Here is a 265,432-nt window from a genome sequence, read left to right on the forward strand (position 1 = left end):
CTCTTGGGCTACAAAGTTCCTTTGCTGATAAGACACCAGCGCAACTCTTTGTTTTACAAACTTCTTCTTTTCTTAATTTTCCTGCTTCAGGCCAATCTATTTGGACTATGGAACTGGAGGACCAACAATTGCTTAAGTTTCTTTTGGAACCTGGTGGAGTACAACTAGGATCCATGATTACTGATCATCCTTTTTACTCAGTGACCATATGCCAGTGGATTTTTTTTGGAAGGGACCTAGGATATAATAAATTGGATGCTAACGGGTATTGAGTTTCAGATGGGATTCATTTGGAATTGGCTGATCTTTGATCTAGATTTCTCATGGTGGGGGTGGGTCTCTTGCAAGGAATGCTCTAAGTCCAGTAAAATAAGCTCTCCTCCAGATCAAGATCCTCCAGATCCAGAACCATTTGAGTCCTCCTTAGATAATCTGGACTTGATTCTTTTTCTCTGAAGGTCCTTGTGTCCAAGGCAGAATTGGAGAAAGGTGTGCCAGATATTCTGTTTGTTCTTTTCGTGAGGTTTTGGAATCTTTCTTCCTGCCAGAGGTATATCCTGCTGCAGCAGCTGAACTTGTGATGAGCTACTGTATGGACTCAGAACACCCTCGTGGAGCTTGTAATTCATTTGATGTTCTTTGGAGGAAGAGAAAATTCCTAACTTCATCTGCAACGTCCATCTCCACAGAGATTGACATGCTGGCCCATATCTAGAAGCACCATAGTTTTGGCTGCAATTCCACAAACTATGGGCTTGGCTCAAACCTTGCCTCTTTTGGGGGATGGATTGCGTTAAAAACTACTACAAGAGATGGACTGGCTGAGATCATTTAAAACAAGCCAAGTTGAGGCGTCGATAATTCTCACCATCCTCCATCGACCATTCTACGCCTTCACCATCAACATCCTCGCCCCATTGCCTGGGGGAAAAGCCAGGTCCTTACCATTTTTCTGACGGCCAGTGGGGAGAGGGGCCTTTATCTGGGTGGGGGGAGCCATTCTGTAAGATAGGCACCATAAGAGAGAAGAGACGCTTCTTAGCCCCTACCAGTTGACCATTACACAAAGGGGAGCTGAAACACGCCCATCCTGGCCAGATCTGGCAAGATGGGCAGAAACCATGAGGAAAGGTAACCTAGTGATTCACCTGGACACATGGCCCCTTTTGAACAGGGGTCTCCAACTCCCGGCCCACTACCGATTTGAAACTGGGCCCCGCAAACCCCAGCCCGCCACTCGCACAGCCTGGTTCCCTCCCCCCAACCAGGCTGCCAAGCCACAAAAGTTGGGGACCGTTGCTGTATTGCTTTAAAGATGACCATCTGCACTCTGAATTGCCCAGGGAGCACACGGGGGGGGGGGCTTGCCTAGGCAAAGAACCAGGCCTTTAGAGCCTTACAAAATGCCAGCAGTGCTGGGGGCCACGTGACCCTCTGGACAGAGAATGTTCCATAGTGTTCACATTGAGTGCATTACAATTAATTAACTATAACTGTGATGTAACCAATCCAACGGAAGTGATAACATGCATGTCTTTGTAACCCCAGCCGTTTCAGGTTTTGCTCATGATCTCTCCTTATCCAACCTATCAATAAATCAATTTATACATCAATGTAGTTGTGCCTTGGTGTCTCATCTAAAATACTCTTAAGGGGAAAAAAAATCCTTCAATGTAAAATTAAAAGAGCAGACACACAAAAAGGAAGCAAGAGTTATGTTTAATTATGACTCAAGGTCTGGATTGAAGTTAGGAACAGTTCTACAGCGCCTGTTTGGGAGTTTTACAATACAGCTTTGATAAGAAGATATAATGAAAGCAGATGGTCGGTTCCACTTTGTGGCCAACATGTCTGAGCAACTGTTCAGAGGATCTAAACATTTAATGTAGATTTGACACGGTCCTGAATCTCTCTGGAACTGCCCAAGCACAAATCCTCCCAAGAGATCCATTCTTTTTAAATTGGTTCACACAGTTTACATAATCAAAAGTAAAGAACAATCTTTAGACTTACAAATGATAAACTTAAAAGAAAAAAAGAGAAAAATTATTTGAAGACGTAATAATCTACTTTTTAGCGCTTCGAAAGAGGTGGAGAGATTAACATAATTTATAACCACAGAATGTCTTCCACTATAGACAACGCAATTATTGCTGTATGAAAAAGTGAGAAATTTCAAGCACCTTCAATATTGAAAATGCTGCCGAGGCAAGATAACTGTTTGAAATATGTATGAAGCAAAAAAGAAGCATCTTTCCTTGATCCCCAATTTCTTAAAAAATGTCTGTCTACGTACATTTTAAAGATGACAAGCTGGCAACTGATTCTGCAAGAAGAAAACTACTTCAGTACTTGAAAAGTGCAATCACGTTTACTGCAAACGGACAAGGCGAAATGGTCTGTACACCTGTTTTCAGCAAGTGCCAAGGCAGATCTGCAAGATTTTTTGTGTGTCCCACCATCAACCCAGAAGATTTCAACAGGAAGCATTAAATATGTTAATGTAAGTTGCTTCATCAACACTGACTTCAAAATGTCTTCAGGAAAAAAAACCTTTATGACCCCGAAGAACAAAATGCTAGTAAATTCACTGTTGCCATGAAAAATTCCCACTATTGCTGACTGATAAATGAACTCAGCAGTCTTTCCTGACATTAATCAAGTAATTCAAATATGATTCAATCTGATGATCCGATTTCTGAATGGACTTTTGTTACACGCTTCTTGACCAATATATGTATATATTTTAAAATAGATATAATCAGAAATTCTAGAGAATTTCTAGAGAAATATATGAAGCATGGTGGTGTAACTCTTGTTTTGCATATAAAGCAATGCAAATGCCACTGGGTAGGAGCAAAAGCATTACCAATGGATAAACAATGATTTCCATTCCCCTGAAATATTTGAACCAGAACCTAAGTAATCATAAAAACCAATCTTAAAATCAAGTCTCAGATACCAGAGCAGCTGCCCTTAAACTGCTCAATTCCCTGAATTGCCAAAGATTGCATTACAAAACACCACAGTGCAAGGTTTAAACAGAAGCCTGCTCAGTCCCTTCTGCTCAGCTGAACAGGCCTCTACCCTGATACCTGAACACCAGCCAGACACAGCTGATGTGTCCGTAAGCCGATAGACACACACACACACACTTCCCTCTCTTTCTTTCAAAGTGCATTTTTAAGAGGAACCTGTAAACAGAGAACTCAATTTAAATGCTGCGCATGAAAATCTTCTTACTTTTGCAAGCAGCAATTGTGTGCACCGTAGTAACTGAGAAAATACTACCAGCCTGAAGAGACTGTGGGTGGCTTGGGGTGAAGAAAGATCTCTGTAGAGCTGGAACACCTCCCTTTCTTAATCGGTGAGAGCAGGGAGGAGGTCTGCTATGCTATCTACGTAGTAATCAGGGACCAGGCTTTTGCGCTCAGGACAGTCACTGTTGAGATGGCCTTTGACCTCATCCAGGGTTGTGACCCCCGTGAGAGTGAGGAGGGTTGTCAGCCCGCAGGTGTTGCCCATGAGGATGTCTGTGTCCAGGCGGTCACCAACCATGATGGTGCGCGCAGGGTTAATCTTAAACTCGCTGGCCACGCACTCAAACATGAATCGGCTGGGCTTGCCCACAATGAATGCTTCCCGCTCTGCAGCCGTCTCCACTGCCTTGACGAGGCAGCCCGTCCCTAAAGAAAGAAAGAAAGAAAGAAAGAATGAAGAAACCAGCAGGCAAAGTAGGGGGCCAGACGCAATAGCAAGGAACTGGTCCAATCCTGAGCAGGCCATACAACTTGGTATTTAGTATAATTAAAAAAAAAACCCTGTATAGTTGCAATTGGGGATGTCCTGCCCCTTTGGTCTGAAGCTGAAACAACTTGTTTGCATGGCCTTCGCTCATGCTTTTGTTTTGCCAGATTGCACGGCCACTATGGAATCCTAGAAAATATGCCACTTTTTAATGGAGGCACCACAGAAGTGGTGTGCTTGCACCTATGCCTGCTCTGAAGGACCTTTTCGGCTTCAGATCCAAAGTCAGCACATCCCCAGTTCCAGGGAGTGATGGCGACACCAGAAGGAAATGCATATATAAAATGTGGCACAATTATTATTCCAAACATCAACTGAACAATGAAAAAGCAACAGACAAACAGGCTTCAGGACCACAGAATTTAAGAGACCACTACGTTATCCCAGGAAAAGAACATGGATACTCAAAATGGGAAAATTTGTTTTTGAACTTAAAATAAATACATTGCATTTGGTAGGTCCTGGGTGGACCACCATCTAGTTGAAGCGAGTTCATTTTATTTATTCTTGGTCTCGGCTAAAACAATAAGTGGTCTTATGAAGTAAGTAGGTAAAGGCCTATTTCTTCTCTCCTGTTCTGAAAGCCCCATGTGCCACCCATTAACCGATCTTCCCAGCATTTTTCATTCCCTACTTCTTAGTTATTGCCCATGTTTCAAGCACACAGAATACTTAATATTCTCGTGTGCATACCACTCTCTCAATCTTCTTAGCCATGCATGGAATGTTTTATGCCAACATAAATGGTGGAACTGGGACAGGGTAACTTGTTAAATCTCCCATCTATAGATCAAAAATATTTTCTAATATGTTTGAACTTCAGGAACATTGGATGGAAAAGCAGGATACAAACCAATTAAGGAGAAATAATAAGTGATTATATTATTCTACATGTGGCCCTTAATCCAGGGCCTGAGAATGGGGCTTTACTGCTGGGGGAGGGGAGAGCTGTGTGCTGCTTCCACCAGCACAATTCTGAGAAAGAAACTCTCCAGTATAATTTAATACAAGGTTGGTTGTTTAGGGATCATTATGCCTTTCCTCATCGGGATTAAAGTTAAAGAGGTTGAGCGTGCACATCAAGGGCTCAACCTTTTACGGGAGGAAGGCAAGAGCTGTGACTTTGCAGAGCCTTGGACTGCTAGCCAAGCTAAAGAGGCTTCCAGGGCCCCCCCCCAAGTACAGGTAGTCCTCGACTCACAACCATTCATTTAGTGACTGTTCAAAGTTACAACGGCATTGAAAAAAAGTGACTTACAACCGTCACAGCATTCCCACAGTCACCTGATTGAATTTTGGATGCTTAGCAACTGACACACATTTATAATGGTTGCTGTGTCCCGGGGTCACATAATAATAATAATAGTAAAGTTGGAAGGGACCTTGGAGGTCATCTAGTCCAACCCCCTGCTCAGGCAGGAAACCCTATACCATTTCAGACAAATGGTCGTCCAGTCTCTTAAAAACTTCCAGTGTTGGAGCATTTACCACTTCTGGAGGCAGGCTGTTCCACTGATTAATTGTTCTCACTGTCAGGAAGTTTCTCCTTAGTTCTAGGTTGCTTCTCTCCTTGATTAGTTTCCACCCATTGCTTCTTGTCCTGCCTTCAGGTGCTTTGGAAAATAGCTTGACTCCCTCTTCTTTGGGGCAGCCCCTGAGATATTGGAATACTGCTATCATGTCCCCCCTTGTCCTTCTCTTCACTAAACTAGACATACCTAATTCCAGCAACCGTTCCTTATGTTTTAGCCTCCAGTCCCCTAATCATCTCTGTTGCTCTTCTCTGTACTCTTTCTAGAGTCTCAGCATCTTTTTTACATCGTGGTGACCAAAACTGGATGCAGGATTCCAAGTGAGGCCTTACCAAGGCCTTGTAAAACGGTATTAACACTTCACGTGATCTTGATTCCGTCCCTCTGTTAATGCAGCCTAGCACTGTGTTGGCCTTTTTGGCAGCTGCAGCACACAGCTGGCTCTTATTTAGGTGATTATCCACTAGGACTCCCGAGGTCTTAGCAGACCCTTTCTGACCTTCTGACAAGCAAAGCTGGATTCACTTAACAACCGTGTCACCAACTTAACTGCAGTGACTCACTTAACAAATGTGGCAGAAGAGGTCGTAAAATGGGGCAAAATTCACTTAATGCCTTGCTTAGCAACATAAAATTTGGGCCCCACCATGGTCGTAAGTGGAGGACCACGGCTACAAGTTGCCCAGAACGACCCCGCGCCGGCTTCCTTCAGTGCCAGGGGTTCTCAACCTTGGCACCTTTAAGACTTGTGGACTTCAACTCCCAGAATTCCTCAGCCAGCTTTGCTGGCTGAGGAATTCTGGGAGTTGAAGTCCACAAGTCTTAAAGCTGCCAAGGTTGAGAACCCCTGCTTTCAGTCCCTCCCCGACCACCTTCCGGGCTACCAGCGAGCTGCACCGGGCGGCGACTCCAGCCCAGGCTGGCCGCCCGCCCGGTGCAGCCAGAGGCGGGGCGGGCGAGTCCGGCCACCGTGGCCGCACGTACCGGGCACGGCGCTGCCGCCCTCCAGCGGGAGGCGGTTGTCACGGTTGGTGCCCACCAGCAGGCAGCCGCGCCCGTCGCTGTCCCCGCGGAGCAGGTAGCGCAGCGCCAGGCACAGCTTGCCGTAGCCGAAGTGCTCGTCGTAGCCCACCAGCACGGCGCGCACGGCGGGCTCCAGCGGGGCGCGCGCGCCGAAGTGGGCGGAGCCGGGCTCGGGGGCGGGGCCGACGCCCAGGTGCGCCACGCCCAGCGCCTCCAGCTCCGCGCTCAGCGCCGGCCCGCCCAGCACGTAGGCGGCGCCGCCCGGCGGCAGCGCGCGGCTCAGGTGGCGCGCGGCGCAGTAGGCGGAGCCGAAGACCTGGCTGGGCTCCGCGGGCGGGAAGCCCAGGCGCCGCAGCTTCTCGGTGTAGGCCTGGCGCGTCCGCGAGGAGTTGTTGGTCACGTAGCAGAGCCGCTTCGCGCCGCGCGCCTCCAGCCGGTGCAGCGTCTCGGCCGCGCCGGGCAGCGGCGCCTCGCCCCGCCACAGCACGCCGTCGCAGTCGAAGAGGAGCGCCTCCGCCTCGGATAGCACCTGCCGCGCCAGCGCCGCGTCCAGCCGCCGACACTCCTTGGCCGCCATCGCGGGAGGGCAGATGAGAGGACGGGCGCCGCGCCTCAGCGCCTCACGAGCTCCGGCCGCGCTGATTGGCTGGGGGGGGGCGGGGCGGCCCGCCCCCGTGCGGCCCCGTCTCCTGCTCGTCCGCGCACGAGGGCTTCGGAGAAGCCTCCGGAAACCGGATCCGGCGCCGCTGATTGGCTGCCCGGGACGAGGCGCGCGTCGGTTGGCCGAGCGAAGAGGAAAACCGTCCGGCCTTTGCCAACCATTGGCGGTAACGCCGCGCAGGCCCCGCCCCTGCAGGTGAGCCGCCCGCAGCCGCCCTCGTCTTCCCGTTGGCTGAGCGCCTGCGCACCGAGGCCGCGACGGGGCTCGAGCGATCCCGCCTCCCCGCGGCGCGGGCCCGTTGTTATGACGACACGGCCGTAAAGCCGCCATCTTGGTGGTTGCGGCGCCTTGCGACATGGAAGCCGCGATGGCAACGGGCGCTGGGCCGGCGGGGCTTACGGCAGCTGGGCCACGGGGACGCGAGGACGCTGCTGAGGCGGTGGCGGCAGCGGGCGGCCTCCCTCCGTCTCCCGCCGCAGCCGCCTTCCTCAGCCTCCCGACGCCTTTCGAGGAAGAAGGTACTGCCGCCCGGGGGGAGGCGGGGGAGGGGGCGCTTCAGGGCCCTCCGGGGGAAGCGGCGGCTGTTCTTGCCGCGGGGGCGGACCTGCCCTCGGAGCGGCGAAAGGCGCCGCCGCGGCGGCTCCCGTCCACGTCACGAGATCGGGCGGAGGCGGATCGGCGCTGGGCCCATCGTGACCCAACTCCCTCCTGCCCCGGGGGAGCCTCTCCGCGGAACCTTTCCGGCGGGGGGGTGCGTGGGTGGGGGATGCCGTCGGTCTGGCGGCGCGGCGCAGCCCCGATCGGTTTGTTGTGAGCTGGGACAGTTGCTGAGCGCTCTCTGCGGCAGCCTACCTAGCAGGGGTGTTGTGGGGAGGGAAGGGCAGGCGCAGGCAGAGGAGCCAAGAGGCAAGCGGGGGGGGGGGCTTTCCTGGGATTAGGGGAGGGGGCCTCTTCTCTGGGCTTCCGGGGTAGGGGATGCCTCCCTCTCCGCCAGGTGGGCTCTTCTGCTGAGGGCCTTTGAGAGGCCTCCGGGCTGGTGCAGGTGGCAGGAAGGTAACAGTTGCGGAGTTGGGAGGGACCTTGGAGGTCATCTAGACCAGTGGTTCTTACCCTTTTTGAACGAATCGCCCCCTTGAGCCAATGAGGAAGTTGTCATCGCCCCCTCCCCCAACATAACCTCTCAATCACAACATAGGAAATAATTCTTCCATTTATGCAAACGCTTTTTTTGTTTTCTTTAAAATTGTCATCAGGACCTATCGATGCAAATCATTTATTTCCAGTCTTTTCCCCATATCTCCCATATTATGGCCAAGGGCGTGCCACTGTATGGGTAGAGGCTGCTGCGCAACGCGCATGAAGATAAGCGATGCGTCTTTACATATGTACGGCCTTCTGTACTGAAGCTAGCTGGAGGAACATTTGAAAACACAATTCAATCCACTAATAGCGAGCGATCTGATGTTTTTGTACGACAGATATACAGCGATTCACTGTACGAAAAAGTCTCAAAAGTTTTCCCCAAAACCTCTCGCTCCATCGCCCCCATATCGCCCCATTTTCGTTCCTTCGCCCCCCTGAAAAATAAAATCGCCCCCTGGGGGGCAATATCGCCCAGGTTAAGAACCACTGATTTAGTCCAGTGTTTCCCAAACTTGACAATTTTAAGGCATGCGGACTTCAACTCCCAGAATTCCACAGCCAGCGTTGCTGGCTGTGGAATTCTGGGAATTGAAGTCCTCATGCCTTAAAATTGTCAAGTTTGGGAAACACTGATCTAATCCAACCCCCTGGCAGGAGACCTAGACTGTTTCTGATGGATGGCTGTCCAGTTGGAGGAGGGGCAAGATGCTCCTCCCACACTCTCTGGGCCTGTGTTGGGGGTTGATCTTTGTGGAGATTGAATCCCATGCTGGCCTTAGCTTGGCCATGACCAGCTTTATGATTATTTAGGCAGCATCTTGATCGCTGTTTTTCTCCTGATCGTAAAAAACAAAAAACAAAACTCAATTAGAGGTATTAACTCCATGTTTTCCTTTGGAATTATTGGCAATCTTTAAACTGCTGTTACTGTTTATTATCCCAAACCTGTAAATACTAATATTGGAATGAATACAGCTGCTGAGGTTGGTTATTTGTGAATCTCCTTTTCATGCTGTCTAAAGTGTGACAGGGTCCTTGTTGTTGTTTTTTTGCATTCTAGATGAAGATGATAGGCACAAATGTGGTCGCTGCCAATCCGAGTTCACTTCTTTGGAAGAATTCGTACAACACAAGTTGCAGAAGCTTTGCCAGCGGCCTCAGGATGCAACTGCAGCAGCAGCTCCGGCAAGTTTCTCGAGGCAGCATCTTAGCTCTGCTTACCAGACATGTGATCTCACTGGGGACCAGGGTGGGGCTGCAAGCTGGATAAATAAGGAGCTCTGTAGGCTCAAATGACTGCAGAATGCATCACCTCATCTGTACAAGGGATATTAGCATAAGATCTTTTTATCATTTCCAACAGTGTAAATTTTATAAAAAGATATTTTGGAACATGCTTATCACAATAGGTGTATTCGTATTAAAGCTTCATTTGTTCCATCAGGTGATTTCGTCAGTTGAAGCACCTATAACTGTAGCTCATATAGTTGTTGAAGCAGCTCCAATAACAGAAGAAATCAGCAATGTATCTGAAATTGTAGGTAAGTCCACCAGCCACTTAAATAACTTTATTTTAGGCAATCAGTAAACCTGTTGTGGGTATTTAAAGGAGAGGAATGTAATAGGAAGGATAAATGCGTTTCATGCAGAAGATCCCAGTTTCAGTTCCTGGCATCTCCAAGTATTAGGAAGGAATCCTCTTGAAGTGATACTGCTGTTAATCAGTGTTGGCAGTAGTGGATTAAAATGGTATGGTGCCATGTGCAGCCATTTGTGTATCTCAGTAGTTTTCCATGATTTTGAATAAATGTAATCATCAAAAGTTAGGTCCTCTGAAAATTAAATAAAAACATATTCTTCTCAAAAAGTGCACTGAAAATGAAAATGTCGTGCCATGAATTATTAAGATAATTAATATCTTAAAGTTGTTATATAAATTTATGTTGATCTAAGGGTATCGGGAGCTTGGGAAAACCCAGGAGAGAGAAACCAAAATGGTAGTTTTTCCCTGAAGAAAAATAAAGATTTAAAGCTTTTTATTTTAGAAAAGGCGTGACAGAGCATTATTAAGTTAGTTTATTATTTAGGGGAAATGAATAGTTAGAAGTCGTGCAGGTCCTTTCGTTCTACTAAAATTTAAGCATCGATAGACAAAATGCTTTTGAGAATACAGAATAATGGTGTGATTGCTAGCTGAGATGAAATGTATTGATTGATTCACATAAGGTTATTTGTCCTCTAAATAATATGTTTTGATGTGATCCAGAATAAATTCAGATGAACATTGCATGGAAGTGCTTTCTCTACTCACAGAACCCCTTCCAGTTCTGCCAAGGCCTGCAGAGGGATTTTGCTTCAGCCTGAATTTAATGGCAGAAACCACTCCATCATGGGGGCATATCCAGTATGCCCCCCCCCCAAAAGTGCCATTAGCTGGTTATGGAATGGGGTCTTCTGTAAAGAATCTAACTGGCTTTGGGCCTCTTTGCAGGTAGTGGGCAAATCAAGGAGGTGGTTGTAGGTGCAGATCATGTCTTTGAAAGCCCCAACGGCCCCAGTGATGAAGATGGTGGAATTAATCAGAGTAATCCAGGAGGCCCAGGGGAAGGTGCTTCTCTGGAACTTATCAAAGTTAAACTGCTGGTTAATAAGGAAGGTCGTTACGTCTGTGAACTGTGCCACAAGACATTTAAGACGGTATGTTAAGGATTTTAGCAACGTTCATGCTACTGTTAGATAAATGACTAATACGAGGATTCTAGTGAGACACAATCTTTCTCGCCCTGGGTGAGGAAAGGCAGCAGCGTTAGAGTTTGAAGTGTCGTGTGGTTAAAACTAAAAACCCCGTGTCCGGCAGCACCACAAACATTTGTATCCTTTGATTTCAGGCCAGCATTCTCAAGGCTCACATGATCACTCACAGCAGCAGGAAGGACTACGAGTGTAAGTTATGCGGGACATCTTTCAGGACCAAGGGCTCGCTGATCCGACACCACCGCCGCCACACAGGTGAAGAGAGGACTTGGTCGGCTGTATGTAGTGACTCAGTTATTAAGCAACTTTCAAAAGTAGCCCAGGGGAAGGCATTGGGAGTTAAAGGGTTATTTGAACGGCTAGGATGAGGGATTTGCATAAAAGGATTCCAGGATTACTTCCCGATGCTTAAGCATTTACCTTGCCCTCTGTGCTCCTACTGTTGGAAAGCTATATATAGGCCTCACAGCAGGGTTGGCAGCAGAACGTTCACCCGGAGGCGGTGGAGCCAGGCTTTTCTGTGAAGTAACTTTCCTTTGGTTTCTCTAGACGAGCGTCCTTACAAGTGCAAGAAATGTGGGAAAAGCTTCCGGGAATCAGGAGCTTTGACTCGGCATTTGAAATCCTTGACACCCTGCACTGAGAAAATCCGCTTCAATATGAACAAAGAAATAGTTGTTAGTAAAGAGGATATAGGCTCAGGTCAGTGAAAAAAGCTCATGGCCTCCCCTGCTTATCCGTACGGTTGTCTTGCCTTTGGGGGAATGAAATAGAACTGATGCGGTTTGGCGTGAGGGGAGGACGGGCACAGGAGATTTATGCAGTATTCAGTGGAATATCCCTAAATGAGGAAACGTTAATTCACAAAAGAAAGGAGGGAAAAAAACTGCCTGAGAGAAAAGGTGTGTTACGGTATTCAGGATGAAAGGAGGTACTAGGGCAGTGGTTCTCAACCTTTTTAATGCCGTGACCCCCCCCCCAACCGGTCGTAAGTCGAGGACTACTCAACCGGTCGTAGGTCGAGGACTACTCAACTGGTGCAGCACCGTTTGCAGAATGGGACTTTTGGCGGGCTCAGCAGGGCAGAGACAGCCTGGACAATTCCTATTGGCTTTTGAAAGCCAATAGAATTAGACTCTATTCAAGAGAGTCTATTCTATTGGCTTTCAAAGGCCAATAGAATAAAAGGGAGTAGCACAGCTAAGGAAAAGGGGGAAAAAATGGCAGACTGCGTTGTTTGGCAACCCCCGTGAAATGGTCGTTCGACCCCAAATGGGGTCCTGACCCACAGGTTGAGAACCACTGTGCTAGGGAATTACAACTTAGACATCTACCCAGATGACGTGAACCCCGGCTGTTGGCGGGAAGAGGCAACGTGGTAGGTCACAGATGAAATAGATCCATTTGGACTTGAGCATATATTCAGAAAAGTCAATAAATCATCTGGATCTTGCCGAGCCATTGTTCTCTACATCAGAAATGGACTCTGAGGGTCTGTTTTCTGCCAGTTTCCATAATGGGATGCTGAAAGAACTGGGAGTCTTAATCATGCCATTTACGGAAGCTGGCTTTAGGTTCAGGAAGCACATCAGTGGACAATATCCTTCAGGGGAATAGATTCTTCTGGATTAGCGAGACAATAAATAGCACAAAAAGAAAATAGTGAAGGATTTTGATTAGTGCGGATGATCAGACAGAACAGAAATAAGCCCTGCATCATACAGAACAGTCTGGAGGACACCACACATTTAGTACAGACATACACATCTAGCCACTGTAGTGACCAGTGCACTGAGCTGTTTTTGTTATTGTGCTATGTGAACCCAGGTACTTAGATTCAGCATGTTGTACAAGTCTAGAATGTACTAATTCAGTTTCCGGTTATTCAAATCGACGCACAGGCAGGTCAGCAAAGCAACAAGGAATCACGAAGAGACACAGCCCCAAATTAACCCTAGTCAGTCCAATATGCTGTACCATAAACTAGTCTTCCCTGCTTAGCCAGGCTTTGTGCGGGATCCCGGCCTCTGGGGAGATCTCTTGGGGTTTACCTTGTCATCGTTCAGCTACAGTCCTGCACTGTGGTCAGGATTCTGCCTTGTTTCAAGGCCTTAGGCAAGCATTGGTCCACCAGAGAACAGCACTGGCGTCCCATAGTTGTGTGAAAGCTTTCTCTGAAGGCTCAGGGGTTGCCTTGTGCCCCTCTGGCAGGGCAGTAACCCAAGTGAGCCAGAGGCAACTGCTGAAGTGCTTTGCTTTGCTTCCCTTGAACCCAGCCGCTGGTGGCGCTCTTAGCTGTGTGCTGCTTTTCTTGAAGGGACCAGCAGCTCCAGCAGCGAAGCCGTTCCCTCGCTGGCAGCTCCATCTTTGGAGGCCTCCCCTGTAATCCATCTGGTGACGGATGCGAAAGGGAATGTCCTCCATGAAGTCCATGTCCAGATGCAGGAGCTCCCCGTCTCGGAAACCAAGGCGATGGGACAAGAGGTTCGTGCAATCTGTGGTTGGGGGAAACGTCATCTTGTAGCACCAGGAGAAGTGGTGGTTCCTGCCCTGGACATCCTGAAGCAGCCACCCAGAAAGCCCATAATAGCAACTCACTGCTTGAGTTTGGTCTTGAGAAGGAGCTGCAATGCATTTCAACCATCACCCAGCCAAACAAAACTCTCAGAGCTCCAGACCTCGGTTAGGAAAGAGGACGACATTTTGAAGGGTTCCCGAAGCCAAAACTATGAGAAATGTTGATCAGAAACAACAGCTTTTGGGTTCTAGGTCAGTGATGGCGAACCTTTTAGAGACCGAGTGCCCAAACTGCAACCCAAAACCCACTTACGCATCGTAGTGTGCTGGGTGGGTGTGGCCCATTGACTAGGCATGGCTGCGGTGGTAACGGCAGACTGGGTGGGACTAAAAAGTTCAATCCATCAGTTCCAACTTTGCAAGATCTTTCTTTTCCTGCGAGAAGTTGAAATTGACTGATTGAACCTTTTTTTTTGCACACAGCGGCGGAGGCCTAAAGCGAAAAGGTTTTATAAAACCCAGCTGAAGGCCTAGGACTGGGGCGACAGCGCGCATGTGCCCACAAAGAAGGCTCTGAGTGTCGCCTCTGGCACCCTTGCCATAGGTTCACCACCACTATTCTAGGTTAAAGGTAGATGTTTTTCTTTCCTGCTTAGCAGTCATTGTTGCTGCACCCTTATTTTGTTTAGTCGTCCAATCTTGAGCTGTCCCCTGACCAGGAGGACAATGAGAACTTGCTGAGAGAAGCCATGAGGAATTCTGGAATCGTGATTGAGCGAGTTTCCATAGAGGAGCGTGCCAAACCCAATGAAAACGGTATTGCTGCTGCTGCTGCTGCGGATTTAACGAACAAAGAGGAGGAGAAATTGTGTGAAGAGCAGTATGTGGAAATTGAGCACATGGAAGCTGTAAGTTCATCTTTCAGCCCTGGCGGTTTAAAGGCAGCCTGCTTGGCTTGCTGCCAAATGTGTCTTTCATAGTCTGTGCTGTGTTGTGGTACCACGGAATGTAAGAACATAAGGCCTCTTGAGTTTGCTTTAACTTTTCTCTTGTCGTCTTCACACAAGGTTGATTCGAGGTTTGTCTCAGTCAAATGTGCAAGTAATTTATGCTGGGCTCCCTCTGTTTCGTAGCCAGATCCTGAAGCAACCCATGAATGTAAGCGACACGTCTGCCCTTATTGCAGCGAAATCTTCAGGGAGCAGAGTAGCCTCGACCTCCATATCAGTGGACATCTAGGTAAGACGGAATCCTGTTAGTTTCCTCCAGTGTCCTGCAGGCAAAGCCCTGCCTTGGATTCCCTAAAGACATCACTTTTTTTGTGTGTAAAAACTGAAGTTGATCTTAAGACACGCCAGGCCAGGGCTCTTCAAACTTGGCCCTTTGATGACTTGTGGACTTCGACTCCCAGAATTCCTCAGCCAGGCACGCGTGCCTGGCTGAGGAATTCTGGGAGTCAAAGTCCACAAGTCATAAAAGGGCCAAGTTTGAAGAGCCCTGCGCTTGGCAGTACAGGCAACCCTTAACTTACAACTGTTTGTTTAGTGACTGTTCAGAGTTACAACGGCACTGAAAAAAAGTGATTTAAGACCATTTTTCACACGACCATAGCAGAATCCGCACGTTCACCTAATCTACACTTGACAACTGACTCATATTTATGACGGTCGCAGTGTCCCGGAGTCATGTGATCCCCTTTTGCGACCTTCTGGCAAGCAAAGTCAATGGGGGAAGCCAGATTCGCTTAACAACTGTGTTACTAACTTAACAACTGCAGTGATTTCCTTAACAACTGAATTGGGGCAAGAAAAGTGGTAAAATGGGGCAAAACTCACTTATCAGATTTCTTGCTTAGCTGCAGAAATTTTGGCTCGTCGGAAGTCAAGGATTACCTGTGTTACAGTTTCAGTAGCAATGTTTGAGGTGCTCTTTACATCGTTTTAGTTTTCATAGACTTACCGAGGTTACAGTCTAGTACAGGGGTGGGGAAGCTTGGCTGTTTTATGACTCGTGGACTTCAACTCCCAGAATTCCTGAGCCAGCCACGCTGAGGGGAAAGGGAGAGGTTTCCAAGCTGAGCCATGCTGGCTCAGGAATTCTGGGAGTTGGAGTCCACGAGTCATGAAGGGGCCAAAGTTCCCCCATGCTGGCTCAGGAATTCTGGGAGTTGAAGTCCACGAGTCATGAAGGGGCCAAAGTTCCCCCATGCTGGCTCAGGAATTCTGGGAGTTGAAGTCCACGAGTCATGAAGGGGCCAAAGTTTCCCCCATGCTGCTCAGGAGTTCTGGAAGTTGAAGTCCACCAGTCATAAAAGAGCCCAGGTTCCCCAGCCCTGGTCTAGTATAAGTACCTGTCCAGTGCAGCATTCCTGATGGCTGCTCTTCAGATTCTCTCCAAATGCCTCCAGGGAAGGGAATCTGTGGACTGGCTCATCACGGTAAACTTTCATGGTGCCCAACTGAGCTCTCCTTTCTTATAATTTAAACAGATTCTTTCTAATCCTGTCTTCCGAAACAACTGAACAATTCAGCTTTGTTTCTACATGTCAGCTCTTCAGATATTTGAAGTCACTTAGGACTCCCTGCTGATCATTTGCTCCAGCACTGTATGCGCAGTGCTTCCAGTCCTATTTTTCCCCCTAGAAATTTTACTCTTTACCATCTTGCTTGCTGCCTTCTAGATATGCCCCAGTTTGTTAATGTCCTTTCTAAAATGTGGAGTTCAAAACTGGTTGTACAGGTAGTCCTTGACTTACAAACAGTTGTGTCAGAATCCAATTATATTTCATCTCTAGTTATCAACTATAGAAAACCCCATTTCTGCCTTCTCTGGATTCTGTCATATGATGAAGGGAAGGGGGTGAACAAAGGGGCTTTATGGCCCTCACTTCCTTCAATACACTTCAAAGCGACTGAATGTGGATATCGCCAAAAGGACTAACCATAACAATGGGGCTATTACCTTTCATGTACTCCTCTCTGAAGTCTCCATCCAGCCGGCAGTAAGGAAAAGCGGGTGGGAGTGTAATGCCTGAGACTGTCGCTGGAAGAAGGGGGTGATTGGGTGGGGCTACTGGGGAACCCCTTAAAACCTTGAATGGGAGAGCTTGGACCCCAGGTCCTGTCTAGAACGCCTGCAACCATTTTCTCTTAATAAAGGATGCCTGTTGGAAGAACTATTCCAAGAGTTCTGTCTTCTTAAGATGCAAAGTGGGGTGGGTTCTTACAAGTTGCTCGTAACCGAAGGTACAACATTCCTTCGGGATTCGAAGTTCCAACAGCTGGAGGGGATGGGGAGCTCGGAAGTCATGTGATCCTATTTTGGGTGATTAGCAATCCACCTGCATTTACAGCCACTTGCGGCATCCCGCAGTTGTGTGACCACAACTTATGATGGTTTTTGCTGGAATCTGACATTTACTTCCTGCAAATAGATTTGCTTAACAAACACTGCAAAAATCATATAATTGGATGCCATCACGTGGAGACTTGCTTAATGAGTGGCATGACTTATGACTGTAATTACAGACTCAATAATGGTTGTAAGTCAAGGACATCCTGTACTGTATTCTAAAAGGGGTCTTATCAATGTAGAATAAAGAGGAATAATAAGTTCTTTTGATCTTGACACTGTCTTTCTGTTGATTCAGCCAGTCACATTTGTGGTTATATCACTTTGTTGGTTCAGCTTATGATCCACCAAGATCACAGACTTTTTTCTTTTTTGTTGTCCTTGAAGCTTCCTAGCCAGATTCTGGACTTTGCATTTGTTCCTCTTGAAGTTCCTATTTCTGGCTTTTACCTTTTGTGGGATAACTTGTCTAGATGAGTTTTACTATCCCTGCTTTGATATCTAGATATGTAGATGAACAGGCAGAATATTTGATGCTCCATACAGCCATCCAGATGCAGTTTTGCTAGCTTCTATTGGTGCAAAAAAAACCTTACTTTTAAGAGTAGTTTTAAATCCAGTTGCCGCACACCTAGATACTATATTTAGGTTTAAACTGTAATTGTCAGCTTGGGCTAAAGAGTTTTCTTCACATCTGAAGCCAATTCTTCATTTTGGTTCCAGTGATTCACACCTGGGCAGCAATATTTGTGTAGTGACCTCTCAAGATTAATCCAGAGCTATAAATTGAGTGTGGAGAAGCTCTCTCTTCCCCTGCATCCTTCCACGGGGCTACTGCCGTCACCTGCCGCATCAGAGCCCTTAGAAGACCGGAGTGTTTCTTTCTTCGCCTTAGCGTTTAACCTACTTGGTCCTTGGTCTGCTGTTCCACATGTTTAGTTAGAGCAGTGATTCTCAACCTTTTTAATGCCGCGACCCCCCAACCGGTCGTAAGTCGAGGACTACTCAACCGGTCGTAAGTCGAAGACTACTCAACTGGTGCAGCACTGTCTGCAGAATGGGACTTTTGGTGGGCTCAGCAGGGCAGAGACAGCCTGGACAATTCCTATTGGCTTTTGAAAGCCAATAGAATTAGACTCTATTCAAGAGAGTCTATTCTGTTGGCTTTCAAAAGCCAATAGAATAAAAGGGAGTCGCACAGCTAAGGAAAAGGGGGGAAAAATGGCGGACTGCGTTGTTTGGCGACCCCCGTGAAATGGTCGTTCGACCCCAAATGGGGTCCTGACCCACAGGTTGAGAACCACTGAGTTAGAGCAATCAGCCACCATCAGATAAATGTTCCTTTGTCTTGTCCCAAAGGTATCTGGACTTACTTTGTTTTTCCTTGAAGACATTTTGCTTCTCGTTGAAGAAGCTTCTTCAGTTCTGACTGAATGGTGGACAGTGGAAAGATTTCTATTCCTTGCAGTCCTGTGGTCGTTACCACTCTTTCTGATGGCCTTGATGAGTCTCAAAAAGAGCGCTAATGAGATGACAGCAAGGAATATAAATCCATCTTCCACCATTCAGTCAGAACTGAAGAAGCTTCTTGGAAGAAAAGTGAAATGCCTTCAAGGAAAAACCGAGAAAGTCCAGTTGCCTTTTGAAAAAGCAGCTTTGGGACAACCGTGACAGGGATGATTGAGAATCTCCTCAGCCATTCCTTTGTCTTGATTTGTGAGAAATGCAGGAAATGCCGTCACGCTTCCTTGGCCAAGCCGTTGTGAGCAGGCCCATAGAAACTCACCCAGTTGACCAAAAGTCCTGGAATTTCCATTTGCAACCCTTTTATTTGTGTACTGTCGCCTTTCCTTTCTCCCCCAGACTACAAATCTTTCACCTGTGAGGAGTGTGGCAAAGAATTCACCAAAGGATACTTGCTGAAAAAGCATCAGGAAGTGCACGTGAACGAGCGGCGGTTCCGTTGTGGGGAGTGTGGCAAGCTGTACAAGACAATTGCGCACGTGAAGGGGCACAGGCGGGTGCATTCTGACGAGCGGCCCTATCCGTGCCCCAAATGCGGGAAGAGATATAAGACCAAGGTAGGTACTTCGTATCTTTAAGGCAGTGTTTCCCAAACTTGACAATTTTAAGGCATGTGGACTTCAACTCCCAGAATTCCACAGCCAGCGTTGCTGGCTGTGGAATTCTGGGAGTTGAAGTCCTCATGCCTTAAAATTGTCAAGTTTGGGAAACATTGCTTTAAGGCTTCCTGTTCTCTGAGATTCTTGGTGTGTTTGGCCCTTTACAGTTGCTGAACCTGTTGAAACCACCTGCAGAGGAGAGAAGACTAACAGAGAGTGGGGGAAGACTCGGGATTTTAATTCTGGAAGGACTTCAGGAAATGAAAGAGAGACCGTGCGAAGGAAAAGAATAGGAAAAGCATTGAGAACAGGTCTTGCTCTGCTGCTTTGGAAGAGAAGGCGGCAGGTCCATTCCTGACCTCTGCAGAAATTCCTGATTGAACTATTGCAGCCCGCTCTATCTGGGACTATCCTTGGAGCATCTGGCGCCTGCAGCATCCTGAGCAGTAGAGCAGCGGTTCTCAACCTATGGGTCGCGACCCCATTTGGGGTCGATCGACCATTTCACGGGGGTCGCCAAGCAAGGCTGTCCGCCGTTTTTTTTTCCCCCTTTTCCGGCGGGTGCCTTGCCTCCCTTGGGCTGGGCCAGCTGGTGGCCCAGCCGGTGGTCGGCCTGCTCCGTCTCTGCCGCTTGCCAGCTACGCCTCGGGCGGCACCACGCATGCGTGGCACTCCCGGGCAGGGAAAGTCCTCGACTTACGACTGGTTTAGTCCTTGACTTACGACCGGTTGGGGGTCGCAGCATTAAAAAGGTTGAGAACCACTGTAGTAGAGGGTGAGTTGCAGTAGCTATGAAACACCAGTGTGGCCTCAGCTGGCTCCCAGTAGACTTGTAGGAGCAATCAGGGTGCTGGTGATCCCCTTTAAAGTCCTACCTGGCACGAGGCTGGGTTACTTGCAGGACCACCTATTATCCCCAGTGGTTTCTGCCCATCTTGATGGATTTGGCAGAAGGGGCACGCTCCTGCTCTCCAATGGAGCACTGTTGCCTGACAGCCCCTGGGAAGCCTGCCTTCTCTGTGCCCAGAGATACAGATGGACCTGACCCTGTTAGCCTTAGAAATGTGGTAAAGACCTGGGTTTTCCGCCGGGCCCTGGGGCGAGAATGTTAAAGAAGCTGGCATGGGGTAGTTGATTGGATTCAGATTTGATCAGGGTTTTAAATGTTTTTTTTTTAATTATACGGTGGTTTTGATTCTTGTTCACTGCTCAGTGTTTCTTCTAGTAGTTGGATGTCTGTATAAGTTTGGTAAAATGAATAACTATTTGGAAAAAAATCTCTTACTTAGCCTAGGAAATTATTGAATGATTTTCAACCGATCCCAGACATTTCTGGATAATGGCTATTTATCTGGATCGATTTTAGACTATCTTAGTATTGATATGATAGCAGAAAGCAGAAGTGGGAATCTCATTTAAATCTCATTAAAAAGGTGACTTTTTTTGACTATACTCCTTTCTGGGGTGGGGGTGGGAGGTTGGTCAACCAGTAAGAAAATTATGGCTATTTCATGATGCTTGGGGTTTTTTAGACATACCTATCAGTCTGTCTGCATCCATCCATCCATCTATCCATCAAAACCAAAATGGTGCTCGGTGGTACCTGTTCCAGCAAGATTATTTACATTTGCTCATGAAAGATAGGAGGTTTAAACTGAATTGCCTTTATATTGTGGGGAGGTTTGGAAGGGAGTATATCAGTTTTGAAAAACCAATTTTGGAAAACCTGCAGTTCCGGAACTCAAGCTGACTCTCCTGTCCTCTTTCCCACAGAACGCACAGCAGGTTCATTTCCGAACGCACCTGGATGAAAAGCCGTATGTCTGCCAGTTCTGCAATCAAGGCTTTCGGGAAAAGGGTTCTCTGGTGCGCCACATCCGTCACCACACGGGCGAGAAGCCATTCAAATGTTACAAATGTGGCCGTGGGTTCGCAGAGCACGGCACCCTCAATCGGCACCTGAGGACCAAAGGTGAGCGGAGGATAGTTTGTCTCGAGGACAGGTGTGTGCGCCTCCCTCTGTCCTGGCTTCCAGTAGAGAAGCAGGGATCTTTATTAAGAGAAGTTGATTGTAGGCATGCTAGACAGGATCTGGGGAATCCTCTCCCACCATTTATTTATTTATTATTTATTTATGAGACTTCTATACCGCTTTAAGTGCAAGCACTCTCTAAGCGGTGTACACCAGTAAGCAATGTATATATATATTGACATTGCCCCCAACAATCTGGGTCCTCATTTTACCTACCCCGGAAGGATGGAAGGCTGAGTCAACCTTGAGCCGGTGAGATTTGAACCGCTGACCTGCTCAACACAGTCAGCTAAAGTGGCCTGCAGTCCTGCACTCTAACTGCTGCGTCACCTCGGTTTTAAAGTATTCCCAATTAGCCCCCACCCCACAGTTCTTCTGGGCAATTCAGTCGATCACTCATCTTTTCCCAGATCCCAGGCTTGTTGTATTTCCCACCCCCTTTTCCTCACTGCCGGCAAAGGGGAGTGAGATGAAAGGCGATGGCCACATTGTTATGGTTAATTCTCTCCATGTAAATCCACAAACAGTCACTTTGTAGTTAAGGAAGTGAGAGTCATAAAGCCCCCATGCTTTCCCTCCTCCCCCTCTGCAGTATGACAGAATCCAGCATAGAGCAAGAATTGGTTTTTCATCAGAGGAGGTAGATAGAAATGAAATATAATTGGATTCTGACACCTAACAGAGCTCATGTTCTAAAGCATTTGAAGCTTTGTTAGTCCCAGTGGGAGGTAAGTACAGAAGCTTTTAAGAGGTTGAAAAATTTAGAGCCTTACGCTATGTTAATGCGCAACAAAACATTTAGAATAAGAAAAAAGTTAATTTGCATAATAGCAATGCCATACATGTGGTGTGCCTTGAGCACAGATAGTCCTTGACATAACCATTCATTTAGTGGCCATTCGAAGTTACAACAGCACTAAAAAAAAAGGTGGCTTATCACTGCTGCCGCATCCCCATGGTCATGTGATCAAAATGTGGGTGCTTGGCAATTGCATGTATTTATGGCAGTTGCTCTCTCCCAAAGACATGTGAACGCTGTCTCTAACCTTCCCAGCTGGCTTCCAACAAGCAGAGTCAATGGGGGAAGCCAGTCTCACTTAACAACCGCATGATTCACTTAGCTGCAGTGATTGCTTAACACAGTGGTTCTCCACCTGTGGGTCGGGACCCCATTTGGGGTCGAACGACCATTTCACGGGGGTCGCCAAACAACGCAGTCCGCCATTTTTTCCCCCTTTTCCTTAGCTGTGCTCTTGAATAGAGTCTAGTTCTATTGGCTTTCGAAAGCCAATAGGAATTGTCCAGACTGTCTCTGCCCTGCTGAGCCCGCCAAAAGTCCCATTCTGCAAACGGTGCTGCACCAGTGGAGTAGTCCTCGACTTACGACCGGTTGAGTAGTCCTCGACTTACGACCAGTTGGGGGTCGCGGCATTAAAAAAGTTGAGAACCACTGGCTTAACAACTCTGGCAAAAAAAGACCGTAAAATGGGGCACAACTCACTTAACTGTCTTGCTTATTTTTGGAAACTTTGGACTGTGTTCTGATCCTAAGTTGAAGACTACCTATATTGAATTACTTAAAGGTCCAGTTATTTAGCGTAAGCGGCTCTTCTGCATATGGATGTTGAACTTTTAATTAGGGAAATGCTTCCTGCCCTTCTTTTAATTGATGCCGAACTGCCTTTTCCTCCACCTTCCCCAGGCGGCTGCCTGCTCGCCTTGAAAGAAGCTGAAGAAGCAGTGGGATCGGAGGAGGGCCAATCTGCTGACCGGTTGGCTGCAACTGTAATTTCGGAAGACCCCCCTACAGTCCTGGTGGAGTTTTCCTCAGTGGTGGCAGATACGCAGGAGTACATAATTGAGGTAAGCGCGACTCACCGGGGAAGGCAGAGCCTTTTGTAAGCGAGTAATATCGCAGCCCTGGAGACCTAATGTGGGCCAAGAACTATGGAGACTCATCATGCACGCTCCTGGACAGACTAGGAAGTGTATAAAGCAGTGGTTCTCAACCTTTTTAATGCCGCGACCCCCAACCGGTTGTAAGTCGAGGACTACTCAACCGGTCATAAGTCGAGGACTAGTCAACTGGTGCAGCACCGTTTGCAGAATGGGACTTTTGGTGGGCTCAGCAGGGCAGAGACAGCCTGGACAATTCCTATTGGCTTTGGAAAGCCAATAGAATTAGACTCTATTCAAGAGAGTCTATTATATTGGCTTTCAAAAGCCAATAGAATAAAAGGGAGTAAGCACAGCTAAGGAAAAGGGGGGGGGAAATGGCGGACTGCATTGTTTGGTGACCCCCATGAAATGGTCGTTCAGCCCCAAATGGGGTCCCGACCCACAGGTGGAGAACCACTGGTATAAGGGATGTGGGCTGTGGCTGTTGAGGAGGGGGCTGCAGTCCTGAAGGGTCTTTGAATGGTTGAGGCTAAATTGTTGCTGTGCATTCTTTCTTAAAGACAGCTTCTGAAGACATGGAAACCAGCGAAGCTGCTGAGATCATCGAAGGAAGCAGGCACGCGGTGGGTGGCTCTAAGGATGCTTCTGACAATCACAGCAACAACTATTTTCGGCCCTGCGAGGAGCGAGTCCTTCCCCCAAGTGCTAAATCCTCAAGTAACAGAACCTGTGTAGGCAAGCAGAGCGCGTGATGGATTTGGCCCTGGTAACTCCAGCAAGGAGCATCTCTATCATGTCTCCATCCACCAGCGCTTTTCCTCAGAGAAATCCCTTTCTGCCCTGCTTTATTTCAGTAGCCAGTGAAGCTGGATGGCCAATAAATTTAAATAATGATAACTGGACAGAAAGAGATCCACTAAAGTCTGTTCCCGGGATGAGTTTGTTTGTTCGTTAAGAATTCAAGTCTTAATAAATGTAATAATCTGGGTTGAAGGATTAAAAGGGAATCAAGAGAGGAAAGATGAATGGTTGTTCCCAAAGTGGCTAATCTCATCACTTGCCCCCTCCCCCCAATCCTGGATCTCACACAATGCAGACACAGAACAACATTTCAAGATTGAAATTTCTGATCCCCAAATTGGATAGTCCTTTCTAATTTGCCTGGCTCTCAGAAATGGAATTTCATCTCATTCGCTGTATTTCAGATTTTTTCTGGGGATGTCTCGGAAAATTAATAATCTTAGGGAATAGGAAATTATTTTTGCTCAGAAAGCTGGTTTAGTGTGAGTCAAACCTAATAAACCAGATTGTGAGTGTTCTCTAGTTCAGAATTGCTAGTTTGGCTGGGGACTCATTTTAAGAACCCTGACAGAAATAACTAATCCTTTGTTGATCAGCTACATTCCTGTTGAATGTGGTGCTGGGATTGAGGTGGGGCCGCTTTCCTATTTTTAGGGTCGAACAAGCAGGGCTTTTGATCGACTGGTGTCCTGGGAACCAGACATGCACTGCGAGAAGTTCAGCCTTAGAACCGCGTGCTGTCCACAGCTTGTGTTTGGACCAGTTTTCCTCCACACTACGGTTAAACTGCACTAAGTAGCAAGATGCAACCCCATCTGAAGCGTTGAGTCCTGATGCATGGGCTAAACGAAGACAGACTAACTTGTTTTTCCCCTGTGCAGGTGGACAGTCACATAATGAAGGTGGTTCAGCAGATAGTAAACCAAGCCAATTCTGGCCATCAGATAATTGTCCAGAATGTCACGGTGGCAGACGATTCAACCATGACAGCGGACGGCGTGGACCCCGACACGATTGCCATAGCGACTCCAGAGAGCCTCACGGAGCAGGTTGCCATGACCCTGGCGTCAGCAATTGGGGAAGGGGCTGTGCTGGCCACAGAGGGCAGTGGGGAAGTGGAGGAAGCCACCGTGACCATGGTGGCATCCGAAGACATTGAAATAATGGAGCACACAGGAGAGTTTGTGATTGCAGCCCACGAGGAAGAGGAAGAGGAGGAGGAGCTGGAAGTTCAGACTGTGATTGTCTAAGGCACCAGGGGGGCTCCAAGGGGGGACCTTTGCGGAGCAGCAGCCTGGCTGCACCCCCAGGTCCCAGATGATGCAAAGTTGTCCTAAGAGCCGGTTCGCGTGCTGCTTCTCACGAACGTGTTGCGTGACATGTTAGCTGAGCCCTTGGCCACCTGTTCTGGTCAGGGAGCGTACCTAACCCTTCTGGACGTGGCAGCCTGTTGAAAGCAGGCAGTTGTCAAGTAAAGCACTTTAGAGGAAAAAATGTTGTGTGCAGGGATACTTAATTATGTGGCAGGGAGGGATTCCAGGCATGGGAGGAAACCTCGGCGGCTTTTCACAGGAGTTTGGATTTTAAGCAGCTCCGGAGAACTATCAGCTTAGAAAACCAGGGGCTTTATTTGCATTGCCAGAATACTCAGAAAGGCCACACTGTACATTTTTGCAACCATGTAGCTTTTAATTATCTATTGTCTGATTTAACTTGTAAATATTTTTTTTTAAAAAAAATAATTTTTACATTACTGTATTCTGATGTAATTAAAGGAGAATGCTGATGGCTTCAAATGTATCGGTGGTTATTTCTCTCCCAGGAACGTCGGTGTAATCTAGCAGGAGAAGGAATTGTGCACGAGGGCAGCTTAAAGGCCTCAAACAGAAAGGTAGGATGGGAGGAATGCAACCATAGAATTAACCTCTTAGAGCAGGGGTGTCAAACTGCTGGCCCGCGGGCCGGTTTCATCATACCAGAGCCGCGCCCACCCCATTGCCGGCAACGGCAAAAAAGCTCAGATACGTCATGCGATGTCATGTGACATCGTGAGTTTGACATGTCTGTCTTAGAGGTTTCAAATACCCACAGAATGCAGTTCGGGGCTTTACATAATTCCAGCTACCTGCAAAATGACTCTGGAGTGGGACTTCCTGGTAATTTACTGCAGGAAATGAAACAGATGTAGGCATCCAGTCATCTTACCTCACCCAAAAAATATAATGATACAGACAAGCACCTGCCAACATTCCCAAGACTTAACAGTTGTTGATAAAAAAAAAAAATAAGTCTGGATAGTGGACGTGGCATATCTGGAGACAAGAGAAAGAACTGGAGAAAACCATAAAATATTAAGACATGCAAATAGCAAATAGAACAGCTGTGGCAAAGGAGAGCAAAGATAGTCCCAGTAGTAATTAGCACCCAAAACATCTGGAGCAACATTTGGAAAGTCTCTTCAGTCAATTGTAAAAGGGAGCTTGACACGGAACAGCTTAAATCCTGCAATGATGCTTTTTACTCCATCAAACAACATCTGCTTTTCCCAGGTCCTTGGGAGGGACTCAATAGGTGGATAAAGATGCCAAATCATATCTAAAGAGCTGCCTAACTGCGTGACCAATCACTTTCACCACAATATCAATGTATCACCTCATCCCCGGGGCTTTTTAGCAGGCAAACTTTTTTTAAAAGTGCAAAGGATAGCACTCGGTGCTCACCATTAACAATCTAATATGTTAACTCATTTCCCGCTTCCGAGTATTCATCATTTAGTAGCAGAATAAAAATTCATTCTACAGAAGGTAAGTTTGTAAGGTGCAGACTGTTTTGCCATGGGTGTGTGTGTTGAGGGATTCACTTCCTTTTCTTTGCAGGACTTGTCAGAGGCATCACAATTTCTGCCAGATTGGCCCAGACTCCTTTGGAGTAAATATTTTGATAGCCTTCCTGTCTGCTGTTTTGCTCTGAGTATGAGTGTGTATATCTTGCTGATTTAAGCCATTCGTTGCTCGTCTGGTTGGTCAGTACAAGATACAGGATGAAGCAGAAATAGGAGCCCAGTATAACCAACAGAAGGATGACAAAGCCCAGCACGAATACAATTCTAGGAAAGGTCAAGAACAGATGCTGTGAAGAGAGGGGGAAACGAGTTAAAATCCAGATACACAGGATCTCCATCTCCCCTCCTAGCCTAGTCTAGTAATTCATTCTGGCAACATCACTTGCTAAATCTGAGTTGGAAGAGACTCCAGAGGTCATGTAGCCTAGCCTGCTGAAGCAGTTTGGTCATATGGCTATCTCCTGTGAAGAATCACACAATCGGCGGTTCCACTAGTTCCTAGCTCTTAGGATTCTCATCCTCAAGATTGTATTGACAGATTAGGAAGCAAGCAAAATCATTTAATGTCCTATCAAATGTTTTCAAGTACTAAGACGAAGACGTGGTTTCAATCTGTTCTGCCCCCTTAGGCTTTTGAAATTCAGTCTCTGTAGCCTCCCCTCATGAAAAATGCACAAGTTAGTCACTATTTTACCTGCATAAGAAAGAAGGTATCAACTGAATGTTCTTGACCTTGGTCATCCGTATAATATCCCAATGTAAGATTTGACAAAAGGACCACCTGGATGAGGAAGCTGGCTGTTAGAGCTGCAATAGAAGCTGCCATGGAGATCAAAGTGAGCAGGTAGCAAAGGAAGAACCGGATGTTGAAGGCTCCAATGCAGTTGTTGACCCAAACGCAGTGGTGATCAAAACGATGTATGCAGCCACAGCACACGCCTGAGTGGAAAATGGAAGACGAGGGTCAAGATTTTAAGAAATTATAATGAAACCAAAAGCCAAGTAAGGCAGCATTTTGATCTAGGAGCAATAGCAAAGAAGGTTTGCTTTCGTGAAGGAGGAAAAACTTGGCATATCAAACTGCACTGATTTTTGATAACTACAAAGATTTAATCGACTCTCCTCTAATAGTTTCCTGAATGTGATTTCCCAGTTTCATAAGAAAAGAGATTTAACAGCAAGTTAAAGAATACTCTGCAATGGAAATGAATTAATTACTGTAAATACTATAGGTCAGTGCTGGCAAACCTTTGGCACGCGTGATCGGACTCGCGGTATGACTGTATTATTTTATTGTTTTATGATTGTTTTAACTCTGTACGCCGCCCTGAGTCCTTTGGGATTGGGTGGCATATAAATAAAATTAAATACAAATACAAAAAAATACACTCAGAGCCCTCTGTGGGCACGCGCGCAACATCGCCCCGGCCCGCCTCCCCCCACGCCTCCTCCTCACCAGCAGCCCCCCCCCGGAGGAGAGTCGCCCCCAAGCACGGTCTGCGCAGAGCAGTGCAGCCAAGGACATGGCATCCGGGCAGCGGGGACAAGACTCCACCCTCACGCCCTGTCATGTGCAGATGATGCTGTGGGGTGCGGGCAGAGGGCATGGCCGCCATGGCGCTGCTAGGCTGCCTGGGCGATCTGCAGCAGGCCATGGAGGCGGTGGGTGGCCCTGCGGGCGAGCGGAGCGCGGGTGGAGCGGGCAGGGCAGGTGCGGAGTGGGCGGGGGTAGGGAGGCAGGAGCGGGAGCGGGTTTCGGGCACTTGGTCTCTAAAAGGTTCGCCATCACTGCTATAGGTAGTCCTTAACACTTGTTCGTTTAGCGCAGTGGTTCTCAACCTGTGGGTCGGGACCCCATTTGGGGTCGAACGACCATTGCACGGGGGTCACCAAACAAGGCTGTCTGCCATTTTCCCCCCCTTTTCTTTGGCCACGCCCCTGGCACCCGGTGATGTATAAGTGGTTGGGGGTCACTACAACATGGGGAATTGTATTATGGGGTCGCGGCATTAGAAAGGTTGAGAACCACTGGTTTAGCGACTGTTCAAAGTTACCACAGCACTGAAAAAAAGTGACTTATGACCATTTTTCACCCGACAGTTGCAGCATCCTTATGCTCACATAATGAAAATCCAGACGCTTAGCAACCGGCTTGTATTTATGACCAGTGCTGGGTCCTGGGGTCACGTGATCCCCTTCTGCGACCTTCTGACAAACAGAGTCAATGGGGAAGCCGGCTTCACTTAACAACCGTGTCCCTGACTTAATGACTGCGGTGATTCACTTAACTGTGGCAAGAGAGGTCATTAAATGGGGCAACGCTCACTTAACGGTCTTGCTTGACAACAGAAATCGGGGGCTCAGTTGTGTTTGTAAATTGAGGACTATCCGCTCCTTTCTATAGAGCAGTGTTTCTCAACCTTGAGCATTTTAAGGCACGTGGACTTCAACTCTCAGAATTCCACAGCCAGCATTGCTGGCTGTGGAATTCTGGGAGTTGAAGTCCACGTGCCTTAAAATGCTCAAGGTTGAGAAACACTGCTATAGAGTTTCAGGCCACATTAAAGACAGTACTACGTTAACTTGGCAGCACCGATTTAAAACCTGATTTAGAGGACCTGTACAGAGGGACAGCCAAGGGATAACAAGTGAGAATTTATGTCTGGGGGGGGGGGGGGAGGCTTTCTCGGTGACTCCTGGAGAGGCTTTCTGATCCTTTGAGATAGCCCCTCCCCTTCCCAGTGGGCTTTGGGCAGGGTCCATTCCAACTGGTCCTTTCTGGGAAAGGTGTCATGCCTCCGTCCCAACCCGAGGACACGGAGCTGGAGCAGGACCTTGTTGAAGCCCAGGGGGAGGTGTCTGTGGTTTCGGAGGACTGTGGGGAAGCGCAGGCTGAGGCAGGCCAGAGCTCTTCAGGTTTGGAACAGGAGAGGCAGAGTTCAGGTGAGGATTGCCCTGGAGGAGAGTAGCCCGCCCCACTCCACAAGGCACACCTGGGGATTAAGATTTAAGGAGACGCTGTGGGGTGGGGCATTTGCCGGGAACAAACGAGGTATCTTGAGGAAGTTGTGAATTGTGCTCTTGTCTTTGTTTAACCTGGACACCTTGAATACCGGACCGGCTGCGACCCACCGCAGACTGCATTTCTGAGTTTCTCCTCGCAGACTGCAGGCAAGCTGAGATTTAAAAGGATTCATTCAGTTTCTGTTTTGTTTTCTTGTTATCAGTCTGGCCTTGAGCCAAAGGCAGCTGAAGGGAACTTGTGTGTGTGCTTCGGTTGAAGGCTTGCCAGCATATGTGGGAGCTTTTGGGGAACATTGGCAGTTAACAAAGGACTGTTTCTCTTTGCCAGCCAGCGGGGCCCTGGGTCATCACAAAAGGTTCCTGATGTCCATCAAGCTGTCATTGAAATAAAAAAAACGGGAAAAATGTTGGCCCGGCCTCCTTGGCAGCAGAGGTAGCCAGGGCTATAGGGCACGTTTTCGCTTTCTGTGGGAAAGGATGCATTCCTGGGACAGAGTTCCTTTGCTCCGGAGAGCTGGATGGAGGACAAGGCAGGTTCCCCACTGACCTCTCTCTAAATGACGGCAGGGTCTGGATCAGCAGCTCTGCAGCAGATCATAGTGCATAAATAGGCTCTCCAGGGACAGAGGCTAAATCGAGACTCTTACCGCAATGTCTGGATCTGGCTGGTTTTCTCACGGCACAGGTAGGGCATTCAGCATCTTGTTGAAACATCAGACCATCGTATGCATATGCATGAAGAAAGAGAAGCTGGTTGGATTTGGTGATGATACCTTGTGGGGAAAAGCAAGGATTCTTACTAGCAGAACAATGCAGACTGCAATGTCTTGGCTGTTGTGAGAGTTCCTTCCTGCCATCTACTGCAGGGGTCCTGCCATCTACTGCGATGCTGGCTGGGGAATTCTGGGAGTTGAAGTCCACAGGCCTTAAAGTTGCCAAGGTTGGGGACCCCTAATCCACTGTACCTGAAGTACCATAAAGTTAACCTTGAGGGTCCAGATCAGAGACAGCCTTGAGATCAAATCCACTGTTTTCCTCTGAAGCAAATCTTTCCTGCTCTGTACGAAAGAAGCGTCTGTGGGCTAGTCCTCACATCCCTTCACTACAGAGAGATGCCCAGCTAATTGCACTTATGCATCCTTCCTCCATCGGATTCCCAACCAGCAGCTGAGGCAGTTGTTTATATGAGTGCCAGTTTTAAAGCACCGTTTCCTCTCTTTGTCCTGAAAAATACCCAGTGTCCCAACCCACCCAAGAACATACGATATCTTTAGGGAAACACCCAAAACGGAACATGTTTAGCTACTTTTGCTTTCTCCCTTCTTATCTACAGTGTGCCAGACTTACTGGGTGAAATCTTTATCTTATGTGTGTCAGTTTTGCTGGTGGGTTGCTTTATGTAATTAGAAAGAATAAATACAAGGATTTCTTGTCATTCGGGGCTTCTCTCATTTAGAAGAGCCCGTCTCTCTTCAGCTGAATAAAAACGTAAAGCTTGAAGGCAACTTCTGGTTTCCTGTATTTCTGTATCAAGCAAAACCCTCAGAACCTGCATATCACACCCAGGACAGTGCCAGTGTCCAAGAGCTGAGCTTGCAAGGAAAAGGGCCTCACCTGGATTACTTCTGGAGCAGAGGATGAAGAAAGCTGCATTCACAGCCAACAGGAGGTAAGGAAGGAGGAGGAGAAGACTGCTGAACTGCAGCTCTTGGCAGTAGCCGAACACTTCCCAGGTATACTCGCCATAAACCAGCCCTTCCAAGATCAAGTGCAAGACCACAAAGAAAGAATTCCTGCAGCAAGGAGAAAATGAGATGTATTTCTTCTCCCTGCTTTTAAAGGAAAGGGAACTGCCTCTGACCTGAGTTTGCCTATCAGGCCTCAAAACTTGTTCCGTGGTTTACAATCCTAACTCAGAACTCAATACAGATGCCTTAGGTCAGTGGTTCTCAACCTGTGGGTCGGGACTCCATTTGGGGTCGAACGACCATTTCACGGGGGTCGCCAAACAACGCAGTCCGCCATTTTTCCCCCCTTTTCCTTAGCTGTGCTACTCCCTTTTATTCTATTGGCTTTTGAAAGCCAATAGAATAGACTCTCTTGAATAGAGTCTAATTCTATTGGCTTTCAAAAGCCAATAGGAATGTCCAGGCTGTCTCTGCCCTGCTGAGCCTGCCAAAAGTCCCATTCTGCAAACGGTGCTGCACCAGTTGAGTAGTCCTCGACTTACGACCGGTTGAGTAGTCTTCGACTTATGACCGGTTGGGGGTCGCGGCATTAAAAAGCTTGAGAACCACTGCCTTAGGTGAATTCACTTCACCTATCTGGCAGCTACATGTGCAGAGCAGGCCGAGGCTGGTTCCGCTTTTTGTAGTTTTAGGGTGGTGTGTTTATTAATTTCTTTGGCTTGTATCATTTCCAAAGATCATCCCCTCAGAAGCATCCAAATGGAGGAACTTCTGCTGTTGCACAGGGTGGCACAAGGAATCAGAAGGGGAGCTAGGACCACAGAATGACCGCCATTTTGCTCTTAGCTAAGAAGCATGGTGAAGACCTCCTTTGTTCCGTAGCTGCTCTGGAGCTACAAACAGAAGACCGGGAGGGTCTAGTTCCATGGTGGCGAACCTATGGCATGGGTGCCAGAGGCGGCACTCAGAGCCCTCTCTGTTGGCACGCACGCCATCGCCCCAGTCCTGGGCCTTCAGCTGGGTTTTATAAAACCTTTTCGCTTTAGGCCTCCGCCATGTGCAAAAAAAAAAAAAGGTTCAATCAATCAATTTCAACTTCTTGCGTGAAAAAAAAAGATCTTGCAAAGTTGGAATTGATTGAACTTTTTAGTCCCACCCAATCTGCCGTTACCATCGCAGCCATGCCCACCCAATGGGCCACGCCCACCCAATGGGCCACACCCACCCAATGGGCCACACCCACCTGGCACCCGACGATATATAAGTGGGTTTTGGGTTGCAGTTTGGGCACTCAGTCTCTAAAAGATTCGACATCACTGGTCTAGTTCCTGAGAGGATGTTGTGGGAATGCTGAATGTATTACAACTGTTTTCCAGGCTTCTTGCCATTGCAGGAGCAATTTCTTTCCAACCAGTCAAAGATACTGAAGAAAGAGGACAGTAGTCCAGCAGACCTCGTCCCAAACAAAATTTAAAGATCAATGTGATACCACAAAATTGTATGCCATATAAAACTAGGAGGCGAGTGTGTAGAAGGGACATTGCAAGTCTGAACAACACTGGAAACCATTTTACCAAGCTAGGATGCTGATGCCAATATTCACAAACGCCAGAGAATGGAGCCCATAAAAAAGCAGACGGGCAGTACCGTGTATGGAAGAGTCCATGAATCGCCTTTTGAGCTGCTCTGTGAACTGGAGCTGGAATCACATAGGAGAACACCTGCATCAAAGGAGACAAAACAACAAAATTATTTTTAAAAAAGAAAAGGTGGGGGTGGAGAGCGCAGACAAACTCACTCACTCACTCACAAAACCTGCAAGGTCATTGCTCCAGAACCCTCAGGAACCGAAGGCGGGAGACTAGCAAACTGCCGCATGTCCGCCTTGATGCTAACTTTCAGGCTGTTAGTTGTCAAATGGCAATTAAAGAGGTCCTAAGATGGAAACCGTCATTGCTGAACCAATCCTCCACATCTTTAGAAAAGAAGACAGGGAACCATGATCCCATCATCAAGGACAGACTGCCATTACCCCACAATTCTTTCAGGATATTTTGTTGTGTTTATATTAGGATCCCACATCAAATGATGTCATCTACTGTGAACTCTCAAGTTTCCTCTTTCCGCTAGGTATTCAAGATGGACAGTGATTAATATTTATATGTAAGGATGCAGGTATATACATATGTTGTATATAGCATGTTTATATGTGTTACGTATTTGTATGCTTGTGAGAGCAGGCAACAAAAAATTCATTTTTAATGTGTGCCACAGTAAAAAATGACAATAAAGGTTATTTATCTATCTACTGAAACAGCATCTCCCCAGGGACCCAAACAGCTCCCATCTTAATAATGATATTTAAGACATCATTGGTCATTCTGGTTGCTGACTTCTGGCAGTGCTTGGATAGGAAAAGTGTAATCATCATGATACAACTTGATCTCTCAGTAATTTTCAGTATCGTCAGTTCGGGTTTCCTTCTGGACTGTATGCAAAGGCTGACAGTGGGATTCATGGTGTTCTCTTTCTTCTATGGATAGATCTAGTTGGAGATTATGGGGAGGAGGAGAAGTAACCAGAGAGCCCTCTTATGTTGGGTACATGAGGGCGCAATGCTCTCATCCCTCCTGTTTAACATCCACATCAGGTTACTGGTAAAGCCATTGGTTTGTAGGATACATATGCATCTTAGCCACAGCCAGGTGATGCTATCAAGATATTGTCCCAGTGTTTGGAGAGGAACAGCCTTAGGAAGCATGGATCCTAGTCTTTAAAACACTGTCCTTCCTGAGATTTGCATGGACCTCTCCCTGCCTCTTTTAAAGAAGCCGTGGAGATCTGGCTTATCTCCAGGTCTTGGATTAGAGCAGGTGACGGATCCATTATATGGTATTCTTGTTTTAAAATTGTTTTCCCCTTGGCTTTGTGATAATGTTTTGGGTTTTCATAGTATTTATTTTTGTACTTTGTAAGCTGTCCAAAGTTGAAACAGATTGGGGCAGCCCATACATTTCATAAATCAATATATTCATTTCAGGAAATAACATGCAAGAAGCATCTTCTTCCCTGAAAGGGGCTGATGCCCATGCTAAAGGAAAAGATTCTGGGAATTTTGCTTCTACAGGTAGTCATCGACTTACAACTGCAATTGAGCCCAGAATTTATGTTGCTAAGTAAGAAATTTGTTGAGTTTTGCCCCATTTTGCAACTTTTCTTGCTACATTTGTTAAGTGAATCACTGCAGTTGTTAAATTAGTAACATGGTCGTTAAATGAATCTGATTTCCCCATTGACTTTGCTTGTCAGGTCGCAAAAAGGGGATCACATGATCCTGGGACACTGCAACCGTCACAAATACACAAGTTGCCAAGTGACCGTGGGGATGCTGCAATGTCAAAAGTGTGAAAAATGGCCACATCACTTTTCTCAGTGCTATTGTAACTTTGAAGGTCGCTAAACAAACTGTTATAAGTCGAGGACTATCTGTATTTCATACTAGAGCAGAGACTGCAAATGAAGGATGGGATGGAGGTTGACCTACAAAATGCTGGAAAGAGGAGCAGCTGTAATTCTGGGCTTTCCTTTCTTTCTCCCCAGGCAAAAGTTAACTGTCCAGAGGTGTGCCAAGTCTGAAGGGTGGTATAGAAATTTGATAAATAAAAATAAGATAAGTGACTGGACTGGGGACCAAGGCAGAGGTGTGAAGATTTGTGTTGGAAGGGCAGAAAGTGGCACACAGCTGGATGACCCTTACTTGCGTTGTGCCCCTGATGAGCCTCCAAGAGAAGCTTTGCTCCCGTCGGGAGGAGATGCAGACCACCACGCTGAGCAGCACCAGGCCGAGATACAGGCCGAAGAGGATCACAAAGTCCATCTTGCCCTGCAAAATCCACACACGCCTTAGCAGCTTGCGGCCCGATGCCTTATTTCCCCTTTGGGCCCAAGGAGACCTGCCGAGTGTGGCTTCCACATCGGTGCCCCTGGGGAGGTTCACCAGGGCTCCGTCTGGGCACAGCTGCCCAAGGGGGGAGCAGGGCTCGATCCCCCTCCGGCCATGGTTTGCGTGGAGGCCTTTGGAGCGAAGCAGGAATGGGCTGCAGGGCAGGCAGGGGTACAGGTAGTCCTCAACATGCGGCCACAATTGAGCCCAAAATTTCAGTTGTTAAACAAGACAGTTAAGTGAATGTTACGACCTTTCCTCCCACAGTTGTTGATTGAATCACTGCAGTTGTTTAGTTAGTTAGCACGGTTGCAAAGTGAATCCGGCTTCCCCATTGACTTTGGTTGCAAAAGCAGATCACGTGACTCCAGAACAGGGCAACTGTCATAAACATGGGTCAGTTGCCAATTGGCTGAATTTTGATCATGTGACCAAGGGGATGCTGCCACAGTTGTGTGAAAAATATGTATTTTGTGTATGCCACTGTAACGTCAAACGGTCACTCAACGAACCGTTGTAAGTCGAGGACTACCTGTATCTTGCTCCACCCTCCCCGTCGTTCCTGCCAGCCGCACCTAAGGGAGCCAGAGCGGCGAGACAGGAGGCGGGCGGCCTCCCCGGAGCCCCCAGAAGGGTCGCGCCGGACTCGGGAGAGGCTCCCCCGCCGCCCGGTCTTATGGCGGCCGCGTCGTCGAGGCGAGGCCCCCCGAGAGCCATTTCGAGGCCGCCTCCTTGCAAACCACCCCCCGAGAGGCAGAGGAGCCCCCCCCCAGGGGAGACGAGGCGCCCCCGCGTCGCTTAGCAACGGACCCGCGACCGGCTCCTTCGCTCACGTGATCCCCGGAACGGGCGCCGCCATGACGGTTCGAGGGCGGGGGCGGGGCAAGCGATTATCCAATCCGCGAGGTCCGAAGCCGGCCGCCCTCGTGACGTCACACGCGCGCGCTCGAGAAGGCGGGATGGGAATTGTAGGAGCTGCTCCGCTGCGTTGAGGCTTAAGTGGGAAGCGCCATTAGACTAACGGCGGTCGGTGAAGGAGCTGCGGTCTTTTGGTCTCGGTCTGCGCGGTGCTTCCAGGGCTTGTTTAAAGAAAGAAGAAAAAAAGATGGAACAGCCAGCCAAATATAAGCGCTGACGACCAGATGGCTGCAAAGAAATATCATCCTTCCAATCAACACCACCCCCCATATTCAGTCAGAAGTAACCCTATTGCCCCCCCATCCTGCCAGAACCGGTGAAGCTTCTTGGATGAGAAGAGAAACGTCTTCTTTTTCCTCAAAGGGGAAAAAAAAACTTTTTTCTCAAAGGAAAACAAATTAACAGTCCACTTGCCCTTTGAAAAGGCACCTTTGAGATAAATAAAGATAAATACAAAATGTAAAATGTGCCACCTGGGGCAGAAAGGCACTCCTGGGCCCCACCAGGTGACCCATGGCCCCCAGGCTAGGCCCCTCTGGTGGAACCCACAGGAAGACATGACCTGCAAGCATGGACTTCAGAATCGGAGCTGGAAGGGATCTTGGAGGTCTTCTAGTCCAGCCCCCTGCTCAGGGGGGACAGACACTGGCAACTGGACAGGAGGGCAAATGGGCAAGGAGAGGAGGACTCGGTAGCTTTTGAATTTCTTTGGCCCCCCATAACAAAACTTACAGCGAAAAACTATTTTAAAAAAAATCCTTAGGCCGACATGCCTATGAAATCACTTTTTCCAGCATCAGCAAGAGTTGGTTCTTCAGTCACAGTATTTTTCAACTCATCTTTATTTTCAAGGACATAACACTTAACAATAATCTAGAATTGACAACGTTCCAAATTTCATGGTGACAAGTCGAGTGATTGTATATATGGGAAAGGGGCTGGATGAAAGCTGCTTTCTGGAATCAGGAAATAAATAACACGAATCTAGACTGTTGCGTCTGTGGATGGACTAGGAAAAGAAAGACACAAATCATTTACAAATTTCACAATATGTGAATGGTTGAATGGAACTGAAAAAAAACAAGATACTCCAAAACCTGGACAGCATTTGATTCTAAGCTAGGCCTCCTGGATGGAAGACATGAGGCATAGCCTCATTTGCCATACAGCTGGTCACCCTACTCTTTGCATGGCTGCAGCTGACCTGTGATGGGCCGGAGGGATGGTCAGCTCCTCCTCTGCCCTTCAGCCATGGGACTGCTTTGGCTGTGCTTTGATTCGGAAGGGGTCAGCCAGGTGGCTCCATGGCTCACTCATTTTGGAGGCTGAAGCCTTCTGGCCCTCCCAGTTGTGTGCCACTACAATTCCCATAAACTGCTTCTAAGGGACGGCCCACAGTGAGTGTGCAAGGGAGCAGCCCTTCCATCTCTCTCAGCTGCTGAATCTTTCAGTCCCTCTGCTCTGCTGCCCATCCACCCCAGGCCTTGCCTGTCTCTTCCTGGCTAGACTAGGCTGCAAAAGATGGCCTTATTAAATTACTGCACGGGAGACTATTTGCCATGGAAACTCAGCCGCTTGCCCCATGGGGCTGTAACTGATCCAGAAGTGCCGAAGCTCTGCCAGAGTGCTCCTTCCCAGCCACCGGTGCTGTTCGGCCTTGCAGGAAACAAGTAAGCTTTCAAAGGGGGACGGGGATGAGGGGAGAGAGAAGCTCTTGGCAGTCCTCATTTTCCCAAATTGGACTTTTCTACATTAATCTCCTTGAAGTCTACATCTGTATCATTTTCTTGACAGCTGCACTTTGCCATCTTCTGTAATCTTCTGACTTCCTGTCTAGCTTGCCACCTAGCCCAGTGGTTCTCAACCTTTTTAATGTCACGACCCCCAACCGGTTGTAAGTCAAGGACTACTCAACCGGTCGTAAGTCGAGGACTACTCAACTGGTGCAGCACCGTTTGCAGAATGGGACTTTTGGCGGGCTCAGCAGGGCAGAGACAGCCTGGACAATTCCTATTGGCTCTCTCTATTCAAGAGAGTCTATTCTATTGGCTTTCAAAAGCCAATAGAATAAAAGGGAGTAGCACAGCTAAGGAAAAGGGGGAAAAAATGGCAGACTGTGTTGTTTGGCGACCCCCGTGAAATGGTCGTTCGACCCCAAATGGGGTCCCGACCCACAGGGGAGAACCACTGACTTAGCCAGTCTTGATCCAGCTTCGTTGCTGAGGCTAGCCAGGTACTGTCACCTGCTGAGGTTCTGGCACTCGGCACTACAGGTAGTGCTCGTTTAACAACCATAATTGTGACCGGCAACCTTCTTGTTAAGCGAAGTGGTCACTGACCAAAACCGTGCTCGGTTTTCCTTTGCTTCACAGACCTGCGAAGATCACAAATGTGAGTATTGGTCATACGATTACTTTTTCATCACCATCACAACTGTGAACAGTCACTAAATGAGGACTACCTGTACACCTTTGAGGTATGCACAGAACAATGCAGTCTTGCAAGAAGCTGTTCTGCGGATCTTCTGGGTGCAGACTGCTGAAGAGCAGGCAGATAAAGATGCCATTTATGGCCTAAACTCTGGAAGTGCTTCGGGGCTGAAAGTGGTCACTCGTAGCTTGAGGAGGAGATTCCAGCTTCCTGAAGCTCCTAGGTCGGGGGTAGGCAACCTTGGCTCTTTTAGGACTCGTGGACTCCAACTCCCAGAATTCCTGAGCCAGCATGGCTCAGCTTGAAAACCTCTTTCTTTTCCCTCAGCATGGCTGGCTGAGGAATTCTGGGAGTTGAAGTCCACGAGTCATAAAAGAGCCAAGGTTCCCCGCCCCTGCCCTATATCAGGGGTCCTCAACCTTGGCAACTTTAAGACTTGTGGACTTCAATTCCCAGAATTCCTGAGGCAGCATGGGGGAACTACGGCCCCCTCATGACTCGTGGACTTCAACTCCCAGAATTCCTCAGCCAGCATGGGGGGAACTATGGCCCCTTCATAACTCGTGGACTTCAACTCCCAGAATTCCTGAGCCAGCATGGGGGAACTATGGCCCCTTCCTGACTGGTGGACTTCAACTCCCAGAATTCCTGAGCCAGCAGGGTTTAGCTTGGAAACCTCTTTCTTTTCCCTCAGCATGGCTGGCTCAGGAATTCTGGGAGTTGAAGTCCACGAGTCATAAAAGAGCCAAGGTTGCCTACCCCTGACCTAGGTCATCAGGCAGGAAGGCTAGAATGCTCCCCTCCAACCTCTTAAGCCCTAAGAAGCCAAGTTTGCTCTCATTATTTTTTAGCCAGGCCAACTCACTAGGATCCTTGTCCTGATCTTAGAACATGGAGGAAACTTCTCTCCATCACTCCCAAGTAATGGGATGTAGGTGTCTGGTCCTGGACCACCTAATCTAAACTCTTCCTCACTGCTCCTGCAAGGCTTTGAAAAGGGTGCTAAGGCAGCAGTCCCTCACCTTTGTGGCTTGGCGGCCCAGCTTGGAGGGATGGGAAAAGGGGAACTGGGCTGTGTGAGCGCAGCTCAATGCATGTGAGTGGCACGCATGCACATGCACACACAGCTTGACTGCAAGTGCAGCTGCGTAGCATGGGCGTGTGCACCAGCTACCGTTCATGCAAATTGAGATGTGTGCACGGGTATGTGCGCCAGCCCACAGCTCGGTTGTGAATAGGCCATGGCTCGGTAGTGGGTCATGGCTGGGAGGTTGGGGACCCCTATGCTAAGGGGAAGATGCTTCACACAAGGAGGCACTTTTTGAGCTGCTTGGCGAGTTGGAAGCCATGAAGAGGCTCTCTCTATTCCAGTGATGGCGAACCTTCTATATCAGTGGTTCTCAACCTTTTTAATGCCGCGACCCCCAACCGGCCATAAGTCGAGGACTACTCAACTGGTGCAGCACCGTTTGCAGAATGGGACTTTTGGCGGGCTCAGCAGGGCAGCCTGGACAATTCCTATTGGCTTTTGAAAGCCAATAGAATTAGACTCTATTCAAGCCAATAGAATAAAAGGGAGTAGCACAGCTAAGGAAAAGGGGAAAAAAAATGGCGGACTGCATTGTTTGGCGACCCCCGTGAAATGGTCGTTCGACCCCAAATGGGGTCCCAACCCACAGGTTGAGAACCGCTGTTTTAGAGACTGAGTGCCCAAACTGCAACCCAAAACCCACTTATGCATCGTTGGGTGCCGGGTGGGTGTGGCCATTGGCTGGGTGTGGCCCATTGGCTGGGCGTGGCTGCAGTGGTAACTGGGTGGGACTAAAAAGTTCAATCAATCAATTCCAACTTTGCAAGATCTTTTTTTTCCCGCGAGAAAAACTGCAACCATTTTCTCTTAATAAAGGATGTCTGTTGGAAGAAATATTCCAAGAGTTCTGTCTCTGGGGCACATCCTGATGAGAAATGTCTCCAACTTTGACCACTTTAAGACTTGTGGATTTCAACTCCCAGAATTCCCCAGTTGGCCCAGTCCACAAGTCTAAAAGTGGTCAAGGTTGGAGACCTCTGTGCTGCTGAACCTCCTCAATGGCCGTTGCGTTCAGAGGATCCCTCTCCCTCCCAACCCAAACTGGCCCAAACTGCAATAATTGGGGAAAATAAATGCAGCTGGCTCAATCAGCATTCCTAATTAATTAGATGACAGATTTTAAACTAGTCTTTGTTTTTTTGTAATATGAAAATTACTGCCCAATTAGTATGGAAGAGATATCTTGCTGGTTTCTGAAAAACAAATCATGCTTCTTGCATCAAAACAATGAGTACTCATGAAAATCTGATTAATGACTTTGGCTATGGAACACATTTATAAAGGACGTAAAACCTGCAGAACCGCTGTGTTAGCCTGCAGGGCTTCAATCGCCGCCATTGTCTGTTTCAAGTGCCGAGAGGTAACTGATGGAGGATAACTTTCTCAGCTGATGATCCTGGAGAACAGCTGGACCAGAAGGACCAAATGTCAGATACCTTCTTCTAGTCCCTGTGCCTTGGTCTGTTGGTGGCCAGTTGCACCTTGGTGGGCATGAGGATCTCCAGATGCAGAGAAGGAGACAGGTTGACTTTGGTGGCCCTTCCAATTCTAGAGTTTTATGATTTGTTTCATTTCTGCCATCGTTCTTGAAATGTTTCACGGTGACCTTGTTCCAGAGACTTCAGAGAGGAATCATCTTTTAATCAAGCATAAGCTCCGTTTGCAAGATAATCAATGGTCACCTTACACCCATCAAACCCATCTTTGTAGCAGGAAGTGGTATTGTCTTACATTCCTCCTTCAAATTTCTGAATCCCTCTCGATATGCATTCCTAAATGCTGAAGCCCCCTCTGCTGGCATTATTAATTTGCTAGCAAGTATTGATCTGGTGCTCTGAGACTTTGGCTTTGAGTCCAGTTCGCCTCCTTCAGATAGGAAGCCCCCTACAAGGGTTGGACTGTGCCATTCCAGTTATAATTCAGGCCTTCTTTGTGCTTGGATTTCAAATTGTAATGTTTCATAAACAGAAGAAGAAAGCGAATAGAATGGAATGGAATAGAATAGAGTGGAGTGAAGTGGAGTGGAGTGGAATGGAATGGAATGGAATGGAATGGAATGGAACGGAACGGAACGGAACAGAACAGAACAGAATAGAATAGAATAGAATAATAAGGATAGAATAGAATAATAAGGATAGGATAGGATAGGATAGGATAGATAGGATAGGGAATGGAATAGGATAGGATAGGATATGGAATGGAATGGAATGGAATGGAATGGAATGGAATAGAATAGAATAGAATAGAATAGAATAGAATAGAATAGAATAGAATAGAATAGAATAATAAGGATAGAATAGAATAATAAGGATAGGGTAGGATAGGATAGGGAATGGAATAGGATAGGATATGGAATGGAATGGAATGGAATAGAATAGAATAGAATAGAATAGAATAGAATAGAATAGAATAGAATAGAATAGAATAGAATAGAATAGAATAGGTCTTGTAGTCCAACCCCTTGCTCAAGCAGGAGGCCTTCTGTTCCTTGCATTTCTTGGGGATCTACAAATTTATTGGGCCATCACAATAATGTGATGAAACTGCGTCAATGAGAAGGAAGCAGGACACAGGAAAAAAAAAACTTCTCAATTAGCTACAAGATTCTGCAGCTAAACAGCTATACTTGGACATGCGAAGGTTAGGTGGGAAAACATCAGTCAAGGCTATAAATGACAAAAGAGCTGTGGCAACTTTCAGACTAACACTTCCAGTATTGTGGCATAAGCTGAAGTGATAGTCTATTTCATTGTTGCATGAAGGACTGTCCAAAGAAAATATTTTACGTGGAAGAAGGAGAAGGAGAGGAGAAGGAGGAGAAAGAAGGAGGAGAAGAGAAGGAAGAGGAAGAAGGAAGAGGAGGAGGAAGAAAAGGAAGAGAAGGAAGAGGGGAAGACAGAAAAAGCCAACCAACAGGGGTAAATAGGAAAAGAAAAAGAAGAGACAGAATTAGCAGTCAATGACTCTCTGGACTCCATGATACTGGAGCCTTTCGGTGTGAATTGGGGGGGGGGGAATCTGCTCCGATCCCTACTTTTAAAACTCTTTCAAAAACATAAAATGGGCATCCCACAGAATCATCCGCCCATTTATCCTCTGCCCCCAGATTGAGTGGCAGCCTTCATTCCCCCCCAGTGCTGCCGCCTTCTGCTGTAAAAGAGGCCAAAACAAAGCACACAGACATTCTTACAACAAAGTATTTACCCATCTAAAGCAGCGGTTCTCAACCTGTGGGTCGGGACCCCATTTGGGGTCAAACGACCATTTCACGAGGGTCGCCAAACAACGCAGTCCGCCATTTTTCCCCCCTTTTCCTTAGCTGTGCTCCTCCCTTTTCTTCTATTGGCTTTTGAAAGCCAATAGAATAGACTCTCTTGAATAGAGTCTAATTCTACTGGCTTTCAAAAGCCAATAGGAATTGTCCAGGCTGTCTCTGCCCTGCTGAGCCCGCCAAAAGTCCCATTCTGCAAACGGTGCTGCACCAGTTGAGTAGTCCTCGACTTACGACCGGTTGAGTAGTTCTCGACTTATGACCGGCTAGGGTTGCGGCATTAAAAAGGTTGAGAACCACTGATCTAAAGGAATAAGAAGCCCTTCTCTTCATATGCTCCAAAGCGGCTAAGGAAGTCTTGCTTCAGGAGTCTTAACTCATTTGTCCTTTGGAAAGGGTCTGCCTTCTGAGAGCTACTTGGGGGCTGTGCTTAAGGCACCAGGCTAGAAACCAAGAGGCTGTGAGTTGCCCTCCCACCTTAGGCACAAAAACGCCTGGGGATCCTGGAGCCGTCACTCTCTTTCTCAGCCCTAGGAAGAAGGAGGTAGTGAGGGCAAAACACTTCGGGATGTGATGTCAGGAAAGCTGCAGGGACTGGCCCAGGCAGTGCCAGGAGTCAGCACTGGCTCAAGGGCCCAAAAACAAATAGAATTGTAATCCAGGACATAAAATGTGCTGCAGGAAGGTTCTCCATGTCTGATTAATCAAAATAAGAGTTGGAAGGGACCTTGGAGATCTTCTAGTAGTCTAACCCCCGACTCAAGTAGGAAACCCTATGCTATTTCAGGCAATGGTTGGCCAATCTCTTCTTGAAAACCGCCAAGTGATGGAGCACCCACAACTTCTGGAAGGCAAGCAGTTACGCTGATTGATTATTCTGACTGTCAGGAAGTTTCTCCTTAGTTCTAGTTGTTTCTCTCCTTGATTAGTTTCCATCCGTTGCTTCTTGTCCTGCCCTCTGGTGCTTTGGAGAATAGGTTGACCCCTCTCTTCTTTGGGGCAGCCCCTCAGATATTGGAAGACTGCTATCATGTCCCCCCTAATCCTTCTAATTAAATTAGACATACCCAATTCCTGCAACTGTTCTTCATATGTTTCAGCCTCCAGCCCCCTAATCATCTTTGTTGCTCTTTTCTACACTCTTTGCACAGTCTCAACATCTTTTTTACAGTATGGTGACCAAAACTGAATGCAGTATTCTAAGTTTGCTCTTACTAAGGCTTTATAAAGCAGTACTAATATTTCATATGATCTTGATTCTAGTCCTCTGTTAAGGCAATCTAGGATTGCGTCGGCTTTTTGGGTTCCCCATGTCTGATTCATCAATTGTACTCTTCATGTCATTGATGGTGGTGCTAGAAGCCCAGGCTTTGCACCCCACGGCAAAGGGGATCCCTTAATGTAGTATTACTTGTGACTAAAAAACCTAGGTTGGTTCGTCCCTTGATTAGTTTCTATCAGTGGTGGGATTCAGCCAGTTTGCACCACTTCGGCAGAACCGGTAGCTATTTTTTTGGTTGCCCAGGCCCAGAATGGACTTCCAGAAGCAGCATCCACACAGAGAACCAGTTGTCCACCTATTTGAATCCCACCACTGGTTTCTATGCATGGCTTCTTGTCCAGCCGAATCCTCACCCTCTCCTCTTGAAGATGAGATGCCAGAGATGGGGCCACTTCATTTTGCCAGTGCAAGATCTTCCCAAGGCCCCCACTGTGGGAAGAGAGCAAAAGAACAAGGGACTGCCTCGGGGGGGGGGGAAAGGAGGGTGGGTGCCTGGGGGTGCAGTGCAGAGTTTCATGCCCGGCAAAACAAGTTTTAATATAGTACAGAGGGTCTAGGACAACTTGCCGTGGCCAACTTGCTCTCAACAACTTGCTGAGGGACCACTCGCAACAGCCAGCTTGCTGTGGGACAACCTAGCGCGGGAAAAGAGTTACACTCATGTAGAAGAAATGGTGGAATAGAATCATTAAAGAAAGGATACCAAAAGAGGGACAAAATGAAATGTGAATGGCAGAAACTAAAATAATCTTAATTATTTTAAATAATTAAATTGTTGAATGCCCTGTGTCAAGTTGGCCCATGATTAGTTAGCTACCTTCTGATGATGTAAAAAAGATGTTGAGACTCTAGAAAGAGTACAGAGAAGAGCAACAAAGATGATTAGGGGACTGGAGGCTAAAACACACAAGGAACGGTTGCTAGAATTGGGTATGTCTAGTTTAACGAAGAGAAGGACAAGGGGGGACATGATAGCAGTCTTCCAATATCTCAGGGGCTGCCATAAAGAAGAGGGAATTAAGCTATTTTCCAAAGCCCCTGAAGGCAGGAGAAGAAGCAACGGGTGGAAACTAATCAAGGAGAGAAGCAACCAAGAACTACGGAGAAACTTCCTGACAGTGAGAACAATTAATCAGTGGAACAGCCTGCCTCCAGAAGCAGTAAATGCTCCAACACTGGAAGTTTTTAAGAAGAGACTGGACAGCCATTTGTCCGAAATGGTGTAGGGTTTCCTGCCTGAGCAAGGGGTTGGACTAGATGACCTCTAAGGTCCCTTCCAACTTTACTAGTATTACTATTACTAGTTGTCCTACAGAGAGTTGGCCATGGTGAGGTGGCTGCAGCGAGTTGTCCCATTCCATAGTGTGGGACCGCTAACCTGGGCAACTTGTGGATTTCAACTTCCACAATTCTGGAAGTCGAAGTCCACAAGTCTTAAAGTTGCCAAGGTTGGTGACCCCTGATACAGTGTGCATGGCAGTCAACCCACTGTTCTTTCGCTTGGGGTGAATGGCTGACTCTCTTCTGTGTGGCCCCTTTTCCTTTGCAGCCATGCCTGCCACCAATGCTGGGTGGCCGGACGCGTTTGGCTTTAAGATCCGTGGAAATGGTCCCTGCTATATCGTGGCTGTGGAGGAAGGCAGCAGCGCCCAGGTGGCTGGCCTCCAGCCCGGAGACCAGGTTTTGGAGATCGAGGGACAGCCTGTTTCCTCCATGAATGCTGAGACCCTGGTGATCCTGGCCGGGCAGTGTGAGAAGGTCCCCCCCAGCATCGGCGTGGTCTCCCGCCTCCGGCAGGTGGACCTTCCCCCGGGGCCGCAGGGACACTTTGGCTTCACCTTGACCTGCAACGAAGGCGATCCCGTGCAGGTGGGAAGCGTGGCTCAGGACTCGCCCGCTGCCAAAGCGGGCATCAAAGCGGGCGACTACATCCTGGAAGTCGACGGCACTCACGTCCGGCGTTATGAGGATGCGGCTGCCGTGATGCGATCCTGCCAGGATGGAGGCCTCAGGCTGGGACTGCTGCGGCTGGGGCGGCTCCGGCGATGGGCTAGCAGCAGCGTGGAGGAGTTCATCCGGAGGGCAGAGGCCGTGCATCAGGAGAGGAGGCAGAAAGCGCGGGAGTTCAGCCAGAAGGTAAGTCGAAGGTGAAGTCCGGGGCTGGATGTGGGGCAGTGGGGATCAGGACCCAAGGCTCCTTGTAAAGCTTTGAAAGCTTGACTACGCACCCCACTTTGGGGCTCAGTGTGTGTGTGTCTGTGTGTGTGTGTCTGTGTGTGTGTGTGTGTGTGCGTGTGTGTGTGTGTGTGAAGGGCCCTGTTGCTTGCCTTCACTACAGGTGGTCCTCGACTTATGACCACAGTTGAGCCCAAAATTTCTGTTGTTAAGTGAGACATGGTTAAGTGGATTTTGCAGCATTGTATGACGCTTGTTAAATCAATCACCACAGTTGTTACATTAGGAAAACAATTGTGAAGGGACTCTGGCTTCCCCCATTGACTCTGCTTGCCAGAAGGTCGCAGAAGGGGATCAACTGATCCCGGGTCACGGCGACTGTCATAAATTCGAGTCAGTTGCCCGGCGTCTGAATTTCGATCATGTGACCACGGGGGATAATGCAACAGATGTAAGTATGACAAATGGTCCTAAGTCACCTTTTTCAGTGCTGTTATAACTTTGAACGGTTACTAAACAAAGTGTTGTAAGTCAAGGACTGCCTGTATTAACCATCACGGCTGCTGTTTATATTTATTTATTTTATGGATGTTTCAACATTAAGAAAACCAAGATCATGGCATCTGGCCCTCTCAATTCCTGGCAAATAGATGGGGAAGAAATGGAGGTAGTGACAGATTTTATCTTCCTGGGCTCCAAGATCACCTCAGATGGGCTCAGCCAAGAAATTAGAAGACGCTTGCTCCTGGGGAGGAAAGCTATGGCAAATCTAGACAGCATACTAAAAGCAGAGACATCAGCCTGCCAACAAAAGTGCGTATAGTCCAGGCCATGGTTTTCCCAGTTGCAATGTATGGCTGTGAAAGTTGGACCATAAGAAAGGCTGAGCGCCAAAGGATGGAGGCCTTTGAACTCTGGTGCTGGAGAAGACTCCTGCGAGTCCCCTGGACTGCAAGGCGATCAAACCAGTCAGTCCTAGAGGAGATCAACCTTGACTGCTCTTTAGAAGGCTAGATCCTGAAGTTGAAACTCAAGTACTTTGGCCACCTAATGAGAAGGAAGGACTCACTGGAGAAGGGCCTAATGCTGGGAAAGATGGAGGGCAACAGAAGAAGGGGACGACAGAGAACGAGATGGCTGGAGGGGGTCACTGAAGCACTAGGTGTGAGCTTAAATGGACCCCAGAAGATGGTAGAGGACAGGAAGGCCTGGAGGAACATTGTCCATGGGGTCGCGATGGGTCGGACACGACTTTACAACTAACAACAACAAAATTTTAAAATTGTAAGCTGCCCAGAGTCACTTGGTTAAGTTGGGTGGCTATAGAAATAACAATAAAACACAGGAACTCCTTGACTTAACAATAGTTTGTTTACAACGGCACTGAAAAAGGTGACTTTTTCTCCCACTTACGACCATTGCAGCATCCCCATGGTCACGGGATCAAAATCCAGATGCTTGGCAACTGGTTCGTATTTACGACTGTTGCAGTGTCCCAGGATCACGTGATCCCCTTTTGCGAGCTTCTGACAAGCAAAGTCAATGGGGAAGCCAGATTCACTTAACAACGGGGTTACTAACTTAACAACCGCAATGATTCATTCAACAAATGTAGCAAGAAAAATCATAAAACAGGGCAAAACTCACTCAACAAATTTCTCACTTAGCAACATAAATTCTGGGCTCAATTGTGGTCGTGAAGCAAGGACACCCTGTACGTCAAGGCCGTGGAAGTGACAGAGGTCAGCAGTGGAGGGGCTGATGAATGAATTCTGCCGAAAGGCAAACAAACATCTGTGGGCCAAGTGAGGCAGTAGCGTAGACCAGTGGTTCTTAACCTTTTTGAACGAATCGCCCCTTTGAGCCAATGAGGAAGTTGTCATCGCCCCCTCCCCCAACAAAACCTCTCAATCACAGCATAGGAAATAATTCTTCCATTTATGCAAACCCTTTTTTTTGTTTTCTTTAAAATTGTCATCAGGACATATCGATGCAAATAATGTAAAAAAGATGTTGAGACTCTAGAAAGAGTACAGAGAAGAGCAACAAAGATGATTAGGGGACTGGAGTCTAAAACATATGAGGAACGGTTGCTAGAATTGGGTATGTCTAGTTTAACGAAGAGAAGGACAAGGGGGGACATGATAGCAGTATTCCAATATCTCAGGGGCTGCCCCAAAGAAGAGGGAATTAAGCTATTCTCCAAAGCACCTGAAGGCAGGAGAAGAAGCAATGGGTGGAAACTCATCAAAGAGAGAAGCAACCTAGAACTAAGGAGAAACTTCCTGACAGTGAGAACAATTAATCAGTGGAACAGCCTGCCTCCAGAAGCAGTAAATGCTCCAAACTGGAAGTTTTTAAGAAGAGACTGGACAGCCATTTGTCCGAAATGGTGTAGAGTTTCCTGCCCGAGCAAGGGGTTGGACTAGATGACCTCCAAGGTCCCTTCCAACTTTACTACTATTACTAATTTATTTCCAGTCTTTTTCCCATATCTCTCATATTCTTGCTATGGCGCACCACTGTATGGGTAGAGGCTGCTGCGCAACTGTACTGAAGCTAGCTGGAGGAACATTTGAAAACACAATTCAATCCACTAATAGCGAGCAATCTGATGTTTTTGTACGACAGATATACAGCAATTCACTGTACGAAAAAGTCTCAAAAGTGTCCCCAAAACTTCTCACTCCATCGCCCCCATATCGCCCTCTTTTCGTTCCTTCGCGCCCCTGAAAAATGAAATCTCCCCCTGGGGGGCAATATCACCCAGGTTAAGAACCACTGGCGTAGACGAAGCAATGGTTGTGTCACACCAGGTGTGTAAAAAAGGAGCAGGGCATTGATTGTATTCTCACAGATGCCATCTGGATTTTTTCTTTTTTTTACTTCCTCTTTGCTTGCCCGTGAAAGCTGACATAGCTAGCTTATGTCACAATTTATAAATCTGTTCCTGACTGAGGGCCAAAAAATTATGAAGTTTTATTTAAGAGGAATTTATTTTTAAGACCTTGCAGAGGAAATGCACCAGGAGCAGAAAAAAACAAAAACAAAACCCAAAACTTTAATTTAGTGTGAACACCTTTACTGCAGGACCACATTCTGTTTGAGATAAACATGATGAGAACCACATTTGAAATCAATGAGACAATTTGCTTGTGGGATTTAAGCTTTTAATTTTGGACTTAGGGCTATTTTTGTGCATGCTTATTACAATGCTAAGTCTACAAATGGCTGACACAGGAAATCCCTGCAGATTTCCCTTGCTTTATGCAAATATGCTTTATTTGATTTCCTGTTATGTAAACCATTTCATCCAAGAATGGGCTTTTTGTGAAAAAAGATGGCTGTTTTGCAAATTGGAGCTGGCAAAGCCAATTTGCACCAAATGTCTGGAAATACTCCAAGGTGTCTTCCTTCCAAAACCGTGTTCTGCCTATTATGTGGTACAGTTATTCTAGTTGTCCATGCTGCCTCCTACTTCTGTACCTGTGTTAGCTCCTCATATTAATATAGGGGTAAAATGGCCAGCCACGTATTCTTCAACCCACAATGAAAACAAAAAGGAGTTTTCTCACAGTAGAATCAAAGCTGGACATACTACATTAGTTTTATAGTACCTAAGTTTTTATAAAACTTAGAAACACCACACCTGAAATACTGCATCCAGTTTTTGACACCACATTACAAAAAAGATATTGAAACTTTGGGAAAAATGCAAAGAAGAGCAACTAGGATGATTAAAGGCCTGGAGACAAAAATATATGAAGAACGGTTGCAGGAATTGGGTATGGCCAGTCTAGAGAAAAGAAGGACTAGGGGAGGACATGAGAGCAATATTGCAGTATTTGAGGGGCTGCCACAAAGATGAAGGGGTCCAAAGCACCAGAAGGCAAGACAAGAAGCGATGGATGGACACTAATCAAGGAGAGAAGCAACCTGGAATTAAGGAGAAACTTCCTAACAGTGAGGACAATTAACCAGTGGAACAACTTGCCTTGGGAAGTTGTGGGTGCTCCATCACTGGAAGTTTTTAAGTAAGAAAAGACTAGACAGTTGCTTGTCTGAAATGGTATAAGTTCTCCTGCTTGAGCAGGGGCTGGACTAGAAGACCTCCAAGGCCCCTTCCAACTCTATTCTGTAAAGCAATGTCCTGTAACATTGTGCCAAAGCTGGTGAAGCATTCTCAGTCCTAGGATGAGCTTTTAACCTGGGAGAATCTACTGAAGGCAACAGGACGAAGGATGCTGATAAAATGTGCGGTGCCATTCTATGCATTCTCTCTCCAGGTTTGTGTCAGAACTGCCACCTCGCGCCCCGCCGTTCGGTACCAGTCTGCCATGAACCCCAGGAGGGGAGAGGGGGAAGAGGGAGGGGAGTGCTTGGGGGGGGAGGGAAAATGACAGTTAGGAAAGTGACGGTGCCATCAGGGTTGCTTCAAGATGAGAAGTTGAGAGCCAGCCTGCAGTCAGAGTGGCCGTTTATTTATTTATGAGACTTATATACCGCTTTAAGTGCAAGCACTCTCTAAGGGGTGTACACCAGTAAGCAATGTATATATATATATATATATTTACATTGCCCCCAACAATCTGGGTCCTCATTTTACCTACCCCGGAAGGATGGAAGACTGAGTCAACCTTGAGCCGGTGAGATTTGAACCGCTGACCTGCTGAACACAGTCAGCTAAAGTGGCCTGCAGTGCTGCACTAACCGCTGCGCCACCTCAGCTCAATTTCAAAAACATCTTCTTGGAGATTGATCAGAGGGGGGGGGGGGTAGCAGCAAAGGGAAAAGTTTTCACTTGGGGAATTGGTGTGCAAATTTCAGTTCTGGCTTTGCTTTACTGGACTTCACTTGACTTCTAATAAGATTGTGCCTTTTGCAACAAATTTGAGCCCAGGATCGTTTTTACTTAGAAGTGCAAGCTGAGTCGGCTGACAGTTTGCTCGAGTGCATCACAAATGTCATAAGTAAATAAATAACCATCCACATTAGAAACACAGCTGGAGAAAAGGCGGAGAAGGTGTTTTATGTAACTGGAGCATAGAAAACAACTTTGAGTGATGTAGGGCTTAAGAATCAGGCTCTAAGTGCGTTTATCAGTGCACTTGAATTACAAAATCGGACACCATCTCTCCCTGTAGCCACGGGTGTGCTGCTAAAAGTTTAGAACCGGCTTTGTCAGTGCCGTTGCTGCTGCCACACTACCAGCCATAGAACAGCGGATTGGTGGGCCAGGCATAGGCGCTCCGCTCTGCTCTTAACCCTCTCACAAAATTCCCCCCCAATTTAACAATCAACTTGCTCAGATTGGCACAAGCCAGCTCCCTGCAGCCCCAAATCTCCTTTTCCCACTGATTCAGTGTCACACTTTCTTTTTTCAGAGAAGGCAAGCCTGGCATAAAGTGAAAGAAGCTGTGTATGTCAAATATGCTAAGTAAATTAAATACCTGACAGTATTTCCTTACAAAGTCCTGTAATAGATTATTGTTGTCAAGTGCCGGGGAAATTAGGAGATCCAAGCAGTTCAAATGGGTTTATTACAAGATTACGCTCTCTACAAGAATCTGAACTACTAACGGTCAAAGCAGTTTGGCGATAGATAAGGAATTTACAGTGGGCTGGACTCCTGTGGGTGCAAATGGACTCATGACTGATGATGTCTTTGACCCCTCCCTTGGGCTGAGCCTGGTCATCTCCTACAATTGTATTAAAATTAGCTTCTAAAGTTATTGGGTGGTAACCTAAGAGGCCCCCATTGCTTTTTATGCCTGTCCTGGATCCCACAGGAGAACAGCAAGCCACAGCCAGCTCGCCTACCCTGCAAGCAGTCTGGGTAGCAGAGAGACTAAGCGTCTGGACACATTGTCAGCTCCTTGACTTGCAGGAGATCTTAGTTCAGGGCTTTTCAACCTTTTCACCCATTGTACCACTTTTAGGATATGGCAACATCCGAGTACCACCAGTAGCCTAGCAAGGTGTCAAAAACTTGATGACCCTCCCCAAAAAAGGAAAAAAGTGATAAAATACAGGTAGTCCTTGACTTACAACAGTTCGCTTAGTGACTGCTCGAAGTTACAATGGCACTGAAAATAGTGCCCCCCAAGCCACAGCTGAACAACACACCTGCCTGCCCGCCTGGCGGCGCTCTTCCTCCTGTCCGAGGTTTTCATTGTTGTGAGCATTTCTGTTGAGGATTGGCAGCAGGGGTGGGGTGGGGTGGGGTTGGAGGGGTGTTTGGTTTTTATTCCCCCCGTCTGCTGGGTGGTTGCAGCAGGTTTTGGTCACTTCACATGACCCTGGGACACTGTGACCGTCATAAATATGAATCAGTTGCCAAGCATCTGAATGTAAATCACAAGACCCTGGAGATGCTGCAACATTCCAGCTGATCGGCACTTCTTCTGGGCTCAGCAGAAGCACCAGGATCAGCTCTGAGTTCCAGCTGGAGTCTGGAGCTGATCCTGGCGCTTCCGCTGAGCCCTGACAGCCCTGCAGCTCCAGCCATCTCTCGCTCAGGCTTGTGCGGTGCTGCCACCGATTCAGCTCATTCCCCGCTACCACTTTTCTAGGATAGTCGTGTACCACTTGCCAGGTGCCAATGTACTACAGGTGGTACCCGTACCACTGGTTGAAAAGCCCTGTCTTAGTAAAGCTGGCAGTGTGAAGCCTGACTTTGATGATGAACAAGTTGAGGAGGACAGCTCACATGTCCTTGTCAGCCTTTTCTGTGGGTCTCAACCACCATGCAGGGTTTGGATCTGGTCTCCAAAGGGTGCTTCAGAATACCAAGGTGGCCCTTGGCTGGCTGCTGCTTCTTCTGTGTCTAGATCAAACTTTAAACTGCCAGAATGAAGCCACCTTCTTGGCTTTATTGCTGGCCAAAATAAGTCATTATTGGTACATGTTTCTGGTAGTAGCCGACATACAAGCAGACGGGCCAGGCTCTGTGTCTCTCCACATTCACACAGCTTGTTGTTATCCGCTAAGAGCCTCCACTTGAGCATCTTGTTTACACTTAGGGACTCCAACTCTCAGCCTATTCAGGGTCCACCAAGAAGTATGTCAGATTCTTCAGTCATATCCTCCTTTAATGTTATTCCTTGATTGATGGTCTCCTTCCTCCATCTTTAAATTCGATTTTGCTCTTGCTGGATTTTAGCTTGTGTTGATGTTCCAAGAAAAAAAATATTATAAGAATAATATTAAAAATCCACCTGGCCTCTTGTGCATTCCGTCTGATGCTTAATCAGGAGAGGAAGGTGCAAGCCACATCCGGCCTGGCTAAGCTGATGGTGCTGGTTTGCCAGTTTTGTAGAAAGAATCCTCATTTTCAATGGAAAGTAGCCTTTGATGTCACCTTGCAAAAATTGGGGTGGGAGGAAGCCTTGGTTGGCTGGAGGACAAGGCTCTGCAGTTCGCTGTCTCATTATTTATTTCCGTTTTAAGACTATCAGGGAGACTTCTTGCATGCTGAGTAGAGTTTATGTATGTGTGTAACTATTGTTTTTAATAATATCTGGAGAAACCGCAGCTTCTCTCTTTATGCTCAGGAGGAGGAAGAACACAATGTTAAACCTTCTGCCTTTCGGCCCGAGTTCTGTGATCAAAAGAGCCATTCATTCATAAGGGGCAGGATATCCTGCACAAACCCCCAGGGACGGATCAGTTGCAATTTTTCCCCTTCTCTTTCCAGCCTACAGTACTAGTAACTAGTCCGTCCTCTTAGGACAGTGGTTCTCAACCTTTCTAATGCCGCGACCCCATAATACAGTTCCCCATGTTGTGGTGACCCCCAACCACTTATACATCACTGGGTGCCAGGGGCGTGGCCAAAGAAAAGGGGGGGAAAATGGCGGACAGCCTTGTTTGGTGACCCCCGTGAAATGGTCGTTCGACCCCAAATGGGGTCCCTACCCACAGGTTGAGAACCACTGTGTTATAAGCATATTGATGATGCTGGACCTCAAATTCTTGATGACCCCTCCCAGAGTCTTCATGTATGGGCTCAATAGAAGTGAGGAGAGGGTTTGCCTGTCTGGCAGCTCACAGAGGAGTAGCCACTGCGCCCACCACTCGTCCTCCCAACTAGAACTGACCGCCGAGAAAGGATCAGAACCATGCAGCGCCAGCTTCCCAACCCCCGACCCCCATAGGCGGTCTAGAAGGATCCGTGGTTGATGATCCTCACAGCTGCTGAGAGGTCGATAGGGCCTCTTTTATGGATTGGAGTCACGTGGCAGATCTGCAATGTCTGGACTTAATTTTAGTAGGTTGCAGAACTATTAAAGTCGGGGATAAATGAAACTCAGGCAGCACAGATTGTGAGAATGCAATTAGCACTTCGTTGCATGCCGGTCAGCCCAGCCTTAGTGGGAGGGAGAAACTATCTTGTTTGTTCGGTCCCCAGAGGAATAGAATAAAAAACCCTGATAATTTCTAATCGTGCAATTCCCCAGCGGAATCTTCTTTTCATATTACTGGGTAAGAGATTAATTTCTCTTTTTAGATCAGTAGCACTTGGGGGAACTGAAGTCCCATTTCCTCAGCGAAAATCACTCTTTTTAATGTAAAATGTGACTCTATTGAACTTTCTGCACGGAGACTGAGGGTTTATCCTATTTAGGAAACTGATAAATCATGGTGATAAATCATGCCGTAGGTCAATGAAGATAGAGAGGCAAAGAAAACTGGTCTCAGGGCCTGATTTTCTTGCAAAGGACACAAAATAAGAAGGAAGGTAGAAAAAAAAATATCAAAACTGCAAGGATGAAAACTGGGAGGGGGGGGCTTCAACAGTGAGCAGAAACAGATCAAGGTGAAATTTAATGACAGAAGCATGAAGTCCTCCAGCTGGGCAGGAAAAAGTGAAAGGCATCAACAGAGGGTCTATGACAGTGATGGTGAATCTTTTAGAGACCAAGTGCCCCAAAACCAGCACCTCCCCGCCACCCCTGCCTGCCCCTGCTCTGCCCCCCACCCCTGCCCGCTCCGCCCCAGCTCCGCCCCCACCCGCGGGGCCATCCACTGCCTCTATGGCCTGCCACAGATCACCCAGGTGGCCCAGCAGTGCTATAACAGCCACGCCTTCCGCCTGCACCCCGCAGCATCAACTGTGCGCAACAGAGAGCAAGGGCGGAGTCACGTCCCTGCTGCCCGGCTGCCATGTCCTTGGCTGCACTGCTCCGCGCGGGCCGTGCTCGAGGACGACTCTCCTCCGGGGGGGTCTGCTGATGAGGAGGGGGCCATGGGGGGAGGGGGCACGTGCCCAAAGAGAGGGCTCTGAGTGTCGCCTCTGGCACCCGTGCCATAGGTTTGCTACCACTGGTCTATGACAACTCGCCATGGCCAACTGACTGCGGGACCAGAATAACCCTAATATCGAAGAAATACTGGAACAGAATCATTGAAGGACGCCAATGGAGAGACCAAATGAAATGGGGATGGCAGCAATTTAAATATTTTTTTAATCTATTTTAAATAATTCAATTGAGTCGTTGAATTGTCCCGCGGCAAATTGGCTGCAGCATGTTTGTCCCATTCCGTCCGCAGAGGCTGGCTGCGGACGGGAGATTGGTGTCTCTGCTGAGCGCAAAGCAACCAAGAGCCAGCAAGCAGTGACTGCTAAAAAGGCAGCTGCTGTGGCGGGAACGGTGACGGTGCCCGCTAGCCAGCGGGAGGGGCGGCCTTCCATACCGTGAAATGAGAGGTGCCACAGGGACCGCCTGGCACGGCGGGTGCTGGCAAGCGGAAGGCGGGTCTTTTCATCCAAAGTGAGAACGGGCAGGCCGAGTTTGCCTTGGCGGTGGGTTGACATGAGGTTGCCCGTTCCACTTCTCAAGGACTTTAGTGCAGTGGTTCTCAACCTGTAGGTCGGGACCCCATTTGGGGTCGAACGACCATTTCACGGGGGTCGCCAAACAACGCAGTCTGCCATTTTTTCCCCCTTTTCCTTAGCTGTGCTACTCCCTTTTATTCTATTGGCTTTTGAAAGCCAATAGAATAGACTCTCTTGAATAGAGAATATTTCAAAAGCCAATAGGAATTGTCCAGGCTGTCCCTGCCCTGCTGAGCCCGCCAAAAGCCCCATTCTGCAAACGGTGCTGCACCAGTTGAGTAGTCCTCGACTTACGACCGGTTGAGTAGTCCTCGACTTACGACCGGTTGGGGGTCACGGCATTAAAAAGGGTGAGAACCACTGCTTTAGTGGCTCGGCCAGACTGCACGGCCTGCTCTTCCCCGGAGGGTATCCACGGGACCCTCAAAAGTGACGGTGGCAGTCACTGTGGTGCCATTGAAGCCCCACCTGTTTTCTGCATAACAGTCTGGGAGCTTCACTGGTCTCCCTTCAAGGCCACCCTTTTGATGCTCCCAGATTAGAACAGGGGCTCTCTAGTTGCCAGCCGCAGAGGCCAGAGAGCCTGGAGCGAGCAAATCCCACAAAAGCAAATGCAAGACGTGGCTCATTTTCCTGTCTGCCTTTCTCAGGTCCAGCCCAAAGAAACAAACTCACACATTCGTTTCAAGAGAAATATTTGGAACCCTTTGACATTTCCACGCGAGAACAGCCACAAAGCTTTAAACCAGTGGTTCTCAACCTTTTTAATGCCGCGACCCCCAACCGGTCGTAAGTCGAGGACTACTCAACCAGTCGTAAGTCGAAGACTACTCAACTGGTGCAGCCCCGTTTGCAGAATGGGGCTTTTGGCGGGCTCAGTAGGGCAGAGACAGCCTGGACAATTCCTATTGGCTTTTGAAAGCCAATAGAATTAGACTCTATTCAAGAGAGTCTATTCTATTGGCTTTCAAAAGCCAATAGAATAAAAGGGAGGAGCACAGCTAAGGAAAAGGGGGAAAAATGGCGGACTGCGTTGTTTGGTGACCCCCGTGAAATGGTCGTCCGACCCCAAATGGGGTCCCGACCCACAGGCTGAGAACCGCTGCTTTAAATTGAACAGGAAGAAAACACAGGCCAGGGGCCATTCATTTAAATGCCTTCCTCTCTCGGGGATGGGCTGGGGTCACAAGAGGCAGGATGGCAACGGCTGGCAAACACAGCTCAGATAACTAGCAGGAGGAGCTCCGCTGCACTCCCGTGGCTGCCATCTTGACTTTCTTGACCTTTCCTGACTTATGGACGCCCTTGCTTCTCCTTGTCCCAAAGGTGCTTTTTCAAAAGGCAACTGAGCTGGGGTTTCCCCCCCCTTTTTTTTTTCTTTGAGAAAGACCTTTCGCTTCTCGTTCAAGGAGCTTCGTCAGTTCTGGCAGGGTGGTGGTGAGGAATGGAAGGATTAGTTCTGACAGGAATGGGTGTGGGGATGTTTGGAAGGATCCTATTTCTTTGCAGTCATTTGGTCGTTAGTACTCTCCCTGAGAGCTCTTGAAGCCACTTGGGGGTTAGTGGGGTGGGATAGTGGGATGGTAGGAGAACCCTAACACTGAGGGCAGAGATAAAGTCCCAAGTGACGTCAAGAGCTCTCAGGGAGAGTGCTAATGACCAGATGACTGCAAAGGAATAGGATCCTTCCAATTGCCCCCCCCTTCTTTCCAGAACTGATGAAGCTCCTTGGATGAGAAGCGAAACGTCTTCCTCAAGGGAAAAAAACCCCCAGTCCAGTTGCCTTGTGAAAAAGCGCCTTTGTGACAACCATGACCTGGATGGCTGAGAATCTCCACAGACCTGGTTGCTTCATGGGCATGTCCCTGCTTGCCTCCCCGCCTGGCAGAGGGGTGCTGGTCATCACTGGGCTCTGCAACAGAAGACTCTCCCACCCAAAGATTTGCTCTCCACCAGCAATCCAAGCCGAACTGGGCCGAGCCTGGGTGACTCGTGCCTGGCTTGGGGGCAGAGCTCCCCAAGGCCTCTTGAGCTGAACAAAGAGCCAGCATGTGAGGCTGAAGCCTCCTTATCGTGTTCTCGGGATGAAACGATGGATGTAATTTCCTCCTTCAAAGAAAAGTTTCTCCCATCTCTGCCGTTGGGAAGAGTGCCAGGCAGTCCTTGCTCCAGATGCAGCAACCTTGAAATCTCTGTGTCTCCCCTGGGCTCCAGTCCCAGTCAGGTTCCCGTGCTTTAAAGGGAGGGCAGGGGTCTTGTGGTTTCAAGATCTAGGCTAGAATTGCCTTTGGAGAGCATCAAAGTGGGGCAAGCCTTGTGTGGGTCTGGGAGATAGATAGATAGATAGGTAGGTAGATAGATAGATAGATAGATAGATAGATAGATAGATAGATAGATAGATAGATAGATAGATAGATAGATAGACAGACAGATAAGGGGAGATAGATAGATAGATAGATAGATAGATAGATAGATAGATAGATAGATAGATGATAGACAGACAGATAAGGAGAGATAGATGATAGAGATAGATAGATAGATAGATGATAGACAGATAAGGAGAGATAGATAGATGATAGATATAGATAGATAGATAGATAGATAGATAGATAGATAGATAGATAGATGATAGACAGACAGATAAGGAGAGATAGATGATAGAGATAGATAGATAGATAGATAGATAGATAGATAGATAGATAGATAGATAGATAGATAGATAGATAGGCAGGCAGGCAGGCAGGCAGGCAGGCAGGCAGGCAGGCAGGCAGTCACAATGCTGGATTTAAACTGAGGTGTATGTGTATGTATGCATATGGGGTGTGAACAAGTTTGTCTCTGGCCTAGGACAGTTGCCCTGCTTGAGCAGGGGGTTGGACTAGAAGGCCTCCAAGGTCCCTTCCCATATTCTATGTTGTAGGTCAACCTCTCTCTCTCTCTTCATGACTCAAAAGCAGAGGCAAGGGTTTGCTTATCAAACAGGTGGATGACACAGAACTGGGGGTGACAAATAATAGAAGCAAAATCCCAGGCAACCTTGAGACGTTGAAGAGGTGGGCTGAAAACAAAACACTGACATTCAGCAGGGGGTTGGACTAGAAGGCCTCCAAGGTCCCTTCCCATATTCTATGTTGTAGGTCAACCTCTCTCTCTCTCTTCATGACTCAAAAGCAGAGGCAAGGGTTTGCTTATCAAACAGGTGGATGACACAGAACTGGGGGTGACAAATAATAGAAGCAAAATCCCAGGCAACCTTGAGACGTTGAAGAGGTGGGCTGAAAACAAAACACTGACATTCAAAACAAACAAATGCAACCCAGCTGTGAATCAGCAGAGTGACATCGCTGCTGAAAAGGCAAACTCGTTTTTAAACTGCGCAAGTAGAAGTGTAGTTTGCAAATCATGGGAAATTCATCTGCACTGATCCAACTGCAGTGGAGGTTCTTGGCTCAAGAGATTTAGAAAAACTGGAATGGTGCAGAGGAAAGTATACGTTATGAACGTAATGGAGCCTGCCCATTGCATAATAATGGTCAGAATGGTCGTACTGGTCATGTTGTTGATCATATGACCAACCCAATTTTATGTCATTTTTTGCAGTGGTCATTAAGCCCTGTGAGAAGAATCCAGAGAAAGAAATATTTTTGGGGATATTAAAAAGGCAGAATATATTTCCCCCCCCAAAAAATGGAGGAGATCTTAAAAAAAGACAGAAACCAGCCCCAGACCCCCAAGCTGAAAACTCAGCAGAGGCCAGCTTTTAGAAATGCAAATTCAGTAATCCTTTCAGACAGGTTTGAGCCTTCCAGCTAGAAACTGAAGAAACTAGGAAGACAAAGACCGCTAAAATCTACACACCTCCACCCAAATTCTAAGGACAGAAAACATAATAGAATTAACCCACCAATACCAAAAGGGCACACTCAGGTCAAAATACATGACACAGGAAATACAAAGCCTCAAACGGGAAGAACTCCAAACAAAAGCTCAAGAAGGTATAAAATCCCACCACTCCTAGCTACATGCGGTCACTTTTCCCAGAGCCATCTTTCTGTCTGGCTCTCCTCTTCAATAAACTGCAACCCTCTTTTTAAAGCAGTCTCCATTTTGCTTATTCCCAGCTTGGAATGGAGCCTGATGAAGATTTTTCTTTCAACAGCCCGTTAACGAGTGGTTTTGCTATGGACACGGTTCTGCTGAAAACTAGAAGGAAGGGCCATTTTTTGGCAAAAGCAGCATATAAGGCGGTCACCTGACTGTGGGAACCAAAAAAGGTCATACGTGCAGCTATGTTGCTGAGTGCCCAAAGTCACGTGACCGTGGGTGGGACAGAGACTGACCATTGGCGCTTTGGATCCATTTTTTCAGACCAGTCATAACTTTGAATGTTGTTAAGTGACTGGTCGTCAGTTGATCACTACCTGTGTTGCAACCCAGACGTGGGCATAACTGGTGACCTTGCCAGCAGAGGCCATTTTGCTACTGGTCCCAGTCAAGGCTATTTGCGACAAGGCTGCAGCAGTCAGGCTCAGCCTCCTGACTGCTCCTGTCCCCAGGGTCCGACTGGAGGGCAGTTCGTAGCCTTCTGCCAGGGCTTCTTTCTCCAGCCTGGCTCCAGAGAAATCAGAAGGAAGCTGCTTTGGATTTTCTGGCTCAAAGCCCAGGAATAATCGAACAAATCTTGTGCTAATCCTGAAACACACGCAGGGGCTGTGGAGCTGCACAGATTTTCATGGGGGGAAAGTTTTCAAAAGAGAATGTACCTTATTAAAACGGAAAGCAACTTTCTAGCTATACAAAGGGACGCTGAGCAAAGGGGCGAAAAGAAGAGAATTCTGGATAAAAATCAATATTTTATCCTAGTGAAACCAATGGCTTATTGCTTCTTTCAGGAAGATCTTGGATCTGGAGTTCACTGCAGAGAAGATGGTTGGAGAGAGACAAAACGGCGGCCCCTGTTTGGATATGGACAGGCAGGGTTCAGCTGTCCTTCTCCTAGTCCAGTGATTCTCAACCTGTGGGTCGGGACCCCATTTGGGGTCAAACGACCATTTCACGGGGGTCGCCAAACAACGCAGTCCGCCATTTCCCCCCCCCCCTTTTCCTTAGCTGTGCTACTCCCTTTTATTCTATTGGCTTTGGAAAGCCAATAGAATTGACTCTCTTGAATAGAGTCTAATTCTATTGGCTTTCCAAAGCCAATAGGAATTGTCCAGGCTGCCTCTGCCCTGCTGAGCCCGCCAAAAGTCCCAGTCTGCAAACGGTGCTGCACCAGTTGAGTAGTCCTCGTCTTACGACCGGGTGGGGGTCGCGGCATTAAAAAGGTTGAGAACCACTGTCCTAGTCCTTCTGGAGTGTTGTTCTTTGCTGTTTTCAGTTGTGCACTGCGTGAAATGGGAAATATTTTGCCACACAGTATCTTGGACGTTTGTCCCAGCCATTCCAGATGGGTTGCATTTCAGCCCAGCTGAAAGCTGGAAACCCTAAATGGGTCTGATTTGGGGCCGGAACAAACTGGGGGGGGGGGCTCTCAGCCTTCTCCTCAGGGGAGTCATCCAGTGTCCTGCCCTGGGCCTTCCTTGCCCCTCCTCTTCTCACCCACTGCTGGCACACTTGCATTTCAGCCCAACTGAGTCCAGTTGGATTAAGGCAGTGTTTCCCAAACTTGACAATTTTAAGGCATGTGGACTTCAACTCCCAGAATTTCACAGCTAGCATTGCTGGCTGTGGAATTCTGGGAGTTGAAGTCCACATGCCTTAAAATTGTCAAGTTTGGGAAACACTGGATTAAGGAATCAGAATAGAGCTGGAAGGGATCTTGGAGGTCTTCTAGTCCAACCCCCTGCGTGAGCAGGAGATTCTATACCATTCCAGACAAGTGGCTGTCCAGTCTCTTCTTGAAAGCCTCCAGGGATGGGGCACCCACAACGTCTGGAGGCCAGCTGTTCCACTGGTTAACTGTCCTCGCTGTCAGGAAGTTTCTCCTTAATTCCAGGTTGCTTCTCTCCTTGGTGAGTTTCCGTCCGTCGTTTCTTTTCTTCTCGGATGTCCCCTCACGAGTTGGAGTGAGGTGGGAGGCCAATGGCCAGGCAAGATAGCCTGGGAATGCCACCGTTTCTCACGGGTTGCTTTCTACGCAGGTGCAGGAGATCCTGGGCGACCAGCCTGAAGTGAGAGAGAAGATGTTCACCTCTCTCAAGCAGTTTGCTGCTGAGCGGAAAGTGGACTACTTGGCTCATGCGCTTTCCCTCATCCTCATTGAGGATGCCCACCGGCTGCTTCTGGACCACATCAGGTATGGCTGCTTCTTCATGGGCATCCCGGGTGCAGCCCACAGCACAGTCCAGCATCAAAATGTTGTGCGATGGCTCTGCTCTCTCCTTGACAAAGGAGTCGCATGGGCAAAAGGATCAAAGATAGCTGATCCAAGCTCCACCCTTGATCTTTTCTACCATACCTTATGAATGCCCCCCCTCCTCGGCTTGCTCTGCCCTCTTGCATCAGTTGGGTGCTCGTGTTCACGGCGGCCTCACATCCCCCTCCCACCTTTAAGCTCCCACTGAGGCCTTGTAGTCCAGCTCCTTCTCCACTAGATTAGATGCTGCTTGGGCTGAAAGGGGAGGGGGCTGGCCCAGAGTCTTCCAGGCAGCTCCTGTGGCTGAAGATCATGTCTTAGACTTGAAGGCATTGTTATGGCTCTTTGCTTTCTTTCCTATGATGCGGCTTCCTGTGTAATTTTATTCTTTTTATGAAGTCATTGGTCAATGATCATAATAAAATATTTATTGAGAGAGAAAGAGAGAGGGGGAGGGGGAGGGAGGGAGAGGGAAGGGAGGGAGCGAGAGGGAGAGAGAGGGAGAGGGAGGGAAAGAGGGAGAGGGAGGGAGGAAGAGAGGAAGGAGAGAGGGGAGAGAGAGGGAGGAGGAAGGAGGGAGAGGGAGAGAGAGGGAGAGGAGGGAGAGAGAGAGGGAGGGAGGGGAGGGAGGGAGAGATGAGGGAGGAGAGGGGGAGAGAGGGAGGAGAGAGGAAGATGGAGGGAGGAAGGGAAGGAGGAGAGAGGGAGAGGGAGGGAGGAAGAGAAGGAGGAGAGAGGGAGAGGAAGGGAAGGAGGGAGAGAGAGGGAGAGGGAGAGGGAGGGAGGAAGAGGGGAGGGAAGGAGGGAGAGGGGAGAGGGAGAGGGAGGGAGAGAGGGAGAGGGAGAGGGAGGAAGGGAAGGAGGAGAAGCGAGAGAGAGGGAGGGGGAGGAGGGAGGAGAAAGGGAAGGAGGGAGAGAGGGAGGGAGGGAGGGAGAGGGAGGGAAGGAGGGAGAGAGGGAGGGAGGAGGGAGAGGGAGGGAAGGAGGGAGAGAGAGGGGGGAGAGGGAGGGAGAGAGGGCGAGAGGGAGGGAGAGAGGGAGGGAGAGAGGGAGAGGGAGGGAGGAAGGGAAGGAGGGAGAGAGAGGGAGAGAGAGGGAGAGGGAGGGAGAGAGAGAGAGAGAGAATTAATGCTTTGACTGATACTTGTTGGTATTGCTGGAAAGGGACTCTGGGATGTAGGTGCTCCACCCCACAGCCAGGAAGAGGGGCCAGGCGTGCTGTCTGAACAGGAGGGCCTGGCAAAGGCAGGGCAAAGCCAGCCCCAGCTGTGGCCACCCCAGAATACTTTGGACGAAAGCCGGTGGGTGCCTGAAAACACGACTGGAAAGGAGCCTGTCCAGACCAGAGGGCTGGGATGGGATAGGATGGAATGGGGTGCGAGCAATGATTAGCCAGCCATCTCAGCCACCAGGCTGGCCTGCAGCATCCCCTCCTCGCCAGCGGCAGTCCCCCTTAATCACAGCCCCTCCCCTTTCCTGCAGCTGACTGGGTGTTCAGGTCGGAGAGCTCCAGACAGGAAGGTGGACTGTCTCACCCATCCATTCTAAAGATAGACGTGTACGGTTCACTTCAGAGTAAGTACGGAGCTGGCAGCTTCTCAGGACAGCCTGTCTATAAGGGGCTTGTGCAGAGAAAGCTTTCCGCACAGTTTTTACTACAGGCAAACCACAGAACCAAAGACCACGAAGAGCTCTTGAAACCTCAAGGGCCACCATGCGCTCAGCCTGCCTCGCTTCCACCCATAACTGGGAAACAGCTTTGTGGTAACAACAGGAATGAGCAGAGGAATGGTGCCGGGGGGGTGGGGGGCTCTCTATATGGCAGAGCATCAATGACTTCCCAGCGTCTGTCCTCAAGCCAGCCCATTCAGACACGCGTGTAACTTTTGGTTGAGTCATGGTCAGCATGGACACCAAGCTAGGTCCTCCCAGCCATTCGGAAACAGAGCCACTTTCCTGCACTTGACAGTCAGGCAGTGAATTTCCGGGGAGCCCAATCCACTGCATTTGTCAGAGGGGGGCTTATCTACATGGTGGGACATCCAAACAGCCAACGGTAGGGGTGTCTGCAGGATAGCAGGCAAAAAAGTCAAGATGGGAGCCGTGACACAGCAATTGAAGCTCCACCTGTTTTTCAGTCGGCCACCATCTTGGCTTTTTTGGTTGAACCCTGAGGACACCCCTGGCTGGTGGGCTGCTAACAGAGGTTGGCCAATGGGTTGGGCAGAGCTTGCCAGTAACTCTTTAGGATCGTGAGGGGTGGGTAGACCTCCCCATCAGCTGAAAAAGCTCCTGGAAATTGGTACAAGATGAATGAAACCGAGACTCGCTTATTTCCCAAAATGGGCAAAGGGTGGTATGCAGAAGGTTGACGAAGAGCCTTCGGTTTAGGAACAGATGCAGGTCAGTGAGATCTTCAGCAGGATTAAACTTCTGCTCTGAATTTGTCCAGGTAGCATTGAGGCAAGGTGGGAGGGCAGGTGGCATCCACAATCGTGCTGTTAATTGTGCACAGCTCATCTAAAAAAGGAGGATGGGACTTTGACTGTTGTGGCCACCATATTGACTTTTTTGACTCCCTCGTATGGACATCTCCGTCCTGAGTGGGTCCTGATCTCTGCCAGCCTTCTAGGAAATCCAGCTCCATTAGAACTGTATTCACAGTGGCTTAGATCATACATCAGCTAGAATTTTGAAAGACAAACCCCATTAAAGATTTGCAGTACAGGTTTTGTGTGCAACTATCTTCTCCTCTGCTCTAAGGCACAGTTAGCACTGCAGCTGGGAAGAGCCAATTGCAAAGAACCAGAACAAACTTGCTGCAGCAAAGCTGACTTTAAAAGCCTGCCAAACCTAATCATTCTCAGACTCAGGAGATTTGAGAGGAGTCCTGGTGGGGGGGGGGGGAATCCTTTGGTGGAAATCTGTGTTTCAGTGGTCCAAAGGTCCATCAAGAACGATGCCTCCCTAAGGCTGGAATGGAATGAAGTAGAAAAAAATAATAATAATAGAATTAGAATGAATGGAATAGAATAGAATAGAATAGAATAGAATAGAATAGAATAGAATAGAATAGAATAGAATAGAATAGAATAGAATAGAATAGAATAGAATAGAATAGAATCTTGGAATAGAATAGAATCTTGGAATAGAATGGAATGGAATGGAATGGAATGGAATGGAATGGAATAGAATAGAATAGAATAGAATAGAATAGAATAGAATAGAATAGAATAGAATCTTGGAATGGAATGGAATGGAATGGAATAGAATGGAATAGAATAGAATAGAACAGAATTACAGAACAGAATTACAGAATAGAATTATAGAATGGAATGGAATGGAATAGAATAGAATAGAATAGAATAGAATAGAATAGAATAGAATAGAATAGAATAGAATAGAAAATATGGAATGGAATGGAATAGAATAGGACAGGACCTTGGAGGTCTTCTAACCCAACCCCGTGCTCAAGCAGGAGACTCTATACAATTTGAGACAAGTGGCTGTCCAGTCTCTTTCTGAGAGTCTCCACTGATGGAGCATCCACAACTTCTGAAGGCAAACTATTCCATTAATTGATTGCCTTAGCCTTTAGAAATGTTCTCCTTAATTCTAGGTTGCTTCCCTCCTTGGATAGTTTCCAACCATTGTTTTTTGTCTTGCCTTTTGGTGCTTTGGAAAATAGTTTGACCCCCCTCAAATATTGGGACACTTCTATCATGTCTCCCCAGTCCTTCTTTCTATTAGACTGGACATTCTCCGTTCCTATAACCGTTCTTCGTATGTTTTAGCCTCCAGTCCCCTGATCATTCTTGTTGTTCTTCTCTGCACTCTTTCCAGAGTCTCAACATCTTTGGATGCAGTATTCCGTGTGTGGTCTTACTAAAGTTTTGTAAAGCAGTACTAGAACTTCACGTGATTTTGACTCTGTCCCTCTATTAATGCAGCCGAGGGTTGTATTGACTTTTTTGGCTGCTGCCACACACTGTTGGTTCATATTTAAGTGATTGTCCACTAGGACTCCAATATCCCTCTCACAGTTACTGGAGTTGAGTCACGCCTCGCCTAGTTTGTTGGTTTTTCTTGCCTAAGCATAAAACCTTACTTTTATCTATATTGAATTTCATTTCTAGCTATTTTCAAACCCCAAACAGGCACCCACAGTCTCAGGACAGTTGGGATTTTAAAGGTCAGCACGTGCACTGCAAACCAGTCCATTAATAAAGACTGAATCAATCCACTTGACATACATTTGGAGCTTTGCAGACAGCTCCCTCAAATCCAGCTGTTGCACTGTGGACCAAATGAAGTTTCTGGACTGTTTTAAAGACCAGCAGATCACAGAAAGCATCCCAGAGGCCTACCTGCAGTTGTCTGTGAGAGACAGAGAGCTGAAACACCTGCTTGACAAAGCTGAATGGGGTTGTGATTCAACATGTTGTGGGAATCCAGCCATCCACTCACTGTGTTGAGTCAGCCTCTGTGGGTTATTTGGCACTAATATGTCATGGGAACACATAGCGGTTCATTAATCTTAGTTATACAGCCTCCATATTTTGTCCACGCACTCCATTAAGTGATCATGCTAAAAATGGAAGCTTTCAATTTGTTGACCAGATACTAAAACATCTTTCACTTATTCGAAGACCTTTGCTGGCCAGGCTGAATAGACAAGAAGTCGGTTTACTTTGCTGTTACCATCATCACAGCAAGTTGTAAGAGGAGTAGTACTTAGCCTGTGATGAATCAGATTCGTTCTGAATTCCTTAATGCGTCCTAATTGTCTTCCTTTTATTTTAATTATTCCCAGCACCTGAGAATTATACCCATTTTGAGAAGGGAGAAGATATGGAGAAGCCTGAGTCAGTTCTGCTTTCCATAAATTTACTAAAGTATATGTGATATGTGACTGAAAGAAGCTGTGCTTGACAGGGTAGCGTGGAGAGCAAAGTCGCCATGAATTGGACACAACTGAACAGTTAAAATTACTATTATATGTGATCTCACCAGGCAAGACTGCACAAAATGTCTGAAAGATCTCTTTGGATCAATGCATCTTTATGGATAGACCTTGAAAATAAGGTCCTTTAACTCAGTGAGCTCCATAATGTTCTGCCAATGGTAGCAGGATCCCAAAAATATTTGCCCTGCCCAAGAACCAAGCACACTCATCTAACTGTTGTAGATAGGAGCTGGATAATTTGAGACCAAAATATCAAAAGCCTGAGCCTTGAAAGAAATGCTAAGCCCTGCAAAATAACAAACCTTTGGATCTTCAGTACTGGCAAAAAATGATGGCTATTCAAGTGAAGGTGTGGAAGTCACTATAGAACAGGGGTGTCAAACTCAATTTCATTGAGGGCCACATCAGCATTGCGGTTGTCCTCGGGGAGCCGGGTAGGTGTGGCCAGGGTGGGTGCGGCCTACTGGGTGGGTGTGGCTGGAGTGGGTGTGGCCTACTGGGTGGGCATGGCCAGCTCTACATCCTTCACATCAGGAGTGGGACAGATCTGAGGGTCTCTGGCAGAAGGGGGTTGGACCACGGCACGCGCCAAGGGATGGTCCACTGGAAGAGCCTGCTGAAACCCCAAGCCGGATATGTGAAGTAGGCGAGAGCCATTTGTGGCCACTTCCAGGTGATGGTGCATTTCTTCATTCCTCACAAAGGGTGGCACCTCCCCAGCATGCACCCAGGGGGCGGGGCCAACACGGCAGGGGCTGGTCCCTTGCTGTTTCCAGGCGGCCTTGTGGAGCTAAGACTGAAGGCATTTCAGCATAGATGGCCACCACAAAATTGTACATTGGCTCCCGGACGGCCTGGGCCGGGGCCAAGGCAGTGGGGGCCGTTCCCTCACTGTTTCCAGGATGGGCCACATGAAACCATGTCGCGGGTCACATCTGGCCCCCGGGCCTTGTGTTTGACAGGTCTGCTATAGAAGAAGATGCCAGATATGGTCTATTATTATCATGGGTGTTCAGGAATCTGTGTTAGTTCCTTCTAGGTTCTGGAACCAACAGGACTCCAGACGGATATCCTGCCTTCTGTATGCAAAGTGTTTCAGAAGATGCAGAAACTAAACTTTATAAAACTTTAGTAAGACCACGCCAGGAATACTGCATCCAGTTTTGGTCACCACATTACAATAAAGATGTTGAGACTTTGGGAAAGGTGCAGAGAAGAGCAACGAAGATGATTAAGGATCCGGAGACAAACAATATCTGGAGAACGGTTGCAGGAACTGAGTATGGATAGTCTAGAGAAAAAAAAAAAGAAACAGGGGTGACATGCTAGCGGTGTGCCCGTATTTGAGGGGCTGCCACAAAGAAGAGGGGGGCTGCTTATTTTCCAAAGCACTAGAACAGTGTTTCTCAACCTTGACAATTTTAAGGCATGTGGACTTCAACTCCCAGAATTCCACAGCCAGCATTGCTGGCTGTGGAATTCTGGGAGTTGAAGTCCACATGCCTTAAAATTGTCAAGGTTGAGAAACACTGCACTAGAAAGCAAGACAAGAAACGATGGATGGAAACTACTCAAGGAGAGAAGCAACCTGGAATTAAGGAGAAACTTCGTAACGGTGAGGACAATTAACCAGTGGAACGGTTTGCCTTCAGAAGTTGTAGGAGCTTCATCACTGGAGGTTTTTAAGAAGAGATTGGACAGTCACTTGTCTCAAATTGTATAGGGTCTCCTGCTGGAGCAGGGGATTGGACTAGAAGACCTTCAAGATCCCTTCCAGCTCTGTTCTGATTGACTTATTGATTGACTTTAACTTCCTCCCTTCGACTTGTGCCAGCAAGTCCCAGCAAGTTTTTAAAAAAGCAGGCATTATTTTCTCACTGTCAAGCTTTTAAATCACTCTTGGCATCAGACCACGTCTTTCCCTTCTGTGGAGTGGGGTATGGTTTATAGCAGTGGTTCTCAACCTCTGGGTCGGGACCCCATTTGGGGTCGAACGACCATTTCACGGGGGTCGCCAAACAACGCAGTCCGCCATTTTTTCCCCCCTTTTCCTTAGCTGTGCCAATAGAATAGACTCTCTTGAATAGCGTCTAATTCTATTGGCTTTCCAAAGCCAATAGGAATTGTCCAGGCTGTCTCTGCCCTGCTGAGCCCGCCAAAAGTCCCATTCTGCAAACGGTGCTGCACCAGTTGAGCAGTCCTCGACTTATAACCGGTTGAGTAGTCCTCGACTTATGACCGGTTGGGGGTCGCAGCATTAAAAAGGTTGAGAACCACTGGTTTATAGAGAAATGTAGCATTGCCCCTTGGGAGCTGAGCACTTGCCTCTGTCTGCCTGCCTACCTGCTGGTCTGTCTATCTGAATATTTGCCTCTATCTACCCTTTGGTCGGCTCTGAGGCTGCTTTGCAACCTTGCTGTCATGCCTGCTTTCTGTGCCGAAGAACTGGGACACTTCCCTGCTGTTTCTGTGGTGGGAGGGAGGGGGGGAGGGGGTGTCAATATCAGTCTCCGAGTCTGCATGCATAGGAGGGTGAGCGTTAATCAGGTTCTGCCTCCCTTAGCGCACAGCCTTGGCGGCTGGTGCGTTTTCGGTACCCAGCAATGCAGCACAGAAATCCCTCGGAAAGCCGTGGAGCTTCTGCAGATGCCTGACTGGCGGTTATTCCTTGCTGCTTTTTAGGGGTGGGTGGGAGCAGGACCCTGTTATATGGACAGGCTGTTGCACGGTGGCCACTGAGTCCCCTTCTCGTCTAGCACAAGAGGAGTCATTTTTCTTGCAACACTTTTCTTGGCTGCCCTGCTCGGGACTAGCCTGGATGTGGGACTGATGAAATCCCCTTTGCTGGATAAAACACATCCTCTCCCCCCCTGTTCCCAGGGCTGGGTTAGTTGACTCTCTGCTGTCATCGTTATCCTTGTTTCCTTGCTTACCGTTCCTCCCCTCCTTTTTTCCTTTGGGGAGCTCCAGTGGATTGCGACCCACTTAGCCAGAATTAAGCTTTTTAATTTGCTGACATTTTCTTCATCCCTTCGGCCCGGTGGGGAGCGAGCACGTGCCTTTGGCCCTTTGGCTGGCCACTTCCGTTCCCTCTCCCCAGCCCCACAGCCCCGTCGGTGCCATACACTTTGCAGACCTTGGGAAAGTGCCCAGTTTGGCTCTCATCTTCAAGGATGTGGGGACTCAGCAACCAGAGAGAAAAATGAGCTGCCTTGGGTAAGTGACAAAGCCGCCCTTTCTTGAGTGGGTGAAGCGAAGGGTCCCTGGGAAATGGGGTTTGGGTTTCCGCCCGGGGCCACTGGATTTTGCTGCTTCTGAGCATCTTCTGGAACCCGGAGCAGCTTTTGTAGATGGGAACCCAGCGCTGGTGAGAGAGAGGAAGTTAAACGGTGGCAAGAAATGTGGGATTCAGACTTTATTTCTGCTGCAGTTTGATCCAGGAGGGGAGAGTCCTTTGCTCAGAAACTTGCCTCCCTGGGAGTGGGCTCAACGCCTCCGAGGGGTTCCTCTCACACTCGCCAAGGTCAAGCAGGGGGTGCCACAAAGGGCTGGGTCAGCTTGGATTATTGTGCTGGGGTGCGAGAAGTGCCTGAGGTCCACACTTTGGAATTTGGGGTCTTTGGGAGGGAAATGGAAAGGATATAGGGCTTTCTCTCTCTCTTGGCTTTTCCTGTGGTTTAGAAAAAGAGTATTAATGGTACTTGCACTTTCAGAGTGTATTGGCACTTACACTCTCTTGCCTTCACCACCACCACCACCCCGAACTTTTTCTTTATAAGGCCTTGAGAGAGTGTGGAAAAAAGAAAGAAGTTGAACTCGAATGGATTGAATATATAGGTTTTTAATTTTTGCGGAATTCCTCTGCTTATAGAATGAAAAAGAGGTTGCTAGAGACACTTGGCTGCATACAAGCAACCGGAAAACTTTTGCACTTTTAGAATACCTTTTGCAGACAGTGTGCCTTAAATGATTAAGAAGGTTATGCTCTGTTGTGGTGCATGTCAACAATGCAAATTTTTTCCAGTCTTTTGTAACCGTGTCTTGTGTGTGTCCGTGAAATAAGCTGCATTTCATTGTAAGTTTCTACGAAATGCAAAACCCTGCATAATCATTCACTGATTTATCTAGTCTGATATAAAAATATTAATCTTACCGGGTTTTTATTTATATTAGCCACCCAGAGTCATTGAGAGTTAGGCAGCATACAAGTTTTAAAGGACTTGATATAGGTGGATAAAAATGCCAGGTCCCGTCTAAACACCTGGCTGACTGTGTGGGAATAGTAATAATAGTAATAATGTATTAGCCTCTCCCTTCTAACTGAACTCACTGACAGCTTTACCGTGTCTCCTGTTTTAAATCCAAATTGTATTGTTTATAAATACGAGTGTTACAGACAACTTTTTGTGATGGTCTCCGTAGTCCCTTCCAGTGCTTACATTTTACAGTGGTATTGTATGATTTATGAATTATGGTTATAGGGAAGCATTTATTTGATTAGTTGGTTTATGTTGGCATGTATGCAATGAAATTTTCAACGACTCTCAGTTCTCAGAGGTTTTTAACCTCAAGCAACCACATGAAAACCAGAATCCTAACAATTTAATAACAGACCCTAAGGAGAATGTCTGTAGCTCCTTGATGCTCTCTGAGCTTCGTTGTTTTCTTGCAGGCCTTTTTTTTTTAATAATTTTTTTTTATTTTCCATTTATCCAACATAGTTATACAACAAAATTCACTTTACAAAATAAAATAAATTCATAATCATAACCCTAACCATAACCATAGGTGCCGCTTGCTCCTTCCCCCCAAGCTGTATCCACCCTCTCTAATACCTTCCCTACTTCCCTCCTCTTTCTCTCCTCCCCTCACTACTCTCTTCCCCTCCCCTTCTCCTCTTACCATCCTACTTCCTCCCTTCACCTTCCTCCCCTCTCATCCCTCTCAAATACAGGAATACAGCATAGGGGAAATGTTACCTAGTTTGGATAAGGAAACATCTGCAAGAAAACAACCAAGCTCAGACAGCATCGAAGACTCTGCCTTGTCCCCAAATGCTTTTTTGACCAGCTGTGATCTCAGAGTTCTTTGAAAGTCCTGTATGACCCAGTAATGGAGGCCAGGAAGTTTCACAGAGGGGAGCATTGTTGAGTGCAGCAATCGCATTCTTCTATGCTCAGGAGAAATGTAGGTTCCACACCTCCCGTTTAGGAGGGATCTACAACATCACTCTGGCGAAGGACAGCCTGAGATTCCAGAGTGCTGAGAAAACACGGGTCTTGGATACACAGTGGTCTTGCACAACTACAGAGTCTAAAGTGCCAGTGGAGAGATGGTTCTGCAGGTGTGACCCATCCTCATGGGTTGCTGGTATTTCAGGGAGAAAATGCTTGTGCCCTATGAGGAGCAGGCTACCAACTCTGGCCTTAAACTCTGTTTCACTCACTATCAACATGAATTTGGTAGGTGGGGGATATTTCCTTGCCCATCATTGCTTCGGGATGGATTGCCCTTGGACTCTCCTGGATCTAGAAAGTCTTCAGATTACCATCTCTGTGGCTTTTAGAAACATCTCATTGCTCCAGGGGGTATCAAGTTGAAGCCTTTCAGATATGTTGGACTGCAGCTTCCCTCACACACAGCCAGTAAGATTGGAATGACGATTATAGCCCTCTAAAACATCTTCTCAGCAGAACTGGCTTAGAATACCACAGTGTCACAGTGATGGACTCAGTTTCCTTGATTTGGCACTCGTACTGTCATCCCTCAGCATCTGGCAAGAACGCGCTGGTGCAGTTGATCAGCTGCTTTTAAATCAGGATCTTGGCCTCGTGCTTTCTGTATCATCATTTCTGCATCCATTCTACCTTTTTTTTTTTTTTTTAAATCAAGCTAGCCACAATTAATTTTTTCGTACCGTCTTTCCTAGTGAGTTACATTTTGAAACTCCCTGTTCCTGGAGTGACATTTTCCTCCCCATGCTGACTTCCTTCAAATGTGTTAAAGGCTGGTTGGTTAGATCCCTTCCTGATACCAGCCCAGCCTTCTCCTTTTCAGTGAGGAGGCAAAGGGTGGCACAACCTTTCAACCAGACTGCCTTCAGCTGCTCTGAAATAGTGGATTGCTTGGGGGGGCCGGGGGGGGGCTCTTTGCCCTACAAGGAAACGACCTGGTGTCATTCCCCCCCCCCCCGCTCTCTGTCTCTAATTTAGCTTGGATGCTTGATGTCAACAGAAATTCTTGCTGTGACTCTGCCAGTAATAAAAGGGTCCCTCCATCTGTGTGGGAGTTGATGAACTGCTTTTAAATCAGGATCAGGCAAGAACGTAGCATCCTCCCCCCCCATCCCTTCCTGCCTGCCCAAGACTCCCTGGGGGATGGAGCCCCAAGAAGCCCCCCCTACTCTCTCTGGCTTCGGAGAGGAGCTCAGACCCATGGTGGTTGCTTTTCTAGAAATCGATTAAGAGGGATGGTGAATGGTGGGCAATTTGGACGAAAAGGGTGCCCGCAAGGATGGTGACTGCGGTGCGGTTTGGTATTATTAATCAAACTGTGTTTTATCTTTACTATTTGAACGAGGAATGCAATCTGCTCTGAAGTGCTTTTGATCAGGCGGATGCAGGTAAATAAACAAAGGGATCCTTTGGCCACTTGAAGCATTTCCTTTCGAGAGAAGGATAATGTTCCCGTTGGTCTTGTTGGCATATCTGGCAGGGCAAGTCAAGGAAACGACTGGCTGGCAGAAACAGCTTTCAGGGAAAAGATGATTTAGCTGGTTATTTTTGGATGCAAAAGGCCATTTCCAAACTTGTGCTCCATTAAGTCAGCAGAGAAGACCCTTGGCAGTATTTTTCAGGAGTGGTTTGTGAGTGCCTCTCCCCAGGGGCTGAGGATGAGTGACTGGCCTTGTGCCTAAGGCACAATGAGTATTCAGCCTTCCCTGTTCTCACCCCTCTGCCTTGACCCTCCCCTCAGATTATAGCATAACAGAATAACAGAGTTGGGGGGGGGGACCTTGGACGTTTTCTAGTTCAGTGGTCCCCAGTCATTCTGGCACTAGAGACCCGTTTCGTGAAACACAGTTTTTCCATGGGCTGAGGGGTTTCATATGCATGGTTTCATGTGCAACCTAGATCCCTCATATGCCCAAACGAAACTTCAGTTGCTTGCATACTGCTTATATGACTTGGTTCCTAATAGGTCACGGACCAGTACCAGTTTGCAGCCCGGGGATTGGAGACCCCTGTTCTACTCCAGCCCTCTGCTCAAGCAGAAGACCCTATACCAGGGGTAGGCAACCTCGGCTCTTTTATGACTCATGGACTTCAACTCCCAGAATTCCCGAGCCAGCATAGCTGAACACAGGATCAATCCGGGACAGAAGCAGTACCAGGAGGGCTCCGCAGACAGGACAGCCATTGGCGAGAGTTGAAAAGTTGTGTCCAAGCCAGCTAAGAGTTAGAACAGGGGTAGGCAATCTTGGCTCTTTTATGACTCGTGGACTTCAACTCCCAGAATTCCTGTGCCAGCATGGCTCAGCTTGGAAACCTCTCCCTTTCCCCTCAGCATAGCTGACTCAGGAATTCTGGGAGTTGAAGTCCACGAGTCATAAAAGAGCCGAGGTTGCCTACCCCTGCCCTATACCATTTCAGACAAATGGCTGTCCAATTTCTTCTTGAAGTCTCCAGTAATGAAGCACCCACAACTTCTGAAGGCAAGCTGCTCCACTAGTTGATTGTTCTCACTGTCAGGAAATTCCTCCTTAAATTCTATACTTGCTTCTCTCTTGATTAGTTTCCATCCATTGTTTCTTGTCCTGCCTTCTGGTGCTTTGGAGAATAGCTCGACTCCCTCTTCATTGGGGCAGCCCCTGAGATATTGGAACACTGCTATCATGTCATCCCTAGTCCTTCTTGTCATTAAACTTAAGATGGTCTGAAACTGAACCAATTTCTGAAAAAGCTGGGATTATCTGCTAATGGAGATGTGAGTCTGTGCACAGCCGGGTGTGTGCACAAACCCCACAGAGCATTTCCAGGCTCCTTAATAGCTACATTTATGCTCAAATCCTCGGTCCTATCCTTGCAAAATCAGAGACTCATTTAATAGAGTCCTTCCCCGCAGATAATATATTAAATGTCTACGTGCCGTGTGTTGTGTTAAAACTGGGTTTTTCTGTTCTGAAATGTTTTTACACTGAACAAGGTAGCCATTGGTGGGAAAGAGAGAGAGGCTTATGGAGAAGTGGAGAGGTTCAGAGTGTGTCACGGCTTTTTTTCCCCGTGTGTGTGTGTATGTGTGTGTGTAGATGAGAATCTAGGGCTCGGGTTGTGTGTAACCTGTTTAATAAAGTCCGTGGCACAATGCCTCTGCTCTTTCAACCCTGGCAGCACAAGATTATACTAACCATCGCTGGACTTGCTCTTTTGAGGAATGTGAGTAACAGAATAACAGAAAAGTATAACAGAATAATATGTTATTATGTTAAGAATATGTCAATATTTTAAGAATGTGAAGTCTTCCTCTGCTTCTTCCAGCCTTGTTTGATATTTCTAGATCAGGGGTAGGCAACCTTGGCTCTTTTATGACTCGTGGACTTCAGCTCCCAGAATTCCTGAGCCAGCACAGCTGGCTCAGGAATTCTGGGAGCTGAAGTCCACGAGTCATAAAAGAGCCAAGGTTGCCTACCCCTGTTCTAGATGTAGGTGCACAGTGTGTGGCCAAAAGGGTCAAAAGATGGTGGCCATGATGCTGTGATTGAAACGGTGCCCAGGCTTATGGGTCATGCACCAGGGGCACCCCTACACTTTTCTGGCCTGGCCAGTGTGGTGGGTTTATCCTTCCCAAAGGGACGCTCTCTGGATAAATGTTCCCCTTCTCATCTCTTCGATAACAGAATCAGAAGGATGCTATTTATAGGCCATCACAGGAATGAGAATTCCCCCCGACGGGTACTGCAGCTTCTGATTGCTGTTTTGGAACAGGCACAGTAGGAAGGAGAGGCTGCAGGGCAGGGATGGGGGGGTTAGGGAGGTGCTGCTTTGAGACAGACAGCAAGTAAAAGAGAATAAGAACGAAAGAGTGAGTGAGAGCGAATGAAGGAGTGTGTGCAATACAATGGATAGAATAGAATAACAGCATTGGAAGGGGCCTTGAAGGTCTTCAAGTCCAGCCCCCTGCTCGAACAGGAGATCCTATACCAGTGGTTCTCAACCTTTTCAATGCCGCGACCCCCAACCGGTCGTAAGTCGAGGACTACTCAACTGGTGCAGCACCGTTTGCAGAATGGGACTTTTGGCGGGCTCAGCAGGGCAGAGACAACCTGGACAATTCCTATTGGCTTTTGACAGCCAATAGAATTAGACTCTATTCAAGAGAGTCTATTCTATTGGCTTTCAAAAGCCAATAGAATAAAAGGGAGTAGCACAGCTAAGGAAAAGGGGGAAAAAAATGGCGGACTGCGTTGTTTGGCGACCCCCGTGAAATGGTCATTCGACCCCAAATGGGGTCCCGACCCACAGGTTGAGAACCATTGTCCTATACCATTCTGGACAAATGGCTGTCCAGTCTCTTCTTAAAAGCCTCCACTGATGGAGCATCCACAACTTCCGAAGGCAAGCCGTTCCACTGGTTAATTGTTCCCACTGTTAGGAAATTCCTCCTTAATTCGAGGTTGCTTCTCTCCTTGATCAGTTTCCATCCATTGCTTCTTGTCCTGCTTTCAGGTGCTTTGGAGAAGAGCTTGGCTCCCTCTTCTTTGGGGCAGCCCCTGAGATATTGGAACACTGTTATCCTGTCACCTCCTTCTTTTCATTAAAAAATGGAAGCCACCAAGCAGGAGAAGAAAGGAAGAGAAAGGTTAAGTAATAAGTGAGAGGCAGAGAGAAAAAGACATAATTTGTGATCTGCTTGGCGGGGGGGGGGGGGGCTTTCTGATAAAGCAAAAGAAGCTCCACCCTGCAGTTCCAGGGCTGACAGATGGCGAAACTCAGGTCAAGCTGTCTGTCAGAATTCACCCCCTTCCCCTTCCCCAGCCTGAGCCCCAACCCGACCTGTCGGGTGCTTTCTCTGCCACCCACAAACTCACCAATGGCCTTCCTTAACTTGTCCAATATTAAACCTGCCTGCACCCCGTTACCGAGGCCAGAGGGGGCTCAGCCATCGGGCAGAGCAGGTGTGGCTGGGGTGCCTATGTGCCCCTTCATGGGGCAGAGAAAGAAGTCCTTCCTTGGTTGATGATGAGCTTGAGAAGGACCTGGATGGGGTTCAGGGAGATTTGCCCTTCCCTTTTACCAACCGGGTAGGGTAGCTTGATTCAAAATGGCCCTGGTACCATTTGGGGGTCAAAGCTGACCCTTGACAGCCACAAGATGAGTGGATTCTCACAACACATTAGCTGTGATGGAATGTAGAATAGAATAGTATAGAGCTGGAAGGGAGTCCGAGGGTCTTCTAGTCCAGCCCCCTACTCAAGCAGGAGAACTTCATCTCGGACAGGTGATTGTCTAGTCTCTTCTTAAAAACCTCCAATGATGGAGCGCCCACGATTTTTGGGAGTAAGCTGTTCCACTGGTTGATTGTCCTCACTGTCAGGAAGTTTCTCCTTAATTCCAGGTTGCTTCTCTCTTTGATCACCTTCCAACACTGTTTCTCATCCTTCTCTCTGGTGCTCTGGTGAACAACCTGGCCCCCTCTGCCCAGTGGGAGCCCCTCGGACACTGGAACACTGCTATCATGTCTCTCCTATTTCTTCTTTTCTTTAGACTATCCAAACCCAAGTCCCACAGCCATTATTTGTATGTTTTAGCCTCCAGGCGTTTGATCATCTTAGTTGCTCTTCTCTGATTTTTTTCCAAACCCTCAACATCTTTTTTGTGATATGGTGACCAAAATTGGCTGCAGTATTCCAGGTGTGGTCTTACTAGAGCTTTGTAAAGCGGTACTAGTACTTCACGTGATCTTGATTCTATGCCTCTGTTTAGACAACCCAGGATTGTACTAGCCTTTTTGGCTGCTGCTGCACACGGCTGGCTCATAGTCAAGTGATCGTCGACTAGGACTCCAAAGTCCCTCTCACAGTTACTGTTTTTAAGCCAGGTCTCACCCAATCTGTATTCTTGCCTTTGGTTTTTCCTGCCTAAGTGTAAGACTTTGCTTTTCTCCACGTTGAAACTCATTTTGTTGGATAGGGCCCATTGTTCAAGTTTGTCAAGAACTTTTTGGATTCTGAGTTTGTCTTCTGGGGTGTTGGCTATTCCTGACAGTTTGGTGTCATCTGCAAATTTGATGAGTTCCCCTTCAATTCCCTCATCTAAGTCATTAATGAAGATATTGAAGTGTACTGGGCCTAAAATGGAACCTTGTGGTACCCCACTGCTTACTTTTCTCCATGTGGATGTAGTGCCATTGAGGACTACTCGTTGAGTCTGGATTCCCAGGAGGAAGGGGCTACATTTCAGACGGCAAAAAAGGAACGATGCACAGAAAGTTTATTTGGGAGGAAATGGGTTAAAACGGGTCCCCTCTAGCGATTCCCAGAGTATATCTATAGTGATGCAGATAGTTGCTTTAATCTGGCAAGATTCTGTCTGTAAGTGATGAGCAATACAGAAACTGCTCTACTTGTCTTTCTTAGTTCTTGGGGCCTGACATTAGTCCATGTTAAGTATTAACAAAGGCGATTTATGCTTTCTGAAACAGCTGGGCCTTGTGCCCCTCCCCTCCTCAGTGTCAAGCGCCAGAGAGATCAGAAAATCCAGGCAGTTCAAATTAATAGAAGGATATATTGCAAGATTAAGCTCTCTGTACAATAATTTGAACTACTAACAAACTGGCGATAGATAAGAGTCAATGGAATTCAAGGTGGGTTGGACTCGGATTTCAAGGTGGGCACGAAGGGACTTGAGACTGATGATGCTTTTGACCCCTCCCTCGGGCTTAACCTGGTCATCCCCTACATCTAGATTTGAAATGGGTCTCTCTCTAGCCTAGATGCTGCAAGCGCTGAGAAGTCTTACGAGAGCCAAGAACCAGTGGGACAGAAGGGGAAATCAGGCTGGCAGGGCAGCTTCTGTCATGGGTCAATATCTGGCTGGCTGACGGGGGCCTGGGTCAGTCAGATTCCTCATCTTGGCAGACCCGGAGTAGGCAGAGCTCCCACTTCCCTGGGTCTGCTTGATTTCCCCAACAAGGACCCTTGCATGGGACTCTGCTAAGGGGGCCAAGGAGGAAGTTGGGAGGAACACTGGAAGTTCCCCTCCTCTTTCTCTCTATCTCTCTCCCTCCCTTCCTCTCTCTCTCTCTCTTTCTCCCTCCCTCCCTCTCTCTTTCTCCCCCCTCTCTCTTTCTCCCTCTTCCACTTTCTCTCTCCCTCCCTCCCTCCCTTTCTCTCTCTCTCCCTTTCACTTTCTCTCTCACTCTTTCTCCCTCCCTCCCTCTCTCATCCTCCCTTTCTCTCTCCCTCTCTTTCTCTCTCCCTCTCTCTCTCCCTCTTTCACTTTTTCTCTCTCTTTCTCCCTCCCTCCCTCTCTCTTTCTCCCTCTTTCACTTTTTCTCTCTCTTTCTCCCTCCCTCCCTCTCTCTTCCTCCCTCTCTCTCTTTCTCTCTCTCTCTTTCTCTCTTTCTATTTCTCTCTCTCTTTCTCCCCTTTTCTTTCTCCCGCTCTCTCTCTCTCTCTCTTTCTCTCTTTCTCCCTCTTTCACATTCTCTCTCTCTCTCTCTCCCTCCCTTCCCCCCCCTCTCTCTCATGCTTCCCATGCACAATCAGTCTTTGGAAAGACAAGCACCACTTGACCAACATACAGAGAATTGTGGAGAATGGAAAGGGGAGTATTCTTTTTAGGGGTGCCCATGCATGCAACATATCAAAAGTAGGCAGAGATTCAATTCTACCCTTTGCGGGGCCATCTTGACTTTTTTGACTGCACCTTGCAGCCCCCCTCCCTTGTTTCTCTGATTCCCAAGAGGTGCACTGCAGTCTCTCCCTCTCCCCCTTCCAGGCAGTGCTTTTAGGGAGAACACCGGGGCTGAGCTGCTTCCTGTCCATAAGGAGGGGGAATTGAGCCCCCCCTCCCAACTTTCCCTTCAGCTCTGCTTGGCCCCAAGTGCAAGGAATGATGGCAGTTGAAGCAGATGGCAGCTGGCTGTGCACACAGATGGGATTAAGCCAGGGAGGAGATTGCAACTGCAATTGCACCCGCTGGGATTAGAAATTTGTTTATTTACAGATTTATTCAGCCCTCCCCCTCATCTCAAATAATGATTCCAGGTGGCCTGCAACAATCCAGTATTCCATTATTTGAGGGGCTGCCACAAAGAAGAGGGGGTCAAATTATTCTCCAAAGCACCAGAGGGCAGGACAAGAAACAATGGTTGGAAACTGACCAAAGAGAGAAGCAACCTGGAATTAAGGAGAAACTTCCTAACAGTGAGGACAGTTAACCAGTGGAACAGCTTGCCACCAGAAATTGTGGGTGCTCCATCACTGGAGGTTTTTAAGAAGAGGCTAGGCTCTAGAGAGTCACTGGTCTGAAATAGTATAGGGCTTCCTGCTTGAGCAGGGGGTTGGACTAGGGTCTCCAAGGTCCCTTACAGCCAGCGGTGGGATTCAAATATCAGAACAACCGGTTCTTTGCATGGACGCCACTTCTGAAAGTCCATTCTGAGCCAGGGAGGCCTCTGAGCAGTGGTGGGATTCAGCCAGTTCGCACCACTTTGGCAGAACGGGTAGCTAATTTTTTGTTGCCCAGACCCAGAAGTGGCATCCACACAGAGAATTGGTTGTTCACATATTTGAATCCCACCACTGCCTCCGAGGCTCAGAATGGACTTCCACAAGTGGCATCCACGCACTTCCGGTGGGCCGTTCTGAGCCTGGGAGGCCTCTGAGGCTCAGAATGGACTTCTGGAAGTGGTGTCCATGCACTAGCCAGTTTGCCAAAGTCAACCAAAAAATAGCGAACCGGTTCTACTGAACCGGTGTGAACCAGCTGAATCCCACCACTGCTTCCAGCTCTATTCTATTCTATTCTCTTCTACTCTACTCTACTCTACTCTACTCTACTCTACTCTATTCTATTCTATTCTTATTTCTATTCTATCCCATAATTCTATTCTATTCTATTCTATTCCTATTCTATTCTTATTTCTATTCCATTCGTATTTCTATTCTATCCCATAATTCAATTCTATTCTACTCTACTCTACTCTACTCTACTCTACTCTACTCTACTCTACTCTACTCTACTCTATTCTATTCTATTCTATTCTATTCTATTCTATTCTATTCTATTCTATTCTATTTCCTATTCTTTTCTAGTCCAGTCCATATTTTCTATTCTATTCTATTCTATTCTATTCTATTCTATGCTATGCTATGCTATGCTATGCTATGCTATGCTATGCTATGCTATGCTATTCTATTCCATTCCATTCCATTCTATTCTAATTCCTATTCTATTCTATTCTATTCTATTCTATTCTATTCTATTCTATTCTATTCTATTCTATTCTATTCTAATCCCTAAAGGCCAGGACAAGAACAAAAGAATGTCTCCCTCAGCGCCAGGCCAAACAGCCTCCTGCTCACTCCCATCCTGGCCTAATACTCAGGAAAAGAGTCTTGGCAACCTTTAAGGGAGGGGACCTGGACCTGGAAATGATTGGGAGATGCTGCTTCTCCCCCCCCCCCCCCGCGGAAGATAACACTAGCATCTACGGCATGTACCTTGGACTTCAAAAAAAGGAGATTTTAGTAAATTCAAGAGCAGTAAAAGATAAGTAGAAGTTAACAAGAAAAGGAACTCGAGATGGTTGGGAATTCCTAAAAAAGGAGATACAGGTAGTCCTCGACTTACAACAGTAACCGTTTAGTGACTGTTCAAAGTTACAGTGGCACTGAAAAAATTACATATGACCATTTTTCACACTTACGACCATTGCATCATCCCTGTGGTTTTGTGATCAGAATTCTGACTCTTGACAACTGACTCATATTTATGACAATTGCAGTGTCCCAGGGTCATGTGACCACCTTCTGTGACCTTTTGACAAGTAAAATCAATGGGGCAGTCAGATTCACTTAACAACCGGGTTACTAACTTAACCACTGCAGTGATTATATCCCTATTTCCAAAAGGGGGGGGGGGAAAGGACGATCCGAGGAGTTATAGTCCAAGGAATCAGACATCTGTACCAGGAAAATTCTACAACAGATCACGAAGAGATTGGTATATGATTTCCTTGAAAACAAGGTGAAAATTACCATATTGGTATAGATTTGGTAAGAATAGACCAACTTTACTTCATTTTCTGCTTGGCTAACTTCTGTAATAGATTATCGGAATGCTGAGAGACACAAAATGCCTTCACCAAAACATTTGAGAGAGCACGTGCTGATTAGTAAGTGAGTTAAATGTGGGCTGGTGGCATAACAACACCTGGCTCAAAAAATCAAAGAATGTTCATCATTATTACCACATAAAAACTGGGGAGAAATATTGAAGAGAGGTTGAAGGAGCTTGGTCTGAACATAGAATAATAGAGTTGGAAGTGTCCTCAGAGGTCATCTAGTCCAACCCCCCGCGCAGGCAGGAAACCCTATACCATTTCAGACAAATGGCTGTCCAGTCTCTTCTTGAAAGCCTTCAGTGATGGACACCCACAACTTCTGAAGGCCAGCTGTTCCATTGGTTAATTGTTCTTATTGTTAGGAAATTTCTCCTTAGTTCTTGACTGCTTCTCTCCTTGGTTAGTTTTTTTCATCCATTCTTTCTTGTTTTGCCTTTTGTTGCTTTGGAAAATAGATTGACCCCCTCATCTTTGTAGGAGCCCCGCAGATATTGGAACAGTGCTATCATGTCACCTGTAGTCCTTCTTTTCATTAGAGGAGAAGACTGAGAAGGAATCTGAAATGCTGAAAGGAGGTCACCTAGAAAGTCAAAAACTGTTTTTTTTTTCATTCCACAGTGCCAGAAATGGAATGAATATCAATTACAGAAAAGCAGACTCTATTTGAATTTTTGAAAAAAAAAAATCCTAGTAATAGGAAAATGTGACATTGGAGCCAGTGGTGGGTATTTCATTTTCCCTGGAGGCGTTGAAGCAGAAACTAGATAGCATCCAGTCCAGGATGTTTTAATTTGGATTCCTGTGTTGAGCAGGCTTGAATTGGATGGTCCCGTCCCAATTCTCTGATTCTGCTGCAAAGTTGGAGGTTCATTCAGCACTCTTCCAAAACTGGATCCTCGTCCTTTAGGTGAGAAGTAGGGAAGGCATTTAAGTGAGCAAAGAGGATTAATGTCTCGATTCTCTTAGCACAGCAGGAAAAGGAAGAAGGAAGGGCAGCCAAAACAAAAAAAGGTCCAGAGAAGCAGCTCTTCTACTGGCTCAGCAATACGATAGGATAGGATAGGATAGGAATAGGAATAGGAATAGGAATAGGAATGAATAGAATAGAATAGAATAGAATAGAATAGAATAGAATAGAATAGAATAGAATAGAATAGAATAGAATAGAAATAGGAATAGGAATAGGAATAGGAATAGGAATAAGAATGAATAGAATAGAATATAGAATAGGAATAGAATAGAATAGAAGACAGGATGTAGGAATAGAATAGAATAGAATAGAATAGAATAGAATAGAATAGAATAGAATAGAATAGAATAGAATAGAATAGCTGGAAGGGACCTTGGAGGTCTTCTAGTCCAGCCCCCTTCTCAAGCAGGAGAATCTATATCAGGAGTAGGCAATCTTGGCTATTTTATGATTTGTGGATTTCAACTTCTAGAATTCCTGAGTCAGCATGGCTTAATAATCTGCTTAATAATCTGCAGTGATGGAGCATGCACAATTTCTGAAGGCCAGCTGTTCCACTGGTTAATTGTCCTCACTGTTAAGAAGTTTCTCCTTAATTCCAGGTTGCTTCTCTCTTTCATCAGTTTCCAACCATTGTTTCTTGTTCTTCCATCTGGTACTTTGGAGAATAATTTGATGTCTTCTTCTTTGTGTCAGCCCTTCAGATACTGGAGCACTGCTATCATGTCACCCCTATTTCTTCTTTTCTTTAGACTAGCCAAACCCAAATCCTGCAGCCATTCTTCATATGTTTTAGTCTCCAGGCCTTTGATCATCTTAGTTGCTCTTCTCTGAACTTTTTCCAAAGTCTCAACATCTTTTTTATATGGTGACCAGAATTGGCTGCAGTATTCCAGGTGTGGTCTCACTAGACCAGTGGTTCTCAACCTGTGGGTCGGGACCCCATTTGGGGTCGAACGACCATTTCACGGGGGTCGCCAAACAACTCAGTCCGCCATTTTTTCCCCCTTTTCCTTAGCTGTGCTACTCCCTTTTATTCTATTGGCTTTTGAAAGCCAATAGAATAGACTCTCTTGAATAGAGTCTAATTCTATTGGCTTTCAAAGCCAATAGGAATTGTCCAGGCTGTCTCTGCCCTGCTGAGCCCGCCAAAAGTCCCATTCTGTAAACGGTGCTGCACCAGTTGAGTAATCCTCGACTTACAACCGGTTGGGGGTCACGGCATTAAAAAGGTTGAGAACCACTGCACTAGGGTTTTATAAAGCGGTATTAGTACTTTGCGTGATCTTGAGTAAAATGCTGGTGATCGATGGATACAGTACCTAAAGCTACCCGAGCACCTCTCGCCATTCTGGTACTTAAATCACATTTCTTCCCATTATGAGAGGATAGAATTTGAATCCAAGAACTGGGAATTGTCAGAAGAATGTCCCAAGAACATGCTTGGCAAGGAAGGTGGAGAACTGCAGGAAGGTGGAGAAGCAACCTTGAACTAGGGAGAAATTTCCTGACACTTAGAACAATTGAGAGCATCTATTGGAGACCAGACATTAAGAGTTTTGTTCCCCTACCAGGGCTGTGATTGATGGAGGTCCTGAACATCCCCACCCCAGCCAAGAAGAAACAGGAAGAGGCCAGCACCGGGTGCTCAGCTGTTCTGCATAGGGGGAAGGGCTGGGGTGGGCGTCTGCACCCCTTGCAGCAAAACCAACCATAACACCTTCAGGGATGGGATGGATGGGGGTCTGAGGAGCTGATTTCGCTGTCAGGTTGTAATGATAATAATAAAAAAACCCACCCACCATCTGGGAGTTCAGCCACGTTCTGCAGCCATCTTGCAAACTACAATGTCACCCACGTGGGCCGATACACAATGTCACCCACGTGGGCCGATGCGCTTCCTATTTGTTATTGAGAACAGCCCAAGGCTCACGATTGTCCCCGATCTCTGTGCCAGCAGCTAGCTCCTCTTATCTCCCTTTGCTAGCCTTGAGGGCACATCCAGCCAGTGGCCAGATCAACACGCAGGCAGTGCTCCTGGAGGTTGGGGAGTGCTGGTGTCCAGGAGAAGAAAGGACATACATAATAGACTTGGAAGGGACCTCAGACATCTTCTAGGCCAACCTTCTGCTTGAGTAGGAGACCCTATATCAGGGGTTCTCAGCCTTGGCAACTTTAAGACGTGTGGACTTCAACTCTCAGCTTTGCTGGCTGAGGAATTCTGGGAATTGAAGTCCACACGTCTTAAAGTTGCCAAGGTTGAGAACCCCTGCCCTATATCATTTCGGACAAATGGTTGTTCAGTCTCTTCTTAAAAGCCTCCAATGATGGAGCACCCACCACTTCTGAAAGCAAGTTGTTCCATTGGCTGATCGCTGTCACTGTCAAAAAAGTTATCCTTCCTTCTAAGTTGCTTCTCTCCTTGATTAGTCTCCATCGATTGCTTCTTGCCTTCCTTTTGGTGCTTTGGAAAATGGTTTGAACCCTTCGTCTTTGTGGGAGCTCCTCAAATCTTGGAACACGACTATCATCTCCCCCCTAGTCCTTTTCATTAGACTAGTTCCTGTAACCGTTCCTTGTAAGTTCTTCTCAGACTTCTGAGTTTCTCTAAGAGCTGCTTTGGGTTATGCGTCCAGTGCCTTTTGGAGAGCAACAGCCAAGCAGGCTGGCCTCAACCCCCATGCCCTTCCCTAACCCGGGTCACCTTTCATTGTTTCCAGGATCTTCATCCCCAGGAAACACCGGCAGCGCTTTGACGAGGTGGTGTCCCAGAGTCTCATCAGCACGCTGTGCCGAGCCAAGAGAGAGCAGCCAGCCAACCGTCTGAGACGCAGCCGCAGCGAGGACCATCATGAGCGCCTGCTGGTCTCCACCCGGGCCAGCTCAGTGCCCCGGTGCCAGGAGGAGAATTGCCAGAGCTTGAGGAAGTCCACCGCTCTGATTGGCAGCAATGTGGGGACGGGGGCCGCTTGCAGGTAAGGATCTGCGAAGACCCCCTTCCCCACGAGGCAGATTCTAGAGTGGAACCCGTCTCTCCCCAAAGGTCCTAAAGCAGTGGTTCTCAACCTGTGGGTCGGGACCCCATTTGGGGTCGAAAGACCATTTCACGGGGGTCGCCAAACAACGCAGTCCGCCATTTTTTCCCCCTTTTCCTTAGCTGTGCTACTCTCTTTTATTCTATTGGCTTTTGAAAGTCCATAGAATAGACTCTCTTGAATAGACTCTAATTCTATTGGCTTTCAAAAACCAATAGGAATTGTCCAGGCTGTCTCTGCCCTGCTGAGCCCACCAAAAGTCCCATTCTGCAAACGGTGCTGCACCCATTGAGTAGTCCTCGACTTACCATCGGTTGAGTAGTCCTCAACTTACGACCGGTTGGGGTTGCGGCATTAAAAAGGTTGAGAACCACTGGTCTAAAGAGTCTGTGCCATCATGTAGAGAGCTTATTTTTAGGCCATTTTGGAAAGGAGAGGAGAAGAAAGTTTATTGGATATATTTATGTATAGTCGGTGGAGACCTCATACATGCCTTGTGAGAAAGGGCAGACTAGGAAAACTGAACCTGTAGAGTTGAACGTGATGTGGAAACCTGAAGGACAAAATCCTACTGCATGTGAAAGGGATTGTGGGGATTTTTTTTTTGAAATGGCTGCTAAAGAAGAGATCAGCTACTCAAGGTGTCTAATTTAGCAGAAATGGCAAAAATTTCCGCTTACCGTATATTCCGGCGTATAAGACGACTGGGCGTATAAGACGACCCCCAACTTTTCCAGTTAAAATATAGAGTTTGGGCTATACTCGCCGTATAAGACTACCCCTCTTTCAACGCACACCAAATAAAAATTAAAAAACATCAGATTTGATTTCAATATGGTAATTTTAATTCAAATGCTTATGGCATAAAGGTACTTAGCAGGAAAACTGTCACTTATAAACATAAGGCTGTTTGTCATCAAACATGTAAACATAAAACAGTGCAAGTGATTAAACTTTTCCTAATTCACTCTAAAGCTGAAAGGAAGGATAAGACAATAAACCCATGGGAGCTGCCATGCTATTTGTTTTCTAAGCTGTCAACCAAACTGGAACTGATGATGATAGGAGGAAGATAACAAACAATAGAGAGAGCAAGTGCCGGGCAAGTCCCTGGCGAGTCAGCAACGCCCATCATAACTGCAAGCTATTTTTATAGGTTTTGCTGGCATGATACTTTCCCTTTAAAAGCCTTTAAAATCATCCTGTTCATCATCTGATATCATAAAAATATCAATGACATCTTGTGATACATTTGCAAGGCAGTCATCGTATGGATCGAATTCCGTATCAGATGGTGTGGTCTCAGCTTCGGCTTCCTCTTCATCTTGCCACAAGTAGTCGTCCTCCATACCATCTAATGAATTTGATATGCCACACTTCTTGAAAGACTTGATTATTGTTTCTGCATCAATATCATTCCAGGCTTTTATGACAAACTTGCACAAAACATCCAATTGTGGAGCACGCATGTTTCCTCCTTTTGTGAATGACTTTTCGCCACTAACCATCCATTCATTCCACTGTTCTCGAATGCGATCTTTAAATGGCTTGTTTAGGCATACATCCAGTGGCTGTACTAACGATGTTAATCCTGCAGGAATAACTGCCACATCTGTGTTTAGTCTTGCAAGCTTTTGCTTGGTGCTGGGAGTTAAATGAGCCCTGAACATATCCCACACCAGTAGACTACGTTTTTGAATAAGTCCACCTGGTCGCCTGCTCCATACATTATCAAGCCATAGCTTTACCCCTTCTTCATCCATCCAGCCTTTTTCATTCACATGTACAAAACAACCAACAGGGAACTTGAGTTTTGGCATTGTTTTTCTTTTAAAAATAATCATTGGTCTCAGTTTGGCACCATCAGCTGTGCATGCTAGTACCACTGTAAAACTGGACTTCTCATGTCCTGTTGTTTTAATTAAAATTGTTTTTTCACCTTTCTGATGGACAGTTTTATTTCCAACCATATCAAAATTCATTGGAGTTTCATCCATATTTCCAATACTACTTAATGCATAGCCATGTTTAATGCGCTGTTGTATTATGTATTGATGGAAACTAATTACTTTGCTATCAAGATCTGCAGGTAATTTTTGTGCAATTTTCGTCTTTTGCCTCAGTACCATATTATGCCTTTCCAAGAATCTAGTACACCAGGATGCAGTGGCCTTAAATCTGTTGCTGTGATCTGGGTTAGATTTGGCCCACTGAAGTGCAAACAAACGTATTTTATTTCGTGTCACTACATAACCGTTTTGGCGATGCTCATTCACCATGTCTGCTACATGTTTTTCAAGTTCTGGCCAATGTGGGGTGCCTCTTCTTAATGCACACTTACCCCTTGGCATACTCTTTAATGCTTTTTCATTTGCCTTCCAGTCCCGAACCATCTTTTCTGTTACTCCATATTGTCTTGCAGCAGCGCAGTTATTATGTTCCATGGCAAAGTTTACAACTTTAAGTTTGAAACTGGCTTCATATTTCCTTCTTCTTGCTGGTGGAGCCATGATAGGGTCTTGACTATTGGACATTTGTATACTGTACTGTATGTATTGGTGCTGTACTGTATGAACTGGTACAGATACTGGTGCTGTACTGTATGTACCCAGTATACAACAACCAGCCAATCACAGCAAGCGATGAACCTTAGCTGGTTGTTGTATACAAAGCCTGCTTGGATTGGGTGGATCAGCTCTCCCTGCCTGCCCAACCCTTCCTGTCATCTTATAGGCCAGGGGTAGGCAACCTTGGCTCTTTTATGACTCATGGACTTCAACTTCCAGAATTCCTGAGCCAGCTATGCTGGCTCAGGAATTCTGGGAGTTGAAGTCCATGAGTCATAAAAGAGCCAAGGTTGCCTACTCCTGTATAGGCCCTAGGGAAAAAATGGACAAGCTAATTCCATGAGTGGAGGGGGAAAGGGAGCACAGTTTCTGAGTTCTCATTGGCCACCTGTAAGTCCAAATGAGTAGCTCAGGGTGTGTGCGTGCACATGTAGGCATGCGTGTGACTCCCTGGGTCCCTTCCATTGCCCTCCCCCCCGTAGCAAGCTTTGGCTTGGAGCAAACAGGCTGCACACAGGGATCTCCTCCTCTCAGTCTTCCACCCTGCGAATACTCCACAGCCTCTCCAAGCTGAGTGAGCAGAAAGCCTGCCTGTTTTTCAAAGGCTCTGCCTTGTCAATCGCACACACACCTTGATGAAAATTGCCCTGCCTGCAAAAGGACTTCTCAGCAGTTTTTTAAAGCAACACTACCAAGAATGAAATTGGAGACAGCCAGAATGTTTAGGGAAGAAGGAAAGGAAGCAGTTAATAAGCTAAGTAAGAAAGGCATTCGCCCTTCGAAAACTTGCATTTCCATAAATGTGATAAGTTGCCCCCTTTTCAGGTAATGGGGGGGGGAGTACATGCTTTCCTTTTAATTTGTTATTAAAACTCAGTGCACTACAGTACTTATAGATGGGAGCCAGATTGACCAGCCAGGATCTGTCATAAATAACACCACAAATGCACCATGCAAGTTTATTTAGGCAGGGGGGGGGAGAAACTGCTTGCATAAGCTCGGGCAAAAGGATTGTGTAGCTGTTTTCTGTCCCCACTCCATTCCTGCTTCTTAACTCCGAGAGGAATTTAGCTGACACCCCTCCCCTTCCAGACCCATAAGCTCCGCCTCCCCAAGCTACTCTCACCGGCAGTGAGAGGTAAACGCTGAAAAGCTTGCATGAAGAAGCACTGAAAAGTGCCTCGAATGGACGCAGATGCTTAGGTTTGTTTTCATTATATAAAAAAACCACCCTACAATTCTTTTCCCCCCTTCCCCATTACATGGGCCATCCCTTTCTACTTCCTTTGAATGAATTAATCAGGGGATGGCCACTACCAATCCGCAGTTCTGGAGGGGTGGGCAAGGAATTGGGATGCAAAAGGGAGGGAAGAAGAGAGGAGACGGTTTGCAATGTAGCATTATAGAATGGGGATTAAACCTCCAGGAAATCTTACCGTCACAACAGCCAGAGAATGCCTATCGTACTCTCAGAGATATCTTTAGTTGATCGGCTGGTTTTAATAATAACCCTAGGACTCTTTTTGAGTGAGAGAGAGGGGGGGGGGAAGAGAAAACTTGCTGAGTAATATTTTTCCGGCGTATAAGACGACCCCCCACTTTTGCGAAGATTTTAAGTGTTTAGAAAGTCGTCTTATACGCCGGAATATACGGTATTTGAAGGATTACTCACAAGAAAGATACATTTCGGTTTGGAGAAGATGGATAGATTATATTCAGAATAAATATGAGACTAAAAAGTATTATCTAGCTTATGAGAAAATTTTACATTATTACTAAGAGTTTAATATGGTTGAATTTATATTATTTTTAGTATTATGGTTTAATTATATTATTATTTTCGTTTTTAATTTGTTAATATTTATTTTGATAAGGAGTTAAAGTATGTTATGGATTTGATTGTTAGTATAGTTGGGTAATGTTAGTTAGATTATGATTGTTTATTTGTAACCCTGTAATCAGCTCGGGGAAGTGGGGGAGGGGGGGAGGGATTTGGGATATATATTGTATAAAATTTTTAAAACTTTTAATAAAAGAAAAAGAAGAGATCAGCGTAACATGCCAGTTAAAGACAAAATTCCAAAGATTCTCAGTTTGAGAGGATTTTTTATATGTAAAGCGGTGTATCTCAATCTTGGCCACTTTAAGACGGATGGACTTCAACTCCCAGAATTCTCCGGCCAGCCAGAATTCTGGGAGGTGAAGTCCACCTGTCTTAAAGTGGCCAAGACTGAGAAACAGCCGTGTCAAGAGAGGCAGAGAAGGGGCTCAACGATCCCTCCTCTGCAAACAGCTTAGCGGGGAAAGTTCTGGGTTGCTCCCTTTGGATTCCCTGTTTGGTGTAAGGACTACCGTGTGCTCTCCTTCCCCAGAACTGTCCGGGTCTACAAGGGCAGTAGAAGCTTCGGGTTTACGTTACGTGGCCACGCTCCTGTGTGGATCGAGTCCATCTTGCCTGGTAAGAGGAACTGTCAGAATCCAATTATATTTCATCTCTAGTTATCAATTATAAAAAACCCCATTTCTGCCTTCTCTGGATTCTGTCATACGATGAAGGGAAGGGGGTGAACAAAGGGGCTTTATGGCCCTCACTTCCTTCAATACACTTCAAAGGAACTGGATGTGTGTATCACCAAAAGAACTAACCAAAACAATGGAGCTATTACCTTTCATGTAGTTTTCTCTGAAGAAAGGAACTGGATGTGTGTATCACCAAAAGGACTAACCATAAGAATGGTTAGAACTACCTTTCATGTAGTTTTCTCTGAAGTCTCCATCCAGCCGGCAGTAAGGAAAAGGGAGTGGGAGTGTAATGCCTGAGACTGTCTCTGGAAGAAGGGGGTGATTGGGTGGGGCTACTGGGGAACCCCTTAAAACCTTGAATAGGAGAGCTTGGACCCCAAGTCCTGTCTAGAACGCCTGCAACCATTTCCTCTTAATAAAGATGCCTGTTGGAAGAACTATTCCAAGAGTTCTGTCTTCTTAAGATGCAAAATGGGGTGGGTCCTTACAGGAACCCTCATTTCTTGGCAAAGACTTCCATTTACAGGGCAAACCTCGTTGGGAGTCAGATATTTTAGAAATGCCTTCGGGTTCTTGACGATGGGTGAATTTTTCACCAAATTGAGTACTTGACCACGTGCCTTGTTCAGAAGCAGGCAACTGTATTTTAGGGTTGCGCTTGTCCTTTGAACAAAATCCAGGTGTCACTCCAGCAAGTGAAAAAAACAGATTCGTTGACATGACGATGGGCCCCATCTTGATTTTTTGAACCTCTCCTCCTCGTCTACCAACCTCTGCAAAGAAAAAGCAGCCCAGGGCAGGAGAACGGGTAAAACCAGAACAAAAATCAAATGTGATTTCATTCCATTTGAATTTTATCCAAGTGAAATCTTGTTAGTTTTAATTCAGTTTAAGTCATTCTAGCGTGATCTCCTAGGAATTTCACCCTTTTCTTGCTCTACACCAGGGGTAGGCAACCTTGGCTCTTGTATGACTCGTGGACTTCAACTCCCAGAATTTCTGAGCCAGCTATGCTATGCTGGCTCAGGAATTCTGAGAGTTGAAGTCCACGAGTCATAAAAGAGCCAAGATTGCCTACCCCTGCTCTACACAAATAAATCTACACTACCTACTGTGATCACTTCTGGTAGCTGCAGATGGCTTCAGATTGTGTATATTTACACTAGGTGGGAACACGGAGTAAGAATTCCTCCATGGCGAGACCATTTCATCCCTCTGGACTCAGGGCACCCATGTCTCTGAATAAGGCCTGGGGTCATGAAATCTATGAGTGAAATTGGTTGACTCATCTAGATATTCCAACATCTCAGCCTTCCATCCTTCCGGGGTAGGTAAAATGAGGACCCAGATTGTTGGGGGCAATGTAAATATATATATACATTGCTTACTGGTGTACACCGCTTAGAGAGTGCTTGCACTTAAAGCGGTATATAAGTCTCATAAAAATAAAATAAAATAAATCCTAGGTGTGAGAGAGTATCGCCACTTTGGGGCTGTTTCTCAACCTGAGCGGGGCATAAATTCTGGAGAAATCTCTTCCTCTGGGACTGTGAATAATCTGTCCTCACAACATGTTACCCTGTGTGTAGCTCGACATGCAGCTAAATCCTTCTATCCTTTAATAAACCAGACCATCTGCATACATCTTGATGCTTTATTTAAAAACAGGATGAGGTGAAACATCGATGCTATCTATGGAATGTAGATTTTGTTTTCAGAAGAACACGTGTCACAGACCAAGCTGGATTCTTCTAGATGTTTCTATTACGTTACAAAATGGAGTCTGGCTTTTCAGGATACACCTTCTTTGCAAAATGAGGGATAATGGGAAGTATGGATGTCCTGTAGGGTCAAACCACCATCAAGCCAATTTCCAAATAATGAAAGATGAAGCTCAATATAAAGTCTGGTTTGGTAGCTACTGAGGGTGTTCCTTCCAGGATCTTGTGATTTTATGCAAAAATGATGGTGCTGGAATTGCTGGAACTGCCTTGGGCGTGGAGGGATCAGCTAAAAGGAGAGATGTGCCTTTGTGACCCCAGCAGATTCTGCAAATAGAGCAGCGTTTAGAGTCCTCCAAGAGTGGTGGGTGGTTGTTGTTATTGTTTTGTCTTCACAGGGAGTCCAGCTGAAAAAGCATCCCTGAAAGCTGGCGACAGAATCCTGTTCCTGAATGGCCTGGATATGAGGTGAATTAGCAGTTTTTTTGTTTTTCCCCATGATTATCTCTGGGGTTTGATGTCCTTCTAACCCAGGGGAGGCAACCTTGGCTCTTTTAGGACTCGTGGACTTCAACTCCCAGAATTCCTGAGCCAGCCACGCTGAGGGGAAAGGGAGAGGTTTCCAAGCTGAGCCAGGCTGGCTCAGGAATTCTGGGAGTTGAAGTCCACGAGTCATGAAGGGGCCATAGTTCCCCCATGCTGGCTCAGGAATTCTGGGAGTTGAAGTCCACGAGTCATGAAGCGGCTATAGTTCCCCCGTGCTGGCTCAGGAATTCTGGGAGTTGAAGTCCACGAGTCATGAAGGGGCCATAGTTCCCCCATGCTGGCTCATGAATTCTGGGAATTGAAGTCCACGAGTCATAAAAGAGCCAAGATTGCCTACCCCTGTTCTAACCCTTAGCTGGCTTGGACACAACTTTTCGACTCTTGCCAATGGCTGTCCTGTCTGCGGAGCCCTCCTGGTGCTGCTTCTGTCCCAGATTGATCTTGTGTTCTGTTCTGCAGGAACTGTTCCCATGAGAAGGTGGTCTCCATGCTCCAAGGCAGCGGGGCAATGCCCACCCTCGTGGTTGAAGAAGGCATTGTTAGCTTTTCCAGTGGTAAGCAAAGATTTGGTCATAATCTTGGAAGGTTAGTTTGCTGTCTTCCTTTTTCTTCATGCTCTCTTTCCCCAGATGTTTCCCCCCCCCTTCCTTAAGCTTTAAAGCTAATAGCTCCGGAAACTAGGTCCTCGGATTGTTTAAAGCCCATGTCAGGGTATTCCAGACCTTTGAAAACACCAGGAAGTTGCATGATAGTTCAACCATCCTCAGTTGGTGGTTGAGGCCACACAGCAAGAGATTCCTGCTGAATTTCTGTTCCCACTTCATAGTTACAAAATGGGAATGTCTTTACAGGTTCTGTTTTCAAACATGCCAATTATTGTTATAATGATTCTTATAAATGAAGCAGCCTACATGTCACTAGGTCCAATTTTCTTTATATATATTCTTTATAACAATCACGAAAGATTGTTTGATCCCGTGGGAAAAATAAAAGGGCTGTTCCACTGGATGAACAAGGAATGGAGATCATAATAGTGTTCGAACAATAAAAAAAAATAGACCAAAACTGAAGCTTAAGAAAAGCTGAGAAACATTCGTATTTACACAAAGGGAAAAAACAGTCCAACCTATCAAAAACAATACTGTAAAAAACAGATTAGAAACACAAGTTAAGATAGGCAAGAAAATGTAAGTGAGCACCTGTCCACCTTAGATGAGTTCAGATTACTAGGACCAGATGGATTACACCCCAAGGTTCTGAAGGAACTGGCAGATGTGATTTCAGAACCACTGAATTATATGTTTCAAAGATCCTGGAGCACTGGGGAACTACCAGAGGATTGGAAAAGAGCTGATGTCGTTCCCATCTTCAAAAAAGGGGGGAAAAAAAAAGGAATCCAGGAAACTACAGACCTATCAGCCTGACCTCAATACCTGGGAAGATTCTGGAAAAGATAATCAAGCAATGAATCAGCAAACACCTAGAGGCAAAGTCATTACCAAAACCCAACATGGGTTTGTCAAAAGCAGATCATGCCAGACAAATTTTATTGCATTCTTTGACCAGGTGGCAAAATTAGTGGACCAGAGGAATGCTGTGGATATAATTTACTTGGACTTCAGTAAGGTATGATAAAGTAGACCTCAACCTACTTGATAAGATAGAAAAATGTGGGTTAGGCAGCATCACCACCAGATAGATTCGTAGTTGACTGACCAGCGTACTCAGCATGTGGTCCTCAATAGAACCTCATCTACCTGGAGGGAAGTCTGTAGTGGGGTGCTATAGGGCTCTGTTCTGGGCCCAGTGCTCTTCAACATCTTCATCAGTGATTTGGATGAGGGGATAGATGAGGAACTCATCAGAGTTGTAGATGACACCAAGCTGGCAGGAATAGCCGACACTCCAAAAGATAGGCTTAAGATACAGAACGATCTGGACAGACTTGAACATTGGGCGCTATCTAACAAAATGAAATTCAATGTTGAAAAAAGTAAGGTTCTACATTTAGGCAAGAAAAACCAAATGCATAGGTATAGTATAGGCAGTACCTTGCTCAACAGTAGTAACTGTGAAAGGGATCTCAGAGTCCTAGTGGACAATCACTTAAATGTGAGCCAGCAGTGTGCTGCAGCTGCCAAAAAAGCCAACATGTTGCTAGGCTGCATTAACAGAAGGATAAAATCAAGATCACGTGAAGTGTTAATACCATTTTACAATACCTTGGTAAGGCCATACTTGGAATATTGCTTCCAGTTTTGGTCACCACGATGTAAAAAAGATGCTGAGACTCTAGAAAGAGTGCAGAGAAGAGCAACAAAGATGATTAGGGGACTGGAGGCTAAAGCATATAAGGAACGGCTGCTGGAATTGGGTATGTCTAGTTTAATGAAGAGAAGGACGAGGGGGGACATGACAGCACCGTTCCAATGTCTCAGGGGCTGCTACAAAGAAGAGGGAGTCAAGCTATTCTCCAAAGCGCCTGAAGGCGGGACAAGAAGCAACGGAGGGAAACTAATCAAGGAGAGAAGCAACCTAGAACTAAGGAGAAACTTCCTGACAGTTAGAACAATTAACCAGTGGAACAACCTGCCTCCAGAAGCGGTGAATGCTCCAACACTGGAAGTTTTTAAGAAGAGACTGGACAGCCATCTGTCTGAAATGGTGTAGGGTTTCCTGCCTGAGCAGGGGGTTGGACTAGATGACCTCCAAGGTACCTTCCAACGTTGTTGTTATTATTATTATAAGGAAGCAGCATAATGGAACATTACAGCATACTGTGAGGGATATATTTGAGCACCGATGAAACAGAGAGTGTTATCATACATATCCTAAGTAATCCTTACTGAAAAAGCATATATTTTCAGTGTTAAGCGTGTACAGGTATTCCTCGACTTACAACAATTCATTTAGTGACCATTCAAAGTTACAACAGCATTGAAAAACGTGCCTTATGACTGTTTTTCAGGGTTACAATCTTTGCAGCATCCCCATGATCATGAGATCAAAATTCAGATGATTGGCAACTGGTCCACACTTATGACCGTTGCTGTGCCTGGGATCATGTGATCCCCATTTGCGACCTTCTGACAAACGTAATCAATGGGGAAGCCAGAATCACTAAGCAACTGGGCTACTAACTTACCAACTGCAGTGATTCAGTTAACAACTGTGGCAAGAAAAGTTGTAAAATGGAGCAAAAACCACTTAACAGCTGTCTCACTTAACAACAGAAAATCTGGGCTCAATTGTGGTCGTAAGTTGAGGACTACCTGTACTCAGCACGAGAATAATAGTAAGGTTCCCTCTGCAATTTCTTAAGAAACCATCTGTATATTTCACACAGAATCAAAGACACATATTTATTCTGATTGAAAATCAGATCATACCAATGGGCTCCAAAGAGCTTGGAATCAGCGTTGTCTTCTGTTTCATAAGAGAGATTTGCTTTCCGTGTCTAGATGGTGAATCTTCTGATGCACCCAGCTCCTCCTCAGCCCTCACCTCCTTGCAGTGGGTCGCTGAGATCCTGCCCTCCAGCATCAAGATCCAGGGAAGGACCTTCCACCAGCAGCTGGAACATCTGCTCACACCAGCAGAGCGCTACACAGTATGCAAAGCACTGGAGAGCTTCTTCCAGCACAGGTGAAGTGATGGTGACTCCATCCATTTGTCCAAGTGGAAAATGCGCAAGATTCTGCTCTCTTCTGCTCCTTCTTGCTTGGGCTCTGCATTTAGACTGAGCACCACCCAGCAGAGCGCTACACAGTATGCAAAGCACTGGAGAGCTTCTTCCAGCACAGGTGAAGTGATGGTGACTCCATCCATTTGTCCAAGTGGAAAATGCGCAAGATTCTGCTCTCTTCTGCTCCTTCTTGCTTGGGCTCTGCATTTAGACTGAGCACCACCCAGTTTTGGGGATGAATTGTGGGGCTTGCAGTTCAGGGCAGGAGCCCAGAGCTGTTGATGAGGCTCCATTCACAGCAGAATGTCTGAGTCTACTTCAGCAAAGCTTTTCTCTGGCATGGAGGTAGCGTGAAAAACTTGCCTAGGCCTTTAGCTTTAAAGATTGAGGGTGTAACATTGTGTGGGAATGGCCTGGGAGACAGGAAGAAGAGCTGCAGTTGAAAACTGTCCTGCAAAACAGTTTTGCAGCAGAAGTTCTGGAAGCTGCCTTTACACATCTTGCCAGATATAGATCTTTGAGGTGGTCCAGACAAGAAGGACTAGCCCTATTTTTTTTTGTAAAGTTACAGCAGGGGTGGACAATCTTGGCTCTTTTATGACTCGTGGACTTCAACTCCCAGAATTCCTGAGCCAACCACGCTGAGGGGAAAGGGAGAGGTTTCCAAGCTGAGCCATGCTGGCTCAGGAATCCTGGGAGTTGAAGTCCATGAGTCATGAAGGGGCCATAGTTCCCCCACGCTGGCTCAGGAAGTTGAAGTCCACAAGTCATAAAAGAGCCAAGGTTGCCTACCCCTGGCCTTTTCATGATTGTCTTTTCATACTCTGCCTAAATAGTTCTTGATTTTCTGCATAATGCCTAAGCCAGGGGTGGGCAACCTTGGCTCTTTTATGACTCGTGGACTTCAACTCCCAGAATTCCTGAGCCAGCATGGGGGAACTATGGCCCCTTCATGACTCGTGGACTTCAACTCCCATAATTTTTGAGCCAGCATAGCTCAGCTTGGAAACTTCTCCCTTTCCCCTCAGCATGGCTGGCTCAGGAATTCTGGGAGTTGAAGTCCACGAGTCATAAAAGAGCCCAGCTTGCCTACCCCTGGGTTACAGTAAGGGAACATATTTTTCCTCTCTGGAAAACTAGGGAGGATCCCTTCTAAATTATTTCCCGTGACCTTTTTCCTTCTGTGGGCTGAGCTACATTTTGCATGATGGTTGTCTAGCCTGCAACTCTTCCTCCTGTCCCTCAAGGTCATTTCCACCTACTATTACACAGACATACTTTTTATCAGTTGATATGTCCACAGAAACTATATTATCTCTTGTGTTGTAAGGCATTATATGCTCTGTCAATTCACTTCCGGGCAAAATATGGAACCCTTTTAAAACCTTTACTTTTAAAAACCCCGGCAGTTTAGACTCAAGAGAGAGAAAACATCTCCTTCAGTATGAATGTCTGTTCTCCCAGAAATTGAACATAGAACATAGAATAACAGAGTTGGCAGGGACCCTGCCCCTGCTTGCCCCACCCCACCCCACCCTGCCCACCCACAGGGCCACCCACCGCCTCCACGGCCCGCCGCAGGTCACTCAGGCGACCCTGCAGCACCATGGCAATCAAGCCCTCTGCCCGCGCCCCACAGCATCATCTGCACGCAATGGGGCACAAGGGCGGTGTCTTGTCCCTGTTGCCTGTCTGCCATGTCCTTGGCTGTGCTGCTCCGCGCGGGCCACGCCTGGGGGCTACTCTCCTCCGGGGGGGCTGCAGGTGAGGAGGGGGCCGTGGGGGAAGGCGGGGCTGGGGTGACAGCATGCGTGCCCACAGAGAGGGCTCTGAGTGCCGCCTCTGGCATGTGTGCCATACGTTCGCCACCACGGGTCTATACCATTATCCGAGAAAGTTTGTCTTCTTTGTTGCCACCAAGGGAACACTGACTTTGTTATCCAAGTTTTGATTTCAACTATAATAATAATATAATAATAATAATTTTTATTTTACAGTCACAGACCAAAATGCAAGTGCAACAAAAGAAAACACAAGAAAAATACAGTCACAAACAGTTAACACCAGAAGCCTTGGCTAAAGGGAATTACAACGTTCTCCTCTTAATAGTTACAGCTCTTAAAAGAAATTTATAAACCTGAGAAGAATTTCAACTATTTATTTTTAAGTGTGCATTTTTCTTAATAATTATGCCATTGTCGTATTGCTGCTTGTTGTTTAAGCTGCTGCGTTATGTTTTTAAGGCCTCACGTTTGCGTTGTAAAGTAAATTTGCTTTCCTATAAACCAGTGTTTCCCAAACTTGACAATTTTAAGGCATGAGGACTTTAACTCCCAGAATTCCACAGCCAGCAATGCTGGCTGTGGAATTCTGGGAGTTGAAGTCCACGTGCCTTAAATTTGTCAAGTTTGGGAAACACTGCTATAAACCATTGCGAAGTTTTGTAGTGCACTGAGTTAACTAAATAATAAGCAAGTAAGCAAAACATAAAACACGGGTGAAACCCATCATCCAGCCATCGGTCAACCTTTCCCGCCAGCTCTTCCCCATCCCCTGTCTGAAAAACATGATTGGCAGATATTGATCACATTTGTTCAGTGGGGAGGGAAAGAAAGACAGGGGAGCCCCCCAACCTTTATTGCAGGCTGTCTCTGATACCCAGAATTCTTCCAGAGATTTTGTTTATTTAGGCGCTTTTATTTATTTATTAAATCTTTATGCCACCCAACTGCTCTGTAAGGCGACTCTTTTGTTCTGTTTTGCCGCTATTTCATTTTTGAACACATCTTAGTTTTCAGGGATCCATCTGCAGTATTAATCCAGTATTAGAGAGCAGGGTGATTCCAAACTTATCATTGTATTCCCCCCCCTCCCCCCAAAAATTCTTTAAACTGTCTCTGATAATCTCAAGTGTCAGGAAGGCAGATTCCTGCTGATCAGTAGCAAAAGTTTGCCAAACCAAAGTGCAATTCAAGAGTGGGTCCAGTGACCGGAGAAGGAGCCTCTCCATTCAGTGTGTCCGAGCCGAGGATTGGATGTTTGGGGGCTTCGTGTTCATGGACTGAATCCAATTATATTTCATCTCTAGTTATCAATTATAAAAACCCCATTTCTGCCTTCTGCCATACGAGGAAGGGAAGGGGGTGAACAAAGGGGCTTTATGGCCCTCACTTCCTTCAGTACACTTCAAAGCGACTGAATGTGGATATCGCCAAAAGGACTATCCATAAGAATGGGGCTATTACCTTTCATGTAGTTTTCTTTGAAGTCTCCATCCAGCCGGCAGAAAGGAAAAGGGGGTGGGAGTGCAATGCCTGAGACTGTCGCTGGAAGAAGGGGGTGATTGAGTGGGGCTACTGGGGAACCCCTTAAAACCTCGAATGGGAGAGCTTGGACCCCAAGTCCTGTCTAGAACCCCTGCAACCATTTTCTCTTAATAAAGGATTCCTGTTGGAAGAATTATTCCAAGAGTTCTGTCTTCTTAAGATGCAAAGTGGGGTGGGTCCTTACAGGCCCCTTCCAACTCTTCTCTAATCCCGGGATTTGGATTTTCTTCCCTGCTCTAAAAAGGTCTTTGCTTCCTTCCTTGTCCACTCAGGAACATCGACACCCTGATTGTGGATGTCTACCCGGTGCTGGACACGCCCTCCAAGCAGGTGATCTGGCAGTTCATCTACCAGCTGCTAACCTACGAGGAGCAGGCCCACTGCCAGCAGAAGATCGCCAGGTTCCTTGGCTACAAGTCCTTGGCAAGTGGGACATCCGATGCTGGTGAGTCTCAACCACTGGTGCCAGTTCTGGACTGCCCAGCGGCTGTTTGTGCCCTCATAGTGCCTGAGCTGTGGGTTGCAATGTATGTTTGGGTGTGCAGATGTTTAATTTGTGAAAAAGATGTATATGCCCGTCCGTATTCTCCAAACTAACAACAAAATATTACACAAAGTTAAAAAAGGTAAGTGGGCACCGATGGTTTTTGGAAAGGAGGGTGAGGGAGACTCTCCAAGGAATGGTCCAGGAATCCTTAGCAGTTTGCTAAGAAGAGGAAGCTCGCACAAAGGTTCTGGGTGGCCTGGGCATCTAGGGGACCCAGCCTGGCTCGTGGGCCTGTCATTTGCCCACTCAGACCCAGATGTGGCAGGGGAAGAAGCACACGTGGTTCCCGAAAGCCGGCTTCCTGTTCTCCCCGAAAGAAGTTTGGTGGAGTTTGCCAGGCGCAGGTTTTAGGTCCCAATAAGCCAGTGGTTCTCACCCTTTTTAATGCTGCGACCCCCAACCGGTCGTAAGTCGAGGACTACTCAACCGGTCGTAAGTCGAGGACTACTCAACTGGTGCAGCACCGTTTGCAGAATGGGTCTTTTGGCGGGCTCAGCAGGGCAGAGACAGCCTGGACAATTTCTATTGGCTTTGGAAAGCCAATAGAATTAGACTCTGTTCAAGAGAGTCTATTCTATTGGCTTTCAAAAGCCAATAGAATAAAAGGGAGTAGCCCAGCTAAGGAAAAGGGGGGAAAAAATGGCGGACTGCGTTGTTTGGCGACCCCCGTGAAATGGTCGTTCAACCCCAAATGGGGTCCCGACCCACAGGTTGAAAACCACTGCAATAAGCCGTCAGAAGCTAGAAAGGCGCCGGAGGAGGGAAGGGAGGGAGCCAGGCGCCTCTGCCCACCCAGGAGCTCCAGGTCCTCCTCACGGGCAGTGGGCCCGATCCTTGCAGCATGGCTGGGAGTCAGTGGGAGACGCGCCAGGGCCCCGTCGTCGGGTGCCTCTGCTCTCCCGGGTCTGCGCAGGATCTGTCCGGCCCCTGAAGAGAGCGGCTGCCAAGGCAACAGGGTGGCCTGGCAGGAGGCTATTAGCGCATCACCCGGGCTCTGCCGTGAACGACTCGCCCCTACTCCTTCGAGCAGGGTATTTCCTTGAGTTGCCGTGGCAACCTGGGCCCCAGCTGCACGTTTTCAGGGATGGTGGGTATGCATCTCATCAGAGTAAATTTAGAATGAAGGGTTTTAATCTTCAGCTGGGGAGTTGTTATTTACAGGCAAAGGCCTGTGTTGCTTCCAAGGAGATTATTATTAAGCCAGAGAGCAGCCCAGATGCCTGGGAGGAGGGGCGGGTCTGTGGGGAGAGGGCGGGAAGAGGTATGTATGTATGTATGTATGTATGTATGTATGTATGTATGTATGTAAGAGGCATGTATCTATGGAGGCAGCAGAGGAGCAGCCAACTCACCATGACCAGCTTACTGCGGGACAGCTTGCCACGGGACAAAGGTTACACTAATATCGAAGAAATAGTGGAACAGAATCTTTCAAGACAGGATGCCGAAGGAGGGATCAAATGAAATACGAAATAACAAAAATGAAAATATTTTAAAAAATTATTTTAAACAATTAAATAAAATCGTTGAATTGTTCTGCAGCCAGTTGCCCCGTGGTGAATTGGCTGCGGCAAGTGGTCCCATTCCGAGGAGATTTCCAAGCCTGGATACAAACGTAACAATTCCCCAAGACAAAGTTAAAAAAAAATCCCCCCCCGTAAAGCTATGCAATGCAATCATTTGGCGGGCTTTTTTTCACAACGCCCAGCCTGCAGGCTCGGGAGCAGCCGATGACCTTGGTTCCCACGGGACGAAAGATTATTATGACTAGCGAAGCACCTGGGCAACCCCCTCTTCCCTCCATTCTTTGTGGCAACCCAGAATGAGCAGGAAAATGGCTGCAGCCATGCTCAGTCGCAGCGTTGACACTGGCTTTCTTTCAGACAGACAATGGGATTATGATGGGGGGGTCTAAAGCAAAGATACTGGCTTATTCTTCCCAGCTGTAGCTGAAGCCGAAGTGGACGAACAGCCTCAGAGTTCCCTACGGACCGGTCCAGGGTGTCAGAAGAGTCTGCGTGGCCATAGCCCCAAGAACAGTGAAGCCCGGGGTAGGTTGTGGGGCTGCTCCAGTGGTGATCTTTGGCTTCTTTCCTCATCTTTGTCCAGCAACTTCCCTTGTTTACTCCCTGCCTTCTAGAGCAGTGGTTCTCAACCTTTTTAATGCCGTGATCCCCAACCGGTCGTAAGTCAAGGACTACTCAGCCGGTCGTAAATCGAGGACTACTCAACTGGTCCAGCACCGTTTGCAGAATAGGACTTTTGGCGGGCTCAGCAGGGCAGAGACAGCCTGGACAATTCCTACTGGCTTTTGAAAGCCAATAGAATTAGACTCTATTCAAGAGAGTCTATTCTATTGGCTTTCAAAAGCCAATAGAATAAAAGGGAGTAGCCACAGCTAAGGAAAAGGGGAAAAAATGGCGGACTGCGTTGTTTGGCGACCCCCGTGAAATGGTCGTTCGACCCCAAATGGGGTCCTGACCTACAGGTTGAGAACCACTGTTCTAGAGGTAGAGGAGGGTGGCCATATCCCTTCTTGGTAGATAGAGGTTTTGGGGAACATTGATCAGACACAATGACCCCACAACCACCGTCTGCTTGCTCACCTGCCTTGCAACAACGTGTTGACTGCGTCCCCCTCCTCTACAAATGTTGAGATGGCAGGGATTGTACTTACAATGTCTCGACGGGCTTAACAGATGCCTGCCACTCGTCTTTGGGGAGAACATCTGGAACTTTCACTCGGCCACCTGGACTTTCTCACGCACTGCCCCCCCTTCCCCTCCTCTTCCTTAATCCGAGCAATCAGAGGATTACCCGGGAGGAGCTCTGGATTTGCCTTAATCTGTGGGGGGGTGAGGCAAGACAATCACAGAGATTCCAATCACATTCCGGATTCTGATTTGATCATTCCCGCGCCTGGCCTTGGCTCTCCCCAGCTGTGCTTCATGCAGAGAAGGGACTGGTGCTGGGGGGCGTCAGACCGATTCTCTGAGCCAAAGGGCCCCTGATCCCTCTTTTGCTTCCTTCTCTGGATCAGAATGGGCATTTGCGCTGCTCCACCCCCTGATTGCTTATTACAGGTAAGTCCTCAACTTACAACCGCCCGCTGAGTGACTGTTCAAAATTACAACAGCACTGGAAAAAGTGACTGATGACCATTTGTCACACTTAAGGACCGTTGCAGCCTCCTCGTGGTCACCTGATCCAAATTCAGGCACTTGGCAGATCCTGACTCGTATTTATGGCAGTCGCAAGGTCACGTGATTCCCCTCTTGCGACCTGACCCGCAAAGTCGGTGGGGAAGCCAGACTCACTTCACAACCGGGTTGCTAACTTAACAACTGCAGTGGTTCCCTTAACGGTGGCAAGGAAGGTCGTAAAATGGAGCAAAACTCACTGAGCAAATGTCTCACTTGGCATCATGAAGTTTGGGCTCGGGTATGGTCATAAGTGCAGGACTACCTGAATTATTTTTCTTCGTTATTTACCATAGGTGGAGGCAGCTTCCTAGACCCGTGGAAGCCCTCAACTTCTGCTACGCCCAAATATCCTTTGTAAAGAATTACCTGCCCCCTGGCCCCAAGAGCAAACTCAGTTACAAATCCAAACATTGCCAATAAAACCCAATAATAATGATGATGATGATGATGATGATAATAGTAATAATAATTGGAAGGGACCTTGGAGGTCATCTAGTCCAACCCCTTGCTCAGACAGGAAACCCTGGACAAATGGCTGTCCAATCTCTTCTTAAAAACTTCCAGTGTTGGAGCATTCACCACTTCTGGAGGCAGGTTGTTCCACTAGTTAATTGTTCTCACTGTCAGGAAGTTTCTCCTTAGTTCTAGGTTGCTTCTCTCCTTGATTAGTTTCCACCCGTTGCTTCTTGTCCTGCCCTCAAGCGCTTTGGAGAATAGCTTGACTCCCTCTTCTTTGGGGCAGCCCCTGAGATACTGGAACACTGCTATCCTGTCCCCCCTCGTCCTTCTCTTCGCTAAACTAGACAGATAAATTCCGATGAAGTAGTCATGGCGAACCATCCGTCTTGAAGACTTTCCGGATGGGGCTCAGGGGACCTGGTGCCCCTTATCCCTGCAAAGAATCCCCCATCTTTTCCCCAGGTTGCAGTGAAGCCGCTGAGGTGCCCAGCCGTTTAGCTCCCGGAGAGCGCCAAGCCGGAGATGGAACGTCTCTTCCAGAGACCCCCAACCCCCAACTGGTGAGAGGGCCCAGGCTAAGAAGGGGGGCGGGGGGAGAAGGGTCAGCAGCGAACCCCCAAATGGTGAGAGGGCCCAGGCTAAGAAGGGGGGTGGGGGGAGAAGGGTCAGCAGCGAACCCCCAAATGGTGAGAGGGCCCAGGCTAAAAAGGGGGGCGGGGGGAGAAGGGTCAGCAGCGAACCCCCAAATGGTGAGAGGGCCCAGGCTAAGAAGGGGGGCGGGGGGAGAAGGGTCAGCAGCGAACCCCCAAATGGTGAGAGGGCCCAGGCTAAGAAGGGGGCGGGGGGAGAAGGGTCAGCAGCGAACCCCCAAATGATGAGAGGGCCCAGGCTAAGAAGGGGCCGGGGGGAGAAGGGTCAGCAGCGAACCCCCAAATGATGAGAGGGCCCAGGCTAAGAAGGGGGCGGGGGGAGAAGGGTCAGCAGCGAACCCCCAAATGTTGAGAGGGCCCAGGCTAAGAAGGGGCTGGGGGAGAAGGGTCAGCAGAAACTGGGCCCAACCTCTGGCTCCCTTCCTTCTGCTCGCAGATGTCGGCAGTCTATGCCGAACTGGAAAGCCGCCTGACTGCTGGGTTCAGAGGGAAGCCGGGCCACCTGCCTGCGTGCCGGACAGCCTCCCTGGCTTCAGAGCCTGCAGGTAACTCCTCCGGTCTTCTGGGATGCAGAAGACAACTTTTGGGGGTTTGTGTGGGAGGGACCTGGACTTGGAATCAGTTCGGGAGAACCGGAGCTTTTTTCCCTGGTTGCTTGAGATCCAAGATCAGAACTGAAGGAACTTGCAACCGAGTTGACTTTGTGATGCTGTAAGGTCCAAATCAATACTGATTTGTAGACTCTCTCTTTTTAAAATTTAGTTAAATGCAAACAGGTTCGTCATAAATGTGAGTGAGGTTCACCCAATAGACAATAACAACCGTCCCCTTTTGCCACAAGGTAACACTGAAAGTCAGAACGAAATGGCTTCTCTTGCGGTTATCCCAGTGGTTCTCAACCATTTTAATGCCGCGACCCCCAACCGGTCGTAAGTCGAGGACTACTCAACTGGTGCAGCACCGTTTGCAGAATGGGACTTTCGGCGGGCTCAGCAGGGCAGAGACAGCCTGGGCAATTCCTATTGGCTTTTGAAAGCCAATAGAATTAGACTCTATTCAAGAGAGTCTATTCTATTGACTTTCAAAAGCCAATAGAATAAAAGGGAGTAGCACAGCTAAGGAAAAGGGGGGAAAAAATGGCGGACTGCGTTGTTTGGCGAACCCTGTGAAATGGTCATTTGACCCCAAATGGGGTCCCCACCCACAGGTTGAGAGCCACTGGGTTATCCCCTTCCCCAACTGAACATCAAATAATATTTGGAAAAAAAAAGTTGGTCATTTGGAAATCATTTCAAAAGGTTTTTCTCTTCCTCCTATTTCCTCAAAAATGCATCGAGCCCCTCACACTATCTGCTGGACTAGATTCTCCAAATTGCCTAAGTTCAGGGGCAGCTAATATTCTGATATTTCTTCTTTTCCTCTGCTTGGTCTTTTGTTTCAAGGAAATGAAATTCACTTTTCTGTTTAGAATAGAATAGAATAGAATCTTAGAATAGAATCTTAGTCTTAGAATAGAATAGAATAGAATAGAATCTTAATAGAATAGAATAGAATAGAATAGAATAGAATAGAATAGAATAGAGCAGAGCTGGAAGGGACCTTGGTGGTCTTCTAGTCCAGCCCCATGGCTCAAGCAGGAGGACTTATACCATCTCAGAAAGTGACTGTCTAGCGCAGTGATGGCGAATCTTTTAGAGATCGTGTGCCCAAACTGCAACCCAAAACCCACTTATGCATCGTCGAATGCCGAGTGGGTGTGGCCCATTGGGTGGGCGTGGCTGTGGTGGTAACGGCAGACTGGGTGGGACTAAAAAGTTCAGTCAATCAATTCCACCTTTGCAAGATCTTTTTTTTCCTGCGAGAAGTTGAAATTGACTGATTGAACCTTTTTTTTTTTTTTTGCACACGGCGGCGGAGGCCTAAAGCAAAAAGGTTTTTTAAAACCCAGCTGAAGGCCTAGGACTGGGGCGACGGCCTGCGTGCCCACAGAGAGGGCTCTGCGTGCCACCTCTGGCACCCGTGCCATGGGTTCGTCACCACTAGTCTCGCCTCTTCTTAAAAGCCTCCAGTGGTGGGGCACCCACGATTTCTGGAGGCAAGTTGTTCCACTGATTAATTGTTCTAACTGTCAGGCATTGTAGAATAGAATGGAACGAAACAGAACAGAACAGAACAGAACAGAATAGAATAGAATAGAAAACAGAGTTGGAAGGGATCTTGTAGGTCATCTAGTCCAACCTCCTGCCCATTGTGCTGCAAAGGGTTGTGTGTCTCTTTCTCTATTTTCTGCAGGTCCCCGAAAATCAGGACTGACTATTTCCTGGCAGAATGATCCCACCCTGCAGCCTTGCTATTACCGCTCGCCTGGTGGCCTCCCTTCCCCCTGCAGCACGGACTCAAACCCCTATGTCAGCCTGGACAGCAGCCCGGCCTTGTCGCCCAAGCTGAGCCCCCTGTCTCGCCGGAGGAAGCTCTTCACCTTCTCACGGCCGCCTCGCAGCCGGGACACGGACCGCTTCCTGGATGCGCTGAGCGAGCAGCTGGGCCACCGCATCAGCCTGGTGGATGACTTCCTGGCGTCTGAGAACGATTACGAGGAGGTGGGAGGCGTTTCTCCAGCTGAAGGGGCCAGCGTGGAAGGGTCTGCAGGGAGGGGGCTTCTCCTTGGAGGGCCCTGCCTAAATCTTTCCTTTCTCTGGGATGAAAAACCGCCCAAGGCCGAATTCCCAATAAGGGGTTTTCCCCACTTGTGTCTTATGTCTAAATCAGTGGTTCTCAACCTGTGGGTCGGGACCCCATTTGGGGTCGAACGACCATTTCACGGGGGTCGCCAAACAACGCAATCCGCCATTTTTTCCCCCTTTTCCTTAGCTGTGCTACTCCCTTTTATTCTATTGGCTTTGGAAAGCCAATAGAATAGACTCTCTTGAATGGAGTCTAATTCTATTGGCTTTCCAAAGCTAATAGGAATTGTCCAGGCTGTCTCTGCCCTGCTGAGTCTGCCAAAAGTCCCATTCTGCAAACGGTGCTGCACCAGTTGAGTAGTCCTCGACTTACGACCGGTTGGGGGTCGCGGCATTAAAAAGGTTGAGAATCACTGGTCTAAATAAGTACAGATAGTCCTCGACTTACAACCGTTCGTTTAGTGCAGGGGTGTCAAACTCAATTTCATTGAGGGCCGCATCAGCATTGCGGTTGCCCTTGGGGGTGTGTGGCCAAGGTGGGTGTGGCCTACTGTGTGGGTGTGGATGGAGTGGGTGTGGCCTACTGTGTGGGCATGGCCAGCTCTACATCGTTCGTGTCAAGGGTGCCTGTGGGGGCCTGGGCAGGAGTGGGACAGATCTGAGGGTGTCTGGCAGAAGGGGGTGGGACTGGGGCAAGCGCCAAGGCATGGTCCACTGGAGGAGCCTCACTGCCTGCTGAAACCCCTCCCCAGGAGCCCATCAAGCGGGATATGTGAAGTAGGCGAGGGCCATTTGCTGGCCACTTCCAGGCAATGATCCATTTCTTCATTCCTCACAAAGGGTGACACCTCCCCAGCATGCACTCAGAGGGCGGGGGTGACACGGCAGGGGCTGGTTCCTCGCTGTTTCCAGATGGCCTTGTGGAGCTAAGATTGAATGCGTTTCAGCATAGATGGCCACCACAAAATTGTACATTGGCTCCCGGCCGGCCTGGGCCAGGGCCAAGGCAGAGGGGGCCATTCCCTCACTTTTTCCAGGATGGCTTCGTGGGCCACATGAAACCACTTTGCGGGCCGCATCCGGCCCCCGGGCCTTGTGTTTGACATGTCTGGTTTAGTGACTGTTCGAAGTTACTACGGCATTGAAAAAAGCGACTGACAGTTTTTTATGCTTACGAGCACTGCGGCATTCCCATGGTCACGTGATCAAAATTCAGCCCCTTGGCAACTGACTCATAGTTATGACGCTTCTAGTGTCCCAAGGTCATGTGATTATCTTTTGTGACCTAACAAGCAGAGTCAATGGGGAAGCCAGATTCACTTAACAACGGGGTTACTAACATAACTACGGTAGTGATTCACTTAACAACTGTGGCAAGAACGGTCATAGAATGGGGCAAAATTCATCTAATAATGATCTCGCTTACCAACAAAAACTCAATTGTGGTCATAAGTCGAGGACTACCTGTAATATTACTAAAAAGTAACTGGAACGAGCTCCTGGATAGCCTAGGCCGGGGGTAGGCAACCTAGGCTCTTTTATGAACTCGTGGACTTCAAGTCCCAGAATTCCTGAGCCAGCATGGCTGAGGGGAAAGGGAGAGGTTTCCAAGCTGAGCCATGCTGCTCAGGATTCCTGGAGTTTGAAGTCCACTGAGTCATGAAGGGCCAAAGTTCCCCCCCATGCTGGCTCAGGAATTCTGGGAGTTTGAAGTCACACGAGTCATGAAGGGGCATAGTTCCCCATGCTGGCTTACGAATTCTGGGAGTGAAGTCCACGAGTCATAAAAGAGCCAAGGTTTGCCTATCCCTGGCCTAGGTCTACTCTTTTCATGATTGTCTTTATCATAACTCTGCTAATAGTTCTTGATATTCTTAATAATACCTAAACCAGGGTGGGCAACCTTGGCTCTTTTATGACTGTGGACTTCAACTCCCAGAATTCCTGAGCCAGCCACGCTGAGGGGAAAGGGAGAGGTTTCCAAGCTGAGCCATGCCGGCTCAGGAATTCTGGGAGTTGAAGTCCACGAGTCATAAAAGAGCCAAGGTTGCCTGCCCCTGCACTAGAATCCTAGGATTGGAAGGAACCTTGGAGGTCTTCCAGTCCAGCCTGCTGCCTACTACAGGAATCCTCATGCCATTCTGGACAAAGGGTCTTCCAGTCTTTTCTTGCAAACAGCACAAACGCAGCGCCATGCCTCCCCAGGCTGGAAACTGAGGCAGGCCCTGCTTATCTCTTTTATCATTCTTGTACTCCAGCATTATTGCACCGGGAATAGGCAGATGGTGCCTTTGTGTCTGATTTCTCAGCACCTAGGAACCATCCACAGGTTCCACGCCCATGCACTGCCCTTCAGACGCTCTTGCAGAAACAAAAATGTTTGCTAAAACCCCAAAAGACCAGTCCACAAAGATCTGGGTGACCTCAGTTCTCTCCTGAATGCAAATTCCTGTGTGAGGACGGAATGGAAGCATCTTGCAAGCCTTGGCTGATCTCCTGCCTAGTTCGTGCTGGGATGGGAGGCCACTGAGGAATCCCAGACCTGGAAGTGAATCTGGGAAGAAGAAAAATATTCCAGGAGTCCATCTTTCCATAGGCAACCCCAAGATCTGCAGAGTTGTGGCCCTCACTCAACTTGGAAGGGACTTTTCTTTGGAGCTGTTTTAAGATCTTTGGGTTCCAAACGGTCCCAGTTGATGTGACAGATTGTGCTCAGTTCTGGCTAATGCCAAGCCAGGCAAGAGAACCCGAAGGCTCTGGGTCAGGGTCCAAGGCCTGGATCACTCCCTCATTTGATAAATTACAAAAGATGAGGGGGGTCAAACTATTTTCCAAAGTACCAAAAGGCAAGACAAGAAGCGATGGATGGAAACTATTCAAGAAGAGAAGCAACCTAGAACTAAGAAGAAATTTCCTAACAGTGAGAACAATCAATCAGTGGAATAATTTGCCTCCAGAAGTTGTGGGTGCTCCATCACTGGAAGTTTTTAAGAAGAGATTGGACAGCCATTTGTTCAAAATGGTATAGGGTTACCTGCCTGAGCAAGGGGTTGGACTTGATGACCTCCAAGGTCCCTTCCAACTCTGTTATTCTGTGTGTGTGTGTGTGTGTGTGTGTGTGTGTGGATTCTTCTTACAGGCAACATATTTATGGGATCGGTTGTAACAACTTTTCAGTTTGACAATGTGGAGCCATCTGTGTGCTAGTAAACATCAAAAGGAAGAGAAAAACAACAGGCTTGGGGGGGGGAGCCAAAATGTGTCTTTATTTTGTTTACTGAAACATAAAATGCCACTTGAAAGGCTGTGTGGTTAACAGATGGAAAGAGAGTTAAAATACAGACACAAGACTGAAAGATTTCACCAGCCAAATTGGAAGTCTGCAGGCCAAAATAATCCTCTAAAGTAGAGGTCTTCAATCTTGGCAATATTTAAGACTTGCGGACTTCAACTCCCAGAATTTCCCAGCCAACTGCCAAGATTGGGGACTTTTGGTCTAAAGCAGTATTTGGTCTAAAAGCACTTTTGGTCTAAAGCAACGCTGGCTGTGGAATTCTGGGAGTTGAAGTCCACATGCCTTAAAATGATCAAGGTTGAGAAACACTGGAAAGGAGCAGAGGGTAAACTGGGCCTCTTAGGTGTTGAGTTGTCTATTGGGGAGGGGGGCACACTTTGAATGTGGAAAGGACCGGGACCTATTTCAAAAAGAAGTTTTGCAAACCTGAAGTGGGTGTCTTAAGCAGCTACAAATTATTATTTTTTGTCTCCTTCAGCTTCCAATAATAAAAAAAAGGAAACCCTTGATTTTGGCTCTAAAGGCCAGAAGATGCCGCTGTGTGTTCCACCTGGGAAAACAGCAGCTCCTCTCCAGGGTGAATAAGAGGTGTCCACAGGATGTGGTCAGAAGTCAAGATGGTGGCCACGACTACGATTGAAGCAGGGAATACACAGAAAAAGCCAGCAGAGTTTCAAATACACCTTTGTAGTCACCATCCTGACTTTCTGACCTTAAATAGTGGACACCTCAAGAGGAATTAAGCAGGTATCAGAGTAGAGCTGGAAGGGACCTAATCCAATCTTCTGCTCAAGCAGGAGAACCTCAACCGTTTGAGACAAGTGGCTGTCCAGTCTCTTCTTGTTTATTTATGAGACTTATATACCACTTTAAGTGCAAGCACTCTCTAAGCGGTGTACACCAGTAAGCAATGTATATATATATATTTACATTGCCCCCAACAATCTGGGTCCTCATTTTACCTACCCCGGAAGGATGGAAGGCTGAGTCAACCTTGAGCCGGTGAGATTTGAACCGCTGACCTGCTGAACACAGTCAGCTAAAGTGGCCTGGGGTACTGCACTCTAACTGCTGCGCCACCTCGCCACCTTCTTAAAAGCCTGCAGTGCTGGAGCGCCCACAACTTCTGAACACAAGCTAGTTCACTGATGAATTGTTCTCACCGTTAGGAAGTTTCTCCTTAATTCCAGGTTGCTTCTCTCCTTGATTACTTTCCATCCATTGTTTCTTGTCCTGCCCCTCTGGTGCTTTGGAGAATCATTTGACCCCCTCTTCTTTGGGGCAGCCCCACAAATACTGGGATACAGCTATCATGTCACCCCCTACTTTTCTCCAGACGAGCCAAACCCAAATCCTGCAATCATTCTTCATAGGTTTTAGTTTCCAGACCTTTAATCATCTTCAAAACTTCTGAGGACAGGAAAGTCTCTTTCAGGTAGACACCTCCTTGAACAGGCATGTGGAGAGCACAGGAGGAAGATGCTTTGTCCTGGCCTTAATGCGCCCATCAAATGCCAGTTTGCCAGGGGTGTGGCATAAGAATGACCCCCCCCCAAAAGCTCTGTCCAATCAATAAAACCAATACAACCCTTAAGGCAGTGGTTCTCAACCTTTTTAATGCCGCGACCCCCAACCGGTCGTAGGTCAAGGACTACGCAACCAGTCGTAAGTCGAGGATTACTCAACTGGTGCAGCACCGTTTGCAGAATGGGACTTTTGGCGGGCTCAGCAGGGCAGAGACAGCCTGGACAATTCCTATTGGCTTTTGAAAGCCAATAGAATTAGACTCTATTCAAGAGAGTCTATTCTATTGGCTTTCAAAAGCCAATAGAATAAAAGGGAGTAGCACAGCTAAGGAAAAGGGGGGGAAAAATGGCGGACTGCGTTGTTTGGCGACCCCCGTGAAATGGTCGTTCAACCCCAAATGGGGTCCCGACCCACAGGTTGAGAACCACTGCCTTAAGGTGAAGGCCTGATCCAACCACATGCTGGTCCCGATTGACTTCCCATTGCAACTCCTAGCCAACGTTATTTGTGACGTGGGGTGCAAGGAGTACTAGAGACCAACAACTCTGAAAATAATCATCCTCTCTAAGGGTGAAGATGGGAAGTGGCATTTGACTATTGAATGTGTTGCTCCCTTTTCCTGAACCTGCCCACAAATAATGCCACGTGCTTGTGAAGTTGGGACGCCCTGTGCCTTACCTACCCACCCCTGCTGTTCTCTCCCCAGATGAGTTTCCACAATGACCAGGGCGGCTACATGGCCAATGACCGCAGCAGTGCCAGCGAGGGCTTGAGCAGCAGCGAAGGGAGCTCCCTGACCGACTCCATCTTGTCAGACCACCTCCCCCCGCCTCCAATCAGCCCACCCCCCAGACCTCCACAGTTCCGTGACCCCCAGAAAGAGCCCAGGGCCATGGAAGCGGCCCAGAGTGCTCCCTCTGGCCCCCATGCCACAGCCCAGCTCCCCCCTCCTCCTCCTCCCCCTCCTCCCCCGCCCCCTCCTCCCCCAATGCCCTGTGTACCCCCTTCAATGCTGCAAGGAAGTATTCATCGCAGGAGCGAGTCCAACCACATGAGTGTTAAACGGCTGCGCTGGGAGCAGGTGGAGAACTCGGAAGGCACCATCTGGGGTCAGGTAGGATCAGAACCCCCAACGGAGGTACACGTGTGGGAGAAGGAACGGCTGGACCCGGGGAGAGGGCGGAGTGAAAAGAGGGATCAGCCTAGAATCCCTACATAACCACAAGCCAACTAGGTCAATCCCCCTTGAGTGCCAAGTTGACCCTTATCCAAATGCTGACCATTAGCTGAGAAGATTCCTGCAATAAATTGGCAATAAATCATGTGCAGACCTGACAGCTCATCCCCACCTTGTCCCACCCTGGCCCCTGCTTTGTTGGAACCCTCTGAGCTTTCCATTCTGCCTGATGGAAAGCCTGAAGGGTGTGCCCCCTGCAACAACCTATGCCAATTAGTGGCATTATTTTGAACGCTGTGCTAAGCTTTCCCCGTTCTTTCCGTGTATATTTCTACGGTTACGAAAAGAGCACACGAGCTGTAATTTGGGCACTGTCAAACCCAGGGGGTCTCGGTTGTAAAGCTGTTTGGGCAGGGAGATGTCCCCAGCCTTTTCTGCAGATTGTTCTCTTCTTGCTTTGGTGGTGGTGGGGGGGGGGGGGAGTGAGAGGCCAATAAGCGATATTTGGCCCCCAAAGAGAACTGCTCATTCCTCTTGCATGCCTGGCCTTTTGGGGAGAGGCGGGTGAGCTTGTCAGTAGCTCCTCCTTCGGGGTCCCTTGAGGTCCTTCCTTTGTGGCCTTGGGGCCAACCTCTGCTTGGTTGGGGGTGGGTGGGTTAATGCGAAGTGCTGGGCGGCCAGCACTTGGGCCGAATGGGCACGGGCCAGGGAGCCCAGCACCAAGGGCCCTTTGAAGAGCGGAGGGTGGGTTTGGCTCTTGGCCTGACGGCGCCTCCCTTCTTTCCTAGCTCGGGGAGGATTCTGATTATGACAAACTGAGCAACATGGTCAAGTACCTGGACCTCGAGCTGCATTTTGGAACTCAGAAGCCAGCGAGTGAGTGAGTCGGTGGTCTCTGCCACAGCAGGGGGCTTCAGGGAAGGAGGCTTACTTTAGTGGGGAGGGGGCAGTAGAAGCAGCTCGCCTGGGCATTCGGTGGGGCTGCAGCCGACTCTTACCCAGCTTGGGGTGGGGGGCTGCACACATAGTGGATTTGCTTCGCTCTGTGGGGCTTCTCCCATCTCTGTGCTGCATCCTTCGCTTGCTGACTCGGGGCAGCATCGCTTTGCTTCCCAGCTGCTCCCGGGGTGCTCTTTGCTTTCGGTTGGAGCTTTCCTGACTCTCACCATCACTTCCTTTTTCCCCCATGGCTCCCCAAACCAAGGCCAGTGCTGGTATGTGGGTCACAGCTGGGCAGAGAGTGGGCGGGCAGGAGAACTGCCAAGCCTTTACTCCAGTGTTTCCAGGGGGAGGGAGGAGGGGGGGAGCCATCCACACATTTGCAAAGCAGGTGGGTTCTGAGGTCCTCCCCGCCCCCCTCTTCCATGAGGCCACCCAGGCTCTCCAGCTGTGATAAGAGCCGAGGTGGCGCAGCAGTTAGGGTGCAGTACTGCAGGCCACTTTAGCTGACTGTGTTCAAATCTCACCGGCTCAAGGTTGACTCCGCCTTCCATCCTTCCGGGGTAGGTAAAATGAGGACCCAGATTGTTGGGCTCAATGTAAATATATATAGATACATTGCTTACTGGTGTACACCGCTTAGAGAGTGCTTGCACTTAAAGCGGTATATAAGTCTCATAAAATAAATAAATAAATACAGACTTCAGCCTCCATAATGCCCAGCTTTTGCTCTGGCCACGCTAGATGTCGCTGGAGTGGTAACTCAAGAGTCTGACAAGGAGAGATGGGGAGAGCCCCTTTGGGATATCCGTCATGGCAGTGACCCTTCCAGTGTCTTGCAAGTTGCAGGTTTAGATGAAGAGGCAGGTGGCTGAGGTTCAAACTCACCCGTGGCCAGAGAAGCTGATGGGGTCACGCTGGCCAGTCATGGTCTCTCTCCACCCAACCTTACCTGACAGGGTGGCTGTTTAAAGAACAACGGGGATCAAAAGTATAATGCCTTGAGCTCCAGGAAATCACTAACTACTTGTTTGGGCCTTCTAGTCCAGTGGTTCTCAACCTTTTTAATGCCGCGACCTCCAACCGGTTGTAAGTCGAGGACTACTCAACCAGTTGTAAGTCGAGGACTACTCAACTGGTGCAGCACCGTTTGCAGAATGGGACTTTTGGCAGGCTCAGCAGAGCAGAGACAGCCTGGACAATTCCTATTGGCTTTTGAAAGCCAATAGAATTAGACTCTATTCAAGCGAGTCTATTCTATTGGCTTTCAAAAGCCAATAGAATAAAAGGGAATAGCACAGCTAAGGAAAAGGGGAAAAAAATGGCGGACTGCGTTGTTTGGCGACCCTCGTGAAATGGTCGTCCGACCCCAAATGGGGTCCCGACCCACAGGTTGAGAACCACTGTTCTAGTCAATTTTTGACTCCTGGTGACTGACTACATTTGTCCCTTCAGTTTCTTTGTCAAGGTTTTTCAGGAGTTTTGTTTGCCACTGCTTCCTTCCTGGGGCCGAGAGGGTGCCTTGTAACCACTGCACTAAACTGGTTCTCTGACTAACTAATAAACAAATGAATATGTTTGGCTGTAATCATTATTCCCATATGAAGAGGGACCTTAAAGTTGAAAGCGACTCCCTTACGGCCGTTGGGAAGTTTGTGGCTCACAAATTTAAGGCTATCCCCCCCCTCCCAGCCAGCAGTGCTTGGGCTTCTCCTTGTAGCTCTGGGAAACCCACAGAGACCAAAACCATCCTCACCATTGCCATCCAGAACTGATTTTCGAAGGTAGACTGCCTCTAAGCTTGGAGACAGATTATTTTGCCTGGTGCTGAGTTTCTCAACAGGGAGAAGCAAATTCTCCTTCTGAGCCTCGGACTGGGGCTGGTCAGGCCAGGGAGACCTTGGGCAGAAGGCAAAGGTGACCCGTTGGGGAAGCCAAGGGAAGAGGTTTAGGCTGTGAGCAGTGAAGATGAGGAGTCTTCCCTCCCCCCAAGAAGCAATGGGGAGCTAAGAGGGCTCTGAGTATCTCATGCCTTTGACTTGGAGATTCCGCCTTGCCCTGGGATGCCGTGGCTGCCCGCCAGGAGCTTCCAGGGTGCCCAGCACGTGTCATACCAGTCCCACAGCTTCATTTTTCTCTTTCCCAAGGCCTCTTGAACCCTCTTCTTATCTCAGATTAAATCTTTCAGTTTCTCTTCCAGAGCCGAACCCCTTGCCGGAGCCGCTTAAAAAAAAGCACGTGGTTGAGATTCTGTCCCACAAAAAGGCCTACAACACAGGTGAGTAACAGCCAGCGGGCCAGGAGGGTGCGGAGAAGACCTCGGGGCACTGGACAGGTAGACGGAGCCTTTGCCCAAGCTGGGGATGTCCACAGATGTGGTCAAAAAGATCAAGGGGATGTGCTGCACATAAAAAAAAACCTGGGGTGTTTGGATGGCCCCATTGTGGCCACCCTCTTCATCTTTTTGACTACATCCTGCAGTTACCAACACCGTCCCAAACCCCTGGAAGAAAGGTAAGAGATCAGTCAGAGGATTGGAAGGGACCTTGGAGGTCTTCTAGACCAGTGGTTCTCCACCTGTGGGTCGGGACCCCATTTGGGGTCGAACGACCATTTCACGGGGGTCGCCAAACAACGCAGACCGCCATTTTTTCCCCCTTTTCCTTAGCTGTGCTGCTCCCTTTTATTCTATTGGCTTTGGAAAGCCAATAAAATAGTCTCTCTTGAATGGAGTCTAATTCTATTGGCTTTCAAAAGCCAATAGGAATTGTCCAGGCTGTCTCTGCCCTGCTGAGCCCGCCAAAAGTCCCATTCTGCAAACGGTGCTGCACCAGTTGAGTAGTCCTCGACTTACGACCGGTTGAGTAGTCCTCGACTTACGACCGGTTGGGGGGTCGCGGCATTAAAAAGGTTGAGAACCACTGCTCTAGACCAACCTCCTGCCCAGTGCGGGAATCCTCATGCCACTCTGGACAATGGGCCCTCCAGTCATTTCTTGAAAACCTTCGATGATAAACATAAAGAATAAACAGGTCTGTGGCAGAAAGTGCCATCACCCTCATTCAAAAAACACTGGGAGGGGGAGCAAACAATTGAGACTTAGTGCTACCCTTCTGGAGGGAGGGGGGCATCCATGTGGTCCTGGCTGGTCCTGGCCCGAAACCAAAGCCGCTTCGGCAAGGCGCGCCCAGCACCCCCGCTGATGCCTTCTCCTCCTCCGGCCAGCCATCTTGATTGCGCACCTCAAGCTCTCCCACATCGAGCTGCGCCAGATCCTCTTGAGCATGGAGAGCGACCGCCTGGAGGCCTCTCACCTCAAGCAGCTGCTGCTCTTCGCGCCTGACGCCCAGGAGGTGCAGCGCTTCCACAGCTACCAGGGCGATCCCAGCAAGCTGAGCGAGCCGGACCAGTTTGTCCTGCAGGTGAGTGAGCCAAGTCTGCTGCTGGGGAGAGCCGGGAGGGGTCCGACAGGGTTGGGGTTGGGGGCCATGTAGATTTTTTTTTAGCGGCCCCCGAAAAGCCCGGTGCATTGTCCGTGCAAAACCTCTTCGGGGTGATTGGTGTCGGAGTAATACAACTCACCGACCAAGGATAAACCAAGATGAAGGTGGGGCTCTGGCAAATGTGGCTGAGGCTGTGTGTGTGTGTGTGTGTGTTTAACAAGCACGGACCCTGGCGTGCTGAGTGGCAGTTGGGGGGAGCAGTCCCCATCTTGCCCCCTCTTGCTTCCTCCTTTTCATGTGGCCTTTCCCCACTTCTGCTCTGAAACCACAGGCCCCGCGGGCCGTTTTTTTATCAGCAGAACGATGGGTGGGGTCTCAGGCAAGGCGGTGTATTTCGTGTTTGCCCTCCTCCCTCCTGTACTTCAGGTGACCTCAGGTGTGATGGTCTTCGTTTGGCCCTTCTTTTCCTTCCAGATGCTTTTGGTGCCGGAATATAAAATCCGCCTGTGCAGCCTTCACTTCAAGACGACCCTGCAGGAGAAGGTGGAGGAGATTACGGCCAGCTATGAGTGCATCTACAAGGCTTCCCTGGAACTGAAGAATAGCAAGAAACTGGCCAAAATCTTGGAGGTCGGTCAAAGAACGTTCCTGTTGCTAGTAGTGGCCACCAGAGGGCCACCACTCCCTTCTGCTCAGCCACCCGTTGGCCGTTCCCAGACTTTCAGGGTGGAAAGAGTCCCATCGGCTGCTTCTTCTTCCACCTCTGTCTCTTGTCTCTTTCTTTCCTTCCTTCTTTCTCTCCCGTTCTCTCTCTGCCTCTTCCTTCCTTCCTTCCTTCCTTCCTTCCTTCCTTCCTTCCTTCCTTCCTTCCTTCCTTTCTTTCTTTCTTTCTTTCTTTTTTTCTTTCCTTCCTTCCTCCCTCTCTTTCCCCCTCTTTCTTTCTTTCTTTCTTTCTTTCTTTCTTTCTTTCTTTCTTTCTTTCTTTCCTTTCCTTCCTTTCTTCCTTCCTTTCCCCTCTTTCCCCCTCTTTCCCCCCTTCCTTCCTTCCTTCCTTCCTTCCTTCCTTCCTTCCTTCCTTCCTTCCTTCCCTCTCTCTGTCTGCCTTCTTTCTCTCTCTCTCTCTCTCTCTCTCTCTCTCTCTCTCTCTCTCTCTCTCTCTCTCTCTCTCTTTCTTTCTTTCTTTCTCTGACATCTGCACGATGCTGCTATTCTTTGTGGGTCTTGTTTTCTCAGTGTTCCTTTCACTTCTTTTGGTGTCTAAAGCTTCTGGTTTTTCTGGAAGGAAGTGAAGAGAGGATCGTTCTTACAGAGTCGTCTTCAGGGAGGCCCTTCTAATCTCTTGGTCTTCAACTCCTGCCATCCCCAACAGAGGCCATGCTGGTTGGGATGGTGCCAGTTGGAGGCCGAACACCCTGTAGCTCAGCCCTGTGGTCTCCTGCAGATGTGCTTTGGACAGCCTCCATGGCAATGGAAGAGATACTGAGAGGTTGCTTGGGTGGAGAGCTAGGCCCTTCCCCACAAGGAGGGGAGCATGGAAGGCTAGAATTCTGGGTAGGGGTTTTCCTATGTTTCTGGTTTCTCCCTGCCTGCAGTCACTACAGTTATGGCTCCTGTGTTTTAGTCCTGCATGTTGGCCGATCCCTGCAGTGCCCAGATATGCTATATAAATATGAGCCAACAGTGTGCTGCAGCTGCCAAAAAGGCCAACACAGTGCTAGGCTGCATTAACAGACGGATAGAATCAAGCTCACATGAAGTATTAATACCACTTTACAAGGCCTTCGTAAGGCCACACTTGGAATATTGCATCCAGTTTTGGTCACCACAATGTAAAAAAGATGTTGAGACTTTAGAAAGAGTACAGAGAAGAACAACAAAGATGATTAGGGGACTGAAGGCTAAAGCATATAAGGAAAGGCTGCTGGAATTGGGTATGTCTAGTCTAATGAAGAGAAGGACGAGGGGGGACACGACAGCAGTGTTCCAATATCTCAGGGGCTGCCCCAAAGAAGAGGGAGTCAAGCTATTCTCCAAAGCGCCTGAAGGCAGGATAAGAAGCAACGGATGGAAACTAATCAAGGAGAGAAGCAACCTGAAACTAAGGAGAAACTTCCTGACAGTTAGAACAATTAACCAGTGGAACAACCTGCCTCCAGAAGTGGTGAATGCTCCAACACTGCAAGTTTTTAAGAAGAGATTGGACAGCCACCTGTCTGAAATGGTATAGGGTTTCCTGCTGGAGCAGAGGGTTGGACTAGAAGACCTCCAAGGTTCCCTTCCAGCTCTGTTATTCTGTTATTCCTAGATGCTCTTACATAGCACGGACCGACGACAACGGTTCTATTTCAGCCCATGGTTAGAATGCACAAAGTAAGTTGGAAACATGGAATAGGACTAGAAGACTTCCAAGGTCCCTTCCAGCTCTATTCTGGTTGACTGCAACCTCCCCCCCCCCAAAGTTGTCTTCCTTTGAAGAAAAGCCACCCTGGAGCTTCAGAACATGCATTGACGTGCGACAGGAGTTGGTCCCCAGGAGCAAAACACGCAAGGGCACACAAAAGAATTCCCAACGGCACCTTGAACCCACTCAAAAAGCCATAAAGGACACCTGGTTAACAGCTTGCTCCTTGGCTGGCTATCAATTAACTCAAGGTTAGGAGGGAGACGTGCTGCCTGGCCAGCCCTGGAGCATTCTGTCCCCGTCAGTTCAGCAGATATGGAGGTCCCCTTACCCAGTTCCCATGCCTGGCATGGAAGGCTCTCTAATGGCGCAGGGGTTCCTGATCTGGTATTTCTTTGGCGCCTCCTCGCTGGGCCAGCTTCTGAGGATTCCCAGAGAGTGATGACGTTCTTTGGAGGCTTGCTATGGAAGTGAGGGGGGGGGAACCTACCCTGGGGCCCTCTGGATGCAGAGGAGCATTGGGGCCGGCCCCCTCAACTCCCCCCTCCCCTGAAGCTCCTCTATGAATGATCTACCAGGCCTTCCAATCTCTTCTGATCTGGAGAGCTGAGGGCGCTTCACTTGAGCGACTGGCTGGGTTCACACAACACCTGGAGGGCTGTTCCGCATCACAGCACCACAATATGCTGCCCTGGCAAAACTAAGAAGGTCTGCTTGCACCGCTGACCCTCTTCTGCCTTGGGAACAAAGGAAATGAGGACTCTGCCCACACCAGAAGTGGAGGGAGAGGGGAGAGGAGAGAAACCGTCGACTCCGGGGCCGTGCCAAGATGGGGCCTCTCCCGCTGCCAGCCTCCATCCAAGAGGGTGACTCAGAGAACTGGTCACCAAGGACCATGCTCTCTGCTTCCCTCCCAGTGGCCAAGGACCGTGTGTGTGTGTGTGTGTGTGTGTGTGTGTGTGTGTGTGTGTGTTGGGGGGGGAAGGTGTGAGGCCCCTCTCTCCGTCCTGGAAAAAACAGTTTGCTTCCCTAAGTGTCACTCAGTGCACCCCCGGTGAAGATGGAAGAGTGGCATTGCAGGGACCAGAAATACTGGGAAGCTGTGCCAACTTTCCCTTAAGGAGGCAGTCTGTGTGAGTTGCGCCCAACTTTCCAATCTTTTTTGCCATGGTTGTTAAGTCAGAGGTCCCCCAACCGTGGCAACTTTAAGACTTGTAGACTTCAACTCCCAGAATTCCTCAGCCAGCCAAGCTGGCTGAGGAATTCTGGGAGTTGAAGTCCACAAATCTTAAAGTTACCAAGGGTGGAGACCCCTGTGTTAAGTGAATCCAGCTTCCCCATTGCCTGGGCTTGTCGGAAGCTGGCTGGGAAGTTTGCACATGGCGATCACAAGATGTTGAGATGTTGCAACTGTTGAACTGCTTGCCAATTGCCAAACGCCCAAATTGTGACTGCGTGACTGCAGGGATGTTGTGACAGTCGTTAAGTGTAAGGGCCAGTCTTAAGACACTTTTTTTCTGCACTGTCGTAATTTCGAACAGTTGCTAAATGAACGGTTTTAAATTGAGGACTAGGCTACCGGTATTATCTCTTCTGTCTATTAATAGTCTCCACTATCCCTGCCTCCTTCTACAGTGGTAGGTGAGGGAGGGTAACGCTGTGCAATCTTGTCCTCAAACAAACGCTCCGGGGATGTGTGGATGTGTTCAGCCTCATATAATCCAACCTGTATTTCAGCCTGCATGTTATGCAAACATAGCTTGTATGGTGTGTTTATGGCTTGGTGTGTCGTGCAAACTCTGACAGTTTAATTACGTAGGTCATGATTGACTGATTTTGTGAAAATTCACAGTATTTCCTTCTTCCTTTGCACACGTGCAGTGCCGCCAGGCAAACAGGAAAGGCCCGGCATGGTCTGGAGTGAGCAAGAGGCAGAGGGTAGGCTAGTCCCTTTACAGTTCTGGCTTTCCTGGGACATGGAATCATCCCAGCTGCCTCATTTCTAGTGTGTAAAACTCAGCCTAGACATTGCCTCTTCTGGCTGGGCTTTGAGTAGGCAGGGCCCTAGGACGGGCAGAAGTCCTGTGCGTGCAATGTGTACGGCAAGTCTCTACCTGCCATATCTCTGCCTGTTGTGTGAACCAGGACTGAAACACGTTCATTCAGCACCAACAGATAAGGCAGACATGGGAAGAGAGATAATGAATGGGGTGGTTTTCTCTGACCTGTGATTCACCAGAAACTCTCTTTGCAGTTTGTGCTGGCCATGGGCAACTACCTAAACCACGGGCAACCCCAAACCAACAAAACAACCAGCTTTAAAATCAACTTCCTCACAGAGGTAGGTGGCCTGCAAACTTGGCTAGATGGATGCTTGGTTAAAGAGGGAACTTGGATCTAAGTGTCATCAAGCCCTTTAGCAACCACACAGATAGGTCTTCTCCAGATGATCTCCTCCATAACCTGATCCTTCAAGTCTCTCAGTGGCGCGTCCATCACTGTTGTAATTCAGACCATCTCCTCTGCTGCTGATTGTCCTCTTCTCTTTCCTTCCACTTTTCGGGCTTTCTCCAGAGAGCAAGGACTTTGCATAAGGATGCAAAATGAATTTGAACCGAACAGGTTAAATTTCTCGCAAGCCCTCTGCTTTTATTAATATTTATATTCCTCTGATGCCTGGACCAGACCCAGATGTCTGTGCAAAATCCAGGGTGCTACTTACTGGTCCATGTCATTAATAGTTATAGAGCTTAAAATGCAACAAATCAGAGATCAAAATCGAGCCCACATAAAAAGAGTTTATAATGCTTTGGTGGAATTGGACTCAGAAACAGAATTAGTTAAGGATTGTATGGTTAAGTGGGCTCAAAATTTTGAAGAGCCGATTTTATTAGATACATGGGAGACAATTTGGGTGAGGAATGTTAAATTTACTCAAGCTCAAAATTTACGAGAAAATTTTTATAAAATGTTTTATAGGTGGCACCTTGATCCACAAAAGATGTCTCGTATGTATTCTAATTTACAGCCCAAATGTTGGAGATGTGGCTGTATGGATGCAACTTATTATCATATTTGGTGGTCTTGTAGAAATATAAAGGCTTTTTGGATCAAGATTTGGTGGAATATGCAAAAAATTTTTAATAGAAAGATAAAATTTACACCACAATTATTTTTGTTAGGTATTATTGAAGATTGTGATAGCAAAGAGATTATTTTAATGTTGAATTTTATTACGGCAGCAAGGTTATTGATTGGGCAATATTGGAGAAAAGACTCCTTGCCTATCTTGGAGGAATGGTTTTTTAAAGTTTCTTATTTATCAGAAATGGCAAAAATATCGGCTTATCTGAAAGACCATTCACAAGAGAGATACAACTCTGTATGGAAAAGATGGGTAAATTTTGTTCAGAACAAATATGAGATTAGAAAGTATTATTTAGCTTTTGAATAACTTATTGTATAAATTTTTTATGTTTAGATTTGTTGATTTTATTGTAATGGAGTTAAAGGGGTTTAAAAACTTTTTACGATTTATGTATAATTGTTTGATGTTTATTTAATTTTTTATGTTTTTCTTTTGTTGTTTTTAGCTCTGTATTCAGCTCTGGGAAGGGGGGGAGGGTCAAGGGGAGGGGGGAGGGAGAGAGGTGGGGATTTTATTGTAAAATGTTTATAAAAATTTCAATAAAAAAAAAATGCTATCCTACAGGATGATTGAATTTGTGGTAGTTTCCCAGATTGGTTAGCAAGAATTAACCAATCTGGGAAACTACCACAAGTTCAACCATCCTGTAGGATTCAAGGGGGACTCCAGCAGAGGGGCGCCTGTTGAAAACACCAAGATGCTACCTTTGATTAGGAGTGACGGCTGCTGCTTGACTTTCTGAGTTAATCTCGTAGCTTCAAATACTACACATGTGAATGCAGCTCTTGAAGCTCTGCATCCTGTTTTAGCCTCCTTCAGCCTAAAGAAAATCGAGGCGGCTTTAAGGAATGATCTAGGCAGGCGTTGGGTTCTCAGCAGGTCCAAAGCACGTTTTCCAAATCATTTCCAAATTGCTGGATTACTGCCTGGTGATTTACATTATAGACCAGTGATGGCGAACCTTTTAGAGACTGAGTGCCCAAACTGCAACCCAAAACCCACATGCATCGTCGAGTGCCGGGTGGGTGTGGCCCATTGGATGGGCGTGGCCCATTGGGTGGGCGTGGCTGCAATGGTAACGGCAGACTGGGTGGGACTAAAAAGTTCAATCAATCAATTCCAACTTTGCAAGATCTTTTTTTTCCCGCGAGAAGTTGAAATTGACTGATTGAACCTTTTTTTTTTGCACACAGCGGCGGAGGCCTAAAGCGAAAAGGTTTTATAAAACCCAGCTGAAGGCCTAGGACTGGGGCGACGGTGCGCGTGCCCACAGAGAGGGCTCTGAGTGCCGCCTCTGGCACCCGTGCCATAGGTTCGGCACCACTGTTATAGACAATGTTCCTCTTTGGATTTGCAAAATGGTGTGTGGAAACTGAATGCATGTTCTTAGCAGCTTGAAGAAAACCTTGATTATTTTTTTTTATTCAAGGAAAAGGAATCTGTCAGTGAGTGAGGAAAACTTTAATTTTCCAGGTCTCTGCATCGAAAAGATCTTTCTTCTTGGGCCAATGTCTGGCAAACTGCCTATAGGGAGATTTGCCCTCAAGGGGTCATCTTGGAGATGTGTCTGTCCCTGTTTGAACATTGGGTCCGGCTGCCTTGGAAAGCACCAAAAGTGCTGCTCCCCATAGTAGCCATCATGGCAGGAGGAGGGGGTCATCGGGGTTTGGATCCCTGTTAGCCTTCTCAGTTAGCCTGATGGAGAAAGTTGACCAGGGTAACAACTAATTTAGGTGGGCGATGAAAATAATGTGGCTGGTTCAGTTTTGTTGTGTGACCCCAGCAATTGTGAACAATCATATTGAAGTGCTCGTGGCAGGCCAGCCCCAAAATGTGTTCCGTTATGGTAGCAAAAAAGTTCTCCAGGCTACCATAACGGAACACATTTTGGGGCTGGCCAGCCATGAGCACTTCAGGGACTATATTTACTCTGTCACTGATAAATGTTCCTCTTCTCTTTCGGCCTTGTTCTAGCTGAACACAACGAAAACAGTGGATGGGAAATCCACCTTTCTGCATATTCTTGCCAAATCGCTTAGCCAACATTTCCCAGAGCTCCTGGGCTTTGCCACGGATTTGCCCACGGTGCCACATGCTGCCAAAGGTAAATCACAAAGGATGGGGCTTATTTTCTGACATTACTTGGTTTTTAGGGAAACGGGGATGGAAAGAATCAGTGGGCCTCCCAGTCTGCCCATTTACACTTGTTCCCACAACCCTTAATTGAGCAGATCATTTGCTGTCCTCTCCAGTATGGGACTCTGCCTGCCCCTACCCAGGGATGGGCACTCACCATCAGCCCCTGATGGGCAGAGAGAATCTAGGAGTCTCTGCCAAGGGCAAAGTGGATACAGATAGCCCTCAACGTGGATACAGATAGCCCTCAATTGAGCTAAGCAAGACAGTTGTTAAGTGAGCTTTGCTCCGTTTTACGAATCACTGCAGTTGTTCAGCTAGTAACCCATTGACTTTGCTTGACCGAAAGTCCCTAAAGGAGATTACATAATCCGGGACACTGCGACCGTCATAAATGTGAATCAGTTGCCAACCGTCTGAATTTTGATCACGTGACCATGGGGAGGCTGCCACAGTCGTAGGTGGGAAACATAGCCCTAAGTCACTTTTTTCAGTGCTGTCGTAACACTGAACGGTTGCTAAGTGAACTGTTGTAAGTCGAGGACTGCCTGGGCTAGGAAAGGAAGCTGGGCAGTGATGGCGAACCTTTTAGAGACCGAGTGCCCAAACTGCAACCCAAAACCCCCTTATGCATCGTTGGGTGCTGGGTGGGTGTGGCCCATTGGGTGGGTGTGGCCCATTGGATGGGCGTGGCCCATTGGATGGGTGTGGCCTATTGGGTGGGCGTGGCCCATTGGGTGGGCGTGGCTGCGGTGGTAATGGCAGACTGGGTGGGACTAAAAAGTTCAATCAATCAATTCCAACTTTGCGAGATCTTTTTTTTTTTCCAGTAAGAAGTTGTAATTGATTGAACCTTTTTTTTTTTTTTTTGCACAGGGCAGTGGAGGCCTAAAGCGAAAAAGATTTATAAAACCCAGCTGAAGGCCTAGGACTGGGGCGACGGCGCACGTGCCCACAGAGAGGGCTCTGAGTGCCGCCTCTGGCACACGTGCCGTAGGTTCGCCACCACTGCCTTTGGGTTTGTCCCTTTTTGCATAATGCAAGATGGGTGAGTCAGTGCAGGGAGCCCTTTCTTTGCTTCAGGAAGCTGTTGAAATTCTGTGCTTCTCCCGTTTCTCTTCCCTCAGTGAATCAGAGAACATTAACAGCTGACCTCAGTGACCTTCACCGCACTGTCCACGAGATCGCAGTCGCCTGCCAGAATATGGTGCCTTCATCACCCGAGGACAGATTTGTGCCAGTGATGGATGTATCTTTTCCTTGAAAAGGGCGGCCTTCTAGCATGGATTCCATAAATGAAGCCCCCCAACCCTGAAAAAGAAAAAGCAGCTAGACCAGGGGTGGGCAGCCTTGGCTCTTTTATGACTCGTGGACTTCAACTCCTAGAATTCCTGAGCCAGCCATGCTGAGGGGAAAGGGAGAGGTTTCCGAGCTGAGCCATGCTGGCTGAAGGATTCTGGGAGTTGAAGTCCACGGGTCATAAAAAAGCCAAGGTTGCCTACTCCTGGGCTAGGTCTACGCTTTACATGATTGTCTTTTCATACTCTGCCTAAATAGTTCTTGATTTTCTGCATAATGCTCTAAGCCAGGGGTGGGCAACCTTGGCTCTTTTATGACTCGTGGACTTCAACTCCCAGAATTCCTGAGCCAGCATGGCTCAGCTTGGAAAACTCTCCCTTTCCCCTCAGCATGGCTGGCTCAGGAATTCTGGGAGTTGAAGTCCACGAGTCATAAAAGAGCCAAGGTTGCCTACCCCTGCACTAGGCCAAAACCATCCAAATCACAATCTTGGACCAATATCTAAATTCTTTGGGACAGAGGTCTCCAATCTTGGCGACTGTAAGACTCGTGGACTTCAACTCCCAGAATTCATGAGCCAGCCATGCTGAGGGGAAAGGGAGAGGTTTCCAAGCTGAGCCATGCTGGCTCAGGAATTCTGGGAGTTGAAGTCCACCAGTCATGATGGGGGCCATAATTCCCCATGCTGGCTCAGGAATTCCGGGAGTTGAAGTCCACGAGTCATAAAGCCACCTAGGCCTAGGCCAGAGGTAGGCCACCTTGGCTCTTTTATGACTCGTGGACTTCAACTCCTAGAATTCCTGAGCCAGCATGGCTCAGCTTGGAAACCTCTCCCTTTCCCCTCAGCGTGGCTGGCTCAGGAATTCTGGGAGTTGAAGTCCAGGAGTCATAAAAGAGCCAAGGTTGCCTCCCCCTGGGTTAGAGCCTCTGCTCTTTCCTACTTATCTCCCCCCGGGAGAGACTGGTGCATTTGCTTGTCCCTCTCTCACCCCAAGAGCTGCCCCCACATCAGACAACGGAGTGACCCGTGGCTCGAAGCTGTGGATTGGAGCTAAATGAGTCCCCATGTACATTTGTGTAGTATCAGACAGGTCTCTCTAAAGAAGCACAGCTTTGGAGCTGGGTGCTTTGTTTAACTTTGTGTGTATGTCTTCAAGTCAGTTTTGAGTTGCCCGGATTAATCCCTACAGTTTTCTTGGCAAGGCGTTTTACGGAAGTGCTTTGCCATTGCCTCCTTTTTGGGGCTGTGAAAGAGTGACTGGCTGGCTTTATGCCCCAGGTGGACTGGAGCTCAAAGTCTCCCAGTTTCTAGCCAGGGGCCTTATAATCACTGTATCAAACCGCCTCTCTTTTTCTGCCTGGATAGTTGAGAATGTAAGAAGGTGTGGGCCGCCGTGCATTTTTAGAGTCGTTTTTTTCTTGGTGGAAAAAGCAAGCAGGCGTTGTTTGTCCATCCTTAGCCCTCTGCTGCAGGCCTTCCTGGAGAGCGCAGATCCCACTGTCCAATCCCTGGATGATCTCCAGCATAAAGCCATGGAAGAGTTCAGGAAGGTCTTGTCCTTCTTTGGGGAAGACTCCAAAGTCACAACCTCTGAGGATTTCTTTGGTATTTTTGCCGAGTTCATGAGCAAATTTGAGGTGAATATTGGGCATTTATTCTTCTTTGGTTACATCGTGGTTGGGGCTTTGTAGCACTGGTCGACCGTGTGGATTTTGTTTTGTTGTTTGCATTGCTCCTGGACTCCCAAAGGTGCTTTTTCAGGACTTTCTTGTTTTTCTTTGAAGTCGTTTCGCTTCTCATCCAAGAAGCTTCTTCAGCTCTGGCTGGTTGGGGGGGAATGGCGGGATATTTATACTCCTTGCAGACAGCTGGTCATTTGCATCCTTTTAAGACAGTCGTTGAGGCCACCTGGAGGTTTACCTGTGTCCTCAGGGTCACCTGAGCGGTGCAAATGGGTGTGGAGCCTTCTTGGCTGCAGGATGTTTTCTGCCCTGGGTCCCTTCACCGTTGAAGACCGGCGCAGGCTGTTGGGGATGAGTCTGGGTAGTCTGCATCTCAAACTGAAGCTCAAATGGTTCCTGTAGTCTGCAATGTTTTCTGGAAATCCATTCCTACTCTCGCAGTATAAATCCTTCCACTCCCCATTGTCCAGTCAGAGCTGAAGAAGCTTCTTGGATGAGAAGTGAAACGTCTTCAAAGAAAACAAGAAAGTCCAGTTGCCTCCTTTAGGACAACCATGACCTGGATGACAGAGAGTCTCCATAGACGTTGCTCCTGGAGGATAGGGGACTAGAGCAAGGGTCTCTAAACTCGGCAAGTTGAAGATTTCAACTTCCAGAATTGCTCAACCAAGCCAGTCTTTAAGTCCACAAAACTCAAAGTTGCTAAGTTTGGAGACCCCTGTACTAAAGGATTGGGGGGGAAATGGTTCTGCCCCCCAATGAAGATGCCTAATCGCCCAGACCAGACAGGATGAGAGCATCAAATCTCTAAGCCAGCCACACATTCAACTTCTCTGATCATAAAATCACAAGTCCCCAAATATTTGCAGTGTCCTTGTGTGTGGAGGGAAGCATATTGTATGAAAAACGAACAGTGGGCTGGTTGACCCAGTCAAGCGAGCAAAGAAATTTGAACTGGTGTGAAGCTGTTCTGGTCTGCTTGCACTTCAGCTCTCTCTCCTCATGTCCTATAAACTGTCACATTCGTAACTGCAGCTTCCACACTATTTTGTGCAAACTGTGGCAGGTGGCAGAAGGCAGCAAGAACCTGGCACAACCACCTCCACAAGCATCAGGCTGGAGAACCTAAAAGCAGAGGGCTGTCTGTGACTCAAGCTGTTCATAAAAATTGCCTCTGTTTTCTCTGTACACACCTGCTGTGCAGTGAACTGGGGTGTGTTGAGTTGCCTCCTTCTCAGCCTCCCCATCCTTAAGACATGGAAATGTGATGTTGAGATTTTAAATTAATGGCCTAGAATGCCCTTGTGCTTGATGGCTGTCTATCTTGGGCAGGGGATGGGCTAGAGCAGGGCTTTTCAACCAGTGGTACGGGTACCACCTGTGGTACATTGGCACCTGGCAGGTGGTACACGGCCATCCTAGAAAAGGGGTAGCGGGGGAGGGGAATGAGCTGAACCGGGGGCAGCACCGCACAAGCCTGAGCGAGAGACGGCTGGAGCTGCAGGGCTGTCAGGGCTCAACGGAAGTGCCAGGATCAGTGCCGCTTTCCAGCTGATCGGCGCTTCTTCGGAGCTGTCAGGGCTCAGTGGAAGTGCCAGGATCAGCGCCAGGCTCCAGCTGGAGCTCGGCACAAATCCTGGCGCTTCTGCTGAGCCCTGAAGAAGCATCAATCAGCTGGAAAGCAGCACTGATTCTGGCGCTTCTGCTGAGCCCAGAAGAAGCGCCGATCAGCTGGAATGTTGCAGCCTCTCCAGGGTCTTGTGATTTACATTCAGATGCTTGGCAACTGATTCATATTTATGACGGTCACAGTGTCCCAGGGTCATGTGAAGTGACCAAAACCTGCTGCAACCACCCAGCAGACGGAGGGGGGGATAAAAACCAAACACCCCCCCACCCCACCCCCACTGCCAATCCTCAACAGAAATGCTCACAACAATGGAAACCTCGGACAGGAGGAAGAGCACCACCAGGCGGGCAGGCAGATGTCTTGCTCGGCTGTGGCTTGGGGGGCCCTTTTTTCAGTGCCATTGTAACTTCGAACAGTCACTAAGAGAAGTGTTGTAAGTCGAGGACTACCTGTACTTCATCACTTTTTCCCTTTTTTTTTTGGTCATCAAGTTTTTGACACCTTGCTTAGGCGACGGGTGGTCCTGGGATGTTGCCATATCCTAAAAGTGGTACAATGGGTGAAAAGGTTGAAAAGCCCTGGGCTAGAAGACCTCCAAAGGTCCCTTCCAGCCCTAATGATTCTATGACACTCTTCTCCCCATAGCGGGCCTTCAACGATGTGCAGGCCAGTGAGCCCCTGTACAGCCCGAAGATGATCCCCCCACTTGCCTGGTGACCGGAGAGCTCAAGGAAGACTGCGGCGTGGTGCTTTCTTGCCCCCAGTTTGGCTGCTTTGGGTCCAAGTCTCTCGGCATGGAAGAGGCGTTGCAGAGGACACGTCGGTGCCCATTTCTATGGAAACTGCCTTCAGAAAAAGAGAGGGGGGCTCGCTGCAGATTTCTACAGACTTCTCCGCATCAGAGACATTTCTTTTTTTTCCACAGGGATACTCCGTGGTTGCTAAACCTGAGTGCTAGAATCCGAGGGGTGAGGAGGCACGCAGCAACTGCCCTGGCTTTCCCCACTTTTTATGGCCTTTCCGAGAAGTCCTTTATTTCAGGGAGGTGTTACCAAGTCTGCAGGTGGCTCAGGGGCTGCCTGGTGCCCCAAAGGAAAGGTGGTGTGACAAGGTCCTTTTGCCCCAAAAGGAGCTGATTTGCTCCCTCTTCCGCCTCCGGGTCTCCAGGCGTCCTTTCCGGTAGTCTTTCGTTCCAGTTCCCCGTTCTCTTGGGAAAACAGATTCCTAAAAGAAGTGATCCGCGCAGGCAGGAGGGTGGTTGAAGCCTTCTCTCTAGAGCTGAATGGCCGCAAAAGCAGAGAAGTCTCCTCTTCACCCTGCTCAGCAGAAGCTCTGGCGCCCGTTCTACCTCAGCTTCTGCTCTGCTGTCTCTTGGTCAGATATGTGGGAGCAGAGTAGCTTGTATTTATGTTCTGGTTACTTGATTCGTTAGGTGGCTCTCTCAGAATGCCTTGAGTTTGAGGCAAGGGGAACCCCATTCTTCTTATCCTCAGGCAGTGACCCTGAGATGGATGTGGAGTAGAAGAGTGACAGATTCCAAGAAGCCCCTGAGTTTTCATGGATAAAGGGTGGACTTGACCCAGCATCTCCCCAGTCCTACCCGAGCCCATCAGATCTGCATTGTGGCAAGCTTCCCTAGCAGAGAGCAAGCTCGTTGCGCTAGGAAACCATCAAGCCAGTGAGATGCTCCAGTCCAGGGGTAGACAACCTTGGCTCTTTTATGACTCGTGGACTTCAACTCCCAGAATTCCTGAGCCAGCCAAGCTGGCTCAGGAATTCTGGGAGTTGAAGTCCACGAGTCACAAAAGAGCCAAGGTTGCCTACCCCTGCTCCAGTCCATTTGGTTCCCCCAGGGGTGCCCAGCCTAATCTTTCCCTTAGCCCCTTAGTGGAGACGCTTGGAACTGGAAATGAAGAAAAAGCCTCCTCAGATATAAGTCCAGCATCTCCTTGCCTGTCCACCATGGCAGAAGCCCCATGTCCAGCCCCCCTTGCCTCCCTTGTGATCGGTAGCAGCAACTTCATCCTGGCATGGGCAAAACTGAGACCCTCAATAATGCTGGGCCTTAGTGGCCTCTGACCCACCACTCTTCTTGATCAAAGAAAAATCCCAACCCAGCCATTTCTTGCAGCGTGCTGTTCAGGTAGCCCCTTCCTTCCGTGAACAGGTAGATAGATATAAGGGCTCTTCCTTTGCAGTTTATTTTGATGCCTCTCTCCCGTTGGCCCACCTTGTTCTGGGGGATCCGTAGGGAGCTCGGCTCATATTCTCAAAGAGCTGTAATTTTAAAAATTATTTTATGACAGTGATGGTGATTATTATCCCCCTTCTGCTCTTCTTAGCAACTTTGCTAGGCCCTGCGGGGGGGCAAAGCTGTTCATTTCCGGGCACTATTTTCTTGTGATGTTTTTCCAAGGGTGGAGATTGCCCCCGAGAATTGTGTATAGATGTGAGAACCATGTCTCTGTACAAATCTTTATGGTTCTGTCATGTAATAAAGAGATACTCTCTCGGTAGCCACAGCTGTAAGATGAAAATGACATCCCTTTTGGCAATCGTGTCCTTTTACACCTGATCCAAGCCAGCCATCTATAGAATAAGAGGATGGTTTATCGGCTCTTGCTTCTAGCCACAGTTGTGCTTTTCTCCTGTCCTTGTGGCATAAATTGCACTACCCTGCAGTCAGTCTTGATGTGCTTCTGTAGCATCAGCAGACAGAGTTGCTGTCCTCAGACAAGATACAGCGCTGCCAGCTGGTGGATTCCCATCCACCTTTTCCCAAGGCATCCAGTAACAGCTACTGGTGGGAAAACCAACCGCTTATCAGCTTTCTAAAAATGTGCCGGTGGGGATGTTAGGAGATCAAGGCTTATTTATTATTTATTTAGCTTTAATATTATTATTTACCGTATGCTGGAGATCATGAAATAATGCTAAAAATGCATTTAGAAGATGCTCAGATAATTGAAGGTGGGACTCAGATATTTAGGTTTGAACCTGAAGTAATCCCAACTACCTCTAGATGGAAGCACTTGTGAAATAGGGGAAAAATGGATTTTTAATATTCTTGACAAACAACCCCCCCCACCCCAGAAAAGGCTGGTTTGAAATAAGCATCAGAGGAGCTCCAACTAGAGAGCTCTCCATGTTCCTGGAATATTTTTTTTGTCAGTGAAACAGTTTTTGATCAGGCAAAGAGCCTTCTCTTTTGCTGTGTGTGTCTGTGTCTGTGTGTCTGTGTATGTATGCATATTTGTGCATGTGTGTGTCTTTACGATCTGCTGACACATTCCAGTCCTCTGGAACCATTTAAGACACTCATTCTTTCTCCGTTTCTTCTGCTCCACTGTTGTTCGTCCATGGATTTCGATGAAGACCTTGACATCTTGTGGGTTATGGGCCATCAACGATGTGTCCGTAGGTGGCTAATAAGACCGATGTTAGCATGGAATGTTCTGCCACATACTGAACAAAAGAAATGTAGACACTGCTACTTCAGCATTTACAGCTCTGGTTTTGCGGAGTGCTTGCTTCTCTTGTGCCAAGACTGACCTTCTGTGTTCATATGTCTGGCAACCCTGGTACACCAAGGTGTCAGTCGATCATGCGCCAGAAGTTCCCAGTGTTAATATCCAGGGACTTGAGAGAGGCTTTCAACGTGTCTTTGTAACGCTTCTTTTTTCCCCCGTGTGATCGCTTTCCTTGAGACAGCTCACCATAGAAGAGCTGTTTAGGGATGCGATGATCTGGTATCCTTACAACATGGCCTGCCCAGCGCATCTGGGCTTTCATCAACAGAGTGTAAACTGATGATAGGCCTGCTCTGGAGAGGACATCTGTGTCTGGCATCTTATCCTGCCACCGGATCCTCAGAATTCTACGAAGGCAAGTCATGTGGAAGTAGTTCAGTTGTCTAACGTGCCTCCTGTACACTGTCCAGGTCTCACTAGCATACATCAAGGTAGTTAGCACTGCTGCCTGGTAAACTTTAAGCTTGGTAGCAAGACTTATTCCACGGTGGTCCCACACATTAGTCCGCAATCTGCCAAATGCAGAACTCCACTAGTGAGAATATGGATCTCCTGTAATAAGGTGACCAACTGTCCTCCTTTAGGGAGGACAGTCCTCCTTTTGTAAGTTCTGTCCTCCCTCGAAAAGTGTCCTCCTTCATGTCCTCCTTTTTGATATTTGAAGACTAATCTGCAGGGCTTTTCCCCCCCCCTCATAGAATGCTCAGAACGGCGTTTTTTTGATGGTTTTTTTTTCAACTTTTGCATGAGTTGTGCTACTCCCCCTATTGGCTTTTGAAAGCCAATAGGAATTGCTGCGGAGCGTGCCAAAACACTCAACCGGAAAACTTTGCACATGCAAGTTGTCTGCAGCGAAGGCGAATTGGCAGGAACTTAGCACCCCTGCCTGCTACCCAACTACACCATCTCCTAGTTAGTTCCGAAGATACCGTGCTGTGGGAGCCACGGGGCCCTCTCTACACGGAGCTGCGCAGGGTGGGCGGTGGTGCTTGCGGGGCGGCTGCAGGCGGGGTGTGTCGACGGCGGGCTGCCCCCCAGGGCTGGAGCTGATGCGGCTGGTGCTTTGGGAGCCGCGGGGCCCGCTCTACATGGCAGGGCAGCAGTGCTGGCGGGGCGGCTGCGGGCGGTGGCATGGCAGGCGGTTGACCTTCCTGGGCCGAGCCAGTTTTTACGATATTTTTTTCTTCAATTTATTTGCGTCCTCCTTTTCACTGTAAAAAAGTTGGCCACCTTACCTGTAAGAGCTACAGCATCTTCTAGTCTCCCAACTTTACCAGAAGAAATGGGCAGTGGGTGGCAGGCGTCTCAGATCTCTTGCAAGGCAGCAAAAGGGCCCTGGGGGCACCGAGGTATACAGAAACCAGAGAGATGGCCATCCTAGCTAGGTCACCGGAGACTGTCCTCCAGGCGAACTTGATGGCACGGGGAAAATGCCACTTTCATGCAGGTAGCCCCAGGTAACCTGGGTCACTTCAGCCATTGAGGAAGCAAGGTGAGGTCATATCCTCTGCCAATGGTTAGTGGGGTGCTTTTGTGCCTTAGGAGGCAGGCTGTGTGGACAGCCCTACGCCTCACATGGAAAGTTTGATCTAAAACATGGGTACCAACTTGGGCAACTTTTAAGACCTCTGGACTTCCACTCCCACAATTTCCCAGCCAGCCATCAAGTTGCCAAGGTTGGACACCCCTATCTATAAAGAAGGTTGTGGCACAAACATGGGCTGTGTTTGCCCCTCTTGCTAAAGTATAATGTGATTTGTTTGCCTTTCACACATCCCTTGCCATTGCACTTGGCAAAGCACACTTTACAGCTTGAGCGTGAAGTGAGAACGCATTTGTCTTGCCTTAACCAGCATCCATGGCCTATTGTTCAGGTGGCCCATGGTCAGGCTGTACGAGGGCTCAGGGTAGTGTTGTAACTCACATGTTTGTTACAATCCACCTATCTACGAAGGTGACCCAGTTGGCAGTGTGCAAAAGGCAGATGTTGAAACTTTCAACATCTGGCAAAGCCCGGGTTTATCTCCGTGAGTGCATGTCTGAAAGGTCGGCCAATGTTTGCCGAAATCTTATGATTGAAAGGATGGCAGGGTTCCCTATTGGTCTTTTTCCATCACTTACCAGTTGATGCTTAAAATAAGCAAGGCAAACAGAATGACAGGAAGCCCTGACTGACGGCCTTTTCTGAAGCCCCTTCTCACATTTCTGGGCGTTTGACATAAAGGGCAAGAAGTGAGCAGAAACATTAAGACTCTAAGCCCCGCCCCCACGCCCCCCTCATTCCCACAAATTCCTCCCCGTACAATGCACACAATTAAAGGAAATATTTTTCAGATCCAAAGAACGGCTTTTGGTTTTAATGTTTGGCTTTGGACTAACAGGACACGCGTGTGAGAGAGATCTTCAGCTTCCCCGCTGCCACAAGTACACCTTCAGTCAGTCTTGGGGTTTTATCATTCCTGCCCTGCAGGAGTGCCAAGGAGAGGATATTAAAATGTCTGGCTCTAAAAAATGCCATTCTACTCTTAGGAAAGCTCAGGTCTTTCAGATACCTTGCTGGTCCCCACACACCCCATTTAATCCTTTTTGTTGCTGCAGAGAGACATTCGGTTAAGCTCTAGCTGGAGCTCCACGTCTCTTATTCCGTCGGTAGCCGCTTTGCTTGGGTTGGTCGTAGCCGAGGGATATTTAAAAACAGCGAGGAAAGTGCACAGGAGGCCCGCTTAGGCTCCCATCGCCTGTTTCCTGGGAGAGGGGAAGTCATTTATTGAGAAGAATTGAGTCCTACGGTTAAAGAAGGCATAGCAGCCAGAAAAGGAAATAAACCCTTTTAACATGATTTTAAGATGATTATTATTTTTTATTTATCTATTGAAGCTATTGCGTGCTATTAAGGGTCAAAAAACAGTGCCATCCATCCCGTGGTTGAAGCAGGCCCAGCAGCCATTACAAAACTTGTCAATGGCATTTTAAGGCTACTCTTTCTTATTAAAACCTTATTAATATTAATAGGGCATCATAGTCCTCCTTAACTAGGTTGAAGGCTTTTGAAGCAGATTTCTTCTTCCGCGCCTGTGCGTTGCAGCAATCGGGCCTCCCCTGGCCCTGTTAATAAGGTGTTAATACCGTTAATAAAGACAGAGAATATCGTAATTTTAAAATGCCATTAAAAGCGTTTATTTCTTTTGGTGTCCGCAATACCCGTTTTTGACCACAGGAGGGCAGAGCTTTCCGTCCCGTAGCATTAACGTTGAGGCCTTTTGCCCAGCATCGGGACACCGAGAAGCTAAGCCGCAAAGCGCAGAGCGTCTCCACTCTATGCTCCTGCCAAAGGGACGGGCCGCTTCCCTCGGCCTTCGGCGCATGTCCGCCGGCTGGTTCTTCACCAGCCATCCAGCAATCTCCCAGAGGCCTTCTCGGCAATTGGGGGCTTTCTGTCCCTCGTTCTCGGCGGTTCCCCGGGTCCTGTGAGAAAAGCACCTTTCCAAGATGGCCGACTTCCGGCCCTTCGCTCTTAATCGTTCCCCCAATTTCCTTTCACAGAAGACCTTCTCTGCATGTCGGACTTTCCGTCCGATCAAATCCGCCGTCCACCGGGGCCTTTAAAAAACGACCTTTCCCGTCGTGGTGGTGGTGGAAGGAGGTAAGGAGATGGGCGAGCGGGCCGGGTTGTATCACACTCTGCCTTTGCAAGGGGCTGTAACTTCCAGCAGGCTCAGGCAATGTGAGGAGGGGGGGGGGAGGAAATGCAGGGTTGGCGGTTCAGGAAGGGTGCACTTGTCCCGAGGCACCGACGGTTCTTCCGGCCTGCTTTTTGTGGGGCGGAGGGTTGGAGGGAGAATGCAGAACACATCTGCCCATTTGCAGAACGGATGTGGCAGAAATAGCATCCCTTGGCGCAACCTGGAGTAAAGAAAACCGGTTTCAGGCCATTGTGTCAGGGTAGGCCAAGTCTTCAGAAACGTGGGCTTTGACAAGCAGCACAGGGAACTCGTCTCTCTGGCTTTTCCTTTGAGAGTGGCTCTGGGTTTATGGTTGGGACCTCCTCCCAGTTATTGTGTTTGCGAAGCTGTGCTTCGTCGCTTGTCGCGATGCTGTTTGTCAGTTGTATCTTTTCTGCTTTCTTTCCAAGGTCCCAAAGCACAGGAGAAATTTAAGCGGCTCACGTTACACCGAATAAAATGGGATGAGCAGAAAGGAGATGGTAAGAAAGTTTTAAAGTAATCAAATGACCTAGAAAGGGGCGAGCCCAACGTGGATGGCTTCGTGAACTGGTCCTTTACTGTCGCCAAAGGTTCGCTTCTTTTCATGAGCTACTGAGCTTGCAGAGGTCTGTATCCTGCCTTTTCTAAAGGAAGGGCAGAATTCTCACCTTCTGTATGAATAAAGGATGTTTCCGATCTGACCGATCTCGAGTGTACTTTTGAACAGACACATCCATCTTCAGTTGTTTCCCCATTCTTACACCCTAAGCAGTTTATTTTTCTTGCAGATGAGGAGGAATCTGTGAAAAAAAACCCAACAAATGTTCCCTGGTTTGGGAGGCGAGTAGTATTTATGGTATGGTCTAACTGAGGCGTTTGGTGATTCCCAGCGTCACTAAGAAAGTCCTGGTTTTTATTATGCCCCCTTAGCGACAGGACAGAGAAACACCTTCAGGAACTGAACTGTGGGTGCTCTGTACAATTGTCCCTTCAGAGCACCCCTCCTCTTTAATTCAAAAAGTGGGAGAGGTCAGGAGCGGAGCTTTGGCGAGGTGAAGTTCAAGCAGCGTGCTGCTGAAAACATGGCACGGGAGCATTTTAAGAAACACGGCAGTGAGCGTTATTGGGATCTAGGCTCTGAGCGAGTCAGTCCTAGAACCCGCAGACTGACGGCCTTTTCTGAAGCCCCTTCTCACATTTCTGGGCGTTTGACATAAAGGGCAAGAAGTGAGCAGAAACATTAAGACTCTAAGCCCCGCCCCCGCGCCCCCCTCATTCCCACAAATTCCTCCCCGTACAATGCACACAATTAAAGGAAATATTTTTCAGATCCAAAGAACGGCTTTTGGTTTTAATGTTTGGCTTTGGACTAACAGGACACGCGTGTGAGAGAGATCTTCAGCTTCCCCACTGCCACAGTACACCTTCAGTCAGTCTTGGGGTTTTATCATTCCTGCCCTGCAGGAGTGCCAAGGAGAGGATATTAAAATGTCTGGCTCTAAAAAATGCTATTCTACTCTTAGGAAAGCTCAGGTCTTTCAGATACCTTGCTGGTCCCCACACACCCCATTTAATCCTTTTTGTTGCTGCAGAGAGACATTCGGTTAAGCTCTAGCTGGAGCTCCACGTCTCTTATTCCGTTGGTAGCCGCTTTGCTTGGGTTGGTCGTAGCCGAGGGATATTTAAAAACAGCGAGGAAAGTGCACAGGAGGCCCGCTTAGGCTCCCATCGCCTGTTTCCTGGGAGAGGGGAAGTCATTTATTGAGAAGAATTGAGTCCTACGGTTAAAGAAGGCATAGCAGCCAGAAAAGGAAATAAACCCTTTTAACATGATTTTAAGATGATTATTATTTTTTATTTATCTATTGAAGCTATTGCGTGCTATTAAGGGTCAAAAAACAGTGCCATCCATCCCGTGGTTGAAGCAGGCCCAGCAGCCATTACAAAACTTGTCAATGGCATTTTAAGGCTACTCTTTCTTATTAAAACCTTATTAATATTAATAGGGCATCATAGTCCTCCTTAACTAGGTTGAAGGCTTTTGAAGCAGATTTCTTCTTCCGCGCCTGTGCCTTGCAGCAATCGGGCCTCCCCTGGCCCTGTTAATAAGGTGTTAATACCGTTAATAAAGACAGAGAATATCGTAATTTTAAAATGCCATTAAAAGCGTTTATTTCTTTTGGTGGCGGCAATACCCGTTTTTGACCACAGGAGGGCAGAGCTTTCCGTCCCGTAGCATTAACGTTGAGGCCTTTTGCCCAGCATCGGGACACCGAGAAGCTAAGCCGCAAAGCGCAGAGCGTCTCCACTCTATGCTCCTGCCAAAGGGACGGGCCGCTTCCCTCGGCCTTCGGCGCATGTCCGCCGGCTGGTTCTTCACCAGCAATCCAGCAATCTCCCAGAGGCCTTCTCGGCAATTGGGGGCTTTCTGTCCCTCGTTCTCGGCGGTTCCCCGGGTCCTGTGAGAAAAGCACCTTTCCAAGATGGCCGACTTCCGGCCCTTCGTTCTTAATCGTTCCCCCAATTTCCTTACACAGAAGACCTTCTCTGCATGTCGGACTTTCCGTCCGATCAAATCCGCCGTCCACCGGGGCCTTTGAAAAACGACCTTTCCCGTCGTGGTGGTGGTGGAAGGAGGTAAGGAGATGGGCGAGCGGGCCGGGTTGTATCACACTCTGCCTTTGCAAGGGGCTGTAACTTCCAGCAGGCTCAGGCAATGTGAGGAGGGGGGGGGAGGAAATGCAGGGTTGTTGGTTCAGGAAGGGTGCACTTGTCCCGAGGCACCGACGGTTCTTCCGGCCTGCTTTTTGTGGGGCGGAGGGTTGGGGGGAGAATGCAGAACACATCTGCCCATTTGCAGAACGGATGTGGCAGAAATATCATCCCTTGGCGCAACCTGGAGTAAAGAAAACCGGTTTCAGGCCATTGTGTCAGGGTAGGCGGCAAGTTTGTGGAAACGTGGCGGTTCAGGAAGGGTGCACTTGTCCCGAGGCACCGACGGTTCAGCCTGCTTTTTGTGGGGCGGAGGGTTGGGGGGAGAATGCAGAACACATCTGCCCATTTGCAGAACGGATGTGGCAGAAATAGCATCCCTTGGCGCAACCTGGAGTAAAGAAAACCGGTTTCAGGCCATTGTGTCAGGGTAGGCCAAGTCTTCAGAAACGTGGGCTTTGACAAGCAGCACAGGGAACTCGTCTCTCTGGCTTTTCCTTTGAGAGTGGCTCTGGGTTTATGGTTGGGACCTCCTCCCAGTTATTGTGTTTGCGAAGTTGTGCTTCGTCGCTTGTCGCGATGCTGTTTGTCAGTTGTATCTTTTCTGCTTTCTTTCCAAGGTCCCAAAGCACAGGAGAAATTTAAGCGGCTCACGTTACACCGAATAAAATGGGATGAGCAGAAAGGAGATGGTAAGAAAGTTTTAAAGTAATCAAATGACCTAGAAAGGGGCGAGCCCAACGTGGATGGCTTCGTGAACTGGTCCTTTACTGTCGCCAAAGGTTCGCTTCTTTTCATGAGCTGCTGAGCTTGCAGAGGTCTGTATCCTGCCTTTTCTAAAGGAAGGGCAGAATTCTCACCTTCTGTATGAATAAAGGATGTTTCCGATCTGACCGATCTCGAGTGTACTTTTGCACAGACACATCCATCTTCAGTTGTTTCCCCATTCTTACAACCTAAGCAGTTTATTTTTCTTGCAGATGAGGAGGAATCTGTGAAAAAAAACCCAACAAATGTTCCCTGGTTTGGGAGGCGAGTAGTATTTATGGTATGGTCTAACTGAGGCGTTTGGTGATTCCCAGCGTCACTAAGAAAGTCCTGGTTTTTATTATGCCCCCTTAGCGACAGGACAGAGAAACACCTTCAGGAACTGAACTGTGGGTGCTCTGTACAATTGTCCCTTCAGAGCACCCCTCCTCTTTAATTCAAAAAGTGGGAGAGGTCAGGAGCGGAGCTTTGGCGAGGTGAAGTTCAAGCAGCGTGCTGCTGAAAACATGGCACGGGAGCAGTTTAAGGAACACGGCAGTGAGCGTTATTGGGATCTAGGCTCTGAGCGAGTCAGTCCTAGAACCCGCAGACTGACGGCCTTTTCTGAAGCCCCTTCTCACATTTCTGGGCGTTTGACATTTCTGCTTTTTGTGGGGGCCCCCCACCCCACCTCCGCTGCCAATCCTCAACAGAAATGCTCACAACAATGGAAACCTCGGACAGGAGGAAGAGCACCACCGGGCGGGCAGGCAGATGTCTTGCTCGGCTGTGGCTTGGGGGGCACTTTTTTCAGTGCCATTGTAACTTCAAACAGTCACTAAGTGAACTGTTGTAAGTCGAGGACTACCTGTACTTCATCACTTTTTCCCTTTTTTTTTTTTGGTCATCAAGTTTTTGACACCTTGCTTAGGCGACGGGTGGTCCTGGGATGTTGCCATATCCTAAAAGTGGTACAATGGGTGAGAAGGTTGAAAAGCCCTGGGCTAGAAGACCTCCAAGGTCCCTTCCAGCCCTAATGATTCTATGACACTCTTCTCCCCATAGCGGGCCTTCAACGATGTGCAGGCCAGTGAGCCCCTGTACAGCCCGAAGATGATCCCCCCACTTGCCTGGTGACCGGAGAGCTCAAGGAAGACTGCAGCCTGGTGCTTTCTTGCCCACAGTTTGGCTGCTTCGGGTCCAAGTCTCTCGGCATGGAAGAGGCATTGCAGAGGACACGTCGGTGCCCATTTCTATGGAAACTGCCTTCAGAAAAAGAGGGGGGCTCGCTGCAGATTTCTACAGACTTCTCCGCATCAGAGACATTTCTTTTTTTTCCACAGGGATACTCCGTGGTTGCTAAACCTGAGTGCTAGAATCCGAGGGGTGAGGAGGCACGCAGCAACTGCCCTGGCTTTCCCCACTTTTTATGGCCTTTCCGAGAAGTCCTTTATTTCAGGGAGGTGTTACCAAGTCTGCAGGTGGCTCAGGGGCTGCCTGGTGCCCCAAAGGAAAGGTGGTGTGACAAGGTCCTTTTGCCCCAAAAGGAGCTGATTTGCTCCCTCTTCCGCCTCCGGGTCTCCAGGCGTCCTTTCCGGTAGTCTTTCGTTCCAGTTCCCCGTTCTCTTGGGAAAACAGATTCCTAAAAGAAGTGATCCGCGCAGGCAGGAGGGTGGTTGAAGCCTTCTCTCTAGAGCTGAATGGCCGCAAAAGCAGAGAAGTCTCCTCTTCACCCTGCTCAGCAGAAGCTCTGGCGCCCGTTCTACCTCAGCTTCTGCTCTGCTGTCTCTTGGTCAGATATGTGGGAGCAGAGTAGCTTGTATTTATGTTCTGGTTACTTGATTCGTTAGGTGGCTCTCTCAGAATGCCTTGAGTTTGAGGCAAGGGGAACCCCATTCTTCTTATCCTCAGGCAGTGACCCTGAGATGGATGTGGAGTAGAAGAGTGACAGATTCCAAGAAGCCCCTGAGTTTTCATGGATAAAGGGTGGACTTGACCCAGCATCTCCCCAGTCCTACCCGAGCCCATCAGATCTGCATTGTGGCAAGCTTCCCTAGCAGAGAGCAAGCTCGTTGCGCTAGGAAACCATCAAGCCAGTGAGATGCTCCAGTCCAGGGGTAGACAACCTTGGCTCTTTTATGACTCGTGGACTTCAACTCCCAGAATTCCTGAGCCAGCCAAGCTGGCTCAGGAATTCTGGGAGTTGAAGTCCACGAGTCACAAAAGAGCCAAGGTTGCCTACCCCTGCTCCAGTCCATTTGGTTCCCCCAGGGGTGCCCAGCCTAATCTTTCCCTTAGCCCCTTAGTGGAGACGCTTGGAACTGGAAATGAAGAAAAAGCCTCCTCAGATATAAGTCCAGCATCTCCTTGCTTGTCCACCATGGCAGAAGCCCCATGTCCAGACCCCCTTGCCTCCCCTTGTAATTTTAGCAGCAAACTTCATCCTGGCATGGGCAAAACTGAGACCCTCAATAATGCTGGGCCTTAGTGGCCTCTGACCCACCACTCTTCTTGATCAAAGAAAAATCCCAACCCAGCCATTTCTTGCAGCATGCTGTTCAGGTAGCCCCTTCCTTCCGTGAACAGGTAGATAGATATAAGGGCTCTTCCTTTGCAGTTTATTTTGATGCCTCTCTCCCGTTGGCCCGCCTTGTTCTGGGGGGTCCGTAGGGAACTCGGCTCATAGTCTCAAAGAACTGTAATTTTAAAAATTATTTTATGACAGTGATGGTGATTATTATCCCCCTTCTGCTCTTCTTAGCAACTTTGCTAGGCCCTGCGGAGGGGCAAAGCTGTTCATTTCCAGGCACTATTTTCTTGTGATGTTTTTCCAAGGTTGGAGATTGCCCCCGAGAATTGTGTATAGATGTGAGAACCGTGTCTCTGTACAAATCTTTATGGTTCTGTCATGTAATAAAGAGATACTCTCTCGGTAGCCACAGCTGTAAGATGAAAATGACATCCCTTTTGGCAATCGTGTCTTTTTACACCTGATCCAAGCCAGCCATCTATAGAATAAGAAGATGGTTTATGGGCTCTTGCTTCTAGCCATAGTTGTGCTTTTCTCCTATCCTTGTGGCATAAATTGCACTACCCTGCAGTCAGTCTTGATGTGCTTCTGTAGCATCAGCAGACAGAGTTGCTGTCCTCAGACAAGATACAGCACTGCCGGCTGGTGGATTCCCATCCACCTTTTCCCAGGCCACCCAGTAACAGCTACTGGTGGGAAAACCAACCACTTATCAGCTTTTTAAAAATGTGCCGATGGGGGTGTGTGTGTTAGGAGATCAGGGCTTATTTATTATTTATTTAGCTTTAATATTATTATTTACTGTACGTTGTAGATCATGAAACAATGCTAAAAATGCATTTAGAAGATGCTCAGATAATTGAAGGTGGGACTCAGATATTTAGGTTTGAACCTGAAGTAATCCCAACTACCTCTAAGATGGAGGCACTTGTGAAACGGGGGAAAAATGGATTTTTAATATTCTTGACAAACAGCCCCCCACACCCCAGAAAAGGCTGGTTTGAAATAAGCATCAGAGAAGCTCCAACTAGAGAGCTCTCCATGTTCCTGGAATATTCTTTTTCTCAGTGAAACAGTTTTTGATCAGGCAAAGAGCCTTCTCTTTTGCTGTGTGTGTCTGTGTCTGTGGAAAGTTTGATCTAAAACATGGGTACCAACTTGGGCAACTTTAAGACCTCTGGACTTCCACTCCCACAATTTCCCAGCCAGCCATCAAGTTGCCAAGGTTGGACACCCCTATCTATAAAGAAGGTTGTGGCACAAACGTGGGCTGTGTTTGCCCCTCTTGCTAAAGTATAATGTGATTTGTTTGCCTTTCACACATCCCCTGCCATTGCACTTTGCAAAGCACACTTTACAGCTTGAGCGTGAAGTGAGAACGCATTTGTCTTGCCTTAACCAGCATCCATGGCTTATTGTTCAGGTGGCCCATGGTCAGGCTGTACGAGGGCTCAGGGTAGTGTTGTAACTCACATGTTTGTTACAATCCACCTATCTGCGAAGGTGACCCAGTTGGCAGTGTGCAAAAGGCAGATGTTGAAACTTTCAACATCTGGCAAAGCCCGGGTTTATCTCCGTGAGTGCATGTCTGAAAGGTCGGCCAATGTTTGCCGAAATCTTATGATTGAAAGGATGGCAGGGTTCCCTATTGGTCTTTTTCCATCACTTACCAGTTGATGCTTAAAATAAGCAAGGCAAACAGAATGACAGGAAGCCCTGCACGTTGCCAAGGAATGCTGCCCTGGGCCGCTTTCTTCTGCAACATGTTCAAGGGCCGTTTATTTATGAGACTTATATACCGCTTTAAGTGCAAGCACTCTCTAAGCGGTGTACACCAGTAAGCAATGTATATATATATATATATATATATATATATATTTACATTGCCCCCAACAATCTGGGTCCTCATTTTACCTACCCCGGAAGGATTGAAGGCTGAGTCAACCTTGAGCCGGTGAGATTTGAACCGCTGACCTGCTGAACACAGTCAGCTAAAGTGGCCTGCAGTACTGCACTCTAACTGCTGCGCCACCTCAGCAGCAGTGGCTACCTAGAAGCTGCCTCCATTTAGTTCCTTGCTGTTGAGCTAAGTGCCCTAGAGCTGCATCCAGAAAACAAGACTATGGCGGGAGAGCGGCATTTTCTGGGTCAAATATTTTATCAGTTTACCGAAATATAAAATACAGAAATACAAAGAAAAATGAAAATAATGGGAAAATAGGGGAGGAAGAGGGGAAGAGGAAAAAGTGTAGGATAAAAGAGAAAAGAAAAATAAAAGCGTTGACCTCCGGCTCTTGGTGCAGTAGAAGAAGGTAGTAACATAAAACTTCAACTTTTTACTTTAAATGATCCTACGTACTGGCGTTTTGACAACAACAAGCCTACCTATTGAACAAAACCTCAAATCAAAGTTTCATTTTTCCCCCCACCTCAAGCACAAAGTCCAGAAGCGGTTTCCAAGTCGAAACGAGATTAATTGTGTTCTGTTCTTTAATCAAAGCAGTCAGTTTTGCTGTCTCTGCCAATGCCATCAACCTTTGCAGCTATTCATCCATTGTGGGAATCAGAGTATCCATTTTTGGTGCAGAAAGTATTTTTGCCACATTTTCTCCTCGTTTTGGGATGAGTATGGTCAAAATTCATGAGGTCAAGATGCAATGGTGTGGTCAAAGAGCCATGGTTTTTATGAATGCCACATACACGATCCGCATAAAAACCAGTCCAGGTTTTGATTTTGCTATCTTGGCTTTTCTGACCATGTTCTGTGGGTGCCCAGGATGGGGATCCCCCTTTGAGACCAGGTTCCATGCTGGAACTTCCTGAAGGGAGATGTAAAAGGTGGGTCATTCTTGATAACACCCCCTCCATACTTAAAACTGGGTCTAGAGCAAAATAATCTTCAAAGTTGAGGCCCGGGCATGGCTGGGCAAGAGGCCAACACACCATTCTTTAGACACCAACATGGTGAGTTGTGCAAGCCATCTGAGTGCAATCAAGGACTGGGCCATGTGAACGTGACTTTGCACTAGATTGATGTCTACAAAAAGGTGGAACCAGCTGCCATTCAGTGCAGGAGCAGCTTACGTAATGCCCAGATACAATTACCAAACTTCTTCTTATACAAATCATTGTATAAGCAACATTTAAGCAACCCGAGATCAAGCTGCTGTTACGTCCTTGCTAGTTTGCTAGCAATGATGGAATAGAGATCTGTAACAACTTCCTTTCCCCTCCCCCCCTTTTTTTTGCATGACATAATGAAGTTCGAGGTTGAGTGACTTGCAAACAGAAATCAAGTTTACTCTCTGCTGCTTTTAAGTGCAGAGATCTGGACAAGTGATCCTCTCAAACCGTAGGAGTTCCCTTCCTCCTTGAGATCACGCAGACATCTGTTGGGAGAAAGTTCCTCCCTTTGTCTTTGCAGTTTCTGCAACACTTCCACTCTCCCTGTGTGTGTTTCTCTGTCTTTGTTTTTCATTTACTCACTCCCTCTGGGTCTCTGTCTCTGTCTTTCTCTCCGGTCATGATTATTTGGAGGGGGGGGGATAAGATACTTTGGAGTTTGACCCCTGAAAGGCTGATAAGGAAGCAGCTCAGCCTGACTCCTGAGCAGCATCAAAGGCAGGACCAATGAATCCAAGAGCCCTGCATATAAATTCCCCCTTTTCACGCCTGTGAACTGGTGAAAGAGCCTTATTGAATCCTCTGCGCTGGAATCTGGAAGCCACCCTGCGGACTGGCAGAAGGCTGGTCGCCCGGAGCACGAGGCGGGAGCGAGCCCCAAGGAGCATGGTAAGTCTCCGCTCCTGGCTCAGATCTGCGGGAGCACTTGAACACTCGGGGTGCCTCTCAAAAGGCCCGTGGAGGCTCGGTGCCAGGCCTGGGAAAAGCATAAACGGAGTGGCAAGAACAGCAGCCCTGGCAAAGCCGCATGGGGTTGCTGGCTCTCTCCATCCAGGCCAGGGGATTCAGTGCCTGGTTGCCCCTAGCGCAGCGTGTCCCTCTGCGACTCAGTCTGGGCAGCAGATGGGAGAAGAAAGTGCTGATCAAACTTGGTGGCCGTCCTCAACTTCCTCTTTGCCAGAGTCAAAGGACAGGGAGGATGCCCAGATGTTCTTCAAGAGGGCAGGTGTGGGGCCAGGCATTGCCACTCGCCCTCCGACTTGCCTAGGTATTTCATCTGGGCCCTGGGATTTGGACATTCCCATCCAACTGCAGAAAAATACCCCCCCCCTCCCCTGGAATTGGCTGCCGTTGGTGTGGGCAAGCGGGGCTAATCTTTGCAAATTGTAAGGCTGAGTTAAATCCATTTTTCCTCGTATCAGAATCCCAGGCAGGAGTGCCTCCACTCTGCCCCATTCCCTTCCTCTTCATGGCCAAATAGCTGCAGGCAAGGACCTAGCATTTCAAAATCGATAGAGGTGAAAACCAGTGAAATAGTAGAACTTCATTCTCAAAAGTAGCTTCGAATGGAAGAATGCTTTCTATTACTGTTGAAGTTACGTGGCATAAATTTTGGGGGATACGAGATGATCTTACAGAATAATGATCTTGCATTATTCCATTCCAACCTCTCAAAGGATCCAGCTAGATCAGCCCCAAAGCCTGTCTTTTCCCCCAACAGCTGGGGCACCCCGTGCTGGTCCCAGTCTCTGGCCCCAGGAAAGCTCCATCCTGAAGGGTTGTGCCAGTAATTTTCCTCAGTGGGATCCAAGTGAAAGGGACCTATTTTTCTGTCCTGTCATAGCAGCCAGCAGTGTGCCTGAAGCTCTGGTGTTCCTTGCCCCCCTTCCTGATTATTTCCACATCAGCCCTGCAGCGCAAAGCCTCCAGGATCTTCCAGAGTAACAGAGTTGGCACTTCTTCCAGTTCCAGGCAGGCCACAGAGAGATAAAGAAAATTGTATCAATGTGCAAGGTGATGAGTTGGCTCTCAGCCTGAACCTTCAAGTATCTCCTTAAGCCACAGAGAGAAACTTGTTCGTCTGCTCTCAGAAAACTCCCACACAACCCAACCCAACCCAACACAAGGTGACGGGAACAGGAACAGCCTTCAAAAACTTATTTTCTGGGACTCTGTTCCCAGCCTTGGGCTCAGCAGATAAGACCTCTGCTTGTGGTGGGACCTCTCTTCCTTGCAGTTTCACCAGACTCCGGCACAAAGAAGGAACAGTAAGTATCTCAACAACTAGACCTTCTCACTGGATCCCCAAACCTTTGCAAAATATTTACTTTAGAGAAAGGATCCCTGTTTTCCTGCACCTAATTTAAAGTAAGCCAGCGAGGGAAGACATTTGTTAAATGTTTGGAGGAAGTTTTTGTTATTGCTTCAAATGTTTGGGGGCTGACTCTGCACTGAAGCCCTGGGACTCCTTTGTATGATGTCATCCCTGAGAAACAGACTTGGGTTTGTTAATCCAGTATTGCCTACTTTCTTATTAGTTACACAGCAGTTCAAGAGAGGGACCAATAGCCCAGAGGGGTGAATGGATGAAGTCCCTTGAATTGGAGGGATTCAGCTGGTGGTTGGGGGTGTTTAAATTCCTGCCCTGAGAAGCGGTTGCACCTGATGGACTCTAGACCCCCATCCAACGTGAGGGTTCTAGGTTCCAGCTGACCATTGCATCTAAAAAGCCAACTCCGAAGACTTGACTAACTCCGAAGATTAACTGTTTTTGGGTTGTCGGTCAAGATAGAGCAGAGAGGTTTCTGTGGCTTCCTGCAAATATGGTAGCCTCGGCTACCTGCCACATAGCTCAATCTACAGATTGCATTTGATATAGTGCAACTGAGTATGAACATGAGAACTGAGGCATTCTGTCTCAACATGCCAACAAATGGCCCATTCTCCCGGTGTTGTTATTTTTTTCCTCTCTCTCTCTCTCTCTCTCTCTCTCTCTCTCCCCCCCCTTTCTCTTGCCGAATTGAAAAGCAAATAAAGTTGGCCAAAAGCAAATAAATTGACCTTTGCATCATGTTAGCCAGTCGGTCTAATTTAGAATCTGTCACAATAACTTTTTTTCACCTGCCGTCGTGAATAAACAGAACTGCTGCTGGAGCAAACCCAGAGCGAGAGTGCCGGGCTAATGGGCAGAGCTGGCTCTCCCCAAGGAAGGACCTGACTTCGCTCTCCTTTTTGTCCCGCAGATCCACGCGCTGGGCAGACGAGGCAGCTGGCAGCCAGGGCGAGCAGCAGCGATGGAGCCTAGCAGTACCAGCCCAACGTCTCCCCCCTCCAACAGCTGGACTGCCTTCCCCCAGCAGACCCTGGAGGCCGTTGATATTGTTGTCCTGGTTTTGTACTTCGTCTTTGTTTTGGCTGTGGGCCTGTGGGTAAGGAAAGGAGGGCTGCCCCTCGGGCATTGGCTGGGCAAGTGAAGCTGAAGGCTCCACTGGACTGTGCAAGTGTTTTTTAGGGAGAGCTTCCAAATGTAATCATTAGTTCTCCTTAGGAGCCATGGCGGGGGAGAGGGGGGGGGTTGAGGGTCTTTCTGGCGACACAGCATCTGATATTTCTGTCTGTTTTTATTATTCATAAATTCAGCTGATATCCAAAAGCAAACACTCCTGTCTAAGACCTGAGCCAGCTGTGTCTTTTAAGGACAGAGCAACTTTTTCATGGGAATAGAATGGAATGGAATGGAGTGGAGTGGAGTGGAATAGAATAGAAAAGAATAATAGAAGGTAATGGAATGGAATATAATAGAATAATGGAATGGAGTGGAGTGGAGTGGAATAGAATAGAATAGAATAATGGAATGGAATGGAATGGAATATAATAGAATAATGGAATGGAGTGGAGTGGAGTGGAATAGAATAGAATAGAATAATGTAATGTAATGGAATGGAATATAATAGAATAATGGAATGGAGTGGAGTGGAGTGGAATAGAATAGAATAGAATAATAGAAGGTAATGGAATGGAATATAATAGAATAATGGAATGGAGTGGAGTGGAGTGGAATAGAATAGAATAGAATAATAGAAGGTAATGGAATGGAATATAATAGAATAATGGAATGGAGTGGAGTGGAGTGGAATAGAATAGAATAGAATAATGAAGGTAATGGAATGGAATATAATAGAATAATGGAATGGAGTGGAGTGGAGTGGAATAGAATAGAATAGAAGGTAATGGAATGGAATATAATAGAATAATGGAGTGGAGTGGAATAGAATAGAATAGAATAATAGAAGGTAATGGAATGGAATATAATAGAATAATGGAATGGAGTGGAATAGAATAGAATAGAATAATAGAAGGTAATGGAATGGAATATAACAGAATAATGGAGTGGAGTGGAGTGGAGTGGAATAGAATAGAATGGAATGGAGTGGAATGGAATGGAGTGGAGTGGAGTGGAATATAATAGAATAATAGAATAGAATAGAATGAAGTGGAATATAATAGAAGAATAGACTAGACTAGACTAGACTAGACTAGACTAGACTAGACTAGACTAGAATAGAATAGAATAGAATAGAATAGAATAGAATAGAGGAGTTGGAAGGGACCTTGGAGGTCTTCTAGTCCAACCCTCTGCTCAAGGCAGAAACCCTATACCATTTCAAACAAATGGTTGTCCAATCTCTTCTTAAAAACCCTCCAGTGCTGGAACATTCACAACTTCTGGAGGCAAGCTGATTCATTGTTCTCACTGCCAGGAAACTCCTTCTTAATTCTAGGTTGCTTCTCTCCTTGATTAGTTTCTTGTCTTCTGGTGCTTTGGAAAATAGGTTGACAACCCCCTCCCCCCAATTCTTCTTTATGGCAGCTCCTCAAATACTGTAGTACTTCTATCATGTCACCCCTGGTCTTTCTTTTCTCTCAACTGGCAGTGCCCAAATCCTGCAACTGTTTCTTTGCCCTTCCTCAGCTGTGCAGCCCTGCAGTGGGTGGGAGGCAGTGGCATCGTCAGATCACCTAAGCCGGGGATTTTCCAGTGAATGACTGTGTTTGGGGAGGCTGTTGTTTTAAAGCAGTGTTTCTCAACCTTGACAATTTTAAGGCACGTGGACTTCAACTCCCAGAATTCCACAGCCAGCAATGCTGGCTGTGGAATTCTGGGAATTGAAGTCCACGTGCCTTAAAATTGTCAAGGTTGAGAAACACTGTTTTAAAGGTTATTGAGCGGCTGTAGATTGAACAAATTGCCTTCTTTTGCTTTTTGCTGCTAAATCTTTGCTAGCAAATCGCCTGGGACGTGAAGGAGGATCCAGCAGCTAGAAACCACTCATCTTTAAGGGCTGTGTGTCTGTGTATCTGTGTGTGTGTGGTTTTGAGTCAGTGTTAACTCCTGGTAACTGCCTGGACCTCAGTAGAGCTCCAAACACATCCTTTTATTAAAGGCCAGTTCTGGAGGCCTTTTTTTTTTTTTTGCCCAACTCAGGGCTTTTGTGGATGGTAGCTGCAACTGTGGCTGCCAGCTTGACTTCTTTGACCTCCCCAGAGAAGCCTCAGTTCCTACTCCTCAATTGGGGGAACAAATCTAGCTTTGCTTTGGAGCTGTTGTTCACATTGAGCAGAGGCAACGTTCCGGACACAGAGATGGGCCAAGGCAGGACACAATTGAAGTGAAAATTAATTGATCTCGATTCTCAGTCAAATAAACGGAGTGTAATGCATTGGATTGCTCTCGATGTGCTTAGCGGTCTTCCTCTTCGGTCCCTTTTAGTGCCAGCGCTGGGGCCAAAGTCCTCTGGGGCCATCTAGGTCTGCAGGAGAGCTGTGCATCCTGGGGTGTCCCTCCCTCTTCTAGATGCTCATCTGAGGTGGCTCTTTTTCTGGAGCAGATGATGGTGGACAAACTTCCTGTAGAACAGCAGTTCCCAACCTGTGGGTCGGGACCCCATTTGGGGTCGAACAACCATTTCACGGGGGTCGCCAAACAACGCAGTCCGCCATTTTTTCCTCCTTAGCTGTGCTCCTCCCTTTTATTCTATTGGCTTTTGAAAGCCAATAGAATAGACTCTCTTGAATAGAGTCTCATTCTATTGGCTTTCCAAAGCCAATAGGAATTGTCCAGGCTGTCTCTGCCCTGCTGAGCCCGTCAAAAGTCCCATTCTGCAAACGATGCTGCACCAGTTGAGTAGTCCTCGATTTACAACCGGTTGAGTAGTCCTCGACTTACGACCGGTTGGGGGTCGTGGCATTAAAAAGGTTGAGAACCACTGCTGTAGAAGCTGGCACCAACTCAGGGATTAGATCTGTGGTTGGTTCCTGTTCTGGAGGGCACATCATAACAGCTGCTGTTCTTCTGGATAAGGACAAGAATAAAGAGTGGCTTAACCTGTGACTAGAATTACCAAATTCCACAAAAATCTATCCCATTAAAGCAAAATACCTTTGGTAAATGTTTTGCGGCCAGATCCTGGGTCAAGCAAAGTCTTTTCCCATCCCACATGGTTTGCAGAGATTAATGTTTTCTAAACATGTCACAATTCCTGCTATGAAAGGCAGGCTTTGTCATTCTTGTGGCATTGTTCATCGTCTGACGAGCCTTGTAGTCAACTGTGAATGGGCCGAGTTATGTGAGATAGGATCCTTGCCCTTGATCAATGGAATCCAGGAACGCTTTCTTTTCTCCTGGCACCCTCTGCCAGGTCAGAGCGCCACCCCCTTGGCCTGGAGCCTGTGCAAAGCCAACGGTCGGATTATCACATCGTTTCATGGCTCCCGGCTCACTTGTTTGCACAACAGGCCAAGTCAAGGTTACTCTCTTCAGGCTCTGCTAGGCTGCCAACTTCATGGCATTTTGGTACACAGCTGGCCTACCAAGTGGGCTGCATCCTGCTTCAAGGGTATTCTAAGGGATTCCCCTTCCAAAGAACTCTGCCTGTCTCTCTGCAAGGAAACCTGCAGAATGCCAGGCCCCCCTCCCTATCCGAAGCGTCCTCTCAGCTGTGGCTCTGTGGCCCATCTTGGCCCAACATCTGAGGCAAGCTGGTTCTTTGATGGGCACTTTCCCATGAATGATAATCACCTGTCTCAATCCTGGCTACTGTGCTTGACATGGAAACTAATCAAGGAGAGAAGCAACGTGGAACTAAGGAGAAATTTCCTGACAGAAAAATTAATCATTGGAATAACTTGCCTCCAGAAGTTGTGAATGCTCCAACACTGGAAGGTTTTAAGAAGAGACTGGACTGCCATTTGTCTGGGGTTGGACTAGAAGACCTCCAATGTCCCTTCCAATTATTCTATTCTATTCTATTCTATTCTATTCTATTCTATTCTATTCTATTCTATTCTATTCTATTCTATTCTATTCCCATTCCCATTCTCTATTCTATTCTATTCTATTCTATTCTATTCTATTCTATTCTATTCTATTCTATTCTATTCTATTCTATTCTATTCATTCCATTCATTCCATTCTATTCTATTCTATTCTATTCTATTCTATTCTATTCTATTCTATTCTATTCTATTCTATTCTATTCTATTCTATTCTATTCTACCGTATATTCCGGCGTATAAGGCGACCCCTGACTTCGACGCCGAGTCGCATGCCTAGAAAGTTGTCTAATACGCCGGAAACTACCGTTATTTCTGGTGTATAAGACGACTCGGCGTATAAGACAACCCCTGACTTCAGCGCCGATTTCAACGCTCTCAAAAGTCATCTTATATGCTGGAAAGTACGGTATTCTATTCCATTCCATTCCATTTATTCCATTCCATTTCTATTCTATTCTATTCTATTCTATGCCAATTTTCTATTTGTCTATCCTCTCCTTATTCTATTCTATTATATTGGAAATACTCAAGCAGCAAGTTGAAGGTCTAAAACAGGTTCTTCCCTTGATTGGGGGAAGGCTTTCTTCCTCCTTTGTGTCTCTTTCAAGATCCCAAAACAGGAAACCCCAGGAATTACCGCAGAGTGAAATGGGACCCTTTCCATATTCACTCCTACTTGCCTGTTTTTTATGGGTGGGGGAACTGTACTTTATGGAACCTTTCATATTCTCAGCAAATAAACTCATTGTCTTTTAATATTTCAGTCAATGTGGAAGACAAAACGAAGCACCGTTAAGGGTTACTTCCTAGCTGGGGGTGAGATGGTCTGGTGGCCGGTAAGCTATCTCCAATTTCAGCTTGTCTAAAATGTTTTGCTTGGTGAGCGATTTGGGGAGGGGAATTACACAAAAGATTTTGTGCCTTCCAGTCAGTCTTTTGCTGAGGCCCCTGCCTCAATTAGTTGCTGACGTTTTCTTGGCAACGTTTTCAGAAATGGTTGCCTATCATTGTCTTCTTCTGCCTAGGGCCGAGAGAGAGGGACTGGTCCAAGGTCACCTAGCTGAGACAGGACTAGAAGTCACCATCTCCCAGTTTCTAGCCTGCTACCTTCACCACTACAACAAAGTGACTCCTCATACAAAAGACAGAGATGTCCTTTCGTTCCCTGTTTTCTCTACTTTGAAAAGGCCAGCATGGTTTGTGGATCAATCCACCGAGAACCTCCTTCCACACCCAGACCTAGGTCTGAAGGAGCCGGACAAGCCTCTCTTGTTGATAGACCAGGTGTTGCCAAAGGCCAGATTGTCTGAACCTGTGCAAACCAGAAAAAGCAGTGAGAGCATCCGCTTCTCTAGCAGGGGTCTCCAAACCTGGCAACTTTAAGACTTGAGTCTTGAATTCTGGGAGTTGAAGTCCACAAGTCTTAAACCCTTTTTCAGGAGGCAAGTGGACTTCCTTGTTTTTCTTTGAAGACGTTTCGCTTCTCATCCAAGAAGCTTCTTCAGCTCTGACTACTAGATGGTGGGGAAGTAGAGGGATTTATATCGCTTGCAGATAGCTGGTCATTTGCATTCTGCAGGGGTTCTCAACCTTGGCAAGTTTAAGACTTGTGGACTTCAACTCCCAGAATTCCTCAGTCAGCAAAGCTGGCTGAGGAATTCTGGGAGTTGAAGTCCACAAGTCTTAAACTTGCCAAGGTTGAGAACCCCTATTTTAGAGAGTCATTGGGACCATTTGCCTGCACCTGCCTTCAACAGTGAAGGGACACAGGACAAAAAATCCTGCAGCCAAGAAGGCTCCACACACACTTGCACCACTCAGGGGACCCTGAGGACACAGACAAACCTTCAAGTGGCCTCAAGGACTTTCTAAAAGCATGCAAATGACCAGCTGTCTGCAAGGAGTATAAATCTTTCCATTCCCCACCATCCAGTCAGAGCTGAAGAAGCTTCTTGGATGAGAAGTGAAACGTCTTCAAAGAAAACATGAAAGTCTAATTGTGTCCTGAAAAAGCACCTTTGGGACAACCGTGACCTGGATGGTCATCTCCATAGACATTGCTCCTGGAGGATAGGGAAAGGGGTAGACCGATCCCCACATGGCCTGGAACACGGCTCTGTTGTTTTTCTTTGAGAAAAACCAAACAGATTTGACTCCGCCAATTTGAGCTTGTGGCCTTTTTAAAGACCCCCCTGTGACCTGGATCACTGAGAATCTCCATAGACACATCTTAACGTTGCCAAGTTTGGAGACCCTGGTCCTATAGTGTCAAGAGAAGCATCCCAAAGGAGAAATTTGGAGAGAGGAGTTGCTCGGACATTACCCCTGAATTGTATCTGAAGAGGGATGAGAGGGAAGAAAGGAGAGGAGAGAGAAAAGAGCAAAGGAGGGGAGAAGGAAGTAGAAAGGTTGGAGGAGAAGAGGAGAAGTGGGGAGAAAGGGGAGGAGAGTGGTGAAGGAAAGAGAAGAGGAGAGGAAGAAGAGGGAAGTAGGGAAGAGAAGAAAGGGAGAAAGAAGGTAGAGAAGAAGGAGTGTGGATACAGTGAAAGGGGAAATGGGTGAGCAACACCAAAAGTCATGTGTATGTATTTATTTCATTTTATTAAAAGTATCTTATATATGAATGTAAAAAGAATGTATGTTAACATCTGATAAATATCACGGTATATGTATGGGGGAGAGTTTGGAAAAATAAAAAATTATTATAAAAAGAAAAAAAAGAAGAAGCATCCCAAAGGAGAAACTGGGTCTTGGGTCAGGACAAGTGATCCACTCAAGGCAGGTTTAGAAGGTACCTGAGATTCCCACCCAGCTGATCAATGGCTTCTTTTCACAGGTGGGGGCTTCCCTGTTTGCCAGTAATGTTGGCAGCGGGCATTTCATTGGCTTGGCTGGCTCTGGTGCAGCCTCTGGAATTGCTGCCACGGCCTACGAATGGAATGTGAGTATCGCTTTTATGGTTCTTTTTATGCTGGCTGGCAAAGGGCAAGGGGCAAGGTCTTTCTCGAATCTGCGGACTCCTTTCTATCTCCTGGGCCTGATTCGGCTGATTAAAGAATAGCAGACTTTTCCAGGGGCTGTTTAAAGAGGTCAGCAAAAGAGTTGTGTCTTTTGTGCAAAGGGCTGACTCTCCCTTCTCTTCAGCTCTGGGGCCTGGCTGGATGCTTTTTGGATTGAGTCAGCTTTTGCACACCTGGAATATAAAGACATCCGAGTAAATGGAACACTGAAACAGAATAACAGACTAACAGTTGGAAAGGACCTTGGAGGTCTTCTAGTCCGACCCACTGCTGAAGCAGGAGAGTCTACACCAGGGGTAGGCAACCTTGGCTCTTTTATGACTCGTGGACTTCAACTCCCAGAATTCCTGAGCCAGCCATGCTGAGGGGAAAGAGAGAGGTTTCCAAGCTGAGTCATGCTGGCTCAGGAATTCTGGGAAGTGAAGTCCACGAGTCATAAAAGAGCCAAGGTTGCCTTCCCCTGGTCTACACCATTCCAGTGATGGAGCGCCCACAATTTCTGGAAGCAAGCCATTCCACTGGTTAATTGTTCTCACTGTCAGGAAATTTCTCCTTCCTTCTAAGTTGCTTCTCTCCTTGATCAGCTTCCATCTGTTGCTTTTTGTCCTGCCTTCAGGGGCTTCAGAGAATAGCTTGACTCCCTCTTCTTTGCGGCAACCCCTTAGATATTGGAAGACTGCTATCATGTCGCCCCTAATCCTTCTTTTCATTAAACTAGACCAGGGCTAGGCAACCTTGGCACTTTTATGACTCGTGGACTTCCAACTATGCTGGCTCAGAAATTCTGGGAGTTGAAGTCCACGAGTCATAAAAGAGCCAAGGTTGCCTACCCCTGAACGAGGCATACCAAAATGTTGACCCCTTCTTTTCATTTGTAAGATATACTCGCCTTGTGACATCCCTATTTCCAGATAGCTGAATCAAGAGCCCAGGTGAAATGGGGGGCCAGGTTTAAAATGGTCTTTTTGAACCTGGAAGCTTAGGAGGACACAATTTAAGGGCGGGAGGGAATGTGGATAGCAAAGCTTCTTTGGTTTGGGTCAGAGCAAGGCTGCCCTCCCACCTGGTTTCCCCACCCCTCCACCTGCCTACACCTTGGGAGAGAGATCTACAAATCCCTGCAGCAGCACAGGAAGGATTAGAGAGGCACGGAGGATACTCCCTAAATGTCACGATCTCTGCAGAAACAGCACCTTGAGAATTTTTTTCTCTTGCATTAAAACTCCACTTTACTTCGCTCCCTGCGAGAGAAAGAAGTGAGCAGCAGGATGTTGCTAGAGCAGGAATCGGTATTTGCTAATCCACTCGGGCTCTGGGTTCAAGTCCTTGAAGCTGATACAGCAGTGTTTCTCAATCTTGACCATTTTAAGGCATGTGGACTTCAACTCCCAGAATTTCACAGCCAGCAATTGCTGGCTGTGGAATTCTGGGAGTTGAAGTCCACATGCCTTAAAATGGTCAAGGTTGAGAAACACTGTGATACAGAGACGGATTGGGCCCATCCCTCACTGAAAATGGCAGGAACTTTTTTTTGGGGGGGGGTGATCTGGTGGGCTATCTCCATGGAGAACCACATGCACATCAGCTCATCTGCTGGGGCTTCATTAATGCCAGGCTGCCCACTTTCCTGCTGGCATCTGCTTTGCTTGCCAGCACTGAATGTTAAGTAGCAGCAGTCCCAGAGAGGGGGGAGGCCTCTTCCTCTGACCAGTTGCTTTGCATGGCCCCATAGTGGTTCTATTCTCCAGTTTATTCTGCAGTCCCAGTGCAGGATTATAACTGCACTGCTCCTGAGGGGGGAAGAAGGTGTGAATGTTGTACCCTGTGCTCCATCACTGGAGGTTTTCAAGAAGAGACTGCTTCTGCTCGAGCAGGGGGTTGGACTAGAACAGTGGTTCTCAACCTGTGGGTCGGGACCCCATTTGGGGTCGAACGACCATTTCATGGGGGTCGCCAAACAACGCAGTCCGCCATTTTTTTCCCCTTTTCCTTAGCTGTGCTCCTCCCTTTTCTTCCATTGGCTTTTGAAAGCCAATAGAAGAGACTCTCTTGAATAGAGTCTAATTCTATTGGCTTTCCAAAGCCAATAGGAATTGTCCAGGCTGTCTCCCTGCTGAGCCCGCCAAAAGTCCCAGTCTGCAAACGGTGCTGCACCAGTTGAGTAGTCCTCGACTTATGACCGGTTGGGGGTCGCGGCATTAAAAAGGTTGAGAACCACTGGACTAGAAGATCTCCAAGGTTCCTTCCAACTCTATTATTCTATGTCCTGGGTTCTATGTCTGGACAGCTATTTGTCCAGAATAGTGTAGGGCAGGGGTAGGCAACCTTGGCTCTTTTATGACTCGTGGACTTCAACTCCCAGAATTCCTGAGCCAGCATGACTCAGCTTGGAAACCTCTCCCTTTCCCCTCAGCGTGGCTGGCTCAGGAATTCTGGGAGTTGAAGTCCAAGAGTCATAAAAGAGCCAAGGTTGCCTACCCCTGGTGTAGGGTCTCCTGCTTGGGTCAAAGGCTGGACTAGAAGACCTCCTAGGTTCCTTCCAACTCTGTTATTCTGTTATTCTGACTTAGCCACACCTGAAGAGCTTACAGGCCTATCCCAGCAGGGCCTGGTTTGCTAGGTCAGTTGCATCCAATTGAGCTTTTGGGACACTGTCACCGGAGTTACCTTTGGCTCCCTTTTCAAATCCTCCTAAAATGCACCAGATTGATTGGCAGGGGCTGCCAGAAGTCTACAGCTGGAGACGTAAAATGAAGCTGAATTTGCTTGTGGAGACCCTCGGCCGCCAACTGTTGGCCTGCCCTGCCAACGGAGAGTGGGTGAACCGCCCCGTAGATCTGCAGGTTTTTGAGGGGAGGGGGCTTCCGCTTTTCTAATGGCTCTGTGGTCTCTCCTAGGGGATGTTTTGTGTCCTGGTGTTGGCATGGCTGTTTGTTCCCATCTATCTTGCAAGTGAGGTGAGTAAGTCGGCACCCAGAACACCTCCTCTGCTCTTCCAGAGAGCCGAGTCCTTCTTGATCTTACCTGCTTTCTTCACCTTGACCTTCACCTGAGAAGGGCCACGTGGAACCAGGCAATATGGCAGAGCCTCCGGGATTTTGTTCCCCGTCCAAAGGGGTTAGAAATGCCTTCCTTCCTTTCTTAAAGCGCTTTGAGCAAAGCCGTCTCTCTCACTCTCTTTGCCCTGTTGCACACACCTGCAAGCACCCCTGGGTCTTAGCCTCTTTAGAGGCCTCCAAGGTGGCTTATATCCCATAACATCCTATTTCAAAATGTTCATGCAGGCAATGGAGGGCTAGGCCACGACGAGTAGGAGGGCCGCCGCGGTGGGCCTTGAAGCCTAGGGCGCGGGCCCGGGTGGAACCACCGCGGGCGCAGATCTTGGTGGTAGTAGCAAATATTCAAACGAGAACTTTGTTAGTGCCGAAGCTATGCAGAAAATAAAGGATTCTTTAAGGTGAATAAGCCTCAAAGTTCTTTGAAAAGCTGCTTCTTTTCGGAACCATGACAACAGTCATAAATGTGAAAAAATGTCAAAAGTCACTTTTTTCAGCGCCGTTGTAACTTTGAACGGTCCCTAAAGGAACTGTTGCAAGTCGAAGGCTTTCTGTAATTATTTTAATCAATTTATTTGGCCATCCACTTGCCAGTGCTTTTCAGCCCCCTCAAAGTGGTTTACAGTGTCAGCCTATTGCTGCCAGCAATCTGCGTCCTCCTTTTCGGTAAAGAAAAGGCTGGAAGGCTGAGTCAATCTTGAGCTGGTCAGGATTGAACTACTGGCAGTGGGCAGAGTTTGCCTGCAATATTTTATTCTAACCACTACGCCACCATGGCTCTTAGTAGAGGCTAAAGAGGTCTTTAGTAGGCTTGTAGTAGGGCAGTGGTGGCGAACCTATGGCACGGGTGTCAGAGCCCTCTCTGTGGGCACTCACGTTGTCGCCCCAGCCTCGCTGCCCCCTGTGGCCCCCTACTCACCAGCAGTCTCCCTGGAAGAGACTTGCCCCAGGCGCAGCCTGCACAGAGCAGCGCAGCCAAGGACATGGCAGCCGGGCAGCGGAGACAAGACTCTGCCCTTGTGCCCCATCGCATACAGATGATGCTGTGGGGTGCAGACAGAGAGTGTGGCCGCCATGACCCTGCTGGGCCGCCTGGGCGATCTGCTGTGGCGGGCCATGGAATTGGTGGGTGGCCCTGCAGGCAGGAGAGGGGGGGCAAGACAGGGGCGAGGTGCTTTTTGGACACTCGGTCTCTAAAAGGTTCGCCATCACTATAGTAGGGGGTAAAAAGGTCTTTAGCAGGCTCTCACTAGGGGCTAAAGGTAAGGTGACCAACTTTTTTACAGTGAAAAGGAGGACACAAATAAATTGAAGAAAAAAATATCGTAAATAAAATAAACATTTTATTCATTGCAACAATAATACAGACAACTTGCATGTGCAAAGTTTGCCGGCCGGGTGTTTTGGCGCGCTCAGCAGCAATTCCTATTGGCTTTCGAAAGCCAATAGCGGGAGGAGCACAGCTCATGCAAAAGTTGAAAAAAAAAACGTCAAAAAAAGGTGCCAGAACGCCATTTTGAGCGTTTTATGAGGGGAAAAAAAGCCCTGCAGATTAGTCTTCAAATATCGAAAAGGAGGACATGAAGGAGGACACTTTTTGAGGGAGGACAGAACTTACAAAAGGAGGACTGTCCTCCCTAAAGGAGGACGGTTGGTCACCTTACTAAAGGGGGTCTTCTGTTGCTGGGGAAGTTGCAGATTTGAGAGGTGAAGGGTGAGGGCTGTGAAATGGTTCATCTCCCAGACGGCTTTGCGTACATTCCAGCCATCGCCAAAACATCAAGGCTTTTGTTTGGTAAAGACTTCCTCCTTTTCCGTCTCTCCCAGGTTACAACCATGCCAGAGTATTTGCAGAGACGGTTTGGTGGCAAAAGGATTCAGATCTTCCTTGCAATTCTCTACTTGTTTATCTATATATTCACCAAAATTTCAGTAAGTAAGGAGACGAGAGGAGACAGAACAGAACTGGCTTGGAAAGAGTAGGTCAACATAGGCTTCATAAGTGACTTTTGATGTTTCTCGTGCATTGTGGCAGCCGTAGGGCGGCAAACCAACAGATACAGGAGGCAACTGGGGAGGTGCTGCGTTTGGGATCCAAAGTCTAAAAGGCGAGCAGGGCCAATGTGGGCATGGAAGCCGCATCTGTGGGCAGCCTCTTTCTGAAGACGCATGTCTCTCTCGGCTCATTCCACAGCCTCACTGTCCTCAGGGATGCGCCTGTGAGTAAAGGAAACATCCGCTGGTGACCAAGGGGCTTCAGGATGCGAAAGGAATCTAGGATTTGGATCCACAGATCCATTCCTGAAAGTTTGCAGGGCGGGCAGAACCTCCCATAACATTTCCGCCAAGAACTGTTTTCCAAGAGTTCTAAAACTGACTCTGGAGACGACACTGAGAGAAGCTCTAAGAATGCTCATATTCACACCATTACTTTGGTTGGCTTGTGTAGTAGCATTGTACAACCGTTCAAGAAAAAAATGGATTAAAAACGTTGCTCTAAAATAGAACCACAAAGCGTTGGGAGTTAAAGCTTTTAATATTAAGGAGATGTCCAAATTTGTGGGCCTGAGTCCAGAATCTCCCTCCTTATCTGATTTGTTTGTTGCTGGTTTTCTAGTGCTGGTTTCCATCTATTTGTTTTGTTCTTAACTGAAAATTTATTTCCCAGATAGAGATGTAAAGGAAGTGCCCACACCAATGGAACGTGTTGTGTGTGTGGACAGGCGGGCACAGAAGATGCCCAGTCCTATCGTCTAGTCATTGACTTTTGTGTTTGACTACACACATTTAATGAGTAACTGGCTAACCTTTTGCTCCGGTCACTTATTAACCACAGAAGACACTCAATCCCATCAAGAGACAGATGCTACTTCAGCTGGGTTGGGTATGAATCCCAACATTTGGTTTCTATCCAAAATGTTACAACTTCTGTCCAAGTTTTAAAATCTGATAGTTAAGAGGATGCAGTCTTTTCAGAATAGAGCTGGAAGGGATCTTGGAGCTCTTCTAGTCCAACCCTCCTGCTTCAGCAGGAGACCCTAACCGTTTCAGACAAGTGGCTGTCCAGTCTCTTTTTAAAAACTTCCAGTGATGGAGCACCCACAACTTCTGGAAGCAAGTTGTTCCACTGGTTAATTGCTAATTAAGTTTCTCCTAAATTCCAGGTTGCTTCTCTCATTGATTAATTTCCATCCATTGTTTTTTGTCCTGCCTTCTGGTGCTTTGGAAAATAAGTTGACCCCCCCCCCCTTCTTTGCAGATACTAGAACACTGCTGTCATGTCACCCCTAGTTCTTCTTTTCTCTAGACTGGCCATACCCAGTTCCTGCAGTCGTTCTTCATATCTTTTAGTCTCCAGGCCTTTAATCATCTTAGTTGCTCTTCTCTGCACTTTTTTTTCCCCCCAAAGTCTCAACATCCTTTTTGTAATGTGGTGACCAAAACTGGTCACCACATTATAAAAAAGAGTAAATAACTACAAACCCACTGAAAGAGGAGAGCTGTGTTACTCTAGGGCGGCAAAAGATTTTTACCCACAAAATCAGGGTTGTTACATCCACCCCAAATCTGTGCCAAAGTTCTGAACTGCTTTTTACCAGTTCTGTTTGACCAAGTTTGTACATTGCTCAAGGGCAGCTGCCATGTCCTTAAATGGTTCTCTTCAATGGCTTTGCTGCATTGTGACTACATTTTTCTAGTCCCATAGTTAAGAGTTTAAGACATTTCTAATCAGCTGCAAAGGAAACATCTAAAAACATCTAGCCTTATTCTGTTCACCCAAACAATGACAATGTTTTGTGCCAGTTTTGCACCATTGAATTGCACCCACACACATTCTTAGTCCCAGCTTAATAATGGGACACTGAATAAGTGGAAGTTTTTTCTTGCAATTTATTGTTTGCAACTCATGTACCAAGGAATCTCAACAATTTTTTTTAACTTTCTATGTAAATCTATCTTAGTTGTGATATAAAAGGAAAAAAAACAAGTTCAAATGCTTAAGCCACTTCTAAATGCATCAGTACAGAAATATCCAATAGAAGAAGGGGACGACAGAGAATGAGATGGCTGGATGGAGTCACTGAAGCAGTAGGCATGAACTTAAATGGGCTCCAGAAGATGGTAGAGGACAGGAAGACCTGGAGGAACGTTGTCCATGGGGTCGCGATGGGTCGGACACGACTTCACAATTAACAACAACAACAACAGAAATATCTTTTAGTTTTGGTCACGATAGCCATCAATTCAGTAGTACTACTCGCTTAACAAATGTCTCAGAAATTTTGGGCTCAATTATGGTCGTACGTCAAGGGCTACCTGTAATTTGCAACAGCCAGACCGAAGCAAAAAAAGAGAAGGGGGCTATCTGAATCAATAGTTCAAATATTGACCAGCCAATTAATAATTACTGTGCTTGAAACAAAGGTCAGACATAATACCCTTTTAGACAATAATTGAGAAGAGTCATTAGTTAGGCTTTAAGCCCAAGGCCTGGGCCAGGTAATTCTTCCTAATCTGGCTCTTAGGGCAGTGGGTCTCAACCTTTTTAATGCCGCGACCCCCAACCGGTCGTAAGTCGAGGACTACTCAACCAGTCGTAAGTCGAGGACTACTCAACTGGTGCAGCACCGTTTGCAGAATGGGACTTTTGGCGGGCTCAGCAGGGCAGAGACAGCCTGGACAATTCCTATTGGCTTTTGAAAGCCAATAGAATTAGACTCTATTCAAGAGAGTCTCTTCTATTGGCTTTCAAAAGCCAATAGGATAAAAGGGAGTAGCACAGCTAAGGAAAAGGGGGAAAAAATGGCGGACTGCATTGTTTGGCGACCCCTGTGAAATGGTCATTCGACCCCAAATGAGGTCCCGACCCACAGGTTGAGAACCACTGTCTTAGGGCATGACCAGAGAAAATTGGAGAAAATTGCCATTAAAGTTTGCATACAGCAAACAGGGGCGTCACCTTTCAGCAACATGGTCCTCATGGTAGGATTGAGACAGGACAAGAAGCAAGGGTGGAAGCTCACGAGAGAGAAATCCAACCTAGAAATAAGGAGGAATTTCCTGACAATGACAACTGTTAATCAATGGAACAACTTGTCTCCTGGAATTGTGGGTGTTCCATCACTGGAGGTCTTCAAGAAAAGATTGGACGTTCATTTCTTTGGGAAGCAATAAGATTTCCTGCCTTGGGCAGGAGTTTGGATTAGAAGACTTTGAAGGTCCTTTCAGCCCTAGGATTCTAAGAGAGACTACTCTCTATCTATGCACCCAAACGCAACCATTAGTGTAGGGCAGGGGTAGGCAACCTTGACTCTTTTATGACTCGTGGACTTCAACTCCCAGAATTCCTGAGCCATGCTGGCTCAGGAATTCTGGGAGTTGAAGTCCACGAGTCATAAAAGAGCCAAGGTTGCCTACCCCTGGTATAGGGGATATAACCCAACATTTGGCCAACTGTCTTCTAATTTGAGTCAGCCCAGACAAGAGGGTTATTGAGATTGCAATCTTAGATGTTTCTCTCTCCTCCAGGTTGACATGTACGCTGGGGCTCTCTTCATCCAACAGGCCCTGCACTGGGACCTCTACATAGCGGTCATCGGTTTGCTGGTCATCACTGCAATTTACACTGTGGCAGGTAGATGTTAATGCTGTAAGAGTGGATCTTTTTGCAGTTATTTCTCGACCATGAGCCCCAGGAAAGGAGTTTAGGAGAATAGCTGGGATTGTTTGGCTGTTCTATCATCCAGCTTCAGGCAGTTGAGGTTTGACCAACGTGTATGGAGAGAAAGCATGTTTCCTTAGAAGATTTAGCGATGAATATGTAGCATGTGGTTAGGTAACTCATCCTAAGTTACCTGGAACATCGGTTAAATTCTGTTTTGTGACCACCAAGTACTTCTTGGGGTTTAAGGTGCTGCCTGACATTTGTTGCTTTTTCTGAGGCTTCATTTTGCCCCACTGCCAACGAAAAAAATATAGTGAGGGGGCAGCATTTGCAAATAAGTAAACTATTACTCACATTGCATGCTTTGTAAAAATAACTTGGGTACACCGAAGTGCTTTGCAAGAAAGAAAACATTAGATGTGTTGGCCTACGGAGAAGGAACAGCTTGAAATTTCCAAAGCAAAGATTATCATGTCCTGGCTTTCTTTAGAAAATCTCACCCCTTTTCATCTTCCTTTGCTTTGAACTTCAGTTAAAAAATGTCCTCAATGTTTCCGTTTTTTAACTCCTTTTGAAAAAAGTTAAAAAGACGTGGCGTTCAGCTGCAGACTTTTATATACTGCCCAGGGAACTACTTGTTAACAAGGAAGAGAAAAACAGGGAAAATCAAACCACAGGAGGAAAGGCAAGCAAACAGCCAGTCATGATCTATTGCTAGACCACCAGTTGGCTTGATGGGAACGGCAGACGCTCCTTTCTTGCCAGGTTGCCTACTGCATCTGCTCCCCAATACCCCAAAAGTTGTTTGAAGAGGACAGCGAGAGTTAAGTTAGGTCCCCACTGAAAGCCGATGTGGATCCCAGCAAAATCTCTCTCACGCCCCCACCTCTCCCTTCCTCGCCCCTCTTCCCTCCCTCCCTCTCTCTCTCCCCCTCTCCCCCTCTCCCTCCCCCTCCTCCCTCCCTCCCTCTCCTTCTATCTATCCCCCTCTCCCCCTTCTTCCCTCTCCTCTCCTCCCTCCCTCCCTCTCTCTCTCCCCCCTCCCTCCCTCCCCTCCTCCCTCTCTCCCTCCCTTCCTCTCCCTCTCTCTCCCTCTCTCTCCCTTCCTCCCCCTCTTCCCTCCCTCCCTCCTTCCCTCTCTCTCTCCCCCTCCCCCTCCCCCTCTCTCTCCCTTCCTCCCCCCTCCCTCCGTCCCTCTCTCTCCCCCTCTCCCTCCTTCCCCCTCTTCTCTCCCTCTCTCCTTCTCTCTCTCTCTCCCCTCTTCGTTCCTCCTCCTCTTCCCTCCCTCCCCCCTCTCCCCTTCTCCCCCTCTTCCCTCCCTCCCTCTCTCTCTCCCCCTCTCCCTCCCTCCCCCCTCCTTCTCCCTCCCTCCCTCCCTCTCTCTCTCTCTCTCTCTCTCTCACACACACACATACACAAACACATATTCCACTCTATGCAAAAGGCAATAAAATTGTCTGATAACTTTACTAGATTGTTTAAACTAGAAATATAAAAACTAACAAAAACTAACCGTTCAGGTAGGAAAGAGAAAAAAAGAAAGAGCAAAGCCAAAAGTGCAGAAAGAAGAGAAAAAGGCAGAAAATGATTTTTGATTGTCTTTTATAACAGATAGAAGCATGAATTTGAATTGACCTCTTGCTCTAAAGTTACATCAGTTTCATTTTTCCTCTAATCTACTGTTTTTTTTTTCTGATCATCAAACATACTTGCCACAATTTTATTTATTTTTTCCTGTTTCCCGGAGAAGGGTTTTCCAGCCAGCATTCATATTAATCGGTGTCTTTTCTCTAATCAAAAGGTCAATTTTGCCATCTCAGCCAGCATCATAAAATTGTTTCTTCTCTTTCCAAAACGACTGCTTTCCAACTGGCACATCATTCCCGTCGGGAAAGTCTTGTTATATTAAAAATAGCAAAACCAAACGTAGGCTAGGTACTTGCGATGCAAATAATCAGGTGCATGGTATTTTTTATTTGGATTTCTAGTTAAAAATGCCAACAGTAAACCTTCCAAGAACTGTCCCAATATTTAATCACACCTGCATTAAAACAGCAATTTTCTGATAGGTATAAAATTAACTTTAGCTACCGAAAGTCACTTTTAAAAAAAAAAAAAAGTTTTTTTTTATTTTTTAAAACAACAAAACATAGCACATATACACACACAGTATATACGCCTCCTTTTTTTAACAGCAATTTCGTAACAGTAGTCTTCTATTATTTACATTTCTCCCCCTTATTCTTCTTTAGATATATTTGTCCTTGTTGTCCCGTTGTTTCTTGTTTGCATTTTTCTTCCTTCATACTATACTTCATACTAAAAATAATACATATTATTATTACTATACATTATTATACACACATTTTCCATTTTTAACCTCTCCACTTTTATTCTCATTTATTATTTCTAATCTCCAACCAGTTGACTCAGCCTTCCATCCTTCTGGGGTAGGTCAAATGAGGACCCAGATTGTTGGGGGCAATGTAAATATATATATATATACATTGCTTACTGGTGTACACCGCTTAGAGAGTGCTTTGCACTTAAAGCGATATATAAGTCTCATAAATAAATAAATAAATAAATGCCACTTATTCCATATTAGATAGTACTCTGTGTCTTCCTTTTCTTTTATCTCTTTTGTTAATTTGTCCATCTCAGCACAGTCCAGGATTTTTCTTATCACTTCTTCCTCTGACGGTATATTCTCATTTTTCCAGCACTGTGCAGCTACCGAGAGTCACTGGATAAGGAGAGGGGTGACTTGCAAATTTAACAAATAAAGTAATAATAAACTTTCAATATCAAGAAAGGGCTTTTTTGAGGCTAGTCCAGATTTTGGGGCGGAAACTGGACCCCAATCCAGCTCTTGCTGCTTTCTACAGGGGGCCTGGCAGCGGTCATCTACACGGACACCCTGCAGACGGTCATCATGCTGGCTGGCGCCCTCACCCTGATGGGCTTCAGTGAGTACTGGGCGGGAGGCTTTCAGAATTGCTATTCCTTAGCCTGATGTCTGTCTGGGGGTGGCAGCTGAACTGGTCCATTTCAACCTCTCTAGGCTTTGCCAAAGTTGGAGGCCTTGAGGACCTGAAGAACAGATACTTCAAAGCCATCGCAAGCAACCACCACGGAAACACCAGCTGTGGCTTGCCAAGACAGGATGCCTTCCACATATTCCGGGACCCTGTCACGTCCGACTTTCCCTGGCCAGGAATCATAGTGGGAATGACCATCCCATCTTTGTGGTACTGGTGCACTGACCAGGTAATTCATCTCACCCGCTACGTTTGTCTTCTGGCTGAGGAAGAGTTTTAAAAGGTCAAGGTTTCCCTTGTCCAGTTGTATCCGATTCTAAGGGGTGGTGCTCATCTCCATTTCTTAGCTGAGGGAGCCAGCGAAGACTTTTTCTGTGGTCATGTGGCCAGCCAAAATGCACAAAATACTGTTAACCTTCTCACTGAAATGATTGTTGTTGTCGTTAGTTGCGAAGTCGTGTCCGACCCATCACAACCCCATGGACAACGTTCCTCCAGGCCTTCCTGTCCTCTACCATCTTCTGGAGTCCATTGAAGCTCACACCTCCTGCTTCAGGGACTCCATCCAGCCACCTCAGTCTCTGTCGTCCCCTTCTTCTCTTGCCCTCCATCTTTCCCAGCATTAGGCTCTTCTCCAGCGAGTCCTTCCTTCTCATTAGGTGGCCAAAGTACTTGAGTTTCAACTTCAGGATCTGGCCTTCTAAAGAGCAGTCGGGGTTGATCTCTTCTAGGACTTAACTACTCACAGTTGCATGTTTTCGAACTGCTAGTTGGGCAGGAGCTCAACTCGTCGCATGGCACTTGTGTCTCAAACCCGGGCTGTAAGCTTCCAGCTGACAAGCTCAGCATCTTTAACCGCTCAGCCATTGTGTCCTCTACAGAGGGAGAGCTTTAAAGGAAGAGAAATTGCCACCATATGCCAGGAAGTGATAGCATTGCTTTAAGGGAGAACTTGCAGCATAGCTCACACACAGGAGTGGCAAAAGATGCGGCTACTTTAATTAGGATCAGGGCTGTGTGCTTGAGAAAGTTTGCACAACTTCCTCCGAATCGCTTCTCAAGTGTGGCAACTGAAATGTCTGGCATTATGAGAACAACACTGTAAATCTGCCCACATCATCATGTGCTGTCATGGTAACACAGTAAGTCCCTGGGTTAAGAATGCCCCGATTTAAGGATGACCCATGGTTAAGAATGGAGCCTATTGTTGCAAAATGTGATTGAAATACACAGTGATTCAAGTTAAATACACAATGGTTCAAGTTCATTACACAATGTTATTTATACAGTATTATATAACACTGTTCCGGCTTACATACAAATTTGACTTAAGGACAGACCTTGAGTACAGAACTCATCCTTAAACTGGGAATTACTTATAATCATGAGACACGTTTGGGAGCGCCCAGAGTCACATTTTGTGAGATGAGCAACTATATAGAACGGTGTTTCTCAACCTTGACAATTTTAAGGCATGTGGACTTCAACTCCCAGAATTCCACAGCCAGCATTGCTGGCTGTGGAATTCTGAGAGTTGAAGTCCACATGCCTTAAAATTGTCACAGTTGGGAAACACTGATATAGAACATAAAACACAGAATAATAGAGTTGGAAGGGATCTGGTCTTCTAATTCAATCTCCTGCTCAAGCTGGAGACCCTATACCAGTGGTTCTCAACCTGTGGGTCGGGACCCCATTTGGGGTCGAACGACCATTTCACGGGGGTCGCCAAATAGAATAGACTCTCTTGAATAGAGTCTAATTCTATTGGCTTTCAAAAGCCAATAGGAATTATCCAGGCTATCTCTGCCTTGCTGAGCCCGCCAAAAGTCCCAGTCTGCAAACGGTGCTGCCCCAGTTGAGTAGTCCTTGACTTACGACCGGTTGAGTAGTCCTCGACTTACGACCGGTTGGGGGTCACGGCATTAAAAAGGTTGAGAACCACTACCCTATACCATTTTAGACAAATAGCTGTCCAATCTCATCTTAAAAACCTACAGTGATGGAGCACCCACAACTTCTGGAGGCAAGCTGTTCCACTGGTTAATTGTTCCCACTGTTAGGAAATCCCTCCTTATTTCGAGGTTGCTTCTCTCCTTGGTTAGTTTCCATCCCTTGCTTCTTGTCTTGCCTTCTGGTGCTTTGGAAAATAAATCTGGTAAATAAATAAATACTCATATGGTTGGCTCCTCACTACGATCCACCATTAGTGGATGTTCTGAATGAGCAGCATTTGGATAGAGAGGACACCCCCTTCCTTCTCCTGACTATGCAAAGTTGTCAATCCAGGCTTCCCACATTCAAGGCCAGCACCGTCTGCCTTCAGAATGCGCCACACGCCAGCGTCTCAACAGCCACTGTCTATTTGGAGTAGAGAACAGAGCAAATGGCCTTGGCAGACAGAAGGAAGAGCTGCTTCCAAGGCAACAGATAAGCCAGCCTTGAGTTCCCCCCCAGAGAAAACAATGTGAAAAAAATTCTCAGACAACCTCTCCCCTCTCCCCCCCCCAATTCACACAAAGATAAAGGGAGGGAGGGACAAGGACATTGAGACTTGCAAGCTTCTGTTCCTAGAGCAGTGTTCCTCAACCTTGACAATTTTAAGGCATGTGGACTTCAATTCTCAGAATTCCACAGCCAGCATTGCTGGCTGTGGAATTCTGGGAGTTGAAGTCCACATGCCTTAAAATTGTCAAGGTTGAGAAACACTGTCCTAGAGCTTTACCATAAAAGTATCCTACTTGGTCTTGGGTTTTTTTTCAGTCTGGTCTACTTTGTCAGGTTGACATTTGGGTACATCTTCATGGTTCTGAACTTGGAAGCATCTGCGAGGTGTGGACAAGGAAGCCAAAGCACATTAAAAAAAATTGGTTGAAACGTTGACTGGACTATTGTGACCATCATCTTGACTTTTTGGACTACGCCCTGCCTGGACTTTGAAGCTGGGGTGATGTGGGAGGCTGTTCTAGGCGAAGAAGGGAAAATGAACCCTGTCCATCTCCTTTTCCTTTGAAGGTCATTGTCCAAAGGTCTCTGGCGGCAAAGTCTCTCTCTCATGCCAAGGGCGGGGCCCTGCTGGCCTCCTACTTGAAGATCCTGCCTCTCTTCATGATGGTCTTGCCTGGCATGATCAGCCGTATCCTCTTTCCAGGTAAGAGTGGGAGCGGTGGCCTAAAAATCATTTAGAAAAGAAGCATGTTCTTTTTATTGGGGGGGGGGGGGCATTACGCTTCCCTTGGCATCCGGCCCTCTCAATTCCTGGCAAATAGATGGGGAAGAAATGGAGGTAGTGACAGATTTTATCTTCCTGGGCTCCAAGATCACCTCAGATGGGGACTGCAGCCAAGAAATTAGAAGACGCTTGCTCCTGGGGAGGAAAGCTATGGCAAATCTAAACAGCATTCTAAAAAGCAGAGACATCACCCTGCCAACAAAAGTGCGTATAGTCCAGGCCATGGTTTTCCCAGTTGCAATGTATGGCTGTGAAAGTTGAACCATAAGAAAGGCTGAGCGCCAAAGGATGGAGGCCTTTGAACTCTGGTGCTGGAGAAGACTCCTGCAAGTCCCCTGGACTGCAAGGCGATCCAACTGGTCAGTCCTAGAGGAGATCAGCCCTGACTGCTCTTTAGAAGGCCAGATCCTGAAGTTGAAACTCAAGTACTTTGGCCATCTAATGAGAAGGAAGGACTCACTGGAGAAGAGCCTGATGCTGGGAAAGGTGGAGGGCAAGAGAAGAACGGGAGGACAGAGAAGGAGGTAGCTGGATGGAGTCCTGAAGCAGTAGGCGTGAGCTTCAATGGACTCCAGAAAATGGCAGAGGACAGGAAGGCCTGGAGGAACGTTGTCCATGGGGTCACGATGGGTCGGACACGACTTCGCAACTAACAACAACAACAACGCTTCCCTTCAGTTTGGTTCTGGCCTAGTCTGGAAGAACTGAGAAAGAAAGAGTCTGAGAAGACAGCCTTATTATTTATTATTATTTAATAATTATTAGTATAGTATTTATTATTTAATAAATTATTAAACCATTTCTAATATTTCATATTTTATTTAATAATACATAATAAGGCTGTCTTCTCAGACTCTTTCTTTCTCAGTTCACCGAGACTGGGCTAAAACCAAACCAAATGAGGATACAAAGAGAAGTGTAATTCTTAAAAAAAAAAATCAAGAATCAAATGCTTCTTCTTTTCTACATGATTTTTTAAAAAATATATCCCAAGTAGCCAAGAATTAGCTAAAAAGAAATTATTTCAGCATTTGCATTTTGATCTTTTAACCAACTGACAAGCAGTTTGGGGTGTAAATACCTTGATTTTCATCCACACTGGGGCAAGAGATTAGAATTCAGGTGAGATTCTTCTGGGAAGATAGGTGTGTTAGCTATTCCGGGAGGGGGCAAGGCTGGGAAGACCCTGAGGGCTTCCAGAAGCCAAAGTTGGGACCCCCAGCCTTTCATCTTGCAGGCCTTATTCTGATTTCAAAATGGCAGTCCTGAATCTGATTTCTAATCCTTTTTTTTTTTTTTTACTTTTTCCAATTGTTCAGCCTTTCTCTCACCCTTCATAACGTCTTTTGGTTCTATTTTGTTGCAGATCTAGTGGCCTGTGCTGATCCCAAATCCTGTAAAGAGATCTGTGGCAATCCATCTGGATGTTCAGATATTGCGTACCCCAAACTCGTCATAGAGCTTCTGCCACTGGGTAAGGGGCTTCTCATTAATGCGAAGAGGGGCATGGTCGACAGGCAGAATTGCAATAGGACTCTTGGGAGCCTTCAGGAGCAGACTAATACCTTACTTTTCTCACAACTGAGTTGCATTTTGTTGTATTGGATCCAGTGTTCAAGTCTATCTTCTGGATCTTGAGCCTACCTTCTTGGTGTCATCTGCAAATGTGATGAGTTCTCCTTCTATTCCCTTATCTAAATTGTTTATGAAGTTGTTGAAGAGTACTGGGCCTAAGACAGAAATGTGGAGTACCCCACTTTGCTTTTCTCCATGTAGATATAGTTCCACTGAGGACCACACGTCGAGTGCGGGTGTTCAGCCAGTTAGAGATCCATCTGGGGGTGATGCTGTTTATCCCATTTTTTTCCTATCTTACCAAGTAGTAGGTTACAATCTACTTTATCAAATGCCTTACTGAAGTCCAAGTAAATTATATCCACAGCATTGCGCTGGACCACTAATTTAGTTACTTTGTCAAAGAATGCAATAAGATTTGTTTGGCATGATCTGTTTTGGACAAAGTCAAGTTGGCTTCTAGTCATTGCTTTGCTGGCTACTCAGAACGAGTTGGAGTTTACAAAGGATGCTAAGAACAGCGAAAGGGGCTCCTTTGTTATCTTCAGAATAAAAGGGTAGATAAAATATGATACACATGCTAGGAAAATATAGCTAAAGAATAACAAGCATGGAAAAGGCAGAACTTCTCTTTCTCTATAGCAGTGGTTCTCAACTTTTTTAATGCCGCGACCCCCAACCGGTCGTAAGTCGAGGACTACTCAACTGGTGCAGCACCGTTTGCAGAATGGGACTTTTGGCGGGCTCAGCAGGGCAGAGACAGCCTGGACAATTCCTATTGGCTTTTGAAAGCCAATAGAATTAGACTCTATTCAAGAGAGTCTATTCTATTGGCTTTCAAAAGCCAATAGAATAAAAGGGAGTAGCACAGCTAAGGAAAAGGGGGAAAAAATGGCGGACTGCGTTGTTTGGCGACCCCCGTGAAATGGTCGTTCGACCCCAAATGGGGTCCCGACCCACAGGTTGAGAACCACTGCTCTATAGAAGAGTTGTTCATTCCAGCCTGCCAGTTATGGAAGACAGTTCATATAGTCAGAGCGATCCTCCTGATGCCTAACTGAGAATCTCTTTCATTGTAGTTTTAACCCATTGATTCTGGTCCTGTCCTCTCTGGGCAATAGAAAACAAGACTAATTCCTGTTTTTGGCTATCTTTTCAGACTACAACCTTCTTTCCCCTTAGATAATTTTTTGTATGCAAACAAATCCTTTAACTGTTCCTCATAGGAAATTGGTTTCTGACCTTCACTATTTTATGAACTGTGAAATCTTATTTCATTTTTTTGATGTGGAAAACTCTTTAATAGATTGGGGGGATGCTGTGGTTATAATATACCGTATATACCGGCGTACAAGGCGACCCGGCGTATAAGACGACCCCCATCTTTGTCGCTGAGCCGCATTCCTAGAACGTCGTCTTATACGCCGGAAACTACCAGTATTTCCGGCGTATAAGACGACCCCCATTTATATAAGGAAGTTGCCTTATACGCCGGCATATACGGTATCTTGATTTTAGTAATGCATTTAATAAAGTACCACATGACAATCTAGTTAGCAAGCTGAAATGTGGGCTGGATTACCTATCTATTACATGGATACTTAGCTGGCTTGTAATGGGTACTAAGAGTGGTGTCCAAAAGTTCCTTATCTCACTAGAGCAGGGGTAGGCAACGTTGGCTCTTTTATGACTCGTGGACTTCAACTCTCAGAATTCCTGAGCTAGTATAGCTGGCTCAGGAATTCTGGGAGTTGAAGTCCACGAGTCATAAAAGAGCCAAGGTTGCCTACCTCTGCACTATAGTGAATGAGCTGCTTTAGGCGGGTCCGGTATGCTATTTTTTTCATTAATTACTTATATTAATGTTGGAGGAAATAATTACATTTGCAGATAACGTAAAACTAGATGGAATAGCATCTTTTCATCTTTCTCATTTGTCATCTTTCCTACTACCTTCTCCTATTGGTATATTATGATTTATCAATTGTATCTTACGATTTATGATTGAATCTTATGATTTATGATTATAACTTATGATTCATGATCTATGACTTATCACTTTATTGTTTGTAGTACACTGAGAGCTTCTGCACCGGAGACAAATTCCTTGTGTGTCCAATTACACTTGGCCAATAAAGTATTGTGTCCTGTCCTGTCCTTTTCTGTTCTGTTCCATTTTATTCTGTGATTCTATACATCTGTGAAAAGTAAATTAGATTATTTTTCTCTTTGTCAAAGGAAACAATTCCTGATTTTATTTCTTTTTTTCTGAAGCTGGATGCAAGCTATGAGTAAGCAAATAGTGAGAACTTTCTGAGTAAACTGCAAACTTCTTGTGATTCCTGAGGAGGACGCTGGTAAGCAAAAATTCTCATCCAGACTTTTTGCTTCTAGGACTAAGAGGGCTTATGATGTCGGTCATGATCGCAGCGCTGATGTCCTCTTTGACTTCAATCTTCAACAGCGCAAGCACCATTTTCACCATGGACCTTTGGCGACATCTTCGACCTCTGTCTTCTGAATGGGAGCTCATGATAGTTGGCAGGTAAGCCCATGGGACACATCTAGCAAGAGTGTCAGAATCCAATTATGTTTCATCTCTAGTTATCGACTATGGATAACCCCATTCCTGCCTTCTCTGGATTCTGTCATACGATGAAGGGAAGCGGGTGAACAAAGGGGCTTTATGGCCCTCACTTCCTTCAGTACACTTCAAAGAGTCTGGATGTGGATACTACCAAAAGGACTAACCATAACAATGGGGCTATTACCTTTCATGTACTCCTCTCTGAAGTCTCCCTCCTGTCGGCAGTGAGAGAAAGGGGGTGGGAATGTAATGCCTGAGACTGTCTCTGGAAGAAGGAGGTGATTGGGTGGGGCTGCTGGAGAATCCCTTAAAACCTTGAAGGGGAGAGCTTGGACCCCAAGTCCTGTCTAGAACGCCTGCAACCATTTTCTCTTAATAAAGGATGCCTGTTGGAAGAAAGATTCCAAGAGTTCTGTCTTCTTAAGTTAAGATGCAAAGTGGGGTGAGTCCTTACAAAGAGTCCCAGGAGTACTCTACTCTTAAGAGGCAAGCAATAGCCAAACAAATGACCAAAGAAGACCTTTAAGGGCTGAGCTTATTCTGAAGATCATTTGAAAGAAATGCTTTGGACTTTGTATGTGCGCACAGCACCTCTCTGATGGTCATTCAAGGAGCCTGACCCTTTTTGAGGGATTCAACTTGCATCTCAATGTTCATGAGTGGGTTCTATAAAAGCAATTTCTCACAACTGTCCTAATTTGGTCCTTAGGAAGGATAGACCTTTGACTCCATGATTGAAGGGAAAGGTTCACTTTACTAAGGTGAAGTGATTACAGGATAAGCAAAGCTGGATCTGAATAATCCCATGCAAAGTCTGTGTTTTCTCCCATCTCTAGTTCCCTCTCCCTTGACCAGTCCATCAGTGTCCAATCGTATTCATTTTAGGTGTTTGGGGACTGGCTTTGAGATTAGTAATAGTAATGGTAGTAAAGTTGGAAGGGACCTTGGAGGTCATCTAGTCCAACCCCCTGCTCGGGCAGGAAACCCTACACCATTTCGGACAAATGGCTGTCCAGTCTCTTCTTAAAAACTTCCAGTGTTGGAGCAGTTACTGCTTCTGGAGGCAAGCTGTTCCACTGATTAATTGTTCTCACTGTCAGGAAGTTTCTCCTTAGTTCTAGGTTGCTTCTCTCCTTGATTAGTTTCCACCCGTTGCTTCTTGTCCTGCCTTCAGGCGCTTTGGAGAATAGCTTGACTCCCTCTTCTTTGTGGCAGCCCCTGAGATTTCTATAAGATGGGAAATATGAAAATACTAAGGGGGTCGGTATAAGGGAAGCTTTAGTTACCCAAATGTAATTAATTATGAGAAAAATATAATTGATACAGTTAGTAATAGATTGGGTGCCTCTTTACCTTAGTTTTGCATTCCACTTTCATTTTTCGTCCTTGCTCGGTTGGCTGGGTCCAGACCGACACCTCTGTCAATCCTGTCATCCCCTTCCTTTCTCCTTTCGCCCATTCCCTATGTCCCCACCCTCCTCTCCCCTTCCCTTCACTTTTATGGTAGGATGCCAGCGAGGCAAGGTATGCTGAAGATGGCAGGCCTGACATACCTTTCCCTCACGCTCACCCAGAAACCTGAAAAAGCTCAGGATCCTTTAATGAACGGCAGAGAAGGGCTTTGCTTCCGGAAGGCCAGAGCACTTGTCCCAACCGAGCTCAGCTCAAATCCGCCGTTCCAAAGCTCCCAATGGGGAGGGTGTCAGAATCCAGTTATATTTCATTTCTATCTATCTTCTCTGATATAAAACCAAATTTACTCTCTCCTGGACCCTGTCATGCTACTAAGGGGGAGGGGGGGCATGCATGGGGGTTTTATGACTTTCACCTCCTCTATTCACTACAAAGTAACCTTTTTGTTGATTCGCTTCGGATGTGCTAACCATCACAGTGTAGCCATTTGCCTTTCATCCTACACTCCTCTGAACGTTTCCTCCTTTACTGGGCAGCGAGAGAAAGCAGGGGGGGGGAGGGAGATGCAGCATCTGGGATCTGTGTGAGGAGATGTTGAATGATCATGCCAACGGAGCCAGATCGATGTTCTCTCTCCTGGAGTTGAGACCTAGAAATCTGCCTGTTTGAATTGCCCGGAAGAACTGCGGGGTGGGGCTGCTTCGGGACATTTTAAAACATCAAATTGTAAGGGAATCCCTCAGACCCTGTCTATCATGCCCGTTATCAGTTTCTTTTAATAAAAGTTCCTGTTGGAAGAGACCGTTTCCAAGAGTTCTGCTTTCTTAAGATGTGGATTCACTACCAGGATCTGTTCACCCCCCCCCCCATTTGAAGAGCGTGAAATCCAAATGACCCGGCCTTTCTTCTGCACACAGGGTGTTTGTTCTGCTCCTTGTGATCATTTCCATTCTGTGGATCCCCCTGGTGCAAGCCAGCCAGGGTGGGCAGCTCTTCATCTACATCCAGACCATCAGCTCTTACCTGCAACCTCCCGTGGCCATCGTGTTTATCCTCGGATGCTTCTGGAAGCGGACAAACGAGAAGGTAACTCCGAGCACTTTTGGGGGGTGTCAGACCTGCCACCACTTAAACCTCTAAATAGAAACAATCCTTGGCTCCGTTTGATGACACAGGTATAATTTTATTAGAAGTTAATTGCATTGCAGCAACACAAATCCCCAAAGTTCAGCTTTTCTCTTCTTTCACTGCCTTCCATCACTGACCGCCCCCCCATGACTAATCAGATTCAAGCAAGATGTGTCAATGCTGCTAACATCGGATGTTCTTGCTTGACAATATATGAAGATGCAGACATTTTCTATTTAACCTATGTATTACTTTTAGAGTTAAAATTAGATGGTGCTAGAAGGGAGGGGGGGGGAAGAATGTGCTTGGGGACTAGTTAGCCATAACAATACCTCAGTAGAGTATTTTTCAAGGTTAGTTGTAATAAGAGGAGATAACAGGAGGGAAAGTTCACACTTCAAACTAATTGGAGAATGTAATTAATGACTGTTAAATGAAGGCGTGAGTTATGCTTTGTTATTGTGTGTCTGGGGGAGGAGAATTCAGATTTTGGCTTTTCTATGTACGTGCAGAAGCTATGTTGCAAATTAAAGATTCTTTAAGGTAAACAATGCCTCAAAGTTCTTTGAAGAGCTTCTTCTTTTGGAACCATGACAAGATGTTTTCAGAACGGACAGTTCAAGCGTTGTTATGCAGCTGCCTTCTTCTCCCAGCCGGCTGACCTTGAAGCAGCATCTTGAGGAGATACAATGGTTGCTTTCGCTTTCCCCCAAGCATTCCCCCCTCCCATCCACCTTCCCCAGAGTTCATGGCAGACTCTCACTGCCTGGTAGCGAAGCACACACGCAAACGTAAGGTGGCAGCTGACAGGTGTCCCGCAAACTCTTGTGGTTCTAAAAAGAGGGCAGCTGGTTTTGGGGCAGGGAACTAACCTGATTTCTTTTCTTGATTTTCCTCCAGGGGGCATTTTGTGGTCTTTTGGTTGGCATGGTGATCGGCCTAATCCGGATGGTTTTGGATTTCGTCTACCTGCAGCCGGGCTGTGGGGAGTCAGATGACCGTCCGGCTGTGGTGAAATACGTGCATTACCTCTACTTCTCCATGATCCTGGGGGTGATCACGCTCATCGTGGTGGTGGCTGTCAGCCTCTTGACGGAGCCCCCCCCAGAGGAAATGGTATGTGCGCATTGAGAGGGGCGCTGGCTGTCTTCACTCTCATGACCTGCTTAGGGTGACCTGGCTACCTGGAGTAAAAGCAGTCAGAAGGGATTGGCCTAAGACACAGGTCGGCAACCTGTGGCTCCGGAGCTGCATGCGGCTCTTTGAGCCTTCCCGTGGCTCCCAGCCTCCTCTGCCATTTGCAGAGAGAGACAGAGACAGAGAGAGGAACTTGCACTTCCCTGCTTCTCTCTCTGTCTCTGTCTCTCTGTGTGTAAAAGAGAGTGGACTCACGGTGTTCTCTGACAAGCTGAAAAGCTTTTTGGGCGGGGCTCTTCCCTTTGCTGCATCTCTGCAGGAAGCAGGAAGGGCAGGAGAGAGCTAGCTAGCCCAGCTATGCTGACTCAAGATTTCTGGGAGTTGAAGTCCATGAGTCATAAAAGAGCCGAGGTTGCCTACCCCTGAGCTTGTTGGAGAACAGCTTGAAGTCAGCTTGCCAGGTGAGCACAAGATCGGAGAGAGGAAGAGGGGGGGGAGAAAAAGAGAGAGAGGGAGAGAAAGGGAGAGGGAGAGGAGAGAGACACACACACACAGAGAGAGAGACCCTTTTGACATCTAAAATGAAGATAACACTGCATATATCTTGTTTTACCTTTATTTTATATATACATACACAAACACATATACATACATACATACATATTAAAGGTAAAAAAGGATATACCGTACTTTCCGGCGTATAAGACGACTTTCTAGGCATGCGACTCGGCGCCGAAGACGGGGGTCGTCTTATACGCCAGGTCGCCTTATACGCCGGAATATATGGTATGCAGTATTCTCTTCATTTTAGATATCAACAGGGTTTTGTGGCTCCCAGTGTTTTGCTTTTGGTGGGAAACGGGTCCAAGTGGCTCTTTGAGTGTTTTGGGTTGCCTACCCCTGGGTAGTCCAGGAAGGCCCGGTGCTTGGAATGCCGATAGTGGAGCACCAGTCCCGGTTGCTGGCAATGAGAAGCTACCTTCCCTGGTTGCTCCTATAAAACTCTTGGTGGAGCAGGTCTTTCGGAGCAGGAGTTGTGCTGATGATGGACTTGTCAAGCTTACTTAAGAATGGCACCGAACTCCGATTGTGGTGCCCTTCGCGTGTGGAACGTCTTTGGGTCTCCGAAAGAAAGGAAGCCGTTCTGTTGAACGCTGTTTTTTTGTCCAAACAGATTAGCCGCCTCACCTGGTTCACCCGCAAGGATGTTCCGAGAAAAAATGATGCTCCAACTGCATCGTTGTCCGTTCCAGTCAAAGGAAACCGCGAGGCTGGTCCTTCTCCTCTGGGGCAACTGGAAATCATGGATGGCCCAGAAAACATTTGCAAAAACCATTCAGGTAAGCAGCCCATCGGGGAGAGGAACAGAATCTTTCCCCTGATGGAGACCACAGGTTGGGGCTGTGAGAGGTTGTGCCTTGACCTCCTTCTCCAAAGGGACAGAGCAGAGGGCCAGTTGGCCTGAGCCCCCCGTCTAAAGTGGGCTCCAGTCTTTGTACTGATCAGGTGGAGCCACCGTTTTGATTCAGGGCAGCAAACTGACTGATAGAAATAACAATCCCAAGTTACTGTCTGTCTGTCTGTCTATCATATCTATCTATCTATCTATCTATCTATCTATCTATTTATCTATCTATCTATCTATCATCTCTCTCTCTCTCTCTCTCTCATCCATCTCTATCAACTATATCTATCAAGTCTCTGTCTGTCTGTCTCATCTATCTATCTATCTATCTATCTATCTATCTATCTATCTATTTATCTATCTATCTATCATCTCTCTCTCTCTCTCTCTCTCATCCATCTCTATCAACTATATCTATCAAGTCTCTGTCTGTCTGTCTCATCTATCTATCTATCTATCTATCTATCTATCATCTATCTATCTATCTATCTCTATCCATCCATCATTTATGTCTGTCTGTCTATCTATCTATCTATCATCTATCCATCCATCATTTATGTCTATCATCTATCTATCTATCTATCTATCTATCTATCTATCTATCTATCTATCTATCTATCTATCTATCATCTATCTCTATCTATCTATTTATCTATCATCTATCTATCCATCCATCATCTATCATCTTTTTATCTCTCTCTCTCTCTATCTACCTATCTATCATTCATTCAATTTCTGTAGCTGCCCATCTTAACCAATGACTCTAGCTGGCAATTCTAAAACTATAAAAAACATTTAAAATGCCAAACCATCTAAAATAAATATACACAGCAGCCGAGATAATTAACTAATTAAAACTAAGTCCAAGCAACGGGGCCCATACAACACATGCGGAGACTATATGGGGCTCCACAGAAGTTTTTAAAGCCTTACAAAAAGTCATCAGGATTGGGGCTATTCTAATCTCCGAGGGGGGGGTTAGCACTGTGTCCCCCTCATTGTCCACAATGAAAGGGAAGAGAAAAACCATTGATCCTAACATACAGTGAAAAGGGGAGGATTCAAACGTGTCTCCTCCTTCCCAACCCCAGGTAGCCTTGATCAGCTGAGTGTCTATCTCCCAAATTCTGATGGGGGGGAGGTTTCTTGCATGTGAATCAGGAAGCCAGGAGGACTTGTGAACGGAGGCTGGGCAGGAGCAGAATCGTCTGTGGCCACCAGAGCTGGTTTGCTCAGTTGTCTACGGAGATCCATCCAGGTCGTGGTTATCCCAAAGGTGCTTTTTCCAAAAGGCAACTGGACTTTTGGAAAAGTCTTGGGTTTTCCCTTGAAAACATTTTGCTTCTCGTCCAAGAAGACTCTTCAGTTTGCTCAGTTGTGCAACAGGTCTCCAAATCCTTAGACGGGGGGGGGGGGCATTTCCATTGCTTTAAGGGAGGCTGAGATGCACTTTTCTGGGGACGAAGCAATTACTTGGCTCCAAAGCAATTCTGGGCATCCCACATCCGGGCTACAAAATCCTGGGTGCTCCAGCCCTTCCCAGCATCAAAGAGGTTGGAAAATTGTACTGATGTTAGAAGCCCCAATATCTAGGACACGGGTAGGCAACCTTGGCTCTTTTATGACTCGTGGACTTCAACTCCCAGAATTCCTGAGCCAGCAGAGCACAGCTGGCTCAGGAATTCTGGGAGTTGATGTCCACGAGTCATAAAAGAGCCAAGGTTGCCTATGCCTGATCTAGGATACCCAGAGGGAGAATCCCAGGCTGCCTTTCTCTCCCAAGGGGGGAAGGGGCTTTCAACGTCTTGTAGTGACCCCTAGAGTCGAGCCTTGGCAAAGTTCAGGAGATCCCTTGCAAACGTTGAGGGACACCCTTTGCAAATTTGTAAAAGTCAAATTAGGAAAATAAATCTACTCATCTGAGATTCAAGATGTATAAAGGCAAATTCTGGGACCAGCAGCTAATCTGCTGTTGGTTTCGGTGCCTTTGAGTCAGCGTTGACTCCTAGCGACTGTCTGGATTGGTCCCAGAACATGCCAGCCAATTCCAGAGGTCCAAATGGGAGAGATTTTGAGTGCCTCGTGGCGTTCTTACCACTGATTGTCTTGCCTGCAGGTCCCTTGGACACAAAGAAGAAGGAGAAGAAGTCTAAATTAATGAGCCTGTTTTTGTGGCTCTGTGGGATGGAGAGCAGAAATAAGGACTCACCTGAGATGCCTGCTGAACCCAAAGCCGGAGTCACGGCCTTGACTTCACTTGATGAACCACCTCTGGTGAAGCACATCCTCAACATCAACCTGGTCTTGTGCATGAGCGCTGGGGTCTTCCTCTGGGCCTACTTTGCATAGCATTGGACCAGGCCAGCCATTGCACTCTTATTGCCTCTGTGCTTCCACACCTGGGGGTGCCATCCAGAACGAAGAACATCAAAGATAAGATGACATGACGATCCAGCACGTTATATATTTTTTGTATTCCATAGGAAAAAATGGTAGAATTATGTGAAGAATTCAGCTATGGCTGGAGCAGGGTAGCAAAGGAAAACTGAAGCCCTTTGTTATAAACGTTGCAGATTCAGCACATATGGGGGGGGGAAGCAGGACTTTGCACTTTTGACTGTTTTATTCCACCATGGATGCTCTTGGACCAGAATCATAAACAGAGCATTCCAGGATTTATGAAGCTCAGACCAAAAAAACAACAACATTGGTGTACAGCAGCAGGGTATTTTAGTCAACTCGCCTTTGTCTTCTTGGAATACGGAAAAATATTTGATAAAATCAGACCTGGATGGACTTGCATGCAAAATTCTTCTGCAAGTTGGCTTGACGGCAGAACGCTATTTTAAGAACACCAGTGTTGTTGCTAAGTTTTTCCTTATAGTAACACAGGCTTAGTGATGGATTTTGAAACTCTGTTTCAAAGCTCTGTGTCTACTGTTTTGCCACTTGGTGGGTCTTCAGAGGCTGCCTATTGTGTAGGAGCAAGGAAAAGTTGCAAGCCACTCCTCACCACCCTCTAATATGGAGGATAACATTGCTGCAGTGTCAAGTTGGGATCTGTTCCTTAGGCCAGTTCTCTTCATGGACATCTTCTCTGAGGACACTTTGAGGAATCTCAAAACCCCAAAGGAAAGGGATTTGTAGGTGTAACTATATCCCGAGGACATTTTGCTGGGCTGGTGCAATTGACATGAAGACCCCTTGCTCCGTTGGGCAGAGTATCCCCCAGCACTCAGCTGCCACCACATTGGCCTGCAGGAGTCTCTACAGTTCAGTGACCTAAGACCCTCTCCCAGAGCCGGCCAGCTGAAGGTCCCACCCTGGGCAGGAAATCCCATTCCATATTTATGGACCTCAGTCCTTTCAGCTACTGGACTGGACTGCTGTAAACCCACATGTTCATTGTAGCATGGTTGCAATGATCATCGGGGCCAGGCCCAATAGAGTGTGATTAATTTGGGCTTTCCAAATCCAGACACACAAACCATGGTTTGTGGCTAAGTGCAAAACAGTGTTGAGAACAGCAGCTTTCCTTGGTCCAACGAGTCTGGCAGCGCCCCCGGCTTTGAGGCTCTTGGTCACAAGGAGGTCCAAACATCACTTCATTTGCTTACTGTTCACGTGTGTTTTAATCCAAAGGCATTTTGTCAGGGGAAGGATGTCATGCTGATGACAAACAGTATTAGCTCTGATAAAAATGTCACTTAGGAACGTGCGGGAGAAGCTGGATCTTTAACTGGAAAAAACGAAGCTACGGGAGGGAGGCTAAGAAACCCCAAGGACTTCTCCTCCACCACATTTCTGCGGGCAGCACCAGAAAGGATGGTAGTTCCCTCATGTTCAGCAGAGGATCTGTGACAAGAAACAATGGATGGAAACTGACCAAAGAAAGAAGCAACCTGGAATTAAGGAGAAAGTTCCTAACAGAGAGGACAATGAACCAGTGGAACAGCTTGCCACCAGAAATCGTGGGCGCTCCATCACTGGAGGTTTTTAAGAAGAGACTGGACAGTCACTTGTCTGAGAGGGCATAGGTTGTCCTGCTTGAGCAGGGGGCTGGACTAGAAGATCTCCAAGGTCCCTTCCAGCTCTATTCTGCTCTGTTCTATTCTATTATTCTATTCTGTTCTGTTCTTATTCTGTATTCTATTCTACTATTCTATTCTGCAGACTGTATTGTTTACAGAGTACTTTGTAAGTAATGACATGTTTTTCACAATGTTTAAAAAAGACCAACACGTGTGTTGCTATTTATTATTCTGAACAGAGCGAGGGGCCTCTGCACACAGCCCGCTCTGTCCCTGGGCTCTGCTGGTTCTCTTGGGGTCCGTTTTCTTCTCGAGGCACCCATAAGCCTACTTTAAGTGTATGTTTACCAGACTGGATGTCCTACGCAAAGACTGCCTGGAAAATAGCCTGTCTGAGTTTTGCAGGCCTCTGGATGCCATCCTTTTTCCTTTGGCTGTTGCAGGAGGAGCTATATAACAATAAATATATGCATCTCAACAGTGTGATTCTCGTGCGAGTTTTCACAGAAAGAAACAGACTGGTAATTAAGTTTGTTTTGGTAGCTTCGGGACGTCTGCATGCCGCTTTCTGAGTGAAGGGTTCTATTCCATGTCACTTCCTTTAAATATCAGCAGATGATGTAAAAGTGGCTTCTTACACAAGCATTCCCTAAGCCAGTGTTTCCCAACCTTAGCCATTTTAAGATGTATGGACTTCAACTCCCAGAATACCCCAGCCAGCATTGCTGGATTCTGCATAGGGCTGTAGTTGTTTGGCGAAAAAATTGGCTAGGTTTTGTAGAGGTGAGCCTATGGAGCTGACTATGGGTCTAAGTGGGGTTCCTTCTTTGTGTATCTTGGGCAGACCATAGAGTTTGGGGCATCTGGATGATTTCTTTCTGGGAATGATTCTTTGCTGGATCTCTTCGCTAATGGGAGAGGCTTTTATTTTGGATCTGGTGGGTTTTTTCCAAGTAGGTGGTGGGATCTGTGTTTAGGGGTTTGTATGTGGAGTCTTGGAGTAGGTTGGTCAATTTGGTTTGGTAGTCAGATGTGTTCATAATCACTGTGGCGTTGCCCTTGTCTGCTGGTAGGATTATTATGCTGGCAAACTCCGAAGACTACAAGAACGCCAGAAACAAACCCCTTGTCAGAATCCAATTATATTTCATCTCTAGTTATCAATTATAGAAAACCCCATTTCTGCCTTCTATGGATTCTGTCATACGATGAAGGGAAGGGGGTGAACAAAGGGGCTTTATGGCCCTCACTGATGAAGGGAAGGGGGTGAACAAAGGGGCTTTATGGCCCTCACTTCCTTCGGTACACTTCAAAGGAACTGCATGTGTGTATCGCCAAAAGGACTAACCATAACAATGGGGCTATTACTTTTCATGTAATCTTCTCTGAAGTCTCCATCTAGCCGGCAGTAAGGAAAAGGGGGTGGGAGTGTAATGCCTGAGACTGTCGCTGGAAGAAGGGGGTGATTGGGTGGGGCTACTGGGGAACCCCTTAAAACCGTGAATGGGAGAGCTTGGATCCCAAGTCCTGTCTAGAACGCCTGCAACCATTTTCTCTTAATAAAGGATGCCTGTTGGAAGAATTATTCCAAGAGTTCTGTCTTCTTAAGATGCAAAGTGGGGTGGGTCCTTACACCCCTCCTCCCTCACAGCCACACATGAAACAAACAGTGCATAACATCTCAGATAGGATCCTCACCAAAGCCGAAACCAATGTCCTTTCCAGAGGATTCAACTTTGCAGTCGCTCCCAAACACATCCCCACTGAAACCATTATATGCGGAGTTGAAACCAGCCTGACCAAAATCAACCCTGACGACACTAACAGAATCAGACTAGAAATCACCAACATCCTCTGCACCAGCAAGCCACCCAAAAGCAACTTACCCAAAGAGGAACAGACAGCACTACTTAACCTGAAAGAAGACACCAGCATAATAATCCTACCAGCAGCAGACAAGGGCAACGCCACGGTGGTTATCAAAATAAATCTGGTTTGATAACCTCAAGACATCTATATGTACGAAACAATGACATCAACAATGATGAAAGTGAAATAGCTTGTAGGGGCAGAAGTACATGCAAAAACTGAACTTTTGAGTGTGCTTAACAGCATATTTTATTCATCCTTAAGATTTTGATTGCTTTTCAAGGTCTTGATGTCACGCAAGTACCAAATTCTCAGGTATCCAAAAGATTTTATGATGCATCAGGAAGCGGCAGGGCGTAAATTACACTATGTGAAATTTAGTACTTGGGTAAGCAGTCTGTTGAGAGTGCATTGCCAAAAAATACAAGGGAGTTTCATACCTGACTGATTAGATTTTAGAAAGGAATTGTGTTCCACTTTGGATGAGCGTGATCTCTTGTCCTCATCTTCCAGATCATGGTGATCCCAAAGGTGCTTTTGTCACCAGGCAATTGGACTTCCTTATTTTTTCCTTTGAAGACGTTTCTCTTCTCATCCAAGAAGCTTCTTCAGCTCTGAGTGAATGTTGGATCCTTCCATTCCCCACCACACAGTCAGAACTGAAGAAGCTTCTTGGATGAAAAGCGAAACGTCTTCAAAAGAAAAACAAGAAAGCCCAGTTGCCTCCTGAAAAAGCATCTTTGGGACATTGTGGATGTTAAAATTTCTTTTCCCCCCCTCCCCCTCTCACACACACTTAGGAATAACACCGAAGACTTTGCCAAAGGCTTCTTGATTCACAACCTGCCCCCAAAGAAGTGAAAAATACAAGACTTTTTTCTGGTCCTGCCGTCTGAACTTCAGGAGGTGCCTGTTGCTCTGTCCGTCTTCGTCTTCCAAGGGCTCCACAGACTCGACCGGACAGCAGAAATCTCGCCTCTTCCCCCAAAAGGTCAAGTGGGAGATCTTCAAGAGAGTCCCGCTTTCGCTCAGATACATGAAGCCGATGACCCGTTGCAGAAAGAAGCTGATGGTGTACAGAAAGACCAGGGTGAAGGAGAAGAGGCCTGTGGCGTAAAAGCCCTGAGCAAAAGTAACCTGGTTTATCCCGTGGAGATACCAGAGCGGGGGGAGGACCACCAGAGCGAGGCCCGTCTGCAGCACCTTCAACCTCGAGAAGAGTTTCAACAACCTGATGCTGGGGAATCGGTAAATCAAAGTAAATTTCTCTGTGTTTCCAAGGCTAGATTGTGGCTTCGGATCGTGCTGAGACAAGTCAAGGCTACCCAGCCAGCGGGGCTGCACCCGGCGAAGGATGGGCATCCGGCTACCTCCCTGTTGCAGAACTGTAGGCCTTTGAAAAGAATGGAGCACCTGGTGGCCTCTTTTCCACAACTGAGGAGCACAACAGGGCCTGAAGAGGACCAAATACCGACGGGCACAGCCAACAAGGGTCTTCATCTGGAATGAAACAGATCAGGTTTTCACCCAGTCGTACAGTGGAGTAGAACTTTCACAGCAATTGTGTGTCTTTTCATTTGTGATCAGGCTTGTAAATTAAAAAAATAGAAGCTATAATTTAATTCAAGGCTAGGCTATCTTATTTTGTTTTTCCTCCAGGTAGCTATAAGGATTTGATTCTTTATATTCCCCATTTCTAGTTTTTGTCCCTAAGTTGTTTTTTCCAAAAGGCAACTGAGCTTTCTTGGTTGTTTTCTTTGAAAACGTTTCCCTCTTTGCCCAAGAAGCTTCTTCAGTTCAGTTCTTCAGAACAAGAAGCTTCTTGGATAAGAAGCGAAACTTCTTCAAAGAAAACAAGCAAGAAAGTTCAGTTGCCTTTTGGAAAAAAAAAGATCTTTGCAACAAGCATCACCTGGACGATTGAGAATCTCCATGGACATTCCTAGCTTTTGTCTTCACAACAACCATGTGAGGTGGGCCAAGGTGACCAGTGGGGGTTGACTCTCAGGTCCCCCAACATGCTGCTGGTCTGTCCAAGATAAGAAATGGCTTCCTAGCCAAAATGACTCAGTAATATTATGGGATTTTTTCCAGCCCTCTGGATCCAAAGCAACCTCTTCCGTAGGTCTTGAGGTTGGTCTTCTCTAATGTGTAGTACTACAACCACCATCATTCCCACGGGACGATGGAAGGTGCCATTTTAACAGCCTCTCAGCAGCAAGCTTGGATTTGGAAAGTGAGCAAACTCAAACCCAGTTAGGACCTGGATGAGAGTCCATTAGCAACTGCCAGAGCTTAGGCAAGACTGCAAAACCTGGAACATTTTGGGAGGAAACCGAGGCAAATTATAACTGTTATATGGACAAGAAAATTGTTTCCATGTCAAAAGAGAGTTCATTTGTTCTGCCGAGGCCGGCCTTAGCAGGCTCAGATCAAGTGAGCCTGTGGACAGGAGACCACCAAGAAATGCCAGGGGTGCCAGCCAGACTAGGAGGCCCCACGCACACCTTACAAAACCAGACACAGAGCTTACAATTCAATGCCTGATGGAAGCACACAGACAGCCCTCGACTTACAACAATTCGGGTCAGTTTAGTGACCGTTCAAAGTTACAACGGCCCTGAAAAAAGTGACTTATAACTGTTTTTCACAGTTCCAGCCTTTCCATTATTCCCATGACCAATCTGATCCAAATTGCTTGGCAACCTGTTCATAGTTACGACGGTCACAGTGTCCCCGGGGGTCACGTGATCCCCTTTTGGGACCGGCTGACAAGCCAAGTCCATGGGGAAGCCAGAGTCACTTAACAACTGTGCTAATTTAACAACTGCAGTGATTTACTTCACAACTGGGACAAGAAAGGTCGTAAAATGGGGCAAAACTCACTTAACAAATGTCTCGCTTAGCCACAGAAATGTTGGGCATCACTGTGGCGTAAGTCGAGGACTACCCGTATTGTAACAGAAAACGACATGCTGCGATAAAGAGGTCAAGGTGCCCACTATTCCTGGTGGTCTCCTTTCCAAAGTGACCCCCAAGACCCAACCTGGCTTAGCCTGTTTGGAGATCAGCCAGGACCGCCCTCCCCGCACCCTGGTGGTCTCGCTGGGTGGTCTCCAATCCGCAAGGAGTCAACCCCACGCCCCATGCACCGTGCAAGAAGCCTCGCTTTGCACGCGTGGCCGCCGCCCCCCCCCCGTCCCCAACCCGCCCGTGCAATGCAATCCCATAAAGCCCACCCCCTCTCGTTGGGGAAGATGGGCCCTGCAGTCCAAGGCGCCCAGAAACCCATCACCTTCCCCGCGGAGGCTCCGAAGGCGCCGGGAGCTGGTGCAGACACCCCGGGAGGCGGCCCGGCGCGGTGCCTGATGGGACTTGTGGTACCCGCGCGTGGAGGCGGCTGACGTCACCTACGGGCGGCGGGCTGGGATTCCCGGGGCTGCCGGACCTCGCGCAGCCACCAGGTGGCAGCAAAGACACGCCGGCGTGGGGTGGGGGGGGGGAAACTCCCGGGGTTTGCCGCTCTTCTTGGTGCTCGGAGTCTGGTCCGCGAGGGGAAAAGGCGAGGTGGGAGCAAGACTCCACCGTCCATGCTGGGCAGCAGGAGGTTTTTTTCCTCTCTTTTTTTGTAATGCAAACAAATGCAAAGGTGGGCGCTGTTCTTAGCGGGGGGGAATATCTGGAGGAAGAATGCGGGGGGCTCTTTCTGTTTTCGTTCGGATGGGCAAGCCCATCGGATCCTCTCCTCGACTGCCAGGAGCTAAACTTGCAGGTGCTCTTTTGAGTTAAATCGGCGTTTCTCAACCTCTAGCTCAACCTTGGCTCTTTTATGACTCGTGGACTTCAACTCCCAGAATTCCTGAGCCAGCATGGGGGAACTACGGCCCTTTCATGACTGGTGGACTTCAACTCCCAGAATTCCTCAGCCAGCATGGGGAAACTATGGCCCCTTCATGACTCATGGACTTCAACTCCCAGAATTCCCGAGCCAGCCTGGCTCAGCTTGGAAACCTCTCCCTTTCCCCTCAGCATGGCTGGCTCAGGAATTCTGGGAGTTGAAGTCCACAAGTCATAAAAGAGCCAAGGTGGCCTTTTGAGTTAAATCGGCGTTTCTCAACCTCTAGCTCAACCTTGGCTCTTTTATGACTCATGGACTTCAACTCCCAGAATTCCCGAGCCAGCCATGCTGAGGGGAAAGAGAGAGGTTTCCAAGCTGAGCCATGCTGGCTCAGGAATTCTGGGAGTTGAAGTCCACGAGTCATAAAAGAGCCAAGGTTGACTACCCCTGCTCTAGCTTTTTATTATTATAAATTTTGTTATTCTTAACCCTGTATTCTGCTCTGGGAAGTGAAGGGAGGGGGGTTGGGGGTGGGAGGGAGGGTAAGGGGGGGTAAAGGTAGTATAGACAATGGTTGCTTATGAATTTATTTTACTTTAACATTTTATTGTATTTTTATAATGTATGTTAAAAAATAAAAATTTTCAATAAAAAAAAAGATGGGGGAGGCTTCAATGGAGGGGGGGTGGAAATCACGGGGGCTCGTGGATCCTGGCCGTTGAAGCCCACCCTTCCTGAAGCTGCAGAGGATGGAGAAACTCTGCCCTAACCGGACCTAAACAAATCCCGGCGAGCCACGTAAGCTTCCCGCACTACTCTTCCGCCCCGCATTGGGCGGCAGCCGAAGGAAAACCGAAAGCGACGAGCGCCGCCCGCGCCTCCCACCTCTACGCGCTCTGCGTAGGCCTCCGCCGTGCTGGCAGGGGAGGCGCGCGCATGCGTAGACGTCACCTCGGCCGGGAGGCATGCTGGGGCCTGTAGTTTTTGCTCGGGCGCATCCTGTTCGAAGGAGCCGCGGCGCTGAGCAGGCATTCGGGCAGAGCCATGGAGGGCGAGGGTGGCGGCTCGGTTCTCTGCCTCTTCGACGTGGACGGCACCCTGACCGCGCCTCGGCAGGTAGGACTCGGGGGATGGCGAGCAGAAGGGTGCCTCTGAGCATGGGCAGAGTGCTTTAAGTCCGGGACCAGCCTGTTACGGAAGAGGGCTGTGCAGTCAATTCCTCGCCTAAAAACTGCTCCCAGCGAGTAGTGCAGCTGCCTTGGCCGTTTACCCAACTCCCTGGCAATTAGGTGGCGGCAGTTACAGGTGGTCCTCGACTTGCGACTACATTTCTGTTGCTAAGCGAGACTGCCGTTAAGTGAGTTTTGCCCCATTTTTTTTTAATAGCACAGTTGCTAAGTGGATCTGGCTTCCCCGTTGACTTGGCTTGGCAGAAAGTCGCCAAAAGGCAATGTCCGAGGAACAAGTAAAAGGGACTATGTTGAATTGGAGCAAGGACTTTAGTCTTAATTTTGATCTGCACATCTGGCAAGAACTATGGGCAAGAAACAAGACGCTTACTTTGGCCACCTCTTACAAAGAGAACCTTTACAAAATGTTTTAGAGGTGGCATCTCCCACCCACAAGATTGGCTAAAATGTGTACCAATGACTCCCCTAAATGTTGGAAATGTAATTTGACAAGTGGAACTTACTATCATATGTGGTGGGAATGCACACGAGCTCGTGATTTTTGGAACAGGATTAAAGTATGGTTGGAAGAAATATTAGAGCGAGTGGTAGAACCAAAACCAGAACTCTTTCTATTAGGTTTAACTACGCCAGTGGTTCTCAACCTGTGGGTCGGGACCCCATTTGGGGTCGAATGACCATTTCACGGGGTCGCCAAACAACGCAGTCTGCCATTTTTTTTCCTCTTTTTCCTTAGCTGTGCTACTCCCTTTTATTCTGTTGGCTTTTGAAAGCCAATAGAATAGACTCTCTTGAATAGAGTCTAATTCTATTGCTTTCAAAAGCCAATAGGAATTGTCCAGGCTGTCTCTGCCCTGCTGACCCCGCCAAAAGTCCCATTCTGCAAACGGTGCTGCACCAGTTGAGTAGTCCTCGACTTACGACTGGTTGAGTAGTCCTCGACTTACGACCGGTTGGGGGGGGTCGTGGCATTAAAAAGGTTGAGAACCACTGAACTACGCAAAAGCATGACAAAGGCGTACTTTATTTAATGCTACACATTTTAACGGCTTCCAGACTGGTTTTTGCTCAAAATTGGAGGAATAAGGGAACTCCAATGGAAGAAGAGATCCTGCATAAAATTTTATCATGTGCTGAGATGGACAGGCTTACAATGATTATGAAAGACAAGACAGAACACGAGTACTTCGAAATCTGGGGCAAATTAAGGAGAACTGCTCGGACTTCAAGTTAATGGTAGAATTAAAAAGATATATATAACTGTACATATAATTGTATATATAATTGTATTGTATAGAAGATGAGGCTTATATAGAGGTTAAGAACGATGTATTAAGCTTTTGTACCATGATAGGAACTGATAGGAAAATTCATTCTGGAATGTCATGTTTGTCCATTGTTGTTTTAATTGTATTATGAATAAAAATATTTTTAAAAAAAAAAAAAGTTGCCAAAGGGAATTACGTGACTCCAGGACACTATGCGACCGTCCTAAATATGAACTGGTTGCCAAGTATCTGAATGTTGATCACATGACCATGGGGATGCTGCAACGGCCATCACTTTTTTCAGTGACGTTGCAACTTCGAACCGTCACTAAACAAATTGTTGTAAGTCAAGGACTGACCTGTATTATTTATTAATTATTCTCCGATTAATAGCTGAAAGCTGCCTGCTGGCCAGGCTTTTAATGCATTACATAGTATTCCATTACATCTTGGGTTGGTCCTCTTCAGATTTTAATCTTTATCACAGTTTTAATACATAGTTGCAATTAATGGTTGATACTCTCTTTGTAATGAGAGCAAGTAAACCTGGTTGGGAATGAATAAACAGCATCCTCAGTCGTGGCAGCGTAGAAGGAGCTCCATTTCTTGTTTAACTCTTGATGGTTCCTTCCTTGGAGTGATTTATGCCAACTTAGTTGTGAGTTTGTTGAACTTTAAAGTTTGGGGGCATTTGATCACTAGCACCTTGGTTTTTGTGAGCAGTTCTGATTTCGTAACTCTTCACGTTACTTTCATCACAGATCAAAGTTACAATTTTAAAAAGGAATTAATGATAAAGGACCATGATTAGAGTACAATAAAAATATAGTTATGATGACAAAATTGTCTCTAATTCAAGACCACTTCCTGATTTGATAAAGCTAGAGCTAGACATTTTATTTCCTTGTGGCAATGGTAGAAAAGGTTATTAAAGTTATTTCTCCATTTCTTCACCTGCAGTTATATAGGCTGTGAGAATTTGATTGATTGATTCGCTTTCATTATATAAATCAGTGTTTCTCAACCTTGACAATTTTAAGGCATGTGGACTTCAACTCCCAGAATTCCACAGCCAGCATTTCTGGCTGTGGAATTCTGGGAGTTGAAGTCCACATGCCTTAAAATTGTCAAGGTTGAGAAACACTGATATAAATGCACTGCCTTACCTTGTTAAAGACCTCTGAGGTCCCTCCTAACTCTGTTATTTTGTTAAGAGAGTTTGGAAGTTGGGCTTAAGGTGTGCTCATTCAACCCTGTTGGATCACTTCATGGCCTCCCCTCCTACCTCACAGCACCATTTTAAGAACAAGATGGAAAGAAATCCACATTATGAATGAATGGTCTGAAAATAATAAGGGAGATCACCAAGAGCTTGTGAGTATAATCCCTGCTTGATCGGATTGACACACGGATTTCTCTCTTCTCAACCGATCCAGAAAATCACTTCCGAGATGGCAGATTTCCTACAGGCTTTGCGGCAAAAGGTGAAAGTCGGCGTAGTAGGGGGCTCAGACTTCGAAAAGATTCAAGAACAGCTGGGCGAGGACGGTAAGTAGAAGGTGAAGGCGTGGGAAGCCGATCCAGGAGTGGCAAAGTTAATGAATTGCCATTATGGGTTGGGCAGCTGTTGTTACCTCCTTTATTGCATTCACTTCTGAGGTCAGCTGGTTCAAATCGAACGTGCCACGTGGCAATAGGCATGCCTTAAATTGAATTAAAAATCCATTCCTATTTTCAGATTGGAAAAACCGCGTGGCTTGAAATCTCTCCATAGCTTTTCAGCCCTGTGACTAATTAGCATCTGTGAATTTAGAGAGAGATTGTCTTTCTGAGAAAGAAGCCTTAAGAGAAAACAGCAGAGCTGCTGATTGGATAAACAGTTTGTGTTGCGCCCAAAGTCACAGTTTGGGAGACATTATTATTTAATGGTGACTTTATTACAAAGGCTTGTAACTAGCCAGGAGAAGACATTTACACCATCAGCAGAATGCGGAGTCTAAAAGAGGTATTGGAAGAAGAAGGAGTGGTTTGAATTTTTCACGCCAAAAATTGTTTTTTCAAAAATGGTTTTCAGCTTTACGAAAAGAGTAAAAATAACATGCAATTAATAAAGGGTATTGGAAAGGGAATCCATTATTCCAATATAGAAATGGCACTTAGAATCAAGTTGTAGAAATACCTGGCAGAAGGGAGACATCTTGACTTAATGCCAAAAATGCACCAAGTTGGATGTTAGGTGGGCTTTTGGGGGGGGGAACAAGGGTGCCAGAAGAACCCCCAATGAGGACGTTCCTCAGCTTCCTTCATTTAGTGGCTTATTACATTTATTCAAGCTTTCAAGTGCTTTAGATTTAAAGGCAGACAGAATCTTCAAATCATCCTTTGGTATTTTAAAGTGCAAACTTCTTAAAATAGCCGTCCCTTTTACCAGAATTGGCAATATAATCTGAGAAAAAGATGTATCTATACACTACTAACATTTTTGTTACCCTGACCTTTAAATGGGCAAAACGGTGAATCATAGGGCAACAGTTGTTGAGCCAAGGTCTCAAATTTACAGAATGTATCCAAAATCTGGGACCCAGGACTCTTGAGGAAATGAAATTTGGGGAAGTTGCAGTCCTTCAGTGCTATTAACTGCTGCTACGGTCATGTGAACTTCATTTTCAACTTTCTGTGACAGTTTCCCAGCCAGTCTTGCAATCCCTTGCCCCTCCCCTACCGAGCAGCAGGCACTTGCCTGCCTGCTGCAAAGGGGAGGAAGGAAGGAAGATTTCTGATGTTCTCCACCACATTTCCACAAGGAAACTCATTGGGGAAGACAGCAGGAAGTCGAAGGTCCCTCATGCTCCCACTGCTTTTTTGCCCATCCTTTGTCATTCTGTTTCTCTGTTTAAGTAAGGCAATATCTCTGAAACCATGATTCGGTGGGGCACGGATTGTCTAGTTTAAGGGCCTGCTGATAGATGATATTAAAGGTTACAAGGCACCTTCTTGCCTTCAAATCTGCCACTGCACCTGCCCCATCCCCTTTCCTCCGGACAATTTGTCTTCACAGCAACCCTTTGAGGGAGGTTGGCTGAGAGATACAGACCAGATCAAAGTGAACATTGATTTGAACTTGGAGATAAACCTATCCCAAAGAGGGTGTGTGTGGCACCCACCCTGCCAGCTTCGTTTTCAAATATACTATTTGGTCTATTTGGGGCCTGGAAGCATTTTTGTACAGTAAATAACTGTCACTCTGCTTTGTAACACACCAGTTCTCTGTGGAATTTTTGTCACAGAGATTGTCAGTTATTCTTGGGCATATTTACCACACATCTTCATTGTAATCAGTTTGCCCAGTTACTTTCAGGTGGCTGTACAGACTTTTTTTTTTTTTTTTTAAGTCAGGTGCTTTATGAATTCAGAGGAGGGAATAGGAAAGAAGATTTTTAATTTCATGGAAATTTTCTCTGAGTAAATAATAAAAATTAATGCTCCTTTGTTTGTTTTCTTCTCTCTCTTTTTCTGGAGGGTAGTGGTTGGAAAATATGACTATGTTTTTCCGGAAAATGGCCTGGTATCATACAAAGATGGAAAACTTCTTCATATACAGGTTTGTAAGTTAGGATCAACTGACATATCGTGTAACATCTGATATTTTGATAGTAATGCAGGATTAGGCCTTAAATCAGTCGTGGCGAACCTATGGCACACGTGCTAGAGGCGGCACTCAGAGCCCTCTCTGTGGGCACTCGTGCCATGCCCCGGAGATGGCAACAGTCCCTCTTCAACCAGCCGCCCGCTAACTCGCCGAGGTCCCACGTGGCCAGATGCACCCATGCGCTCACTGGCCTCTGTGTGGGGGACTGATGGTGTCAGGCAGCAGCGACCCTGGCCCCTGCCTCGCCTTGCCCTGTGACAATGGCATCCCTGCTCTGCCTCGCCTTGCCTCGCTTCACCCCGCAGGATGAGCCTCCTGCCCACTGCCCCACCTGCCAGAGACCCCCTGGATCTCCCCCAACCCTGCCCGGCCCCCCACAGGTGTCCCTCTCCACGAGCAACATTGAGGTGATCATGCCCACCTTGGCCACACCCACCCAGTCTGCCATGACCACCATAGCCACACCCACCCAGTGGCCACACCCACTCGGCACCCGGCGATAAATAAGTGGGTTTTGGTTTGCAGTTTGGGCACTCGGTCTCTAAAAGGTTCGCCATCACTGCCTTAAGCAGTGCTTCCCAACTTTTTCCTCATTACCCAAAGCCACTTCTTGAACTTTGAAGACTAATCATAAAACCCTTCCTTCAGCATTTATTTCAGTCACTGAATAAATGCTTGTAACTCAAGGACTAAAAGAGCGTTCAAAAGAGACTAAAAGGGAGGACTAAAAGAGAGTTCAAATGAACATTTTATCTTATAAATTCTCACAATCTTTAACCAGTCCTCATATTCATTAAAAAATGCATGGAATTCAAACGGAGGAGCATATAATGTTTGAGTACAGCAGTGTTTCCCAAACTTGACAATTTTAAGGCATGTGGACTTCAACTCCCAGAATTCCACAGCCAGCGTTGCTGGCTGTGGAATTCTGGGAGTTGAAGTCCTCATGCCTTAAAATTGTCAAGTTTGGGAAACACTGGAGTACAGCATATCATACCGAGAGATTTTCTGTTACCAGGATAAATATCAGAGACGTGAAATCAAAAAAACCAAGGGGGTCCTAAAAGTGATAAGAGGGAAGAAAAGTATGCACAAAACTTTCTTGGAACAGAATGTTCTGGAGAAGTCCAAAACATTATGTTCCCTTTTCTCTAAATCCTACTTTTCTGGCAGTTTTTCTCAAATTAATCTTGGTGCAGTGTGAAAAGAAGTGGAGTGTTCCATTTTCAGGGATTGTTTCAGGTGAAAATCCACTTAAACTGATTTATTGCTAATCATGCAAGAATCTCCTGAACTAGTGGTTAGCCCCTGCTTGGTGTTCGATAAGAGTCAAGGGAATTCAAGGCGGGTGGTGGTGGTGGTGGACTTAATTTGTTTGTGCCTATGAAGTGATGCTAGTCTGATTCCTCTTTTAACTCTGCCCCCAAATTCTATCACTCCTTCACCTATAGATTACAGGCTTTGTACACCGCTCAGAAGAAGGTTTCCTTCATTTGTCCAGTTATAGGTCGTCTTCGACCTACAGCTGTTTTTAATAAATTGTAATATTTAGGTATTTTTTTGACTGTTTAGCTTTGTTGTACGGCACCAGTCACTTGCTTGACGAGATGGGCAGCTGATAAATTGGACAAATAACTTGCTAAACTAAAATACTTTGAGATTGAAACAGTCCAAACTCCCATTTGGGGCTTCTCCAAGTGTACAAGGCAAGGGGTCACTCTGGCCTCAGAAGAACCTCTTTTGGGGTTCAGAACCTGTCAACCTTAAAAGGTTTTTGCACATCTCTAACCCTGGCTCTGCTTCACGGCCTGCTCCACAGAACACACCAACAGAAATGCCTCTTCAACCAGGGTAGAATTCACCTATGGAATGGTTGGTCCAAAGATGTGAGAATGGCTCACGTATAGGTGGATTTAAAATCAATTAAGTCCCGGAGCGTGATGGATCTGAAGGAAAGGTTGCAGCACGGAGAATATCCGTTTGCTTTTGCAAGAAACACTCTGTTCCTCCCTCAGCTCTCTCTCTCTCCAGAAGGCCTTCTTAGGTTAATTTAACATAATCTAATTTATGATAATTTGCCTTTATTTGACAGTTTGGTTGCCTGTTTTGGTGTATTCTGTTTTGGTATATTGGACGTCCCCATTTGTCACTTAATTTGGCAACAATGGTGAATGGTGAAAGGTATACTATTCTTTTGCAAAAAAAAAAGAAAAGATGTTTAGCTGTGGTGAGAGACATGGTGGACTTTTAGCCTAATCGTGGCTGCTGAACCCGTGTAAAAATTACCCTGTGGGGACCTTGCCCATCTGATCCCTGCCTGGTCAGTAAGGATCCCCCAGATTCAGGAAGAAAAAGTCCTCCAAAGCTTTGAGAAGCAGAACCCAGGAAGTATTTTGCTATATGTTGATGTCTTGAGAGTTGCTTCTTGGGGTTTGGGACTCTGGCATGATTCTTCTTTGCGTCTTCTGGGCAGAGCATCCAAGACCACATGGGGGAAGAGCTGCTCCAGGATTTGATCAACTACTGCCTGAGCTACATTGCAAAAATTAAGCTCCCCAGGAAAAGGTATGTGCATTTGTGCTTTATAGATAGTCCTCAGCTTATGACTGGCCACTTAGTGACAGTTTAGCGTTACGACTGACTTCCCCAGGGGTACTTATAAACCAATTCCAAAGTTACAACAGCAACAGCATGGTCATATGACTGCATTTGGGGCACTTGGCAACTAGCCTGCGTTTAATTTTTTTTTTAAAAAAAATCTAAATTGAAAATTGTAATTTGTCAAATAAAAATTACAAATTTGAACGAGCAAAATGGAAAAATGTTAAAATGTGACAGGGGCGATAGGCATGTCAGTGCACTTACTTATGGGTGCCCCTTTAGGAACCTCTTAAATGTGAGGTCCACAGAAGTTAAATTAGAATTAAAACTGCGAACGTTAGTAGCTGAGACAACTGAATTGGATAACGTTCCAGACTTTGACAACTCTGACAAAGAAATCTAATATTTGCAGTCAGGTTTAAAGTGGATTACATTAGCACAACATTAGCACGACAATGATAAAAACTGTCTTGAATACCATTTCAGATAGGTGGTTGTTCAGTCTCTTTTTGAAAACTGACAGCAATGGAGCACCCACAACTTCCGGAGACAAGACATTTCACCGATTAATTGTCCTCACTGTTAAGGAAGTTTCTCCTTAATTCCAGGTTGCTTCTCTCCTTGATTAATTTCCATCCATTGTTTCTTGTCCTGCCTTCAGGTGCTTTGGAAAATAGATTAAGCCCCTCTTCTTTGTGGCAGCCCCTCAAATAATGGAATACTGCTATTATATCCCCCATAGTCCTTCTTTTCTCTAGACTGGCCATACCCGGTTCCTGTAATCGCCCTTCATATATTTTTGTCTCCAGTCCTTTAATCATCTTAGTTGCTCAAATCAAATCATTCTAGCTGAAAGTCCTGAGCGTGTGGTTCCAACAACCACAGAGGATTTTGGCCAGTCCCTCTCTCTCAGCCTAAGCCACCTCACAGGGCTGTTGTGTGGAAAATAGGAGGAAGGAGAAGGGAAAAAATGTGTGTGCATGTGTGTGTATTCACTGCCTTGAATTATTTGTAAAAGTAATAAAGGCAGGAAAAAGTCATTTATCTCTGCCGTCCCCTCGCCCAGTGGGCTTGATTTATTCTGTTCTCCAAATACATGGGGGTTTTTTTCCCTTTTTTTTAGAGGCACTTTCATTGAATTCCGAAATGGGATGCTGAATGTTTCCCCCGTTGGCAGAAGCTGTAACCAAGTGGAACGGATGGAGTTTTTTGAGCTCGATAAGGCAGGTGACGGGTTCGTGTTTGATCCTTCCGGTGCCTTCTTAGTCATCTGGAGTGTTTGGGGGGGGGGAGGTAGGAATTGAATCAAGTTTTAGGCTTCAGTGAACTGAGCATTTTTTGCATGCAGGAAGTCCTTGTTTTATAACTGTAATGGCACCCGCCCATCGTGGTTGGACCTCGTGATGGTTGTGGAGCAGGGCGGTGACTCACCCAATTCTACGACATTTTTGTGGCAGTCATTAAACGAATCCACAGTTGTTAAGCAAATGCTGCCATTCTTAAGTGAACCAATGGTTTATTATGGGGGCAGTTTTACCGAAAACCGTAAGTTGAAAAAAATAACTTGTAAAATGAGGTCACGTGATTGCCTGGTTGCCAAAGCCCTGAACTTCTGTCATGTGACCGCAGGGGACCCAACCATTGGGACCTCAGACCTGGGTCACAAGTATCCACCAGGTAGGTCCATCGGAATTTCAAACAGTCATTAAGTGAACGGTCATAAGTTGAAGACTGCCTGTATTGGGGCATTTTAAGAGATGTAACGGGTGGACAAAATCAGTTATTTCACCATTCAAGCATCTACCCAAACTCTGAGAAATTGACTAGACATTTCTGGGAAACTGCCAATACACGTAGTCCTTGGTTTACAACAGTTTGTTTAGTGACTATTCGACATTACAACAACACTGAAAAAAGTGACTTATGACCGTTTCTCACACGACCGTTGTAGTATCCCCACATGGTCAAAATTCTGAGTCACAGGACACTTATGTGTCCCGGGATCATGTGAACACCTTTTGCGACCTTCTGACAAGTAAAATCAATGGGGAAGCCCTATTCACTTTGTGACCGTGTTACTCGCTTAACAGCAGCAGATTCACAACAACTGTGGCCAGAAGGGTCGTAAAAACTCACTTAACAAATGTCTCACTTAACGACGGAAATTTTGTGCTTGATTGTGGTCATAAGACAAGGACTATCTAGAGGTTGAGGGCCTCATAGTACCATTTCTGAAGCTGGTCTATGGGGCACAGATATGGAATTGTGGGATTACAGTGCAAATTTCGTGTGCTCAGAAGTCGTTGCCGTTGAATTCGGTTGAATTACACCCAAGTAACTACATTTGTGCTAACTATTTATTAGTTGTGTTGAAGGTTGACTCAGCCTTCCATCCTTCCGGGGTAGGTAAAATGAGGACCCAGATTGTTGGGGGCAATGTAAATATATAGATATATATACATTGCTTACTGGTGTACACCGCTTAGAGAGTGCTTGCACTTAAAGCGGTATATAAGTCTCATAAATAAATAAATAAATGATTGTCAGTCCCACCAACTGGTTCCACCAAACTAGACTAAAAAATCAGTTCCACAAGAAGGCTAACATTTATATTTATTGAGGTTGGCTGAAATAACAGTATCTTGCCAGTCTGTGTTGCCCTGCCTCCTCCTTTTTATATTTCAGTCCACTGTCTTTCAGCCTCAGCCACTTGAAGATGGGTGGACTTCACTTCCCAGAATTCCCCAGCCAGACATTCTGGGAGTTGAAGTCCACCCGTCTTCAAATGACTGAGGTTGAGAAACACCGTGAATCAGGAAGGCCTCCGTCTGAGCCACAAATGTTATCTCGTTGTTCTGATTTAAAAAATGTTTTCACCCCTTTGCCTGAAGGTGCGAGATGATATTCCAGGGAGTGCAAAAACAGGTTTTCAAAATTATAGTGTATGTGCATAATTCGTTGCCCTTATTTCAAACTTTTGTAACGGGTGCAAGAATATATCAGAAGCGTTTTAGGGGTGCAGGATATAGAAAAGGTTGGGAACCGCTGCTCTACAATGACATAGAAAGTTATCTTGGTGTAAATTATTTTGTGATTGTGGCACCAGGCTATTGGAAAATCATCTTTTTTCCTAAACTGATGGATCTTTTTTTTTTTAATTTCTTGAACAGAGGGAACAGATCCGGGAGAGATTTGTCGCTGATTTACGGCGTGACTTTGCTGGAAAAGGCCTTACGTTTTCCATAGGTACCACTTTTTAAAGAAGAGAAGTAGCTGCATTCAGAAAGTATCCTAATTGCCTGAAGATCCAAAAAATATTAAGGGAAGACCCTCTTCCGTGCCAGCCTAGTGGATGGTCTGTTTTCGGAGGAAAAAGCTCCATTGTTTCCCAGCCAGTGTGAAGAACACAACAGTCTGTCTTTTTGCTGATTTTCTCCCATTTGCTCTTTTCCAGGGGTGCTCAGAATCCCGCTGGGATTTAAAACCCATTTCAGCTGGAGGTCACCAAGTTGTATAAAACCAGGCTGACTTAGCAGTGCAGGTGGTCCTCAACTTATGACGGCAATTGGGGGCCAGAATTTCCATCCACAAACAATGCGGTTGAAAAGCATAATGTCGCATGACCACATTGCTTAGCAGTCCATGTTGCTGCCTCCTCCTCTTTATATTTCGGCAAGCATTGTGGGCCATACAGTGAGGACCTTCTCACAAGGTCCTGTTGCTTTCAACAAGCATAGTCAGTGAGGGGGGGCAGCACCTGGGCAGGAAAAACCAAAGGTACAAGTACAGATTAGGCAAAACCTGGCTAATAAACAGTAACTGTGAGAGGGACTGTGGAGTCCTAGTGGACGATCATTTAAACCTGAGTCAGCAGCTAAAAAAGTTAATACAATCCTCGGTTGTATAAACAGAGGCATAGAATCAAAATCACGTACCACTTTATAAAGCCTTAGTAAGGCCACTGCACCCAGGTTTGATCACATTACAAAAAAGATGTTGAGATTTTGGAAAAAGTGCAAAGAAGAGCAACTAAGATGATTAAACGCCTGGAGACTAAAATAATGGTTGCAGGACTTGGGTTTGGCTAGTCTAAAGAAAAGAAGAAATAGGGGTGACATGATAGCAGTATTCCAGTATTTGAGGGGCTGCTACAAAGAAGAGGGGGTCAAACTATTCTCCAAAGTACCAGAGGGCAGGAGAAGAAACAATTCAAGGAGAGAAGCAACCTGGAATTAAGGGGAAACTTCTTGACAGTGAGAACAAGTAACCAGTGGAACAGCTTGCCACCAGAAATCGTGGGCGCTCCATCACTGGAGGTTTTTAAGAAGAGACTGGACAGTCACTTGTCTGAAATGGTATAGGTTTTCCTGCTTTGAGCAGGGGGCTGGACTAGAAGACCTCAAGGTCCCTTCCAGCTCTATTCTGATTGAAAAAGTTTCAGGTGCCAGGCAGCTTTGCAAACAGGCCAGTGGCCAGAAAAGTGGTAGCAGCTGAATTTGCACGTGCCCAGGGAGGCAGAGGATGAGCCCAGCAAAACCTGGGGACCATGTATATATGGGGGAGACTTAAACCAAGTGACATGGGACTTTTCCTGCCGGCCTCCCCGTTGACTTTGCTTGTGGGAAGCTGGCAGGGAAGATCACAAAGGGTGAATCATGTAACCATTGGATGCTGCAACCTGCCACAAGAGCAAACTGGTTGCCCAGTGACAGCAGGGATGTTGCAGTGAAAGGAACCTCAAGAATTACTTGTAAGTCCCTTTGTTCAGCGCCGTTGTAACATTGAACAGTTGCTATACTAGTGGTCGGTAAGTGAGGAGCACCTCTGGTAAAATGCAAGTTGTTGCCTCTTTCGCAAACAAAACAGCAGAAATGTCCAGTGTTGGTGTCAGAGTCAGATGTACGGACAGGGGAGATGCAACTGAGATGCTGAGTTTTGGAAGATGCAACTAATATTTGCTGATTAAAACTGAGATTGTTGAGGGATGTGACAGCTCAAGAGTTGCAGAGATGATGATGACCATCATCCACCAAAGGATTGCGGTCTTAGCCTGCAATTGTGTAGAAATTAATTATTATTTAAGATTTAATCTTCAGTTTGATTCACAGTCTGGGACTGGTAAAAACTTAACAATTCAAGTCCTAACCAAGGACCCAACAGCTGTTAAAGTAGCATCTGAGTATATAGGCAGTTCTGAGTAAGGTGTTTTGGTTTTTTTTGCAAAGTCAGGATATTCAGGTCTAATATTGTTGTTGTAACAGCCAGCCAGCTGTTCAGACTGGATATGGCATTTTTGTCTACCAAGTCCTTCCCAAAGACTTGGGATAAGCAGATGTTATTTTTATTCTTCTTTAACAACATGTAGCACAAAACAGAACAGCAGAGTTTCAACTATCCAATCAATTTAGCTCAGAAAGCACTAAACAAATGCTGACCTTAAAGCAGCACATTTAAAAACAAATGTCCTAGAATAGGATGAAATATTAGTATATTCATAATAATTGACAAGCTGAGAGCTGGTGGCATTTCGCCTTTGGGCCTTCCCCACTGACCCTCCAGTTTCAAGGGAAGAAATCTGGTATCACACACACACACACACACACACACACAATCACACCATTGCTAGCCTTCCAGGTGGGCTCTTTCACGCCTGAAAAGTTTACGTAAGAGGGTGAAGCAACACACCAGCACCCCATAATTGTTCAGATTTACTGTGAGGAGCAGGATCCCCAGCTCTTCAGAGACTTGTGCACAGGGCTATATATAAAGATAGCCCTTGATTTATGACTGGGGAGATTCTCAGTCATCCCAAAGGTGCTTTTTCAGGAGGCAACTGGACTTCCTTTGTTTTTCCTTGAAGACGTTTCGCTTCTCATCCAAGAAGCTTCTTCAGCTCTGACTGGATGGGGGGGTTCATTCATGGGTTCCTGCGTTCTGCGTCTTTGGATTTTTGTTCCATTCGGAGCTGCCCTTGCTCAAATCAGCTCCGTCACTTCTGTTGCTCAGCCCACCCATCCCACTCCTCTCCTCTCTTTTGTCTCTGCAGGAGGGCAGATCAGCTTTGACGTCTTCCCCAACGGTTGGGACAAACGGTACTGCTTAGGAATTGTTGCCCAGGACAACTTCGAGCAGATCTATTTCTTTGGAGATAAGACCATGCCGGTGAGTAGGGCATTCTAACCACAAGAGGTTAGAATGCAGCACTGCAGGCTTCTGCGGACTGCCGGCTGCCAGCAGTTCGGCACTTCGATCCTGACCGGCTCAAGGTTGACTCACCCTTCCGGCCTTCCGAGGTCGGTAAAATGAGGAGCCGGATTGTTGGGGGCAACAGGCTGATTCTGTAAAATGCTCAGAGAGGGCTGTAAAGCACTGTAAAGCGGTATATAAGTCTAAGTGCTATTGCCCTTCCTTCCTTCCTTCCTTCCTTCCTTCCTTCCTTCCTTCCTTCCTTCCTTCCTTCCTTCCTTCCTTCCTTCCTTCCTTCCTTCCTTCCTTCCTTCCTTCTGGTTAGAATGCAATATTGCAGGCTGACTCTGCCCACAGTCAGAAGTTCGATCCTGACCACTCAGGGTAGACTCAGCCTTCCATCCTTCTGAGGTCAGTAAAGTGAGGACCCAGATTGTTGGGGGGCAAAAGGCTGGTGTAAACCACTTAAGAGAGGGCTACAAAGCATTATGGGGTGGTATATAAGTCTAAGTGCTGTTGCTGTTGCACAGCCTTGTGCTGCTTTGGGGCCACAGCATCGGGGTGGGCTTCCAGTTTCCAAATCTACCCTTCAGACCTGAGTTCTCCTGCCGTCCAGGCCCTGTCTAGCTTCTTAGGTGAGTTGCAAACCCATTTTAGACCTCCTTTTGCCATGATAAAGCAAATCAGTGCAGTTATTAAATGAATCACGTGGCCATTAAGCAAATCCAAATTTCCCCATTGACTTTGCTTCTTGGAAGCCAGCTGGGAAGGTCGCAAATGCAAACACGGGACCCTGGGACACCACAATGGCCGTCAACCTGTGACGGATGTCAGGTGCTCGAATGTGGATCGTGTAACTGTGGGGATACTTTGATGGTCAAAAGTGCGAGGACTGGTCTTGCCCCTTTTTTCGGCGCTGTTGTAACTTTGAACGGTTGCTAAACATAGCGTTGTAAGTCAAGGACTACTTGCACAGATGATCCTTGACTTATGACCACAATGGAGCCCAAAATTTCCATTGCTAAGTGAGGCAGTTGTTGGGTGAGTGTTGCCCCATTTTGCAACCTTTCTTGGCCCAGTTGTTAAGTGAATCACTGCAGTTAATCAAACAGAATCTGGCTTCCCCCCCATTGATTTGCTCATCCGAAGGTCACAAAAGGGGATCACGTAAATGTGATCATAAATGTGAGTCAGTTGCCAAGCGTTTGAATTTTGAACACGTGGTCATTGGGATGCTGCAATGGTCATAAGTGTGGGAAACGGTCATGAGTCATTTTTTTCAGTGCTGTTTTAACTTCAAATGGTCACTAAACTAAAAGTTGTAAGCTGAGGACTACTTGCCTAGAATCTTTCCCTCTGGAACATAGCTGCTGAAAATCAGAACAGAACTTTTAGCGCAGTGGTTCTCAACCTTTTTAATGCCGTGACCCCCAACCGGTCGTAAGTCGAGGACTACTCAACTGGTCGTAAGTCGAGGATTACTCAACTGGTGCAGCACCATTTGCAGAATGGGACTTTTGGAGGGCTCAGCAGGGCAGAGACAGCCTGGACAATTCCTATTGGCTTTTGAAAGCCAATAGAATTAGACTCTATTCAAGAGGATCTATTCTATTGGCTTTCAAAAGCCAATAGAATAAAAGGGAGTAGCACAGCTAAGGAAAAGGGGAGAAAAAATGGCGGACTGCGTTGTTTGGCGACCCCCGTGAAATGGTCGTTCGACCCCAAATGGGGTCCCGACCCACAGGTTGAGAACCGCTGTTTTAGCGGGAATATTCCTGGGCTATTTGTTCAAGGGCAGCAAAGAAGTGCATTTCCTGGGCAAAGTGGGCTGAGAGACTTTTTTTTTTTCCTTCTGCCGTTTCTTGGGAACAACTTCTTCCACTGTTGCTCTCCTTCGCAGGGCGGGAACGACTACGAAATTTACACGGACCCCAGAACCCTCGGGCACAGCGTCTCTTCGCCCGAGCAGACGAAGGAGATATGCGAAGCCTTGTTTTTCAAATAGATCGCGGACTGCCTTTGCACTGAAGGGACGCAAGGCGGGTTCAGGACCACGATTCGAATCCAAATCATGGAAATCGGGGGAAAGGCTTAGGGTAGTTTCAGAAATGGAGTTGTGGGGAGCTCCAATTATCCCCTTCGTCCCCGGAGCTGCTCTGAGCCACTGCACAAGGCTACGCTTTCTTGCCCTCTATTTAAGGAAGGGACAGCCTGGGGTGTGCACCGTGCAGTCTGCCCTAAACCGGGATTCCTAATTCATCTCTGCACAAACTTGGTTCCCCAGAATAAAACAGCCCGTTTGATGGCTTAGTGCAGTTTGTGGATCTTGGGAAGGAAACAGCTATTTTCCATGTAGAAAGGAGAGGAGGGGAAGTCTTATAAGTGAAGTCACTCCGAATCTTGTTTGGGAAGTCTCCTAACGTTAGAGGACGAGTCCTAATCACAGAGACTTTTTCTCAGCATGGAAACACCTGCAGGATTTTCTTGGTCTCCCAAGGCCCCTTTCAGATGGCCCTCATCCCCCCCCCATCAATATGTGGGAACAGCTCATGTGACTTGCACAGCTTCACATGTGCCTGTTGGATAAGAAATACGCCACTGGCCAAAAATACGCAATGCAGGCTGTTACGACTTTCTACGGCTGAGTAATTCTTAAACTCTACTGTTGAGTCGTGGTTCAGTTTTCCTCCTACAGAACAAGAATATTCTTGTTCCAATGATGTTTGGATGTCTTCTGAAGGAAGCTGGCTGACCCTGTGCTTGTGCCTTCCATTCTCGTGCCATGCCTGCAATCTGACCATTCCTACTGTTTGTAGAGCCTTTTTCTGGAAAGGTAGTCCAAAACATCTGGAGAATGTCACTTGAGAAGCCAGGTTTAGAGAGATGCCTTTACTTTTCCCTGAGTCCACCTGTGTTCTGAACCCTTCTTGAACCTGGGACAGTGTTTGATGCTTCCCTTTTATGTTTGGAGTTTAATGCACTGGAGAAAGACGAGGGTTCTCAAGTCTAAAAAAAATCAGCAAGGTTGATCTGCAATGAGGTTTCTGGAAACTGTACGGTACTGTATTTCTGAATCAAGCTGGATCCTCTCTGATTAAAATCTCTGTGAATCGTTTGTATTTTCTGTCCAGCATTTGATCTTCAGGGGCTTCTCGTTCCACCCCTGAATCCAGAAATGGATGTTGCTGTTCCTGAGATTATGAGATGACTGGAACCCTCAGGACCCACAAGAACTCTTGAACCTGACTTTAAAAATTAGGATCGGCATTATGCTGCCTTTTGAGAGGTTTGGAGTCTGCCTTTTAATCAAACTGGAAGGAGAAAAACTTTTATGCAAAGTTGGCTTTAAAATTAAGACCCTACTCAATTAATCTAACACAGTGATGGCGAACCTATGGCATGGGTGCCAGAGGCGGCACTCAGAGCCCTCTCTATGGGCATGCGCACCGTCGCCCCAGTCCTAGGCCTTCAGCTGGGTTTTATAAAACCTTTTCACTTTAGGCCTCCGCCGCCGTGTGCAAAAAAAAAAAAGTTCAATCAGTCAATTCCAACTTCTCGCGGGGGGGGGGGGAAGATCTTGCAAAGTTGGAATTGATTGATTGAACTTTTTAGTCCCACCCAGTCTGCTGTTACCATCGCAGCCACACCTACCCAATGGGCCACATCTACCCGGCACCCGGTGATGCATAAGTGGGTTTTGGGTTGCAGTTTGGGCACTCGGTCTCTAAAAGGTTTGCCATCACTGACCTAACAGACTCTTTGAAAGAAGGAGAACTAAATTCATCACACTCAAAACATTGACGGTTCCTGAATAAACCACAGGAAGTTGGATTTGTTCCCTTGTTGGGAACAAACCAGGTTTTGGTTCGTTCAAACTTCTGTAATATTGGTTTAGTTCAGGATCTCAAGGGAAACTAAACAGTGCTCCTTCCTTCCTTCCAAGTCACAAAATATTTGCTTTATACATAAAGCAAAAGACCATTTAAAAAAAAGTATGTTGGACCCTAATTTTGTGCCAGGAAAAATCATTGATTTTGCCCTATTGTGCTGTCATCATTTTCATATTTTTAGGCAGTCTCTATACCTTCCTACAGAAACATAAATATGACCTTATTAGGAATTATTTACAACAGGGGTCCCCAGTCTCCGAGCTGCAGACCAGTACCAGTACATAGCCTGTTAGGAACTGGGCCACACAAGTGAGCAAAGCTTCATAGCAGTGTTCCAGTATCTCAGGGGCTGCCACAAAGAAGAGGGAGTCAAGCTATTTTCCAAAGCGCCTGAAGGCAGGATAAGAAACAACGGGTAGAAACTAATCAAGGAGAGAAGCAACCTAGAACTAAGGAGAAACTTCCTGACAGAACAATTAACCAGTGGAACAACCTGCTCCAGAAGTGGTGAATGCTCCAACACTGGAAGTTTTTAAGAAGAGAATGGACAGCCATTTGTCCGAAATGGTATAGGGTTTCCTGCCTGAGCAGGGGGTTGGACTAGATGACCTCCAAGGTCCCTTCCAACATCATCATCATCATCATCATTACTATTATTATTATTATTATTATTATTATTATTATTATTATTAATAGCTGCACATGTGTGGGATCTAAGTTGCACATGAAACTGTTTTCCACAAAACTGGTCCCTGGTGCTGCAAAGGTTGAAAATAGCTGATTTACAACACATATTCAGATTTTATCAATTTAAAGTTGTGGTTTTAGGTTTCTAGCATCCTGCAGCCCATTTATGCCTCAGGAAGCATATACTGTAAGCATGATTTACTGTAATCATAGCTCTGTAATTAAGATACAGGAATACCTGGTAAACGTACAACTTACTTTTCAATTTTTACTTGAAATATTTAACTGTTGTAGGAGGAGAGCCAGGTGGGTAGCAAAAACCAGGTGTCTCTTTAACACCTGGAATCTCTCTCTCTCAAACATCTCTCTCTCAAATTGGCACCTTTAAAATGGGTGGACTTCAACTCCCAGAATTTTGGCAGAATTGAAGTCCACCCATCTTAAAGCCGTGAAGGTTGAGAAGCACTGCTTTAGACAAAAACACATTTTCTCAAAAAGCGAAACTTGGTGAACTGCAGTACACTTGAGCATTTTAAAAAAATACGTTATGTCAAAATGGCATCTTTGTGACTCCTTGCAGAAAACTCTTACTGAAATCTCAAGGTCCAGGGTGTAGACGTTGGGGAGTGGGTGGGGTGGGCTTCTGCATCCTTCCCATTTCCAGGAGAGTGTAATTAATCTCAATTAGGCACAGCAGAGGAATGTAGCAAGAATGTCCCCAATTTAGGAAGAAGGAAATGGACTCGGACTCAGCTTCAATATAAGCCAAGAGATACCATAAATAAAATAGTTCAGCATTGCATAGATAAAGAGAAGTGGGAAGTTGTGAACTCCCACAGTTGTTTTCTTAAACCAGTCAGCAAGTCCATAGAATGCATTTCCTGCCAATTAAAGGAAGGGAAACGGCAAAAGAAGAATAAACAGCACAGAGTTACCAGAAATATGGAATTGTTTTTTTACTAATAAATCTCTGGAGTTGCAAAGATGTTAAAAGAGGACTTTAAAAAAGATCTTTTCAATGAAAGTTAGCCCTTGGCTTACGCCCACAATTGAGCCCTTGCTAAGCAGGACATTTGTTAAGTGAGTTGTGCCCCATTTTATGACCTTTGTTGCCACAGTTGTTAAGTGAATCACTGCAGTTGTTAAGTTAGTAACATGGCTGGTAAGTGAATCTGGCTTCCCCTATTGACTTTGCTTGTCAGAAAGTCGCACAAGGGGATCCAAAAGTTTGGGACACAGCAACGATCATAAATATGAGTCAAGATGCTGTCACCATCATAAATACGAGTCTGATGCCAAGCATCCAGATTTTGATAGCATGACCATGGGGTGCTGCAATGGCCTAAGTGTGAAAGACAGTCGTAAGTCACGTTTTTCAGTGCCGTTGTTACTTCAAATGGTTAGTAAACGAATTGTAACTCCAGGACCACCCATGCCAGCATGATGGCTTCCAGACTGAGGGGCAAAATCTTCTCCCGTTTGTGAATCTACTGGAACCTCACAAGATGTAAACTTTCAGCATTTCCCAGGTCTTGCTGTTTGCTGTTTCTATTCTTTTCTTCCTGGTCTGGTGTGTCATTTTAATCTTTCTATATATCATCTTTGCAATTAGGTAGCATCGTCGTTGTTGTTGTCGTCGTCATCATCATCATCATCATTATTATTATTTCCCTAAGGTTAGACATTTCCTACCATGCAAAGGCCAAGTTGGCTGGGATTTTAAAAACTGGGAAGCTCCACTACTTTATTTGCTGATGACCAAATGAGTCATTTTAAAGTGCGTATAGTCCAGGCCATGGTTTTCCCAGTTGCAATGGATGGCTGTGAAAGTTGGACCATAAGAAAGGCTGAGCGCCAAAGAATTGAGGCCTTTGAACTCTGGTGCTGGAGAAGACTCCTGCGAGTCCCTTGGACTGCAAGGCGTTCAAACCGGTCAGTCCTAGAAGAGATCAACCCCGACTGCTCTTTAGAAGGCCAGATCCTGAAGTTGAAACTCAAATACTTTGGCCACCTAATGAGAAGGAAGGACTCACTGGAGAAGGGCCTAATGCTGGGAAAGATTGAGGGCAATAGAAGAAGGGGACGACAGAGAATGAGATGGCTGGATGGAGTCACTGAAGCAGTAGGTGTGAATTTAAATGGACTCCAGAAGATGGTAGAGGACAGGAAGACCTGGAGGAACGTTGTCCATGGGGTCGCGATGGGTCGGACACGACTTTGCAATTAACAACAACAACAACAACAAATGAGCCATTTATTGCCAAATTGAAAATGGGTGTAAAAAAGGTGGCTGGTCTATTTTAACAGGAGGCTTTACTAAAATTCTTCCCCTTCTGCCTGTTAATTTTGGACATTAACTTCCCACTGGCCAGTTGTGAGGCTAAATTAGGAAGATACCAAACCCCAACAGGCATTTAAAACCCAGTCTAAAGAGATTTAAAATCAGATGTGGTTCATTCACAATTTTATTTGTTTACTGGTTCTGTCTGCCAGCACCAACATGGCACCAATTGTAAAAATAGGAAATAAGAAAAAAAAATTCTCAGGGATAACATCTCCAATTGCTTCGGAAGTATAATGAGCAAGGAGAGATTTTAATTTCCTCTTTTTTCAGACTGCCACAGATAATAAACAAGGGAGCTTGGTCAAAGGCTCTCAGTTACTCAAAAGCTCTCACAATCCATCAACAGCAGTAACTGCAAGAGGGATCTTGGAATCCCAGTGGACCATCACTTAAATATGAGCCAGCAATGTGTGGCAGTAGCCAAAAAAGCCAATGCAATCCTAAGTTGCATTAACAGAGGGATAGAATCAAGATCACGTGAAGTTCTAGTACCACTTTACAAAGCCTTATTAAGACCACACCTGGAACACTTCATCCAGTTCTGGTCACCACAATACAAAAAAGATGTTGAGACTCTGGAAAGAGTGCAGAGAAGAGCAACAAAGATGATAAGGGGACTGGAGGCTAAAAGATACAAAGAACGGTTGCTGGAATTGGGTATGTTTAGTCTAGTGAAAAGAAGGGCTAGGGATAGCAGTGTTCCAATATTTGAGGGGCTGCTGCAAAGAAGAGGGGGTTAGCCTATTGTCCAAAGCACCAGAAAGCAAGACAAGAAGCGATGGAAACTAATCAAGGAGAACAGTAACTTAGAACTAAGGAGAAATTTCCTGACAGTGGAATGGCTTGCCTTCAGAAGTCGTGGATGCTCCATCACAGGAGGTTTTTAAGAAGAGACTGGACAGCCATTTGTCTGGAATGGTCTAGGGCAGGGGTAGGCAACCTTGGCTCTTTTATGACTCGTGGACTTCAACTCCCAGAATTCCAAACTGAGGCAGGCTGGCTCAGGAATTCTGGGAATTGAAGTCCACGAATCATAAAAGGGCCAAGGTTGCCTACCCCTGCTCTAGGGTCTCCTGCTTAGGCAGGGGGCTGGACTAGAAGACCTCCAAGTTTCCTTCCAACTCTGTTATTCTGTTATCCCTAGCAGTCTGGTGCTCCACGAAGGAATTTGGGAGCTGCATTCACAAAGGACTTGTAGTGAAAATGCAACTTTTTACAGTTACAGAATAGGAAGTTTAGCTTCTTCTTGACACCTGAAATGTTTTATTCTTGGAGTACCTGAGACCCTAATAAGAATATTAAACACCCTAGACCAGTGGTTCTCAACCTTTTTAATGCTGCGACCTCCAACTGGTCATAAGTTGAGGACTACTCAACTGGTTGTAAGTCAAGGACTACTCAACTGGTGCAGCACCATTTGCAAAATGAAACTTTTGGCGGGCTCAGCAGGGCAGAGACAGCCTGGACAATTCCTATTGGCTTTTGAAAGCCAATAGAATTAGACTCTATTCAAGAGAATCTATTCTATTGGCTTTCAAAAGCCAATAGAATAAAAGGGAGTAGCACAGCTAAGGAAAAGGGGAAAAAATGGCGGACTGCGTTGTTTGGCGACCCCCGTGAAATGGTCGTTCGATCCCAAATGGGGTCCCGACCCACAGGTGAAGAACCACTGCCCTAGACTCAACAATTATCAATAAGAAGGACAAAACAGCTGGATAGTGGATGTGGTAGTGCCTCAAAACAAAAGAAGAGAAAAAAAAACCCAGAGAAAATGACAAAATACAAAGTCCTGCAAACCGAAATAGAACGACTGTGGCAAAAGAAAGCAAAGGTAGTCCCAACAGTCATAGGTGCCATGGGTGCAATCCCAAAACATCTGGAGTATCACTTGAACAACCCCAGCATTGACAAAATCCCAATTAGTTAATTGCAAAAGTAAATTTCACGCGGAACAGCTTACATCTTGCAACAGTCTCTGTAACAGCACCAAACAAAATCTGCCTATCCCAAATCCTTGGGAAAGACTCCGTAGGTGAAAATGCCAAATCCAATCTAAACATCTGGCTGACTCTGTGACCACCTATCGTGATCATTTATTAAATTTCTACGCTGCAATTTCTATGCTCACTGATTCTGGGCAGATTTCTGGGTTGCAGTATATATGCATGAAAGTAAACAGAGCAGAGCTAGCCGGGAGCTGCAAAGGTGGGCAAGAATGATAAGATTAGTAAATTATTAAAAACAACTGGATACAATCTCCATGGGAAAGAGGAAAAAAACCCTTGAGGTTTGTGGCTTTGCTTTGCAAGATTCAGGTTTCCAGTTTTGGATGAGCAGCAGGAGGTAACCAGGAAACTGAATTCATAAAGTGCTTTTTTACTTTGATTTTCATACCACCCCCAGGGCTTTCAGAGTTCCATTAATTAATTGACTCAATTTAAAGAAAACTCTCTCTCCCTTCCCCCCTCCCTCAGGAATATACACATACAGTATACATACAAATAAAAATTAACGTGGCTTTGGGTGGTGCCATTTTAAGCGGCGTTTTTAATGCAACTTGCTCTGGAAATTACTGAACAGAACCTGAATCAGCAAGCAAAAACTCAGGAATATCAAGATGAAGAACAAAGCCACGCAGTCAGGTGGGGGTTGCTTTGTCACCAAACTGCAAACCTGAGAGGACCTCAGTGTGTAAATGTGTTCCTGATTTGTGCAAAGGTCACACTGCCCTCCCTGCCAAGAAACAGCATGCTTGGCATCCAGGGGTTTCTGCTGCTAATTGAACTTAAATTATCAGCTGCAACGAAAGCTATGCCCAAATCCACCCGGCTGTGCCTTGTGACAGAGGCTTCCTGTTTTTCTACCTTCTCAAGGATGCCTGAGAATTTTTCTTGGCACCATTTTTTACCAGACTTTGTTGGCGATGCTGAGGGTGTAACTGTTGTGTTTCCTGTGACGCAACTTTGCATTCCTTCTGGGTACCACGCTTGCTAATCTCAAAAGCAACAACAACTTTGAATACTTTTCCTTGAGATTCAGTTCAAGGACTAAGCCAGGGAGGCTGGAAAGATGGGGCCATCAGAAAACAGCACAGGTAGTCCTTATGACAGAATAAGATTCGGAAGGGACCTTTGGAGATCTTCTAGTTCAGGGGTTCTCAACCTTTTTAATGCCGCGACCCCCAACCGGTCGTAAGTCGAGGACTACTCAACTGATGCAGCACCGTTTGCAGAATGGGACTTTGGGCGGGCTCAGCAGGGCAGAGACAGCCTGGACAATTCCTATTGACTTTTGAAAGCTAATAGAATTAGACTCTATTCAAGAGAGTCTATTCTATTGGCTTTCAAAAGCCAATAGAATAAAAGGGAGTAGCACAGCTAAGGAAAAGGAGGAAAAAATGGCGGACTGCGTTGTTTGGCGACCCCCGTGAAATGGTCGTTCGACCCCAAATGGGGTCCCGACCCACAGGTTGAGAACCACTGTTCTAGTTCAACTCCTTTACCATTCCAGACAAGTGGCTGTCCAGTCTCGTCTTAAAAATCTCCAGTGTTGGAGCACCCACAGCTGGTTGATTGTTCTCACTGTTTCCATCCATTGTTTCTTGTCCTGCCTTCAGCTGCTTTGCAGAATAGCTCGACCCCCTCATCTTTGTAGGAGCCCCTCAAATATTGGAAGATTGTTATCATGTCTCCCCTGGTCCTTCTCTTCATTAGGCTAGACCAGTGGTGGCGAACCTATGGCACAGGTGCCAGAGGCGGCACTCAGAGCCCTCTCTGTGGGCACGCGCACCGTCGCCCCAGTCCTAGGCCTTCAGCTGGGTTTTATAAAACCTTTTTGATTTAGGCCTCCGCCACCATGTGCAAAAAAAAAAAAAGGCTCAATGAATCAATCAATCTTGCAAAGTTGGGATTGATTGAACTTTTTAGTCCCACCCAGTCTGCCGTTATCACTGCAGCCACGCCCACCCAATGGGCCACACCCACCCAGTGGGCTACACCCACCCGGCACCCGACAATGCATAAGTGGGTTTTGGGTTGCAGTTTGGGCACTCGGTCTCTAAAAGGTTCGCCATCACTGGGCTAGACAAGCCCAATCCCTGCAACCTTCTTCCTATGTTTCAGCCTCCAGCCCCCTAATCATCTTTGCTGGCCTCCAGAAGCTGTGAATGCTGCAACACTGGAAGTTTTTAAGAAGAGACTGGACGGCCATTTGACTGAAATGGTTTAGGGTTTCCTGCCTGAGCAGGGGGTTGGACTAGATGACCTCCGAGGTCCCTTCCAACAACAACAACAACAACATCATCATCATCATCATATTATTATTATTATTATTATTATCGATCATCGCACAGTCAGCCAGATGTTCAGACTGGATTTGGCATTTTGTCTACCTATCGAGTCCTTACCCAGGACCTGGGATAGGCAGATGTGGATGTTTGATGGTATTACAGATATCGTCGCAGGATGGAAGTAGTTCCTAATAAGGCTGCCTTTTGCAATTGACTAATAGCGAATTTGTCAATGCCAATGGTGTTCAAGTGGCGCTCCAGTTGTTTTGGGATTGCACCCAATGAGCCTATGACTATTGGTACTACCCTTGCTTGCTTTTGCCACAGTCTTTCTATTTCTATTTGTAGGTCTTTGTATTTTGTTATCTTCTCCAGTTCTTTCTCTTCTATTCTGCTATCTCCAGGCACTGCCACATCCACTATCCAGACTTTTTTGTCTTTCTTATCGACAATTGTTAAGTCTGGGGTGTTATTATTATTATTATTATTATTATTATTATTATTATTATTATTATTATTATGTCAAGAATCACCTGTATCTCACACCCCTCCCAGGCACCCTCTGATTAAATCAATCCAGGCATGGCCCAATCCAGCTCTGAAAGGCCAAAATGCTCTTACCTCTGAAACAAATTTGACAGAGAATTTTTTTTTTCCATCAAACTGAGAAATGGCAGGAGAAAATGAAGAGATAATTTTGCAACATGGCACTAAACGTAATGAGTTTTGTTCAAGAAACAGCATGGACAGTACAAGGTTTCTGCAAACTGCAAGTATTTTATTTGTCATATTTTATCTGTCATTGGTCAGTGACTGTAATACTTTTACACACCATTCCGCCCCCCCCCCAAAGGGAATTCATTCCAAACATCTTATTTTCCTCCACCACCACCCCTAAAAGTTTCTAAGTTAAATACTGTTCAAGGCATTTTTTTTTTTTTTGCTGGACAAAGATCAGAAGCCTTTGAGACAAAGATGAACACAAAATTGGCTGCAAACTACAAACTGCAAACCTTTAAATCTGTGTGTGCACACAACAGAGCAGAGATTGTCAGCTGAAGAAGCCGACAATGATTTCAAAGTGTGAGTCAGGGCTGGGGGTGTGAGGTTAAGGTACATGCAAGCAAGCCACTGCCCAAAAAACGCTGATATGTATATTTTTTTTGGGGGGGGGGGAAGAAAAAGAAAAGCAACTACACACACAACTATTCAACCCAAGCACCATGTACTAAATCCATGTAGGGAAGGTTTCTATGTGAAAAGGCAGCTTTTTGTCGCTTTTTTAGCTACTCTAAAAACAATGAAGAAGAACATCATATTATAGGACACAAATCCTCTGGAGGTAATACCTTGGCTTCCATCATCCAAAAAGCAAGGCAAAAAACAACCAGCAAAATCAGCTAATTGTCTGCTATAAAGCAAAGAAACATTCTCCTAAATTGTTTGCCCCTAAATACTACCATCAAAAGCAAGAAAACCTCTTTAACTAATCGGCTGCTGCCTTCTTCAATCTGATCTGTTGGGACTTCAAAGCCAGCCTAGCCTTCTGAGTGGGTTCAAATTCGGAGAGGTTTCAGATTGAGGAAAAGACCACCCAGAGGGTCTCCTCTTTTGAGGAGATGGGCCAGTTCTGATTTCTTCCTCTTCTGATGAGATCTTTCTAAGACACTTTGAGTATCCCACTCAGTAAAAAAATAAAATAAAAATAAAAATCAAATTGTAAATCAAGACCTCAAGGTCTGGTTTCCTGCTAACCCAAACACTGCGACTTCCCCACTTACTAATTTGTTTACTTTGAAAATCATGGTGCTATTTTTTTTTATTTTTTAAAAAAGGGGTTTAATCTGGCCACTTTGGAACCCTGTTTTCAATTACACAATCTGCAGAAAACTCATCGGGCTTGGCTACTCTTAAGTTGTTGAACACGGTCCAATAGTCCTCTTCCGTCAACATGGCTTTAGAACTCCCTCTAGGAGTTGACTACGTGTCCCGACCACGTCTCATGTTTCGTGCCCGGAGCTAGGTGAGTGATGTTGACCTCTACAGCTTGAAGTTTCTCATTCTTTGGAGGAATGGAGCACACCTTGTAGGTGACTTCATCACCAGCTACCGGGACATATTCTCCTTCAATACTGTAAGAAAAGGAGAGAAGATTGAAACTACTTCAATGGGAGGGAACCAGCTCTCCCAATCCACCACCTCCATCAGGTCCATGGAGATTCTCAGTCATCCAGGTCATGGTTGTCCCAAAGCTGTTTTTTTTGAAGAAGCAATTGGACTTTGTTTTTCCTTAAAGATGTTTCACTTCTCATCCAAGAAGCTTCTTCTGTTCTGACTGAAGGAGAACTGAAGATGCTTCTTGAATGAGAATCAAAATGTCTTCAAGGAAAAACAAGTCCAGTTGCCCCTTGAAAAGCACCTTTGGGACACCTCCATTAGGTTTAGCTTCGTCTCATCCACCATCCAATCCACCCAATGTAGCACAAAACTAAGATCAATCTTCTGGTCCAATCTGAACCCCAAAATATGAAATGAGCACTGGAGCTGGATTAAGGCCATGAGCCCAACTGTTCCAAGGAGAGGCAACTTGGTGTCCACAGACGTTATGGGGTTTTCCCAGCTAGCCCAGCCAACATAGTCAATGACAAGGAAGTGTGGAAGTTGTGATCCAAACTTCTGGAGGATCCCAAATAGCCTATGCCTCATCCATCCAAATTCTTTGCCTTGAAGTGATCAACCAGGGTTATTCAGAAACCCCAGAATTCAAGGAACATCGTGAGATGTTTTGATTTCCCCTTCATTTGATGAAAAGTAAAGACGTTTAGGACTCATCTGGAGCTACTCTGTTTGTTTTTCACTTTTGCTTGCTGAATAAAGGAGAAAGGATTCCCCTCCCCTCCATTAGAGAAGGGGGGGGGGAAATCTTCACATTAGCTTCAAAGCTTTTCTCACTGAGAAATCCTCAGACTTTTGATTCCCATTCCAAACTCATGAGCCAGCCAGTCAGGATCAGATCTTGCAAGTCTGCTGATCAGACCTTGGACCATGAAACCCTGGTGCCAGGTTTTGATTTAAAAAATTGCGGGGTTAATAATAATAATAATAATAGTAAAGTTGGGACCTTGGAGGTCATCTAGTCCAACCCCCCACTCAGGCAGGAAACCCTATACCATTTCGGACAAATGGCTGTCCAGTCTCTTCTTAAAAACCTCCAGTGTTGGAGCATTCACCGCTTCTGGAGGCAGGTTGTTCCACTGGTTAATTGTCCTAACTGTCAGGAAGTTTCTCCTTAGTTCTAGATTGTTTCTCTCTTTGGTTAGTTTCCACCCGTTGCTTCTTGTCCCCCACTGGACAACACTGGTTGTTGTTATTAGTGAGAGCTTCTACAAGGAACCTAGCATTAGGTGCCGTGAAAACTGATCGTCCATGGCGTATTTCTGCTCTTGTTATTAAGGAGTTCCTAGCAGCTTGTAAGAGATTTGGGTATTGTAACATACTTATGTTACGATTTTCAATGGTTTATTTCAGCTAATAATGAAGTTCAAAATCCCTTGGTTTGCTGGAGGGTTTATTTTCTCTGAAGCCAAAAGAAGTAATTGGCTAGGCACTTGATTGCTGCCCTGACACTTGGCAAAACACGCCCTCAAAGACTGGCCCTTAAAGCTGCTTGCAAGCTAATCGGGATCAGCCACCAAAGCCTTCTTCCTATCCATTTCGTGACCTCTTTTAAAACTGTCTTGCTGACAGCACATTCGCTCTTGACTCGGACCCTTGTAGAGAACAACTTCCTTTTATCGACCCCCAGAATGATTTCCAGCGGCTGAGCGTGTTGTTCTAACACTGGAAATGGGAATGCATTTCTATCCACGTGTCCTTCTGTGTGCGTGGATTTATTTATCTTCTACTTTTGATCTAAATTACAAAGCACCAGCACTTTTTTCCACAGAGGATCTGCTCTCAACCTGCTTATTATTTTGATTGCTTCTTTTTTCTTCTCTTCCCTCTTTTCTTCTTGTTTTGCTGGAGAAACAACCCAAATTATCCCCTGTGTTCCTTCTAGGGGCACGTGATGAGATGTAGAGGAAGGCGGTTTGTTTTCAACCCACTTCCCAATGTTACCTTGGTTGACTTTTGCACTGACCTCTTCAATGTGGTTTCAAGACTGAATCCTGATGGTTCCCAGCAGCTCAGATCCCACCAATGAAATGAATGGGAGAGCTTGGACCCCAAGTCCTGTCTAATGTAAGGACCCACCCCACTTTGCATCTTAAGAAGACAGAACTCTTGGAATCGTTATTCCAACAGGCATCCTTTATTAAGAGGAAATGGTTGCAGGCGTTCTAGACAGGACTTGGGATCCAAGCTCTCCCATTCAAGGTTTTAAGGGGTTCCCCAGTAGCCCCACCCAAACACCCCCCTCTTCCAGCAACAGTCTCAGGCATTACACTCCCACCCCCTTTTCCTTTCTGCCGGCTGGAGGGAGACTTCAGAGAGGAGTACATGAAAGGTAATAGCCCCATTGTTATGGTTAGTTCTTTTGGTGATACACACATCCAGTCCCTTTAAAGTGTACCGAAGGAAGTGAGGGCCATAAAGCTCTTTTGTTCACCCCCTTCCCTTCATCGTATGACAGAATCCAGAGAAGGCAGAAATGGGGTTTTCTATAGTTGATAACTAGAGATGAAATATAATTGGATTCTGACACATTTGAAGCCCACGAATCCCTCTGGTATCATTGCTCTTGTCCAACTAAGTTTCCCTACAGATAGTCCTTGATACACGGCCACAATTAGGATCATAACTTCCATCGTTAAGTGATGTGGCCATTAAGCGAGTCACCCCCCATTTTACAACCTGTTGGGGCCACGGTTGTTAAGCGAATATGGCTTCCACCACTGACTTCGCTTGTTGGAAGCCCCCCCCCCGGGGGAGGTCGCAAATGACCATCACGTGACCACGAGATGCTGCAATGGTGGTTAATTGTGAGGATTAGTTGTAGGTCACTTTTTTAAAATCATCATCATAACTCTGAATGGTAATTAAAGAAATAGTCCTAAGTTGAAGGGCAGCATGGTGGTCCAGTGGTGAAGACGGAAAGCTGGCAGCCCCGGTTCAAGACCCGAGTGCCACAAAACGGGGAGAGTTCCCATCCTCGCTCCAGCTCCTGCCCACTTAGCAGTTCAAAAGAATGCAAACGCGAGTAGATAAATAGGTACCCCTTCCGTGGGAAGGAAACAGAGTTCTGTAATCTGTGACATCACGCTGAGGAAATGTCTCTGGACAGGTCTGGCTCAACGGCCTTGAATATTGGAGATTAGCAGCGCCCCCTATAGGCGGCAATGATTAGTGGAGTATAATAATAATAACAACAACAACAACAATAACAATAATAATAATAACAGATTAGTGGAGTAAAATCTGCAGGGACTCCTTTACCTAAGTTGAAGACTACCTGCATTTTGAATTATGCCACAGCGAGAAAGCAAGAGGACTAGCACCCTGTTTCCCAAAGGAGGTTTGCTTACTCAGAAATATGGACGAAGATCTCTGGGCCTCCATCGCTAGGGGTGATGAAACCGTGGCCCTTGGATCGGCAGAAGCATTTACACACCCCACTGTAGGTGGGCCCTTCAGCGGCTCGTGTCGTCCTACAGAGAAAGACAAAACTTGTTCAGAAAACTGAAAAAGAGCAATCAGCTTGGGGGAGACCGTATTTTGTTTAAAGGACGTTCTAACCCCATCGTTTTGTTCTAAGCTGTCTTCCTACCAGTTTCAAAGCTTCTACTCTCCAAAATTTAGCTTTTGTTTTACATAAAAGCCACCCCCATTCAGTGGGTTTTACAAGGGCAAAAGCTGGCTTCCTAAATGTCTTGGGAATTGTTTTTAAAAGTCAAGTATCTCATCCTCGGCCTTGAAAATGGGTAGATGAGGCCTGCTGGATCTCAGAAAAACTGAAGATCAACAGAGAGACAGGAGGCACAACATGGAATTTTGCGGGATTTAGCCAAGGAAGGAGGAAGAATTCTAAAAATGGGCTGCAGAAGTCAGATTTTGCATACTGAACGATAGAGAAGCTGGTTCCAGATAAGTTTAGACTGAAAAAAGATTGGGGTTTTGGGGTTTTTAAGGCAGAAACACACACTTTTATAAGGGGCTTGCATGGAGGACATAGAAGAGCAAAGGTGTGTTCTATCACAAAACCAATTCAGAGATTCTCACGGGAGGGCAGATAGAGTAATCCTCAGCTGACAGCTGTAACTGGGCCTGGTAGGTACAGTCGTAAGTCATGTTGCTCATTTTGCAACCTTTTTTGTGGCGGTCATTAACAGAACACCATGTTTGTTAAGTGAACCCACTGTTTCTATGGGCTGTTTTTTGATGGAAACCAGAAGTAAAGAGATACGGTGGGTTTTAAATTGTGGATATTTAACTGGATTTTAATGCTGTATCACCCAGAGCTCCTGGCCATGAGTTGACAGCTCTATAAATGTACAGAAATGTGAAGAAAAGCCTGCAAACATGATTGCAACCTTAAAAAAAAAAATCTCAAAGAAAATGTATAGCTAGACCAAGCATTAAAATCAGAAAATGAGAAAGGGGGGAAAAACCCAGAATCAATTGTCCAATCCATCCTTTGTCACTAACATCTGGCTTTGACGCCCACCGAGTTCCATGTTCTTCCTGAAGTGTTGCATACATGTGGACTACAAATTCTGGTCTACCTAATGCTATGCAGCTTGAAAAGAAAGAATCAGAATCTGGCTGGCAATGGTTGGCTCATTATTCAGAATTAACAGAATAACAGAATTTGAAGGACCCTGGAGGTCTTCTAGTCCAACCCCTTGCTCAAGCAGGAGACCCTCTACCATTCCAGACAACTGGCTGTCCAAACTCTTCTTTTTTTTTTTTAATTGAAAATTTTTAAAATTTTACAAATAAGGAAAAAAAACAACCCTACCCAACCACCCCAACCCTCCTAGTCCATCCCCCCCCAAACCTTCCCAGAGCTGAATATAGGCTTAATTAAAATTTCTAAAAGTCTTTAAAAAAATTTAAAAAGTATAAACCATGAATATATCTAAATACATTATATAAACTTATAAAATAATTAACAATAATATATATGTAAAAAAGAAAAGCATAAGTATTAAGAAAAAAAGTACTTAAAATGAAAAAGGATAAAAGAAAAAAGAAAGAAAGAAAAATATATATAGAAAAGAAAGAAGGAAGAAAAAAAGAAAAAAAGGGAAAATAAAATATGATAACATAAGAATAAGAAATATAAGGAAAGAGAAGAGAAAAAAATAATACAATCTATAAAATATTAAAGTTTGTATATAAGTTATTGAAAAACTAAGTAATATTTTTTTATATCCATCTTATGTTGTATAAAATCTATCCATTTTTCCCATACCGCAAAAAACTTCTCTTGCGATTGATCCTTTAAGAAAGCCGAAATCTTTGCCATTTCTGCCAGATAAGAAACTTTAAAAAACCATTCTTGCAAGGTAGGCAAAGATTCCTTCTTCCAATATTGCCCTACTAACAACCTTGCAGCTTGTCCAAACTCTTCTTATAAACCTCCAGTAATGAAGCACCCACAACTTCTGGAGGCACGCTTTCCACTGATTAAGGGCTAACTTTGAGTTACGAGCTCTTGCTTGGACTTGTGGCTATACCTGGCTGACAGTTCGGAGCTTGTCTCTCACCTTGACTTACTGGACCGAAGTGGTTCTGATGCCATGGAGATTCCAGGGTGGTTGCACACCCTTCCTACCAACTAGGAGTGGGAGAAGCTGGGAACAGCTTGACTCCCATGTCTTTCTCCTTCCCTCCTGCTCACACCTCCCTCCCTTGCACAACTTTTGAGCTTCTGGCCTGGATGCAATTGTGACACAACCACCTGTGGCTGAGTCATGTGTGCTTCTCACTTGGTCTGATGTCACAGTCACTGGTGGGTGCAAATCCCTTTCGGAGCACTAGCAAATGAATCGTAACTAGGTTGGTCGTAAGATGATGCCTTCATTTGGACCAACCAAAACGGTGCAAAAGGGGTTACAACAGGGTTTCTCTACCTTGGCTACTGTAAGATGTGTGGATTTCAACTCCCAGAATTCCCCAGCCAGCAGTTGCCTTCCAGCTTCTGATTCCTCCTCTTCAAGTGCATTGAGTTAGGTGGACCAGAATTTATGGTCCATGTTTAAGACATTTCAGAAAGAACATGGAACTCGGTGGGCGTCAAAGCCAGCTGTTAGTGGCACCCCATCCTATCTATTCCCCACTGTCTCCCCAAACTCTCCGCCAATTTTAACCACACCCATTCTGCAATGTCATATCCTAAATGCCCCACCCTCAAGGACATCAGGTAGATACAGGAGGGACCCCTCCCCAAGTTGAAAATGCAGGCCCTTCCCACCCAAAACTAAGTAGATTTTATTAATTCATTTTTAAATGCCTAAAATAATATAAAAGTGGACAACTTATCATATACAAAAGGAACGTTACACAAGAATATGCATAAAATAAACTACAAAAACTGTAATTACAACTGTTTTCCAAGTTCACCTGATTCTGTAAGTCTTTAAAAAGAAAAATTAACCTTTCGCCTTAACCAAGTTTGTTCACGAATCTTTTCCAAATGGAGAGATGTGACATTTTTTTGATTAACCAAATATATAAAGTTCTCAAAAATGGCAAAATCACCCATCTCTGCAGATCAATCATTTATATTTGGAATTATAGTATTTTTCCATCTCTTAAGGATTGGGGTTTTTTTTGCTATTGTTATATCATGAAAAATCCATCTTTATTGTGAAGATGTTAAATTCCAAGCAGTCGGTATCCAGGACAATTCGTCTCTCTTTAAAAACCAGGAGTTTTTTTCACTATTTTTGTCAAGATATTGCATAATAATACAGGTAGTCCTCAACTTATGATCACAATTAAGCCCAAAATTTCTGTTGTTAAATGAGACAGTTGTTAAGTGAATTTTTGTCCATTTTATGACTTTTCTTGCCAGTTATGTGAATCACTGCAGTTGCTGTGTTAGTAACACAGTTGTTAAGTGAATCAGTCTTCCCCACTGACTTTGGATGTCAGAACATCACAAAAAGTTGATCAGGATGCTGTGACCGTCATAAATACGAATCAATTGCCAATCATCTAAATTTTGATCACATAGCAGTGGGAATTCTGCAACGGTTGTGATTGTGAAAAAATGTCATAAGTCACTTTTTTCAGTGCCACTGTAACTTTGAACCGTCACTAAACATACTGTTGTAAGTCGAGGACTATCTGTACTTCATCACTTTTTTTCCTTTGGGGAGGGTCAAGTTTTTGACACCTTGCTAGGCGACTGGTGGTACTCGGATATTGCCATATCCTAAAAGTGGTACAGTGGGTGAAAAGGTTGAAAAGCCCTGTTCTAGATGGTGTACAGTTTAATATGAAAAAACAACCTTTTAATTTCAAACCAAGGGCCATAAACTCATCATTCTTAAGGTGCCCTCCTAAATGCAAGTCATATCTGCAGAGCCCTTCAGCGGAAGAGCATCCAAGGAGCACTTCAGTTGTTAGGAAAATACGGTGCCCACTGAAACCTGTGAGAAGTTTTATATCAAAATATATTTCATACTGTTTCCATCTGCCCTTAAAACATTAACAGAATCCACCGCGGTCTGAGAATCAGCGTCTCCACTAGATAATTGATAGTCCAGCTGAAACTAAATCAATCAAGTAAAAACAGCAAATGGGGGGGGAGAAAGCTCTTACCCAAACTTCCTCAACCTCCCCCCCCCAAATAAGTTACCCAGACCTAATCCACATATCAAAAGAGAAGGGCTGCAAACACAAATAGAGTTAATTAAATTAGGTTTCCCAGAGGAGCTGCATGTTCACACACACATACACACACACACACACACCCCTCAGGTGTCACCCTAGAATCAGCATGTAGTAAGACACTTCCACACCCTGCACAAGCTCCCCCTATAAAAGTCTGCTGCTGCACCCCACTTCTCTGCAGCTGCCCCTAAAGGCAAACCGTTTGCTTTTAGGAACAAATACTTCTTCTTTCCTCACAGCTGTCTGGATCTCATTTTTATTTATTCTTGCACAGCCCTGTCCCGAGTTGGAACCCCAAATTATACTTCTGACGAAGTATACTATTTCCCGATGGGCAAGGACTCCCTAGATACCTCATCCTCCCCACCCATGACCTCCCCTCCTCGCCTCCCTACTCACGCTGAAAACGTGCGATTCCTCCGAGTGGGAAGGGGGCGTGGGATGAGATACCCTCTCATGGGGGAAGGAGAACGTTCTCTGGTCCGGCGCCCTTCTGGCAGATGGAGTGCCCTCGGAGATGGGGACCGTTTGTGGGCTGAAGTTGACTCTGAAGACATCTTGGAGACAGCCAATGGGAAGCTGAAAAGAAAGAAGACAGCGCTTTAGGCCACCTGAATCCATCCCATGACACTTTGCTCTCTTGTTGGCCCCAAGCAGGATTCTGCCCCAGATGAGAACACCAGAAAGAGCTGTACATTCATTTTCTCAGCAGTTTTAAAAAGGGACAGGCCAGATATGGAGCCTTTGGTCACACAAAGGCAGGAGACCCTTCAGCTGCTGAAGGCAGGAAAGACATCAGAGTTGCTTCCAAGAAAATCGTACTTTTTTGTGGGCTCCCTAGCAAAATTCCTCTGCAAAATTCACGGAGCCCCACTCCTGGGGACCCCAACACAACCTGCTTCTCTTGAAGGAACCCATCTTTCTCTGAAGGACAAAATCAAATTTTCACTGGTTAAATGAAGGCCTCACCATCCAAAAATGTAATGGAAAACAAAATAAGCTTTCGCCTCAAGAGGCACAATTTGCACCCAGGTTAAATCAATTCAATTCAAGTGGCAGAATCCAATTATATTTCATCTCTAGTTATCGACTATGGAAAACCCCATTTCTGCCCTCTCTGGATTCTGTCATAGGATGACAGAACTTCAAAAGGGACTGAATGTGGATACCACCAAAAGGACTAATCATAACAATGGGGCCATCAGCTTTCATCTGCTCCCCTCTGAAGTCTCCCTTCCGGCAGTGAGGAAAAAGGGGGTGGAAATGTAACGCCTGGGATTGTCGTTGGAAAGATGGTGGGGTGGGGTGGGGCTGCTGGGGACCCCTTAAAACCTTGAACCGTAGGGCTTGGGCCCCATGTCCTGTCTAGAACGCCTGCAACCATGTTCTCTTAATAAAGGATGCCTGTTGGAAGAACTATTCCAAGAGTTCTGTCTTTTTAAGATGCAAAGTGGGGAGGGTCCTTACATCAAGTTATGGTCATAGACCAGTTCAGATAATAAGCAAAATAAAGTTTAAGACGGAATTAAGATGTAAAACAATCTAACATCTATAAATGAGGTCCAAGAGACAGGCTATATTAAATTACAGTATAATATTAAAAAGTAAAACTGTAAACACTAGAATTACAATAAATATAATAACATCCAAAATTGCAACAAAGAAATTGTATCTAAAACTATCAGTAAATTCTTACTGGTGCATTTTATCTCACTGTCCTAGTCACAGAAAATGCCCTTTTTGATTACACTTGAGTCAAACCAGTGATGTGAACATCATCCAGAGTAAGCAACAGGCAACTCCTGTGTCGGTGGGAGCCGAGGGGGTATTTTGCACTAAAATTAAAAGTAAAAATGAAACAATCTGGTGCAAAGCCAGACAGTAACCAACATTGTCTTGGTTTCAGGGATGTTTCTGGACACATGGCATTCCTGAAAACCAAGGGGGTGGGAGTACTGTACCCCAAGAGTTTTAGGGAGGGCATAAACCATTTGGGGGGGGGAGAGGCAAAGTCAAGATTTCTCAATCTGGGCCTCTTTTAAGATGAGTGAACTTCAGTTCCCAGAATTCCCCAGCCAGCAATGTTGATGGTTTAGCCCAGGGATCTCCAAACTTGGCAACTTTCAGACTTGTGGACTTCAACTCCCAGAATTCCTCAGCCAGCCATGTCATTGTTTAGTAGTTTTTTAAATTACAAAATGAAATCCATGGGGACCTTACTGAGAAAAGTAAGGCCCCCATGCTGGCTAGAGAATTCTGGGAGTTGAAGTCCACAAGTTTTAAAGTCGCCAAGTTTGGAGAGCCCTGGTTTAACTAACCATAGATTACAACGTTACGCAAGCCATTCTTTCAAAAACCAACAGGGGGAAAAAAAAACCTGTTTAAAACTGAACATGAATCAAGACAATCAGAAAATGTCAAATCCACACAACAGTGTTCCGCCCTCTCCATTCTTCCCATTATGTACACAGAAACCCATTATTGACGCAATGTTTTCCATGGCATCTCAGTAAGTCCAAAGAAGAAAGAAATGGGGGGGGGGGCTTGTGAAAATTTTCCATTCTGTTTTCAAGAGTGAAAAAATAGTATTTAAGGCAAACCCTGTACTGGAGTCTTTTGCTCTACCCCAGTGGTTCTCAACCTTTTTAATGCCGCAACCCCCAACCGGTCGTAAATCAAGGACTACTCAACCGGTCGTAAGTCGAGGACTACTCCACTGGTGCAGCACCGTTTGCAGAATGGGACTTTTGGCGGGCTCAGCAGGGCAGAGACAGCCTGGACAATTCCTATTGGCTTTTGAAAGCCAATAGAATTAGATTCTATTCAAGAATAAAAGGGAGTAGCACAGCTAAGGAAAAGGGGGGGAAAATGGCGGACTGCGTTGTTTGGCGACCCCCGTGAAATGGTCGTTCGACCCCAAATGGGGTCCCGACCCACAGGTTGAGAACCACTGCTCTATCCAGAGAACGTTTTTCAACCTCGGCAATTTTAAGATGGGTAGAATTCGATTCCCAGAAATTCCCAGCCAGCCATGTTGGCTGGGGAAGTCTGCACATCTGAAAAATTGCCCAGGTTCAGAAACCCCGATGCAGGGGATCAGTCAGACTTTTCCACAGGAGAAAACTACTTCCCTTCCACCATTATGGGCGGACGGGCAGAAAACGAGTCAGGAGATGTGTATTAACTGTAGCCCTCTGTTCTGTCAAGTTACAACCCCCAATCTGTGGAAGGAAGCTAAGCTGTCATTCCCACCCAAGGATTTGGGCAAACGGCATAATGTGTGTTTTATGCAATGTGTACATCACACGTAGACACATTATACGGTTACAGCGCTTGCAAGTAAACAAAGCTGCTTCTCCCTGCTGGGCTAGCTTTCTACTTGCAGGGAGATCAGTCTCGCTTTGCTACTACGTACTGCTAGCAGGACCATACAGAGAACTCCTTTGAACAGAAGAGCCAGCCTGGGTAGATTCCAGCCCTCTAATTCTGGAAGCAGCCTGGCTGGTAGGCAAATCTACCCCTTCCGCTCTTATAAACCTTGTGGTGAGAAAACCAGGTTGTCATATCACGCCACAAGAGGAAGAGGCGTGCCAGGAAACAAACATATACACTACTGGGTCTGTAGCAGAGGCTATGCCTGGAAAAAAAAAAGGCAGCCTATTAAAACAGGATACTTGGCCTTTCTTTTAATGTGTTTATTTAAAAAAAAAAACAAGCAAAATTTGTTGAAGAGATTACATAGGTCTAAAATGATATATGCACCCACCCTATTTTAAGCAGCTTCTCTCCGATCCAAGATTATATCGACACCTTTTAAGCCAGGATGAATCATAGAATCATAGCTCTGGAAGGTCCTCGGAGGTGCTCAAGGCACGAGTCCTTACACAATCCCAGACAAATGGTTGTCCAGTCTCTTCTTGAAAACCTCAAGTGATGGAGCACCCATCACTTGTTGAAACTCTAGAAAGAGTGCAGAGAAGAGCAACAAAGAGGATTAGGGGATCGGAGGCTGAAACACATCAAGCAGGCTTGCAGGAATTGGGTATATCTAGTTTAATGAAAAGAAGAACCAGGGATGACATGAGAGCAGTGTTCCAGGGTTTGAGGGGCTGCCACAAAGAAGGGAGGGGGTTGTCAACTTATTTTTCAAAGCACCAGAAGGCAGGAAAGAAGCAACGGGTGGAAGCTAACCAAGGAGAGAAGCAACCTAGAATTAAGGAGAAATTTCCTAATGGTGAGAGCAATCAAACCCATGGAACGGCTTGCCTTCAGAACTTGTGGGTGCTCCATCACTGGAGGCTCTTAAGAAGAGACAACAATTTGTCTCAAACGGTATAGGACAGTGATGGCGAACCTTTTAGAGACCGAGTGCCCAAACTGCAATCCAAAACCCACTTATGTATCGTCGGTGCTGGGTGGACGTGGCCCATTGGGTGGGTGTGGCCAGTTGGATGCGCATGGCCAATTGGGTGGGCGTGGCCCTTTGGGAGGGCATGGCTTTGGTGGTATTGGCAGACTGGGTGAGACTAAAAAGTTCAATCAATCAATTCCAACTTTGCGAGATCTTTTTTTTTTCCAGTGAGAAGTTGTAATTGATTGAACCTTTTTTTTTTTTTTTGCACACAGCAGCAGAGGCCTAAAGCGAAAAGGTTTTATAAAACCCAGCTGAAGGCCTAGGACTGGGGCGACGACGCGTGTGCCCACAGAGAGGGCTCTGCGTGCCACCTTTGGCACGCGTGCCATAGGTTCGGCACCACGGGCATAGGGTGGTGAACCTATAGAGGGTTGGACTAGAACAGTGGTTCTCAACCTTTTTAATGCCACGACCCCTCAACCGGTCGTAAGTCGAGGACTACTCCACCGGTCGTAAGTCGAAGACTACTCAACTGGTGCAGCACCGTTTGCAGAATGGGACTTTTGGCGGGCTCAGCAGGGCAGAGACAGCCTGGACAATTCCTATTGGCTTTTGAAAGCCAATAGAATTAGACTCTATTCAAGAGAGTCTATTCTATTGGATTTCCAAAGCCAATAGAATAAAAGGGAGTAGCACAGCTAAGGAAAAGGGGGAAAAAATGGCGGATTGCATTGTTTGGCGACCCCCGTGAAATGGTCGTTCGACCCCAAATGGGGTTCCGACCCACAGGTTGAGAACCACTGGACTAGAAGATCTCCAAGGTCCCTTCCAACTCTATTATTGTGTGTTTTAACTCTGGGAGGCAAGCTGTTCCACTGGGGTTCAGTTGCCCTGCCAACTGCCCTCCCCTATTTCACTGCCCCAAGGTCTTAATCATCTCACGGGTAAACCCACGGCAAGGCTGGGAAAGGCAGGTGTGCCTTGCAAACACCCTCAGGGTTTCCGGCAAGCCAATGGCCTCTGCGCAACCGAGAGCAGAGTTTTGTCATGGAAATACTGAGAGGTTTTGCTGTCTTCCGCTCCTTCCAGGCTCAAATTTATGTTGCAATCTCTCCCCTCAGCATTGGAAAAGGAAATTGCAGAGAATTGGCACAGGAACGTAGTTTCTGGAAACCCCAAAGAAAACAGGCAGTGTTTCAAACTGACGACAAAACTCTAGATTTTATAAAGTTGGGGTAATCAGATATTAGAGATTTTTCCAACACAGATGAGCACAGAAAAACACATTAAAGAAATAGATCATTTTTTCCCTTTAATTTCAAGAATTTTCACCCAGCGTTTTCTTGTGTCCCCGAGAGATTTTCCAGCATAATGCCTAACCATAAGAGCTAGAAGCTTAATTGCACGTTTAAAAAAAATAAAAGGAGAGCAATTAGATTCTGCCTCCTTAATTGTGCAGGTTTATAATTGTTGGGAAAGGCCAGGAAGAAAAGCAATAGCTATTTAAATAAACAAGCAATTTAAATTGGGTGAACCCATAAAACCCTAAGTGTTTTAGTTATATTTTGAGAAATAATGACAACCCACTAAACAAAACCATAAAATTATTTTAAGCAGGTTATTCTGCTTGCTGACGCTGCTCAAGATCTCTACTAAAAAGAAAAAAATCCAAAGTCTGAGTCAGGACAAACATGGGCACCTCTGAACAAAAATGTTGATCTTTCCATGAAGTTCAAGAGTTTTATTTAAATAAATAAGAATCTGGCAGCACCAGAACTGCAGGAGAGATCAATTACATGGAAGGGATACAATTCCGTTGTTAAATGATTCCTCCACCCACTTTATTTATCTGATGAACTGAAATAGCAGCCTTTAAATGCTGGCATCAACCTCTCTCCGGAAAAGAGGAGAAAACAAGGCTATTACAACTGCTTCAGCCATCAGTTAAAGTCATGGCATAATCATGGCTTATTAAACCACAGTCTGAAAAAGCCGTCTTCTCATTTCAATATTTGTTTGCTTTCCATTTTTTTCTCTTTTCTCTAGGAGCAAAAAACAAAAGAACGTTGGAGTGAATCTGAATGGCAAAGTTTACACTAGTAGTACTAGTGATTTGCAGTTTGGGGTGAGGGTGATATGCGGTTTATAAATCCTGGTTTGTGGCTCAGTATGATGGGCAATCAATAGCTTGCTCAAGAAATTGTGGTTTTGCTTTTTGCTCAAGTTTAGCACTTTAATATCTACAACACAGAGAAAAGAGAGAGAAATATAGATATAATTGGAAGTGTCTTGGCAACGTTTTGACAAAGTCCCATTCGTCATCTTCAGGCTGGTGTTTTCGGCTTCGCGCTTTGAGGAGCAATCTTCTAGGAAGCACGAAGCCGAAAACACCAGCCTGAAGATGACGAATGGGACTTCGTCGAAACATCGCCAAGACATTTCCAATTTTATGCGGGAGAAAACCCGAATAACCAAAGATCTACATGCAAAAACAAATATGTATGTATGTATGTATACACACACAGAGAGAGATGATAGTTATAGATTAGATATAGACACAGATATGAATGATATAGATTAGACATAGTTTACATCAGTTGAATCCAACATCTTAAAGTTGCCAATGTGGGAAAACCACTATATAAATCTCTGTTTCTCAACATTGGCTACTTTTAAGATGTGTGGACTTCAACTCCCAGAATTCCCCAGCCAGCATGGGGAACAGATATATAGATGATAAATACAGATTAGATAAGTATTGATAGAGTAACTGAAGTACTGAATTAGAAATGTGGTGGACCAGTTCATAAAGCCCTCAACTGTGAAGTTTGTCAAGCAAAGAAGTTTTCAAACATAGACTAGACAACCAGTTGACTGGGATGGTGGGTGATGTCTCTTGCCTTAAGCCAGGGGTTGGGCTAGAAGACCTCTGAGGTCCCTCCCTCTCTAGGATACTATGTTATGAAAATTAAACAGAGGGGCAGCTTTCTAAGTTGCCTCAGTTTTGGGGGAAGAAAAATAAGATAGTATGAGCCTAATCAGCAACGCTACATCCTTCTTCCATGCTGGGGTGAGGTAACCGTGCCCTTTGTGTCGCTGAATGCCGCCTGGAAGCATGGGGCAGCATGGCCTAGAGGGGAGAGGAGAACCAGGAGCATGCTCTGGGGCAGAAAGCTGCCTATCTGTTCTCTTTCCCAGGTGATGCTCAGCACCACCCTTAAGGCTGGACGGACATAATACGAGCACAGCCATTCTTCCTCAACCTGGCCTGCCTTGCAGGGTTGTTATGAAGACCTCTCTGGTCCTAACTCAGTGGTTCTCAACCTGTGGGTTGGGACCCCATTTGGGGTCAAACGACCATTTCACGGGGGTCGCCAAACAACGCAGTCCGCCATTTTATTCCCCTTTTCCTTAGCTGTGCTACTCCCTTTTATTCTACTGGCTTTTGAAAGCCAATAGAATAGACTCTCTTGAATAGAGTCTAATTCTATTGGCTTTCCAAAGCCAATAGGAATTGTCCAGGCTGTCTCTGCCCTGCTGAGCCCGCCAAAAGTCCCATTCTGCAAACGGTGCTGCACCAGTTGAGTAGTCCTCGACTTACGACCAATTGGGGGTCGCGGCATTAAAAAGGTTGAGAACCACTGTCCTAACTGAATACTCTCTGATCTTCTCATCGCCCTCCTTCAATTTCAATTTTGGGGCAGTTCAAGAAAGAAGGAAAAGTCACCATGCAGGTCACACCAAGCAGGAGAAGGTTCCAGATTTGTGTTTCTTAACCTCACAATCCCTCTTTTTGATTTCCCATTCATTTCCCAACTGTTGGTTTTGGCAGGCCAGGGCTGGACAATCTAACCTTGGACAGACTGGGCAACTGCAGACCACCAGAGAGGGGACAGTGAAAGAACTGATTCTGTCGGTTCCCAGTCATGGTTTCTTCCATCACTGCCCAGAAAGGCAGAGCTGTCCTGAGAGATTTGCTTTCTGCTTGCAAGGAGAGGCAATTCCCAGAACTCCAACACACCCCTCAACATCTTAATTTTGGTCCTCTCTCCATCAAAACAAGCTTGGCACTGCTCCCTGCCTTTCCGGGGGAATATGCTTATCAGTGATTCATCAGCCACGAATCAAAGAAGCTGTCCTGGGATTTCCCCCCCTGACAATTAAGACATATTTAATGATACTCAGCTCATGTCAAATACATCTTGATCCTCTTGTTAAAAGCAAAGTCTAACAATCAAACAAAAAAGGGAAAAAGGAGCTTTAAAGCGCTGAACAATGAGTCAGGAATACCACTGATGAGTGTTTTCTGGAGAATATCAAACAGGGGTTGGTTGGCCCCCTCCCCAGGAAGGTTTCCAGCACAGAGCAGTGGGTTGGACTAGTCCAGGGGTAGGCAACCTTGGCTCTTTTATGACTCATGGACTTCAGCTCCCAGAATTCCTGAGCCAGCTATGCTGGCTCAGGAATTCTGGGAGTTGAAGTCCACGAGTCATAAAAGAGCCAAGGTTGCCTACCCCTGGACTAGATGATCTCTAAGATCCATTGCACCTCACGTATTTTATAATTCTAAGTTCAGCCAGGAGGAGACAGAACCTGAACACTCCTATTTCCAACTGGTGACTGGGCCTTCTCTGTGTCAACCACCACCTGCATTAGACACCCCTCAAAAGATTCAATCTCTTAAAGCAAACTTTCTTAAAACAGCTTCTTTTGAGCAAACTCTCAGTGCTGTCAATCTGATGTTACTGCCTATCACTATTGCTTGGCTGCAAATGGTTTTTATATTAATGATTGCAAAGCCCTGCAAATATGATTGTGTGTGTGTGTGTGTGTGTGTGTATCTCTCTCTCTCTCTCTCTCTCTCTCTCTCTATCTATCTATCTATCTATCTATCTATATACCGACATACAGACATATATTAATCTTGTATGCCTTATTTTAATTTGCCTGTTCTATTTTGTAGCTCCACTTTGCAGGTTTTATTTAGTCAGTTTTATTTAGTCTGCTTTGCTGACCTGCATAAAGGATTTGACCTGAAGCTTATGGATATTTGTTTTTAAATGTTAATTTTGAAAGTTATGTGCTGAAAGCTGGAGCAAATGATTTACTTATAACAGTAATAAGAATACAAAAACTCACACATGAAGGCAAAATCTATGTATCCCAGGATAATGTTGCAAGTTCCAATCTGGGTTGATCACCAGGATCAGGGGTTTTACTCTTCAGTCGGTTTACTCTGAGTGACTGACCCAGACTGGATCCTGCAATACAAAAACTGTTACGAGAAAGAGAACTAACTACAACCAGATTTTCTTGCTTCATTCAACAAGCCACAGCTTGATACCTGATGTGCAATATCCTGCACAATATTACATACCTTGTAAAATGTAATATGTGGTGGTATTCCAGTGTTTCTCAACCTTGTCAACTTTAAGATGCATGGACTTCAACTCCCAGAATTCCCTAGCCAGCATACTGCAGTATAGTCTAAGTCTAAGATCAGCTATACATCTTGACAGGTCTAGTGTAGGGCTTTTCAACTTTTTCACCCATTGTACCACTTTTAGGATATGGCAATATCCAAGTACCACCAGTTGCCTAGCAAGGTTCAAAAACTTGATGACCCCCCTCCCCAAAAGGAAAAAAGTGATAAAGTACAGGTAGTCCTCGACTTACAACAGTTCGCTTAGTGACTGTTTGAAGTTACAATGGTACTGAAAAAAGTGCCCCCAAGGCACAGCTGAGCAAGACACCTGCCTGCCCGCCCGGCGGCACTCTCATTCCCCTCCCCCGCTACCACTTTTCTAGGATGGTCGCGTACCACCTGCCAGGTGCCAATGTACCACAAGTGGTACCCATACCACTGGTTGAAAAGCCCTGGTCTAGTGTATATTCTCCCTACAGGTAATCCTCGGCTTACAACCATTCATTTAGTGGCCAGAGTTACAATGGCATTGAAAAAGTGATTGGTGGTCCTCACCCTTACAACCATCACGGTAATTCCACAGCATCTCCTCCATAATTAAAATTTCGGCTGGCAACCAACATGGGTTTACAATGGTTGCAGCGTCCTCCCGGATCCTGACAAGCAAAATCAGTGGGGAAATTAACAACTACAATGATATACTTCATGACAGTGGTAAAAGGTTGTAAAATGGGGCACGATCCACTTAGTTACCTCCTTGCTTAAGTGACAGAAATTCTGGTCCCCCTTGTGATCATAAGCCAAGAACTTTACCTATATGTGCTATATGACAGTACATATCATCTTAGCCTCCTTTGCTTAATTGACAATAAACTCAAAAGGAGTTTAAAAACAAAAAACACCTCCGCTAACTGTCCTTAAATCCTTGCAGAGAAAGAAAGAATTACCCTTATAATTAAGAGCAGTTTTTTTAAAAAAAAAAATCACTCCAAGGCCAATTTGAAAAATCTCTAGCAAGCTCTTTCTTCTGCCTCTCATACCTTCCTCCAGTCTGCATGTGAGCATATTGGTCGACACTGCAGGCTCCTGGCAAAGTTGACTTAAGTTACTACCGGACCTAAAGTTGTTGCAGGAACTGGGGAAGCCACCAAGGTCCCAAGGCTGTGTGGCATAGGGCAAAATCACCCAGCCAACGTGCTTAGCCCATCTGCAGCTGCTTAAAGCAGCTACCGCTTTTCCTGCTGGGAAAGACACGGCTGCTTTAAAGAGTAGCAAGCAGGGCTCCACGTCTGCTTTCACGGCTCCAAAGCCCCCACTGGAAGTGGATGCTAGACTGATGGCAGATTTCACCTCCCACTCCCCCCCCCAACAGGTTTTTGATTATCATATTGATGTGGAAAGGGACAGGAGTGGGTTAGGGATAGAATGGAATGGAATAGGTTTATTGGCCAAGTGTGATTATACACATAAGGAATTTGTCTCTGGTGCAGATGTTCCGCATGTACAGCGAGATAAGGCGGCAAATAAATTTAGCAATTAAATATTTTTTGTCATCACATCCAAAGCATCAGACAGCCCTGTGGGGGGGGGGGATATTTGAGGTTGCTTGGAAAACACTACAATGCAATACAGCTAGTCCCTGACTTACAACAGTTCATTTAGTGACCGTTCAAAGTTACAACAGGATTGAAGTGACTTATGACTGTTTTTCACACTTATGGCCGTTGCAGCATCCCTGTGGCCACGTGACCAAAATTAGGATGTTTGGCAACTGACTCATATTTATGACGGTTGCCGCGTCCTGGGGTCACGTGATCCCCTCTGTGACCTTCTGACCATCAGAGTCAATGGGGAAAGCCAGAGTCACTTTAACAACCGGCTTAGTAACTTAGCAGCTTCAGTGATTCTCTTAACAACTCTGGCAAGAAAGTTCATAAAATGGGGCCAAACTCACATCACACTTAACAACAGAAATGTTGGGCTCGATTGTTGTCGTAAATCGAGGACTACCTGTAGATTGTAAAGGCCGCCAAAGGCAGGTTGATCTTTTTCAGCAGGTCTCCTACCCCCCTAACCCCCCCCACCGCACAACAGAAAGGCAGCAGATGGACCCTCCCAAGCTGTCCCGTTTCAGGCAGGAAAAACTTAAAAGTTTTAGCTCTTAGAAGAGCCCCCGAAATGACTTCAGCCCCAAACCATAAAGTTGGTGAGGAAAGGCAAGGCAGGCCCCTTTTCCTTTTCCTCCCACTGAGAAGCCAAGCCAAGATCTTGCCTTATTCCTCCAAACAGCCATTGCAACTCCACCCCCTCCGTCTGTCAGCTGCAATCCAGAAACAACACCTCCCCCCCCCCCGCCACCCCATAGGCATGGAGCCAGGCCAGACAGTCGGACAAGACGGGGGGGGGGAATCAAAAAGCAATTTGTCTGCCAACTTGAAAAGCCAACTTGCCTCCCCCTTCCCAGGTTTTTAAGTTGCCTTAGAAAAAGAGCTGGAGTTTTGTGCGCGCGCACACACACACACACACACACACACACACACACCCTTTGTCAAAGGGGGCCTGGGTCTGCAAGGCTGCTTGGAGCCCCTCCAGGAGAGGAAGAGAAGAGGTGCTTAAGGAAGAAGCCCGTAAATCAGATCTGTCCAACCTTGGCAACTTTAAGACCTGTGGACTTCAACTCCCAGAATTCCCCAGCACAGCTATGCTGTGGATTTCAACTCCCAGCTATGCTGGCTAGGGAATTCTGGGAGTTGAAGTCTTACAAGTCTTAAAGTGGCTAAGGTTGAACAGAAATCTGTCATAAATAAAGCTCAGCCCACTTGGCCAACTGCTGGGCAAACAGGGGGCTCTGGTCGCAAAACGAACCTCCCCCTCCCCCGGGGTTTTGTAAGTAAATCCGGTACACCCCCCCAACACCCCCCCTGCCCACTTCACAGGTGGTTTTAATCCAAGACATCCATTCTTTGCCCATATTTACATCTGCTGCCTTAAACCATAAGAATGACAACTCATAAGAATAATACAGTTAGTCCTTGCCTTAGGACCACAACTGAGCCCCAAATTTATATTGCTAAGTGAAACATTTGTTAAGTGAGGTTGGCCCCCATTTTAGGAGCTTTCTTGCCGCAGTTGTTAAGTGAATCGCTGCCGCAGTTGTTAAGTTAGTCACAAAAAGGGATCACATGACCCCGGGCCACTGCAACCGTCGTAAATACGAGTCAACTGCCAAGGGTCCGCATTTGGGAAAATGCAGACCCTTGGCAACTGACTCCTATTTACGACGGTTGCAGTGTCCCACGGGATCCCCTTTTGGGGGCTCACTTGGCAGCCTACCTCGCAGGGCTGTGGTGGGCAGACGACTGGAGAAAAGGGGCTGTCGGAGTCGGGGAGAAGGACGGACCCCCGCAAAGGAATAAACCTCGGGGCGCCCCACTTTTCTAGCGGGCGCTCCGTCTTGCAAAGCATCCCGGCGCTCCCCCAAGGGGAGGGACCCCCGAGAGCCAGGCGGGGGTGGCCGCCCCAAGGCTGCCCCCCCCGTTTCCCCCTCTTCTCTTGGGGGGGGCGCGGAGAGGAAGCCGGGCCAGGCCAGCCCCCCCCCCCCTTCCCAGAAAGGGAACTGGGGGGGGGGCTCCTCTTCTCGTCCCCCGCCCTTTTCTTTCCCTTTTGCAAACTTTAGCCCCCTCCCCTCCGTTGCCTTGCTCCGCTCCCGCATGTTTGCCTGGACGAGCCGCCGCCGCCTCCCGCCGCCTGAGCTTCCGAGCAAAGGAGCGCGCCCCTTTCCTCTCCCCTCCCCGCGCTCTTTCCTCTGCAGCTGCCCCCCGACGGGACGTCCCCCGGAGCAGGGAGCCCGGACAGCTCACCGAGTCCTGGTCGAGGGGTTCCCGGGTCGCCAAGAGCAGCAGCAACGACTCCCTCCGCCGAGACGAAGGTCGCTCCCCGCGGCTGCTGCTACTGCTGCGCCGCCCTGCCCTCCCCGTCCAAGGTCCGCCCCCCCCGCCAGTGGGTGGAGCTTGCAGGGAAAGCCCAGCTCAGCTTGCGGTCCCGGCCTCGGCCGGCAGAGGGCGCGGAGGCGCTTGAAGGAGGCTCCGCCCTGAGGACGTTGCAGGGACTGGAGCAGGGTAGGCAACCTTGGCCCTTGTATGACTCGTGGACTTCAACTCCCAGAATTCCTGAGCCAGCCATGCTGAGGGGAAAGGGAGAGGTTTCCAAGCTGAGCCAGGCTGGCTCAGGAATTCTGGGAGTTGAAGTCCACGAGTCATGAAGGGGCCAGAGTTCCCCCATGCTGGCTCAGGAATTCTGGGAGTTGGAGTCCACCAGTCGTAAAAGAGCCAAGGTGGCCTACCCCTGGACTGGAGCGATCCAGGTTGCAAAGCGAACCCAGAGGTGCTTTTTTTCACAAGGAGCCGGACTTCCTTGTTTTGCCTTGAAGACACTTCACTTCTCATCCAAGAAGCTTCTTCAGTTCTGACTGGATGGTGGGGAATTCCACCAGAACTGAAGAAGCTTCTTGGAGGAGAAGCGAAATATCTTCAGAGAAAAACAAGAAAGTCCGGCTGCCTCGTGAAAAAAGCACCTTTGGGAAAACTGGTGTGACCGAGAATCTGCAGAGACAGTTGCACAGCGAAACGTCTGCGGGCTCAGCTATTGGGGGGGGGGGTTAGTGGCAGAGGAAGGGTTGCCAAGAGGAAAGCGTGCCAAGGCTGGGAAACCATGAGGTTAGAAGTGCCTCTGGGCACGGACAGAGTGTGCATCGCACTTTAAGCCATCGCAGGAACGGAATCCTGGAAATTTCGGGGTTTGCTTCACTTTTTTTTTTCTTTGCTCATTTGGTTTGGAGGTTCAGGGTCTGCTGATTTATTTTGCAGTATAATAAACAGTGATTTATTTTGGCTATTGAATGCATGCTTGTCACAAGTTTGTAAGGATCTTTTAAGGACGGTGGGGTCTTCTTAGCACTCGCTTCTTTTCAACGTAATACTTGCAAGCAGAATGTTTGCTACACACTGGTGATATGGCTAAATAAGCCCATTCTCCAATCAAGAACCCCTAATATTCATACATATATTTATTTGTTTGTGTTTACTCACTGCTAAATGCCCTGAGAAAAATAGGCCATGTCCTTCTCAGACCTGCAGTGCACTAGATGACCTCTAGATGGCAGTAAGCAAACAGATCCTCTGTCTCTGCTCTCGCCAAGTGGCCCTCCGTCCTTTTGCAAATAGATCTGGCGGTTCCCAGTAGTAGTTTATAGCAGGTTGACTCTCTTACCTCCCTTCAAATGTGTTTGGGACCCCAGCTTCTAGAATTCACCCCAGAATAGATATATTTTGCTTCCTTGAAAAACTTGAGGTTTGTAGTCTGGCATATTTTTTTTTTAACTACATCTGAATGTTCTTAACTACATCTGGAAGGGACTTTGGGGGTGGTCTAGTCCAACTCCCTGCTCAGGCAGGAAACCCTAAACCAGGGGTCTTCAAACTTGGCCCTTTTATGACTTGTGGATTTCAATTCCCAGAATTCCTCAGCCAGGCAAGCTGGCTGAGGAATTCTGGGAATTGAAGTCCACAAGTCATAAAAGAGCCAAGTTTGAAGATCCCTGCCCTAAATCATTCCTGACAAGTGGATGTCCAGTCTCCAGTAATGAAGTACCCACAACCTCTGGAGCCAGGTCGTTCCACTGATTAATTGTTCTCACTGTCAGGAAATTTCCCCTTAGTTCCAGGTTGCTTCTCTCCTTGATTAGCTTCCATGCATTGCTTCTTGTCCTGCCTTCAGGTGCTTTGGAGAATAGGTTGATCCTGCTTGTGTATTGTGTATTTGAAAGTGAAGCACACTTAATCTGTGCTCAGGAGTTAAGCATCGTTCCTTTTTCACACGTTCTTGCTTTCACAAAAGTCTGTGTAGTCAGAGGACAGGAAGAAGAGAGACAAAGCCAAAGGTTGGTTTGTACATATTACATCTGAAGTGATCCACACAGAGGAACATATCCTTAGTCCGCTGTGTGCTGGGACAGATCAGCTACAGGCCTCACTCTGCCCACAGCCATCGGGATAGTGTGGTTTTCGTATAACATTGTTTGTGAAGCCGGCTATCCTGATTTCTAAAGCGTGATTGATAACTCAGCATATTGCATAAACCTTAGTCTGCAAAGCTAGCGGTGGGCCATCACCTGATTAGCAGGGTCAGCCTTGGAAACAAAGAGAGAGAGAGAGAGAGAGAGAGAGAGAGAGAGAGAGAGAGAAAGAGAGAAATATTTCCAGTTGCTCCACAAAACTCATGATGTAGACAGAACTTAATTTTTCCCCAGCCCTTTTGAATAACCTTGTCCACGGAGTGGGGTCTCTTTTTTAAAAATTTAGATGTTTAGTTTACTCAAGGTTAAAACACAAAATATCCAAAAAAGGACAAAAGAATAAAAAGAAACCCAACAAAAAAATCATTAAAAAGAAAAAGTGTATAAGAAAAAGTTGAATGCTGGTTAATATAATATAACAATCATATATAATGTTAGTTTCTTATCTCTTGCAAAACAGGCCAAAATAATTTTAAACTGTTACACTACTAAAGCTACTTACAAATTGTTAGCCTGTTATCTATAAATTATATTAATAACAAAACAGTAACAGTACTAGCAATAAGAGATATATAAAAGCATAAAAATAATAAAAATAATCAGAGAAAGACAAGATTGAAATTCCAAAACCCTCTATTAACAAACTCTTATTGTAATCAACTCCTAGGAAATTTAACACAGCTTCAATCCCAAATCATCCCAAATATTAACCCTAATTGGTCCCAGATTATGGTGTGGATCTCTCAGAGGTTTATCCCCACCCTGCTTCACACTATTGCTGAGAAGCTAAAATTCAATCCTGAATTTGCTGGAGAAAGCACAAGGGTCAGGTAGCAAAGCTAAAACAGTTGTGTTTTCTGGTGCTAACAATAACAAATTATAAACTGTTGAAGGAAAAATCTTCATCAGGGTCCAGTCCAAGCCGGGAATAAAAGACATGGTGACTGCTTTAGAAAAAAGGTTGTAGTTGAAGGTCGAAGAGGAGAGCCAGACAGAAAGATGGCTCTGGAAGAAAAGAGAGTGAGCACATGTAGTAGTAAGGTGACCAACTTTTTTACAATGAGAAGGAGGACACAAATAAATTGAAGAAAAAAAAGTGAGTCTAAAGCATGCGTGTGTGCCGTGTCGTGTTTCGGTAAGAAGTAAACAAAGCCACTTGCGTGCGGCGCACTCTTGCGCACAACGCACTCTCTCAAAACAATTCTCCTGTGTGGAGCACATGCGTCTCATAATCGCATCTCACCACACTGTACTGAGCCTTGATGAATTGTCATGTCAAATACAAATATGTCACATCACACGCAACGGATCGGATCGGCATCGATCGAATATGGAGATTTACAAATTAGTCTTCAAATATCAAAAAGGAGGACATGTAGGAGGACACTTTTCGAGAGAGGACAGAACTTACAAAAGGAGGACTGTCCTCCCTAAAGGAGGACGGTTGGTCACCTTAGTAGTAGGGAGTGGGTTTTTATACCCTCTTGGGCTTTTGTTTGGAGTTGTTTCCTGTTCCTGTTTGAGGCTTTGTATTTCCTGTGTCATGTACTTTGACCTCAGTCCGAGTGTGCCCCTTTGGCATCTATGGGTTAATCCTAGTATGTCCTGTCTTAGAGTTTGGGTGGGGTATGTAGATTTTAGGTGTCTTTGTCTTCCTAAGCTTCTAGCTGGGGGCCTCCAACCTTCCTGAATGGATTATTACATCTGCATTTCTACAGAGCTGGTTTGTGCTTGGAGGAGGGAGACTTGGGACTATTAAGAAAAACTGGGCATGCTTTTCTGCCTCTTTAAGATCCTTTGAGGAAATATAATATTCTGCCCTTTTAATATTTCCTAATTGGGGAGGGGGGGCTGACTTCCCACAAAAAAATAACAGATCATCATTACATCAGCCTTGATGGATTGCAGCCCACTTTGTTTAGCCTAGCAACTTCTCTTCTCCTTGTATTTTCTATACAAGGAATGGCATTTTAGGAATTTTGTATAAAAATAGATTATACATTGTATTGGAAAAGCAGAGACGAATGTTTTCCCCTGAGCTCTCAACCCTGCTGTGAAACTGACTTGATAAAAAGTCAGTTCAAACTGTGGAGTTTGTTTCGCTGTTCATCATTCATATCCACTGAAAGATGTAGTTGTAACCACTTAGAGAACATCAGAGAGGAAAGTGGACATTTGTGAGGTGAAAAACTTAATTAATAGTAGTCCTGTGCCAAGTGGAGCCTCTTGTTCAAAGGCAGTCTATCCCTGAATGCCACATAATGGGTGAAAAAGCTGGATTGTTTCAGTTGGGAGGGGAGGAGAGTGGGGGAAAGGGAAGGGAGGAAGGAAAAGGAAAAAGAACACAGGAAGGAAGGAAGGAAGGAAGGAAGGAAGGAAGGAAGGAAGGAAGGAAGGAAGGAAGGAAGGAAGGAAGGAAGGTCTATCATGAGCTTGATTAATGTAGGCTTAATTCTTCAGAAGTATTCCTTAAAAGGGCAAGAAACATCTGCTTTTTAAAAACAGACTGATCCTGCAAAATGCAGCTAGGGGCTGTCTACCAGACAACTGCTCTTTAATTTATCCATCAGAATGAAATTTAGCAGTGTAGAGAATCAGAGCTTTTACTTCTACTCTGCAAATGTTTCGATGCAATTAAATCTTTCATCTGGATTCTATCATCGCTCCAGAATCCATTTCTGATTGTGAACCCCTTGTTCAAACAGCCTGTGGGGCTAGTTCAGGCCAGTTCCAGAAACTAAACAGTCTTTGCAGAAAGGAAAAAAATATATATATGTTGTTTTGAACATCTCCGCCTGTTTGTGTGCAGGGCTTCTCCCAGACATCTTCAGAAGCAAATTCTAGGAAATTTATCCAAAGCATCTCTGCAGTGTACCAGGGAAAATGAAGAAACCTGTGATTTTAGAAGGAGACCAAGCGAAGTGCCCGACGCCCTGCAAAAGGGAAAAAGAAGGCCGGGTTAAATTAATGTGGCTTCTATTAAATGGAAACTGGAAGGGAAAATGTAGGAAATAAAATATCTGCAGAAAAGCAGAAAAGGGAGATAAAATCAGCTGAATGATTTTTTTAGAAGTATTAGAAAGGGACAGGATTTATTTATTTACCTACTAGTCCTCGACGTACACCAGTTCATTTGGTGAATGTTCAAAATTACAAGGGCACTGAAAAAAGTGATTTTTCAGATGTATGACCGTTGCAGCATCCCCACTGTCACGTGATCAAAATTCAGATGCTTAGCAACTGGCATGTATTTATGACAGTTGCACTGTCCTGGGTCATATGATCCCTCCAGCCAGATTCTGACAAGCAATGTCAATGGGGGAAGCCAAATCTGCTGAACAACTTAATGTGAAGATGGAAACTAATCAAGGAGAGAAGCAATCTAGAACTAAGGACAAACTTCCTGACAGAACAATTAACCAGTGGAACAATCTGCCTCCAGAAGCGGTGAATGCTCCATCACTGGAAGTTTTTAAGAAGAAACTGGACAGCCATCTGTCTGAAATGGTATAGGGTTACCTGCCTGAGCAGGGGGTTGGACTAGATGACCTCCAAGGTCCCTTCCAATTTTATATTATTGTGATGATGATGATGATGATGATGATGGTGATGATGATGATGATGATGATGATGATGATGATGATGATGAACGGTTGCAGGAACTGGGTTTGTCTAGTCTAGAGAAAAGGACTAAGAGTGACATGATAGCAGTGTTCCAATATTTGAGGGGCTACCACAAAAAAGAGGGGGTCAACCTACAGTATTTCCCAAAGCACCAGAAGGCAAAACAAGCCGCAATGGATGGGAAACTAGTCAAGGAGAAAAGCAACCTAGAACGAAGGAGAAATTTCCCAACAGTGAGAATAATTAGTCAGTGGAAGGGCTTGCCTTCAGAAGTTGTGGGTGCTCCATCATTGGAGGCTTTCAAGCAAAGATTAAACAGCCATTTGTCCAGGATGATGTAAGGTCTCCTGCTCAAGCAGGGTTGGACTAGAACAGTGATGGCGAACCTTTGAGAGACCGATTGCCCAAAAACTGCCTCGCCCCTGCCCTGCCCCTGCCTCTCCTGCCTGCAGGGCCACCCACTGCCTCCATGGCCCACCACAGCAGATTGCCCAGGTGGCCCAGCAACATCGTGGCGGCTACGCCCTCTGTCCGCACCGTGCAGCATCCTCTGCATGCGATGGGGCATGAGGGAGGAGTCTTGTCCCCACTGTCCGGCTTCCAAGTCCTTGGCTGCGCTGCTTCACGCAGGCTGCGCCCGGGGTGACTCTCCTCCAGGGGGCTGCTGGTGAGGACGGAGCCACGGGGTGGCGGGGCTGGGGCAATGGCATGCATGCCCACAGAGAGGGCTCTGGCACGTGTGCCATAGGTTCGCCACCACTGGACTAGAAGATCTCCAAGGTCTCTCTTCCAACTCTGTTATTCTGTTAAATGTGGAGCTCTGTTTTTTGTCCTGCTCCCTCCTGATCACACTTCATGGACCAGCCCTTCATATACTGACCCCCAAGACCCGCCGGATGTCTCTGTGCCTCCTGTGTGTCCCCTCCCCTAATGCCTTGTTTGGCTTCCAGGGAGCCCCGGTGTCAGCACAAATGGGAGAATAGCCTTGTTTCAATTGCTCCCGGTGACATCTGCTCTGCTTTGTTTGTTGATATCCTCTTATTGTTCCCCTTGTGCTGATGGGCCTGGCAAAGCCCTCTGCAAACGGAAGGTTAAAAAGAGAGTGAGGTTTCGGCCAGCAAAAGGGACTGGCTGCCCCGCACTTTTGGCTACTTAGAGTTGCTGGTGGTGGTATTTCCCTGCATTGTTGTCCATCGGGTCACCCGATTCCTGGCGACTACAAACACTTGGCACAGTGTTTGGAAATGCTTTCTGGTTCATTCTTCCCAAGAGAGGGAGAGAATGACTGGGCCAAGATGGTCACTTGGCTTCGTGCCCAAGGCGGCCCTAGAACTGATAGTCTCCCAGCTTCCAGCTCCTTGTCCAACTTCCTACACAGCAAGCATCTTGCAAGGTAGGCTGGGCTGAGAGTTCATGCTGAGAGCACCAGTTTCCAGACTAAGGATGGACTTGGTCTCTCCTGCCATAGTCATACAGTTTAAGTGTTCATTGATACATTTTATTCTTCATTATGCTGCAAAACTCCCCCCAAATGTTATGTGTTTCCTTTCTTTTCCTTTCTTCCCATCTTACTTCTCTCCCTTTCTCCTTCCTTCCTTCCTTCCTTCCTTCCTTCCTTCCTTCCTCTCCTCTCTTCTCCTCTCCCTCCTCCCCGCCTCCTTCCTTCCTTCCTTCCTTCCTTCCTTCCTTCCTTCCTTCCTTCCTTCCTTCCTTCCTTCCTTCCTCTCCTCCTCTCCCTCCTCCCTGCCTCCTTCCTTCCTTCCTCCCTTCCTCCCTTCCTTCCTTCCTTCCTTCCTTCCTTCCTTCCTTCCTTCCTTCCTTCCTTCCTTCTCCTCTCCTCTCTTCTCCTCTCCCTCCTCCCCGCCTCCTTCCTTCCTTCCTTCCTTCCTTCCTTCCTTCCTTCCTTCCTTCCTTCCTTCCTTCCTTCCTTCACCTCCTCCCCCCTCCCTTCCCAAAACATCCCTAACAGTTACAACATCCACAGCAAATAGAAAAAATTAACTAATCAATCTTGCAACAAGGTGAATTTGTAATAAAATCAAAAATGAAAAAGAAAAAAAAATCAGAACAAGATCAAATAAAACAATATCCATAATTAAATCAAAGTAAGCAGTTCAAAGTAAAATAAATTCTAGAAAGCCAGAAGAAGCTCTGTAGAAAAGGAAGCTCCGTCTTTAGTAGCCTCTAGAAGGCTACTAAAAGGGAAATAGGTAGGTAGGTGGGTAGGTAGGTGGGTAGAGAGAGAGAGAGAGAGAGAGAGAGAGAGAGAGAGAGAGAGAGAGAGAGACTGTGACAAATATGTTCACCATTTTAATTTTAGACTTAGCATAATAAATATCTCTGTATCCCACCCATATATTAAATCCTGAGAAATTAGAAATGGTCAAGAGTCAGTCAGGTGGGGCAGAATAAGCTCTCACAGCCCCCCCCCCCAGCTCTGCCCTCTTCAGGACATTCCTGTGCTCGCTTCTTAAATCAGACTGAAACATTTTTCAAGATCTGTAGATGGCAGCAACATGCAGCCCAGCCCAGGACCTTCATTTTTTGGGTGGAAAGCTACATCGTCTTCAGCGCTAAGTTTCAATAGAGAATAATAAAGAAGGTCCCAAGAGAAGAGAATATCTGCAGCTCTGGGCTGAACTGTGGAGTTCTTGGTACCTTCTGAGCATGCTGACTTGCTTGCAAGCTCAGAGAGCACAACTCCAGGAAAGGCCCCTTCTGCATCTTTGCAGAATAGTTACGGTCTCCCTGGAGCAATGCTCAGCTCCATGTGCCTGCGGTTGTTCTCCCACACAGCATAGAAGTGATCTGCCCTTGCTTGCCCTGGCAATTCTTCTTTATACTTCCCTCTCTAGCATACTAGCCTACCCTTCAACCTACAAGTTAGGGAGACATTTCCTGTCAGTGAGAACAATCAACCAGTGGAACAGATTGCCTTCAGATGTTGTGGGAGTTTCGTCACTGGAAGCTTTCAGAAGAGACTGTAGTGCCATTTGTCACAATTGGTGTAAGTCTCCTGCTCGGATGGGGGGGCTGGACTAGATGACCTACAAGGTCCCTTCCAAATCTGTTATTCTAAGTCAGGGGTCCTCAACTTGGCAATGTTAAGATGGGTGGACTACATCTCCCAGAATTCCTCAGCCAGCAAAGCTGGGTGTTGTAGTCTACCCGTCTTAAAATTGCCAAGGTTGAGGACCCCTGTAAGTTCTAAACACTACGACCTCTTAATGACTTAGATGTCTCCACCTGCTGAGATGTGATCAGACTCTTTCCTGGACAACTCCAGAACAGAAGCCACACAATCATTGTGTCCATAATTTTTCCAGCACTAACATTTGAGCTGGCCGGCAACATTAATGCATGCAATATTTTACAGAATAACAGATGCCATTCCTCTGCCCACATCAAAGTAGCTTCCATTTTTCTTGTGGGGAATGTCAAAACTCACAACAGGGATGGTAAACATTTGTGGCATTGCTAATTTGCTGCCAGTTGGCTTCTGGTGCAATTCAAACTAGTTCTCGTTTTTACAGTTCTTCATGGACCAGCACCTTGAATTTCTCTGTCTCCTTCTCCGGATTGAATTTACCTGCCCAGTAAGAAAGAGCAGGTCTTCTTTGAGGGAGTGTCATCTATGAGATATGGGAGATGAGCCTTCTTGGTGATACTCCAGGTTCTTTGGGATAGTTTATCCCTGAGCTCCACCTCTCCTCTGTCTTCTTGAGTTTCTGAAGGTCCATAAAAACTTGGATCTTAGCAACATATTTCAGGCTTAGCCACCCTTGACTGGCATGGACTGTGGAGCGTTCATGTTGGAGTGTTTATCCTTCATGTTGAAAGTTTAAAAAATAATCAGATAGTGCAGTGGTTCTCAATCTTTTTAATGCCGCGACCCCCAACCGGTCGTAAGTCGAGGACTACTCAACCGGTCGTAAGTCGAGGACTACTCAACTGGTGCAGCACCGTTTGCAGAATGGGACTTTTGGCGGGCTCAGCAGGGCAGAGACAGCCTGGACAATTCCTATTGGCTTTTGAAAGCCAATAGAATTAGACTCTATTCAAGAGAGTCTATTCTATTGGCTTTCAAAAGCCAATAGAATAAAAGGGAGTAGCACAGCTAAGGAAAAGGGGGGAAAAAAATGGCGGACTGCGTTGTTTGGCGACCCCCGTGAAATGGTCGTTCGACCCCAAATGGGGTCCCGACCCACAGGTTGAGAACCACTGAGATAGTGGCTTGTCCTGGCAATTCTCAAATCCCTCTTGAGACATCCAATCTCAGCAATAAGTCTGATCAGAAAATCAAGAGCAAATTTCTCAACCGTGGTTTCTGGGGCCTTTGGCTTCTTATAAACCAAAAGCCAAGAAGAGACAAATTGGAAGAGCAGAAGGTGTTAGAGGCAGAAAGAGGCTTGAAGTCCACAATCTACATACATAGGCACGCACACACATACACGGATTAGTGACACCAGTCCTGTTGTGCATCAAACAGGAATCAGCGGATTGTGATTCACCTGATCACAATCTTCCCCATTAAAATAATTTCTTCCTTTTCTATTGAGACACAATCAAGTCGTAGAGAAATTAGCTGCACGTTGGGCATGACTGTATAGGCAAAGAAACATTTTAAACGGAAACCAAGGACCTCTGCTATGACATGCTTCCCAATTTGCTTCCCCCCCCCTTCCACCATAGACTTGCCATAGCCCTAGCCCCTATTGTAGTCGGTTGTGATCCTACAGCCTGTTAAGCCATGTGGTTTGGGCTTGTTGGTTTGGGCTCATGACAGCCCCAGTTCTTATGGTTTGTAACCCAGAGTTTATGGCTTACCTCAGTGGTCTCTGGAATGGGGTGCCTGCAAGGAGTGTGCATTAGGGAGCAGGAAGAAAACATTAAAATGTGCATTTGTATTTACCTCATTCCTTATCTCACCCTTTCCGCATGTTTTAGGATGCACATAATCTAATATGTACCAATTATAATGTAGGGTAATATATCCCTGGAGAGGGGGCGGAACCAGAAGATCGTCTTTTGGCTCTATGATTCTATTAATACAGTTGTAAATATCTGACATTTATTAACTGATGGACATATATATATATATTCCCTCCCTGATACAGCTGACAAAGTGAGAAAGAGCCTGTGGCCTAGAGGTTAATACAGCTGCCTAACATGCATACAGCCCAGGTTCGAATCTCAGAAGGGTATGTCTGGCTGAAGAGAGTTAAGAAGCTCGAAATAGTTATTTCAGTTCTCCCTTTATTCTTTGTTAGCAATCTAAAAAAAATGTATACATACACATATATATTTGTTTTCTGAGGTTTTCGCGGGTGTTTGTATGTAGGTCTTTGGTTGTTCGGGTTTTCTCCCGCATAAAATTGGAAGTGTCTTGGCGACGTTTCGACGAAGTCCCATTCGTCATCTTCAGGCTGGTGTTTTCAGCTTCGTGCTTCGAGGAGCAAGCCTGAAGACCACCAGCCTGAAGATGACGAATGGGACTTCGTCGAAACGTCGCCAAGACACTTCCAATTTTACCCGGGAGAAAACCCGAACAACCAAAGACCTACATATATATATATATATATATATATATATATATATATATATATATATATATTGGGGTGCACGGTCAAAAGATTATATTGATAAATGTGCATAGGTCTGAGACCTCCAACCATTCCAGTTTATTCAATAAACTATGGCTTAGCCCTTGTCCATTGAGCCTGTCTTTCAGTTCGAGAGAAACAGCTGTCATTTATTCTTGGAACTTTCATTAAATGTGATTTCTTTTGGAAACCATCTGAAACTCAGAAAATTAGACGATTGGGGAAAGATCAAAAGCATGGACAAACAAAGAGAGAAAACCAGAGGCCTGACAGTCTTGGGGGGCAGTGAAAGCATAGGGTGCCTGTTGCTAGGAGCCAGTGCTACCACTTCAGCAGGACATTTGGGGGTCCCAGACAAATTTGAGGACAATATCCTAATCTCCTCGCCTGACTTCTGCTACTCCTCCATTTTGATTGGTCATCTCCCCTACTAGAAGGGACAGGAAAGTCTACCCAGCTGATGCTGGCTTATCTGGATCGGTTTGTGAAATAGATCCTGCCTAGTCATAGAAGGACAGGTTGATTCATCCCACTGGCACAAAGACTGACTCACACCAGGTGTCAGGACTCACTGCAGAGGATTCCTGATCAGGACAGGGTCATTTGCAGCTCCCAGCTGAGTCATGGCAAGCTGGAGAAACATCAAGCAAGCTGTGGAGCCGTCTGGCTGAGAGTGTCTGCCTCTTCCCAAACAGGTCCCGTTTTTGGTCAACGGGCATCTGGCCGGTTCTCCCATTCACAGGAAGAGGGAAGGCGGTCTTCCCAGCGACCTTTTCCAAGCCTTGGAGATGCCTCCATAATCAAAACTTGAAAGGATGACTAAAGCGTGCAAAGGAAACATTAGACTCAATTAAACTTTGATTCAATTTTAAAAACAGCCTAATGTTTGTCCTTCAAATGCTAGCCCACCCCCTCCTCTCCATTCCCCCGTTTGCTAACTGATTAAAAAGCAGAATTTCGCCGTAAACCATTTTCTTGGTCAGAAGAAGCGACAACGTTCTCAGTTCCATCTGGGATTGACCAGCTTCATTCATTCGATGCATGAAAGCCTGGCTTCCTTAACTATGTTTCTTTTGTTGGATGATGGCTGGATGCCCAAAACAACACAGCAAATCATGATGACTGAGTTCACACAACATACTAAGCCACAAGCAAGCCAAACGGAATAGGGTTTAGCTTGTTGTATGAGTGTAAGCCTGTGCTAGTTTGACCTTTTAGTCCCCAAACAAACAATTGTCTGTCTCTTTGCGTTGCATCCTTTTTGCTGACGCTTATATAGGTGTGTTACCCTTTATTGCTTGTCATGCCCAACCAAAGAGCAAAAGCCCTGAGCGTTAATTTCATCTGCCTTTTGATGTGTGCTTGCTGTGCATGCTCTATCATTAGCCTCACTAATTCAGTCAAAAGAAGTGTAAGTGTCCAAATGACGGCAGGAACAAACATCTGCCATCTTAATTTCTCTCAAGCAATTCTCCACCTTGTCTAATGGGTGTGAGAGGAACCTTGAGAGCAGCAGGTAGAGCCACAGCCTAGACCAGGGGTAGGCAACCTTGGCTCTTTTATGACTCGTGGACTTCAGCTCCCAGAATTCCTGAGCCAGCATGGGGGAACTCTGGCCCCTTCATGACTCGTGGACTTCAACTCCCAGAATTCCTGAGCCAGCATGGCTCAACTTGGAAACCTCTCCCTTTCCCCTCAGCATGGCTGGCTCAGGAATTCTGGGAGTTGAAGTCCACCAGTCATAAAAGAGCCAAGGTTGCCTACCCCTGCTCTAGAAGAAGAGAATGACCAACCAGTTCTATTATTGTCAAGCCCATGGGTCTTCAAACTTGGCTCTTTTATGACTCGTGGACTTCAACTCCCAGAATTCAGGAGCCAGCCTGGCTCAACTTGGAAACTTCTCCCTTTCCTCTCAGCATGACTGGCTCAGGAATTCTGGGAGTTGAAGTCCACAAGTCATGAAGGGACCATAGTGCCCTCATGCTGGCTGGGGAATTCTGGGAGTTGAAGTCCACGAGTCATAAAAGAGCCAAGGTTGCCTACCCCTGGTCTAGACAATGGCCAGAAAGGAGAGGACTCAGCCCAGAGACCAAAAAGGATGGAGAAGTTTCTCTGAGAATTAAAGGCAAGCGAGGGGAGAGATTCTGAACCTGTAACCTTCTTCGATAACATTTGACTGACTGACCTGAGTGATTTCTGAAGGATATTTCAGCTAGGAGAAGAGAACCTGGAGTCTTCTGGATGCTCTGAATCATAGTTTACCGATTTCTTTAACTAGTTAGAACTTGTTTTACTCTGTTTCTAATTGTACACCGCCCAGAGTCCCTCTGTGATGGAGCTGGGTGATTTCAGAATGAAAGACGTAAGAAAAATGTTACAAATATTTTTTTTAATAACAGGCAATCCAGGTGATTCTATAAATAATCAGTAAAGTACCGATCAATTTACTAATAAATACAAAGGCATGCATGTAGGCTTGGGCAGCCTACATATGGTAGAATAAGAGGTGTACCATCTGTTATAAGGGCATCCTTGTTTGCTCCTGTGAAATGCTAAATATTTTCTTGTTCTGGTTTAAAAGAAACAAAACCAGCCTTCCCCAACCTGATCTTCCAAAATATGTTGGATGGCAGCTCTGATTAGTTAATGAATACGGACATTTGGTAATAACGAGGTTGGGTGTCAAGATGCACACAACAGGCAGGGCCAGAATCCACAAAAATTCAAGACTGATAACTCCTGATAAAGTAACCTTTATTGAGAAAAGCTAGGAAGCCATAAGCAAAGAGTTCTAACTACTGCTGTGTTTCAAGAACAAGCCCTATTTATATGAAAAATATTAAAATTCTTGGTGCCTCCTTCGGGTTTGTGCCCTATTTAAAGGACTTCCAAGCCCTGTTTTAAACTTCCAAGTCTTGTCCCTTGTTTTTGTGATATATTTGTTTTCATCCTGGTTTTCAGAGGTCACGTGGGATAGAATCTCAGATTGGGGAAGGCAAGATTTTCAGACGGAGATTCAATGAATTTAAGGTGACCAACTTTTTTACAATGAGAAGGAGGACACAAATAAATTGAAGGAAAAAAAGTGAGTCTAATGCGTGTGTGTGTGCCGTGTCATGTTTCGGTAAGGAGTAAACAAAGCCACTTGCGTGCGGCACACCCTTGCGTGCAGCACACGCTCTCAAAACAATTCTCTTGTGCGGCGCACATGCGTCTCATAATCGCATCTCGCCACACTGTACTGACCCTTGATGAATCGTCATGTCAAATACAAATACGTCACATCACATGCAACGGATCAGATCGGCATCGATCGAACACGGAGATTTACAGATTAGTCTTCAAATATCAAAAAGGAGGACACGTAGGAGGACATCTTTCGAGAGAGGACAGAACTTACAAAAGGAGGACTGTCCTCCCTAAAGGAGGACGGTTGGTCACCTTAATTTCTTCTCCTTTCTTCCTGTCCCTTCCAGAGACCTGGTTCTTCCTCCCTTTTCTGCAAAGACAGTGACCAGGAAGTGGTGGCTCCGTGTTGCCCTGAAACCCCCCCCCCCAAATCAATGGCAAAAACCAAATCACAGGTAAGACCTTCTGAGCTTCTAAGGGCCCATCATAATCCAGGGGAGGCTGATAGGTAAGAGAATGAGATTCACCACCGTTCAGAAAAGAACAGCCAGAGCAGACTGAGGTGATTCAGGCTTTTAGCAACATAGAGAGGTGAGTGATCAGTGCTTCAGGGTGCTCACTTTTGGCTCTGACTTGCCCAGAATTGATGATGGTTTCACTCAAGTGATGCTGTTCAAAGCCTTCAATTAACCTTCTCAAACTAAGAGACTTTCTGGACTGATTTATGGGTTAGCATCAAATCCAATGCAGGTCAGGGAAGAGCAACTAAGATGATCCAAGGCCTGGAGACTAAAACATATGTAGAACAGCTGCAGGTCTTGGGTTTGGCTAGTCTAAAGAAAAGAAGAAACGAGAGTGACATGATAGCAGTCTTCCAGTATTTGAGGGGCTGCCACAAAGAAGAAGGGGTCATGTTATTTACTAAAGCACCAGAGAGCAAGACAAGAAACAATGGTTGGAAACTGACCGAAGAGAGAAGCAACCTGGAATTAAGGAGAAACTTCCTATCAGTGAGGACAATTAACCAGTGGAACAGCTTGCCTCCAGAAATCATGGGCGCTCCATCACTGGAGATTTTTAAGAAGAGACTAGACAGTCACTTGTCTGAGATGGTATAGGTTCTCCTGCTTGAGCAGGGGGCTGGACTAGAAGACCTCCAAGGTCCCTTCCAACTCTATTGTATTCTAGAGGTCATCCTTGATATATGAGTACTCTTTCCACTGCTAAGCAAGGCAGTTGTTAAGTGAGTCACACCCAGTCTGTGACCTTTTATGCTGCTGTCGCTAAGTGAATCACTGCTGTTGTTGTGAATAGTGGGGTGATTAAGCAAATCCAACTTCCCGCATTGAACATGCTTGTCAGAAGGTTGCAAACGATGTTTATGTGAGCTCGGGATGTTGCAGCTATCACAAACACGTGCCGGTTTCCAAGTGTCTGAATTTGGATGATGTGACCACAGGGATGCTGTGATGGTCATAAGTTCAACAACTGATTCTAAGTCACGTTCTTCAGCACTGTTGTAACTTTGGCTACTAAATGAACGGTTGTAAGCTGAGGACTATCTGCAGTTGGTATGATTTCCTGACAGTCTGTCCCATTGAAGCTAGCTTGGAACTTCAACAAACTGAACTGCGTCAGAACAGAATATTTGTCAGCTAAATTTATATCCATTCTTTCTCCTGAAGTGAAAACCTCACACAGCTTCGAACCAGTTTGGAGAACAAAATGAACTCCACCTGATTTGATGTTTTGCCTTGAAAGGTGGAAACGAATCAACTCTGATTCAATTACAGTCTTTGCATCAGATTGAAATGAACTGACGCTTCAGAGCAGATTAGCACCAAACTCCACACCTTGGTAATTTTGCTTTTCTAAATTTGCTAAGTGGCTGTTAAAGATGGGTGTGCAAAGGCCAATTTCCACTCTCCGTTTCTGTATTGCGGCCCACCAGCTAATAAGAGCAATATTTTTATTTACAATCTGTGACAATCAAATATGACATAGAAAAATACAACAAACATCCTCTTCTTATTACGGTTCATTAAATTAATCCTGACTACTGGTGACCACAGGAATGTGAAGTACGGCAAGATTTATGTGGAAGTGGTTTCCCATTGCCTCCTTTCTGGGACAGAGAGAGAATGGCTGGCATCAAGTCACCCAGTTGGCCTTATGCCTAAGGCAGGACTACAACTCAGCTGCTTAACTTCAGAAGTTGTGGCTGCTCCATCACAGGAGGTTTTTCAAGAAGACATTGGACAACCATTTGGCCAGATTGGGCGAGGCTTTCCTGCTTGAGCAGAGAGTTGGACTAGATGACCTCCAAGGTCCTTTCGCATTCTAGTCTCCTATATTGTGTATTCTACCTGTTCGCTGCTTTTAACCACTTCGCCCAAAACACAGTCTAGAAAATAAAAAAAATAACAGTAAAATAAAAAGAGAAGTGACGGAAGCCCCAAAGGGAAGAAGAAAATTCCATTAACTAAATAATTCGCTATCAATAACTTAATTTGGTCTACCCGCAGAAGAGAAAATTTGTAGCTGAGGCTGGAATTGTCTCTGAGATGTGATTTTCCTGCAAGTGTTTCATTACCAAATAGGCAACGTCAGGGCATTCATTATTAATTCATTTGGTTCAAACCAATTTTCACCTTTGCAGAGATGGGTTCTGACACCGGTCTTCAAATTTAGTGGCGGCGGTGGTGATTGTCATTGATTCATCACACAGCTAGCCAGATGGATTGTGCATTTTTGCTTACCGACCGAGTCCTTCCCAAGGACCTGAGATAGGCAGATGTGGTTGTTGGAGAGTGTTAAAGGGGTTGTCTACACTCAGGGTGTAAGCTGTTCCAAGTCAAGCCGCCTTTTGCAATTGACCGATGGTGATTTTGTCAGCGTGGATGGTGTTTGGGTTATGTTCATCCTACAGTCAGCCAGGTGTTTACACTGGATTTGGCCCTTCCCAAAGACCTGGGAGAAGGCAGAAGTTGTTTGATGGTACTAAAGGTATCATTGCTGGATATTAGCTGCTCCACGTAAAGCTGCCTGTGGCAAATGCCCAGAGTGTTCATTATGATGATTGTTGCTATAAATTAAACTTGAGTGTGTATTCTCATAGCTGCTAAGCAACATTTGGCTAGAGAACACGTCATACTGGGCAGACCGTCTGATAGAAGAAATGAAATTTATACCTTGACTTCTCTGCCTCATGAACAGTCTACAGGTGGTCCTCGACTTACCACCACAATTGAGCCCAAAATTTCTGTTGCTAAGTGAGACATTTGTTAAGTGAGTTTTGTCCCGTTTTACAACATTTCTTGCACAGCTGTTAGGTGAATCACTGCAGTTGTTAATAACCCGTTTGTTAAGTGAATCTTGCTTTCCCCATTGACTTTGCTTGTCACAAGGTCGCAAAAGGGGATCACATCACCCCGGGACACGGCAACTGTCATAAATGTGAGTCAGTGTGCCAAACTATCTGAATTTTGATCAGGTGACCACGGGGAGGCTGCAATGGTCGTTTAAATGTGAAAAATGATCAGAAGTCACTTTTTTCAGTGCTGTTGTAACTTGGAATGGTCGCTAAATGAACTGTTGTAAGCCGAGGACTACCTTAGTGAATCTCTGACTGGCTCAGGGAAATGGTTTGCTTTGTTCACCTTTGCTCTTTTGCAACCCCGAAAGATATTGCCCAATAAACGTGTTTGCACCGAGAGGACCCAGAGCCACGGAGGCCCTTCTAACCAAATCCTTTTGCTGCAGTTGTGAGAGCTAACTTGAAATGTTCCAATTCAATTCAGAATAGAGCTGGAAGGGGCCTTGGAGGTCTTCTATTCCAGCCCCCTACTCAAGAAGGAGACCCTAGACCAGCGGTTCTCAACCTGTGGGTCGGGACCCCATTTGGGGTCGAACGACCATTTCACGGGGGTCGCCAAAGAACGCAGTCTGCCATTTTTTCCCCCTTTTCCTTAGCTGTGCTACTCCCTTTTATTCTATTAGCTTTTGAAAGCCAATAGAATAGACTCGCTTGAATAGAGTCTAATTCTATTGGCTTTCCAAAGCCAATAGGAATTGTCCAGGCTGTCTCTGCCCTGCTGAGCCCGCCAAAAGTCCCATTCTGCAAACGGTGCTGCAAGTTGTCTGCAGGGAAGGTGAGCTGTCTGGAAGTTTCCACCCCTCCCTGCTGAGCAACTACTAAAAATGTAAGTAAAAGAGGGCCAGGGGTGGGAGGTGGGAGGCCAGCGGGCACAGGGAGGGTTGCTGGCGCGCGTGGGGCCCGGCGGGTGCCTTACCTCCCTTGGGCTGGGCCAGCTGGTAGCCCAGCCGGTGGTCGGCCTGCGCCATCTCTGCCGCTTCCAGCTATGCCTCGGCCAGCGCAGGGGGTGGCACCACGCATGCGCAGCGCTCCCGGGCAGGAAAGTCCTCGACTTACAACCGGTTGGGTAGTCCTCAACTTACGATCAGTTGGGTAGTCCTTGACTTACGACCGGTTGGGGGTCGCGGCATTAAAAAGGTTGAGAACCACTGCCCTAGACCATCTCAGACAAGTGATTGTCCAGTCTCTTCTTAAAAACCTCCAGTGATGGAGCACCCACAAATTCTGATGGCAAGCCATTCCACTGATTAATTGTCCTCACCGTTAGGAAATTTCTCCTTAGTTCTAGGTTGCTTCTCTTCTTGATCAGTTTCCATCGATTGCCGCTCATCCTATGGAAAACAGGCTGACCCCCATCTTCTTTGTGGCAGCTCCTTAAATATTGGAAGGCTGCTATCATGAGACCCATGGTGGTTAGAATGCAGCATTGCAGGCTGACTCTGCCCATAGCCATCAGTTCAATTCTGACCGACTCAAGGTGGACTCAGCCTTCCATCTTTCTGAGGTTGGTAAAATGAGGACCCAGATTGTTGGGGACAACAGGCTGACACTGTAAACCGCTTGGAGGGCTGAAAAGTAGTATGAAGCGGTGTATAAGGCTAAGTGCTATTGCTATCTTCCTTCCTTCCTTCCTTCCTTCCTTCCTTCCTTCCTTCCTTCCTTCCTTCCTTCCTTCCTTCCTTCCTTCCTCCCCAGTTAGAATGGAGTGGTTAGAATGCAGCATTGCAGGCTGACTCTGCCCACAGCGAGGAGTTTGATTCTGACTGAGTCAAGGTTGACTCAGCCTTTCATCCTTCGGAGGTCAATAAAATGAGGACTTAGATTTTCTAGCTTTATTTCACACCTTTAGTCTATGCAACTTAAAGCAACAGATAGACAGGATGGTCACATGATCCAAATCCAGGCAATTGGCAACTGGTTCATGTTTATGACGGATGCAGGGTCCCGGGGTCGCGTGATCCTCTTTTACGACCTCCTGACAAACAAAGTAAATGGGGAAGCCAGATTCACTTAACAACCTTAATATTAGCTTAACAACTGCAGTGATTCTCTTAACAGCTGAGGCAAGAAAGTTCGTAAAATGGGACAAAACTCACTTAACAAATGCCTCACTGAACAACCTAAATTTTGGGCTCAGTTGTGATCGTACGTGGAGGACTACCTGCAATGAACTGAGGCATGGGTGTCCAACCTTGGCAAATTTTAAGACCTGTGGACTTCAACTCCCAGAATTCCCTAGCCAGCATGACTAGCTAGGGGATTCTGGGAGTTGAAGTCCAGAGGTCTTAAAGGTGCCAAGGCTGGACACTCCTGAATTGATCCATTCCGGGGAGAAGTTCTAGACTGCCCCCAATGCCTCGTTGGCAGAAGAGCCATGATGGTGGCAACTCAGCATCTTTCAAGATGTCCCGTCGGCCAAGCAGTGCCATTTGGCGGGGCCGCGGGGGAGGGCTTTCTCTGTGATGGCGCCCACGTCTTGGAACCAGCTCCCCCCCTGGAGATTAGGACCGCTCCCACCCTGTTGGTTTTCCACAAGCTGCTTAAGACCTGGCTTTTCCGGCAGGCCTGGGGTTTATAAAATCTGACCCCTGGATGAATGTTACTGTATTGTTTGTCTTGTTAAGTTATATTGTGTTTTGATTGTTAGCCGCCCGGAGTCCTGCGGGAGTGGGGCGGTTTATAAATTTTAATAAATAAATAAATAAATAAATAAATAAATAAATAAATAAATAAATTTATTTATCTTCTCCTGAGCCTGATTGCCTAGGCCAGTGGTTCTCAACCTGTGGGTCGGGACCCCATTTGGGGTCGAATGACCATCTCACGGGGGTCACCAAACCATGCTGTCCGCCATTTTTTTCCCTTTTCCCTAGCTGTCCTACTCCCTCTTATTGGTGGCCACACCCACTTGGGGGTCACCACAACATGGGGAACTGTATTATGGGGTCACGGCATTAGAAAGGTTGAGAATCACTGGCCTAGGCACTGCTGCCCACTTGAAGGACCCAGGTCAAGCTTGTGGACCCAGCCCTATGGGTGGGTCCACCCCATTCCAGAGAAGGCCTTCCCTGCTGACTCAGGGCTTCTGTTTAATCCGTCTTCCCCATCATTCCTTGGAGAGATGACAAATTCCATCATTTGTGGAATAAGGCAGCCCCATTGCTTGCGCCCCTGATGTTGCTGCTGTGCCAACTTGACTCATCGGTGTCTTCTGAAAAGGATCAGGCGGAGACGGAATTGTGTCTGGACCGACTCTTTTCAGGCTGAATGTGAAGGAAGGCCAGGGTCAATAGGCACAGGTAGTCCTTGCCTTACGATCACAACTGAGCCTCAAATTTCTGTTGCGAAGCAACACAGGTGTCAGGTTTTGCCCCCATTTTACAATCTTTTTTCCACTGTTGTTATATATGAATTGTTGCTAAGAAAGGAAAGGGGGCAAAATTTGCTTAACTATGGTCTTGCTTAGCAACAGAAATCTGAGGCTCAATCGTGGTCGTAAGTCAAGGACTTCCTATATTCTCTGCTTCCTTTAGTGGTGTTTTCTGGGCAGTTGAGCATATTTGCAAGCTAGGCTTTGGGGCTAGTATCTTCCATCTCCAGAGTGTTTTCTCAACCTGCTGTTGCTTGGGGTGTATCTTGCCCACACAGATAACAACGGCTCTGATTTGCAGTAATGCTGTTTTCCAGGGTCAGTGATGGACGCTTTTGAACTTTGGTGTTGGAGAAGACTTCTGAGACCACCATGAGCAGCCAAGACAACAAACTGCTGGATCATCCAACAAATCAACCCAGAGTTCTCACTCCAATCCCAAATAACCAGGCTCAATTTATCCTCTTTCAGGCAGATTACGTGAAGATGCATCCCACTGCATCTCTAATGCTGGAAAAAGTGGAAGGGAAGAGGAGGAGGAGGAGGAGGAGGAGGAGGAGGAGGAGAACCAGCAGCCAGGAGGATGGACTCAGTCAGAGGGACAATGGCTACACCATTGGGAGACTTGAAAGAACAGGTCTTGCCTTCAGATGTTGTGGAAGCTTTATCACTGGAAGCCTTCAGGAAGAAACTAGAATGCCATCTGTCACAAATGGTGTAGGGTCTCCTGCTTGGGCAGGGGTTGGACTAGATGACCTACAAGGTGCCTTCCAACTCTGTTGTTCTATTCTATTCTATTCTATTCTATTCTATTCTATTCTATTCTATTCTATTTCTCTTCTCTTCTTCTATTCTATTCTATTTCTCTACTCTTTTTTCTTCTCTTTTCTTATTCTATTCTATTTCTCTACTCTATTTCTCTTCTCTTCTCTTCTATTTCTCTACTCTATTTCTCTTCCTTTTCTTCTATTTCTCTACTCTGTTTCTCTTCTCTTCTCTTCTCTTCTCTTCTCTTCTCTTCTCTTCTCTTCTCTTCTCTTCTCTTCATAGGTTAGCTAGAGACCTTGTCATGGAGAAAATCTATCTGTGTAATCTCCAGGAAACAAAACAGTCTCAATGGCATATAATCAGTCATCTTCCAATATTACTTTTTAAAATTAAAGATGTCCTCTATAAAAAATGTTCAATTTTAAACAAGAACCTGGTGGAGAGCAGAGCAGGTGCTGACTTGTGCTCACACTGGAGCAGGAGGACCCCCACACGCCCAGCCCCTGCGTTAGCGCAGCACAGCTTTTGAAAAATGCCCATTTGGGGAAATTTGGTGTATAGAATTCAGTGATGACTTGGCCATTATTCTCTCCTCTGGAAAAAGTGGGTTTGGAGATTGCATCCATCATCAGGCAGATGCAGGCAATAGAGCAAATTTTGGACCTACTTCAGGGCAAAACATTGGGAGTTTGTCATTAGAAAGAAAAAAAAAATTAGCAATAGATCATTTTCCAATGGCTAGAATTCTTCTTTTTGCAAACCCCGTTTTTTTTCCCTCTTCGAAGCTAAACTTTAAATTGGTCCAGGCAGTGGTCACAAACACAATCCCTATTAAACCTTAACCTTAACCAGCAAAGCAGCATGTCTTAACCTATGGCCCATTATCACTTGCCTGGGTTTTATTTATTGGCTGCTTAGTTATCAGGTCAATACAGGTGAAGAATTAATAGCCCTCCAGATTATGGCCTTCTAGATTTTACAGTTCCTCTCCGCAGCTGGAATTCCTCTAAGAAATCCTACGATACAGTCAAGATTTCAGAATATATCCTAAGGTTTCTGATTCTAGAGTCCCAAGATCAAAATGCATTTCAGCCGAATGCTTATAAATTCACCAGAGCCCCCGTGAAAATAAAGGGGTCTTTTCATCAGTTCCTCCATGATTTTTCCTCTTCAAGCCATCCCCCGTTTAATGGCTTTGTTAAAAGATTTGTAATTATGACAGACAGCTAAGAACATAATTGCCATAATTGCACTGATGAGCTGACTAATAAGGAACAATGTGATCGAGACAAGGCACGATCAAGATATTTTTTTTTATTATTATTCCCCCCAAGAAGCGGTGAAGAAATCGGCCAGGTGACATGTGCGGGTGACTTCTCCACTCAGGTTCAAACACTTGGCTGAGGTCAGGATAGAGTCATGTTCACCGGAAAAACAAGGGAGCATACAAGGGAGGGTGGGGTTTGAAATATCCTTTTCCAAAATCTCATGTTAATTAAAGACTCTTTGCATCTCACTAACCCCACCCATGGCATTTAAAACATATCCTGCCACGGTGTGGGCGTGAGGTTGAGCTCATATTGACCTATCTGTAGAAAGTGTATCTCCCATGTAAACATTGCAGATCCGATGAAGACCTGCGGAGTCAGCCCTGCAATCCTGCGATTAGGCGTCTTCAAGCAGCAGACTTAACCAATCTTTCTTTCAAATCCCATCTCCAAACTGCCACCTCAAAAAGACTTTCATTGCCTCCCTATCTTATCGTTTATTTGTTAATGTATCATTCATTGCATAAATAAATAAATTGTAGGTCATGTGAATCCCTGAGGGATCCGGGTGCTCTTAGGAACCTCTTGAAGAGATCCTGGCTGAGGAGCATATTATTATTATTATTATTA

At 46.5% G+C, this 265,432-nt stretch overlaps 8 protein-coding genes and 1 long non-coding RNA gene across 21 annotated transcripts; 5 read left to right on the forward strand and 4 right to left on the reverse strand.

Annotated features, from left to right (window-relative positions):
• Nucleotides 1–1,700: 1,700 nt before the first annotated feature.
• LOC120310861 (phosphoglycolate phosphatase) lies at nt 1,701–7,216 on the reverse strand. Its single transcript, XM_039349738.1, has 2 exons — nt 6,324–7,216; nt 1,701–3,686 (listed from the first exon to the last, which is right to left on the reverse strand). Exons 1-2 carry the CDS (start codon nt 6,937–6,939, stop codon nt 3,361–3,363), a joined length of 942 nt encoding a protein of 313 aa, XP_039205672.1. The 5' UTR covers nt 6,940–7,216; the 3' UTR covers nt 1,701–3,360.
• Nucleotides 7,217–7,326: 110 nt separating this feature from the next.
• On the forward strand, nt 7,327–25,439 carry E4F1 (E4F transcription factor 1). The gene is made up of 14 exons (XM_039349734.1): nt 7,327–7,541; nt 9,227–9,351; nt 9,611–9,707; nt 10,658–10,863; nt 11,055–11,175; nt 11,470–11,622; nt 13,238–13,404; nt 14,127–14,345; nt 14,571–14,676; nt 18,652–18,869; nt 20,685–20,883; nt 22,646–22,806; nt 23,403–23,465; nt 24,525–25,439. Exons 1-14 carry the CDS (start codon nt 7,379–7,381, stop codon nt 24,891–24,893), a joined length of 2,367 nt encoding a protein of 788 aa, XP_039205668.1. The 5' UTR covers nt 7,327–7,378; the 3' UTR covers nt 24,894–25,439.
• Nucleotides 25,312–36,051, reverse strand: ZDHHC4 (zinc finger DHHC-type palmitoyltransferase 4). 3 transcript variants are annotated; one of them, XM_039349736.1, is made up of 7 exons: nt 35,951–36,051; nt 34,955–35,080; nt 32,845–32,918; nt 31,124–31,302; nt 30,157–30,282; nt 27,267–27,424; nt 25,312–26,772 (listed from the first exon to the last, which is right to left on the reverse strand). In XM_039349736.1, exons 2-7 carry the CDS (start codon nt 35,072–35,074, stop codon nt 26,500–26,502), a joined length of 930 nt encoding a protein of 309 aa, XP_039205670.1. In that variant the 5' UTR covers nt 35,075–35,080; nt 35,951–36,051; the 3' UTR covers nt 25,312–26,499. The 3 variants fall into 3 exon arrangements, with proteins under 3 accessions (XP_039205670.1, XP_039205671.1, XP_039205669.1); XM_039349737.1 differs by having other exon boundaries at nt 27,180–27,424; XM_039349735.1 differs by having other exon boundaries at nt 27,180–27,424; nt 35,974–36,016.
• On the forward strand, nt 31,091–133,936 carry LOC120310857 (Grid2 interacting protein). 5 transcript variants are annotated; one of them, XM_039349730.1, is made up of 23 exons: nt 31,091–31,178; nt 45,681–46,267; nt 62,285–62,439; nt 86,504–86,758; nt 91,758–91,843; nt 94,028–94,097; nt 94,635–94,729; nt 97,637–97,820; nt 101,459–101,631; nt 103,677–103,784; nt 105,858–105,955; nt 106,482–106,590; nt 108,338–108,645; nt 114,258–114,665; nt 115,517–115,604; nt 117,856–117,945; nt 118,893–119,089; nt 119,585–119,740; nt 123,766–123,852; nt 126,634–126,763; nt 127,923–128,044; nt 129,568–129,732; nt 132,053–133,936. In XM_039349730.1, exons 2-23 carry the CDS (start codon nt 45,683–45,685, stop codon nt 132,122–132,124), a joined length of 3,741 nt encoding a protein of 1,246 aa, XP_039205664.1. In that variant the 5' UTR covers nt 31,091–31,178; nt 45,681–45,682; the 3' UTR covers nt 132,125–133,936. The 5 variants fall into 5 exon arrangements, with proteins under 5 accessions (XP_039205664.1, XP_039205666.1, XP_039205663.1 ...); XM_039349732.1 differs by lacking the exon at nt 31,091–31,178 and adding an exon at nt 36,105–37,728 and having other exon boundaries at nt 117,868–117,945; XM_039349729.1 differs by lacking the exon at nt 31,091–31,178 and adding an exon at nt 36,106–37,728.
• A 5,143-nt stretch (nt 133,937–139,079) lies between these two features.
• LOC120310862 lies at nt 139,080–144,047 on the forward strand. The gene is made up of 2 exons (XR_005557479.1): nt 139,080–139,141; nt 143,166–144,047. It is a non-coding gene; the product is annotated as an uncharacterized LOC120310862 (long non-coding RNA).
• A 2,530-nt stretch (nt 144,048–146,577) lies between these two features.
• On the forward strand, nt 146,578–186,111 carry SLC5A11 (solute carrier family 5 member 11). 6 transcript variants are annotated; one of them, XM_039349742.1, is made up of 17 exons: nt 146,578–148,422; nt 149,378–149,801; nt 150,777–150,962; nt 155,634–155,705; nt 157,706–157,810; nt 160,787–160,846; nt 162,773–162,877; nt 166,475–166,580; nt 169,499–169,579; nt 169,675–169,880; nt 172,667–172,802; nt 174,250–174,357; nt 176,853–177,003; nt 179,376–179,544; nt 180,487–180,702; nt 181,898–182,063; nt 184,245–186,111. In XM_039349742.1, exons 3-17 carry the CDS (start codon nt 150,828–150,830, stop codon nt 184,475–184,477), a joined length of 2,049 nt encoding a protein of 682 aa, XP_039205676.1. In that variant the 5' UTR covers nt 146,578–148,422; nt 149,378–149,801; nt 150,777–150,827; the 3' UTR covers nt 184,478–186,111. The 6 variants fall into 6 exon arrangements, with proteins under 6 accessions (XP_039205676.1, XP_039205678.1, XP_039205679.1 ...); XM_039349744.1 differs by having other exon boundaries at nt 149,442–149,801; XM_039349745.1 differs by having other exon boundaries at nt 149,500–149,801.
• A 2,586-nt stretch (nt 186,112–188,697) lies between these two features.
• TMEM186 (transmembrane protein 186) lies at nt 188,698–191,468 on the reverse strand. 2 transcript variants are annotated; one of them, XM_039349747.1, is made up of 2 exons: nt 191,324–191,468; nt 188,698–189,528 (listed from the first exon to the last, which is right to left on the reverse strand). In XM_039349747.1, the coding sequence occupies exon 2, from the start codon at nt 189,526–189,528 to the stop codon at nt 188,815–188,817; it is 714 nt and encodes a 237-aa protein (XP_039205681.1). In that variant the 5' UTR covers nt 191,324–191,468; the 3' UTR covers nt 188,698–188,814. The 2 variants fall into 2 exon arrangements, with proteins under 2 accessions (XP_039205681.1, XP_039205680.1); XM_039349746.1 differs by having other exon boundaries at nt 191,268–191,464.
• A 1,347-nt stretch (nt 191,469–192,815) lies between these two features.
• Nucleotides 192,816–209,879, forward strand: PMM2 (phosphomannomutase 2). Its single transcript, XM_039349749.1, has 8 exons — nt 192,816–192,982; nt 195,761–195,872; nt 197,849–197,925; nt 200,447–200,538; nt 201,698–201,797; nt 203,745–203,820; nt 206,621–206,736; nt 208,661–209,879. The coding sequence occupies exons 1-8, from the start codon at nt 192,911–192,913 to the stop codon at nt 208,763–208,765; spliced, it is 750 nt and encodes a 249-aa protein (XP_039205683.1). The 5' UTR covers nt 192,816–192,910; the 3' UTR covers nt 208,766–209,879.
• An 8,847-nt stretch (nt 209,880–218,726) lies between these two features.
• On the reverse strand, nt 218,727–241,582 carry CARHSP1 (calcium regulated heat stable protein 1). The gene is made up of 4 exons (XM_039349750.1): nt 241,452–241,582; nt 228,212–228,391; nt 223,495–223,617; nt 218,727–220,101 (listed from the first exon to the last, which is right to left on the reverse strand). The coding sequence occupies exons 2-4, from the start codon at nt 228,367–228,369 to the stop codon at nt 219,939–219,941; spliced, it is 444 nt and encodes a 147-aa protein (XP_039205684.1). The 5' UTR covers nt 228,370–228,391; nt 241,452–241,582; the 3' UTR covers nt 218,727–219,938.
• Between the last annotated feature and the right edge of the window lie 23,850 nt (nt 241,583–265,432).

This window comes from Crotalus tigris, unplaced genomic scaffold, assembly GCF_016545835.1.
Source record: "Crotalus tigris isolate CLP2741 ecotype Arizona unplaced genomic scaffold, ASM1654583v1 scf7180000018301.7375997, whole genome shotgun sequence".
Classification (NCBI taxonomy): Eukaryota; Metazoa; Chordata; class Lepidosauria; order Squamata; family Viperidae; genus Crotalus; species Crotalus tigris.

Excerpts from the sequence above, each read along its gene's own strand:
- LOC120310861 (XM_039349738.1), bottom strand. The coding sequence starts at position 6,939 with ATGGCGGCCAAGGAGTGTCGGCGGCTGGACGCGGCGCTGGCGCGGCAG. Across the intron at positions 3,687-6,323 it reads GGGCGGCAGCGCCGTGCCCG|GGACGGGCTGCCTCGTCAAG; the intron begins GTACGTGCGGCC and ends TTCTTTCTTTAG.
- E4F1 (XM_039349734.1), top strand. The coding sequence starts at position 7,379 with ATGGAAGCCGCGATGGCAACGGGCGCTGGGCCGGCGGGGCTTACGGCA. Across the intron at positions 13,405-14,126 it reads CCAAGGCGATGGGACAAGAG|TCGTCCAATCTTGAGCTGTC; the intron begins GTTCGTGCAATC and ends TATTTTGTTTAG. Across the intron at positions 14,346-14,570 it reads AAATTGAGCACATGGAAGCT|CCAGATCCTGAAGCAACCCA; the intron begins GTAAGTTCATCT and ends TCTGTTTCGTAG.
- ZDHHC4 (XM_039349737.1), bottom strand. The coding sequence starts at position 35,074 with ATGGACTTTGTGATCCTCTTCGGCCTGTATCTCGGCCTGGTGCTGCTC. Across the intron at positions 30,283-31,123 it reads CTGCTCCAGAAGTAATCCAG|GTATCATCACCAAATCCAAC; the intron begins GTGAGGCCCTTT and ends TTTCCCCACAAG. Across the intron at positions 26,773-27,179 it reads ATACCTTCTTTCTTATGCAG|CATCTGTTCTTGACCTTTCC; the intron begins GTAAAATAGTGA and ends CTCTCTTCACAG.
- LOC120310857 (XM_039349730.1), top strand. The coding sequence starts at position 45,683 with ATGCCTGCCACCAATGCTGGGTGGCCGGACGCGTTTGGCTTTAAGATC. Across the intron at positions 108,646-114,257 it reads CTGAGAACGATTACGAGGAG|ATGAGTTTCCACAATGACCA; the intron begins GTGGGAGGCGTT and ends TTCTCTCCCCAG. Across the intron at positions 117,946-118,892 it reads CAAAAAGGCCTACAACACAG|CCATCTTGATTGCGCACCTC; the intron begins GTGAGTAACAGC and ends TCCTCCGGCCAG.
- SLC5A11 (XM_039349740.1), top strand. The coding sequence starts at position 155,737 with ATGTTTTGCTTGGTGAGCGATTTGGGGAGGGGAATTACACAAAAGATT. Across the intron at positions 160,847-162,772 it reads CCATCTATCTTGCAAGTGAG|GTTACAACCATGCCAGAGTA; the intron begins GTGAGTAAGTCG and ends CGTCTCTCCCAG. Across the intron at positions 180,703-181,897 it reads AGCCCCCCCCAGAGGAAATG|ATTAGCCGCCTCACCTGGTT; the intron begins GTATGTGCGCAT and ends TTGTCCAAACAG.
- TMEM186 (XM_039349747.1), bottom strand. The coding sequence starts at position 189,528 with ATGAAGACCCTTGTTGGCTGTGCCCGTCGGTATTTGGTCCTCTTCAGG.
- PMM2 (XM_039349749.1), top strand. The coding sequence starts at position 192,911 with ATGGAGGGCGAGGGTGGCGGCTCGGTTCTCTGCCTCTTCGACGTGGAC. Across the intron at positions 197,926-200,446 it reads GAAAACTTCTTCATATACAG|AGCATCCAAGACCACATGGG; the intron begins GTTTGTAAGTTA and ends TCTTCTGGGCAG. Across the intron at positions 201,798-203,744 it reads AGTTTTTTGAGCTCGATAAG|AGGGAACAGATCCGGGAGAG; the intron begins GCAGGTGACGGG and ends TTTCTTGAACAG.
- CARHSP1 (XM_039349750.1), bottom strand. The coding sequence starts at position 228,369 with ATGTCTTCAGAGTCAACTTCAGCCCACAAACGGTCCCCATCTCCGAGG. Across the intron at positions 223,618-228,211 it reads AGGAATCGCACGTTTTCAGC|GACGACACGAGCCGCTGAAG; the intron begins GTGAGTAGGGAG and ends CTTTCTCTGTAG. Across the intron at positions 220,102-223,494 it reads ATCTTCGTCCATATTTCTGA|TATTGAAGGAGAATATGTCC; the intron begins GTAAGCAAACCT and ends CTTTTCTTACAG.